This window comes from Macaca mulatta, chromosome 9 (genome assembly GCF_049350105.2).
Source record: "Macaca mulatta isolate MMU2019108-1 chromosome 9, T2T-MMU8v2.0, whole genome shotgun sequence".
NCBI classification, from domain to species: domain Eukaryota; kingdom Metazoa; phylum Chordata; class Mammalia; order Primates; family Cercopithecidae; genus Macaca; species Macaca mulatta.
In genome coordinates, this window is record NC_133414.1 from 87,708,379 (window position 1) to 87,962,725 (window position 254,347).

At 40.4% G+C, this 254,347-nt stretch overlaps 1 protein-coding gene across 6 annotated transcripts; it reads right to left on the bottom strand.

Annotated features, from left to right (window-relative positions):
• Positions 1 to 10,215: 10,215 nt before the first annotated feature.
• Positions 10,216 to 200,144, bottom strand: ARID5B (AT-rich interaction domain 5B). Of its 6 annotated transcripts, XM_001093968.5 has the most exons (10): positions 200,113 to 200,144; positions 199,433 to 199,687; positions 161,908 to 162,133; positions 102,867 to 103,097; positions 53,186 to 53,298; positions 46,857 to 47,061; positions 44,874 to 44,926; positions 34,433 to 34,530; positions 17,999 to 18,197; positions 10,216 to 13,036 (listed from the first exon to the last, which is right to left on the bottom strand). In XM_001093968.5, the coding sequence occupies exons 1-10, from the start codon at positions 200,131 to 200,133 to the stop codon at positions 10,871 to 10,873; spliced, it is 3,567 nt and encodes a 1,188-aa protein (XP_001093968.3). In that variant the 5' UTR covers positions 200,134 to 200,144; the 3' UTR covers positions 10,216 to 10,870. The 6 variants fall into 6 exon arrangements, with proteins under 6 accessions (XP_001093968.3, XP_028682436.2, XP_028682435.2 ...); XM_028826603.2 differs by lacking the exon at positions 102,867 to 103,097; XM_028826602.2 differs by lacking the exons at positions 199,433 to 199,687; positions 200,113 to 200,144 and adding an exon at positions 198,389 to 198,715.
• Positions 200,145 to 254,347: the final 54,203 nt, after the last annotated feature.

Here is a 254,347-nt window from a genome sequence, read left to right on the forward strand (position 1 = left end):
ATCCCAGATATTGATTCTTCAGATCTGAGCTGGTTACTGATTTAAGAAGATGCCCAGCTGGGCGCGGTGGCTCACGCCTGTAATCCCAGCACTTTGGGAGGCCGAGGCGGGCGGATCACAAGGTCAGGAGATCGAGACCATCCTAGCTAACACGGTGAAATCCTGTCTCTACTAAAAATACAAAAAATTAGCCGGGCGTGGTGGCGGGCGCCTGTAGTCCCAGCTACTCAGGAGGCTGAGGCGGGAGAATGGCGTGATCCGGGGAGGCAGAGCTTGCAGTGAGCCGAGATGGCGCCACTGCACTCCAGCCTGGGCAACAGAGCAAGACTCCGCCTCAAAAAAAAAAAAAAAAAAAAAAGAAGATGCCCAATCTTGTGAAGACAATTGCCCACAAACATAATTTGCCCTTTGGTTTCCTTGCAGAATTTTCCAAATTAAAGCGAGCTTGACTTCGTGCATATGACTTAGTTTACACACATGGGTAGAGCACTTTCCAGGAATTTGACATGATGGTAAAGTGGGAGAGCAGCAGAAGGATCCCAGTGCTCAAGGATCAAGGAGTCAATAGGACATTTTTCTTCTACACAGCAAATCATCCTCCCTATTTGGGGCCTCTATGAAATAGACGAGATGATGTATTAAAACCTGTTCTTAGAGTCTGGGCTTGAATTCTTGCTTTGCCATAAATGTTGTAGGTAATGTTTGGTGGGTTATCTAACCTCTCTAAGCTTCAGTTTCTACATTTGTAAGGAAGGTATAATAACATAACCCCAGAGAGTATTATAAAGAGAAACGCTTAGCACAGAACCTGTGTGTGTGTCTGTGCATGTGTGTGTATGTGTGCCACACCTATATACAATGCAACAGGGAATATACCTGTACATATATATGTGTATACACATACAAACACACACACACACATATATGTATATATACACACACACACGTGCTTGCACAAATATCTGGGAAAGGAAATATTTCGGGCCTAAGCAAACCAGTTCTATTACTATGCAGCCTCAGTGTCTCAGGAGAAATGTTGCAGACTCCCACTTCCCCTGTCCAGAGCCTCCACTCTGGGCAGGCCTATTTGCTCCTCCAAGCACAGCAGCATCCTGCCCACACATGGATTAGAAGCCCTGCTTGGAAATCATTACCATGATGTTCTTGAAATCTGCACAATTTTGCCATAAAAAATGCAGAAAGGTACTCACCTTCAATCCATGGGCACAGCTGTAAGAACTGCTTCTAGCCTCATGTCCTTTGAGGCAAGGGGTCATATAGTTTTCATTTATTTACATATCTATTCATCACTGGCCAACTTTTATGTTGGTTTTTTGTCTGTGTATTTCCCTGGGTTTGATGAGAATCAACGCCGCAATGAACATCCCCATACTTTGGCCTTCTATCACAAGTGTGAGGGTTCTAAGTAAATAACTAAAAGTGTTCTTGCTAAGTTTATAGTACACAGTAAGTGTATTTGCCACTACACTGGATTTTGCCAAGTTGCTTTCCAAATATTTTGCTAGATTTCTTCCTAGGTACCTTTTCTTTTCATTGGTATGGAAATTTTAAAAATTTTCATTTCAATTGTCACTGGTAGATAAAAATGTTATGGACTTTGATTTTTTAGGACTCTTATATATAACAATTTTGCTGAGCTCTTTCACTCACTGTAATAATTTACCTATAAATTCTGGAATTTTCCAGATGAACAGTCTTATTGTTTATGAAAAATATCAATTGTGTTTCTTCCATTCCAAACCTTATGCATTTCATTTCCTATTATGGTCATATAATACGGCAAAAAAATCTACAGCACTATGTTAAATAAAAGCAAAACTGTGATAGTAAATGCCTTTGTGTTTTAAAAGCATGCTAAATGCTTTTAAATTTTTTGAATGTTTTAAAAGCAAGCTAAAAAAAAAAAAAAAAGCCAAACAAATCTTTGCTGATAGAAATCAGAATAGTGATTGCCTTCTGGATTAGAGTGGGCCAACTGACCAGAAAGTGTCATGCGAAAATGTTCTGCCAAAATGGAATTGTACGATGGTTTCTTCTTGGTCATGGTTACATTTGTCAAAATTCACTGAACTGTACACTGAAGAGCTGTACATTTTACTGCCCATTTTCTTCTTGATTTCTAAGGACTATTTATATATTAGAGATACGAGCCTTTTGGGATATAAGTTGCAGAAGTTTATTCCCAAAGTAAAATTTGTATTTTAAATTTGCTTATTTTTTGCATATAGAAATTTTATTTTTATGCCGATATATTTTCAATCTTTTATAGTTATAGCTCAGTCTTTTATAGTTATAGTTCAATCTTTTAGAGTTTTATAGTTTCTGAATTTTGAATCATAGGATGGCTTTTGCCATGCCAAGGTTATAAAACAATTATCCCGTGGTCTCCTCAAGTCTTTCATTATAATTTTATTTTGTACATTTAAATCTTTAATTCATTTGTAATTCATCTGTGTATTGAGGTTTAGATCCAAATTTTTTTTTCTACATGACTTCACATATTATTTCATGAATAAAATTTCTAATATTTCACCATCTTTATATTTTCAGAATAAACTTCTTTGTTATGTAATATTTCAATAACTTTCAAATTTTATTTTTATATTTTTGTATATGTATGTGCACACACACACATATACACATATGCTGTATGTGTGCAAATAGATGTAAATAGGTATAGGCATAAACTTTTATAATTTGCTGAACTTTTTCTTAGGATTTCTGCATCTGGTTTATAAGTGCATGGGTCTGTATTTTCTCTTTCTTTCACTATCCTTTTTGAATTTTGGTAATAAGGTCAAAATAAACCCATAAAAAGAATTGTGTAGATTTTCCTCTTTTTCAATTCTCTGAAACAGTTCTTAAAGCCATCTGGGATTGGTGTTTTTTGTGGGGACATATTTGACTACTGAAAAAGCTCTTAGTTATAACTTTTATGTTCCTTCTTGAGAAAATATTGCTAATTTCTATTTTTTTATGAAACAGTTTTTCATCTAACTTTTCCAATTTTTAAACTTAACATCATCCTCTAATAATTTTAAAAGTCTCTATTATATTCATTTTACTTTCCTAGTACTGTTTATTGATGTCTTCTCTTTTTTTACCCTCATTGATTTATTTAAAAACCTTGGGGTGCTCTGACTCAGTGTTTGTGCTGATTTCTTGAATTTCAAGGTTGGAGTAGGGTATAAAAAAGAGAGAAATTGCACAGTAAGAACAAACTTCAGGAAAGAGTCTTCTAACGCCATGGGCAGCTACTGCCTATTTTGATTGGTCATCAAAAGCTCAGTTATTCCTTATTTTCCTCAACTGTAAAGTAGGAATATATTATAGTATCTGCATGATGGAATGTTATAAGGATCAAATAAATTAATACCAAACGAACATTTAAAATATTGTTTGTCACATATAGAGCTGTCATTGATATCATTAGTAGTTGTTATCATTATGTGTAAAGGAGAAATGAAGTAACAAACCCAGGTTTGAGGAATTAGGACCAAGACACTAAAAATATGTTGGTTGCGTGTTTTTCCACGCTTGGTGCCTAGGTCCCCCTCTACCTATCTGGCCATGATGTTCCTCACACTGAATGCCCTCCCAGTCTCCATGGATAAATGTTGAATTACCATGGAGTGAAGAAGGATGGCTTGAACATGGCCACATCTAGTATTTCACAGACTTTCTGGAAGTTGCATTCAAGCCTCACACAATCAGATTTAACACAAACGGCAGGGCTGGGTTAAAAGATACCATAAGTGTAGCCTTATCTTAATGCTTTCTAAATGATTAGTTTATTGAGCATTTAACTGGCTAAATATTTTTATAAGATGTATAAATTTATATGATGTATAAATCTTGAATTGAAAAATATTAAAGCCATTGTCACCCCAATAGATAAAGTTTTGCTAAAAAGAGGAACAACGCCGTTTGCTTTAGTGTTTAGGTTAAAGTTTATGTGCAGATACTGGTTTATCTGTCACTGGGTCTATCCATATATGCATATTGACCAACTGGCCTTTCTAGAGCTGTGCTGTCAGATAGAGTAACCGGTAACCACATGTGGCTATTGAAATTTAAATGAATAAAAATTAAGTAGAATTAAAGAGTCAGTTGTTTCATCACACCGGGCACATTGCAAGGGTTCAGTCACCACATTGGCTGTTAGCTACAATATTGGACAACTCTAAATTATAGAACAGTTCCACCACCCCAGGAAATTCTAATGAACACCTCTGTTCTGGAGGGAGTTTCACCAATAATTAAAGTAGTAGTAGTTCCACCGCAGAAGTACTAGTAGTTCTTGTACAGGTGCCTCAGGGAACAGATCACCTAGTTGTTACTAAAGCAGGCTGAATGCCTGTGGCTATGGCTAGCATGATTAAAAATAATTTGCTCTTCTGAGCAGGTTAAACAAGTGCTTTGGAATGTTATTTATCCTGAGAATTACCATGGAGATTCCAAAATTCAGGAATTCTGAATCAGTGAAGCCCAAATTAATGTGATTTATTATATTCCCTAGGTCAATCTTGAAGGCTGCACTTCCTTTTTTTTTTTTTGAGATGAAGTTTTGCTCATAGCCCAGGCTGGAGTGCAATGGTGCGATCTTGGCTCACTGCAACCTCTACCTCCCTGGTTCAAGTGATTCTCCTGCCTCAGCCTCCTGAGTAGCTGGGATTACAATGTTTCTGGCCAGAGGTCACCTCTGACCCCACTCCCACCTTCTGCCACTTACATACTTGTTGATATAAATATCACCTATTTTCTGGTCCCTATCAGCCCTAAAACATTTGTCAACTTTGGCCAGTTTCCTAGAATAGACATTGGACTTGTCATTGCTTTTGCTCTATGAGTGACATCTTTAGCAAAAGCACCTCTTCTCCAACAGTATCTGCCAGCCAGCGCCTGGCAAGAATGGATAACTTGCAATGTTTCCTGTTGCATAGGAATCGAGTATCAGATCTGCAAATGCTGAATGTGTCACAGGTGGAGGAACATTCTTCTGATGTACTCACAGCAAGTCACATGATACGGTGAAATACACATGACTCAGAATGAGGGCCAGGGGACCATGGGGCTGGGGTTTCCTCTCGTGTTTGTCGGGTGCAGGATTAGCTAAGGAATGACAGCCAGCAAGAAGAGGGTGAGGCTCCTAACATGTTGCAGCAACTCCTGCTGACCCTGATGTGCACCGGCAGGGTCCTTTGGAGAGTCAGTAATGATGAGGAAAAGGATCCCGTGGCTTTTACCAAAATATATGTTTCTTTTCTCCTCTGAGTTGTGGTGACATGCTTGCTAGCATCTTACTCTTTCCTGTCTATCAAAGCCGCCCTGACCATAAGCCAAGGCACTCACCAAATCCTGTTCCCCACACCTCTCCTTCCTCTCTAGGACTCATTAAGAAGGGAGCGCGTAGGGTGTTGCTTTGTAAATACCTCATTTCAACTCACGATAAGCGGAGCAAAGCCAAGGGAAGCTGGAGGCAGAGGTCAAGGGAACAAAAGATCAGAAATCTTTGTCCATCACCCCCAGGTCTACGATTACAAGATGCAGACCTCAGAATATGCAGTGCTTTCCCAGATATTCCTCTTCCTGAGTATCTTTCCATCAATCATCCTGTTTAATTCATCACCATGTTTGCTCATTCCTCCTTCTAAGTACCTCTGAAATGTGTCCACCCTCACCTTCCATCACCCCACTGAAATGACCACCACCCCATTGACGTTAGATTGCTCTTAAGCTCCCCTCACACAACAGAGGGTGATATTGAAAAAGACAAATCTTTCTTGCTTAGGATAAAGACAAAATTGATCAAATCAATCTGTTCTATTGGGACCTACCCGCCTGCCCCTGCTATGCGCTCTAACCTCACTCCTTCAACAAGGCCATCAAGCCCCACAGGCTTTTCTCAATTCCTCTAATAAGCCAAACTCGTTCCTGCTTCAGGGCCTTTGCACATGTGGTACCCTGTGCTTGACCTACCCTCCTCCCAATGCCCTCCCTCCCATACTCAGCCAGTCACTTTAGTCACCACCTCCTCTTTGTGTGTCATTTTCCTCCTCAAACCCCTCTCTCCTGGAACTCAATCACACTGAAGTTTTGAATTTATAGGAATGACTATTTGATGAACTCTCTTTCCCATAAGATTTATAAGCTCCCAGAGATAATATTTTATCTTTTATTTACCATTGTATTCCCAGCTCCTAATACTCTGCCTGGCAATTGGGGCATGAGTAAATCTTTGTTGACTGAATAAAAAACAATTAACTTGGCTGAGTGCGGTGGTTCACGCCTGTAATCCCAGCACTTTGGGAGGCTGAGGCGGGCGGATCATGAGCTCAGGAGTTCGAGACTAGCCTGACCAACATGGTGAAACCCCATCTCTACTAAAAATTAAAAAATTAGCTGGGCGTGGTGGCATGCACCTGTAATCCCAGCTACTCAGGAGGCTGAGGCAGGAGAATCGCTTGAACCTGGGAGGCAGAGGTTGCAGTGAGCTGAGATCGAGCCACTGTACTCAGCCTGGGTGACAAGAGCGAGACTCTGTCTCAAAATAAATAAATAAATAAATAAATAAATAAATAAGTAAGTAAGTAAAATAACTTTTGTGATTATCCTATCAGCAGGGGAGGATGGTATACAAAGGAAGTGCACAGATGAGAGCCCTGGCTTCAAATCCTGACTCTGTCATCTGTTGGGTGATCTTGGACCAGTTGATTTACCTCTCTAAGCTTTAGTTTTCTCCTAAGTAAAATGGGTATAACATTTACATGAGGTTGTGAAGCTAAGAGATATTTGCCAACTGGGCACCCACTAGGTCCTTAGTGAACTACAGACATTGCCATCATTATTGTTACCATCCAATTTAGACAGATGGGGTGGAAAGTCTTCTGGGGAGGCCACAGGCTCCTCAGGAAGAGTGACAGATTACTCACACCCAAAAGGAAACAGATAGTAACATTTTTTATTAAATATTACAGTGGATCAAAAAGTACAAAATATCTCTTGCCTGCTATGTGATTGGGAAACTATTGGCACGTAATACAGTATCAAAAGCAGTAATAAGTACAATTTGGAAAACATACAAAATTGAGTGTTTATAGTTGGCTCAGCATTCTTCTGGTAGTGTTTAAACTAATGCAAAGGTTACTCAATAACCTCTCCATTGGGAAACTATATAATATCACTGGGCCATGTTGCTATATACAAATAATCACCTTACAGAGCATAGAGGTTACATAGCTGGAATCACCAAAAGTATACAATATTTACAACACAGGAAAGTTTAAAAAAGTATAAACAGCCAAGAGATTATGCTGCTATTCTTCAGACATATTTCAACCATGAGGAGACAGGCAGAATATCAAATACACTAACAGCCAACACTGGACTTTAAGTGCTCAAGATAATCATTGCAATGGTGTGGGTCTCACCAGGGCAAACTCATTCCCATTTCTCTTTAAAATTGGGACAAGAGTAAAACTAGACCAGATGGGACTTGGCTGACCACCACCCAATGTGACTTTGTGGGACGATAAGTGAAGAGAAATAAATGGTTCTCTTTGAAGGCACACTACATAAAATATTTTTTGTGGGACCACCTCGAAATTTCCATCAGACACACCAACACAGTGAAATACAGTACTTGAGAATTCATGCACCAGGTCAGAAAGTTGTAAAGTTAACATCGAGTTTTAACAAACCCTTTTGTATATGCCCTGATAAACAAGTGAACTTAAGAGCTTCTAGCTAGTAAATAAATAAGTCAGTCCTGTGGCAAATATTACAAGTTTGAATCACTTACTAGAAGAATACTTAATTCCGAAACTCGGTTGGGCCGTTTTTATTTTTTTTATCATGTGGAGTTGCCAAACATTAAACCAGAAGTTGCATGGAAAAGTATTTTAAAAATATTATTTAGAATCTCCAAATCTCCAGTAAATCACAGACTTAGTGCATTTTGAATTGCAACATTTCTTGGAAGCCACACTCAGTAAATAGATTTATGACTCCACTGCCAATTCGATTCCACAGTTTCCTTTACAGAACTACCAATAACAAAGGTTTGATTGCACAAAGAAAGGCTTGTGCAATTCCATTCAATAATAAGGCCCCTTGAACTCAAACAATGCAAACAAAGCCTTATTTAAGACATTTTAAAATGTCGTTCTCAGCCAATGAAGAATTCAATGGTCTTTTTGAAAGATTTCCAAGATCTCTGTTCAGAGTTTTAAAACAAATAACACACTGCTTCTGTTGGGAATGCATACCCCCATTTCTCTTTATTTGTCCTGATGTTTTGCCGAGGGTATGAGCTTCCTCAGACAGAAACAGTGAGTCTCCTCTCGGAAGAGATGAGAAAAACAAAAGCTGGACTATGTTAACATTGTTTGAAATGGTGTGATCGAATTCCAACATGATGAAACCAGACTGAAATCATTGCAGTGGAAAAAACAAATGCCCCATATTCCAAATAGGTGAGCTCCACTGGGGACAGATGCCCCCCCTCCTTTTATTTTTTTGAGACGCGAACTCATAGAAACCACATATGATCTAGCCCATGTCTGCTGCAGAACCACCGAAGTTTCCTTTTTCTTCCATGTCCTCCGATTCTGTGACCATTCAATCTAGTGCAACTTTCTTATATGTGTCATGGCTAGCATCTTGCCAGCTGGAATTGAGATTTTTCCCCCCTCTAGCTTGTGCAATAGCAGGATAATCTGCACTCACACATTTATAATCTAAATTCTACTAGTCTATCTATGGTTCTATTAAATATATATATATATATATATTATTCCACAGGAAGGTAAATAATTAATTGAAGCAAATGGAACTCTTAACACTGGATCTCTACATTCTTTTGTTTCCACCTTTGGATATTAAGTATGTTACATTGAATATTTGGCTTCATATCATGGAGACATTTCAATACAAATGCACGGCATGCATGGCTTTGTTTAAGAGCCGCAGTTTCATTGTTATCAGTTTTGATTATTTTGCAGTCAAGTTACCTATTTAGAAGTTGAAAATTGTCATCAATTTTCCCAGAATTAAGTATCTCAGAGGTAAAAGACTTAGTTAGCTATGGTTCTAAAGTCTACTGGTAGTGTTGCGGGAGGGGCACAGTGGGCTGGGGAGTTCATCCAAGCGGTCTTCAGCAGGGATGGGACTTGGGGAGAAAATCCACTCTCTGTATCCATTGACTTTTAATTAATACAGTTAGAAAATGTGTCCACCTTCATGTTACATCTCGGTAGCAAATGGAATACAGTGGCAAGAATGACAACGGACATTCTCCACATCTTTTCACTGCCTGAGCAGCTTGACCATTTACTTCCAACAATAAAAGAAACCAGAAAGTGGACTGTGTTGCCAGGTGGTTAAAAACATGACCCAAACCACCTTACAAGTTTGTGTGTGTGCACACACAAAACTCACACCCCATAAACCCAAAGAGGATGACTTTTCTTTTGAAAAGGCTAATCCAGTATGTCAGTTATCCTCAAAGATGTGGCCTGGGAGATTCTTCTTGGGAATGACAGGAAACCAACTGGATGAAAACAACGTGACTACTTATTACTCAAAAGACCGAGGCTAGAGAAGCTATCAGGACTGCAGCTGCTCCTCTTCTGGCCAGTTGAGCTCCATCCTCTTCCCAACCCCCTTTCCCAGATCATTTAAAGGAATCAGTGCCAACACCAATGTAAATCATTTTGGCTCCTGTTCTAATTTCTGAAATTCCTAAAATATCTGTGCAGCCCACAAATATGTCCTCTAGACTCTGTTGTTATTCGGCAGCTTGCTGCCAGTGAGGTTTTTGTTTTTATGATTCCTCTGGTATGTAGGACAGTTTCACAGCCTAGATAAGGTAAGTACAACGCTCAATATTTTCACAGAACCCAATACTTCAAAGCAAAGCATTTGGCTGGGTAAGCAGTGTATAAGCTCTTTCAACTATGCCATTTATGAGGAACAAAATCCTTAAGTTGCGGATCTACAAAGGAACGTTCTTTGCACTATTGTGTGCTTGACTGTTTCTTTTTCATTTGTTCCACTAGAATCAGTTGCTTCAATTTGTAAACAATAACTTTACCACCCAAAGCTGCTCAAAATAAGATGTGGAAAAATTACAAACACACATCAACAACTAGGACAGTCAGTCAGCCTCGAAAACAAAACAAAAACAAAAAGACCTGCAAACAAAAGCAATACCATTTAATAATAATAAAAAAAAAAGAGACGAGAAGGAACTGGGAGAAAATGGAACTACCTGTATATAAATTAGGTGAGCAAACAGTGATACGGGTAGTTTTAAGAAGCAAATATATACAGTCAATTTAACAGTGTTTACTTCTCTGGATTGTTTAATAGTGTCAAAATGAAAGATCTATTGAAGTTTCACTATACATTGCATTGATTGAACCTTGGAGAGTTTTATGAAAAAGAGGGGCATCCCTTGGCATCTATTTGCCAGTCTTCCTTGCCCGTTCCTTTGAAATGCCTGCCTCTTATTTGCCCAGATTGTTTCCTGACCATCCGAACTCAGATGGGGTCCTCTAAGTTCTTCCTGGATATTCACAAATCCCTTCACAAGGCCCACGTGCGAAGTGAATGATCTGGAGGTGCCTGGGCATCTGTGTTGGAAGGGAGTCAAGACTGACCAGCCAAGGCTAGAGCTGTCCCACAAAAATCAGGCATGTTCACCTCCCCTTTGGGCCCCTAAAACTGGGACTGACCGTAGCCTCAGATTAGAAGAAATACTGCCTTCTAACTCTATAAGCCAGCACTCCTGGGTAAGGAGTGAAGCTCTGTTGGCCATGCCGCTTTGGACTGCTGGGCAGAGCTGAGCCTACAGTTTTGTACTGGGGTGCACGGATGACAGCTGGGAAGATGGAAAGGCAGCTTGAGGATTTATAGCAGCTAAAGGGTAAATGCTGTTATGCAAAAGGTCCCCATATGAACTTCCTACAGGTGTAGCCGCAGCCAAGTGTCTGTACAGCTGCTGAGAATTTGTCGGTGATGTAAAAATTCCTCTTTGCATCACAAGCGAGTGGAAAGCCAGGGGCTGCATGAGCGGAGAAAGCACAGTCTGGTTTTTCAAGTACTGCAGAGAATGAGAATACCCAGCCGGGAGCCTGGAGTTGAGGCCCGAGTTACACAGGCTCCCGGAATACAGACCTGGGAAGATAGGGGAGGAGAGGGGAAGCTTGTGGCCTTCTGATGCGCCCCCGGAATGCCCACCGTGCGCTGCCTTGCTGCCTTCACTCTCCTGCTCAGAGGCCTTCTCCTTCCCAGAGACCTCCTTGGATGGGTCTAAGGGGGACACTGCCCGGGCCTTTTTCCCTGCAATCACAAGGTCCAAATCCTCCAGGCTGCGCTTGATTGGCCGCGCCGCCCCAATGTTCTGCGGGCTCATTTTCCGGTGCAGGATTGGGTGGACCATGCCTTCCATCTTCCTGAAATTCTCCAGTCTCACATGGTGAGGTTTTCCTGATCTTGAAAGTGATTCAGAATATTTTTTAGGGCCGGACATGGTCATGGGTGATACCCGACAGGCTTTGGGGTGACAGTCTCGACTCTGGCTGCCTAAGACCTGGAACTGGGAGACGCCTTTGCTCTCCTGGGGCCCTGTGGTGGAGTGAGCCAGGCCCAGGACCTTGCCGGTAGGTTTGTGCGGGTTCTTGGGAAGGCTCAGATCTGTAGGCTGATCATCCGTAGGGGCTTCTGCTGCCGCCGACTTTTTGTCTTGCAGGTGCAGGGACGTGAGATAATTTACATGGAGTTTTTCTTGGTGTCTGTGGGAAGGAAAAGAACTGTTTTCCGATTCCCTGTACATGTCCCTGGAAGGGTATTTGGATGTCTGTTCATTATGAAGATGGTGCTCGGTGTGTCTGTAGAGGCTATGGAGATGAGGGGACGAGTAGAAGTCGGCCAGGAAGCTAGGCATGTGGGAATGGGGAAGGGCCCTTTTCTCTAGGAGTTTATCCTTGCCCTCGTGAATTTCTTGCTTCAGGACGTAGGAGTCAGCAAGGGGGTTAAGGTGATGCTTGGAGAAGTTGCAGCGGTGGGGATCTGATCGACTCAGTTTCTCATGCTTAAAGATGTCATTGATGGTCTTTCTCTCTTCCGAGGGCTTGCTTCTGAAACTCTGGACGTGCTGAATCACCGATGGCCGGCTGACCGCCATATGGTCAGTGCTTTGGCCATGGTGGGCTTGGGACAAACTGGAACACAAGTCATCCCTAGCAATCAGTTTCTTTTTGCTGATCAAAGGGGGTGGGGAGCCGTAAGGGTAGCTACTGGAGAGGCTGGCCCCACTTACTTGGGACAAAAGCTTTTTCTTGGCCAGCGGGGACATGATGCCTGGGTTGCCCCTAGAGTACAGCAGAGGTGTGTAATTAAGTCCATGGTTCTCGTTCATGGGCCCAGTCAGGTCTTTGTCTTTGAACATGTCAAACGACTGGACCACAAGGACCTTTGGGGTCTGCTTGAGCGCATTATGGATGTCGTCACTGCCCAGCTGGTCCACCTTCACGGTGCAGTTGGCGATGTAATCCGCCATGGCGGGCAGTTTGTCATCCTCCGTCTCATTCTGGTTTGCCAGCGGTGGCTGTGTGGTGGGGAAGCTGGGGAAGGATGCTTCTTGCGGTTCATTTTCAGGGCTCTCTGTAAAACAACACAGTTTGGATTCTTGTTTTGAGTCCACCAGGGCACTAGGAGAGGTGAGTGGCTGTTTGTTGGCCCCAGGGACCAAGGCTGAATCTTTTTCAGGGGCCAGAGGAGCACTTGGGAGTGGAGGTGTGGGCCCCTTCTCTCCTGCCTCCTCTGCCACCTTCTCACTGTTGGAACCTTGGTCTGTTTCGTTGTCCTTCTCTGGGTCTACTCTGGACGCCAGGGGCCTCGCTGAAAATTCCTGATACCCTTCTATTTTTTTCTTCATGTCTGCTGCTGGGATAGGCTCAGGGATGCTTTTCTGGCTTAAAGTCTCTTGTTCTTTTTCTTGCTCTGATGAAACCTGGTAACATATTTCAAAAGACAGTCAGAAGAAAACCAAACACACTGACACGTTTTGCTATGAAATGAAATATTCCACACAGCAGTTTTACTTGAAAACAGGCTTGTCAATCAGCTCATGAAGTTTCTGTAAAGCTTTATTACTCCCCAATCATGGCTCTAAACAAAGAAATCTAAATTACAGAAACATTAGGGGAAATATGCATATTCGCTTCAGTCCCTTATGAGACACCTATCAAAATAGCAGTGTTATGTACTGATGGTATACAATCGTATCACTCCTTGATTCTAATATATAGTTTAATTCTAAGGTTGTCTTCTTGTCAAATCAGTCAATTATCCAAATGGGTTTTAAATTACATGTTGTGTTTTATGATACTCCTGAGAAAGATTTTTTTAAAGCATTTCTCTTTCAAAAATTCAACCAACCCCATGTTAACAACAAACAATGAACCTATTGCAACTCCTTGCTTTTCTTTAAGAGGGCAAACCCCTTCCCAATGTATTCAATATGATGTACTGAAGATTAGCAATGCGTAAGTGTTAATAATTTCTACTCAGGCCAGATGACACGCAGATAATGCTAAAATATTGACAAAGTATGAAGATTTCTTGGCAGCCTGTCTACCTGAGGGACAGAGGAGACTAAGTCCTTCTAGGTTGAAGCAAACTACATTTCTATTAAAGCCCAAAATGAAGTTGTCAAAATTCAGACAGTCTGTGCCACCACAAATATAGCTTTGCTGTTCAATGAAATAAATTATAGTCAATGAGACTCCTTATGTGACCCTACTGACAGAAGTTGTGGGTACCAATTCGATCCATCTGCATTATGTAGCCATGTAAACTTTGACCTTAAGAGGTCATTTTAACTTTCTATCTGTGACCCAGCTGACTGACAAGCCCTTTCAAAACTGCTGTCATTCTGCCCTGACATGTCTTAGCAGAGCAGTCACAAAACAGTTGTACTGAGCTGGTCTTTTTCCCCTCCTTTTTCCATCTCATCCCTTGAACTTTGTTCTTCTCTGTTAAGAAAAGAGGTGCCTGTAATCTCAGCACTTAGGGAGGCCGAGGTGGGCGGATCACCTGAGGTCAGGAGTTCAAGACCAGCCTGGTCCACATAGTGAAGCCTCATCTCTAGTAAAAAACCAAAAATTAGCTGGGCGTGGTGGTGGGCGCCTGTAATCTCAACTACTCAGGAGGCTGAGGCAGGAGAATCGCTTGAACTCCAGAGGTGGAGGATGCAGTGAGCCGAGATCACGCCATTGCACTCCAGTTTGGGCAACAAGAGTGAAACTCTCTCAAAACAAAGAAAGAAAGAAAGAAAGAAAGAAAAAGAAAGAAAGAAAGAGAGAAAGAGAGAGAGAGAGAAGTGTCTGCTACATTAACATCTTTGGGTAAGATTGAGGATGCTGGTTTAGGAATACGTGGTAACAAAAGTTTTAAGAAATCACACCTATTTCATAGGTGTGTTTCCTCAAATCCTTTAAAAAAACTCCTGAATTTTAGGGATGTGTTATGCCTAAGAGTCTTCGCTTATCATCATTATTTTTCTTTATTTTTGTACTAGTAGCTGCCTTTTCCAGTACAAATATCATTTCTTGTTCTACATTAATAATCATCATTGGTCTCTTGAGCTTATATATGACATAAAAATACAGAAAAATGAGTATGGCAAGGGAAAAAGGCAAATTGCTTCTAATTGTTATATTCTTATGGGGCTATAGTCTGAGGCAGGGCAATGGGGGATACTCAGTCCCATTGAAGTTTCTATGATGTAGACCTGCAGTTATATTGCAGTCCCATGCTTCGGGCTGTAAAACCGGTTTAGGAAGTCTTTGAAAGCTAGGAAGAAAAAAGTAAAGGACTTTTTTTCTAGGAAGACATTTTACGATCTGCTTAGTATGTTAAATGTTAGCTTCCCACCATGCAACTTGCAATCCCATTATCTGAATATAGTGGATTCAACTAGAGGGAATTTATCACCCTTTCTATCTCCACTGAGTTCACTGCTTCATATTGAAAACACCAAAAAGTAAAAGCAATGAAAACAATAAAATCCAAACCAAAAACCTCAAATAGCGTTAATGAGAAGAAATACACCTGGCTAATAACATGGTTCTATGTTGCAGGTGGGAAGTGATTCGTATTACAAGGTCAGCCTTGGAGAGAGTGGAAGATTCCATGAGGTTTAGATAACCTCGTCATGACAACCTTTGAAACTTGAGACACTTACAGCTCCCTGAAGGGAACAGTTGTAGCCTATAGGAAACAGAAAGCCTAACAGCTTTAAGGGTTTCTATGGACTCCAGTGAGTAAGGCTCCACTCTTGGGAATGGTCATCTCCCAAGCTGACAGGCTCAGTGCATAGGCTAAGGATTCCTCCTACCATTCACAAACCAACCATTTCAAACTGAATCCCCAAAGTGGAGACATTCAAGGGTCAGCTATCCCCTTGGTCCTCAGTCTGTCCCCTAGTGCTTTGTGTACATATGGCAGCTAATAGAACACACTCATCTGAAACCCTATAATAAATCACCAGGCCAAAAGTATCAAGGGAAAATGGAATGTAAGCATGCACTTGGAATTTCCTTGCTTTTGGCCATTTATGTTCCAAGTTTGCAGATGTTGAGAAATCTGCATCATCTGGCCAGGGACAGTGGCTCACACCTGTAATCCCAGCACGTTGGGAGGCCAACGAAGGTGGATCATTTGAGGTTAGGAGTTCGAGACCAGCCTGCCCAACATAGTGAAACGCCGTCTCTACTAAAGATACAACAATATTAGCAGGGCGTGGTGGCGTATGCCTGTAGTCCTAGCTACTCAGGAGGCTGAGGCAGGAGAATCACTTGAACCTGGGAGGCGGAGGTTGCAGTGAACTGAGATCACACCACTGCGCTCCAACCTGGGCAACAGAGAGAGACTCTGTCTCAAAAAAAAAAAAAAAAAAAAAATCTGCATCATCTTCCTCCTCCCCCTTTTTAGTTACTAGAGCTTAAAATAATTATGAAAGTTAATAAAAACAAAAAACATAAATTTCTCCTCTTGGTATCAATACTATTTTCTTACGTAAGAGTCAGTTGGGTAAGTTGATGTCTAGATGGGAGGTTGGTGCGTGTTGTACATGTGTGATTTAAACCAGTGTTTAATTATGAAGCCTTTTATGTGTTCATTATAAACCTGATTTTTTAGGGGGTATTTAATATCAGCACCAAAATTCCCTCTGGGGTTGAATCCTAGAACATACTGTCTCCAAATGCCGCTAAGGTGTTTTTTTTTTTTTTTTTTATGGGCAGCAACGTGTTTTATTATTCATGTTGAAACAGAGCCCAGATCAGCCTACAAGACTGGCTGTATGCTGGTGGTAATGGCTTCTACCAAAAGGCTGTTAGGTGCTGTGGGTGGCTGGGGCTTGTTTTAAAAAGTTCAGAAACTACCTGTTAATATGAAAAATAATAGTGGTTTCAGAGGAACCATTTCAAAATTCCCCTATAAATAATATGCACTTAAGATTTTTCTTTTTTTCTTTTCTTTTTTTTTTTTTTTTTTGAGATGCAATCTCGCACTGTCACCCAGGCTGGAGTTCAGTGGCGAGATCTCGGGTCACTGCAACCTCCGCCTCCCAGGTTCACGCCATTCCGCTGCCTCAGCCTCCCGAGTAGCTGGGACTACCGGTGCCCGCCACCATGCCCAGCTAATTTTTTGTATTTTTAGTAAAGACGGGGTTTCACTGTATTAGCCAGGATGCTCTTGATCTCCTGACCTCATGATCCGCCTGCCTCGGCCTCCCAAAGTGCTGGGATTACAAGCGTGAGCCACCATGCCCCGGCCATGCTTAAGATTTTCCTAAATTGGTCTCAACCCAAGGCTGTTGCATAGAAATCAATTATGGGAGACAAACACATCTCTAAAGTTTTCAGGAGAGTCTTGCAGAGCTACAGCACCACGGTTCCAACGTCCCTCTTTCCTAGATCCCCAAACCATTTTTTTTGAGACATGGTCTTACTCTTGTCTCCTAGGCAAGAGTGCAGTGGTATAATCACAGCTCACTGCAGCCTTTACCTCCCAGGGCTCAGGTTATCCTCCCACCTCAGCCTCTCGAGTAGCTGGGACCACAGCGGGTCACCACCATGCCTAATATTTGTTTTTGTTTTTTTTTTTTTTTTTTGAGATGGGGTCTCGCTCTGTCGCCCAGGCTGGAGTGCAGTGGTGCGACCTCTGCTCACTACAAGCTCTGCCTCCCAGCTTCACGCCATTCTCTTGCCTCAGCCTCCTGAGAAGCTGGGACTACAGGCGCCCGCCACCATGCCCGGCTAATTTTTTGTATTTTTAGTAGAGACGGGGTTTCACTGTGTTAGCCAGGATGGTCTCCATCTCCTGACCTTGTGATCCGCCCACCTTGGCCTCCCAAAATGCTGGGATTACAGGCCTGAGCTTTGTTTGTAGAGATTGGGTTTCACCATGTTGCCCAGGCTCTTCTCGAATTCCTGGGCTCAAGCAATCCACCTGCCTTGGCCTCCCAGAGTGCTAGCATTACAGGTGTGAGCTACCATGTCCAGCCCCAAAATATGTTTTAAAGTCACACCAGCACCTCAGACAGACTGACTGTGGAATGGCCAAGAAGCCATGTTTTCACAGTAAAATTCTTTGATGTTAGTATAGCTCTGGCTCCTTCTCTCTCAGAGCCTGAGCATTTGCTATCAGTTTTCTACAGGATGTTTGCATCTTTCTAGAATCTATTCCTGGGCTATCCCATTCAATACTAGGCACTGCATTTCAACTCAGCAAGCTGAAAGGTTTTCAGGAATTGGGGAACTATGAGGCGAACTGTGAAGCTCAGATTTCTTGGCTTCTTCATCAAGCCGTCCAACTGTGCAGGGACACAGCTGTGTACTCAGGGCTCCAGAAGGACCTCGAGGCAGCACATGTCTTCCAGAGGTACTTCCGGAGCAAAGCAACTCACCTCTGCGGCATCCTGGGGCTTTGGGGCATTTTCTTTTTCTTTCTTGCTTTTAGGTATTTCATGTTTGATGCGTTTGGTTCCAGATACTTTTGCTTTATTCTCATTTTCCTGTGAACTGTTCTCCTGTTTCCGAGGTTTGATTGGAGGCAGGGGCTTATCTTCTTCTCCTTTAATAAACCTTTCATATGGTAGGATTAATCTAAAAGGTTAACAGAAGAGATGATGGGTCAGTTGAGTAATTCCAGTAGCATCAATGCTATGGGGGTTTACTTTATTTTCTCAATATAAACAAATTATTAAATGACTTCATCTCCAATGACACTGCTATACTTCTATAAACTTACTCCACACTTTAGTGTTCTGCTTCCTTGGTCAAAATCAGTACCTGGTAACTTTTTTTTTTTTTTTTTTTGAGACGGAGTCTCGCTCAGGGGCTCAGGCTGGAGTGCTGTGGCGCAATCTCGGCTCACTGCAAGCTCCGCCTCCCAGGTTCACGCCATTCTCCTGCCTCAGCCTCCTGAGTAACTGGGACTACAGGCGCCCGCCACCACGCCCGGCTAATTTTTTTGTATTTTTAGGGGAGATGGGGTTTCACCGTGTTAGCCAGGATGGTCTCCATCTTCTGACCTCGTGATCCGCCCGCCTCGGCTGCCCAAAGTGCTGGGATTACAGGCGTGAGCCACCTTGCATGGCCTGTACCTGGTAACTTAATACTTCTCAGTAAGACCTCTTTTTGGTTTTGTGGGTCTATAGACCAAGATACCAATGGAAGCATCTAACATTAACAATATCATCATCACTCCCCATGGCACCTGGCTAAGTGCTAACAAAACTGCAACAATAATGCTAGCTGCTTTACCAGTCCATCAACAACTATTTATTGAGCACATACTATCGGCAGTGTTCTAGACACTGAGACACAGCTGTGAACGAAACATTCAAAGCTTCTGAGCTCATGAAGCTTATATTCTCATAGGTACTACCATGTGCCAGGTACATTTAAAGATGATTTTATGTAAACTCCACAATATCCCTATGGCGTATTACTATTATTCTCTTTTTAACATATGAGGCAACTGAGACCTAAAAAAGGTTAAACAGTTTGCCTGAGAGTCATACCATTTGTTAGAGGTGAGATTTGAACCTAGTACTGCCCATCTGAAAAGGTTTTATCTTCATTCATGTCAAGACAGAGATGAAACATCTAAGATAAAAAGGTCAATGACAGGCAAGCACAGCATGGCCAAGGGACAGTTTAGTCTTATCCCACAGCTCTGAGTGGGGCAGGGGACTCCACTAGGAGTTCTGTTTTAGGGTGCTAAGTAAAAAACAGCCCCAGCGAGAAGGAAGGCAGACAGACTATGCAAGCCACAAAAACCAGAGGGTTGAAAATTTCAAGCGTTTTAATTATATAACTTTTTAAACAAACTGCATAAAATTGCTCTAAAAAGAGAAACATCAAACAGCTCTAGTTTTAATCTGTTTTCCCTTTGCGATGCAGCTCTTTATCTGAAAGGGAAAAATAGCTGATGTAATTAAAAGGGATGGATTGCATTACAATCTCAGTTTCAACTTCAGTGATTAAAGTTTTTATAATGCATTTGGTATGATTAATGACTCACTGTGGGATTAATATAAGACTCAGCCTTAAAAATATGAACTTTAATACAGCAAACATAATTTGTTTTAAATAAGACAAGTTGACTCAATGAAGAAAATGTACTTGGCTTATAAACATAGTAAGTCTGTTGAAATATTGGAGATCCTCATTATTTTTAAACTAAGATTCCCAGGCAAAAACTTCCTTGGTCTGGATATTGGTGTGCTATCCTAAAATTGGTTTCTATCTATGTTATTTGGATCTCAACTTCTTAACCATACGTGATTGTTCAGGTTTGACAGTACAGATGTGGGGACATTTGTGATCCTCATATTTTACTCTTTAATAAAATACCGATAAAATTATGGGAAAATCAGATCCCAATTTATAGCATATTAGAAACAAAATTCATTTACTGAGCATGCTTGGACAAGGTATGAGCAAGGAGGCGTGAATACTACTTTGGAGCCCTACATCTGGCAGTTGGCCAGCCATGAAGATCAACAGAGCCCATGCGGAATAGCGATCTTCAGATCCCATTACAAACTGAGTTTAAACATGTTACAGCTGCTAAAACTGGAAACTGCCCTCCCTATGCAGACTTACTAAAATAATATATGGCTGCCAAATACCTGCTTCCCACTGTAATATTACAGTTAATGTTTATATAATAAAAAGCATAACTAAGCAGAAAAAGAGAGAAAAAAGCAATCCTGTTCATACTTGAATTTATTCTATCTCATCTGTGAAGTCCCCAACATTCCCCCCAATTCCCTTTTTCTGCCTGGTTCTGCCAGGGACTTTATCCTCTTCAATATTGGCAGGTTGGGGATTTTTGTCCGGGAGCAAAATGCATTGAATATTTTAAACTGAAAAGATATTTTAAATTGACTTTAATGAAAACATATTTTATTGTTGGGACAGATAGGTTTGTTTTACTTTTGTTTTGTTGCCATGGGAACTCAAAGAGCACTGAAGTCTGGGTATTCCAATGATTGCAATTTGCTGGTACCACCCTTCCCCCAACTTCATTTTCTGATGGAGATGGTGACACCACGAGGGACCCTCTTTACTGAGAAGAATGACAGTATTACCTCTGAGTGTGGGAAGGGGGAGGAGGGAAAGCAGAGAACTGGCTAGAAGAGACACCCCATGGACCCTGCAAGGACCCCTCACTCTGGGTTCTGAGAGCCTTGGGCCAGCCTGGCTGTCTAGATGGGTGCTAAGGAGACTTTAATTTCCTTTTCTAATTTTGCAAGTTCACAAAGCAGGGCACCATTTTCATTTCAGTTCCTTTTTTTTTTTTTTTTTTTTTTTCATGTTTTCTTTCCTTTTTTTTCTTTTCTCCCCTTCACTCAACTCAGCAGCTGGCTGGCTGACAGCAGTAAAAAATACATTTCACTTTGCTGGTCAAAGGCCTAAAGCCAGAAGCAGGAAATCTGGAATTAAATGTTTCTTGTATCTGGAAAGAGGCATGACTAAGGTAAAACTGAATCCAAACACAAGCCCTGCTTGTTCAAGGCTTCCAGAGAGAGTATACGAGAGTGTGTGACTGTGTGTGTGTGTGAGAGAGAGAGAGAGTGTATGTATGTGTAAAGGTCAGTTGAGTGTTTTTTTCCCCCCTTCTAAATCATTGAAAGATAATTATAGTGGCTTGGGGGAAAAAAAAGGCTCCTAAAATAAAACAAGCAAGGCAGAAGCTAAAAGGAAGCAAGTAGAAATATGACCAGCTAAGCTTTGAACAACAGGGCACGGTCTCGCATGGCACACAATCGCTGCTTCATATAGTGATTTCCGTTTGGTGCAATTTTCACTGAATGTTTTTTCAGTTATCCTGTCATGGTACAACACAATTACCCCACAGGATATGATCTTATCATATGATTATTAGAAGTTTTTACAGTACAAGAGGACAAAAGCTATTATAGCTTTCTGAACATTTAAACGTTCAGTGTACATGTGGTACCATTAAACACAGGTTAGCCTTAGATTAGGTCAACATTGCCTTATGTAGAAAGCTGAGTAGGTTTGTATTATATAAAGAATTTAGTAAAACGCACCATGCCTGTGCCTTGAGGATGATTATTTCTCAAATAGTTGTAGCACAGCAAAGATTTTATCAGTTTCTAACTGTACAGATAAAAGCAAACATGCACTCCAGCCCCCAAGAATTCATTACACAGGAGAAATAGTTTCAATGGACTGCAACTCTAAAAATGGGGGTTGGCTTTTAGGTGGGTGGAAGTAATGGGGAAGAGAAGCAATATATTCATTAGAAAATCCAGAGAGATTTCCCCTTCCTGATCTACATCTAGTCTAGGGATTGAAAGCTGGACAGATAAATGGGCCTTTATTATTATCCAGATTTCACATTTCAGATTAGCAAAATGCTTATTTATGATGCCCTTAATGGATCTGAAATAGGTAAGCCATTATGTATTAAAAAATAACATCTTTCCATAGGCATAAGATTTGTAGCAGCATGGGATTTTATTTTTCCCTAGGAATAATACAAGAATAACATTTTCCACCCCAAAGCAGAAACAGTAGGGGGGCCTTTTGCTATCACGGAGATTCTTATTAAATTCAGTCACTGTGAAAAGCAAGATTTCTTTTCCCCCTCCTCATTCTTCTTTCTAAAAAAAAGGACTTAAAAATCAACCCAAGTTAAAATTAACAAATCAATAGCATTATAACCTTGATTTATTAGCATCTGAGCCACTAAATTATCATCATACATAAAATTGCTGGTTTGAAAAGATTTCGGCTTTGCTAAATCTCAAGTTAAATAATGGTGCTCAGTATACTAGGTTTTTAGATCTGCCTCATCTGATATTATGAAAAATTCAATACATTTCTCTACAGCAGAAGTCAGGGGTCAGCAAATCTATTACTGTAATGTAAGTAATCTGGCAACCTGCCAACTCTTTCTCCCTTTTATTATTATTTTTTTTAAACACTAAGGCAGATAATTTTATATTTACAAAGTCTAAAATCCTCCAGGGCCTTGCCTCTCTTTCTCAACAAAAAGCAGTAGCCTTGCATTAGAGAAGTGTATATCATACATGTCCTCATCATTTGCATTTTGTACAAAAGAAGAAAAGACCCTTCATCTTTATTACACAACATTCCCTTCCCTCCCCTCAGAAGCAGAGGAAAAATAATGTCAAACCTCATCTGAACAAGTAACCACTAATGTCTCCTGTACTGATTAATGCTTGCATGGAATGACCGAACTTTTGGGTCAAAATATTTAGCAAACAGTACTTAATAGGAAAAATGAGAATCCATCTATTTACAGAGCTTGAAAAGTGGTATTACAATAATGTCTGGAACTGATTGAATCCAGAGAGTGGGGGCAAGAAGTGATGAACCTTCAGGGTTGTATTTGAATCCCAAAGTCACCCCAGTTACTACATAGGCACTTTCATGGTATCAAATCAGTGAGAAATTCCAGACCTAAAGGTTTGCTGGTGTCCTTGGAGCAGAATATTTTCTAGGGGCAGAGGGAAATAACACTGGCGCATGTCAGGTCAAAGATGCCACTACTGGCCAGGTGTGGTGGCTCATGCCTGTAATCCCAGCACTTTGGGCAGGCCGAGGCAGGTGGATCACTTGGGGTCAGGAGTTCGAGACCAGCCCATCTCTACTAAAAATACAATAATTAGCCAGGCATGGTGGTGCGTGCCTGTAATCCCAGCCACTCGGGAGGCTGAGGAAGGAGAATCACTTGAACCCTAGTGGCAGAGGTAAAAGTGAGCCGAGATCGTGCCACTGCACTCCAGCCTGGGTGACAGAGTAAGACTCTGTCTCAAAAAAAAAAAAGGGGTACTACTACTCTAGTACTATTAGGCTTTTTTTGTAGTAACAACAAAATGACATATTGGTTCAACTGGGACTTCAGACCTGATCTCACCCCAAATGGAGTCATTACACCTCTGAGTTGATTGCAGGCTTGATAAATTTCTATGACTTGGCCAGACATTTCCCTTTGCAGCCAGAAATTGAAAATACAACCTCACTGTGAAGTATGGGAAGGAATCTTTCACCAAATATGGAGCCAATAGAAGGTGTGTTTTTCCTTTCGGAAGATGAGGTACACATGCTTGTTACAGTTCCAATAAGCATAGAGAGTTTTTCTAATCTCACATACTGTTCACCTCTCAGGTGCTAGACCATGATAACAAAAGTGGAAGAAGAGCTTTTGGGGGTAGGGAACCAAACCAACAGCCAAAGACACAAATGTGCTATGTAAATGAGCAGAGAAATGAGAATGTTTCCTTGGTGGGCATAACCCTGGTTGAGCACACTAGCTACAGTGATGCTTTGTTCCTGTTCTTTTAACAGCTAAGCTCTATCTGAGAGAGATGTGAGCCACAGATGAAGATCTCCATTTTATAGTGCGAACTTCAGTGGAGCAGAAAAAAATAGCGTGCCGAGTGTGACAAGCTCTCCCCATAACCAAGAGAGCTGAGAAAGAGGCCTCCAGTGTCACCTCCCCACAGGCAAGCATGTGAACTCAAAGTCTGGGGCTCCAAACCACGGACTAAGAAGCCACCCTGACATGAAGAACGAACCTATAGCGGGGCCCATCTGAGCCAACAAAATGGCAGCAGAGTGCAACACAGAGTCTGTGTGAAAGACTCACCCTGCCCAAGAGCCACCAAAGCCAAACTGCCCCACAGACTTTAAAAATGAAGTAGGTCTAACTAGCATCACCTGTATTCTATGCTAAGACACCTAAAATGTATGGAGTCCACTATTAACAACGATGAAATATATCCATGTGTCACCATAAAATGTCTCTTTTCTGGGAAAATGATCTGCTCACAGGGGCTTCATTACCTACTCAACAGGCAGCAGATGGACAAGAAAACTTTTTGAAGGCTTTAATGCTTTCTCCATTGGCCCCTGGAAGCGGTGGGAGAGTTGTTTCTTAGGCCCACTGATAGGATTCTGATACCTCCCTCTGTGGTCCCAGAGTGTGTATGACCCTAAATGAAAAGAAGAAAGGAAGGTACGTGGTACCGAACACAGCAAGGTGATGGCTCGGCTCCCATAAAGGTGTGTCAGTGTGAGAGAGTCAGCTCAAAGATGACAGCTTTCCTGAACTGGAGTTACATGGATTTCAGGGGACTGCGTTAGAAGCAAGGTGGGAAGGTAGAGAAACCTCATTCGGGTCATTCATATATATTGATTAGGCATTATAATATTAACTGCCACCACCATGCATTACGTTCTTACTAATACCAGGCACTCTGAATGCTTTAATTTCAACCATTACAATAAAATAAATATCTACAGATATATTATTTTATCTCATTTTATGGATGACAAAACTGACGTTCAGAGCTAAATGATTAAGTGACTCGTCAATGGCACACAGCTGTTTAGTGTCACAATTTGAGTTCAGCCACCAAACTGCCTGCCTCTGCTAGTCCAGCTGTCTTCATCTCAACAAGCTGGCTGTGCACCTTCATACACAGATGTATCGACACAGAGACGCACCAACACGGAGGAGATACTGAAAGATCACTCCTGCCTGGGTTAAGTGAATTCCTAGCTCCTAAGGAGTCACCTGAGAAACTGGAGTGAGCATTCTCCTTTTCTCAGAGGCAACAGGCCTATAAAATACATATGTGGCCATTCCACAAAGGGTCAACCTCCTACACGAGAAGAAGCCCTATGGCTTGGGCACTGGGCAACTACTCTTACAATATGCTACAATAACCATGCCATAGCTCTTCAGAAGGTAGTGATACTAGTTGGATCATGCCCAATTTAATATTGGATGGTAAAAGAAATTCGAGAATCATATCCTCCATGAATTCCACCCTCTAGGACTTAGTCCTACCAAGCCCAAGCTTCCCATGGTCTCCCTAATAAAGCTGCTTTGGGGCTTTCTATAATGGCTCCATGCCACATGTTAGAGTGTCTAGACTGGTGTTATTCCTATGCCTTTCAAATGACAACCACATTGAAGAAAGTTGGAATGAGCTTAAGGAAGGCTGATGTTATGTTCCCAGCGATTAAAATGCATGCTTGTAACAGTGAACACAGACCATGCATGGTGCCTCGCCCACTACAATGCCAGCCAGCAATGATTGCAGCAATTACTCTTCTCAATGAAAAAAACCCAGTGACTTCAGAATTGAGTTGTATGGATCCATTTCAAGGGCAGATGAACATTATTTCAAGAATAATAAACCCAATACTGTTTTGTTTTGAGACAGAGTCTCATGCAATCACGGCTTACTGCAGCTTTGACTTCCCGGACTCAGATGATCTTCCCACCTCAACCTCCTGTATAGATGGGACTACAGGTGTGCATCACCGCACCTGGCTATTTTTTTCTATTTTTAGTAGAGATAGTGTATCACCATGTTGCCCAGGCTGGTCTCAAACTCCTAGGTACAAGCAATCTGCCCACCTCAGCCTCCCAAAGTGCTGGGATTACAGGGTAAGCCACTAGGCCCAGCCAACATGGCAGTGTTTTCAATGGGATGTGCACCCCACAAATGATGGAAGGCAGTGTCAAAATGTAAAAACAGGCAAACAACTATTGCATTTAAGCCCCATGCATGTTAGATCCTACTGGTTCCAGAACTTCTGAAATGTTCAACAATTCTCCCACAACATTTATTATTTTGGTGAAACTTTGTAGTAACTTACACAAAAACAAAATGTTCCAAGAGGGTTTCAGTGCAAGAGTTAAGAATATACTTTAATGGTAAACAATTACATTCTTCCATCATATGATACTTTTTTTCCCTTTTCTTTTTTGGAAACATGCTTTCTGAATTTTCAATAGTTTCTTTGTGAAGGCATCTGTTACTCACATAATTGAAATGATGTTTGTGCAGTGGCATGCTTGAGAGTACAGTTATTTAATCTTAATGATAAAACCCTGAGGACAGAAAATCCTAAGTAGAAACCTTTTGCTATTTATCAAAAAGAAAAGGGCTAAGACACCTAATCTATTCTCAAATTTAAATTCACGCTTGATGAAAACTATCAATAAAACATGGAACTTGCAAGATTTCTTAAATACTATAGTTAGGTTCAAAGGGTGGGATGGAGGAAGTAGGATAAAAACAAAAATGAGACAATAAAGGAGCTCAACAAAGAAAAACTGCTGTTTGGCAAGCTTTTTTTTGGGGGGGGCGGGGTCAAACAAAGAACTCGCTGTAGTTTACAGCATGACATACACACTTGATTAGTTTGTGCCTGAGGGTGTTTTTACACTCAACAGTGTAAACTCTAACTTCTATTAATTACAACTTGCATTTAGAGGCAAATTTAAGAATTTTTAAGTAGAGATTTTTTTCAAAGGCTGTTGTTTATTTTTTTAAAATAGAAACCAGTTTTTCTACTCCAGGGTCTGGCTAGAGTTTTGTTTTCCTTTTTAAAAGTTTCTTGAAATATCCAGGCATTGGAAAGTTATCAGAGCATTTTAGGCATGCTGAGTGATACAGAGTAGGAGGCTCTTGTGTATGAAATTACCTGACTGTCCTTGGGAGAGAAATTCTTTACAGATGACAAGAAGCAGCTACTCTGGGTGTAGGGTGTTTACACTGACCTGATTCAGAGCCCTGTGAGAACAAGCTTGGTGGGGTGTAGATGGAAGAGAAGCTGTACAACTTCAGTCAACCTAACTCTGGGCAACTTGTTTTCAGTTTCCTGGGCTTCTGGTTGTTGATAAGGGCTAGGATGCCTTCTGTGGGTTTAGGGAGATGAGAGTGGCAGGGTGGCTGTGTTGCAGAGGTAAGCCCAATAGGAGCCACAGGTCAGGACTGCCATGAGAAAGACTGTGTTGGGAAAGGAAATGCAAGTCCATTGACTGGGTAACCTTACCACGGATGAGGATGGGCAGAGTCTGCCCACTGCACCTTAGGATAATAGTTCATAGACACTAAGAGGATAAACTGCACTACCTGCCTGTGGGGTATGTGACTTGGAAATTCAGCCTTAGGACTTTCCTGACAGCCCCTTTTACCATCTCATTCCCTATCTTTTTATACACATTTTCCAGGGCGGGGACTTTGCTCATTTCAGTTGAAAATTCTCTCTTCCTTCTTTGATCCCTGTTGAACTTATTTTTTTAAATTACATAACTAGTTTTTATGGGTGTAGTTTTTTTATTTTTTTGAGACAGAGTCTCGCTCTGTAGCCTAGACTGGAGTGCAGTGGCATGATCTCGGCTCACTGCCACCTCCGCATCCCATGTTCAGCCATCCTGTGATTCTCATGCCTCAGACATCTGAGTAGCCAGGATTACAGGCATGCGCCACCAGCCCCAGCTAATTGCTGTATTTTTTAGTAGAGACAGGGTTTTACCGTGTTGGCCAGGCTGGTCTCAAACTCCTGGGTCTCAAGTCATCTGCCCGCCTCAGCCTCCCAAAGTGCAGGGATTATAGGCATGAGCCACCATGCCCAGTCTATAGACATAGATATAACTCTCTTCCATGTGTGTACAGCCTTTGAGTCAGATCTTGTGATAGGCTGGATAAACCAAGGATCACGGCATCTTCCAGTTCTAATGAGTCGTGGTGGCTCCCTGGGGATGCCATACTAAGAAGGATTCTGAGGCTGAACCTGGGCTCACGGGAAGCAGCATCCTGTTCCTTTAGCAATCTCCGCTGTGAATGTGTGACAAGGGTACCTCCTCATTGTTTGCCAGCCAATTCTCAACTCTTTGCTTTACATGTTCTCATTACTCCTGAGAGTGCTCTGCACATAGCAGATGTCCAAAAAACACCGATTGGGTTTTGAGGGCAGCAGTAAATGAAAAAGAAGTAAATCAAACGGCAAATCTATCCTATCCAAGAAAAAGCAACAGGCCATTAGGAGAGGGCTTCTTGCCCATTTCAAATGTAATCTTAGGCTGTGTTGATAGACTGACACTGCCCACATCCTGAGAAGTACTACATGCCACATCTGGAGTAGCTTTGGGTATTCTGAGTGACACAAACTGGAGGTGCCTGCATGAGAGCAAGCCGAGCTGGTGAAGGTCCATTACTGGCACTCTGAGGCTTGGTTGAATGGAACAGGAAGACCTGAAGTGAAAGAGGAGCTTTGACAAGTTCCTGGAAGCTGATCAGAGCAAAAGGAGAAGACATGTGGGAGCCTCCGAAGGCAAGGCACGGTCAATGGGAAGCCACAGAGGGCGTTTTGCTCAGCACACGGAAGAGTGTGTAGAGCAGAGTAAGAGCGCCTTGAACCCTGACGCTTCCTTCAGGCCCTCCCACTGCAGGGCGCTGAATCAGAGGCTGGATAGCCTAGCGTCAAGCACAGTTCAGTCTTCGTGGAACTTGGCATCCATATTTTGCCCCTGGACATGTTTGATCTAGCTTATATAAAATACTTTTTAAAATATAGGCGCCAATGCTTATAAGCTAGGTTATTTCACATTTTAAAATATCTTGAAAACATGGAAGGTCAGGAAGCACACAGATGGCATCTACCTACAGCAACAGTGTGGGCTGGCGCCTTTGGGCTTTCTGGCCCGGGCTGTACATGCCAGTTTCACACTTTGCAGCCATGGCCCCTACACTCATCTATGCTACCTGCCTCCATAAGCATCTGAGTTTGTGGCCAAGACGTAGGAGCAGAGCTTCTCCACTGACTTGGGTGAAGGACTAGTTTTCTGAATTTCCCATCTGATGCTGACTGATGCTTTTGTAAACAACCATAAAAATGAATCACTAGAAAATGAAATTCAAAAGGAGGCATACAAAACACAAGCCTCAATTTTTTATTAGCTTCAACGGACATAATGTTATTCTGGCATATTTCAGTGTAAGTCTATCAATGCTTATTTGCAATTGCTGTGCTTAGCTTGTTATGGACTAGTAGCAAACAGTTCATGGACAAGTTAGAAAATCTCATTTGAGTAGCACTGGTCTAGGCAGTTGCTAGGGGTCCTCTTAAATATACAATTCTGAGATGTTGCCTGTGACTTTCTGAATTGTGTATTTATTAACTCCAAGGGTGTCCAAATGAGCAAGAATACATGGAATCATATCCTTGATGTGCACAGAACTGTAACTCACCTTTCCTTCCCCGACTTTTAGCCATGGTATGATTAGGTGGGTTCCTTAGAACCTGATATATTTTTGGTCCTTAACTTAAAGCACATGCTTTTCTTATTCAAAACATGAAGCCTCCCACACTCTGCCGTATACCTTCAGAGAAAAAAGGCAGAGGCTCCAGCTATCACTCAGTATCTGCCCAAGTACATCTGGCTTGGGTACAGCTCACCTTAAGTCCCTGCAAAGAAAGCTGCCTCAGCCATGCAGGGTGACAATCTTGTCCAAGGAATGCTTATGGCAAAAGCAAAAGGTTGGATTTGACATTAGGCATTACGTATGCAAGAAGATGAAGAGTAATTGCTAATTTCCCTCACAAACAAATACATTTGTTTATGATTTTGATTTTCTAAATACTCAAAAATGCACATCACAAAGTACTTTTGCTTTAATGCTCCTTTTTAAAATCCCTAATAACAACTTCATGTGCTCCACAGAAACAGACCACGTAATTTATTCAGGAAAATTAAAACCAGTAATCTAGCTTTCTGAGTAAAAATTTTGTTCCCCCTGCATGTACTTTAAAAACATTTTTTAAAAAGGGAAATCTGCATGTGAAAACAAAGCCTTTAAAGTGACTTACTATTCCAGAAAATCAAGCTAAGAAAATTCCATAAAAGTAGCCATTTTCCTTTTTGTTCCTTTACTGATAAAAATAAAGTGAACTGGTTACTTTTAGTTAGACAAGAAAGAAAATGTTCCACTTAGAAAGAATGAGGTGGGTATTTTTCTTTGCATCAAAAGCTACAGTAACTTTATCTATAAATCCTGAGCAAGAAATGTCCAGAATAACCATATTTCATAAGCTTTGCTTAGTTGGAGACATCTACATAGCAACAGCCTTGCGATGGGAAAACATTAATGCTTTTTATATTGGTAATCATCTATAACACGAGCAATTAAGTACAGTACTAATGGACTATGGCCAGGAGCCTGGTACTAATATTAAAAACTGACAGAGATGAATAGGTTTGGAAGCAAAACCAGGCTGACAAAGACATTTTTATGAAGTGCTTGGACCTATTTGATTTAAACCAATCAGAGGCAAGTTTGTACGAGTCAGGCCTTCAGCGACAATGATGTATTCACGAGCATTGTACCATTTCTGCTTTGCCTTAAATAAAAACACCCATTGATTCTTTTCAACAACCCACACTTTCATTATTGCACTCATTAATAAACCAAAAGTGCTCAACTAATATACAAGTAACATTTTACTGAGGAACTGGCTACATTTTTCTTGTTGTAAAATGAAAACGTTTACTGGAAACATGAACCACAGTGCATGAAAAATAAATCAGTGGATAATGCATAGTAGATCACTCACTTCCTCATCTTCTAGGAAAGCAAAGCTGGTGGCAGGGAAATAGGAAAAGGAGCAGTTCTCTTTATCAGAGTGAAAGGAATGAGAGAACAGAAGAACCCACAGCCTAGTAGGAAGAGCTCTCATCATCCTGATTTGGTTTGGAAGGCTTTACAAAATTCCAAGGGCATTTCCAGACTAGATATTTGCCCACAAAGTCCTGACCATTCTCAACTCACTGGCCCTTCTTGAAAACAGTGTTCCTTCACCAATCCAGTCATCTCTGTTTTATCTGTTCATGCAACCTGTGACTAGCAAGAATGAATGAAATCCACCATAATCATGAAGTTTTAGCCCAGAGCTTCAGTCTCTTCTTGGACATATGTGCATGTCCTCTGCCTTTCTTTGATAGAACCAATTAAAAAGAAGACATCTAGAATGGTAATCCTAGCCTTTTCTCCCTATCACAACACATAGGATTATGGGTGATTCCTTTTGGAGAATGATTGATTCAAGAGTGGGAGAGGCACTACTGTAAATAAAATCAATGATCTTCACATTTTGGTAGTTAGTGATTGCATCTGATCACAAGGACGTGAGAGGAGTCTGGACGGCAAAAAGGAAATACCAAGGAAAGGTAAAGGACCTTGCTAATCACCCTGGGACAGCTATGCTCCAACAACGTGGTTGAAGGCTCCACACTGCCATTTTTGGTGTCTCCACATATAAAACAGGCTCTGCTTATGGGGTTCCCACTTGGCGGATGGCCTGTTGTCTCTCAACTCCAAATTCACCCTTCTGTACTCTGCTTGCTGATGCTAGGAATGGAATTCTGTAAATTATACATCCCTTTTGTCATCTATCTTCCTGTTACTGTTCTGCAAACAGCGGGTCCTGGGAGGCAGGGAGAGAAAAGAAATCTCCTTTCTATTTCACTTGTTCATATCAGTGTCAACTCAACAATGCCTTAACAGCAGCAGTGGGTTGTAGCCTCTAGTTTCAACAGTCCCCCAACAGTTTCAGCGCGGGTCCTCTGAGGTCTGGCAGCAGCCAGGGAGCACCACCTCCTCAGGTTTCAGCCCAGCTCTGCAGTGCTCCTCCTCTGAGCTCCTGAAGCACCAGTGCTGGCTGGGTGACTCCTTCTTACCAGGGACCCGAACCCCAGCTCTGAGGCACATTCTCCAAACTTCTGGGTGGTGACAACCAACCTCTCCTCTCTATTCTCTCACCCTAGAGAACCTACAGTCATTGCCCCTGTGTTAACTCAGTGCCTCACACCAACCCCTGTTTAAGCAACTGCCTATGGTGAAGTCTCTGTTGAATATCCAGTGTGGTTTCCATTTTCCTTACTGCATCCTGACTGATACACTGACCAAACAAATTCTGGATTTGGAAAAGTGACAGCACTCTTCAAAAAGTTTAAGATATCTTTAGTCATGTTTCTTAATTGCTAAAGTTTGTGGTATCTCTACTAAAATTTTCTAATGTGATTGAAAGCTTTCAGGAATCTCCTACTCCAGCAAGAAGTAAATAATCAAAAGTACACAAAGAATCCTATTTTTATTCACATAACTGCTCAACTACACACACACACACACACACATACACACACACACACACACACAACTATGGGTTCAATCCTTCTCTCCATGCCAAACCTTATCTTTTTTTTTTTTTTTTTTTTTTTACCATGCGATACTTTGTAATTAATTTGATTGATGTTTTCATTCTTTAGATGAGCTAACAGCTGAGATACAATCCTTTTTCAAGCTTTAATTGCTATGTGCTCCTTTAAGTTTGATGGTTCGGGTGTTGAGGGCATTTGCATATAAAGGAAAGGGATGTCCATTCTCAGAACAGAATCTATTTGAAGACAGGGACGGAGTTTCTAATAAAAATGTTCTGGCCAGGGCGAGGTGGCTCATGCCTGTAATCCCAGCACTTTGGGGGGCCGAAGTGGGAGGATCATGAGGTCAATAGATTGAGACCATCCTCACCAACATGGTGAAACCCCATCTCTACTAAAAATACAAAAATTAGCTGGGCGTGGTAGCACGTGCCTGTAGTCCCAGTTACTCCGGAGGCTGAGGCAGGAGAATCGCTTGAACCTGGGAGGCAGAGGTTGCAGTGAGCCGAGATCATGCCACTGTACTGCAGCCTGGCGGCAGAGTAAGACCGCGTCTCAAAATAAAAACGTTCTGAATGAAGCCTTGACTCCTTGACTCATAAGTCAAAAACAAGTAGCCTGTGGTTCCTCAGATATTATCTTTGGAACACTCACCTGAGATATCAGTGCTACTTTGTATTAGGACATCAGTCACCGGTGTACCTTTTACATACAGTGGGAATGGGTGAGTTTTTGTATTAAACACTGACAGAAATAACATATTTCAAAAATTGATGTGTTGTATTGAAAAACAATGCTATAAAGAGTAATAATTTCAACATCTATTATCAATTTTTAAAAATCCTTCTGCATTACAACCCTGCCAAGTAAGGCAATCCTTTGGGAATACTTTGTGGCAATTTTTCAGGGTGTACTAAACCCAATTCAATTTATTATTACAAAAACATTCTTGTTGAACGGCCATACTAAAGCTGAGTTAAATGCAATACAGATAAAAGTACAATTGAATTTGGAAAAAAAAAAAAAGACTAAGAATTGATGAGTTAAATGGTACTGCTTGAGGATGTATGTATAAGACCCAAAGGGAAGTGCCAGTTATAAAGAAGTTGGTAATGACCTAAACAAATTAAGTATGGGCTTGAAGCATAGAGGGATAATGCATTAATCTGCTAACTGGTCTTTAACGGTGTGAATAACGGAGTCCTAATGCAAAGCGGAAATCTACTTCTGTGGATGCAACATAGTAGGCTAATTTTGCATTACTTCTTGTTTGCATCATCATCATCTTTCTGAAATAGGCTGAAATTATTAGAAAACCAAGCCACACAGAGCTTGGTAAGAAGATTCCGTAGAAGAAAAACACCAGGATGAAATAAAACAACAGATTTGATCTGGGGCCATTTCTCTTACTATAAGAAATCCTTACTTTTCAATGCTAATATTAGGAGAAGTGCTTACTTTTCAATGTCAACCTCAGAGTAGCATTGCAGATTTTTCAGAAGCTAAAGGTTCTCATGTTAAGTGAGCCTAAAGAGAACATACTGAGTAATCTATGCTTGTGGGGGGAAAAAAAAGGCATTGTCAGGCAGGTGGTCACATGACAGAACCAAACTAAAAGAACATCTAATTTTAGCCCCGGTAACCAGAGAAAGCCATGTTCCCTAAAAATCACAAGGCGGTATGCAAAGTAAAATGCCAGAGGGAAATTTTCAGTTTCCCAAAAGGTCTTTTAGACTTCCTCGGTCTTATCCTTGACCAGAAGCTCCTTTCAATTAACACACTTTTAACTAAGCAATTCCATGAAATGATTTCTTACCTTTCATAATGTCTGCGGGTACAAGTGGCAGCACTGGTGCTCCCAGGATTACCGCCTAATTCATCATAAATATGTTTCCATTGACGGCGGGCTGTTATCTGAAAAAATGGCAATGGGAAATTCAATCTTACATCGTAAGAGATTCACAGTGCCAGGCTTCAATACATATGCAACAGTCAGAAGAGAACAGTCTGTTCTGGAAACCCAGAAACAGAGAAGTCCAAAAGAGTATATGGGGTGATTTATGGTTTCATAGTGAGATCTCGCTTTCAGCACTTTTCTTTACAATAAAAATGGAATTCTACTTTTGGATGTGTGTTTTGTCATCCTAAGTGCATTTCATTTAAGATACCTCCCTGGATATCCATGTGGATTTGTCAGGGTCTCATACTCATACCCTGTTCCTTTATGTCATTTGATAGAGCATCAAAATAAAATCAGGTTTTAGCTTAACTACATCTTAGTTTAACAGTTTAGATGAATCAACATTCACATTGATTGCCTGAGGCATGTGGAAATGGGGAACCGGGTATAGAGGTAAAAAGAGTCTTTTCACCAAACATGCTTTTGTATCTTCTGATTTTTGATCCATGTGATGTGTTGCCAATTTAAAAAATAAATAAAATTACTACACAGATTAAATTAAATGATCAAATTGGTTGTGGAATTTATAGTCATCTCAGGCTATAGTTTTATGCCAGCTTCTCTAACCACCAAAACAAAACCAAAATCTGAAACTGTATATGTTGCAAGCTGTTTATTTTTATTCCTTTAGGTCAAGAAAATGGGATATTGATCAAATCATATGAAAACTAACATATTCCACAGTTAAAATGCTAGCTATGTACATTATTGACTTGAGGGAATAAAAACAAACAGCTTGTAATATCCTGAGCTGCACACTATGGTCTTGTTTTATTTTTTCCTTTAATTTTATTTTTGTACATAAATTAAGATTTTACAAAATAACAGATGCAAGATCTGGCATATGATTAATTTGGGGAAACCATGTCATTTACTACATCCAAGTAAGTCTAGTATTTCCTTGAAATTTGGAAGACAGAACAAGTTCTGAGGTCCTCATGAACATTTCTCAACAGGGTTATGGGAAAACTCTGTTGTTTGAATGTGTAGGGGACAGGGCGTGGCAAAGGTGCCAGCGGAATTTAATACAATCAAGCAGGAGGCTTCTTTTGAAAAATACCCACGAGGCTGCCAGCAGAGTTCACCAAGGGGCTAAAGGCAGCAATCAAAGAAAAAAAAAATTAAGAAACCTCAACTTGCAACTGGGGCTCTGTAATTGTAAATGTGAGGAGGAGGAGATGGGTGGTTAAATATTATGGGGTAAATGGTACCTTTTCTATTTCAAATAAAAAGAACCCCTTCATTTCCATAGACCCTTCTCAACAGGCCCAAGTAGGACCTCGAGACAATGTTAGGTGTGCATTATTCAATTTCCCATGAAGCATTCTTGAACCAATCAGTTTCAACAGTTCTCACTAGACAGAACCACCTACCAGCAGGTGCAACTGAAAATAAAATCTTCTTTATTTACAGTTTGTTTTAGATTATAAGAAATGGTTTCAACCCCTTTCAAAACACTCAAAATATGTATTTTGGTGATTATTTTATACGTAGTTACAATCTGCCTCCAACCTTTAAATGATACAATCTTGGGCTAACCTATTTGAGGCCCACATATCAAGGGAGAAGAAACAGGACACCTCCAAGTGCCTGCACGATTCCTCAAAGACCCTAGAATACTGAGGCCCCTTGAAACACACCGCCAGATTCCCCTCACTCAGATGAGACCTATGGGCCCTGGGGGACACAACAGAGTTAGAAAACAGCCTGTGTGTGTCCCTGCAGTCACTTAAGAAACCATCACTCTGATCATCCTTTTGTCTCTTGTGTACACTGTCTATTTTATAAAGGATTTTCACATCCACGACATCATATAATCCTCCCATAGCTTGTGAGGCAGGTTATAGGAATCTCATTCACAGAAGAAGGGAGATTCAGAGAGGCTGCGCACTTGCCCAATGACACACAGCAGCAGAGTGCCAAAACTAGGACCCACATGGTTGTCTTCTGGTCTCAAGAGTGGACTTCTTTTCACTGTATAAAGCAGCTTCCACATCAGAATGACCTGAGAATAGCCCATGCTTGTAGCAAGTTGGTAACACAGAACACTGGGAGCCTTTTCCTTCAAATGAGGCAGGTAACTATGGGAATCACAGTTACTGCTATGAGTTCTCAACCTTTAGCTTTCAGTCTTTCCCAATGAGGAAATCTAGCCAAGAGGACAGCATCAATCTAAGGTGGTGGGTTGAATTAAGTGTTCTGTGGTTTTATTCTCAAAGCATAAAGTTCACCCTGACCACTTGTATCTCTAGTTAGAACAGAAGTTCTGGCCGAGTGCGGTGGCTCATGCCTGTAATCCCAGCACTTTGGGAGGCCGAGGCAGGTGGATCACCTGAGGTCGGGAGTTCAAGACCAGCCTGACCAACATGGAGAAACCCCATCTCTACTAAAAATACAAAATTAGCCGGGCGTGGTGGTGCATGCCTGTAATCCCAGCTACTCGGGAGGCTGAGGCAGGAGAATCGCTTGAACCTGGGAGGTGGAGGTTGCCGTGAGCCAAGATCGTGCCATTGCACTCCAGCCTGGGCGACAAGAACAAAACTCCATCTCAAAAAAAAAAAAAAAAAAAAAAAAAAAGAAGTTCTATATTAACTTCACCACTGAGTCACAAATCAGTCTCAATTATATCAGAATCCAACCACTCACTCATCTGTTAATTCACCAAAAATTTATTGGACATCGCCCATTTATTAGGCATTGTGCTAACAAATGTTACAGCTGGGATGCAGCAATGAAAAGTAGAGCCAGCATGCAACACCACTGTATTCTAGTGGGGGATACCCACAACTGAGTGAACACATATATCAATGAAATAATACAAATTGTGAAAACTGATGAGCAAGAGAGCCGGGGATATTTTAGGGTGTGAAACTGACCGTGCCTCCCTCCCCTTCCTACCATCTAAACGAGGGAATGCCCTGCGACACACTTGTCTATCAGAGAAAAGAAAAGGCCCTTTAGGAATAAATAATGCATTATCACAGGAGGGAAAAATAATCTGTCTCATACTAGGTTTGAAACTGTAGCCATAGGAAGCGAACATCAAGCACCGCTGGGCATTAATAAGCTGTCTGCAGTAGGCCAGGGGTCTGTGTCAGCCCCTAGCACTTAGTAAGTTCTGGTGTTTAAATACAGTTTATATCAGGGAGGGTCATCTGGAGTGAAGACAAGTCTGGGCCTTCGAGGAAGTGGTTCCTCTGTTTACTGAGCTTCCACTGAATGGCCTGGATGAATTGGGCCATTTTGAGATATTTTCTTTCCACGGGAAAGTCATAAAATGTGCTCTTCGCAACTGTTAAATGCTGTTAAGTACACAGGTCTCCTGGGCACACATCTCTGTTTTGTTGGTCTCTAGATGTAAATCAAACACTAGCCATGGACTCTATAGGAAGAAATGTCTAAATTCCCCCATTGTCCAAACACATGATGGGTCTCAGAGCCCAATAAGGAGAGAGAACAGGGCATGGTAACATCTCCCAGCTTCATGTAAATCTGCCTTCTGTAGAAACATGCTTCCATGGTGCCTAATTATGCATTTGCTTAAAGTTTTTATTCTGTTATCCAATGTCCTCTCTGGATGTGGGTAAGCTTTAAAATTCCATCTGGAATAAAACCAACATCTGCCTCCTAGTGTCTAATACCGAACCCCATTCAGCTGGAAAATTTGATCTAATCAAGGGGCTAGTTTGATCAACTCTCTCACTAAGCCTCAGGCCTCCTGGTTATAATTCGTGTTTCAACCTGACCTTCTATTATATTTGGTTTTTAGGGGAACAGAGAACTTCTGGCTCCTTAGTTTTTGGCTTGTTTTGTTTTTTTGAGACAGAGTCCCACTCTGTCGCCCAGGCTGCAGTGCAGTGATACGATCTTGGCTCACTAGAAGCTCCGCCTCCCAGGTTCACACCATTCTCCCGCCTCAGCCTCCCGAGTAGCTGGGACTACAGGCGCCCGCCACCACGCCCAGCTAATTTTTTTGTATTTTTAGTAGAGACGGGGCTTCACCACGTTAGCCAGGATGGGCTCGATCTCCTGACCTCATGATCTGCCCATCTCAGCCTCCCAAAGTGCTGGGATTACAGGCGTGAGCCACCCCGCCCACCCTGGCTCTTTGTTTTCTAAAGAAAATAGCCAAATTCATCCACACGGTTATTTCTTTTGGACTGTGCCTCCTCTTCAAGGTCCTCAATTAGATGACAGATTCATAACATCACCATCCACCACTGCTTACCATTTTCAGGCACTATGCCTGTGCAGAGGTATGAAGGTAAAAGGAAGGGATGGAGGGTAGAGTGTGAGATGGTGTCACGAAAAGAAAGAGATGTCACTACTTTCAAGGGTTCATAGTTTAGTGGGAAGCATAACTTCATACAATTAACCATAACACAAGATGAAAAACTGAGCAGACTACATCCAAGTAAAACAAACCAATCTAGGTACATGTGAGATTTAATCTCACTTCAAAGACATTTGAAAGTTATTTCTCCCTAGTGTAGGTAAGACCCAAGAGATTCTGTGAAAAGCACTGCACCCTACTATGTTCATAACATTTTCATTGCTTATAAATATAGAGGTTTTCAAACTCTCTTTAGAGGTGGCGTGTGGTGACTCAGGCCTGTAATTCCAGCACTTTGGGAGGCTGAGATGGGTGGGTAATCAGAGGTCAGGAGTTCGAGATCAGCCTGGCCAACATGGTGAAACTTTGTCTCTGGGTGCCTGTAAGCCCAGCTACTCAGGAGGCTAAGGCAGGAGAATCACTGGAACACGGGAGGCGGAGGCTGCAGTGAGCCAAGATCATGCCATTGCACTCCAGCCTGAGCAACACAGAGAAGGACTCTGCCTCAAGCAAAACAAAACAAAAACAAACAAAAAACCTGTCTTTAGAACCCAGGTAGCATTTTAAAGGTAGCCTGAAAGTAACTTTCCACACTGCCCACCTGGCCAAGAAGACTGATCTGGTGAGTGGAAAAAGAATCTGTCCCTTCCACAGTTTTATTGGATGAAAATATCCTGTCACTTAAAAAAAGTAGAAACTCACTATTTTAACTCGAGACATGCTCTTGGAGCCTTGATTTCTCTATCTTTGAGGCTGCAGGAATGCAATAATACTGGTATTTTTGCAGTCTGGTGAGGAAATAGGTATCAGAAATCTTTTCAGACTTAAACTCTTGCAATGGCTTAAGAATGTGTAGGAAATACTAAGTCAAGAGAAGAGTTTGCCTGAAAGCAATGTTGCCCGGGCTGTTCTGAGAAACAGCTTCTTTCTCAGGACACCTTGAGGGTGGACTGAATTCAAGGAAGATGACTTTCTTTTCCTGGTAGTACTCCAGGAACTGGAGTCTTTCAAAAGTACATGACATCATCTTTGGCCTGGAGAATTTTGAATTTAAGCAAGAGGCTTTGCCTGTCCAGAAAACTAGGGTTAGATTCAGATGTCTTAAAAATGATGTCAAAGCCAGAATTTGATGTCAAAGCCTAATCCTTTCAGCAAGGAAAGAGGCTTCTTCTTCCAGATGAAAAATAATGGCCCTGTCCCACTGGTGGGAAGAGAAAGGGTTGCTAACTGACCTTCTTAGAAGGTACCACTGTGTATCACTGTGCCTCCAGGGTAAGATATACTCAAGACCCGTTTCTCAACTCTACCTTCTCTCCAGATATTGCCTCTGGCTTGCCATCAAGTGGTTAGCCAAATGGAAATCACTTTAGCAAACCACCGCCATATGCTGCATCCTGGTAATACCCCAAGCTACTCTTCCAGCATTAATTGCTTCACCAGACACTGAAGTGAAGGCCTCTTTAGTTCATCAGCAAAGATTTATCCAGCTCTGCCTCTTCAATTGTAGGTGATCCATATTCTAACGTTTGGAAGGAAAAGCTAGATACATTGCAAAGGAAGGCTCCTTGTTGTCAATTAATCAAAATGCCAGAATATTGTTTTGTAGGAAATCAAATCCATTCAATATATTTATGTTCTCTCAACCAAAGGATGAAGAGACACTCTATACATTTCCAGCAAAGGCAGAAGAGATGGAGAGAATTGCATACAGCCATTAGTCAAATGCTATAAAGGCTTACAATGAAACTTCTGCTCCTCTTTTTTTTTTTAAAAAAAAAATTCAATTTGATGGTTGTAGAGGACTGAAATGAAATAATCCATAATCCGCAATTCAAACCAGAAGGTTTGGAATAGTTTATAACCACAAACAAAAACAAGCCAATTAAGATGACCTCTTTTCATAACCAGAAGGGATTCCAGAGAGATGCCTTTATCCAATCACGAGTTAACTGCAGAAGCAATACATCTACAGCTTTTCTACTTGCACTGTTTTACTAGTATTGAATATTTACATTATCCATACTTCTTGACTCATCTCCTGAATTCACACATTTTGTTCTCCAGAATCAGATAAAAATCTCAGCTAGTAATTAGTACATCTGGTAAAGCTCATTTTAGATACAAAGAACAGATTAAAAGATGCTACAAATGTTAGACAAAAAACAGACTAAAAGATGCTACAAAACAGACTAAAAGATGCTACAAAAGGCAGGTGATCGGATTCTTTCCCCAAAACATTGCCCCAAATATGTAGGAAGCATTTTAGATTAGAGATTGCTAGGAATGCAAAGCACAAAGAACAATCATTTATAAATCTCTTCCAGTAACGCTACAGAGTCGTGAGACAACTGTGTACCAAATCTTCAGCAAGTCAGAATTTGAAGAAAGCCATGATGAACCCATGCAACTCATTTCATCTCCCAGTGCCTCAGTTTTCTCACTTGTAAAATGAGGCTATGAACTGGGGCACAGCAGGCATTTTTTTTTTTTTTTTTTTGGTACAAAGGCCAATTTGAGAAAAATTAATTTGAGAGTACTACAGTTCTACACTTTCCCTCATTAAAAATAAAAATAGTTTACTGAGTTCCAACTTAGACTACCATTTTACCAAATGCCAAAATACTTGTCAGGAACTCTTTGCTGCTCTTGAGCCGAGGAAATATGAGTATTCTAGCCTGCTTCTGTAGTAACGGCACGAAGAAAAGTCTTTGATACTTGACTTAGATAGGGGTCACATGCTGAAGCTAAGAGCCATGGGATATACTCGGCTAAGTGTTACGAATCACTGTTATCACTGGATTTGAATTAACATCACCTGGGCAGCTTAAAAGAAAAGGATTCTCTACGTCTTGGGCCCATGCCCCAACTCAGAGTTTATATCTTGGGGTGGGGGTCTAAACAACCACTTAAAGTTCCCCATTATAAACATGAGCCCTATTCTTGAGTAGCTTTTAGGAGCTACTGAGCTAGAAGACTCTAAGATCTCTTTTGAGTTCTCAATGACTACAGGTCTACACTCGTTTCTGATACCAGATCATGTCAAAGATAAGTGTCCTCTAGTAACTCTGTGATGACAACTTAAGCCTTCAGACTTTGGATATTATTTGTACATCTCCTGGACTGACTTCAAAATTCAATGCCCATTGAACATCTCACAGTTTTATTAGTCAAAATATGCCAAGAGAAAAATGTATTCTGTACTTATAAGAGGTTCCGAAGCTTAAATGTAGAACGGTGGTGGCAAACTTAAGTATCTGCGGGGCCAATCTACAGCATGAAACATTTAAAAAGAAAGAAAGAAAAAGGAAGAAGGAAGGAAAGAAGGAAGGGATGAAGCAGAAATGTCTTTTAAAATTCTGTTCATGACCAGATGGAGAGCAGATGCCAATTTGATCTTCCATATTCCCCAGCTCCAGTGAAGGGGATCAGAATATGTCACCCCTAAATTATGCCACACTGGCATAAAGATTATTTTGAGATGAGGGCAACAGAGAACAACAGATTCAGGAAGAGTTCTCTGCCTTCCCTTTATCTGCCTATCTGCCTAAAAGGAGGGCATAAATTTCCCACTGAGAAGGCACCCACACAGTACCAGAAAGAGGAGTGACTCTTATCACCAGAGATGGGGAGCTGGCAACTTTCCGTAGTTTCTGCAGCCTAACGAATAACTTTGGGGCATGGCATGGAAGGGCATAGCATCCGGGGCCCAGCATGAAAGGGCCTAGCATCTGAAGGCCTAACATCAGGGACCTAGCATCGGAGGACTTTCCTTACTTGGTTCCATCTTCTCTCCATCCTTCTCTCTAGAAACTTCCCTTCAGGGCCACTTGTCCCAGCCACCTCGTCACTCTAGTTTATGTTTTTCAAACTCTCCACCATGCCCAACTTTATTCTGCCTCCACATATTTTCCCTTATTTGATTCATTCTCTCTTTCTGGAAGGCATAATCCATCATTCATGTCTAAATTCTATCCATTCCCCAGAATTCTTCCCAAATGGCCTCAGAGCCATCAAGCCTTCCTTCTCTCATCTCTACGTGAGTAAGTACTTTACCTGTGTAGGGCACTGACCTTTTTCCACCTTGTTTGATCATTATTGCCTCTCTTGGATGGTAAGCAACTTAAGGGCTGAAATTACTGGCCTGACTGAAACCTTGCATCTAACAGAGTCTAAAACAATGCCTTGTACACATAAGGTACTCAGTAAATACGTGGTCAGGTGTGTTGCTGATTGTGTGGTCATTCATTCATCCAACAAAAGGATAAATACTATTTGTTCAAAGAACAATGAAATTTATCAGAAGTTTCTTCTGTACATTCTACATCAATTTGCTGTTGCATGGAAAAAAAATATTTGTGAAGATACAGAAGACACAAAAGCAGGAAAAACTGATTCTGTGAAATTGCTGGCACTCTCCCTATCAGTGAATAACAAAAAGTTCCTGAGTGTGAAAAGACATTTCATAATATTGTTCGATATCATATAGCTATCTGTAGTCATAGTTCATATAAAAATGTGTATTCCTATTCTAAACATTAAAAGCTAGACTTGAAAGTCTAGCCTGTGGGGTTGACTTCTACATTTATGAGACTAACCCTGAATACGTTACCATTTTTTTTACATGAATGAGGGCTATAATTAGCTCAAGATTTTGCCAAAAACTATGAGCTACGGTGGCAAGGAGTTCATATCATGATCCTATCAACAGACTCAACTAAGTGAAAAATTATAATTTTTACATAGGGCACTTGATAAATATTTCAAGTAAATTTATGTATATGAAATGCACATTTTACATGTAGTCCATGTATATTTCTTTATAAACATGTGTACATACCCCATATATGAAACATATTACAAGCACATATTACTCATATCAAAGAATTTTTAGTCAGAATTCATAGCAGATAGCTCAACAAGTAAATACCAGATTATCTGAACCACATAATGCTTGTCTCCTCTTTCGCCATCCCAAGACCCACACATCAAACCATTATATCAGTCTGTGGAACAATGTGCTTTATCTGGCAAGAAGCACTGGTTATTGCGTTTGGGCTAAAATGAATTTCATTTTCTTGACTTTGTGTGTCTTACTGTCATTTTACTATGGTACAGAGATATCCCAGATTACTTCTTAGGCAATGAAAAAATAATTTCTTATTCAATTGCAAGAAGAAACTACACAACTTAATCTGATCATTGTGTGGAGGAGAAAATATTCCCAATGACGACATCTTCCTATGTCAATTGATTTTATTACAGATGTCATCTCTGTGGGCTATATTTATGCAGCTCTTTCTTATTTAAAGATTTTAATCTCAGTTTGTTGCTCTAACATTTCATTGGTTCAAAATATATGCTGTAAAAATCCTCGGCCATCAAATTTTCCTGTAGGCTAAAAATAACCCATTGCTGTCAGTTAGAATTAGCTGATAAAGAGTGTCAGAGCCTGTTCTGAATAAGTTTGATAACTTCCTGTTTATGCAGCACTGACCCTTGTCTAATAAAGCTTCTTTGCCCTAGAATGAGAGGAGATCCTGCTGCATTCTATTCCTTAATGGCCAATACTGATTACTTTTGAAAGCCTTTAATACATTTCCCATATTAGACATGAACAGATGTCAGGTATGTTGCCAAGGGAAATTTCTTTTATGCAATCTTGGCTTGTTGTACAATAATAGCCCTTTCTCAACATGGGAAAAAATTACAGACCCAACTAATTTCCCTGACAGGGGAGAGTTACATATGTTTTCCACTTGTAGTTTTTACGACAAGTTTACAATTTTGCCAAACCTGGAACTAATTGGGACTGTTTCCAAAGTGGCCCAATAAACCCCCAGAAGTGTAGAGCCATTTGAAAAGGCAGTCAGTGATGGTTTGCCCTTGCATGTTCTCCATTTTGGTCAAAGAGAGCGGAAAAGTTAGATTGCAAAATTATTTCATTTAAGTTGCTTAAACACTTACTGTTTCATATCCTCCCAGTTTTTGAGCAGCTTGAAACATAGTCCAAAGGTTAACTGTTAGAGGGACAATAAGTATTTAGATAAGCATTGCATTAACATATTTCCAAGAAATGTCAATTAAAACATTTTTTTTTTCAATGAGAAAGAGAAAAAAAAAAGAAATACTAATGTACCCCAGAGAGCTAAGTTCTTAGGAAACAATTTGCCCAAAGGGCATTCAACAACAGAATCTATTATTACCACTTAAAACATTTCTTAAGAAACAGTCATAAAGCTACAAAAATGGTTCTACTTTTAGGATAAAGGCAAGAGTTTTAGTCCTACTGTCATCAGCAGAGCAAGAGAAGCTAAATTAGGTGTCTTTGGGAAAAAGTGTGGGCTTTCAAAACTGGGGTTGGTCTTGCTCAACCCTTAGAAAGAAGTCACTGATTAAACAGTAATATATAGAGCTTCTCTCAGATAAGAACTCTCCATAATCAATAAATAACAGCCACTTGAATATATGATTACCTTCTTAATAGAATGTCTGATGGCAGCACTGTATTAAAGGATCATACAGTATTTCACCAACATGTGGTGGCTGGCAGTGAATAGCAAAACAAGTATTTCACATGGAGGCCACAGTGATACAACAGGTAAAAGGGAAGGAAGACATTCATTCAGAGAGGAATTGAGTCATGAACCCACTTAGTCCCCTAACTGGCCTGTGTGATGTTGCAAATATATTTTTTTCAAACAGATTTCTCTTTGCAGAGTTTGTATATGTTTATGCTCTTAAACAACTATACCAAATCGCCAGCAACCCTATTCATTTATACCAAATACCATGGAATGGGACTGCTATGGATTTGATTCTTTTACATGAGGGGAAAATTGAACTTCAAGTGATTCCTTGGTAAGGGAAATGAAGAATAAAATGATTTTTTTTTTAAAGGCTCTTTGACACAACATGTTCGCAAAGCCTCATTGAACCTTACACTACTTCAGAGCTATCAAGAGCCCTGCCTCGGCCTTGATTTAATCTGAACCAATGCATAATGCAACAAAGCTGTTCATAGTACATTAATTTTACTTCTATTTCAAGCAACCAGTTTTCAGACAAACATTGTAATCATTCGTAGTTATATAAGTTTATAATGGCTGCGAGTGTTCTCTTGCAATCAGTGCCAATTGCTATTAGGTATGTAAATTGTTATGTAAAACACACAGGTTTGACATTCTTCATCAAAATGACACATGTTTTTAATCTAGGAAGATACGTTTGGAGAAAATACTATTTCAAGCCAGAGGCTCATCGCTTTGTGCACCACTAAATCCAGACAGAGGCAAAATATATATTCAGTTGCAAAATCAAGGCAGGATCTGAATTTCTTCTCTTTTGATTTGGAATTCTGTTTGGCTATGAGTTTCCCATTCTCCTTACAAATACACTATGACATTTACATTTAAATGTACATGTCAAGGTAATCCAAAATTAGGCCCCCTGTTCCAATCTGTCTATTTATTGTTTTCTCTGAAGTTGGATTTTTTAATCTTTTAACACATTTGGGGCTTAGGAAATGTGTTTTCTCTTCGTGGTTCTTTTGTCCATCTTTAAATGTCCTCCTTTTAAAAGCTGTTTTTTTTCACAGGCAACATCTGTGCCTGATAAAGCTACGTCATATTATTATCTCACAAGAAAGGCGTCACAGACACTCAAGATTGACAAAACAGAAAATGAGAAACTTTCAACATGTCTATTTCCAGTCATAATCAGTGGATTCAAGCCTATAAATATCTCACTGCAACTGTCCCAGAAGGGAACAATGTAGCGGAAAAAGGCAGGGAAAAAATTCTTGGCTTGGAACATTTATGGATTTAGTATAAACAGAGAGCACTATCCCCAGATTAGGATTTCAACATAATCCCGAGTCAAAATTATTTTTTCCAATTCAAAGAATCTGAGCAGCTCTGATAATTCAGAAACGAAAACAAGTATACTCACTCTGTTTAAAACCTAAATAGGGTATTCGTTCTATCGGCGTTTTCCTTTCTTTCATGTATTTATAAAGTGCCACCAAGAAGGCTTGTTCATCTGCCCTGCACTCTTCGCCAATGGCAACCTTTGGTTTTTCTTCATTGGAGACTTTTTTACAGTTATTATGGTTATTCTTCGGCTTGGTCAAGGCTGACCTGGCCTCACATTTCACCTGGAAAAGGGAAAATATGCCACATCAGACGAGGCACAGCCCTGGGATGCATACCAAGACAGAGCTAGTGACAGAGCCAGCGACACTTTTCAGTGAGTGCTAAGGGTGAACCAGTAAATTATCCCTGCTTTTAATAGCTTTTCAGAGGCATCACTGAAGATGAATTGTCTGAGGCCAGGGGAAGTCAAATTTCTGTAAAGGGTAACATCATTAATATTGTAGGCTTCTGGGTCACACAGTCCCTGTTGCAACTATTCAACTCTAGTAGGACAGCAGGCATCAGCAATATGTTAACACATGGGTGTGGCTGTGTTCCAATAAAACTTTATTGACAGAAATTGCCAGCAAGTGGGTCATAGTTTGCCAAACTATGCCAGCTTCTTTTAGACTCCTGACAAGTATGTTGATGTGAAATGAGAGATAAGGCTTTGTATCTGGTAGAAACATTCTTTTGTCTCTCTATATTAATACAATTTATTTTCTTAAGGAGAAGCATCAGTTAATGTCCTTGAACAAACCCTGCCTCCTTAGCAAAGAGTACCATATTTCATACTTTGTATCAAAATGAAAGGCAAGTCTATTTCTTTGTAGTAAACCATTCTTGTTGCTATTCTCTCCAGCAACCTTGAAAAACAAGTCAATACCAGCAGATGCTGGCATCAGCAATACCAGCAAGGCCTCTGCTGTTTGCCACCCAAGGGTGATGCGGGGGTACACCCTCAGTAGGAAACAAAGATCTCACTGTTTAATGAGGGCTTCTTGCTTTATCAGTCAGCTCTAAGAATAAGATGTTAACTTGCCACAGAAGAAAGAGTAGAGGTCAGCTAAAAACCCAAGAAGAGTGAGTATAAAGCTCCATAATTAAAAAATAAAGGGCGGTAAAGGCTCCAGATGTTCTTCCTTCCACACTGTAGGCAGATAGGGAACTTGGCATATCGAGCGGCTAACCTAACGTTCCCTCCTCACTGCCATGTTCTACAAGAGGCCTTTGATGGTCGTTAAATATAACGCTAAGTTGCTGAGCTATTTTAATTGTAAAAGGGGGAAGTACAAAGGGTCAGACTCTGAGTTCAAGTGCACCCATGGGGAATGTGTACATTCCAATATTCTTTACATCTCTGTAACTGACATCGGGAGAGAAGAGGGCAAGTGCTGGGGAAATGTTATGAATAAAAATGTCCCACATATTCTACAACGGTGTCTATTTCAGGATTTCGAACCCTTTTTCTTTCCCTGCAGCTCCTTCTTCCAAGCATTTAGAACATAAAAGACTTTGCTTATTTAGTAAAGGAAAGTGCATTCCCTGCAAGAGCTCCTCATTGCCTATTCTCTCAAGTGAACATACAAAGTTTAATCTCCTTCGACTGGTCCTGCAAAGATAAAACTTCCTATGAAACTGATTCAATGGGGCTTCTAGGTAAGATTTTAACTTTTAAGTGGCTGTGGAAACGGGACTAAAACAATTTTTCCATGTAGATTTTGTACTCTGTAACATTATATTAAGGCGAACATCCTGTGATACTTTATGTTGTCATCATTTTTCACTGCCAAATTTTAGGCTGTTGGATCTAAAGTTCTGATGAAATCTATAATTTAATGGCTTCTTGAAATCATAACATCACTCCAGTTTTAATTTGTATTGCCTCCCACCCCTTCCTGAGTGTTTCCTGGGCAGCCAGGCTCTATTCTCAACGCTGTTTATGTGTTATTTCATACTCACAACCCGAATGAGGTAGTTATTATTTTCGTATTAGAAATGAGGAAACGGAGGGAGACAGGATGAGCAGCATGTACAACATCACAAGATCATGCCCTAGTTAGTAAGTGGGGAGCCTGGAATTTAAGCCCAGGCAGCCTTGTGGTTTTAAATGTTATACTCTTCTGACACTCTTAATACAAATATCAAATTGGTAATCAAAACAAACTTCCAATTAAAAAGCCTGTCTTATTAGCAGGCATTATGAAGCCTACCACTTAGAAATGTGACTTATCAAATGAAAAGTAAAAGACAAATCTAGGGGGTTTCCAATGTGCCAAGGAGTTCCATTCCTTCTATTGTATATTGAGCAAAAGGGAAGGAAATCAGTTTTCAATTGAGCACCTACAATGAGTTAGATACAGTGCTGTGGGTTTCACATACTCTACCCTTAATGTTCTTAAGAATTGTAAAAGGGAGATATTTAGCCACATTTTACGGTTGAGGAAACTAGAGCTTAGTGAGGTCATGTATGGCTTGGAAGGGGCAGACCCTCTGGGTTTAGAACTCAGGTCTGCCCCACTCCAAACCCCAATCTTATAACATAAAGGAGTAGATCTCTCAGGTTTGTGTATAAAACTAACAGAGTCTTAAATGTGCAGTGATCATGGGCCAACTACCTATATTATTAGGTCAGAAGAACCACTGTTAAAAGGAGAATGAGGTTTGAGCTCCTTGGTGTGTAGAGAGCTGCTTAACCCTCTTCCTCATCTGTGCAGAAACACTCAGAAACAGAAGGAAGACACAGAGGGGTGCACGAACCAGGTCCAAAGTAACCCAGCCTCCCTGCTACATAGCAAAGGCTCCAAGTGAAGCCAGGCTGCTGCCTACTGAACTCCGTCCTGAATCTCAGTGGGCATGCGGCTCCTGGGGAGGCCAGGTACTTAGAACTGAACGAGCGGAAAGAGGCTTCTGTTCTTGTTCTAGCTTGATACATTTTTTTTTCCCCAGTTAACATAAATGAGCTCTTTAGGGTATGATTCTGATTCTGGGTAGGACTAAATCAAGTTCCTTTCTATCTGTTTTTCCATTTACCCAAAGCGTTCTCAGCATTGCTATCTATGAAATTATTACAGTGCAGGTGGTAGTAGAAATGGGAGCCAGTCTTCATGTTGACCTAAGAAAGCCCAGTGTTTTGATGGTGACAATTAATTACTAGATCTGTTTTTCCTGACCTGAGCACCATATACCTGTTGAGCTCACTAAGTGCTTTGGGGTTTCCAAAATGATTGAGGAGGTGCTAATTAAAGAATCAACATTTAACGTTTTCAATGATCCACCACCTATTTGATATTAACCACGTCCTTCCACGGGATTGAGTTATAACTAATCCAGCCTTCAACTGGGGCAGTGAGATGTGCTGAACCAGCAATACAAAAAGCTAGAGTTCTAATCTTGGTTTGGCTGCTAACTTGCTAGGTGACCCTCAGTTTCTTCCTTAGTAAAGCAAGTAAAGCAAAAATGATCATCCCTGGGAATAGTTCTGAGGACTAAATGAGTGGAAAAATATTGAAAATGAGGAAAGTATCACGTTTGTGAAATATAGAAAGTATGTTTATGATTTAAATGAACACACTTCCCACCAGAGTTTCCCTTTTTGTGTTCCCTTCAGAATATAAACCACCTGTAATATACTTCTGCCCTTCAGAAAATGCATATGGGATCTTAAAAATAATTTGCCTTCTATCAATGTAGGCCTTTTATTAGGGTCCTATGCCAAGATTTCTGTTACAGATCACTCTGTGAAAGTCCTGGGCCTCAGGTTCACTGCTTTAAGATGATTCCAGAAAAAATGGCAGGATTTGGGCTGAACACAGTCATGATATCTTCAAAGAATTGGTAGTTTCCTCCCCATGTAACACTTGCTATCTTTGGGAAGCCATGTAATTTTCTCTACCTTGGAAAACATGGTCTTGCAAAGCTAGTTTTCATGTTCTCATTGAAGGGGTGCCACGTTTTGATGGCGAGCTACAAATCACTTGACTTATTTTTCCAGTCATGTATACAACAAACCCAGTGGGTCCCACTGTAAGAGTTGTGCTGTGTGGAGCTGCATGAAGTTGGTGCTTAGTTAGAAATGGTCTGTTTGAGGCACTTTTAAAAAGAAACAGTCACACGGGTCTCGGTCACAAAGTCAAACAGCTCACTGTTCTCTAAGATGCTGCTTCCAATTCAACAGATGATTAGGTGGTCACAGACTTATAATCTCTACTGTAGTGTTTCATGAGAAAAGACCACATGAAGGCACACATGCTTTTTAATGACTGTCCTTGTCCCAGATGTGGCTTGTTCATTCTGCAGGGATTTTACATCTGTCTGTTGGTGCCAACGGACAAGCTCGTCACACTTCATACCTACTGATCTTTTTGCTTAAGTGGTCTTGCCAGACCCACTGGAAGTGGCCAAGGCATGACTGTAATCCAAGACTCTGAAAAGAGCCAAGCCATTAGACCAGTCCCTAGGAGCTGACTGCAGCATGACATTCATCTGTTCTCCACTGAACACCAACGGTGGAAGAATGATCCATCTCTTCGTAAAGATGCTGATGGGCAGCACTGTTGCAGGGGTGGGGTAAAGGTATCACTTAGAAAACCCAGGACTGACTTCTATCCTTCCTGTTAAGAAGTCAGTGAACATCAAATACAGCCCATCTCTACAGCAGGCTCTTGTTCTTCTCGGCTTTGTGAACCCAACAGTGAGTTCTGAGCTGCCTTCCATGGAGAGAAACATTGGAGATCTGTTCCTTCAGATCAATTGTACAAGTTCTGTAAAATTCCCAGAGGCATAAGGATGGTGGTGGTGATTCCACATGGCATGGAAAGGAGCTTTATCCTGCTGGGCTCAGGTACAGAATATGCTGCAGGAAACACATGCTGTCAACCAAGAAGGATGGGCTGGGCACCAACAGAAGGCATGGGCAGTGCAAGCTCTGCTGAATGTTACGGTCTTAAAACCTTCTTGCTCCATTCTGCAGGATCTTGCAAACTACATAGTAGGGAATGAACTGTTCCTGCTGACATCCTTCAAGACGATGGAAACCAAAGTCCTAGGTAGACAGTTCTAGTCTGTTCTAGGTCTGAGGTGTCCAACTCACAAGAAAATGTCATTCATGGTATCCATGTGGAGTTAACTAGCAGAAAGTTGAATGTGCAGAACAAAAATAACTTTAGGGAAAGAGATTTGTTTTCAGCCAGAAAATGGAAAATACATATTGCCACTAGTCGATCTCTTCTTAACCCTTTGGAATCTTAGAAGTATTTAGAAATTCTAAGCAAAAAGTCCTTAGAATTCCTAATGAAACAATGATGCTTAAAGATAAAATTTTTTAGAATATGAAAGTCTAAGATTTACTTCATTACACTGGAAAGAAGGTAGAGTACATGGCAGAGAAACAGTAGATTGTCAACACAGAACTGAATTCATGTTTTTTTTTTTTTTTTCTACATCAGACTCTTCCAAATTCACCACTAATCAAAATGGTCCCATTTTCAGAAGTTTAGTTCTTTGATTCTTTCATCTGGAAACTGGTGTCAGCTGAAATCTGTTCTTCAATTAAAATCCTAAAGGGACTATTGCTGTCTTTAGCACAAAAATAACACCTAAATGCAGTAAACAGAACCATGGAAATCTGACCCAAGCCCACAAAAGTCAGAAAGGTAAGTCTAAAAATATAAAGTGATACTTTACCCTTTGTTGTGCTAAATACTTTAGGCATGCACTTTCAAGATTCCAAAGAATGCTTAGGCAAAAAATGGACCTGGGTCCTGAACAACAGTGTAGAATTTACTTTCATTCAGGATTAACAGAGATCTTTAAAAGTATATAAATGCTTGTAGGCATATGTATACATCTAAATATTTTGCTATGTATCTTTAATTTTAGTCTAATGTAAATTAGAAGTGACTTTGAAAAATACATAACTAAAATGATTAATTCTAGCTATTTCTAATTTCATCCTCTGTTAATCTCCAAAACACATTTAGATGAACACATTCAGAAAGAGGACGGTTCAGCTGGTCTATTTTTGACACAAGCAGAGTAAACTATGTCATTGTGTCACCCACTATGAAATCTCAGCCTCAATGACGTGGGTGCTTAATCATCTGTCCTTTACTCATAACAGGCCAAACTGGGAGGTAGGAAGTCTTTCTGTTGACTAATCAAAATGCCTACCTCCCCCACCCCACAGCAACCAGGGGGAAGGGAGGTGGCAGGAACAGGCACAGCATAGAGCTTCAAAAGCTCTGAATACCAAAGTCAGATGCTGAATTGAAAACTGCCTCCAAGACACAGGCACAGAGAGATAAAGAGAAAAAGCAAAAATAAAAAGATGCAACGAAATGAATACCGTGGAGTGAATGACCGTACCTTGGCAACGGCTTTGCCATCGGAATTATTGTTGGAATCCTTAACACCACTGAATGAATCTCTTCTTTGTGGGCATGGTTTCTTTTTGCGTGGTCTGCCTTTAAGATTTGGCGCTGAAAACAAATGGAAAACAATTGATACACATTTTCATTTGCATGGGTTTCTTTATTAAAGACCCAGAATCTCACTACAGTGATCCCTTCTAATTGTTCAGAGAAATGTACATATATCGGCAGGCAGCCCTCAATATTACATGCTTCTCTCTCTGAATGCTTACATATTGGTAGAGTGAGTATACATTTCTGTACATATCTCCCAAAGCTAATCTATTTAGCTTTAACATGTCTAATTGATATAAGTTACACGAAGCTCTTAGCTCTAAAGGATCATGGTAAGAAAAATATCCTTCCACGTTGTTGGACAAGAAGCATTGGGGGCTGAAAAACTGAGCCAGGCTTTGAGCTCAATCTTTGGTTTTTGTTTTGTATCTTGCTTTCAGAAACCTAAGTGACATGCCTGCCCTTATGGTATCACAGTAATGAAATGTTGAAAACATCTCTTTTACAAAATATTCAGAGACAAGGGCATTCTCTCAAATTACCATACAGATAAGTAGAGAGATAGCTAAAGAGAGAGAGGCATTCACAACAGCAAGCTGGAAAATATTATTACATATATTTACTAATAATACCGCAACCAGCATGTTTCAAATCTCAACAAATCTGGCAGATACATTTAAATCAGCATGCTCTCTTTTCCTTTTCAATATATTTTTACGAAGATCTTCAGGCTTATTTAAAATAACATCCAAAGATTACACTGGGGTTAGCTTGATTCCATGGGGGTTACACTTTTGAAAAGACAAGATACAAATCAAAGTTCTATTTCATCCTTGATGCTGAGCAACTTGGTTCCTTTTAAGATCTATACAGAAAGTCGGAGGAAAGGCTGCTGTTTATTGAGAGCTATGACTATCCGGCATCAGCTTTCACATTTAACTTCATCAGTCACCCAAGTCAAGCAAAATTAAAAACAACCAACTAACCAACCAACCACTTCAGAACGACTCCAAGCTAATGAATTACACCCTAAACAATTTTGTTCAGACCTTTCAAGGTATCCACACTCTTTATTACTTAAGGAGTGATTATGACAATGTCACATCTAAACAACATGAACCTTCTTAACTGTTGTTAATCTTACTTAGGTAGTTAACCAGTGGTTTTAGGACATTTTTACATTGTACTCATTTTACAAACACAATTAATCCTACTAATTTGATTTTCTCCTCCGGATAACAGTTTTACTGTTGGTAAAAGCTCAGTAAAGCAGAGCTGCCTTTAGAATCAGAGAGGCAAAAGTTTAAAAAGAGGCTTTAGGGCTTAGGATCCCCTTCCCACACCCGCTCTCTCCTCTCATTCCCCTAAACGCTGCTCTGAAAGTCCATCCCAGAAAGCCAGCCTGGAATTACCAAAGGTAAACAAGCTCATAAACAAAAATCAAGCAAAGAGAAAGTAGCGATTACCCATTCCAGTCGACAAACATCTGCCTGACTGATGTCTGTGCTCATGAAAGCTACAGCATGTGACTGCTCCCCGGCCACATCCCTGGAAGTCTCGACTTGGTGTGGATGTCAGCTTCCCTCCGAATGCGAGCTGCGAGGCTCAGCGCTCTGCTTACAACTCCCCTCCCCCGGCAGCTCCATTACTCATGTAAACACACAGCAGTGACTAGCACCGAGTGTGTGGGATGAGCCTGAGGACTTTGCTGGAGTTGCCAGACTGGCAGGGAGGGCTCTGCTCTCTCCACCTCCCCGCACGGGGTTGGTGATTTCATCCGGCCTGTTTTGTGGATCCTGACCTCTTGCTCCCCTTGTCAGAGCACGATGCCACGTTCCATGAATTTGACACGGTCCGCAGCCTGGAGCCAGGGCATGGACTGTTTGTTTGGTTTAGAAGACTTTGTGTAGCACAGAAGTGTTTCCACAACTGACCCAAGTGTTAAGACTTTAATGACCACGAGGGAAGGATGTACTTTCAAGTCCCTTATCAAAATAATAGCTGAGCAGAAAGCTGACAAACAGAACTTGGGGTAGCAGGTCTGAGGCATTTCATTAAAACAAACGAAACAGTATCCCCTCTGTTCTAAGACTTGTTACTATGATCTTCCCTTCCTAACATTTTGGCGAAAAGCACTTAAACCTAAAAGGCATTTATTTCTAGAAAAGCTTTCAAATCCCAAAGGTCTTTTCGATAGAACTTGCATCGAACATGCTGTGTTTAAAAAAAGGCAAAGGTTCCGGGAACTGACAAGAAGTCATCCCCAAACTGGGTTTATTTTCTCCATTCTTTGAGCTGTTTTCAGAACCCAGAGAAGCACATGTACTCCCCCAGCAGATTCTGAGAATTACAAATTTAGAACAGACTAGCACCTAATATTCTGGTCACACAAACGTAAACTCTAAATGGGATCTGATCAAGAGAAAAAGCCCTTTGTTCTTACTAAGGCAAGTACTTCAGTATTTCAGGTATGGTTAGGCAAATCTTACCAGTCACTCAGGGCTCAAAATCAAATTCCTCTCCTACTCTCCCCTCTGAACTTTGTTTCTCTCCTTCTCTTACGGAACATTATCACTGTACTCCTTGTACTTTAGCTGTGGTTTCTGGCATATTATTATACTAGACTGGAGAATCCTTAAGGGCAAGACCCTGTGGGATGTGTCTTTTATCTGCCCAGCACAATACCCAAAAGGCAGCATTGCATAACATGTATTTGTTGAATGAAAAAGTGACTAATGGAAATAAATATGTCCACATAGTGTTCTTTCCTGTCCTCATAGACTGATCCCGCCAACCTCACACGTGGTATACTTGTCACACTGGGCACTTGTAAAACTGCATTCACCTTTACTACTTATGTTTATGCTCTGGAAACATAAACCGGTGACTTGAGGTTGCACTGGGAATGGAGACAGGAAACGTAAGGCCTTTGGTATCTCAGTAAGGCTATAATCTAGTCCCCACATGCAATGCACAAACACCCTGACGAGCACAAATATTCAAAGTACAGGGGGGAATGGAGCACAAAGGACTGGGTAGGTGCCCCTGCAATCCAATCAGAGACCTTTTGGATTCAGAAGACTCCAGGTAAAGTTTTGGTACTGAAGGGCTGGCTTTGGGGACAGCAAACACTCTGGTCTCCAGGCCACATCTTTTTCCCTCTAGAGTCATAATCTGTCATTTGCTAGGTCAGTGAGTGAAAACAGGTGCATTATGGTGTGCTGGTGGGCAGGAGTGGGGTGGGTCTGTGGACTTTAACTCACTTATGGAAGAGACAACCCCACCTCCTTCCAGCCACTCTGCGAGGACCTATACCTGCCCTCTCCTTGAAAGCTCAGTGCTATGTACTTACTGACAGAACCTGAATCCTAAGACTCCACAATTAGACCAGCTCTTGTTCTTTAGGTGAGACAGATCTCTACCGAGAAAAAGCTCTGCTAGGGAGAGAACAGTACCCTTACTGATGGCATATCTGGCTCCAGTCAGTTTTATTAGAAAAAAAAATAAGTGCAAAGCAATAGACGTACTGTTACTTTTACGTGTGTATATAATTCACTGGCCTGGCTTATCACAGAGTTCAGTAAATGCTCTTTGCATGAATGTTTTCAGTATTATACATGAATAATAAGAGTAGCTAAGTGAATAATAATAGTAGCTAACCATTTCTGAGCACTTTCTCTGTACAAGTCACTCTTCTGAGTGCTTTGCATACAATAACTGCACTAAAACTCACAGCAAGCCAAAGAGGAAGGCATGATCCTTATCCCCATCTTACAGACCAGGAAACTGAGACAGAGATGAAATTACTTGTCTCCGACCATATAAATGGTTAATGGTAGCAGAAGGATTTCAACACAGGCAACTGGACTTTATCCAGAGCCCCTGCTTTAAGCAACTTATCTCTAATAGACACACGCACAGATACACACACACTGCCTCATAATGAAGTATTCATACTAACTTGGGCTGGCAGTCACCAGGAAGCTCTCCCCAAATGAAAACACTCAAGTACGACATAGCATGAGGGTGCTGCGGCCCACCCCAGACGGGAAACACTGTCCCACAGACAGAATTGACAGCAAGTGGGGTCCCCATTAGTCTTGACCCAGCAGTAGGTGGCAAGACTTCCACTAAGGCCAATGAAACTTAGTCGGAGAGCCCTACATATTACCCCCCTAACCAGTGGGCCACTGACTCTTCTGCCTAATCAGTGAAAGATCTCTGTGGTTTAAAAAAAAAATCTTTCCCCTCTGACTGCCCATCTGTTCCTCTTACTCAGTGCCAAGAAATTAACAACTATTCACCTTTGTGAAGTCACTGCTATTTCTATAGGTCTTAATCCTCAGAGAATCAAGCTACCTCCAGAGCTCCAGGCTACTCTGACAGCTAACCCATGTTTTTTTTTTTTCCTTTTTAAACGCCTTCCAATATTAATGAATTATAGTCTATTTTCTCAACAATATAGCAAAACAAGTTTGTTTTCCTTAAAGGATCTAGAAGCTCAGAGTTGCAGACAATTTGTTTATATATTTATTTCACTATGGGTTCACACAAGTTACATGGCAGGGCAGTGCAGGTGTGGGAAACTTTTATGTCAACCCCAACTCTTACAATAATAATAATAAAACAAAGGGAAATGTAACCAGTTACTGGCAAAGTAAATTGCTTTTGGCTTAAATGTTCCTGTTTTTTTCTACTGTGTTCTTCCTGTCATGACCGTCTCTTTTTTTTAATAGCATTTATGCTCTTGGAAATACCACGAAGATAGATAAACTGCTATAAAAGCTGGATTGACTCATCAGTTAACAACTCTTCCTTCCCATTTTGCAGAGAGAATTTTGTTGCCAACACAGCTACATATTCTCTCGAGAAATTCTTTGTGAGCTTCCACTGAAGAGATAGGACTTGCTTGTTGGTGGGGACTGGAATCAGGGGAATGGAAAACCAGCACAATTTTCCTAAGACTTTAACCCCCGAGGTCAATGTCTAGAGAAGTCGGCAGAGCGTTAACTCATTCGATTTGCGAGTTGTGTGTGTCTTTTAAACATGAGCCAGAAAACAAAACTCCACTGATCATAGTATTAGGGTAGACAAACATTGTTCTATGTATAGTATGCGTTACTGATAATACCCTGCATTTCTGTAATGCTTTTCCTATGAGGATATCAATTCTCTGGTACATTTTCTTTACAGACAATAATCTTAAAATACCGGCTGGGCACGGTGGCTCATGCCTGTAATCCCAGCACTTTGGGAGGCTGAGGCGGGTGGATCACGAGGTCAGGAGTTCGAGACCAGCCTGGTTAACATAGTGAAACCCTGTCTCTACTAAAAATACAAAAATTAGCCAGGTATGGTGGCAAGTACCTGTAGTCCCAGCTACTCGGGAGGCTGAGGCAGAAGAATCTCTTGAACCTGGGAGGCGGAGGTTGTGGTGAGTGGAGATTGCACCACTGCACTCCAGCCTGGGCAGGCAACAGAGCAAGACTTAGTCTCAAAAAAAAAAAAAAAAAAAAAAAAAAATACCCTGGTAAGTTTCAGCATGGAGCATTGCTCTTTTGGGTGGGGAAGGGCGGAGGAGGAGTAACCTACCCTAATTTAGTTATTATCATTTACCGTGTTCTATTTTCAATGTTTCCCTTTTAACTATTTAGAAACTTCCTCTTTCATTACAACAAAAATAGAAAGAATGTTTTTAAAGTTATTAACGTATGAGTAAAAGACTTAGAAACCAAGAATGGCAGAAGGCTTGATCAAAGCCATTCCTAAAATTTATGGGTGTAATAAAAGAAAGGCATTTCACAGATAATCTCTTACAGAATTTCAGTTTTCAAATATGTGGGGGGACAAAAGAAAACTAGAAGCTCTCAGACCTCATTTTGGCTTTAACTTAAAGCCAATATTTAAAAATTCATAAATAAATCCCTGAAATTTTTATTTCAAATCCACAGTTATATTTCATATAGTGACCATTGGTATTAAACTTCTATTCAATTGTTTGAACCTTTCTACAAATTCGCAAAACACTGATCACATATGAATTTAGGAAATATTCAAGTTTATTTTTATTCTGGTTTCCCAAAATCAGTCTTCCACACCCAACAGAAATGCTCGAGAAGCAATTGTATTGTCTGAGATATAAACACACTGGGCCATTGACAAGCACAACTTGATCCTGCAGGACATTCTAACTCTGATGATGAATTTTAAACAATAGACATGGAAACACAATACTGCAAAAGTTTTATTATTTGGTAATTGTTCTGACAGTTTCCTTTTAAGAGTAATTATTTTTTCTCAAATAAAGGCATTAAAAAGATGAAGCTCTGGTGGTGGCTCATGACTGTAATCCCAGCACTTTGGGAGGTGGGAATATTGCTTTAGGCCAGGAATTTGAGACCAGCTTGGGCAATGTAATGAGACCCCTGTTTCGATGAAAATTAGCTGGGTGTGGTGGCATGTGCCTGTAGTCCTAGCTACTCCGAAGGCTGAGGTGAGATGATCATTGGAGTTCAGGAGTTTGAGGCTGCAGTAAGTCTAGACTGTGCCAATGCTCTCCAGCCTGGGTGACAGAGTGAGACCCTGTCTCTTAAAAACAAACCAACCAACAAACAAACAAACAAAAAATGCAAATGAGCCCAGAGTCTGGAACCCAAACTCTAGCGCCAGCCAGATTTAAACACTTTCCACATTCAAATGTCATCAAGACCAGAAAACCCCAAACACTAATGGATGGATGCGCCCTAGAGAAATTTTACACTCATCACACTGGATATCATGCGATATGAAGACCTGGACTTTGAATTACGAAGTGTGCTTTTGCCCAAGTCATACCCCTACACTGCTTGAACCACAAACTACAATTTAACATTTCCAATGAACTCTGCTCTCACAGAATCCGTCCTTGTTCTTTCTCCCAGAAGGGTGAGCAGTTGTGGTGTTAGAAAGAACATTAAAAAAAAGAAGAAGAAGAAGAAGAAGCTGGCTTTACATGAGGTTGTCACTTTGCCTCTTTGTCAAAATCATTGAGAGCCCCAAGAGTCACTAATGAGAGTAATGTATTACTGCCTTTGTTATACCTGGATTGCTTGGGCAGTTTAAGTCCAAAACAGCCATGGACTTCATTGACTGCTCAACAAACCATGTAAGTAAACACTTTTGTAATCCATTCCAAAACATGCCCAGTCTTACTCACTCTGTTTCATACTTGTGAATGCTGGAGTAATTATTAATGCTCCTGATCAAGGTTTTAGTAATTTCTTAGGCATGTGATTTGCATAGCTATTTCCTGATCTGCCTTCTCTCTCTGCCCTGGAGGTCTTCATTTCTCAGAAACACTTAAAAACACAGATTATTTTACTTCTACCCTTCCCCCAACCCATAAATGGAACAGGACTTCCTAGCTCATCTGTATTGCTAATTGGTTTGAAAGCATGTGACTCCGTGCATTCTTGCCATTAAAACACAAGCAAGCCTCTTTTGAAGTCAGCTTTACCAGCAGTGATAGGCAGATTTCTATCTTTGTTCCCCCACTGTGTCTTGAGGCAGGGGAGAAATGTAAATGATCACATGTTATTTAAATATTGTTCTGAAATCATGTAGCGAATTCCAAGGTAATATAAAAATGTTCTAGAAGTCTGTATAATAAGGTTGTCTACAAACACACTGGCAAAGAAGGGGATTATAGATGCTTTTCACTACTGTTTGAGAAACAAGGGGAAAATCTGGGAGCTGAATCTAGGAGTGAGGAGAGAGTCTGGTTTTTCAGAGGATTGATTCTCTAGGGGAAAATTCTGGAAACAGGAAAAGAGATTGAAATCTATGCCAGACCTTTCCAACTCTCACCTTCTCTCTGGTCTATTTGGCTATCTATTCTTGGTGGAGGGTTCCCTTGTAAGAGGTGGAAGTGGTAGCTCATACCTGCTGTGCAAGAGCCTATGCATCTTTGGGATAATGGGGTCTATATAGCACAGCATGGACAAGACCACAGCCTAGGTTTTCCTGAGGATCAGGAGCCTATGGAAAGACTCCTTTGTCTTGGGATTCCACATATTGTTTTCTTTTTTTTTTTGAAACAGTCTCTCGCTCTGTTGCTCAGGTTGGAGTCCAGTGGCACGATCTCGGCTCACTGCAAGCTCCACCTCCCGGGTTCACGCCATTCTCCTGCCTCAGCCTCCGGAGTAGCTGGGACTACAGGCGCCTGCCACCAAGCTCGGCTAATTTTTTTTGTATTTTTAGTGGAGACGGGGTTTCACCATGTTAGCCAGGATGGTTTCGATCTCCTGACCTCGTGATCCGCCCAAAGTGCTGGGACCACTGGCGTGAGCCACCATGCCTGGCCAGAATTCCACATATTCTATAAAGAGACATCAGGGCAGAGTGGACATCTTAGGACTTAGCTCGGTCCCTAAAGGTGTGCGGCAGTGCTATCTAGGAGCTGATACTGTACGCAAACGGTCTGATTTCTCTGCCCATGCCACGCACCAGGTAGCTGCAAGGTCCTGTCAAGTCACAAATTCAGCAAAACCAAAAGTGAATTCTCAAAATGCCATCAAGGCTCAAACTCCCACTTTCACATTTACCTGGCAACTTCTTTCTCCTATTCATCTCTCCAGATGCTGGGTGTCCATGAGCCATTTCCAGGCCCCAGGTTCCTCTCTCAATGGAGATCAAGCACAGAAACTATTACAGTGAGAATAAGCATGTTGTTTCAATGCTATACTATGTATTTTTTTCTTATGATTTTGAAATAGCTCCTGTCTTCATTTTTTGAAAACTCTGCTATAAATACAGATTTAGTCTTTCTTGGTATGGTTCTATATAGTAAAAATAGAATATTAACAAGATAATTGTCTTTTTCTCTTAAGGCTGTTTAAGGATGCGCTCTGGAAATGTGTTTTAAGGCATTTTGATTTCCACAATTTCTGAAGGTTATACAGATAGAACCTCTTAAACAAAGAGAGTTAATTTTTTGTCTCTCTCTTTTTTCTTTTTGTTAAAATCAATAAAGCTGCTCATTCCAGTCTATGATTGATATGTTCTATGGTGTTACTATTGAACATGACAGCACAGAAGTGAAACCAACATTTTTGTGTCAAATAGCCTTGTAAGAGCAGTAAATATCAGAACACTTTTTAAACTCATTTATAAACAGGACATTCTTGTTCAACCATTTCTCCAGGTTTGGAAATGAGACAGTCCATTTCATCATTGAGGATAATTGATTTGCTACCCTCTTTATAGAAAACATTCCTCACTTGGAAATAAGTAAAAGAGATGGGTTGTTTTTGTTTTTGTTTTGGTGTGTATGTGGATTAACATGGAGATATTTAACTTATTGCATACTTGGATGAGTATGTCATGGGATACATTTTAGTATTTAAAAGACATACACTTAAGAAACAGTCATCAAGTGATAGGCTCCCAATTTATTTTAAAAAGATCCAAAAAGGAATTTGTACAGAAAGGGGGCTTTTCACTCGCTTTGTGCTTTTATACCTTTCAGAAAGAATAATGTGAATAGTAGGATAGTCTCTTACTTAAAAGTAAAAAGATGACTCTTTTTGGTTGTCTGAGATTCGGAGACATTTTTCTTTGTTCAGGCAAATCCCTCTCACCCTTCCTTCCTATGAGGGCATCAGTACCGTCCCCAACTAAGTACCTCAGTGGTCTCTGAGCTTCATTTGTTTGCGCAGGTACAGGAGCCAAGATACTGGAAAATGACTAAAAACTCTTCGGTGGTACCAAGAAACTCACGCAAACTCACGGATTGTATAGAGGAGTGTGCGTCTTGGAGCAGGGTGGGGTGAGGGTACAGAATGAGAAGAGAAAGGGGCCTGGGGTGGGCGTGGAGAGGCAGCAACAAGGTTCATCATACCTGGTGACATGTTGACTAAGTGCAGATTATAAGCCATGGGGCAAGCTAGAGTTATCAGTCAATTGGAGGGAAGTTTGTCACATGATAGAGAAAGAGCACACAGATACCATCAGAAACCCTAACGTAAAGCTAACAGTGAACCCAGAAGAGGTTACAGCTTCTTCACATTTTTTCGGGGTAAGATAAAACATTTCTATGACTATTTAGAATTGCTGTGTCTGATACAGTCACCGCTAGCCACATGTGTCCCTTGAGTATCTGAAATACTATATGTCAAGTCCAAATTGAGATGTGCCACAGTGTAAAATACACACTGGATTTCCACGACTTAATACAACATAAAAGTAAAATATCTCATTAATAACATTTTATATTGATTGCATATTGAAATGATAATATTTTGAATATACTGGGTTAAATAAAATGTATTACTAAAATTAACTCCACATGTTTCTTTTTACCTTTTAAAATGTGGTTACTAGAATATTTTAAATTACATGTGGCTCACATTATCTTTCTCTTGGGCGATGCTGGTTTAGTCAATAATTCAATGTTATGATTATAGATATGTTCTTGGAAATATGTGTTAAGGAGCAGACAGAACAAGATTAACATCTGAAACTAGAATAATCAGCAAAAGTCACGATTCAATGTTTCAATACATTTAAGATTTTATTCACTGTTATGGAGGGTAGTCATGTAAAAATGATATATATAGTAATATATATATTACACACATATATAATGTTATAATGGTATCTAAAAATTTTGCTGAAGCTGAGGTCTCGCCTCTGTAAAATTTAAATCTGGTAATCATTGACTCAAGGCTACTAAATGGCCCTGCTGAAGATGTTATTTCATTAACTTCCTTAACTAAGATGTCAAAGTGAATGTTAAGCTTTGACAACAGACTGGAGAAGAGACAGAAGGAGAGAGAGAGAAGGGAGAGAGAAAGGGGGGAAGGAACTAGCTAATTATTTATTTCACGACTTGTTCTCTCCTGCTGTCAATATGGGTCGGGTATAATGTAAGCCATTTTCATCATGCAATACAAACTGAATAGGAGAAAATGGAGCTGGAGTGATTTTAGTTGCTTGGAAGTAGACACTTCTTAATCTCCAATTATTGGGTAAGTTAATGGTCTGACTTTTTGAACATTTCATCTGAGAATAAATAGAGAGGTCAGTTATAGTCAGGCCTAAATACAGGGGCATAGCCTCATTGGCTTTGCCAACCTGCCTCAAGTGCCATTTATGACAAAATATGAGATTATTCATTGAAGACTGGCATTCCAATAAGCCCAGAAAAGTTGAACAGAACAAAAAGGTTTGAACTCTGGGGGCAGGGAGGAGATACATTTTTTCCACAATCATTCTTAGCACCAAAAAACCATCAGGCATCACTGAGAAGGCGGCTGCCCAGTGCTCAGCTGGCCCTATGTCCCATCCTCCCAAACAACTTGTTACAGTAGCCAAAATCAAAGCTGATTCCCTCCACCTCCTCACTCTTTGATTCCTGTGGCAGCAGCAACACAGAAACCTAACTAGACATTAACAGCCCTCCAAACACTACATGCCAATCAAAAGGCTGGTAAAATGGGTTCCTATTGTAAAAATAAAAGAGCAACAATGGTGGAAACAGAAATAAGCTTAGGAAATATTTTCTTTTCTTAGAAGGTGGGAGTTGCTAGAGCATTTAAGGCAGTAGCATGCAGAAAGGCTTAGACCAAAATCTCTGCAACATCGACAAAATGTGCAATAAATATCATACATTCTACTGTATTATACTTATAATGTAGTAATTTTGATGAAATGATTTGGTGGGTTCAACCTACGTCCCGTGAAGCAATCTGCACACCTCTGGTATGTTTCTGATATCTAACTATCAAAGTATTTGTCTTTGTCCTCCAAACTCTTTTATAGCACATGGTATGCATATTTCAGCATCCAACATTATTAACTCATGAGCAACTGTCAGTTGATGGTTATCTAACACATGGGGTCTGCACAAAAGGGATCCTTATTTGGGCAAAAGCTCTTGTCTGCACCAGTCTGTCTATATTTTCCCTCAGAATAACTTTATTTGGATTATTATTCGCTGTTAGTGGAAACTCAGAGGTTGCATGTGTGGCAATCGGAAGGCGGAGAAATAAATCCTTAACAAGTTCAAACACTTAGCTGATATTAAAACCATTTCTAGCTTTGTTAGCTGAAAGCAAACGCTCCATTGCCCTCTCGTGGTGAGTCGATGGGATGCGGTGGGACGATCAAAAAAACCCCGCAGAAACTAACAAGAGAGTTTACTCCAATACAGGTGACAACATTCATCTTGAATAGAAACAGCCACAAATGACAACCTTATGTTGTTTTATATGTTTCAGAATTTACATTTTTCAGCCCTCTTACATGGAGATTGGACAAGGTGGGGTGGGTGGGGCCTGTAATATGGAAATTAGAACTTTGTCTTTCTGCAATACAATGACTGCACTCTATTTACAACCATAGCTGCTATATATGTGGCAAATTGATTTTTATGAGATTTAGAAACTTAAAAAAATCATGCTCACATTTTAAAAGCTCCTTTAAACCAAAAATAGACTGATGTTCCAACTGGTTTGGAATTATAGGAACCAAGGAAAGAAGTCTGAATAATTCCCTAATATGGAAGAAAAACTGTTTTTTGTTTTTTTTTTTTAAATAAGGAACAGTTTGTTTCTGACAATAGGCAACATATGGAAACATGGAATTTATAGAACCAAGTATAGGTACAGAATTTATCTTTCTATATTCTCTAAAAATAAAATTTTACAAAATTCTGAACTCCAAATTTAATAGTCAGTTACCCAATTGGGTATTTATCTTTTAAAAACACCATTTAAAATTTCTGCTGTATGCCTTTCAACAATTTCCTGCCTAACAGGCCCATCCCCAGAAAGCAAACAAACCTGGTATTAAAACAGACTGAAGAGCTTAAGAGAAAGCTGGGGGAGAAGTCGGGGCAAAGTACATGAGAACATAAACTACTTTTTTAATCTTATTACCAGTAAATGTACCATTTTTCTCTTTTATGTGTCTTCTCTTCAGATAAAAACCACTCCTCCAACCAGCATTACAAAAATGCTCTGTATTTTTATAATATGATTTTAGGGGCAGATTAATCTCAAATTGGCTTTTCCACTCACACGTGGAAGTTCAGTTTTGCAACAACAGTTGTTTGATTTTGTCTTTGAATTAGCAAAGTTCGTAAAGTAATTTTACTATAAAATTAAACAGCTGGGAGTTCTTTAGCAAAACATGACAACTCTTGTTCTTCTTTGTACTATTGTGCAAGCTGAAATACCCTTTCTTTCATGTCTTTTCATTCCAAAATGAATTCCCTCGTTAGCCTTGTTTAACTTTAAGAAAAATAATAAAGAAGGGGGGCGGTTTTTGCTGACCTCTGAAATTCACAGGCTTTTAAGCACAGGGCGTTTACACAAGGTGCGTTCTCAAAGGGCTTTTGTTTAATTCCTATTATGGAATGAAAAATGATATTCTGCCCCCATATAATGCCGATCCTTGTGTACAGCAAAGCTGTTGACAAGTGTTTCTGTGGAGCGAGACGTCTTATGCCGATTTTGCAGATGGGAAAACTGAAACATCTCTAAATGCTGAGGAAATATGGAACTAAGATGTTCGTAGAGGCTGGAATTAAATTTAGAATTTGACTCTTAGCCCAGGACTCTAACCATGTGAGGGCCCTAACTCTCTGGAATCAACAGAAGGGCAATTTTAAAACATTCTTTTGACATTATTAACCACAGCCTGGGGGCTCAGGGAAGTGAGTGGGGGAGGGCCTGGAAACATAATACAGAGCTGCTAGGTGACAGCCTCTTGCAACACTGCTAATACTTTGGATTACTTGATCCATATTGCCATATACTCTAGGAATATTCCGAGGCTTAGTGATTTCCTTTGTATCTTAAAAAATTAGAGTCTAGATCCAAGGGCTAGTGTAGACTGCTTCTTAAAATATGGAGCCAGAGTCATGACAAGACAAATTGCGGAAAGTGGTTCTTGGCTTTTCACATGAATCTGGAACCAAAGATCACTGCTAAGAGTTGGTGAAACCATAGATGTTATGCCAGTAGGATTCATCATTGGAGTCATATATAAAATGATGGAATTCCATAGCTTTAGGAAAACCTCGGGCACCAGCTTGTCAGTCTCCACATCAGAAAAGGCAGGACCAGAGAGCCCGACACTTGCCCAGAGTCACCCAGTGAGTAGCAGAGCTACGATAGACCCTGGGTTCTGTTGCATGAGATCAGCAGCAGAGCCTTGGCAGCAGATGGCTTTTCAATGGCCCTGAATACCTCCACTTGGGTTTCTGCAGGGCCAGCTCTGCCATCCCAAGACCATGTTACTGAAACACACTTTCCAAGGAACTGCAATTAATAAAGTCAAATGGGAGCCGACAAGGACATTCCCACTGTGTTCAAATGCCAAAACATACAACCAAGAAAGCTCACTTGGAGCGCATGAAGTGGGGGTCCTTCTGGCAGGACTTCTGTGCACCATACTCCCAGCTGTTTGCTCAGACCCAAATGTGAGGGACTAGCAGCAAAACACTTGCAAAGCCATCAGGAAAGTGCTCTGGCATTGGGCGTCAACAACTGCTTTTTTTTGTTAGGCTGGGCTGAAAAACCAAAGGAGCCCTCCTCAGGGTGAGGAAGGGCTTTGGGAACTCAGGATCTCTGGGATCAAGAAGAAATGGATCACAGGCCACATTGCTAGGGAGCACTGTCCTCACCTTCTAGAAGTAACACGTGCCTCAGAGGTCCCAAGCACATTAAGAAGCTTAATACCTGTGTGCCTTTGTTCCTGGGCTTCCTCTGACAACAACATCTTTCCTTTTTTAGCTTTTCTTCCTCCTGCCCCAACTCCCCACTATCAAGCTTCCTTGGCCAGGTGCAGTGGCTCATGCCCGTAATCCCAACACTTTGGGAGGCTGAGGTGGGTGGATCACCTCAGGTCAGGAGTTCAAGACCAGCCTGGCCAACATGGTGAAACCCCATTTCTACTAAAAACACAAAAATTACATGGACGTGGTGGTGGGCGCCTGTAATCCCAGCTACTTGGGAGGCTGAGGCAGGAGAATCGCTTGACCCTGGGAGGCGGAGCATGAAGTGAGCCGAGACCGCACCACTGCACTCCAGCCTGGGTGACAAGATTGAGACTCTGTCTCCCCCAGCACAGCAAAAACAAACAAACAAACAAACAAAAAAAGCTTCCCTATTCTCCTTCATCTCCTGCTGGGTGAGAAAACCCTTGTCAGTACCTGTACAAAGTATGCTTTGGGTCGGCTGCGGTGGCTCACACTGAGACCAGCCTGGCCAACATGGTGAAACTCCGTCCCTACTAAAAAATACAAAAATTAGCTGGGCATGGTGGCAGACGCCTGTGATCGCAGCTACTTGGGAGGCTGAGACAGGAGAATCGCTTAAACCCATGAGGTGGAGGTTGCAGTGAGCTAAAACTGTTCCACTGCACTCCAGCCTAGGCAATGAGTGAGACTCGGTCTTAAAATAAATAATAAAAAATTTGAAAAAATGCAAAAAACAAGCATGCTTTGATCCTGGCACCTGTCACCCCTGTACTGAAATCATCTGGTTAGTGTATCTCTCTCCCTTACCGCAGTCTGAAGAGATTATGTTGGTCTTGATCACTGCAGCATCGTTACAGTTGGTGTTCAATAAACGTTTACTAAACAAATGCCTCCCTCTGTGTCATGTTTTGAAATCAGTGTCTGGTACTACTTACTAGAGTCTAGTAAATGTTTGTTAAACTGCACTGACTGCTCATCCCACTACAGAACATAAATGTCTCGAAAGAGGGCCAGGTGGCTAGGCTATCCTTGATGGTTCACCTTCCTATCTCCAGCACTTTCCCTAGGTCACGATCACCATTAATAAGGGGAAGACATATACACCGACATTGTAATGTCCACTATGTAACTCTGAGACCCAGCTATTGTCAAACACCTAAATACCTAACAGAAACCCGGCTTGTCTGTGGACACACAGATCTCACCTGTTTTGCCAGGACTCTCAAGCCCACAGGGTCACTGGCTCTCCTAGAGAGCCCCTACAACAAGAAAAGGTCAGCAACACCTAAGAGAAAAAATTCTCCTGGGAAAGATGGCAGACTGCCTGGTGAGGATCCCTTTTTTAAGGCACCCTATCTCTGCAGAGCTGCCTAAAAAAATGTGCCTACCAATGAGAGTCTGGGCAAATCTGTAATGTAGAGATTACATTTAAATTCCAATAAAGATTTTTAACAAAAATCAATAAAATAGGAGATTGATCTGCAGTTAAAAGTTCCTAGTAATGGGATAGCCTAGGAATTTCATAAATAATGCTTTTATCTTGATTACAAAATAATCCCCTGCCACAAAAACAAGGCAAATCAAGGTAGGAAATTGTTCAGTGGGAATTAAAATGTCACACTTTACACAGAATAAAGCATTGCAATCACCAGGGAAACACACATTGCAAATGTGTTAACACAAAATTACATATATCACTTAATTATATAAGCGCATAGCTCCTGAGTCACCCATTAGCTAAACATGTCAGCTGCGGTTAAATATATACATGCAATATTTTTAGCACAGAGGGGATGTAACTATGTCAGGCCTGGCACCATAAAGCCTGAGATGGCAAGTGCTATTAAACTGAGATGCAATCATGTTGAAAAGGAAACATTAACAAACAGCAGACAATTGAGAAGAAAATACAGTGAGCTTGTGTTCTACTACATGTGCTTCCAAAACCTTATATAACTATTCATTGTCTATTTCATCTGGCTTGCATCCCAGGTTTGTTCTATGCTATACTAATTTTATAATAATAAACTGTTATACCAGTTTTATGAAATCATGCACACAGAGAGGTTGCAGATGACATTATGTCTCATTATCTTCACCAGAAAAGGACATCATCCCGAAATTAAACATAGCCTCATGCAAAACCATCCGCTCCATTTAAAATGGCCCCTTGAGTTTGCTTCTGAAAAAAGATATGTCATCTTTCCTTCCATCATCACAGCACTGGTGAAGTTGGCAAAATTGCTGTTGGAGACCCAAGTTTCATAAGAAAGTAGAGAGGGCATGGGCTTTGAGAGCAGGCAACTCTGTATTCACTTTATACATAAGGCAACTATGTGACCTTGGGCAAGTCATCATCTCGCTCAGGGCTGAATTTAACCATTCATCAAGAGAATTATATACCCATCTTGAAACATTATGATGGGGAAGGAGTATGAATGAGGTAACATTAGACAACGTGGCTGGCACATTAGTTGGCACACTGAATACACTAATAAATTATTATTATTATCACTATTATATGCACGGACACATGGAAGTAACATTAATACATCATTTCAAGCATTTCAAGAGACCAGCAGTTTGCTGGTGGGAGAGTTATTGACATTTTGGAAACACCTGAGCCCTCAGCACAGAGGTAAGCACCTTGTAGAGCCCCGGAAGAGAGAGAAGTGCAGGAAAGCTCCTCATTTGACAAAAGGCATCTGGCATACCTCCTTGGAGCCTGAACTGTTGTCTATGGTGACAAGTCTTCCAATACAGAGGCAATAACTGGGTTGTCAAAAGGAAGAACTTATCTTGGTGATAATTGATTCTGTGTTTCAGGCAACTTTACATCTCAAGGCAAAAACTGAAGAAAGGAAATTACCACAAAGTAAAGTGTGCCTCAACAGGATGAGAGACAGTGCACGTGAGAGAGTGACAGACAGACAGAGACTATGCCAAGTGTCCTTATTCTCTAAATTAATCATTAAATGTTTCTGAAATGTGCTTGGAGAATCCCCATTCAATGCTTAAGTCCCGAGGCTCATTGGAAATCATTGGAATCCCCTGTATCTAGAAATCACCATACACAGGCCTCAGCACATTGTAGGAGCCCAATAAATAGAAAACAAATTGAACAGAATTTAATCTCGTAGGCCAAGAAGAATGGCAACCTGTTGGTTGTAGGGTTCCCAGTAGAGACAAACTTATCTTTCAGGAAGGTTGGGCCCCATAGAGGGCTGAATGCTTTTGCTCTCGCGCTTCCAGTAGAGCATTCTTTTTAATCAAATCTCACTTTAAGCAAGCCCTTAGGTAGCAAAATAGAAGAGTAAATTCTACCTATATAGAAGTTAGGGTAGGTCACTTAGGAGAAAAGGAAAGAAAGGAGTCATTTAAGATGAAACGTTTAAGGTTCTGATTTGTCCTGGCCAAACCAAGTCCTGGTTCTGCTTCTAACATCCAATATTCACTGATCCAACACTTATTTATTTTCCAAGATGGAGTATTGCTCTGTCACCCAGGCTGGAGTGCAATGGCACGATCTTGGCTCACTGCAACCTCCGCCTCTCGGGTTCAAGCGATTCTCCTGCCTCAGCCTCCCGAGTAGCTGGGATTACAGGTGTCCGCCACCATGTCAAGCTAATTTTTGTATTTTTAGTAGAGATGGGGTTTCACCATGTTGGCCAGGCTGGTCTCGATTTCCTGACCTCGTGATCCACCCGCCTAGGCCTCCCAAAGTGCTGGGATTACAAGTGTGAGCCACCGCGCCCAGCCCAGACCTCTTTACTCTTAAAGATGCATAGCCCTTGCCTGATTCCTGGGGGATGTACTTTGAAACTGATATCAGAAAATCGGTCATTTTCAGCAGCAAGTTATACTGTATTTGTTCTTCATTCATTTTTAGACCCTTTGCGCTCCAAAAACACTTCTTGATGGTTGCTAGGCAACTATTGTTGAATACATGCAAAAGGCATTAATTGTGTGATCATTTTCAAACATGGGGAAAATTTGTTTAAAACAGAGGACATTGCCACACCTAAAATAACACATTTCCCTCCTTAAACAGCTATCCAGAAGAAAGCCACTACAGGTTGCTGGCTTCTGTCAAGGAGTAACATGATTCACCAAAAATTGTTTATTTACAGTTATTTGTCTTAGATCTTCCGTCTTCAGCCCCCCACTCATCCGTGTAAACAGCCCTGTCTTATGACAAATCCTCACTCTTAGGCTAACTGGGACTTGTCTTATTAAATATTTCCCACTTTTCCTGTTGTGCGGTTCCTTACCTAAAATACCTGTAGTGGTCGGGCGTGGTGGCTCACGCTTGTAATCCCAGCACTTTGGGAGACCGAGGCGGGTGGATCACCTGAGGTCAGGAGTTCAAGACCAGCCGGGCCAACATGGTGAAACCCTGTTTCTACTAAAAATACAAAAAATAGCCAGGCGTGGTAGTGGGTGCCTGTAATCCCAGCTACTCGGAAGGCTGAGACAGGAGAATCACTTGAACCCAGGAGGCGGAGGTTGCAGTGAGCCGAGATCATGCCACTGTACTCCAGCCTGGGCAACAAAGAGTGAAACTCCGTCTCAAAAAAAAAAAAAGAAAAAGAAAAAGAAAAAAAAAACCGCATTTTTCCTGACATGTGTATTTCACACTTGCATATCCTCAGGGCAGGACAGCTTGTGGCTCGTCAATTATTACATCTAGCTTTAGAACCCAATAAACTTATCATAGGGTGATCATCTCTTTCTCTGACCCAAATGGAAACAACAAGAACTTTTCTATTTTCCACATCAAAGACTAAGCTATCCGCTGATGCCAAATGCTCTGTGTAGTCTCACACCCCCCATCATTAAAGGAAACATAGATTTCATTTTACAGTGTGTTTTCCTCACACTTTGTTTTTGATATCCCAATGTCATGATTAAGCTACAAAGACTTCGATAAATTGAGTCAAAAATCTGAACTAAGTAAGGGCAGAATTTGTCACAAGGTGATCTCCCTCTTTTACTGAATATTAAGTGAAGCAACACAAATGTCCATGAGGATGGAGTCCGACGGGCAAAACTAGGCTCTTTCCACTCTATGGTTCCTACAGGCAACCAGTTTCCTCCTGTGTAAATTGCGGGAAAGGATTCAGAACTCAGATCAGTGCCTGGCACATAATAAATAGTATATAAGCACTAGTCACTACTATTATTAATTCTTGGCCTTAGATCCAACATTGTCTTCCTACTGTTTCTTAGTTATATATTCTCATTTTGGTTAATTCCGATCAAAGACAATGTCTTCTCTCTGAAATTAACTTGGAAAAATACTGAGCATAATTGACCTGCCACAGGAAAAAAAATAAGCTGTTATCAGAGAACAAAATATACTACATAGATAGATATAATTCTCAACTTCCAAGCTGACTTTTGGAGAGTAGTAGAGATAAAGAGAGGCCATGGCATACCCGGAACTGGAGTAGTCTGTATGACGTGGACATGGGTAAGGGTTAGGGCTGCAGGAGAGGAGGAGGAACATAAAAAATGGAGCCGGGAATAGTGTGGCTCTGCAATATTCTGGATATTCTAAAGCCTAGGCCTCTCTGTGGACTCACTGTCACCTCAAAGTGTCCCACAAACAGCTTTGGAGAGCAGATGGAGGCAATCAGATCTCCCTTGATTTAGGTTAGCTGTGGTGTGTATTGCAAATCTCCCGCAAATATTTTATGCCAGGTACTGTACTTCTAAGAGTTTTTTTTTTTTTTCTTTTCTTTTTGAGACAGAGTCTTGCTCTGTTGTCCAGGCTGGAGCACAATGGCATGATCTCAGCTCACTGCAAACTCCGTCTTCTGGGTTCAAGTGATTCTCCCACCTCAGCCTCCCAAGTAGCTGGGATTACAGGCATGCGCCACCATGCACGGCTAATTTTTGTATTTTTAGTAGAGAGAGGATTTTGCCATGTTGGCCAGGCTGGTCTCAAACTCCTGACCTTAAGTGATCCACCCACCTCGGCCTCCCAAAGTGCTGGGATTACAGACATGAGTCACCATGCCCAGCCCCTTCTAAGAGCTTTATGTGCAGCACTTCATTTAATCCTCATATATATAATATATCCCCTTGAAGTGAGTAGTATCAAGATTTTCAATTTAGAAATGAGGAAACTGAGGCTGAGAGAGGGTGAGTCATTGCCCAGGAGCACACAGGTGGTGATTGACAATGAGCGCAGACTGAGATCCAGAGTTCATCTTCCGGTTGCTGCGCCCCTGCCTCTACAAAGCAGTGGGCCTCAATACCCCACAGGGGAACAGACTTTGTTTCCCGTGACAAAGTGGCCTGGAAGGAGAGAGGCTGAAAAGCAGAATGCAGTGACAACAGGCCCACACTTAACACAGGATTGCTCACTCAATACTACAAACTAGTATTTTTGTACTTACGTAACTCCTTCAAACTAAGAAAGCAAACAAGTCCAAGCCGGTTCATTCTTCTCCCTATCCCCCACATCATTAAAGGAAACTCTTCTCATTCCCAGCTAAGGTAAATATTACAGCAGATCTAAGAATTATTTTCAATAAATATTTCTTGGGTACCAAATAGCATTGCGACCAAAACCAAAGAAATATGAGGAAGGATTCTTGTTTTCCAGGGACGTAGAATCAAGTGTGTTTTCTGTGACTTAGGGTTAACTCATCCATCCCTTCAACATTCACTGGCTACCTAGGATAAGCAGCTGCACACCAGGGACAAGGCGTTTCCAGGATGCCCTTTCTCCTTCCTCCCATAAAGCTGAGGTTTTGGCATGGAAAAGAGCAAGGTGAGCTGGGTCGGTGTTATAAAAAGGTAAGAGTAAGAAACATCACAAGGGTGCCGAACTCATTGGAACATCAGGGAAGACGTCTTTGAGGAAGTGATGTTTAAGGTGAGATCTCCAGAATAGAAGGAGAAATTGGCCAGGCTGAGGGGTTTCTTTTCCAGGAAGGACATACACAGGGTTTTCAAGGAAGAAGGAAACGAGTTCAAGAAGTTACAAAAAGGTGCACACTGCCCGGCTGTACAAAGCACAAGGGAAGGACCATTTTCTTCTTAAGAGATACGTGAGGCGGCCGGGTGCGGTGGCTCATGCCTATAATCCCAGCACTTTGGGAGGCCGAGGTGGGCGGATCACGAGGTCAGGAGATGGAGACCATCCTGGTTAACACGGAGAAACCCCATCTCTACTAAAAAAAAAAAAATACAAAAAAATTTAGCAGGACGTGGTGGTGGGCACCTGTAGTCCTAGCTACTCGGGAGGCTGAGGCAGGAGAATCGCTTGAACCTGGGAGGCGGAGCTTGTGGTGCGCCGAGATCACGCCACCGCATTCCAGCCTGGGCGACAGAGCACTCCGTCTCAAAAAAAAAAAAAAAAAAAAATGGAGATACTGTGAGGCTAATGCATCACTACAGTGAAGACTTTTCATGTTGCAGGCCTCCAGGAGGTGGACAGATTCAAGAAGGCTGGTGCAGAGCTGTGGCCAGATGAGGCTTGACAGATAGGAAGGACTAGAAGAGATGGAGGAAGAAAGAGAGGAAACAAGACTGTTTCCTTTTGGATCATGGAGGTGGCGGAACTAACCAAGGCTGCCCGCCCTGTCAGGAGCCTTCTTACAGGACTTTATCACTGTGATACAACTTGCCATGTGTATGTTTCATCCTTGGTGAAAAAGGCTCAAATTATTCCTTTCATTCCCCAATAGCCTTTGTTTGGCTCCTTCTGCAGGCTGAAGTTGCCTATTTTAATATATGACTCTTCATTTCTTCATTTTCAGCCAGCAAACAATTTTTAATTAGCCTGCTCTTTATTAAGGACATGGAGCAGGTTATTAACTAGGTGCATCTTTGGGTCTTTAAAAGGAGTGAAAGAGATATAATCAATTTGCATGTGATGTTTAGGGGTTTAAGTGGTATTAGTCAACATATTTAGAGCAAATCTCATCAAGCTCCATTTTTAAGCCCTGACTCAACTTGACGATCCCAGAAGGCAGAAGGGAAGAGTGGGATTAATATATTAGTCACTTGTACAACTTGCCAGTCCATCAGTTACATTAGTTCCAGTAAAATATTCAAGGGAATAATAAAAAGTTTTTTAAAAAGTATTCCTTTATCTACAGAATCTGACAAGAAGGATTCACTTAGCTCTATCAGAGTACTTAAATACTGCTATAATTGCTTAATTCAAGGGTCCTCCACCACTAGAATGTGAGTGCCTCAAAGGTTAGCACTGGATTGTGTTCTTTATTGTACTAGTCCTATATCCTCACATGGGGCTACACACAATTACCTAGTTGGTAATCAATAAATGTCAGTTGGACACATAAATAAATGAGCACACTCACTGCCACACCACACATATCTGCTAATACAGGAAACTGGGGGATCAAAATAACCACATGAGCTCTCAGGGAGATGGAAAAGAAGGTTTTTAGCTCACTCCATTTGGCAGTTCTGCCCTGGTCAGTTGTTCTATATGGTTCTGTTTCTTGCAACAAGGCTTGGGTATAAGTACTCAGCATGCATCTAACTCCACTCATGGAAAAGGCACTTGGAATCTGAACCCGACTGAAAGAGTGAAAGAGGGCGGTAAATGAGTGGTGTCACCACCTTATTAGAAAGCCAGCTAACAGCTGTAGCAGTTACTCAGCTATTTCTTTATTATCCATCCCAATGCATGTGCTAGAATTTGCAAGGTCTTCGGTGTGTATTCACCAGATACGAACACCTTTTGAGCTTCCACTCAGTGAAAGCCATTTTGGAACATATTTATCAAAATATTTTGGAAATCTTTCCAATTTCCCAGAGGTAAAAATGCAAATAAGCTTTTTTTTTTTTTTTTTTTGCTTCAACTCCACCTCTGGCCCTGGTCAGCAGGCATGCTTGATTATACACATAAAATGTGAATAACCTACATAAATAAAGGAGCTATGATATGGTCACAAGTTATACCTATACTTCTCAACATGCAGTGACTTGATCAAGAGCGATTTGTATTTAGCATGTTTTTCTAATTATACCTCTTTTGTAACACCTCGCAGCTATTGCAGGAAGCACACAAACATAGGTCATCTAGCTAATTTCCAGGCAACAGATGCCAACTGTGGATATAGTAGCATGACCACAAGTTAAGTACAAATGCCCAAGCTTGTGATAGGGAAATTTATAATAAGTAAAGGCAGACAGACACATCCAGATCACCTTTCCAAAAAGCCAATTAGAAATGATCCCACATCTCTCTGTCTCCAAACTCTCTTTAAAGATACCCATTATAAATCTGCCTAAAGTAATGTCACTGAATTCTATGGCCAAGATAAATAGGTTCCTTTACTGTGAGATTTGTTGCAATAAAAATAAAGCACGAATGAATCACAAAGATGTAAGATAAGAACTGTGTGGAAAACACTGTGATAGATGACACATCTCATTAAATATAATTTTATGTGATCAGTTACTGTATTGCCCTGTTTAGTTGATTTATATACACGTTAGGAAGCTTTTTACTGTTCAGAATGCAATTATATACTTTATAATTGAGTACATAGTTGATTAATTACAATGTTTATGGCCATTTCAATTAAAAGCTGGCTATCAGGTCCATGGTGAGAAACCTACCCTCCCCACCTTTTAAAACATTGCTTCTACAAATAATTCAAGAAGGCTGGTGCAGAGCTGTGGCCAGATGAGGCTTGACAGATAGGAAGGACTAGAAGAGATGGAGGAAGAAAGAGAGGAAACAAGACTGTTTCCTTTTGGATCATGGAGGTGGCGGAACTAACCAAGGCTGCCCGCCCTGTCAGGAGCCTTCTTACAGGACTTTATCACTGTGATACAACATGAAATTCTATGAAAAAGAATTATACTTAACCTACAAGACTTTTACTTACAGCACTGCTTCCAGTAGGGCACTCATACATAGTAATCAAGTAGCTATCTTTTCTTTAGATAATTGTCTATTCCTAAGTGTCTTTGGTACAGAGCCATTCTCGATATTTTAAAAGTTCTTTCCAAGCCATTTCAGAACCCGAAAAGAATAACAATACAGATGATCATTTGTCTCTAGTGGAAACTCAATCAATATCTACCCATGAAAACTTTTCTAGATTTTCTTCAGTTCAGTGGTTTCGTAGCTTTGTACTTCTTAGTAAGAACAATGGGAAGTTAATCTGCCTTCTGAAAGAAAAAAAATCAGAAAATATAATTTTGTCAAATCTCCTTCAAAGGAATTTCTTTCCTAGCTTCTTATCTGTTCAAAGCTGCTTAAGATATGGTAGTCAATATCAATCAGAAAACATTTGACCCAAAGAGATAAAGTCCCCAGGTATGATCCTTTGATGAATGGTTTGCCCTTATCAGCTTGTAATTGCTATTATAAACTCAACAGAAAGGTTCCCTTCCATCCTCGTTTCTGAAATAAGCCTCAAAGAAAAAGGAGTGGTTGTGTTACCATTAAACTCAAGAATTGAGTGTGTGCAGTAGTCACTGGCTGCTACAAAGACAACAGGTGTTGTATTAGTCAAAATTAGGAGTCTCTTAAGTTCTACATTTCTCTTTGTACGTATGTGTACAAATATAAATGTATATATTTACTTGCTTACTATTCATATCCCCAGGCTCTAGAATTAGGGTAGCTGAGTTATGTCTGTTTAATTCCATAAGGTTTAATCAGGGCCTCAGGCAGTGTCTGGTACCTAATAAGTTATCCCTAAATATTTGTTGAATTGATGAATGATGACCTTGACAGAAAAAAGTACAGATGGATGGATGAATAAGGCACTCTGTGCTGAGGGGATTATCATCCCCATTTTAAAACTAGGCAAATCGAGGCTTGAAAGTGAAGCTGCAGAGGGGGCAGGCACTTAAATCAGAGTCTTCCATATCTTTGTGTGGATACAGAAGGCTATCTGTATCTAAGACTCAAAGGGAACACTGCTTTATATATATGTGTGTGACCCTGATCATAACGACTACTTTACTTAGTCTCCCAAACAGTCTGTGTCCTTCAATGTGCACAGTTCAGGGCAGAAGAGTCACTATTAAATAAATATTTGTGGCTTGATTTGGAGATCAGAAATAGCTCTCTTAAAAAGCGCCATTCTTACTCATTTTATAAGTAAGTCTTCCTTGTACTTAATATCACATCGCTACTTGTTTTTTAAATCAAGGTTGCAGCTATGTATTCCCTCGCTTCCTTTTTTCTTTCCTAATCTGACCAAGAGTCTGTTGTTTCTGACTTGACAGTCTGTTTTAAATTCCTTATTCTCTTCCACTTTCCAAATCAACCTTACGCTGACCAAATCCTTCGGCTCTGCAGTCCTTTATTCTTCTGGTACAAGAATATGACTCAAAATGTGGCAGTGACCTGCTCACATGTGCGTAAATATGGGATTTGGTTCAGTTGCTGTGAGGAGACTCAAAAGGATTCTGTGTCATACATGCAAATACATGGAACTCTCAAGATAACAATACTTCTTTCAGGGCCGCTCATTCATACTATGAATGATGATGGCCAAAGGAGGCAATATGGGGAAGAGTTCCTTGCCCTAAATCTAAGGAGCAAATGCACAAAAAGTCTGAGTTGATGAATATTCTAGTAAGCATTTTGTTATTTTCAGACATTCAGCTATTTGTTAACCCAGCACGTTCACAGAAAGTGTTACTTTAATGAACAGATAAGAATTGTTCATAGTAAGGGGTGTGAAACAGTCTTCTCTGAATGACTGATCATCTGCCACATCCACCAGGTATTGGGAAAGGGGCTGGAGACTTGCCTCAGTGTGTGGAAAGTCCAAGCAGAGCAAAGAGACAAACACAGAGACATGTCTCTGACTTGTTTCCAGCATTGACTAAAGACCTTATCAATACTCGTAAGAAAACAGATGTGAAGTTCGTAACACGGGCACCATGGGTTCTGCTGCCCTGCTCAATGAGCAAATTTAACCTTGCACTCCAGTTAAAGAAGAGCTCTGTGAATCGTTCACAATGAGGAGATTTTTTTTGGTTTGTTTTCAATTTACACTTTGCTTCCAGTTCTTTTCTGTCATTTCAGTTTTTTACAAGACAAGACCCAGGGACTATCTCAAGGAAAGTACATTAATTTTAATATTCCTTTGATGATGGCCCTCTAATAATAGGAAATCCCCAGCCAGTGTCACAGATGAGGGATTGTTGTAGAAAAAACTGGGTTCCTGTCACATGACCAGGAAAGACTAGGCTTGGGGACACATAGAAGGGTGAGTGGAATTTATTGGGCAAAAAGGAAAAAGGAAAAGCAACTCAGCAAAGTCAGATGGAGTCTTGTTAACAGGCTGTCTACCTCACCGACTGAATCCCAGGTTACCACCCAGGAAAGGAGAGGGGCAGCTCCTCTTTCCTGCAAAAGGCGTGAAATTCCCAAGGCTCCACCCCATCCTCCCAGTGCACAGGTCAGTGGGAGATTCTCCAGGGACCTTCCCCCTTATCTGCCTCCTGCTTCTATCAGGATCAAACAGGAGGGCAGCTGTGAGACACAAGTAAATGGGTAAGGTTTTCCAAAGGACCCCATGGTCCCCGTGGTTGAAGTAAGAGTGCCCCTTATCTGGAAATCCATATACCACCTAGAGAACCTCATTTTCTCATGTGGGTTTTGGAATCTCCAGAAAGTGGTGTTAGAGTTTATCCAGTTCAGCCCACTGGACTATATGGGCAAACTTCGTTGTATGAGCTCCATTTACATGAATTGTAGTTCAGTAAAGAAGAGGGTTAGAGAACATGGGACAGGGGGACAGTGCCAGGGCTTAAAGCTACTAAAATGGTTACAAAATGTGAAATTTAGAAGAAGTAAAAAGAGTTATGTGATATTTGATATTATATTTACTTTTCCCAAAAGGAGAAAATTTATAAATCATTAACAAATTCTCCCCTCTGACTCCTTTCCATATTGTGTCATCTCCCAGTTGCTATGATTGTGGTGATGGCATTGGTTTCTTAAAGACCCAGCTATAAAGTATGTGGACTAACTGTTGAACCAAACCAGGGAGCTATTAGCACCACAGTGGTTGTACTCTAAGCAATTGGGTTTACACAGCTCCAACTCATGCCTTGAAATGCTGAAATAAATTAACTCCTTTATTTAGACATAAGCATTGTTGTAGGAAAAACCAAGTTCTTGTCACACGACCACATTACACCCCAGAAAGGGCCAGAATGGGTGTTTCTGGTTCACACATTCTGTCCAGGGCAAAAGGAGATACTTCTTGGTAATTATCACTGACCATAATCTGGATTCTCTAATTTCAGAAACCCATTCCTCTGACAGAGTAATATTTATAGAAGATGAATTTCGGTTTTCAATTATGCCAACTTCCTCTTTCATATTCAAATGCTACATATATTCCAGAACATGTTTACAGAATTTTCCTATATTTCTAAATAAATACTCCAAAGAAGTTCTGAAATATACACATTTTAAAGATGCCTTTGCACACACCAAGTTATTCCCAGATGTTTTACATTCCAAATTTCTCAATAAATGAATAACATGCTAGGAAAGCAAACAAGAGCTGACAGTATTTAGTCTAAGTTTTTTAAATGGGATAACATGTGCAGCTAAAAACAATTTTCAATAACTATATATCAGCAGTTATTAAAGAATCCAAAGAGTGTTTGTGGGACTTGGCACTGAGCTCTATGTAAATGCAGTCTTCAGGATGATTGTTTTGTGTTTCTCACAACCGCACTGCAGCAACAACTTTTGTCTTCTATCTTCTGAGTTTTATATATATATATATATATTCATGTGACAAACCCATGATCCCAGTTCACTGCCACAAATGCTCATTAACAAGCATCACAGTCCCACAGTCAGTTCTGTGAGCTTTGAACCAGTTCCAGAACGAGGGCTACAGCAAATGGCAGCTTGGCCTTTTCATTTTTTCCATTTTTTACACTTAACAAAACGCAGAAAACTCCCAATAACCGCTCATTTCACACCTTTTATCTCCTTTATAAGTTCGTAATATTCACCCATTAAATCTCAAACTTTGCTATGTTCTTATGTAATGCTTAATTCTCTTCTCTGGCGTTGGCTTGTGAAATGTCTTTAATTAAAAAAGCTAAAAGCACTCTAAATCTGGATGGCAGACTCATTTCCAGGGCATTCAGGCATGTTGTCTAATTTTAAAACTCTGACAGGATACATGTAAATTTATGCAAGTTTCATAAAAGTCACAATTTCCTCCTTGAATTCAAGCTACAGAAAATGCCCCTGAGCTCTTTTCAAAGCTGTTTGTTTTACTGGAGAGCTCATTTTGCCTATTGTGTTGGAGGTGATTATTCTGAAGAATATCCGATGTCAAAGTCCCATCAATCCACTAAGAATTAAGGAGTTAAATTTCCCGACTATTGATCAAACAGGCTCTTTGATCATTATTTTATGGCTTTTAAACACAGATGGGGGAGGGGAGGAAAAATATTATCATGCAAATTATTTTGGTTGACAGTAATTAAGAAATTATATGTTAAGAAAATCAGTAATTGTTCACATGAGTCATTAATGTGTTTTCATTCTTTGTAAAACTTTCTGGCACGCCCTTCCTTTCTTGCTTTAAATAAGCAAGGACTGGAAAATATGCATAGTATTTGGAACCCAGGGGAGTGACATATTAATTCAAAGTTTGCTTGGAAGTGTAGCTTTGTGGAAACTCAAACATGTTCCCATCCTCTTTTGTTTCTACCTCCCTTCTACTCAAGACTCCTCACCAGAAAGTTAGAGTAGCCTCTTTGAATGTAAGGCAGGGTCTTCTATGGGCTGAGACTCACTTCCCTTCAGAGGGTCACAGTTAGGAGGGTCACAGTTAGAAGACTCGCTGCCTAGGAAATCTGTAAGAAAACCCACAAAATGTGGGAATTAGAACCAGCTCAGCCCTGGGCGATTAACCAGTCCTTGCTAATTCTGTGGCTCCCTAGGAGCAAATCTTCACTCTGAATTAAACCTTTGCCAAAGTTTGTTTTGGAAAGGTCTTAAATCCACAGGAAAGAGACTAAAAGTGTATGATGGAAGGCTGAGACAAGCTCCTAAATGGTTGGGACACCTTCGAATGAACTCAGGTTGGCTTATAAATGGCCAATCCCTAAAAGAGCACAAACTAAAATTACATTTGTTTTTATTGAAAGACAGCCTCAAGTGCTGACATGTAGTGTATGACATGGGATACATAATAATACTGTTAAACCAGTTCTGACATAATATCTCCGGCGGCCTAATAACCACAAATGATTGCTTTAGTTAAGAACTAGCCAGAAGCAAAATAGTCCATGTAAAAGTAGCTTGAATCATAAATGCCTCAACAATATTTTATGTCACTTTGTAAAAGTTAAAGGAGTCCTATAATAATTAACAACAAAAACGCCATGTTCTTTACTATTGTATGGTGGTTGTGAAAGGTTATTTCATAGTCCCGAGGCTGCCAGTGCCGTAAATTATGCAGGCACCAAGAAGCATTAAGGAGAAATAATAGCAATTTAAACGAAGGCTGACGTAATTCATGATAAACAGTCATTGGAAAATATTACAATGTTGTCTTTTTTGAGTGGGTTTAATCAGAAGAATGTGACCATATTCTAACACAAACCACTTCTCTTTTCCATTGTGCTAGCACTTGGAATGTTGGCACTCACCCTAGCTGCAAGGTTCTTATTCACAATAATTGCTGAATCCAGAGCTCCAACACCTCCAGGGAACCTAACAATGTAAATTTGGTATTCTGATTGATGGAAGGAGCTTCCAAGACAAAGCTCCAAACCTCTGGGCTGCATGGTGGTCTAAAAGACGGACTGAAATGTGAGATTCCTATAGCCAGGATACTTTCAAGAATACACATTAGAAAGATGGCTCAAGTAAAGCAAGCAGTGAAGAATTACTTTATTGTCACGTCTAATAGAACCTGGAGATGTGGTATGAATCTGGCAGCTGTCCTGATAAAAGGAAATCTTTGTCACAGATTGTTCTGGGTGAACTGTAAATATAGCAACACATTAAGCAGCAAATATGATGGGGAAGACCAAAGCAGCCAACTTTCATTAATGCAAAATATCACCAGGTCAGGATCATAAGACATAATCACAAGACAGGGTGGTCAAGCAGATGTTTGTATCTGAACACCCACAAAAAATTACCTTCTGTTCATAAAAGCCGACGATGGCAGGCGGGGGTGGGGGGGCAGGTTTAAAAAAAAAAAAAAAAAAAAGGTCAGGAGCACATCTCATGCCAACATGAAGACTGGGCAATATTTACCTCTCTGGCATCCACCCAGTCTTTGGAAACATAAAGATAATAATGATATTGGTATTATAATTGCAAAGCCTTCCAATGTAGAGTTCATTTAAAAGTCTTTAAACCAACTATTGATTATCTGTGCCGACGAAGGAAGGCAAGGATAAAAGAAAACACAGAAAATCCAATGGCTTATTTTTCCCACTGGTTTCTATTTCATTCATGATCCTTTCTTTCCAAGGGCCATTAAGAGCAGCAGAAGTGATTTCATTTCTTCTTCCTCTCCTTTTCTCTGCCAACCTTCGGGTGGAGGTGCTAATGAGCTGGAATAAACTCAAATGAAGGGAGAGGAGGTCTGCCCAGGAAGTCAGGGACTCAGATAATCTACATAGTGGGGCCTCTGTCCCTGATAATCAAAAATTAATTGCCACCTTCCAAAGATCATTTAAAATATCCATTATATAGAAAACCCGATTATTTTTGACACTGGATCTTTTCTTCCAACTGAATCTATTTAAATCATCTCAGAGGTCAAATATCTGGCCACTCCTTTAAAAATATTCTTTCAAAGTAAGATAAATGGCTTTCTCTGGCATTTATACTATGAAATAATAAAAATGTATTTTATCTCCTCTTACCACATAAACCTTACTTTCTCTAAATAGCCCACTGTGAACATTATCAGTGAATTTTGCTCAGTGTACAAATATTTTATGTATTACAATGAGTAGCAGAACACAAAACTTGCAAATATTTATTTTTAGACATATGGGAAAAAAAGCAATTAGAGCTAAAAATGTGAAGAATGAAGAGCTCACTTAGAAGCAATTACATTGGACATGCAAACTGTTCTGCCATCAAACTTTTATTCAGATGCTGTAGAGCATATTAAGAAATATCACTTGCACACACACACAAAAAAATTATTTCACAACCAAACATTTCCAATCACTATAAACAACATCTGGGGGTCATTAATAACTTACTCTGCAGCTGAATTAGCCAAATAATATGTGGCCTGACTCACAATTCCTAAATTTCTATTTTTGAAGGAAAAAAAAAAAAAACCAGAACAAAACAAAATACCATGACTTATTTTTTTATTTTTTATTTTTTTTGAGATGGGGTCTCGATCTGTTGCCCAGGCTGGAGTGCGATGATGCGATCTTGGCTCACTGCAGCCTCCACCTCCCAGGTTCAAGCAATTCTCCCACCTCAGACTCCTGAGTAGCTGGGGTTACAGGGGTGCGTCACCACACCTGGCTAATTTTTGCATTTTTAGTAGAGACAGGGTTTCACCATGTTGGCCAGGCTGGTCTTGAACTCCTGACCTCAGGTGATCCCCCCACCTCGGCCTCGCAAAGCCATGGCTTACCTTTTTCAAATATGTTTGCTGTCTGGGCAGTTTATATGAATATACAAACGTAAGTAGACATAATGGACAATTTGTGTACACATACGAGGCACATACTGTTTATGCATTAATCACTACTTCCCCTTATGTGGTGTCCTGTTTTTGTTTTGAGGAAGTTTAAAATTGTAATATTTAGTTCACTCGCCTTTCTCAGAGGCTTGTATATAATTAGCATATTTTTCAGACTAGTAAGAATCTGACCATAAGCAACATCTGAGAAGCTTCCCATTCCAAACTACTACAAAGCCTTTTGTACACAGCCTCATAACACATTTTAAGAACAGGCATACTGTTCAAATATTCCAGTCCTAAGATAAAAGAACTAACAATTTTACTGCCACACAACCCACTGTACTGAAACACCCCAAATATTTATACTAACAGGAGTTGAAAATAGTATCAGAGGACAATGCCAAAATATTTCTTCCACTCATTATTAGCAACAATCTTTGGGAAGACAGATGCCAAGAAGCCAGTGCTTTTCTAATTCACTGGGTCCTATCACATGGTTTGTTATTATAGGTTTCATGGGGAGCAACAGACTGGTTGACTTACGGGCAGGGTAAAATTGTCTTTAAGACAATCCATATTTACAGGGTTTTATTTTAATGCCTCTCAAACATCACTTTGAAAAGTATTAAATTTCAATTGTGAGATGCACCCTTTGGTTCACATTGCAATATCTCCAGAATTGGTGGCATCTCAATTGATGGCATTTTACAGTTGTTAATTGGCAATGCTTTTTATCGTATATGCAATGTGGCACATATAAAAATGGTGTGTCTTAGAAATGATGTCTTAAATTTGATGAACCTCATTGGTCTATATCAGAGGTCAATACATTTTTCTGTACAGGGTCAGAGTGTCGGTATTTTCAACTTTGTGAGCCATACTCAAGTCAGCTGTTGCAGCACAAAAACAGCCACAGATAAGATGTAAGCATATGAATGTGGCAGTGTGCCAATAAAACTCTGTAACAGGCTGAGGGCTGGACATGGCCCGTGGGTTGTCGTTTGCCCCATGGGCAGTAGACTGCAAACAGCACACTGACTTATGAGAATAGAGCCAGCTATGCACAGTGATGGAACCTTAGCCCCAGTGCTGAATCTCCTAAAGGCAGAAACTCTATCATCCTCTGAGTCTTCCCAGTCGAACAATTTACCTAAAGGCAGAAACTCTATCATCCTCTGAGTCTTCCCAGTCGAACAATTTACCTACAGCAAGGGTTCCATATATGCCACATAAGGCTAAGGTGAATAACGGTGTTTAAATTCACACTGTTAGGCCGGGTACGGTGGCTCATGTCTGTAATCCCAGCATTTTGGGAGGCCAAGGTGGGCGGATCACCTGAGGTCAGGAGTTCAAGACCAGCCTGGCCACCATAGCGAAACCCCGTCTCTATTGAGAATACAAAAATTAGCTAGGTATGGTGGTGGGCACCTGTAGTCCCAGCTACTCAGGAGGCTGAGGTGGGAGAATCGCTTGAACCTGGGAGGCGGAGGTTGCAGTGAGCCGAGATCACGCCACTGCACTCTAGTCTGGGTGACGGAGCAAGACTGTCTCAAAAAAGAAAACAACAACAAAAAACCTCACACCATTCAGAGGTGGAAAAGCAAAGACTATGCAGGTGAATTTGAAGAGTGTACCTAGTTTCCCCCATAGGAGCATCGCTGTATGTATTTGACAAAAGTCCCAGTGAGCTCAAGTGGTTTGAATCCCAGCTCCACTTACGCAGCTGTGTTGAAACACTTCCTTAAACAAGTCTGAGCTTCAGTCTTCTCATCTGTAAAACCAGAGAAGGTAACCATCCCTACCTCAAAGCATTATTGTGAAAATCAAGGAGATAATGTACATAGTAGGTGCTCAATAAATCCTAGAAAAATTCGGCTTCAATAAGCTTTTCGCTGAAGTATTTATCCTACTAACACTTCATTAAGTGGTTATCTCTTAGGGACATAAATTATAGGCACATAGCAGTGCCTGATACATGGAATGCTCTCAATAAAAGGTATGATCTAATGTCATTATTTTCATTAACTAAAATTCTAAGGAAATGAGTTGTCCTAATTAATGAAGTATAAAGTTTACAGAGAATCATTGGAAACACCTTTTTTGTTTCACTGATGGAATGCAAGTATGTGAGAACAGAAAAGTTTCTTAAAGATCACTCAGTCCAGGAGTTCTTAATCTGAGGTTTCATATACCCTACAAATCCTGGAAAATAGATGCAGAATGTTCTGTATTTGCCTGACATGTCAATTTTTGCTAATAATGTTGTTCAAAGCCATTATTATTTTTATTATGTTTGCATGCACGTTTTATGAGACGATTCATAGCTTTCATCAGATTCTTAAAGGGACCTGAGATCCAAAAAAGTGCAAAAACCGGTCTGACATTCCATTTCATATGTAAGACATGGAGTCCCAGAGAGGTTAACTGAGTCATGGAAGCTCCTTATTTGGTATGAGGGTCATAATTCAGAACACAGCTCTCCTCACTCCCAAATGCCCTTTCTAGTACACTGTGCTTTTTCTTAATTTCTTGGTAGTTAATAGCATACAGAGTACATACCTCCAAAATCAGGGCTTTGCACTTTTACCTAGCAAGGCCTTTTACCCATCTGTAAGTGCCCAAGGAACATACCCCCTACCTTCAGCCGCTACTTCTTACCACATGCTGCCTCCTGTCAGCACCAGCTCAACAGTTCCTCTATCACACCCGAACAGAAGCAATTACGGAAGGAGGAGCTGGTGGTAACAATTACTTTGTCAACTTCCATTCTCCATTACCACTGCAACCAACTTCAACTTTAAGCATTCCTACAGTATTGAGTCTCAATCTTAAGTGTGCACAAAGTGTGATTAAAATATTGGTAACAAGGAAATGTAAATTAGTACAGCCATTATGGGAAACAGTATGGAGGTTCCTCAAAAAATTAAAAATAGAATTACCATATGATCTGGCAATCCCACTATTGGGTATATAGCCAAAGAAAAGGAAATCAATATGTCGAAGAGATATCTGCACTCCCATGTTCACTGCAGCACTATTCACAATAGCCAAGACTATGAGTCAACCTAAGTTTTCATCAAAGAATAAATAGATTTTTTTTTTTTTTGAGATGGAGTCTGGCTCTGTCGCCCAGGCTGGAGTACAGTGGCGGGATCTCAGCTCACTGCAGGCTCCACCTCCCAGGTTCACGCCATTCTCCTGCCTCAGCCTCTCAAGTAGCTGGGAGTACAGGTACCCGCCACTGCAACCAGCTAATATTTTGTAATTTTTTAGTAGAGACGGGGTTTCACTGTGGTCTCCATCTCCTGACCTCGTGATCCGCCCGCCTCGGCCTCCCAAAGTGCGGGGATTACAGGCTTGAGCCACCGCACCTGGCCAATGAATAGATTTTAAAATAAAGTTTATCAAGGAAATAAATGCTTGATGTAATAGATATCACAATTACCCTATTTCATAATTACATATTGTATGTTTGTATCAAAGTATCATATGAACCCCGTAAATATGTATTATTATATATCCATAAAAATTAAAAATGAAAATGTGGTATATATACCCAGTGGAACACTATTTAGTCTTAAAAAAGAAGCAAATTCTGCCACCATTTGCAGTGACACGAAAGAACCTGGATGGCATTATGTGGAGTGAAGTAAGCTAGTCACAGAAAGACAAATACCACAAGATCTCACTTACATGTAGCATCTAAAAATGTTGAATTCATAGGAGTAGAGAGTAGAATGGTGGTTACCAGGGGCTGGAGTTGGGGAGATGTTGCTCAAGGGATACATAATTTCAGTTATGTAAGAGAAATAGGAGATCTCTTATACAACATGGTGACTATAATTAATAATGTATTCTTAAAAATTGCTAAGAGAATACATTTTAAGTATTCTCATTACAAAAAAAAAGCTAAGTATGTGAGGTAATGCATGTACTAATTACATCAATTTAGCCATTCCACAGTGTATATATATTTCAAAACAACACATTGTACATGATAGACATGTACAATTTTTGTTGGTCTATTAAAAAAACATGGGTTACACGATATTACCCATTCCAATTCTGAAAGTCTGAGGCAGATCCCAAGAATCAAACTTTTAGTAAGTGCTTCAGGAAATTGATGCACATGTGAAAATCATAGCCTGAGCTCACTTTCTTGCTTGTGCCCAGTATTCACTGAAGAAAGTTTTTTCCTGTTGTGCTTTGGAGCCCAGGTGAAACTCTGGATCTTCATTCTGAGCACTGGGTCTCAGAAGATACCTAGGTTACAGTAGGCTCTGATTACCTGATTTCTGTGCTATTGCTTGGAAGGAAAATAATCTTGGCAATAAGAGATTCCTAGAATCCATCAAGTGCTGATGCTTTTATGTATAAAGATGTTTGTTATAGTATTAATCATATATTATACATAACAGCAACAAAACAAAAGTGGAGGAAACAATCTAAACTTCTAATAAAAAGGGATTATGTAAACTGTGATAAATTCATTTTATGTAATATTAGGCAATCATTAAAATGGAGTTCATAAAATGTTTATAAGAATATGGGGAAATGCTTTATAATGACTAGAAATGTAACATATAAAATTGCATAAATAAAATGTTCTCAAGTAAATGAAAGTGCTTTTGAAAAAGACTGGAGGGAAATCGATAACACTGATGAGATGGTGGATGATGTTTAGGGAAGCAACAGAGTAGATAAGCATACCAGCTTTGAAGCCAGACAGACCTGAACTGGAATCCAGCTTGACCACTCACTAGTTTTGTGACTTTGGCTTATTTAACTTTTCTTTGTTTTTTAATAGAGACAGGGTCTCACTCTGCCGCCCAGCTACTTGGGAGGCTGGAGTGCAGTGGTGTGATCTTGGCTCACTGCAACCTTGGCATACCGGGCTCAAGTGATCCTCCCACCTCAGCCTCCTGAGTAGCTGGGACTACAGGCGCATGCCATCACTCTTGGCTAATTTTTGTTTTGTTTTAGAAGGGATGGTGCCCAGGCTGGTCTCAAACTCCTGGGATCAAGGGATCTGCCCACTTCGGCCTCTCAAAATGCTGAGATTATTTAACTTTTCTTAGCCACTCTTTCCTCCCCTGTGAAGTGACGGTTAACACAAGCTTCCTTATAGGGATGCTGTAAGGATTAAGCAAGATAATATATGTAAAGGGCTTAACATAAGGCCTGACATATGGCACACGCTCACAGAAGAGTGGCAATTATTATTATTAGTCTACTTGTACTTTTCATAATAGAAATAACTTCATAATGAGAAAAATATTTTGAAAAACACATAAGCTGCTTTTACTATTTACTTTTTTTTTCCTCCTTGAAATATGGTACTATGGGGATGAAGGAGGGGGGGCATCTGGTTAACGGAAGATTCTGGTTAATTAGGGTGTGCTGTATATAATCGCAGCTGTGATGCCATGCCCTTCCGCACTGGGCCACATTTGGGGGAATGGCATTAAGAGCAAAGGCTGAGTAGCTGGTGCCCGAGTTTCACTGTGGTTTTCCCTTAGCTTCATTCACTACTGTGCTAACGTTTAGCCACTGACTCACCTGACCAGTTTCTTCAACTTCCCGGTGGGGTCAAGGACACTTGTTCTCCCAGTACAAGAGTTGTGCAGAGGCCAGAAGAGGTGGAGGTGCTCTGAAAAGTATGAGGCATCTTCTTGCATGTGCAAGACATTCCTCCTATGGCAAGACTGAGGGTGGGATGAGGAGTTACCAGGGTTGGGAGTGGCAGGGTCAAACTCGCCATGTCTCTGAGGCCACCTCCTCAGCTCATGTAGGTAACACTGGCACCAAGGGTCTGCAAAGCAACTTCCTGGGGCCTCCATAACAGTCCCTGGGTTTGTTCTAGTCCTGACACATTTTGATTTCCTTTCTTTCAACAGCTATGGGATAAAATGCATTCTCTAGAGCATGGTACTTGCAACTGTGCTACAGTAAAGACAAACCTCAAAAGAACTAATTAGTACTGACATCCGTTGTCTTTCTGAAGGGGTATGTCCTGGAAATGAAGCGGGACTCAGCCCCTTGATAAAGTAATGTTTCTGGTGCTGTGTGTGATACCCTTGTTAAAAGATTTGATCTCCTGCTTCAAAGATATAATATTCATGCCTGGGACGGGATGAGGAAAGTGTCCTGCTGAACCCTATGTGTTGTGAACTTGCCTTTCTAGGATCTTCCATGCAACTCTCCCAAGAGAAAGATTCAACTATAAATCATATGCAGTAAGCCAGTGATCCATAAGGGATCCTTGGGGTGTCAGTGCCATCTACCAAGTAGTCTTCCATATGAGAACGTTATACTGGCTAAACCTTTTTAACTTAACAATTTCCAATATGATGCCAGCCTGAACTGTGATCTATATTATATTCCTGACCCATAGAGTTAACATTTAATTAGAAACCTGACAACGCCCTATATGCTATCAAGCAACCAGCCACTGTTTCTTGGTTGGCCACGGTGAATTCTGGTATCTGTGTTAGAAGTTGGAAAGGTTGTTAGTGACCTCTGGATACAGGCTACCATTTGTCCTGACTTAAGTATGCTCCCTGATTTTCTAAGGAAGAGCATCCTTCTAGGTTGTGCAGACTACAAAGGTCTTTTAAGCATCCTAACAAATAAGCAATCTTTAGCCAAAGACATTGACCAAATTACAAACAATGTCTCTTTGGTTTGAAAAGATAAATAAATATTGAGAAAAATCCAGTTGAGTCTGGCACTCTGCCTTGAGAATGAGATCAACTGGCAATGAGCTAAAGCTAAAAGACCGAGGTCATGAAATACTTACCTAGGAAAAGAGATAGATGATGCAGATTTGAAGCCCTCTGGGATCTAGTAGAGTTTTTATGTCATTTCAACAAACATGTTGATTCTTAACCCCTCAAGGAGCTTAGAGTCTAGTGAAGAGAAATGCAACTGAAGCCATTAACTTTAACAACAGGCAGAGAGGGAAAAACATCTTTGGAAAAGTACTGAAGAACACATAAAGGACAAGAAGCAAAATGTTAAAGATGATTATTCTGAAGCAACTCTTTTAGCCTAGAAGCAGCCCATTAAGCAGTCAGGAAAGCAGGCAGGCACCTCACTCCTTTACCTCTGCTGCAAAATTGGTGCCTCTCTCCTTTTCTTTCTCACAGGCCCAAGAGAAGGATCCAATTTAATAAGAAACAAGTTGATTTTTCTTCCAAGAAACTTCCCCTGGGTTCCAACCACGATGGGGGTCTATGAGGGGACTCACAAGCACTCGCTCCCTCGGGGGAACGTAACATCTTCTAGGAAAAGAAAAAGAGTTTTCGCTTGTGGAGGCTGCTTTTTGTCTGTGCAGAAAGCTAAACACAGCAGAGGAAACAATCTCTTTCTTGAGCTTCAAAGTCCAGAGTATTTTCCACCTCCTCACCTGAAATAACTTCCTCCTTTTTGTGTCCTTCAAGGTCCAGTTGAAGATCGATTTCCTCTAAGAGACTTCCTCTGACATTAGGGCCCTCTTTTAGGCATCTTTTAACTCCAGTGGCACCTACAGTTTGACCTCCTCATTTCGCCCTAAGCCAACTGCCTTGCAGTGTCTGTTATATGGCAAACTTTCCCATGGACAAAGCTTTGGCAGATATCCTCTCCTTTAAACTTCAAAATAACTCCTGACCCTTAGCTCCAGGCTTCTTGCATTTTTAGTAGAAAAGCGTGCCCCTTCGGGTCAGTAGACCTGGGGGTGTGTGGGGGTTTGCTTTGCTAACCCCTACTTCAGCAACATGCCAGGTCTGTGACCCTTCAGAAGCTGTTTAACCTCGCTGAGGTCGCTCATGGGTAAAATGCAAGATCGTTAAGAGGATTACAAAGAACATTTGTAATGGTCTCTTGCTCCATGTCCTGTCTCAGACAACTTGATTTTTCAGTTGTCTAGAGAGCAGACACTAGTCTCCTAACAATGCCTGGAGTTCTGCCTTAAACGTAGTTGGTGCCCAAAGAATGAATGTATAAGCACCCAAGGAGCATTAGAATGCACCAATCTTCTTCTGCCGAAACCCAGTGTGTTCCTTAGTCCTCCAAGATGGCACCTGGAGAGCCCAAACAGCCGCTCTAAGAAGAGCTTCTTAGCGAGAGAATTTCTAGGCAACTTCCTAAGGGAACATAAAGCCCAGATGATGGAATCAAGGCCCACGCCAGCCAGCAATGAGAAGATTTCCTGAGCAGGCAGTACAACTGGCTCTTGTGCCAAGAGCTTGGCTACTCTGCCTCCTTTGAAAACCCATTACCAAATCATGGCAAGCGAAATTTAATTTTAAAAAGGGAAATGATTTATGTGCTACAGAAATAAAAAAGTGACAGAAGCAGGAAAGCTTGCATACATTTCATTTTTTGAAATTAGACCTATAATTTTTTCATTAAAGAAGAATGCCAAGTTGGGAAAGCCAATGCATTCTAAGCAGAAAATTACGGAGAGGTGTATAATGAAAGTCCTGTCAGCATGGAAACCCCGTGTCTCACAGAGTCCATGAGGACACAGCAGTTCACTATCTGCCCCCTTCAACTTCTAAACAGTTTGAGCTCTTAAAGAGCCCTATCCTCATTTCTGTTTTTCTCATGAGATGGGAAGCCACCAGAAGTCTGAGTAGAGAAATGGCCGCTCTGGCTGGGGTGTTAAAAACAGACCAAAGGACAGCAAGGGCTGAGGCAAGAAGGCTGGCATAACAGAGATGAAGGGTACTGGCAGCTGGCACCAGGGTTTCTTGATTCCAGTCCAGTAGGTTTCAGATTTTGAATACTTGTGATTATTCCTTTCCTAACCACTTCCCAACACGCCAATCTCTCTATTTAAATCCTACAAAATCTACTGTACATTTACATTCATCATCTAGAAATCTAGAGATCGGTTATCTGTTTTCCATCAGTCTGATCTCAGGAAGCCTGATCTCTTTCTGAGCAGGGTCTGGGCTGAGAGGCAGCTTAGTGTAAAGGTGCAAAGAGCATGGACACTGAGCACGGATGCAGATTTTGCCAGTTGCTAGCCATGAAATGTTGCTGTGCTTCAGTGTCCTTATCTGTGAAATGGGATAGCAATGATACTGACACACAGTATAAACGTATCCATCCGTTCGTGTGACTGATATTTACTACACATCTACTATGTGCTGGGGTACTGCTCTGTTCCCTGCACACATGGCTGTGAACAAGACAGAAAATCCCTATATACATTTACAAAGAGCTTATATGGCAGTGTGCGTGTGTGTGTGTGTGTGTGTATGTGTGTGTGTGTGTGTGTGTTGCAGGGCCGGGGTGGGGTGGGTGGAGGGGTGGGGCAGACTGTAAACATGTTAAGAAACAAATACAGGAGTTAATTTCAGATAATGATGAGTTACAGAAATATAATGACACACTGGATGATGGGATAGAGCTGGGCTTGTGGAAGAAGGATGGTCAGAGAAGACTTCTCTCGGGAGGAGACATTTGAGCCAAGGCCCAAATGATCTGGGAAGAAGCCAGATCTGTGATATCTGGGGATATACATTCCATGAAGAAGGACAAACAAGTATTTCTGGAATAAGTGATGTGGAATGATTTTTAATAGCAAATGATATACTTCATTTTCCCCAGCAGTCTGTATCAATACGAAATAATTTTGTGGGCATTTTCTGAGGAACCACTACAGACCCAATATGTGGTTGAGGTTGTATTGGGTGCTGTAAGAGGCACAAGAAGAATAAGTTAACAATGAGTACTTAAACAGCACTTACATGGACCATCTAAGTGCTTTTACTCCTTAGCTCATTTAATCTTCACAACAGCCCTGTGAGGTCAATACCTGTGAGGTCAGGTCCACAGTTATCTCACATTTTGTTACTCCCTTTTCCATATACTATAAAAGTGGGAAATTTTCTGTCTTGTTCACAACTGTTGTCCTCATAGACCAGAACAGCACCGCACACATAATAGTTGTGGAATAAACACTGGTTAAATGAACAAATGAATGAATGAGGGCCCATCATGTGTCAGGCACTGTAATAGGCTCTAAGCATCTCCAGACAGCCTCACCTACAGTCCAAGGAACTTACATCAATCTAGTTCCCTGGCAGGAAATAATAAAGGGGAATACAGAGAATCTTCATTGATCAAGGAGGTTGCTTAAGTCGAGCAAACATAGACTTATTCTGAATCTCCACCACCGCTACCCCAGACCAGCACTTTTGCTTGTGATTTTTCAATGACCCGGTTCTTTCCTGCAGCATGTATGTGTGTTTTTTAATTGATAAAAATGTCTATTTCAGCCCAGAGAGAAACATGTTGATGTTGCTAATGTAATGGGATATAACCTTCTTGCTTTTCTAGATGAAATGCTAGGTAAAATATTAGTCAATATAGACACAAATCGTTTCTTACGGGGTGAACAAAAGTTTATTGTACCCATGAGCCCAAATATTTTTAATAACCCATTGAGCCCACTCAGCTACAAAAGGTGTACAGAGTTATTTTTAAATCTCCTTTCAAGTTCCAAAAATAGAAAAGAAATCCACTAATCTTAGCCATTCCATATATTATGACTCTGTAAATTAATTTACGGTAGCAACACACAAAATTCTTTTCCCAAGAGAAATGGTATTCTAGCTTCTGAGGCCTCTGCCCAAGGAGGTCTTCTCTCTCGCTCTACTTTTGTCTTACTCTCTTAGAAGCTGAGTCCATCTGTTAATCATTACATGTATCACGGAGCACATCCATTACGCCTCTACCAGCACTGAGTTGGATTTGGTTTACTATGTTGTATGATGCCTTAATGTTCTCCTTGTTTTCACTTTGGTAGCATATGCAACAAGGAGAAAGTGCCAAGAGTGACTTGGTTAGACCACTATTTTGTTGTTGTTGTTTCTTTGTTTGTTTGAAATGGAGTTTTTGCTCTGTTTCCCAGGCCGGAGTACAATGGCACGATCTCGGCTCATTGCAACCTCCGCCTCATGGGTTCAAGAGATTCTCCTGCCTCAGCCTCCTGAGTAGATGGGATTACAGGTGCTTGCCACCATGCCTGGCTAATTTTTGTATTTTCAGTAGAGAAGTTTCACCACGTTGGCCAGGCCGGTCTCGAACTCTTGAACTCAGGTGATCCACTTGCCTTGGCCTCCCAAAGTGCAAGGATTACAGGCATGAGTCACCATGCCCAGTCTGGTTAGACCATTCTTTAACAATAAACAAAACCTCTAGAAAATTTCCAAAGCAAAACAGTCCTCTAAGTAAGATCTCTGAAGATTAAGGTCTTCTGCATAAATAGCAATATACGAGAAGCACAACTCCTTTTCCACTTAGCTTCAATGAAAGACAAATGTCTGCCTTCTTATCATTTGGGAGATCGGAGGGTACTGCAGGCAGGCAGAGAAAGTATGAATGTGGACAAGGGCCAGGAACAAAGCCATTTGATCATCGAAATCCATTGTGACCATGAAACCTACTTTGGCAAGGAAAAAAATGTTTACTCACTTGCAAATTCCCATGATCCTTAACAAAACAACTGCCTTTCCTTTCATTTCCAGCAAAACATGTGATGTTCAGAAAGGAAGAGGCAGAGCCCAGCTCATCCTTTATGTTTCAAATTAATTTTATACATCCTGAATTTCCTCTCATAAAAATTCAAGGTTTTGTCCCTTCATCTCTTCTGTTCTCTCCCTTTTCTTTTTCTTCTTTTGTCCATAATGTCATTATTTCACTCCACAGGAAAAACAGGACTGGAAAGTTCAGTACAGAGATAGAAAAGCCTCTTTAAAAACATACCATAAAAAGTAGAAAACTCTTCTTTTCCATTAAAGTTCTATTATAGTAAGACCCCAGGAGCCTTAGGGAATTGGGTTCCTTCATGATTGAAAAACAAGATCATTTTGGACGCATATGAGTTGTGCAAGACCTAAGACTGATAGAAACAGTAGAGAATCTTCATTTATTAAGAGGATTCTCTAAAAATCAACTGAATACAGTCTTATTCTGTGTCCGGCAAGTTGGCTGTTATTACCTGATTTTACAGATGGGGCAAGTGAGGGACCTTATGTCACTTGCCCAGAGGCACAAGAATCAGATGGTTGAGCCCTGATTTAAACCTGGGCTATCTGCCTCTAAGCTTAGCACTCTTTCACTATCCCCTGCTGTCCCTCCTTTCTGGTCCCCAGCAGAATGTGTATTTTCATATTGACACAGCCAACCCCTTCTCCCTGAAGATCAGAGCTCATGGTGTCTGCACATGGACAAAACACCTGATGACAGGCCAACTCATCTCTTTTCTTTCCTGGTGAATTACCACAACTTTCCTTTAACCCCATCCCATCACACACACACACACCCCAACTGCCAAAAGACTTAGAAGCGCAACTTCAACTTCCTATGCTTCTTCGCAAATCAAACCTCAGACCAAAATAAACTGTTATCTCTTTTTTAAGTCAACCATTTCTTAATCCATTTAGTCCCACACACCTTGAATAACTGATTTCATCTCATTTATGTATATTGAGCTGCCTTACATATCTTTGATGGAAGCCAGTACCTTAAAGTTATCCATTTATCTACTGTACTGAGTGTGCCTCTGTTTGGATTTAGCTGTCAACACTTCACACATGTGAAATCATTCTGTGTGATATTAATGTAAACACTGTGCATTACAAAGTGGTGGACATTTTATTGTTCTAACAACAAAAATAGACAACAATGTTTGTATGTGTTTGTTTTTTCTATGGCATAGAAAATAACACAATATAAATGACAGTATGCATTTTACAAAAGAGGAATCATTAAAAAAGGTAAAAGCAAGGTAGGGGTTGTTGGAGAACGCTTGATGTTAAGCTATTCTAACAGGACGGTGGAGGCAGGAATTATGCACAGAATAAAGATTCTTATGAAGAAAAAATTGCCATTCACATCACTTTCCCCTCATTGGTATTACAAGCTCATTTCCTAATTGCATGCGCAATACAATGAGTTTTCATAATGCTTTAATGGGGAGTCTGTTGCTTTCGTTTTAAAAATAGTCAATTCTCTTGTGCTAAGAAAAGAGCATATTGCCTTTAAGAGCAGTGTAACTGACAAGATGGAAGAATGCAAGCAGGATGTCGAGACTGAAGCTTTTCAATCACCTACCATTAATACGATTCAATTTATGCTTATGTCATAGGTTTAGACATTGCACAGCTCTGTAAGCAAGGAAGGGACCTGAATAAAATACAGTGAAGAAAGCAGATGGTATGCTATCAAAACCCTTCAAGCCTAAAATAACCTTTTCCAAGTAAGGAGGATAGTTAATTAAAACCAGGATATATTTACTCAATTCTGAATATCTCAATGTAAATAAAAATCAAAATGACGCTACTGTAATGTTGGATTAAATGATGAAATTTCATCTATTCTATTTTTCTTTAATAGTTTCTAATCAAACTTTTCATTAAATAGCTTCATAAAATTCCACAGAGAATTTATTTACAGGGACTCATTACAGATTTAAAAGCCTTACTTTTATTGTTCAATTAAACTTGTTATTCAGTGGACAACATTAAAACAGCAGCGGAGATTGGTGGGGGGGCAGGGGTGTATGGGCAGTTGGGCAAGGTCATCCCACAATGCAAAGTCTATTTTCAGAGATGAATCCAGGGAATGCAGGTAAGCTCTAAGGCACACAGAGAAAACTCAGACTCATTCCTATCCAAGATGAAAAGCCAGCCCCAGCTCCAAAGTCACAGCCTGGGTTCTTGCCAGGCTTGGTCATTGAGTCACATGTGTGTCCCACAGGTAGAGAGGACATCAGGCCATTTATGAAACGCACCCAAAGGATAGTGACTAGAGGCAGAACAAACCTAAGACAGACCAACAGTTGATCCAGGGTGAAGGCAGCCTTTACCCAAAATTGAAGGTCAGAACATGAGTTTTAAACAATCTACACATTTCCAATAGTTTTTTAAATTAGAAATGAGTCGTTATTAACCCGCTCCCTATCTTTTAAAACCAGATCAAACCCTGCCTTTTTCACGAGGCTTTCCCTGACCCCTCACCAAGAATGCCATCTCTATCCACCTCCCAGCCCACTGCTAAATTCCTACCACACTTGCTTTCTGCAACACTCATCAAATACTTAATCATTGACTTTCTTGTAACATTAGTTAACCTTTCAGGTGTGTTAATCCTGTCTTCCCCAATTAGATTTTAAATTCTCAAAACTAGCAAGAACCAAGTTTTATTTATCTTTCGAACACCTCCTCCCACCCCCCACTCCATAATCGCATTTAATAAAAGAAAGCAAAAAGTATATTAGTTAATAAAATAAACATTATTCAATCAAGGAAAGCAAACAGTGTCCTTTTGAGAAGGACCTTGGAGGTATTTTATGGCAATTTATGAATTTCATGTGTCAAAGGTGTAGCTGCTAAATGCTATAAACTCTTTGCCATCAGCTCTACCATTCATCCACCTGGTGATATGGCCAATAAAATTTGATTTTTACAGCCTAGGCATACTGTTACCTAAATTACATTTGACCAATTACTGAAGTCACCAAACGTGTGGTACAGAATATATACTGTGTAGAAAATTCATCTGTGGGCCCCCTGGCACTCTCGGTAATCTGACAGAAGTGTTTCAGTCATCTGGCAGTGTTTAATATTAGGAACATTTGTTTAATGCTAGTCACTAATTAAATTTATGTTCTTCCACCAACTGTTAGTTGGTTGGAGAAACTCAATGCCACATTTTAACAAACACTTTAACCCATGTCAATTTCAAATGCAACCAGTTGGAGATTTAAAAGGGTGCTCTTTGGAAATTTAGGTTGTGACTGAAAGTGGGACGGTGGGGAGGGATGTTAGTGAAGCTGCTCAAATCTGCTCAAAATAAGCTTGTTGGTCCACTTACTAACATGAAAGACTTTAAGAAGTACAAACTATTTGAAGTACAAACAACTAAAAAAGGTCTAATACTCTAATTATTAAACTAGCCATCTAGAAGGTCTCTAAAGGTACCTTTATTCCAAAAGAAAGCTTCCACTTTAAGAGGCTGGAGAAGAAAAACAGCATTAAAATTAGCTATACCAGAAGAAAGTTCAGGAAAACATTCAAAAGTCAGACGCTTGTGTTTGTGAGAACATTTAAAACTAATTTAGTAACTCTCAACCATTGTGATCACTGTTAAATTGGAACTTCTTTCTATTACCAATTCTAGATGCAACAGCTTTGAAACTCAATGACTAATAATTCTTAAATTAGCCAAAAAGGTTAAAACATTTTTTTCCTCATATTACATTGTGAAACTCTAATTTTGAACACTCTTAAATGAGGGAACACATGCTTTCGGTTTTATTCTGTGTCAGGAATTTAGAGACCTCTTGAGCGGCAAGTAGGAAGCAACGTTTGGGAGCCGGGCACGTGGAAGAAAAACTCAAACACAGGTATTGAACAGGGAAGATATGTAAATGCTGATCTGAAAAGAGAGGGCATTGTAAAAAATGTATTGCCTACATGTATCTACTTGAAGTCAAAGGATATTTGAATACTAAAAATATAACAATAAATCAATTTCTTTGAAGATGAAAAAAATAAATACTAATAGTTTTGCCCTCTTACAGAATGACAGTCATTTGATAAGCCAGAGTTGTGAAAGATACCCAAAAAAACAATTTAGAGGGAAAAAAATGTCATGGCTCTTAAAATCTAATGGACTTAGATCATTTGGTTCCCCTTCCTCTCTCTCTTCCTTTCCTTCTTGATCATCATATGCCATCTCCTCATCCTCGCCTCAACTCTGTTCACATATCTACTTGCAAAATTTCTCCAGCAGCAGCACCAGGGCTGTTGAAATCATGAAAAATCAAATTTAAGAGGCCACAGTGGACTCCTGAAACCATACCAAGATCTGCAAAAGATAAGCAGAGTAACCTGAATCTGGATAATCTGCCAACTAGGGATTCTCGGAAAAACGTCAGCCGACAAAATCAAGGAATGTTTCAGTTCAAAGGGACCCTATGCTCTCTCCAGGCTAAGGGTCTCAACCTCTTCTTCACCCAGGTAGCCATGAGGGATTCAGCAGGGCTCAGCCATCCCAGCAGTCACTCTGTGGTAGTGATTCCAGAGAAGGGGTAGGGTGAGAGCTGTAGTGTTCACGCCTCTAAGTATAGAAATTCCCAGGAACACAAGCAGTTTGATAAGGCTACCCCAGGGTATTCTGACATCCCTGCCCAGCCCGCTGAAAACCACTGATATGATCCAATCTCTTCAACAAACAGATGAGAAAGTGATAATGTAAGAGAACGACTATCTTGGCTTGCATCTCGCCATCTACTGCATCACATAAGGCTTCCCCAACTGGTGATGTGATATCTTCTTCTCCTCCCGCTCTGTCTACATGTAGAGACACGTGACCGGTTAGCTAGGCAGAGATGTGGATTAAGATATGTGTGCATGTATCCATCTTTGGTGGGCACAATGTGCGTGCACACGTATGTGTGTGTGTGTGTGTGTGTGTGTGTATGTATGAGTATATGAAAATATTCAGGACATGGAGATCTATTACCAATCATCCATCTATCTATCTATCTATCTTTATCTATCTATCTATCTATCTATCCATCCATCTATCTATCTATCTATCTATCTATCTATCTATCTATCTATCTATCTATCTATCCATCCATCCATCCATCCATCCATCCATCCATCCATCTATCTATCTATCTATCTATCTATCTATCTATCTATCTACCTACCATCTCTCTATGTGTCTATCTACTGTACAGGACTGAAGTGGTTACCTATTTATCCACCATACAGTACTGAAGTTGTTTTCTTTGTATCTATTTATCTATCCACTGTTTACCATTGGTGCATTTTATAATGCCTTATAACAATGAAAAGAGAGTGACTGGTTAAATAAAAAAGCACGTGAATAGACAAAGCCTTTTGAGAAAGGACTAACATGAAAGCTTCCTGTCCTAAAGTCCAATTTCAAGGTCGACCAAGCAACTTCAGACTACACTGAACAACAAATTCTAAATAATCATCTCTTACTCATGGTAAACAGAGGCTGTGAAGGAGGCAATGACACCTTATGCCGCAATAATGTGGGGGATGGGAGGGATGGGGCAGCACATGGGGCTTGTGAAAGTGAGCCCCGTTCCCCATCACCGCTCTTCAGAAGAACTGAAAACAACTAGGCACACACGCACAAGTATCAGGTAGGAAAAAAAAAAGACTCACCAAACTCATCGCATATACTCTCGTTTTCTATGAGAGTCGGGTGGTCAAAGGTGTCCCGACAGTACAGGATCTGAGGGTTCCTGCTGACCACTGCAATGCCCCCCAGGGCCAATGCAAACTGGTCCGTTAGAATGGAAGATGGCTTATCCTGGATGCGTTTCAGCATCGAGCGGTACCGGCAGTACTGGGGGTAGCTGAGAACTATCACGTTCGTTTCTTCCTCGTCCTCCCCTAGACAAACGAGAAAACACTTCCATTACCCTCTTCCCTCTGACAAAGAACTTTCATGGCCATGGTATAATTTCAATAATCACTTCTGGTTTGGGACTAAAAAGACTCTCATCCTTGTTACAGTCTGGGGGATGCCAGCATCCTCCCGGCCCCACCTCACCCATCCAGCCCCACAGAATATGCTTCAGGCTACCTGCACAGTGGACCTTCTTATAGAGAAAAGAAAAGAGTAGGCTGGCCCTCTAGACACAGTAAGCAATATCTGTGTCATCAGCAAGCAGCAAGACCCAAAAACTGTTTTGAAAGAATCTTCATTTTTTGAAACATTAAAGTCGTCATCATCATAGGGAAAGGCAGAACTTTGCTGGGCTTCTTTATATTTATTTCTAGTTTGGAATTGCTCTTATATTGGATTATACAGATGATCCTCAACTGAATGATGGTTCCACGTAAGATTCCATGACTTTATTATCGTACAAAAGCAACATGCATTCAGTAGAAAGCATACTTTGTATTTTGAATTTTCATCTTTTCCTGGGCTGTGGATATGCAGTAGGACACTCTCTTGTAAGGCTCGACAGGGGTAGTGGGCAGCAGCTCCCAGCCAGCCACGAGATCAAGAGGGTGAACACTGGTACTCTACAGTATACTGTGTTGCCAGATGATTTTGCCCAACTGTAGGCTACAGTAAATGTTCCAAGCACGTTTAAGGTAGGCTAGGAAAGCTATGTGTTCAGTAGGTTGGGTGTATTCAATGCCTTTTCGGCTTGATATTTTCAGCTCACAATTGGTTTGTTGGAATGTAACTCCATAGAAAGTCGACAAGCATCTGTATCATCTTTTCAATGCTTGAAGCCTCTCAATAGGTCATCTGGCCCCAAAGATGTCCATGGGTCTAAAAGGCATCACCATCTGCTCTGGGGTCATGAGTGCTGTTTAGCAGCTATTTCCTGTTCTCCTTTTGGGCCTGTGGAAAGCCTGTGTGCCTCACTCTCTTGGAGGCCAATGGCCTTCTGACTTTCCTTGGCCAATGAGATATGACAGAAGTGGGTGATTGCTTTAAGACCCAGTGTGCCACTGACCACAATCTTCCTTCGTCTTTGATGTGACCATCTATGATGTTCCAGATAGTGGCAACTCTGCCAGTATGGGTCTTGGAGTAAAATTAACATGAAGCAGAACCCCTGGTTGATCCAGAAGAGACATATAACATAAGCAGAAAATAAACCTTTGTTGTTCTAAAGCAATGGTGATTTGGGGGTCATTTGTTATTGCAGCATGATCTAGCCCAACTTGATTGATACACCCACCTTCTCCATCCTCCCCACACCCATACCCCTTCTCTTCTAATGTTCCTCAAATCCATCTGGTAACTTGGCACACCTCAGAGAACCATGCTGGGAGGACTCCCTAAGCATCCTTGTGAGAGAGTTCTATCAAAACCACCTTAACTCAGGGGAACATTTCAGCAAATTTAGCGAAGCTTCCTCTTACAATGATCTTAACGCTTATTTATACCTCACTTGATTTTGTGCTAATTTGTAAACACCAGATTCTGCATGGATGAAGCCTTCCTTCATCTTAAGCTTGAGAAATGGCAAACACCGTGCTTTGGTGGCCTCCACCTGTACAACATCAAGCTGAATTTAGGCTCCCTGACCCAGTTTGCCATCACTCTGCAACCACCCCATCAGAGCGGTTGTAAGCAATTCCCAGACATGTCACTTGCTTCTCCAAAGGGAAAACACTCAATATTTCAAGCCCTTACCATGCTGCAGGGAATTGCACTAGACAGTTGTTAAGGATACCGACGTTATCATGGCCATCTGGTAACCAGTGGGAGACGAATGAGCAAGGACGAAACATAATGATGGAACATAACCAGTACCCACGGAAGGTGTGCATGTGACCTTTTCAGATAGGAGGCCAATACCCAGATGTATTTCTAATTATGCTCACTTAGTTCCTCAGGCTGGCGGCTTTTCCACGGATGGAGATGTTTAGCTGCTTACAAGATGACATCTTTTAACAGTGTACACGTCTTCAACTCCTGCCTGGTCTGTGGATAGCTGCTTTGTCAGCTGGCACACTTAATTAGGAGGAAATATGTTTACCTTAAAGGCAAGTCCCCAAATGCAAACTAGTTTTGAGATGCTGATATGTCCCAAGACATGCCCATCTGAGATTTTCACAGCAGACCAAGACGCTAAGTTCAAACTTTGGGTTCAAAACTGTGTTTTTATATAGCTAAAGCACAAAAAGTTTTAGCAAAAATATTCAAATGCTGTCAGTTCTCCAGAGTTTTTAAGCGCTATTTCAAGAAGCAGCCCCCAACGTGTCAATTGTATTATTACACTCGATTTGTATTCTACTCGATTTGTCTAAGACATTGTTAATGAGAGACAGGCATATAACCATGAACTGCCAGGGCTACCCCTCATAGCAAGCTCGTAGCACTTAATACCCTCTCCTATATGTAGTAAATACTGTGCCTGAAAATACCTGTTGATTCCAAAATTCTATCTTGGTTGTGCAACTAGCTTTCTATGATGGAGGTAAAGGTGCATCAATTTCTCCAAGTGTTCTTGAAATAAAATGGAGAAAAATGTGTGTGCTCTCAGGTTGAAGGAAAATAAATGAACAGTTTCAGAGTAAGTTTCACGGAAGATGCCACCTGGACTCTTGGGACCACTTTACTTCCTTCATATCCTTTCATTCTCATTTTATTTTTTTCTCTAACCATTTTTCATGATGATGCCATCTCTAAGTGCTTCCCAATTCTCTGTTCTGGATGGAGTTGGCTCCCTGGCAATCTTCTGCGCCTAGAAATGACCTATTTTTTTTTCTCTCCACCTCATCCTAGCTCAAAACATTTAGGTCACACAGTACCCAAAACACTAGCCAAGTCATGAATCCTTCTCTTTCTGTTGGAAGAAAAGCAGCAAGTTCCCCCTACTCTCAACTCCTACAACTGTCTGTGCGTTCTGGAGACAGTGTTGCTAATAGCGGTCCTGGGAATGTCTGCATCAGAAACAGATACTGTGCGGTCGAGAACCAGTGGTTCAGCATCTCCAAGGCTGGGGTCTAGGAATTTACCTTTTCAACAAGCATCCCAAGTGGCTCGTGCACACTAAACTTTGAAACCAGTAACTCTGAGTTTACTTTTTTGCAAAGACTTAAAGTAAGGTAGTTAGTTTGGGTTTTGTGAGACAGAGATATATATATCTCACAAATATATATATATTTAAATTTTATATATAAATTTTATATATATAAATATATATTTATATATAAATAGATGTATAAATATATATACAAATATATATATTAAATACATAATATTAAATATATATATATTTAAAGTTGTCAGAGTTTTAAAAAATTCTTATTTCTCTCCTAACCCCCCAGTACATAGAACAAAGAACCAAATTCTCTTCTCGCTGCCACTTTTTCAGGATTGTTATAGATATCACAGAAGACAGCACATTTTCAAATCCCTCTTAACTAGAAATATGAGAAACGGAGAGACTGTTTTCCCGTTTAGAAAGCAAGTATTAATGCTATCTCCAGTGCTGATAATAAAACACTAAAATTTACAAAGGTTTTTTATACAGCATTTTCACATCTCTTTTGTTCCTCGCAACAACCCTATTAGTGCCATTACTACTTGTTAATATTCCCCAATTTGAGACTATAACCACCCAATCCTTTTTCTTTCTTTCTTTCTTTTCCTTTCTTTTCTCTTCTCTTTCTCTCTCTCTTCTTTTTTTTTTGAGATGGGCCTCTCTCTGTTCCTCAGGCTGGACTCAAATTCCTGGGCCCAAGCAATCCTCCTACCTCTGCCTCCCGAGTAGCTGGGATTTATAACCCAATCTTTGAACTCCAAGTTTGATGGACTTTTCATTAGGATAAAATGTCTCAAATAATAATAGTAATAATAATAACAGAGATTTAACTGGTTTACACTATTAGGGATGAGGATGGTGGCCTCTGATCAAGTCAAATCTAAGACTTCTGTTTGGTGGAAGACTGTAGAATTCAGCCAGTTGGAAGCCAAAATTCTGTTAGCTTGTTATTTATTATTTTGGAACACTGCAATTCCCACTGTAATGATTTAACATTATTGATATATCATTCATATACCTTAACTTTCTACTTTCTATGCATGTGGCAGGAAATAGTCCCAACTCTATGTGTTGCCAGCCTAGAACCCCTACCTTTCATCAACCTCCTTCCACACACTAAGAGGCTACAGGCATAGCTGGGGCTTGGTCTAATGTGGCAATGCTTGGTGGGGCCAAAACAAAAAATGATAACTTTGTTGCTTACGAACAGAACCGCCCATTTGGATCAGAATTTTGGCATTGTTTGGACAGAGGAAGATTTCCAACCTTGCACTTAGACGTCCCCAGAGGAGTTGCCTTTAATATTTACCAAACTGGAGAAAGCCCATGAGACCTTGAGGACTCCTAGGAAAGTTTACAAAGCATTCTAAGTGAAAAGTAAAAGGGAAAAATACAGAGTCAAAGTGGGATCCGGAAAAGCCAAGGTTGAAGCTAGGTTGAAGTTTCACTGAGTAAAAACATCCCACGTCCAGGTCTCTTCTTTGTAGTTTATTTTATTGGAGAAAACATTTTTTTTTCCCCCTCAAAACAAAATATGGTCAACATTACATGAAAGGTGTGTATAACAGGGTATAAAATTTTGAGTTTGGGGACAGCTTTCCAGATCTAAAATTCTATGATCCTAAAACTGCCTCCTAAGCCTTTGCATTAAATTAACTTCCTTCTGATACAGCTATAAAAATATTAAAGTGTTCAATGGCTGGCATATTTTATTTTGCCCTAGTACACCAGGAAACAAATAAAGCCAAGCAGTCCTTTCAAGAATTATTTAAATTCCTCAGATACTTTTTTCTTGCTCACGCAGTTCATATACACATAAGTAAACACTCCTGTGCAAAGTTACCCATGAAACAAGGGCTGCCAATAAATGCTGTGTAAGATATTTTCCCCCTTCCAATTCATAATAGGGAAAGCAGATAGATTAAATCTAAGAATGAATAAATTGCACATTTGTTTTGTAAAAGACAAACAAAGTGTTCCTGGAACAAAGATTTTCTTTCAACCACACCCACAGAGAAAAAGAAATCAAAGTACTACCCTAGTAGTATTCTTCTAACACACTCTAGTTGGACGTAGCTGGTTGGGTTATATATACATTACTTGATTTCAGTCAACAGAAAATGATCTGTAATAAATTGCTAGTACCCAAGACTGAAATTTTAGACCATAATTATGATATTCTATTAAAATGTCATCCCATTCCTCAGTTTCTCCCATACCAAAAAAAAAAAAAAAAAAAAAAAAAGTGAGTGCCTATTTTAAAATGAAACATTCACAGGGAATAAGAGACCCAACATTACTAAACCTCATTTCAACTTCAATAAAAAGAACTTTGCCTATTAAAAGTTAATACCTAAAGTACACTGCTTGTAATGCTCAACCAAAATGACTCTAATCCTGTGCTTATATCATAATTACACGTTTTGTTAACCTCTCTCAATGTCAATTTTTTACTTATTTATATATTTCAAAGTCCGAAACAGAATTCCACAGAGAAACTGTAATTATAACTTGAGACTCCACCCAAGCTTTTCAAACAGTAACTGTATACCATTGCTTTAATCCTCAGAGTTGGGCTGGGGGTGGGGAAGGGGTCGGGTAGAAAGGGTAAGAGCAGGCCTTCATTCTGAATAGCACGTTGCTCAAGTTGTCTTTGTACAAAGAGAGATGCATGAAATAGCAAACACAATGAATTAATGGAGCATTGACTTTCAAATATCCATAATGCTATTTTTTGAAAATAGATAATGGCGGCCAAATGCACAGAGTCTGAAAACATAAATTCCAGAGGAGAAATTTGCTTTTATCTCTTACACAACAATTTAGAAAGGTAACTTTCTTTTTCATTCTTGGGGTGAGGGGAGGCTTGTTTCGGAAACATCACACTAATATGCTTACTGAAAACCACTATAATCTACTTTTAACATCAGTAAGTTTTCTTTAAAAAAAAATCTTTAAAAAAAACCTTCGCCCCAGGATTTTATAGAGCCTAGTGGAAAAAATATGCATGTTCCTTCCTGCACCTAATTACCTCAACTGAAAAATCTGCCAAGTATTTTGCCCTTTAGTTCTCTTAATCGTATTAAGGCAAATGCATTTGGATGCCAATAGAAACAAACATTTAAAGATTTTCACTTAAAAGATTCCAAATATGTATGAAGGCTAAGTTTGAGACACAATGTCCCTTGTGCTTCAAAGACAGCATACAATTTTCTTTCTCCTTTTTTTTTAAAGCAAATAAGAATGTGCTCATGTTATAAAACTTGATGTCTAGTTTTGAAACAATTTAAGCAAAATAATGTCAATATGTGAGGTTCTCACAATGATTTATGCTTCCTCCTGTTACTTTATTACATTAGACATTCTTTTCTCAAAGCTTTACACTTTTCACTGTGCTCCTAGCAACCAACCAACGGCGAAGCACCAACTTTATATACCTGGCCGTATTCCAATTCTTACTGCTATTGACAATTACATTGAAGTTTCCATTTAATTGCTGCTCTGTTGTGACACTGAATATTTGTCATAATTAGGCATTTCCTATTTTCTGTCCATGCATTTTTTATTATTACTGAAAATGAAATTTTTATTCCAGAAAACCTAAGCATGAAAATTCTACAGATAAGAGTAGCTACAGCTGTTACTATCATTACCAACATTGTAACATGAAGAAAAAAAAAAAAAGAATATAATTTCTCGGAAGGTAATTTTCCTTTCAGTCTAAGTGCTCTTATTCATCTTGCAGTTACTCAATGATTTCCTGTTCTAATTACAGGACATTATACAGAAAGACATTTGTAAAAGGAAAATGCAGCAGAGCATATGACTAAATAGCTTGAATTGGTTGAAAGTGTTTAAAATTCCAAAGTTGTACATCAACTTTATCAATTCGTGGTTACAGCTCTATGTAAATGTGTACTGTGTCCTGCCGTATTTTTCAATCTCTCTTAAGGCAGTAAACTTAGTACCCAAAGTTAGTACACATCAAAGGGGAAAACACATTTGCAGTTAAACTGACGTTGAAGAGACGGAGTCAGGGAAGATCAGTTTTGTGTGTGTGTGTCTGTGTGTGTGTGTGTGTGTGTCTGTGTGTGTGTGTGTGTGTGTCTGTGTCTCCCCTCCTCATCAAAGCTATTAAATTGGAGACATGCCAAAACAAGGAGTGGAAAATATTAATAATAAAAATAAATTAAATGCCTGATTAAAAGGGAAAGAGAACAAGATTCCATCCGGAATAGAAATGAAAATGCCACAAACGATTTCATAAAAACAAACTGTGACGTAAATTACACATCAGTATTGCACTGTTGTGGTTATTTTGAGAAATGGTTTGTACTGTAAGTCAGCTGGTACTGCCCCACCCTTAATGATTTTGTAATTCTCTACACAGTAAGCAAGTGGGGCAGACCTGAGATTGCTGAGACAGAAAACAGACCTAGCCATACAGAACTGGCAATAAAAAGATAATGTACTTTTAACATAACAGAACAAGGAGATTGGCTTGACTTTATTAACTAAAAAAAAAAAACTACTTTAAATGGTCCCCAGCTTGCCATTTGTTTTGATAAATGGAAACACAGATCTTCCCAGGATAGGCAACAAAAACATCACTGGAGAACTTAAAAAAAAAGTAAATGTGGGAAAAATATATCAGTGCATGGATGCAAACAAAGAATATTTCAAACGCAAAACCAAGGGTTTGAACCAGCTGTTTCCAAAAGCAAACCACTTAAAATAGAGGCATACACAAATATAAAAATATGTATCAAAATGTTACTATCAGTATTTGCCCTTACTATTGCTTCATCACTCAAGAAAAAAACATCACAAAGCTAAACTATAACCAAACAATGCCATCACTCTGAGTAACAAATGAACTCAGTGGGAAGAAAGCCAGCTCCACCTCCAAGGTTGTCCCAAACGGTCACTGAATTCTTAAGCCACCACCAGGAGCCACTTTTTATCTTGAGAATTTTGCAGCTTATTGCCATAGAGTTCATCTCAGCCAAATTTAAATGTCACACTAGACAGGGATAATGCAATAGGTGAGACTTCATAGCCAGATTGACATGTAGGTAAAGTTGTTAGCACATATGAGGTGTTATTCTATGGGACCTGAACTACCTTAACTTCCTTCCCCGTCACATGGGTTAACCCTTTATGCTATAGTCAGCCATTCACGTTTCTTTTTTCTTTCTTTTTTTTTTTTTTTGAGACAGAGTTTCGTTCTTGTTGCCCAGGCTGGAGTGCCAAGCATGATCTCAGCTCACGGCAACCTCCACCTCCTGGGTTCAAGCAATTCTCCTACCTCAGCCTCCCCAGTAGCTGGGATTACAGACACGTGCCACCAAGCCCGGCTAATTTTTTTGTATTTTTAGTAGAGATGGGGTTTCTCCATGGTGTTCAAGCTGGTCTTGAACTCTCAACCTGAGGTGATCTGCCCACCTCAGCCTCCCAAAATGCTGGGATTACAGGCGTGAGCCACCGTGCCTGGCCTCTACAATGGTTTTTTAACCATGATACCAAAAGCACATATGGAAACAACAAAAAATAGATAATTGGACTTCATCAAAATTAAAAGCTTTTGTGCATTAAAGGACACTATCAATAAAGTGAAAAGATAGTCTCGGAGAGTGGGAAAATATTTGCAAAGCATATACCTGATAAGGGATTAATAACTAGAATACATAAAGAACTCCTGCAACTCAGTAACAAAAAGACAAACCCACTTAAAAATGGCAAAGGACGTTGATGATTCTCCAAGGAATATATATAAATGGCATCTTAAAAAATGCTCTTCATTAGGGAAATGAGAAGCAAAACCACAGTGAGACACTACTTCACACCCACTAGGATGACTATTATAAAAATGAAAACAAAAAAATCCCAAGTGTCGGCAAGGATGTGGAGAAATAGGAACCCCTGTGCATTGTTGGTGGGAATGTAAAATGGTGCAGCCATGATGAAAGACTTCCTTAAAAAGTTATATACAGAATCGCCATGTGATAATTCCACTCCTAGGTATATACTCCAAAGAATTAAAAACAAGGACTCAAAAACAGATATTTACATACCAATGTTGATTGTAGAATTATCACAAAATAGACAAAAGGTAGAAACAACCCACCAGTTTCTCAATAGATGAACATATAAAATTTGGGGGGTGTGTGTGTGCGTGTATGATAAATATTGTGATTGCACTTATACGAGGCATTTAAAAGTGGACTCGCAAAACAGGGTGATTCATAGAGACAGAAAATAGAATAGAGGTTGCTAGGTGCAGGGGGTTTAGGAGGGTTGGAAAGAATGAAGAGCTATTGCTTAATGCGTACAAAGTTTCTGTTTGGAATGATGAAAAAGTTCTAGAAATAGTGATGACAGTTACACAATATTGTGAATGTACTTAATGCCACTGAATTGTGCACTTAAAAATGGTTAAAATAATAAATTTTATGTTATGTCTATTTTACGCAACAATGAGAAAGAAGGGAACAGCTGGGAAGGGTTATATTTTCTGTGGAGATGCATGCTTGGTTGCTCTGGGGAGGAAAAGTGGTGTCTCTCCAATCCACAACTAGAATATATCCTGTAGGGCACAGAATCAGTGTCCTAATTCCTTGGTATCCCTCCTAGACCTTTGAGAATGCTGACAAATGTAACTGCCTACAAACAGTGCTGCAATAGACATCTGAGCCTTCTTCCAAAGGGTAAGAGCAGTCATGTCATTAGTTCACCGTAGACTCTGACCCAAAGGCACTTTCTAAAAGTCTGAAGGAATCTGGAGAAGGTTATCTGCCCAACATCACTGTAGCCACTGCCTGGCAGGCCTTTTGTAGACAAAGGGTCATGTGGTTAGGCCGTCATCTCATTTTAGTGACTTTAAAAAGCAAAATAATCTCACCACTTGAGGAGTTTGTCCACCATGCTCTAAGTGCTGAGCCACCTCTGCAACTGCACTGACTTCTGGGAGCTAACATCTGTGTCAAGAGCATTTTTATAGGTTGCACTGTTTTCCTTCATCTTACCGCAGGGCTTCTGGGGCAGCTCAACAAGGAAAGAAGGGAAAAGGCCTCTTGCCTCTGTCAGTGACTCATCTTAAATCAGTGGTCTTCAAAATGGTGAATCTCTCCTTTGAGGGTACGAGAAGACTTTTTAAAGGGAACCTACATAGGAATGGGACTGATCTTCAACTTAGTTATTACTCCACTCCGTAATGCATCTGCCCAAGAATGAGCCAGCAATCAGAACAGCCCATCTCCTTCTTCACCCATCCTCCATCCCTACTCCTATTATGAGCACTAAAGAGTCAAATCAAAATATTGGTTTTGGAGACGCTTCCTTTATTGATCTATCAAGGAACCTCAAGCCATAGGCTTCTGATCTTTCCCTTCTTGCACACAGTTCTGTTCAAGAGGAAGCTCAGCATTAGAAATAGAGTACTTTGGCCTGTGTTAGGATGCTGTAAATTCAGAAAAGCCAAACCAATAAAGGTTAATGATGCTGGTCCATGAAAGTGTAGCTGGAATGCGCTGCAAGGCTACCAGATTTTTTGACATAAACTGTATAAACCTATGGATAAAAATTTTAGATAATTTATTTTAGAACTGTCGTGCTTTATTAAACACAGATTTTAAACTTCAGATTTTTGTCAAATCATATGTAACGTTTCTTCCAGTTATAATCACCATCTTGTGTCATTCCCTATCATGTTTAACATTTTTTACTTATTAACACAAAATTTATCCAAACGTGATTAAAAATGTAGATGTCTACTCAAAACTGGGCAAAGGAAATACATCATGGATTCTTTTTTTCAAAACTCTTTTAGAGTAGCATTATTCAATAGAAACATAATGTGAGCCAACTTATAATTAACACACTAAAAATGTAAACAGAAAACAGGTGAAATTAACTTTAGTAAGCTATTTTGTGTAACCAGTATATCCAAAATATTATTTTAACATATGATCAATAGAAATGATTACTGGTAGGGCATGGTGGCTTACGCCTGTAATCCCAGCACTTTGGGAGGCTGAAGCAGGCGGATCATGAGGTCAGGCGATCAAGACCATCCTGGCTAACGTGGCGAAACCCTGTCTCTAATAAAAATACAAAAAAATTAGCCAGGCATTGTGGCATATGCCTGTAGTCCCAGCTACTGGGGAGGCTGAGGCAGGAGAATCACTTAAACCCAAGAGGCAGAGGTTGCCGTGAGCTGAGATCGCGCCATTGCACTCCAGCCTGGGTGACAGTGCGAGACTCAAAAAAAAAAAAAAAAAAAAAAAAAGAAAAACAAAAAGAAAAAGAGAAGATCACTAGTGACATATTTACATTATTTTTTATAGTAAGCTTTCAAAATATAGTGTGTATTTTACATTTATAGCATCTCTTGAAGTGGACAAGCCACATTGCAAGGGCTTAGTCACCACAGGTGGCTAGTGGCTACCATATTGAACAGCATAGCTCTCTTTAGAGCGTCTGCCTGAAAAGAAATTTGAAAATCATCGTGTCCTGGGTATAAAGAGGCACCTCGGAAAAATGAGGTTCTTCTGGGCACAGGTTCCTTTTGGCCAACTATCTTGAGATAAGATGTTCTGAAATACAGCTAGGAGAGGAGAATAGAACAGGAGGAAAAGCCTCACAGTGCCTGTTATTTCATTGTTCTGATACCCCAAACCCCAACAAAGGCCCAAAGTTAGCAAGTATAGTTATTTTAGTAGAGATTCTCGCTTGCCACCTTTGGTTTCTGGTGAATAATAAAATCAATTCAAAGTAAAATAATAATCTCTTAAAACCTTCAACTATAAGACCTCATGAGAGCCCTCTCCTCTGCGTTAAAACATATCCTCCTACTGTAACCAGCTTCAAGTTCACTTGGTGCCATGTCCACAAAACCATCTGCTCTGTTTTCTGTCATGACACCCAGTTGTTCAGAACGGGTATTTCTTTCTTTTTCTAGTGTGCACATTACTAAAAGTAGTTTAACAGCTGAAAGACATACTTATGAAACCTACTGGAAACTGAAACCACTATTTAATCTCACGGCAAAGCAGTCATATAAAAACTCCAGCACCTTCTAATGTGCTGTCACAGCGCACCATGGAAGAACATCATTGAAAGCTGATGATACGGATATGCTCTGTTTTACTTCCTTTTTGTACAGGGTTAGTACTGAGTAAGCTGATGTAAGACAGGAGGAGGATGGCTCTAGTTTAGTCACCTTTCCCAAAGTACCTACCATCTGCTGAAAAACATTTCCACGGCAAATATCCTCCTTTCCCCAATCTCTAACATCCAAACCTACTTCTCTTTCCTCATAAAAGACAATAAACAAGTTGCTCGTGACTAATATATTAATTCCAGTGAGAGTTCTGGGGTTTCATACCGTGAGTTACCAGTGCTACAGATCCCCGTTCTGGGTATCTCTTAGGTATTTCTTCAAGATGATTTCTGTTTGCAAGGGTTGGCAAACTATGGGCCAAATTCAGCCCAACACCTGTTTTTGTAAATAAAGTTTTATTACAACATAGTCATGCCCATTCATTTACATATTGTCTTTGGCTGCTTTTACACTACAACGGCACAGTTGTGTGGTTACAGAGTGGTGCATTTACCACAGAGACCTTATGGTGCACAAATCTAAAATATTTACTATCTGGCTCTGCTGACCCTTGATCTAGAGAATATAGTCTTGCTGCCAGAAATCTGCTATTTTGGATCACGACTATCAGCTTAATTTCTAAGATACAGTTACTCTGTAACACTTGGCTGCATTTACTTGTTCAAGCTGGACTCTCCTTTCCAGAATATGGGTTCTTTGAAGGGCAGGAGCTAGGTCTGTAGCATGTCTGAATTCCTAACACCCGGGAAACAAGCGAAGCACATGATAGACTCTTAATTAATGTTAATTCTTTTTCTGGTTATTCACTGTCCCTCTGTTCTTATCCTACTCCCGGATCATTACCCATTCTTTCTTCCTTGCTCTGTGACCCCTGCATGTTGTATCATTGGGCTCCCTCATGGGCTGGCTGGTTTCTGCTTGTTCAGCCAATGGGAGACACCTAACAGATCGCATGTGGGAGAGACAGAGAAGTTGTCATATTTCTTCTCTACCCATCTCTGCTTCAGCCTGGCAGCTCTGGCCAAGGCCACAGCTCCTCCTTGACGGCAGCTTTCACCAGGTAGGACAATTTCTTCCTCTTGCTTCTTCCTAGTGCCCAGATGTCTTCATGGTTCTTTTCACCCTAACCCCATCTCTATAGTCTTCTTTGGGTTCTTAATCTGTAAACTGGCCTGAAGAACGGTGACTCCTGGGAGGTCTTTAAACAGTAGTTAAAAGATGCAAAGCAGTCAGGCTAACGTAGCGCACGATAAACGCCCCGTAGGTACTTGTCTGATTATTGCTTTGCAAGTTGTTTTCCAGGAGGCCAAGGAACACTAGTTCCTTGAGAAAGAAGGGAGTATGTTACCAAGTGTTATGTGGCAAAGGGGCACCATAGCACGGGAAACACTGAGTTTAACAAAAAGCTACACAAACAGCTTGGAGCCTTTAAATGCTAATGGACATTTTAATGCATAGGAGGGAAGATGCTGCTTTTCCTGAATTTATTTTACTATGAAATCCTCTCCCATCCGCTTCCTCACCCTCCCCCACTTTTTTGTCATTCATGGCTCACCTCAACAAGTTAGTGTTTCCCTGATCACATTTTGGGGACATAACATACCTAAATGTTGATTACAGCGATCACCCTGCTCCCGTCAGCTCCCGTTCTCAGCACACAGCCTGCTTTACACTCTATAATTACAAATAGTTTACTACGCATAGTATAACCACTCATCTGTGTAACACTTCCACGTTTATAACGCCCTTTCATGTGCTTAGACTCATTTAATCCTCCTAGAATCTCTCTTAGGGCCTGTCAAGAATAGTCCCATTTTATACATGAGGACACCTCAATGAGGTGAATGACTTGCCCAAGGTCATTCAGCTAATGGCAGGGGCAAGTTGCCTGGCACTATTTTAAATCCCACAGTGTTCTTAACACACCCCAGCTGCCTTCTGCTTGACTCCGAACCTCTGAGAAGAGCCCTGTCAGATTCATGGTATTCCCAGGCACCTCTCAGAGACCCTCCAGTGAGCTGGTGGCTTTGAGAATTCTCGTGATTTTATGAGATGCAAATTTCTGGTTTCAGATTATAGTAGTAAAGAATCTCTTCCAGTCCTGTGTTCCAAACAATCCCTAAGTGAAGCTTGGTTTTGCCTTATTTGGAAGATAATCTCAAAAACAGATGACCATTGCACAGAACACGCTTCGCCAGCACAATTCTTTACTTTTAACCCCTTAGAAAGCACATTTCAGCCTAAGTGAAGTCAATGGTATTATTATTTCTCTCTATTACTTCTCCTCTTTGGATCCCAGGACAAAGGTCCACAACCACCTGATTCTCATCATGCACACGTAGCTCACACAATTGCACCCACTGTATCATCAAAAAGATAAGATTAAAAATTACAGGATTACATATACGTAATTTAATGTTTTTTAGGACATTCACAATGCAACCATGACTCCAGTCAATTTAGAACATTTTCATCACCCCAAAAGGAAACCTCATACTCATTAACACCCTGGCAACTACTAATCTACTTTCTGTCTGTATAGAGTTGCCTATTCTGGACATTTCATATAAATGGAATAATATAATATGTGGTTTAAAAAAAAAGGATTTAACATCAAAATGGTCTTGCATCTATTGACTGGTCAGACACCAGGGGAATACCTTCTGTGGATTAGGAGGTAGCAGGTGGCAAGAGGATAAAGACCAAAAGCCACCATCCCTCTTCAAAAGGGGGTGTACAGCCTAGAAAAGGTGGTGGGCATGTGAACAGATGTATTAGGTGGGTGCAAAAAGTAATTGCGGTTTTTGCCATTAAACATTACTGCAAAAACCGCAATTACTTTTGCACCAACCTAATACAAACAAGCCTTCTGACAAGAGTCACAGCAGAGACACAATCTTGATAGCAAAGAGAGTGAAGAAAGTCTTCGCAGGGAACAGAAACCCCCTAAGCTAAGTTTTGAAGGATAGATAGAAACTCTCCAGGCAGGTTAAAATACCATGACTCATTCATCTTTCCAGTGTGTCAGTCATGAACATTCTCTCTCCTCCTTTGGGCAGCCCTAAGGAGGTTATTATGAGCCCCATTTTTCAGATGGGGAAACTGACGCCAAAAAGAGATTAAGTAATTTAACAACAGTCACACAGCTAAAGAGGCCTGGAGAATAGATCTGGGCCCGATGTGTGGGTCTGCCTGCCCCTGATGCCTCAAAAGGTCGAAGGAGAGAGGAGAATCTCCTGTCCCCAGGGCTGTAATTGGTATGAACCAGTGAGGACTCTGGAGTTTAGGTGCTGTGTCTGGAATATAGGTTTGGAACTCTGAGAGAACCTTGGTGGTCATGCTATGGGTTTTCGAGTAAATCCTGAAGGCAGCGAGGCTGCCATTCATGCATGGTAGTGATGGGCCTAATCTCCTTGCCCGCAAGAGTGGAGGATATATTGGAGGATTGCTGTACTTAAACCTTAGCCTTCATCTTCCTCCTTTCACTCAGCTGACTGAGGCCCTCCCACCTGCTGCCCCTACATGAGCAAGCTCCACTGACCCCGGTTCAAGGAAGGCCGCATTCAATGTCCGGATGAAGTCTCTTCAAGAGAGAAAGAGACTATGCAAGCAGCATTTGAGGGCAAGATCCCAGGAAGGGTAACCTAAGTGTAATTAACTAGATATTCAAGGATAATGTCTACGCTTTCATCATGCAGTCAGCGAACCTTTATTTCATTTCTACTCTGTGCCAAACGCTGTGTTCAGTAGTGGGTTTACATGGGTGAACATGACGGCACCCGTTCTTAGGGAGCTCCCAGTCCTATCCTCCAACGATGGAGAAAACAGATGAGACTCCAGACAAAGGAGGAGTTGGTGGCTCCCAAAGAAACAGTGGAGCCCAGGGGATGAATAATTAAAACGTAAAGCACATCCCAGAGCTCAGCACTTTGAAGGTGTTTATGTCCCAGCTCTGAAAAAGATGTTCAGTATTTCATCTCTGAGTCTAAGGTTTCAAAAACTATGGCTGGTGCAACAGTAAGTACAAAAGGGGGTTTAAAAAATATAATTTGGATTATGACTGGGTTCATGCCGAAGAAAATGGATATCTCAAGTACATAGTCTACCATTCAAATATTTCCTTTTTCTTTTTCTTTTTTCTGGCACTTGGCTTGCCACACCTTCCATGGGGCAAGTGCTTCATACGCAGGTCAGCAGCCGAGATCTCTCTCAATAATGAAAGATATTACTAATATAAAATTTGCCTCAACTGTAATTCAAACCTGATGTGATTTTTTTCTCCTCAGGTGGGATGTGGACAGAGAACATCTATATAATAGGTGTTATCATTCAGGAGGCCTGGACTGAACCAATACTTTGTAGCTAAATGTAATTTGCAAAGCACAATTTAACAGCTCCATTTAGCGACTTTTCACAATCACGATGATTTCAACAGTCTCTGAACGCCAGCCAAGATACCACCAAAGTATACTTAAATACCAGCAAATATTACATGTTATAAAAATTCCATGTTTGTCTCCTCCGATTTAAGAAAATCACTACTCTTTCCCATCCTTTTAAGTCAAAGCCATTGCAATTCTTCAATTCTAAATGGGAGGAGGAGGAAAGGAAGGACTTGGATGAGAAAATTGAGCTTTGCTATTTCCTAAAATTAATATTCATCTTCCCCTAATTCTCTTTTTATTGGCTGTTAAGCTTTCAGGTCCTTACTTCAAGCTGAGGGAGACACCCAACACACCCTTTCCTTGCTCCAGCAACAAACTTTGAAACTTACAGGACTTCCAACAGCAGTTATTTTAAGGATTTAGTCAGAGGCACACACGAGCGAGCAGCCTCCGAAGGCGCCTCAATACGAGGTTCTAGGCAGCCAAGAAAGAGTCTTTGAGATCCACCAGATCCCTCTACTTTGCCCCGTCCTGCAAATCAGTCTGGTTATTTAAAGTCACCCTTACTCTTTCTGATTGGAGGGCCAGTTTCTAAATTAAAAGGCAACATAATTCATCATCTTGGCGGGGGGTTATTTGTTATCGCAAGTTGGTCCATGTTTTGAAATCTGGAAATAAAATCTCATCTTCTCAAGTACAATAAGGAGAACAAAAGCAAGGGGCTTCCAGTGTTAGGTTACCATTTCCCAAGGCCAGCCAAATACCCTCCCACTTTTCTCTAACAGAGCTGAGCTTCGGAGCTGGAACAAATATTCTCATGCACAACTTAGTGGAAGAGATTCTTCCAATCAAATTTCCCACCACATGATATCTTGGGTTAGGATGCTCTTTTATAAATGTCAATGAGTTATTTCCTCATGCATAACGATGAAGAGATTACTTCTCTTTAGCTGTAAGAAATAATTTTTATCTTTGCTCACACCTTCTTTAAAAGCATTTTTTTTTTTTTTTGAGACGGAGTCTTACTCTGTAGCCGGGGCTGGAGTGCAGTGGCCGGATCTCAGCTCACTGCAAGCTCCGCCTCCCGGGTTTAGGCCATTCTCCTGCCTCAGCCTCCGGAGTAGCTGGGACTACAGGCGCCCGCCACCTCGCCCGGCTAGTTTTTTTTTTTTTGTATTTTTAGTAGAGACGGGGTTTTACCGTGTTAGCCAGGATGGTCTCGATCTCCTGACCTCGTGATCCGCCCGTCTCGGCCTCCCAAAGTGCTGGGATTACAGGCTTGAGCCACCGCGCCCGGCCAAAAGCATTTTTTAAACTCAGAATATATAAATACATTCTTGTTGTAAAAGATAAAGTAATGACTCCCTTGACCTCACAAACCCTTATACTTTAGTGGAGACTTATGTTTCCACTTCAACAGAGCCTTCTTGAAAACTGGAGAACAGTTGTTCTTGACATGAAGGAGGCCAAGAAGAAAAGGGAAGAAAACTGGTCCAACAATTCTAGCTCAGTTCTGGGGTGTCTGACTTTTTAAAAAAAAAAATCACCATGAAATAACAGCCCTCTTAATTCTTCTAGAGTGTAATTTACTTAGCACAGAGGCAAGAACATCCCACCTATCCAATACACTGTGGCAACTCCGAGCACACAGCAAGGATGCCAATCTGTGAAGACAGTCAGCTCTAATCTAACCCCAAGTCTCCAACTCTATACTGCTTCTTCCAACACGCAGAGAAGTGAGAATGATTACATTTTGTTCAAAATGTCTCATTACATTGATTTAAATAATATTTCCAAACCTGCAAAAAGAAAAACAGCTTAAAATGCCATTTGTCTTATACAAGACTCCATAAAAACGCAGGTAGTGAAACCCTGCAGAAACCCAGGTTGGTGGGGACCAAAATCTCCCACCATGGACGTCTGACAGGAGGATAATGGAGTTTAGTAACACCCAGGTGAGGTGTTTCTTTTCTGCTTAATGCATCCTCGGATGACCAACACAATGTAACAGACAGGTGTTAAGAGACCTGCATTGAGGAACAGACATTGTGGGTTTTGAGATCTCAAACTTGAGGAACTTGCTCCATCTCTGAGAAGATTTCACACACCTGACCAGGTAAGATAAGGTTCAGTGTGCAAACTGCCATGCACATTTCCTGATGTTTATTAACACCACAATCATTATGACACTTAATGACAAACTACAGGAAAAAAAAAAAAGACAAAAACCTCAGGCCGGGCACGGTGACTCACGCCTATAATCCCAGCATTTTGGGAGGCTGAGGGAGGTGGATCACCTAAGGTCAGGAGTTTGAGACCAGCCTGGCCAACATGGCAAAATCCTGTTTCTACTAAAAATATAAAAATTAGTCGGGTGTGGTGGCGCGCACCTGTAATCCCAGCTACTCGGGAGGGTGAGGCAGGAGAATTGCTTGAACCTGGGAGGCAGAGATTGTGGTGCGTAGAAATTGAGCCACTGCACCCCAGCCTGGGTGACAGAGCAAGACTCTGTCTCCAAACAAACAAACAAACAAAACAAAACTCAGCCTACCCACCAAGAATGTTTACTTATTGCACTGTCCTGCTAGAATACAGCTGCCTTTGATTGAACATGCTCTACAGACAGGCAAGCGCTAAGCCCTTAATGTGTATTTAATCACTGTAGCAACCCTATGAGGGTTAAGTTTACTGCTTCCATTTTATAGATGAGGAAATTGAGGCTTAGAGAGATTAAGCAACCTGTTCAAGGTGACTCTGGAACCCAGGCCTGTCTGATTCCAAAGCCCACAGTCATAACCACTGCTTGTAAGTTCTGAGAGAGGCCTGTGCCCAGATGAACCGATGACACAAAGGCAAATGCCACAGAAGCAGCACTGAGAACAGAGCTGCATGCAAGGCAGCGGAGGTGCCCAGAGGAGCAAGCTACTGGGTGAGTGATGGTATTTCGGATACTGGCATCCTAGGAGACAGGACAGTAGTCACTGTCCTGGGAAGCCATGATCCTCTCCATTCCTGTTCAGGGTCAGCACAAAACCTATGATTTTGGAGGAGGCAGAAGGAGGCCCATTCTGGGTTTGCCATTCTAGTTCCTTCACTATCGGCTGAGTGGAGGCAGGTATTTACTGAGCACAGCAACACTTATTATTATTGTAAGAGAGGCCTTTGGAACCAGGAAGCTCGATGAATTTATGAGATCAGCAGCTATTTTTCCAAGATGGTTATAATACAATTCATTTCATTTGCAGCTGGTTTAACGTGAAACATTGTTTAAGAGAGACAAATAAACAACAATTCACATTTGCTGGGCTTCTCTCCTCCCCACCCCTCCCAGTTGTTCCACAGGAAATTTTTTATTGATTAAAGTACAATTATATTACGGTTGGGAAAAATCAGCCCCGGAATAAATCATTTTAAGAAGAAATCGAGGCAATGCCTTATGAAGAGGCAGCATAAGGAGGAGAAATATGAAATAGGCACTGGATTTGGGCAAAGAAGGGCTTCATCCTCTGGCTCTGTAAAATGATGGGGTCACTGTCTTCTAGGAAGCGTGTGACCAGGTAAAGGCAGTACTGCCTTCTGGCTTCCATTAGCCTCTAGGCACTTTGCCCTCCTGAGCCCCTTCCTCCATAGAAAAAGATTAAAAGTCACATTTTAGGACTACATTGGTATACAGATAAATATATAAATATAATATATTAAAATATATTTTTCTTTTTTTTTTTTTTTTTTGAGATGGAATTTTGCTCTTGTTGCCCAAGCTCAAGTTCAATGGCATGATCTCGGCTCACTGCAACCTCCACCTCCCAGGTTCAAGTGATTCTCCTGCCTCAGCCTCCTGAGTAGCTGGGATTGCAGGTGCCCGCCACCACACCCAGCTAATTTTTTGTATTTTTAGTAGAGATGGGGCTTCACTATGTTAGCCAGGCTGGTCTCGAACTCCTGACCTCAGTGATCCGCCTGCCTTGACCTCCAAAGTGCTGGGATTACAGGCGTGAGCCACCACGCTCAGCCTAAAACATATTTTTCAACTGAAAAGGTCATCGTGTTTTCTTCTCATTTTAAAAGAGCTAAAGGCATTTTTGTGGGTCCTTAAAAGTATTGTGGGCCCTAATCACTGTGGTTGCTGCGGCTACTGTTTGTGCCAGACCTGGATAGAGGGTAGACCCCTTGTTTGCTGAGGACTTGGAGCTGGGGAAGGACATTTGGAAGGGGTGGGTCCTGGCAGTGTTCTGCAAAAGGGGCCTCCATGTGGGAGAAGCCTGGAGAAGAGATCTCCAATTGGGAACCAGCTGAAGAGTCAGGGGGAGAAGTGTTGGCTGGGAGTGATGACGTTAGTGTTTGCATGGAGAGTGGATGTAAACCAAGACCTCCTCCAGTTCTGCCATCAACTCTGTGAAATCCTTCCTACGATCTACATGCCTCACCAGGAACAAGGAATTTTAAAAATAAAAACAAGATTGGATTCCATGATGTCTAAAGTCTCTGTTCCTGCTCTAATATTAGACTTTTCTTCTTTGCCACAAGTATTTAAATAACTGTTCCACAATGCCAAAAGTTGTGTCTTCTCCCAGAGGAAACTCACTAATGTAGGACCTAAGAAAGGACTTTGAGGAACTCGGATGGCTTGCAAAAATGCATCACTGTCCAGTGCTGCAGAGGTTTGGCTGCAGCACTTCCCATCGGCGGGCCACGTGTACTCGGGTCTCCCGTGGAATTTTCCTGATGAGCTCTGTGTCGTGGCTGGCTGCATTTCACACTCAGTACCTTTGAAAGCTTCTGTCCCACAGACAGGAATGAATTTGGATAACTCAAAATGGAACTGTGAAGTGCTACATAATTTAAGATCCTGTGTGGCAGAGAGTTACTTATTCTGTAGTTCAACATTTGTAAATCTTGTAAACATGTCTATTGGGTGTTTATGCTCCAAACCACCTTCCACTGACTCAATGAACATTCTCCCCCTGGCAGAATTTCAGCGGCACCACCATCTTTGCCCGCTCACCAGGGTTAGGCACTGCTTGAGAATTTTATTCATTTTCCCCATCGATATGTACCAATTCCATGTTTCAACAGCATACACTCTAAACAGCAATCCATCTGCTTTTTTTTCCGTTGGTACTATCCAAACACCAACTTTCTGAACCTTGGCATTGTGCCTCATTAGGGAGCAAATATACATGGTCATTTAAGTTTCCACGTGTCTATGAAATACTCCTCTTTACCTTCCAAACTGGCAATTAAAGCCACAAATCTTTACTCTGGAGCTGGATTATCCAATAGAATAGCTTCCATTACGTTGTTGCAAAAGTAACTGCAGTTTTTGCCATTATAGCTGCATGCAGCGATATAAAGTTAAATTAATTAAAACAAAATAAATTTTATATATTAAAAATTCAATTAAAGCCACAAATCTTTACTCTGGAGCTGGATTATCCAATAGAATAGCTTCCATTATGTTGTTGCAAAAGTAACTGCAGTTTTTGCCATTATAGCTGCATGCGGCGATATAGTTAAATTAATTAAAACAAAATAAATTTTATACGTTAATTCAGTTTCTCAGTCACATTAGCCACATTTCAAGTGGTCAACAGCCACGTGTAGCCAGTGGTACCTTACTGGACACAGAACAGAGATACAGAACATTTCCATCACTGAAGAGCGTTCTATTGGCAAAGTGTGCCTGAAGGCATGGACATTTATAAAGGCAAAGCCTACATTCCTTTCACCACTGTATTCCTAGTGCTTAACACAGGCCCTGTCTGACATGTATTAAAAGCTCTAATAAATGCTTAAGGAACTGAGATTCTTCCTCTCTAAACATGGAAACAAAATGTGATCCCCAAAAAATGCTGAGTTAGACAAGGAAGAAGTAATAAATACAAAGAAACAGCTATATTGGGAAAACTGTTTCCACACTCAAAAACTAGAATTCTATTATTAATATAAAAATTATTTCTAGATCGCTCCCTATGAAAGCAAAGAGTGAATAAGACTATTGCTCAGAATTTACATCCATCAGCTATTCTCAATATTAATAGACAGGCAAAGTCACGAAAGACTGTAAGAGTAATGCAATGGCAATAGTCGTAATAATAATGATGGTACTCTGCAATATAGACCATTTAATACTTATAAAACCCTTTTCAAATCTTTTAAATCATTTCAATCTCACAATAATTTTGCGAGGTTGGAATTCTTATACCCACTTTACTGGTGGCACAAAAAAAAAAGAGGATTGGAGACTCAGTGACTTGCTTAGGATGACTCAGCTGGTAAATGAGAGAAAAAGACATCTGTCCTCGGGTTTTCTAACTCCAAGTCTTTCTCCTCTGTCACAACTGCCACACTCTGTCCAGACATTACCCACTGAGCTACTCCCACTTTCTATTTATGCTGTTAAGTGAACTGGGATCCTTTTAACAAAAGCAGACTTCTATTTCCAGTGTGTTGGAAGGCCAACTAATCGATTGTCCTCCTTAATAATTTTTGGCTTCTGCAATATTGAGGGGCTAATCTTTGGTAACCAGAGGCTCCAGAAACATTATTAATGTATCACCCAAGAAACCATTTGTTCTGTGGATTATCCATCTCAAACAGTGGTTCTGAAGCATGATATACTATGTTCTGGGTTACACAGCTGCTTTGCATTTTGAATTCTTTATTTATAGAACAAGTCAAATTAATAACTCAAAAATGTTGTTTCAGGCAAAGTAATGGACACACAATAAAACTATTCATTTCCTAAAAGGTCACTCCAGGAGATGCATACATTGTTTAAAAGCCTACCAACAATGCTATTATTCCTTCGAAAACTGAAAATGTATAATAAGCAGTTAGAGCACATATCTGCCCCTGAGACCCCAGGCTAATTTAAAGTACAATCACAAGGCAATCAATCATACTCCAAAATTACTTCATTTTCCAAACTGTTTACACTTTTTAAGTTACAAATCCACTTTCTGCTATTTCAACTCACGATTTACAACTACAGATTTAGACCGCTTGGCAAGCAGCCAAGCACTAGTCATGAGGGAACTAATGATATGAACAGATCAGTGTTTTATAAAGGAGAAAAGCGCATGTAAATTTCCAGTGTGTCTGCAAGTAATCAAGGCACTGCTGACTATAAATGAGACCGTCTCAAATTTATTTTAGGAGAAATATCTTAAAGCTGTACTTTTTATCCAGGCCAAAAAAAGCCTTTAGGAGGAACTCTGAGATTACTCAAATTATTATAAATAAACGGTTATGTGAACAATATGGAAAAATAGTGAAATAAGTGACTTATTTCAACATTCCTGTCACACATACCCTTATCATGATTTCTGGAATGCTAGAGTTAATGGGAAGAGAGGGAAAGATTTGTTCTCCTCTCTCTCTTTCTCTCTGTCCCTTCCTTCCAATGTGATTGTTAACCATAGCATCAAATCAAGTTTGTTTTAGTAGTCCACAACACTCAGAATAAAAAGACCCTAGAAGATACTGTTTTAAATTAAATATGATCTTTATTGTCTCATTACAATGGCATAGCCAAATAATCACTTTGTGTTATTTGTACAAATAATGTAGAACGCTCATTTTCTTGCGGAAATAATTACTCTGGTGTATCATATCCTGCTTGTTGTCAAAACCTCTCCCTTTGCTGTCACCAAGCATGTGCATTGGACTCCAGAGGCTAAATTTAGCCAAAGTTTCACGTGTTCTTATATGTTAAAGAGTAAAGCCAAGTAAGCATATTCAGATGTGCGGGTGCCTTAAAGAGAGAAGCTCAAAATAGCCTCACAGTGTATACATCGCAAAAGTCCATTCACTGTGATTGATATTTTACTTAGAGAATCATTACATGGCTAAACTCGATTTTATAATTGGATAAGGCCAGATACAATAAACCCGCACTGCACTGTAAAAGCATCTTACATCTTAAAACTATTTGTAATCATAAATCAACCTAATTATTTGAAATACTGTCATGATGTGGAAAAGAAAAGAAATTAAAATAAACTAGCTGCCTGAATATCTCATTTTATTTTCTAAGGATCAAGCAAAGCTTTTTATTGGCATTAAAGCCTAGCCCTACAATGGCTGGTAAACCATACTCTTTAGATAAAATTGTACACACAGAAAATCAGAAAATCAATAACAAAGATTAAAAGCTTCCCCCCCTCCCATTTTTTACACAGGAATCTGGTGTGTGTGTGTGTGTGTGTGTGTGTGAATTTAAGTATGACTAAAAATAATGACCTTCAGGAACCTGGAGCAACAAATGTAGCCCCAGTCTATTAAAACTTCAATTTATCCTTGTTTATCAAAAAAGCCACAAATAGTGGAATGAGTGTTTCCAGTTCTGAGTGATTTCATAATGAACTCCCCAGAGTTCTGGAGCCTCTGATATCAGCATTGTGACATCATCAGGATAAATGCTCATTGGCTACAAGAACCTTTCAGGTTAACCCTTTCACAGAAGGTCTCAGCCTATCACTTTGCTAGTTTTCTAATGAGGTTCCTCTATATTCCCCTGTGAGAGCAGAGACTGGAGAAGAACGTCACCATCCTTTCCCCTCAGTCCCCCACACACAAACAGCACAGACCGAGAACATTCTAAAGGGCACTGGGTGTGTCTCTTCCACTGGAAGCCTTGGTACAAATATAGGCCCTCAGAGGGTCATTGTGGAAGTTCTCACAGGTGGAGGAGGGAATGATCAGGCGCTCTCTTGGTGTTGAGTTGTCTTTCCTCATCACAGTCTGAGAGCTGGAGATAGGATTCTGGATATAGAAACATGTTCTGCACAGAAAGTACAAGTCTGTCCAAGATTGGCTCTTTCTAAGTTTGCCCAACTTCTCATGAGACTTGATAATAAATTTGTTCATTTCACACTGGCTGTAGCAAATGCAATCATTGAGGAATTTTCAATATACACAAGATCCTAATTCTACTGAAAATGTTATTTACAGTTTGACCAGCACCTAGGTAAAGTCTCAGAATTCTGCTTTGAACTTTGATCTGACAAGCTCCACTTCTAGGAGTTTATCCTAAAGAAATAATAATATGGCTTCAGGGATGTCTCTGAGAGCACTGTTTATAATATCCAAAAGCTGGAGGAAAAAACCCAAAGTCCAGCAACAGGGGAATAGTCAGATAAGCTATGGCACTTCCATAATAGAATACAGTGGAGTCCATCACTAACAGTGATGCTACACATGAATATTTATTGTGTGAAAGAGCATATTAAGTTTTTTTAAAAGTATGATACAGGCCGGGCTTGGTGGCTCACGCCTGTAATCCCAACACTTTGGGAGGCCAAGGCGGGTGGATTACCTGAGGTCAGGAGTTCCAGACCAGCCTGGCCAACATGGTGAAACCCCATCTCTACTAAAAATACAAAGAATTAGCCGGGTGTGGTGGTGGGCACCTGCAACCCCAGCTACTCAGGAGGCTGAGGCAGGAGAATCGCTTGAACCTTGCAGGCGGAGGTTGCAGTGAGCTGAGATGGCGCCACTGCACTCCAGCCTGGGCTGCAAGAGCGAAACTCTGTCTCAAAAAAAAAAAAACTATGAAATAAGACTAGAGATACAGTATAATGTTAAAAATTAATATCCAACATATAAGCAGATAAAAAATATAGAGTAATAGGCAAATATCAACACTAGCTATCTTAGTATGGTGGTATTCTGTATTTTTTTTTCTTTCTGTTTCTTTGTATTGTCTTATGATAAACATGGATTATTTTTATTATAATAAAATAAGCACAATTAAAAGAGATTATGAAAAACGTGGACATAGAGAAAAAAAGTAACCCCACATAAGTTCTTCAGTGTTGGGTGGCTCAAATATTTGCTCATGCCTTTTTGAAATAAATATACCAAACTTTCATGTTTTTGTAACTCTGATAAATCCCCCTCAATACAACTAGCAAGAAGATGACAATCCAATATATATCCAATTAAAAATCATAAAATAGCTGCATCAAGTTAGGAAAAAATTAAATTCAGATTTACATGCCACTGACATCTTTCTTTCCTGCTAGTGTCTTCAAGCAAAACATGTAAAAAATTAATATATTAGTGTGGTACCTTTGTTAAAACTGGTGGAACAATATTGATGCATTATTATAATAATGACTACAGTTTACATGAAGGTTCATTTTCTGTGTTGTACAGTTCTACAGGCTTTGCCATATGCCAAATGCATAATGTCATGTATCCACCATGACAATGTCTAATAGAATACTTTCACTGCCAATCTGTTTCCTTAACTGAGACTGAAAATTTCCATCGGATAACACATACTGACTTTGCATTATTAGAACAGACACAAACATATCAACAACCCTCAGCACAGTTCAGGAACAAAGACAGCTACAGAGTTTCAGCAAAATTAAACAATCATTTTTTTGGTGCCAGTTCAAAGGGTGGCTGTGAAAAGAGATAAAACTTTGGGATCAGCTAGTCCTTTTCTCTGAAACATAAGGAGGGGAGGAGGAGTGACTGAAATTTCTTTCTTCTCCACTCTAAATCCAGAATTACTATTCAATTACAAGACAGAATGTCAAGATATAATAAACTGAACTGAAAAAGGGAAAAGAAAACATGCACTTTTTTTTTTCTACAAATGAGGTTCAGAGCTTTTGCCCATTAAAGTAAACCAAATATGTTTCTCTCAAAAATTCCAGCCAAAAGGCAGGATGCCAAATATACTTAACAGATAAATCACTGTTCCAGGGTCTCTATTTTACACGTTTTCCCTTTTCTTTCTTTTTTATTCTCTTTCTTTTGTTTTACAGACACACACACACACACACACACACACACACACACACACACACAGAAAGCAAACTAATACTCCTCCTACTTTTCTCAGTCTACTTACAGAAAAATAAACCAAAGGAAACAATTACTTTTGTTGAGGAATCCATTGTTTAGGGGGAAAGTCACATAAAAATAAGTTCTACCTTCTTCATCAGAGATTAGTATTTCATATCTTGGGATCAAGCTATTGTTCTGCTCACTATGTATAACTTATTTTAGTTAATTTATCACTAAGGTCATTGTAAACTAGGAAGGAGTTTGTAAACAAAAATGAATCACAGGTTTCATTTTTGTATCCTTTTCAAACTGGAAGACCTAACAGTTTCCTGTTCCAACATACAAAATAGCATTGCTTCTATCAACCTCCTCAGCGCTCTTGCCAGCAGTTTCCATTTAATTAAACTGACAGCAAAACAGGGCCTTCGCTAATGGGATCCAGACCATTTTTCCTTCAATGTAAATTCTCAGGCATGAAATTACATCTGAAACAGACACAATAATCCTTCTATATCTTCTACATACATTTAATCTACAATACCAATTCTTTTGTCTATGTTACAGTGTATTTGAGATTTCAGTCAACCTTGTTTTTAACTGGAATTCTCCAGTGTTACCCAACTGGAATTTACCTTCGTGTTCTTCCAGTGCCCTGGCTATGTCTAGCCATAGATTATAGTCAAAGACCATATGCCAAAGGCTAATGTCCACAGCAGGGAAAAACAATTATAAAATGAATGAATTATATTTCTGTTTGCATTCTTGTTCTCAAAGTCAATTTATTTAAGTAAGAGCTTTTTCATCAGTTGTTGACTCTAAACAAAAGCTATTGGCATTTATAAGTATATCTGATTTTCATATTGTAGGTTATGTTTTCAAGTATTTCAATATGGTTAATCAAGGCAGAATATATTGATTAAATGCAGTTTAGAGACCTGATCATATCAACATAATGAATGGACTGGCTAACTATTTTTCTCTATTTGGATGTTAAGTCACTTTTCTGGTAATGGCAAGCCATAATATATGCTAAAAACTTGACTCTTTCTAGTGTTTTAAGTGTAATTATATTTTTTAAATCCCCTTAATGGATGTTGGAGAGAGTGAGTTTTGTCAGGTAATTTAGCATGGAAATCAAGACTCTTAGGGCAAAAAACAAATCCAAAAGAATCAAAAGGCTATTTCTAAACACAATTAAAGCACCTAGTAAACTGAGTGAGGAAAACGCCAATTTATTCTGATTGTGAGACAATAGAATATGAAGATTCTTGAGTGAAAATTTGTTGGCTGAAGTGTCATTAAAAAACTAAGCCTCTTTCACACTCATGGCAGGTGTAGAGATCAGCAACACAGGTATGAGAATATCAATGACTTGAAAATGCTAAGCCGAAGGGTCAAGAAGCCTGATTTGGTAAACTCAACTCAGTCCTCCTCAACACCTTCACAAAATGCCAGGTCCCTTGGTATGGCTGGTAGGGTCTGTCCAGCTGTCGAGCGAAGACCTGTCTATTTCAATGAAGGAAGGGGATTTTGTTGTAGACACTTATTACCATGGCCCTGAAAAAAAAGGATAACGGTGTGCATATTGCATATTATAAGTTCAATTCCTTTTCCAACGCAGAAGGCTACTATCCTGTTTGACCACCTCACAAAACTGGGAATTCTTGATTGTAAGTGAATTAAAGAAGATATTCCTATGAGAAACTTGATAAAACAAACTGCTAGCAAATAAGCATTTTAGGACTTGCTGAAAATCGTGTCTTCCAATATGAGAAGTAATGCCATTGTTCTCTTGGAAAATATAAAACAAAGCACTTTATTTGCGGGGGGGGGAAGGGTATTGCAGAGCAGCTAAGGAACTCTCTTCAGAATATCCTGACAGTCTCTTTGAAAATGAAACATTTCATTTATACAGCAGAAGACAGTTGTGGCAAGATTAGAAATCATTTTGAATCTCCCAGGCAATCAAAATACAGTCTTTTCATGCGGATGGAAGGCCTCTTGTTTTACAGAAAATGCTAAATAAACAATTCTATGGGCAGAAATGTGAAAGCAATTTATTATTGTTCTATTCACTTTGGTTAAAACTTTAGAAACCACATGAAACCTATAAATAGAAGCTTTTCTTTGTCTTTGGGATTGTTGAAAGCAGTTTCTCTTAGGTCCTGGGCAAAAAGCAGGAATTATCACTCTTTCTCTATCGAGGAGTAATACACTGATTCAGACAATGCCTAAAAGATGGATTCCTAAAACACACTGTATATGAGAAGAACAGCAAAACTATCCACATATTTTGAAAAATCAAGGGCACTGTATCATAAATGGACTTGTGCTATGGGGTTCTTCTGTTTTAGACATGGGTAGCTTAGTAACATACGACAATATATTAGATTACCAAAAAGAGCATGGAACTGTACCAGTAATGGTGCCTTAGAAATAGGATACCTTGAAAGGGTTCATTTTTAGACTTTGGAAAAGAAATGCAAATTCTGCAGGGATTGTTATAGGGTTGGAAGAACCTAAGTATCAATTAGCCGAATTTGGATCCACACACACTTAGTTAAGTTTGGAAATAGTGTGCTTAACCAGAAAGAGACATCAGGCAAAACGATGACGTGTACGTTAGTATTTTCTAAGCTGACATTTGCAGCGCATTAATAGGATTATAAAACCAATCAGGTGGGTTGCAACTAGCATTTAAAAAAATGTAATAGGATATAATAGAAAAGAAAATATCAGAGGGCATTGTTGGTAGGGGGGTAAGTACTGTCTGGTGAAACTGTGTGTGTGTGTGTGTGTGTGTGTATCTGTGTGTGCATGTGCTGGCTTGCCATGTTAAATTTATTATTGTGGCACACTAGATTAGGTGTGTTTATAGACCTATAAATTCTTACTTAGGTAATTTTCATGAAATGAGCCATCCCCACCCACTTGCCATACAATAAGAAAATGTGCATTTTCAGTAATTTTTCTAAAAATCCAAGGCCTAATGGAGCCTGGGCATAATAGGCCCTTAAGTGTTTACTGAATAAACCAATGAATGAATAAATAAAAATAAGAATGTACAAATAGATGGTTATCTACATGAATGCAACAAGCATTTCCAAACCAAAAGGTTATATGAACTATTCCATGGGCCTGGACAACTTACCTTTACAACATCAATCTGTACTTCCAACATTCTGTTGAAATAAAATGCCAGCATTATTTTTTTCTGTTGTAAATGGCACACACATAAGAGAGACATTAACATTCACAGGACAGAAAGGTATTTTTGGAGGCTGTGTCTACATTCTAGCAAAACATCTGCTTGGAAAGGGAAAAACTGAATGTTTGGGCAGTTTGTCTACACAGTACAAATCATCTAGTTGAAAGATGCACATTTATCCATCAGCCAACTCCACTTGTCATTCTACAACTAAGCATATGGATGCAAGAAAAGAACTTTTTTGCTGTAGGGTGCATGACACCGTGTATGAACCATTGCCAGCTAGGTTCAATGTGTTGTCTCATACCACATATTTCCCCTATGTTCACACAGAAAGGAATTGTGGTGGTGGCTGAAGATAAGCAAGGTAGACACATGATTCACTAACGGCCAATGGATCAATTAAAAATTTACTTTGAACTAAGAGCTCTGGATAATACAAATATTGACTGTTAAGATAAGCTTCTTCCTGTAAGACACTAGGTTGGAGTCAAGTTAGGAAGATATATCTTAAAGTAGAAATATGGTAACATCCAAATAAGAGTGGTTTATATTTTGTTTGGTGTTTGCTTGTTTTAATCAGCTGCTTGAGTAAGTTATAGAAAGCTTCTCAAACTTGCAGATGACACCATTGGAAGATATAATCCAAATGTATGTGAGTCAAGAGCAAAATGCTCTTAAAGGGCTGAAAAATGGCCTAAAGATAGTATTAATGCTAACTCTAGTAAGGGAAAATACAATCTTACATAAGTTTTGGGGGAAAAAAAGTTCCGGTTTTCTGAGCTAACCATAATTTCTATATGAGCCAATATATAGAGTACTGCTAGTGAGAAATAATAAAATGTGGGCAGAATTCATGGAAATATAGGTCCAGGATAAGGAATGTTATAGATCTTATAATATGCCACATTGGTTATACAACACATATGGTCTGCAGACAGTATTTTTAAATGGGCATTGATTAACTGAACCACATGACGGAGGGGCACTTCAAGGAATACTCCAGGTTGAAAGCACCAGGGATGTTTCACCTAGAAATTAGGAAATGTCAGAAGAACCTGGAAGATTTCAGGTTCTTGAAATCTTGAAAGCAACAAATTACTGCTTTTAAAGTATCTGAAGGACTTTCATGTGGGATAAGAGTTTATACCCTTATCTTATGGGATACCTTAAGGGAACCAGTCTCAATGGGAAAATGTGGCAAAGCCAGGGTATTTGGTCCATGTAAACACAAAGAACTTTCTAAAATTCAGAGCATATGAAAAAAAAAACTACAGTTGTATAAGGTAACCTCAATATCACTGAAAGAACAATGGGAAAATTACTGTGATTGAATTTTTGTGGTTTCTTACAATTCTAGGACTCTTAGACTAGGGAGAGCATTCTCTGTGAGCTGGAAACACAAGGAGAAAGATGACTTCTTGAGGGAGGAGGGCCAGAGCTGGCTTTTAAAAACCATTCTAAAACGTGCTCCCTGCCTCTCCTCACCAGTTTTTAACTTTCTGAAATCAGTATATATCTTAAAATCATGTATATATTTAGAATGAAATGGTTTCCTGTTCCCCAAAAGCTGCTGTGAAATTGATGATGCATTGTATACAAGTGACATCTTAGTAAAAAGAAAATATAGTACATTGGAATTAAACCATTAAGAGTGGTAAGCATCTGGGTAGTGGGACTATGGCTGATTTTTATTTCTTCTTTTTGCATATCTTTACTTTCTGCAATACAAACATATTACATTTGTAAGGGAAAAACATTTTAAAAGGATGATTTAGAATGAGATTAGATTTTCATCTAGAAAAGTCCCACTGGTGAAAAATGAAAGTGATGTCTAAATTAAGACATTTCAATGTTTCCCAGATAATGCACATAACTTTAGTTCAACCAAAACATTTATTTTCATAGACCATGAAAAACAACCCCTGGCCTACTTGAGATTATGGCCTCAAATCTAATTTTAACATCAATGACTGAAAAGTTGCCTTTATGTTACTACTCTTCAAATATACCCATATGTTAACATTTTAGTGGCCAGTGTTCTACTGACATTCTTCTATTTACTAAAGTAGTTCTTGTGAGTTGTAAAAATAGAACCCTGGGGACTCAAAAACGCCATTTTTATTTTAAATAGAAAAAAATATTTTTTTTCTGAATTGACCTATATGCACAAAAACCATTCACTTCAGAGAGGGACATATCATAACTATAGTAATGTACCGAATACTAACTCCTCTACCTGACAGAGGAATCATAGTGCCCTAACAGTCACTCATTTTCAGGATGGCTGGGGTGGGTGGAGGGTAAAGGTATATTAATAATATCTCTTACTCTGTGGGTTCATGAATGGGATTTAAAAAAATAATTGCTCCTCCTCTTTAACACAGAGTTAAAACTAGTATACATTTAAAATCCCCCTCTCTCTACAAATAAAAATGAACGTGGAAAAAATTTCCTATTATCTTTAAACAGGGATATTCAAAGGAGATGTACGTTTGAAATATATAACTCTGAACATACAATGTTCTTTCAATAAAGGCTGGGCAAGGGTCATAAAACTATAAAAAAAATACCCTGTCCCTTTGGACTGTAACAGCTAATCATTAGCCATCCATTCGTAATGTTTACCTTTTCGTGTGTTATTTTCACATTTTTCTTCATGGGGACTAACCATTAGTATCCCCCTAAGACTAACAAAAGTACATTCATTGCCTGCTGGCAAATGATTTCCGGCCCCAAAGCATTTGCTGGTAGAAAAAGTTAAAGTATATCTAGGCTTATATTTCTATTATTGTTAGGCATTAGCGGCAGCATAAATTTTTCTTCCCAAGAACTTCATTCTCACTGGCTTCACATGTAAAGGTAAAGAAGGCATTCCAAATTCACACGTACAATTAATGTGTTCGTGAATCAAATGTAGGAAAATGAAAAATTTTAAACATAATAGGCATCTCAGAAATCGTTTACTAGGTAGACATTTTAAAAATTCATTCTCTACTGAACCCCCTTACTTTCACTCACCAAAAAACTACCCAAAGCACCATTGCCTCACAAATTAATATTCTTCCGCATTTTAAAAAGGGAGCTTGTTTGCATTTAAGCGTGCCTATGTAAACAAGGTGTTTGGGGGAGATTTTCTTCTCAGAGTATTCCAGAGCTGGAGTGAAGCTATTTAAAGAATGGAGTATTCAATTCCTTAGGCCAGATGCTAGTATAAATATGAAACTATGTTCACACTGCAGATGAAACTATTTTTAGTTGGTGCATTTTGAAGAGCACTATTCAGTTTAGCATTATAGGGTAGGATTTCAGTAAGCTACAAACAGAACCTAGACAGATTCCTGCCCCTGTGCTAACGCGCTGACACCAGGACTGCAGCAAGGGCTAGAACGTGCTAGAATGGCCTCATCAGTTTAAAATACTGAGAGACGTCCCTGCAGGTTAATAAATAGCCCTTGCCCCATCTCCTCTCCCTAGTGCTCCCTGACTCTTCCTCCCCATCCCTGGTCTTCCCTTGGGAGCTCCTGGACACCATATAGTCCAGACACTGAAGGGTTAACTCCTGACACACACAGGGGTCCCTGGCTGCTATTGTGGCCCTAAGGTTTGTGTCCATTCAGACTGGTGCCTGCCTATTCCCTACAGTTGCTAATGTGTTGATTCTCTCCCCGCTACATCTGATTATCCAGTAAGTTGGTCTCCATATTTGACCCCAGACTTCAAAATCAAGAAAGGTGCAAATCTAAAAGGGATTTGAGGACCACAGAAACCTGCAAAAATAAAATTACTCTGGGGCAGATCCTGGCAATGTTTTTCACACCAGGCACATCTGTCTCTGTGTGTAAGCTCCTTTAACTGAGTGTTGCTAATGACGCCAAGGCTGTAGGTACACTGGGGTCCCAGGTCATTTCTTCCCCGGTGCCTTGAACACACCAGATACAATTATAGTAACTGCACACAGAAGGGGCTAGAGTAATGACAGTAGTCAAAGATGACTGAAGTTTCCTGAAATCAGGACACAGGCACAGAAATCAAGAATGCACCAAGTAGTTCTCAACCTCCCACTAACACCTGCATGTATCATTTTCCATGGAGCTTTCTGTGGGGCCAATGGCTTTACAAAGAATTGTCTTGCTCTTTTTTTTTTTTTTTTTTTTGAGACGGAGTCTCGCTGTGTCTCCCAGGCTGGAGTGCAGTGGCGTGATCTCGGCTCACTGCAAGCTCCGCCTCCCGGGTTCACGCCATTCTCCCGCCTCAGCCTCCCAAGTAGCTGAGACTACAGGCGCCCGCCACCACGCCCGGCTAGTTTTTTGTATTTTTAGTAGAGACGGGGTTTCACCACGTTAGCCAGGATAGTCTCGATCTCCTGACCTCGTGATCCACCCGCCTCGACCTCCCAAAGTGCTGGGATTACAGGCTTGAGCCACCGCGCCTGGCCTTGTCTTGCTCTTTACTCGAATCTACGATGCTCTGCCAAGCTAGTCCAGTGGCGGAGTGACACTGACCTTATAGGTCAACTGCCCATCTGGATCTTCAACTAAGATGTGGGGTGGTGTCATGAGACAGTGGTTCTGGGTGCAGTCTTGCTCTCACTGCCCCAGGGACATGCTGCTCTTTCTGTGGCTATGAGCTAGGTCAGTTGGCTGGTGTGGGTCGGTGCCCCTTTCAGTATCTCTGCCATTAGACCAGGAGGTAACAGGTAGGGAAACAAAGTCCAGGACTAAGCATGATTAATGTTCTCCTTTGTAGAATCTAAAACAGGAGATAAACCAGCCAAACTGGGGTCAGGAAGCTGAGAGGAACAGGGCCTTTCATTGTTGTCTTTTTTAACTTATAGAAAACTCATTCGAAAGAAAGGAATCAGAAATTAGGGAACTAAAAAAGACAGACATGAGGGAATATCTTATTTTTCTTTAAGTATATTTCCTATTTGTTGAAGCACACGTCATACAAATTGAGGGCCTAATCTCAGTCGGGACACTCTCATTGGCCCCAATTTCCATTAGTTGAGTTGAGTCCATTAGTAGAGTTGCACATTTTGACAAAACACCAATCACACACCGCCAGAAAAAAGAAAAAAGCCAACTGCAGTGCTGTGAACACGGCTCTAAATATTTCCTAAGGTTCTACTAACATTAGAAACCACTGCAGTTTCTTTCGTGGTTTATTATGATATCACCAAATCCACTCCATGTATTTATAGCCTTGTAAGTCATAATTACCAATCATTTACTCTAAGACCATAAATGCTTTTTGGCGACTTAACGGATAACTAATTCTGTTAGTCAATGGATGAAGGTACTGCTCATATATGGGAAAATTTATTCTAGTCCAAACTTTAGGAGTTCATCTGTCAGATATTTTATGCCACTATTCTTTTAATGATTCATTTACCTGCATAATATTTGTATTCAGAACTGCGGTGTTTCTAGCCAACGGCAGAATGCTTAGCTGAATTATCTTTTTCTTTCACAGCATAACAGAGTGAAGCACAGTCAAATTGAAGATGGCCTTCACTACTACACTGTCAGAATTAGATTGTCTGGCAAATGATCCAGGCCTATTTCTCAAACCCACATGTAATGTTCTGACTACCAACGTGCCCGTAGAGTCATTAACAAGCGTCCTAAAACATGCTGTACATATTTAAATGATTAGGAGAGGAGTATGGATGATGAGGCTGTTTCTAATGGTGCTTCAGCTTTTATCAATTATGCAATGCAACACAGATGTGAGCCTTCACCTTTGTTTTTTGTGTGCCGCTAAAGTGCACTCCCTTTTAAAGCAGTGTTTATTTCCTTTTATCTAGCTTAAGCTCGGTGCTTGGGCAAGAGGGTTGTTCCAATCCAGACAATCTGAAAGATTCAACCTCTGCAAATCACCTTTGGCGAGGCAATTTCTAAAGAAGCTCATTTTACCCAGGACTCAGTTGTGCAATGTTATGCAATAGCTGTTTAGGGCTAGTTGGTAGTAATAACAATTACCTTTTCCCTCACCCTACTAAGATCTGTATTCAGAAATTGCCCAGAAGGCTGGTTGTGGTGGCTCACGCCTGTAATCCCAGTACTTTGGGAGGCCTAGGCTGGGCAGATCACCTGAGGTCAGGAGTTCGACATCAGCCTGGCTAACATGGTGAAAACCTGTTTCTACTAAAAATACAAAAATCATTTGGGTGTGGTGGTGGGCGCCTGTAATCTCAGCTACTCGGGATGCTGAGGCAGGAGAATCACTTGACCCGGGAGGCGGAGGTTGCAGTGAGCTGGGATTGCACCATTGCACTCCAGCTTGGGCAACAAGAGCGAAACTCCATCTCAAAAAAAAAAAAAAAAAAAAAAATTGCCCAGAATTGAGACGCTTAGGTCCCCCAAGCCCAATCAAGGGGCTAGATATCAAACCATTGATAAAAGTCTGCGCATTTGGAAGGTAAGATTCATGCCTTTACTGTTCCTACAGCATTTCATCCTCTGGTGCTTGGTTCACACTGTAACTGACACATGAAAAGGGCAGGTGCACGGTGGGTTATTTTCAGACTTCACATCTGTGTGGCAGTTACACTCCTGAGCCTATAGATTAATTCAGTGCCACCAGTTCCAACCCTTTCTAGCTTGTTGTTGACATGAGGCTTGCATGGTCTGAGAAGGTCTCAAAGCTATCAATAACCTAGGTTAGGCTGTTGCCCAAGAGAAAAGCCTCAAAGGAAATGACTTAACTGTGGTATACACTAGTGGTACCCAAGTCAGTGTTAGGTGGTGCATGGATAAACATATTTTTTATTTTAAGGATTACATATTTACCTTCACCATTAATTATAGCAAGTGATACACGTTTTCCATTTATGGTGATGATATAAAATTTCCTACTTAAAGTTATTTAAGTTAAAAAGCAATTAATTTAAAGAAAAATTAAATAAATAATAAAACAGAGTGTTATCAGTATGGCAAGAACTATAAAGTTGCTTTATAAATGACTAAAGTCTAGGATATCCTGATTTAAGGCTTAAGAGTTTAACAGTGCTACCATGTATCAAGTGCTTTATGGCACCAGAAAATGTCCTTAAGCACCTGGGATTCTATATGTTATTAAATCCTACAATATCCCTATGAGATAAAATTTATTATACGCATTTTACAGATGAGAAAACTGATACTCTACAACTTGCCGAAGGGCATAAAGCTAGAGATTGGGGATCCAGAGTGCTAGTCTATGTCTGCCAGACTTTTAGTCCCTTACCATTACGTTATGTTGCCGCCAAGTACAAGATTTAAGATCTAGTCATCCATCCATTCATCCAACATTCATACGGAGCACCTATGATATATCTGACAATGTCCTGGATTAAAAGAAGGGGGCCCTCATTCCCTTCCCTTCAAGTAGCCTAATCTAGTAAACAGCAGATGAGATCTTGGTTACAATGGAAAAAAAAGGTGGTTCTCATCTAGGGCTTCAACTCATGCTCAAGGAGGCAGGCTACATTTTGACCAAAAACAATATGTAGAACTCCCTACTTAAAAGACAAAACTCGTAATCTTATAAATATTTAGAATAGTGAGCAGGAGACTGATTCCTATAATAAACATATTGCTGTTAAAAGAGGCAAAAGGCTTCCAAAAGAATCCTTAGGCAGATCTCATTTTATGCAAACCCTATATATAAAAATTAAGCCATAGAAAATGTGTTTCCATTACAAAACGTTCTCCACTTTACCAAAAGGAGTCTCAGTAGGGCTTCCTACTGTTGCGAGCTTCCTTGGAGCTTTCTAAAGAGAAAGTAACTAATGAAGACATGGTATTTCCAGACTGTCCAGACAGTAGAGAATGAATATTACCTATTGTCTCCTGCCGTCAAAATGTATAATTTAAAAATATAAAAGAAAAATATATGAAATAAGACAGGCATGCCCTTCCTTCCTACACATGCATGAAAACCAGAAACTCTCCAATCTGAAAGAGGAAACCCACCAACCAGGCAGGTAGACATACATCATCCTTGTTTTCCTTCTTCATAGCATAATGGTTCTGTATTCTTAAAGGAAATTATCCAGCAGTCCTTAACCAAGAGAGCATGGACCAACTTCAGGAGGGGGCTGTTCACGAGTGTCCTCAAATGTCATTCAAATTTTGTGGATGTAAACGTTTTCTGGGTGGACAGTCCATAGGGTTCTTTAGATTCTCAAAGTCATCCATGCTGCCCTCCCAAGTTATAGCCCCACTAGACTAGGTGACCAACTACCTGTCTTCCCTATCACATGTGTGAACTATTAGGAAAATACAGTAAATAAAACTTAGCTGAGATGCCTGAGTAGCTTCTTGGGGAGAACAGTAACTGATAATTGGGCATTTAAAAGGGTATATCATAAACTTGAAAATCATCATCGATACCTTTCAGAATCAGACGAATGCTATGAATGGTCGCCCAAGAAAATGTGTGTTGAAATATAAAATTCTGCATGCAGATTTTGGCAGGGGGTGGCATTGCCACAAAAATTATCCATCAGTTCTTAATTAAGATCCTATTACTCAGGTTATTTTCCAGCACAACATTTAGGCACTTGACATGTAGCCCAAGTTACAGGGTTTTTGAAGGTGGGGTGGGGGAATAATTACTGTCAGTATATCTCCTGCCAAACACTGAACCTACGCTGTACAGTACAGATTCTAGACCAAATAGCCCTACTTCGCTCCCAGAACAGAGATGTGAGAGAAGTTTTATTCAGCCAGAAAGTTCTGCCCAAGGTGAATTCTGTGATTTTGTGAAATCCACCACTAACATTGCCTTCAAGAGAAATTGTTTTATATGAAACAATTTGATTAACTACACTAGCCCCATTTGCAACCACGAATATAGGCCAAAAGTTGACATTTTCATGGAAAAGTTCTATCATTTGCAATCTAAAATTGCTAACTTTTTTTCCTAGCTTGTAGGTTGTACCCTAAGAATATGAAAATATTGCAGTGATGAATCAAGGATAGTGAATGAGAGGATAAATTATTAACATTCTGAACTTCAACTGACAGCCTTTCATTGCCAAAGCAGACACTGTAGGCCTGGACAGTCTTCATAGTTACGAAGCAAATGAAACTGAATAAATCCAAATAAGAAAGAGCCTTCAACTCCTCAGAACACTTTCTGGATGGAAGTGCTAGAGCTTTGGTGGAATATTAGGAATTTTGACAAGGAATATACAATATACATATTTCTTCTGTTAACCAGACAACCTCAAAATGAACCACTATGCACTTATCAGAGACAACAAAAGGTCAGTATTTAACATCAAGCACAAGGTTTCTATTTAGAAAGCTGGGTTTGAACTAAGTATAAGTTCCTAGTGGGATGAATAGGCCTTTCAAAAAGAAGATCCAAGTCAGAGCCGACCACAAGATTCTTTATTTCTAGTAATATCCTGGTAGAACAGGAAGAGTACATGGGATGGGAGTCTCCTCATTCATTCAACAATCATGTGTATGAGACTACTACCAATGAAAAAGAGGTCATGGCCAGGCGTGGTGGCTCACACCTAGAATCCCAGCACTTTGGGAGGCCTAAGCAGGTGGATCACGAGGTCAGGAGATCTAGACCAGCCTGGCCAACATGGTGAAACCCCATCTCAACTAAAAATACAAAAATTAGCCGGGCATAGTGGTGGGCACCTGTAATCCCAGCTACTTGCGAGGCTGAGGATAAAAATTGCTTGAACCTGGGAGGCAGAGGTTGCAGTGAGCCAAGATCACACCAATCCATGAGAATCCATCTCAAAAAGAAAGAAAGAAAGAAAAAGAGGTCACAATGCCTACTCTTTAAGTTTTTACAATGTTGTTCACTGGCAAGACGTACTTATGCAACCTTCGTCCAAGCTCCTGGAACACTACTTACACCTTCATCCATGCACTGGCTAGACTCTACCTTATAACATAGTTGTAGCTGTTTGCCCTGCTACCTGTGAGTTCCTTCCTTCCTACACATGCATGAAAACCAGAAACCCTCCAATCTAAAAGAGGAAACCCACCAACCAACCGGGTAGACAACCTCAGAATGAAGGCCGTGGTTGAGGGCAGTGACTGGATCCCTTTCGTCTTCATATTCTTTCTACAGCAAGTATAGTGCCCTGGCCTTATGAAGCACTCAGTGCATGAAATGGTGATTCCACTTCAAAATAATAGATTGGGCTAAACATCGCATTTGTCCAAATCTCTCTAGATCAGCACTGTCCAATATAAATATAAAGTGAGACACATATATTATTTTAAATTTTCATTAAAATTTCTTAAAAGGTCAAATTAATTACAGTAATATATTTTATTTAATCCAACATATCAAAAATATTATTTCAACATGCCATCTATATAAAAATTATTAGAGAGATATACATTCTTTTTCATACTAAGTTTTTTTTTTTTTTTGAGGCGGAGTCTCGCTCTGTTGCCCAGGCTGGAGTGCAGTGGCGCAATCTCGGCTCACTGCAAGCTCCGCCTCCCGGGTTCCCGCCATTCTCCTGCCTCAGCCTCCCGAGTAGCTGGGACTACAGGCGCCGCCACCACGCCCGGCTAATTTTTTTGTATTTTTAGTGGAGGGGAGGCCGAGACGGGCGGATCACGAGGTCAGGAGATCGAGACCATACTAAGTTTTTAAATCCAGTATATTCTGCACTTACAGTACATCCATTTTGCATGCTAAATATATAACAGTTACAATGCCAAGACAGGCCGGGCGCAGTGGCTTGCGCCTGTAATTCCAGCAATTTGGGAGGCTGAGGCAGGTGGATCACCTGAGGCCAGAAGTTCGAGACCAGGGTGGCCAACATGGTGAAACTCTGTCTTTACTAAAAATACAAAAATTAGCCAGGCATGGTGGTGTGCACCTGTAGTCCCAGCTACTCAGTAGGCTGAGGCAAAAGAGTTGCTTGAACCTCGAAGGCGGAAGTTGCAGTGAGCCGAGATCGCACTGCTGCACTCCAGCCTGGGCAACAGAGTGAGACTCCGTCTTAACAACAACAACAACAACAAAACCACGACAATAAAGTTATGTTTAACAACAACAACAACAAAATTATATTGCTTCAGTTTTTTATTTTAAACTGAAATTAGTTAAAATTAAATAAAATGTAAAACCCAAATTGTCAACTGTAGTAGCCACATTTCAGATGCTCAGTAGCTACTTGTGGCTAGTAGCTACCATACTGGACAGCAGAGCTCTGCACTACTGTTAAATACTAAAAAGCACATAGTAAGTTCCTGTCTTTTCAGAAAAACAATTTAGGAGGCTGAGATGGGAGGATCACTTGAGCCTGGAAGCAGTTAAGGCTGCAGTGAGCCATGATCCCAACAGAGTGAGATCCTATTTCAAAAAAACAAAAACCAATTTACACACAAACACACACAGATAACTGGAGGAATAGCCACAAATTGTTAGCAATTTGTTATTTCTTGGGGGAGGAGTGGGACTGGAAAGGAGGTGAAGAAGGATTTTTTACTTACATTTTCATGTGTATTATATAAAAAGTAAAATTAAGGAGAGAAACAGATTGAGATGTCACCTTTTCTTTAAATACGGACAAATGTAGTTACAGTTTGAGAGTGACAGGGACAACTTAGATTTCTTTAGATAAGGGCCACCAGACAGGTGAAGGAACTAGAAATCACACTATTTAAGGAATGTGAGATTGAGGTTATTAGTGTTTGACCTGGAGAAGGGAAAATTGGGAGTGGGGACAGAGAATGGTGAGGAGGCCTGGAAACTGAAATGAAAATATTTGAAGTGCTATCAAGAACAAGAAAAATGTGATTTGTGCCATGTTGTTACAAGAATAGAACTGGAAACAACAGTATACAGTTAATACAGTTGTTTATACTATAAACCAGTGGTCCCCAAACTTTTTGGTACCAGGGACCGGTTTTGGAGAAGACAGTTTTTCCAAGGACTGTGTGGGATGGTTTCAGGATGAAACTGTTCCACTTCAGATCATCAGGCATTAGTTACATTCTCATAAGGAGTACACAACCTAGATCCCGTGCATACACAGTTTGCAATAGGGTTTGCACTCCTGTGATAATCTAATGCCACCACTGATTTGACAGGAGGTGGAGCTCAGGCAGTAATGTTCAGGCAGGCTGCTCACTTTCTGCTATGTGGTCCAGTTCCTAACAGGCCAGAGGCTAGTACCAGTCCACAGCCCGGGGGTTGGGGACCCCTGTTATAAACCATACAGTCAAATTTATTTGTCAAAAGGAAGAATGTCTAACAAAGAGATGGATAAAAGATATAATGGGACTATCTCATAAAGTAATAAAAATTCCCAGTTATTGAAAATATTAAAAAGTCAACTAATCAAGATTTCTGGGTCTGGTGCAGTGGCTCATGCCTATAATCCCAGCACTTTGGGAGGCTGAGGCGGGTGGATCACTTGAGCTCAGGAGTTCGAGACCAGCCTGGCCAGTATGATGAAACCCCATCTCTACTAAAAATACAAAAATTAGCTGGGCATGGTGGCAGGTGCTTGTAATCCCAGCTACTCAAGAGGCTGAGGCAGGAGAATCACTTGAACCCGGGAGCTGGAGGTTGCAGTGAGTTGAGACTGCGCCACTGCACTCCAGCCTGGGTGACAGAGGGAGAGCTTGTCTCAAAAAACAAAAAAAGATTTCTGCAAAGGGCATTGAAGAGGTAGTAAGTGTAGTAAATTATTAGTAAAATCTTGCAATTAGATTATCTGTAGTTCCTTTCATCCCTGAGATTTTATTATCCTATGATATACATCATTATCCTAAATGCATGTGTGAAATATTACTAATGTTCACATTCAATTCCCCTCTCCTTCTAAGAATGCTATAAGATCATATGCCCACCCCCACCCACCTCTTTTAAGTCAAGACATGGGCATGAAGTTAATCACTTCACTGATCAATGAAATGTGAGAAGTGATGCATGTTACTGCATGTTAATGTATGTATTAATAAACATTTAATTGCTAGTACTCCACTTCTGCCTGTTTTTTCCCTTTCTGTGTGAGCACAGAAGCATGTGTTGGTATGGAGGTCCAAAGCCGGGCCACCATAGAGGGTAAAACTGCTCTTACAGTCCTATGTACCCCACATTGAACGGTACATAAGCTAGAAGTTAGTCTTGTGTTCAGCTATTGAGGTTTTAGAAATTTTGCTACTACAGCATATTTTAGGCTATTCTAAAATTTAAAATTCTTACTCACAACCTCTAAGAGAAAACAACACACAAAACCATGGCACATCATAGTTTGCTTTCTTGTTTTTTTTTTTTTTTTTGGAGATGGAGTTTCGCTCTTGTTGCCCTGGCTGGAGTGCAACGGCGTGATCTCGTCTCACCACGACCTCCGCCTCCCCAGTTCAAGTGATTCTCCTGCCTCAGCCTCCCAAGCAGCTAGGATTACAGGCATGTGCCACCACGCCTGGCTAATTTTGTGTATTTAGTAGAGATGGGGTTTCTCCATGTTGGTCAGGCTGGTCTTGAACTCCCGACCCCAGGTGATCCACCTACCTCGAAGTGCTGGGATCACAGGCCACTGCTCACGCCCATAATTTGCTTTCTTGTGGAATAAATAGATACCACAAGGACAAAAGAGATTTCAATTTTGGATGATTTCACAAACACACAAGCGTATTCACACACCTACTCATGCACACCCAATAAACCACAAGAACACCAGTTCACAGCCAGAGAAGCATCAGAGGAGCTAACAATACACATGTTTTACATGTGATCCTCCAAAGCACATTCTGAATTCCTGGCACCAAATCTAACCAACTAGCATCAGCTGTTAATCATGATCTAAGAGTGATCAGAGGAATAAAAAGCAGAAGGTCTACAGGACAATACACACGAGTGAATTTTAGCAGCAAAATATCTATCTATCTATCTATCTATCTATCTATCTATCTATCTATATTTTTTAAATTTTATTTTTATTTATTTATTTTTTTGAGATGGCATTTCACTCTTGCTGCCCAGGCTGGAGTGCAATGGCACAATCTTGGCTCACTGCAACTCCCACCTCCCAGGTTCAAGTGATTCTCCTGCCTCAGCCTCCCAAGTAGCTGGGATTACATGCATGCGCCACCATGCCCATTTAATTTTGTATTTTTAGTGGAGACAGTGTTTCTCCATGTTGGTCAGGCTGGTCTTGAACTCCCAACCTCAGGTGATCCGCCCACCTCAGCCTCCCAAAGAGCTGGGATTACAGGTGTGAGTCACCGCGCCCTGCTGAAATTTATATTTTTAAAAAATCACGTTAAAAACTTCAAAACAACCCCTAGAGAACTGGGATCATGGCTCACTTAACCCTCAATCAATTTCAGTGTCTTATAATAGATAACTCTAGTGTTTGTGAATTAAATAAAATAAAATAACATACTACTGTAATCTCTATCTTGGTATTCTTTTTATGTTGCATCTACTCACTTTGCTTTCTTGAATAAGGGTTTACCTTTCTAATGGAAAGGGGAAAGGAAACTAATATTGTTGACCAAGTGCTCCCACTGTGTGTTGGGTACCCTTATACAGGATCTAATCTAATCTTCCCAAGTCCTGTGAGACAAAACTGTGAGATGGGTATTGTTAACCCTGATTTACGGATAAGCAATCAAAGCAGAGTGAAAGCTTTTAACGCCATACAGTTTATGGAGCAAGGACTTGAATCCAGGTCCATCTTACTTAGTAAATTTCATGCTGTTTCCGCTACAACATAACTGACTACCGAGGTTTAGTACAGTGGTTAAAAAGAAGCTACCCTAAAATGGCAGCTTCTGTGTTTGCTCATTCTTCCAAATCTTTGATGGGAAACATTAATACAAATCAATGGGAACTAAATGAACATTCTCAATTAAAAAAAAAAAAAAAAGAAAAGAAACCCACACACAGGCTGCACATGTGAAAAGCCTGTAACTTTAGACACACAGCCATCATGTGATGGTTAATTAGCCAGGTAACTATAGGTTTTTCTCTGCTAGAAAAGTATATGTTTCATCATGCTTTGAACTCTGCCTTATTATCAGCTCTGCTATGAAAACAATGTTTTATTTCTTATTGAGAGAATAGGCCAGGCATGAAGCATTGTTTTTGTAAGGCCTAACAGAAGACTTTCTGTGTGAACCACAGTTGTAGAATGAGTAGTTGGAAAATGGAGAATATCCTCCGCCATGATTAGCAAGCAACCATTTTAAGGGAGGTGAAGATTAAAACGGTGTAATTGCCTAGAATCAAGCAACACTGGATGTTGTACTACAACCACCTTCTTAATAACCTGTCACCTTAGAAAAAGATTACAAACAAGCCGCTAATAAAAAAAAGGTAAGGTGGAACAAGTCCAGTCTGGATTTATTTCCCTGCCTACTTTTGTCACTGCTATGATCCTGAAACATGAAGAAGATTCCCTTGAGAAAGGCATTAATATGTCCCACTATTAAGATGTAAAATGTCCACACACACACACACGTACACACACTTATAATACCATCTACAATCCTCAGGCTAGGAGGCTAGCTTCAAGCATGTTCACATGATCTCTCAATGTGTTTTTCTAGAATGAATGATGAATAGATGACTACTAATTAGACCAAGAATAGTTAGCAACCTAATACCCCAAGTAGCTGCTGCTTCTATAGGGTACCAGTGAAATAGCCCCTCCACTAGAGTGTCTTAGGAAATGCTCTAAAAGAAATCAAATCAACCTTCAAATGCGCATAGGTGTCTCCAGTAGACTAAGAACAGAGAACTCCAGAGATTTCAGGAAAGTCTGATCGTAAAAGCTGCATGTTTACTTAACCTACTAGGTATAGCTTTGATGTCTGAGTGCTAACACTATAGAGTTAAGACTGTTATTGGGAAGATAAGATAAACACATGAAAAAAAGATACTGCATTATATTGGTAGGTATAGAGTAAGGTGATCAATAAGGTGGTAGAGACACTAAATGTGATAAGATAAGAGCTCAATAAAGCAGGGCAATTCCTCTGAGCTGGATGGCTGAGAAGGAGTTCAGAGGCTTAAACAAGTCTTAAACGAAAGGCAGAATTCCCACAGGTAAGAGTCCTAGAAAGGCCATTCCAAGAGTAGAAAGGCATGAGCCACTTAAAACACACTGGAGAGTCTGGAAGGCAGGGGACTGAGTATATGTGGTTAAAGAGAAAGAAGACGGGGCAGTTAGACTAGTTAGGCTAGGGTAGAAGGTTTACGAGAGGAGATAAGGTAGGGGATAGGGGTCTTAACGTTCTGTGTGCACTTTGAACCAGTGATCCCCCGCTACAAATGTATAAAGAAATAGGCATGGCTATGTGCATAGCTACAAGAGTTTCAAAGGAATCAGAAGGAGCTGAAATGCCTAACAATAATTAAAGTATGAAACACCTCTGTAATGAAATATTCAGCAGTCAAAAAAAAAAAAAAAAAAAAACCAGTATAGGATATTTTGCAACATGGGGGCATATTTATAATACCTCTGTACAAAGTTAAGTGGAGGAAGGTAGATTCCCAAACAGTAGATTTTATTTTTAGGAGGAAAAATAATATCTATATAAATTCTCACTGATACATGCATTCACATACATTGGTACATATACGAATACTAACAGCACTTACTTCTGAGTGGGAGGAAAATAGGCAACTTTAATTTTTCTGCATTTTGCTTGTCAGTAGTGCCTATATTTTCTAAAACAAACAAGGATAACATTGGTAGTAACAAAAAATAACAATAATGAAAGCTACCTAATGAAAAAGAGAAGAAAATGGAGGCTGGAAGTTCACTGGATACTCCTGTAACATTTGTATTTTATCCAGTAGGCATGAAGTTTGCAAAGAAACAGGGATCCTAAGTGGAATGCCAATATTTAAAGGTCACAAGTAAAAGATAATAGACATAGTTAAGAATTCAAAAAGCAAGTGGGGCTGTCCAACGAAAGAGAGTTCTGGGCAAGGCGCAGGCTCAGGGTTTTAAGGAAGAAAGAAGCAATATCACTTCATCCAAGTACACCAAATGAAAACACACAGTGAGGCAACTAGGAAAAGCCTGAAATCATCAGCACTATTTGCTCAGCCCCTACTGTGCATGAAGCACTTCATGAAGCCTTTGAAAACCCACTATTATTCCAGTCTGTCCTAAATAAATACATTTATTAAAATAAGCTAGAAGTCCAAACCTCAGCTTTCCTCTGCAGTGACCTGCATAAACTACAGACTTAAACACATAATGTTACAGGAGAAGAGTGAATCTGACATTTAGGAAAGTTAATGTGCTGCAACAGAACTTCAGACTTAAAAGTACTTCAACAGATTAAACAAACTGTTCAAAAGAATCAGTGTCAATACCACCGAGTATTAAGAGTAAATGCCCAAATCAGATACCTGCTCACAGAACGCACCGGCAAAACCACATCAATTTACATGTAGGATATATCTGCTTTGTGTTCCAAGGTGATGCTATCATGATAGCAGCTGTAATAATGGTTCACTGTCAGTAATCATATAGTGGGTAATGAGGTGAGAGGTAGAAGGTAAACAAAAGCATTTTAGAGTCATGATAAAATAAAAGCATCATGCACCTCCAACTGAAAGGGGAACTGCTGAATCAAGCCTCATTTTTATTTTTTATTTATTTATTTATTTTTGGAGACAGGGTCTCACTGTGTTGCCCAGACTGGAGTGTAGTGGTATCATCTTAGCTCACCGCAACCTTGTTCTACAAACTTCTTTTCAGTTGATGGTCCATCTGGGCATCAGTGATTGTCCTGCCTCAGTCTCCTGAGTAGCTGGGGCTACAGTTGGGCATCACCAAACTCAACTAATTTTTAAAAATGCTTTGCAGAGACAGGTCTTGCTATGTTGCCCAGGTTCCTCTTGAACTCCTGGCCTCAAGCAATCCTCCCACCTCGGCCTTCCAGAGTGTTGGGGTTATAGGTGTGAGCCACTGTCCCCAGCCAGACCTCATTTTAAAAGCACATCTGAGGTACAGAGTCAATGCTGCATTCTCAAAAGATATTTAAAAGACTGTGGTGGTCGAAGCCAGGTGTGGTGGCTTATGCCTATAATCCCAGCACTTTGGGAAGCCGAGGCGGGCAGATCACGAGGTCAGGAGTTCAAGATCAGCCTGGCCAACATGGTGAAACCCTGTCTCTACTAAAAATACAAAAATTAGCTGGGCGTGGTGGCGCATGTCTGTAATCCCAGCTACTTGGGAGGCTGAGGCAGGAGAATCACTTGAACCCGGGAGGTGGAGGTTGCAGTCAGCCGAGATCACACCACTGAACTCCTACCTGGGCAACAGAGTGAACCTCTGTCTCAAAAAAAAAAAAAAAAAAAATGGTAGATCAGTTGGGTTTGTCCTTCACAATAGACCCACTTATATCACCAAATGCAAACAGAATTACTGGTCCAAGTTTGGCAATCTATCAGTGATAATGAAAATTCATGAGCTTATATAAAGCCAAGGCTGCATAAGACTTGCTTCCAGTCAATCCAAGGTACACAGCAAGAAACTAAAGGCATAGCAAGGAATAGGACCACAACAGAATTTATTCTTTCATCTTTTGATTATCTTCTCATCATATGGCGATCTCCACAGACAGTTCTTTGGGAAATTAACATTTCAAATTAATGAAGCTAAAACAAAATTATGAATTGGCTGTCTTATCCATCAGTCTTTTTTGTGGGGGCATGGGGGGCGGCGGACAAAGTTTCACTCTTGTTGCCCAGGCTGGAGTGCAATGGCACAATCTCGACTCACTGAAACCTCCGCCTCCCCGGTTCAAGTGATTCTCCTGCCTCGGCCTCCCAAGTAGCTGGGATTATGGATGTGTGCTACCATGTCCATCTAATTTTGTATTTTTAGTAGGAATGGGGATTTACTATGTTGGTCAGGCTGGACTCAAGCTTCTGACCTCAAGTGGTCCACCTGCCTTGGCCTCCCAAAGTGCTGGGATGACCGGCATGAGCCACTGTGCCCACTCTCCATCATCATCTTTTATCATAGATATGGCTGTAAAAAAACAAAATGCCAGAAAAAAATAGACAAAACAAAACAAAAACAAGAACAGCTTAAGTCCAGGAGAACAACATGATTAAACTATCACATACGATAATTTAGGGAAGACTTGTCAGTTTTTATATTATTTGGTTGGAATAGCTTAAACAAACTCTCAGACACCAAGCTGGTCTTCAACTGTAGACCGTTATTGATGCAAAAAATCAATTTGGGCAAGCCCTATCCTAAATGCTAGAGTAAACAACTACAGGAACTACAGAAGCTCAGAAGGCACAACATTGATATTGAGCCACAGTAGCTGCCATATTAATTAACAATGATGTTCATTAGATACTAGTCTACACTTAATATTACTGTGTATAAAAACAAACAAACAGGTACCTAAACTTCAGGGAGTGTAGTGGCAGAATATTTTCCCCTTTTTTGCTCTTACGTATAGAATGGTCAAGGCCATACAGCTATAGAGAAGAGTCCAGTAGTTTTGCTAATGTCATGTCGTATCTGGAGGACGCCAAGCCAGCTCCTTAGAGTTCTGGTCACGCATAATGGATCACTGGGGACTTTCTCTAGAATCTACTCCTACTCTGGCTCTAGGATTCTTAGTAAAAATGAGCTCCTGCAATATAAATGAGTTAAATGGTATTAAAAAATCACCTCGGCCGGGCATGGTGGCTCACACCTGTAATCCCAGCACTTTGGGAGGCCAAGGCGGGCATATCATGAGGTCAGGACATCAAGGGCATCCTGGCCAACACGGTGAAGCCCTGTCTCTACTAAAATACAAAAAAAAATTAGCCAGACATGGTGGTGCGTGCCTGTAGTCCTAGCTACTTGGGAGGCTGAGGCAGGGAAATCGCTTGAACCCAGGAGATGGAGGCTGCAGTGAGCCAACTCCAACCTGGTGACAGAGCAAAACTCCATCTCAGAAAAAAACAAAAACAAACAAACCAAAAAAATCACCTAAAGTGTATCCTAAGATGAGTAACTGTGATGGTGAGGGATTCTGAAAGCACATCTTAGGGAAGAACTGAAAAGAGAGGACTGAAGACTGTTAGAAGGAAAAAGAGGAGAAAACAAGGTTCATGAAGGCCCCTTGGAGCCTGACAATTCTATAGAGTTTCAGAAAAGCGTGAGTTTACCTTTTTCATACATTGTATCCTACAGGTAAATACTGGTAGCCTGGATACTAAAAATAGCACAGAAAGTTCCAATATCACTTTTTTTCTACTTCTGCCCTGACATCTCCAAATGGAAACGTAAGAATAAATTCCAAAATTCTACAAACTTCTTTTCAGTTGATGGTCCATCTTCAGTCTGTCATCAAAAGAAGAAATGAACCTGGAATTCTAAGAATCTTTCGTGGCTGCAGGAAACACTAGAAAATCCTCAGGTCAACAGAAATTCCAAATGAAAGGGTTTTAACTTGGATTGTGCCTTCATGAGTGATGGCAGTATAAGTACCTGGGCAGCAGTATCAATGACCAGCTGTTGACTGGCTCAGACTCGGTTAGATTTCACAAAGACCACTTTTCTAGCAGGAAAAGCTGAGATGGTTGATTGTAGACAGCATAAATGAATGTTACTTATTTGAGCCACTTTTACTCACTCATTCTTCCACTATTGCGGGGCAATATTCAACTATATGATTAGATGGTCAAGCCAAAATTTAAATTTCAAATGAAATGAATAATCTTATTACTTATGTGTTACAACTATATGTATTCCTAGTTTCTTAGAAAACATACTGGATTGGACACAGTGGCTCATGCCTGTCATCCCAGCACTTTGGGAGGCCAAGGCGGATGATCACTTGAGTTTACGAGTTTGTGACCAGCCTGGCCAACATCGTGAAACCCCATATCTACTGAAAAAATACAAAAATTAGCTGGGCACGGTGGCGGGCACCTGTAATCCCAGCTACTTGCGAGGCTGAGGCAGGAGAATTGCTTGAACCCAGGAAGTGGACGTTGCAGTGAGCCAAGATCGCACCACTGCACTCCAGCGTGGGCAAGAGAGAGAGACCCTGCTGTCTCAAAAAAAAAAAAAAAAAAAAAAGGAAGGAAGTTAGGAAGGAAGGAAAGAAAGAAGATATACTGGTAATAAGCTGTTCGAAAACTTTGAATGTCTTGGATGCAGATTCTTGTACCCCATTTAAAGGTCCTTTGGTTTGTCATGAGAGGCATGTGGGCACTTGGAGAGTATCTCCTCCAATGTTAATTGTGCTATGATGAAATTCTTTAAAGAATGCATGGTTAACACAACAATATTGTCAGAGAGAAAATCCTTTGGAAAGTATCTTTACAAATCTTTGAAAAGTCTTGTATGTAATCAGTTTCTATGTTGAACTTAAGGATACTATAAAGGCCAATTTTTTTTTTTTTTTTTTTGAGACAGAGTCTCACTCTGTTGCCCAGGCTGGAGTGCAGTGGTGTGATCTCTGCTCACCACAACCTCTGCCTCCCAGGTTCAAGTGGTTCTCCTGCCTCAGCCTCCCGAGTAGCTGGGACTACAGTCGCATGCCACCATGCCTGGCTAATTTTTATATTTTTAGTAAAGATGGTGTTTCACTATGTTGTCCAGGCTCGTCTTGAACCCCTGACCTTGTGATCCACCCACCTTGGCCTCCCAAAGTGTTGGGATTACAGACGTGAGCCACTGCGCCCGGCCCAAATTCGTTTTAGTTAGGAGGTTGTTCTGTAAGGGTTCTTCATGATATTCATGAATAGCATAGTGCAACAATATATTATTTAAGAAACTTCTCAAGTTGCAGTGTTAAGAAAAATACTAGAGTTAGGCCAGCAATGCAAGCAACAAATACCTTCAAAAGACTCTTTAATATACATACAAAATTTAAATCTAGAAAGGAAGGAAGGATTGTCCCAGTAAGAAGGATGTCTTCCAATCCTAATAAATTCATTAGCAGTGAAAAGTCTCTATGACAAAATGTCAGCATTTAGCATGCTTTTTACAGACATCTATACTGTTTTCTTCCACAAAAAGTGAGAATCCTTCCCATGTCCACATCTCAGGAAGCTGCTTGACATACCAAACTCAAAAGTGATCTGAAACAACCATTTGCAATACAAGGCCTCCAGAAGCTCCAAGCAAAAACTATAGCTAATTTTTAACTAAGAGTATTTGAGCGGTCCCATACAACTGGCCACTTATGGCTCAGCTTATTTTGACAGAATTTTCAGGAGATAAAAGTTTGTAAAATATGAATATATATTAATATATGAATAAATATATAAAATGTTTATGTTATATAATAGATATTACATACATTTATTATTTGAAATAAATATATATTAAAATAATAGTCATATATAATATGTATTTATATATGTACATATAAACAAGCAAAAACCTGAAGGACTCTTTTTTTTTTTTTTTTCTTCGAGACGGAGTCTTGCTCTGTCGCCCAGGCTGGAGGGCAGTGGCTGGATCTCAGCTCACTGCAAACTCCGCCTCCCGGGTTCACGCCATTCTCCTGCCTCAGCCTCCCGAGTAGCTGGGACTACAGGCGCCCGCCACCTCGCCCGGCTAGTTTTTTTGTATTTTTTAGTAGAGACAGGGTTTCACCGTGTTAGCCAGGATGGTCTCGATCTCCTGACCTCGTGATCAGCCCGTCTCGGCCTCCCAAAGTGCTGGGATTACAGGCTTGAGCCACCGCGCCCGGCCCTGAAGGACTTTTATAATAGTTTTCTATTGAGGGGGACAATCATGAGAGTAAGCCCTATTCTAAATCACTAGAATGCGTGTGTGATTAGGGAAATTCAAAATGGACAAATAAGCCAACCTTGTCCCACACGGCTCCCTATCATACAGAACCTGCTTCTGATAATAACTATGTAGTAATAATACCACTTTAGACTTCAATATCACAAATGTTTCCACAGATATTAACTAATTTGTTCTCAGTTGGTCTTCTCAAAAATCCAACGAGAAACAGCCAGGTACACATTATTGCCCATTTTAGACAAAAGAAAGCTGAATGTATAAACAATATATCATTTAAGAAACTTCTCAAGTTGCAGTGTTATGGAAAATGGCAGAGTGAAACCAGCAATCCAAGGTAACATATAAACAACAAATACCTTCCAAAGACTCTTTAATATACACATAAAATTTAAATCTACTTTGAGCCATTTGGTTGAACAGTTGCATTCTTTTCAAGTTACTTTAGAGTTGTATAATAATATTTTACTTTATCTCTGCAGCAATGATCTGAGTACAGATATTTTATTTTTTACCTTTGAAAATCTCATTGTATTTTATCATTTTTTGTGGCTGAGAATTAAGAATTCATTGCTCTCATTAATATAATAAAAGTTATTTTTCTTCACTGAAAAAACAAACAAAAATATACACATAAAATTTAAATCTAGAAAGGAAGGAAGGATTGTTCCAGTAAGAAGTATGTCTTCAAATCCTAATAAATTCATGAGAGCGCTCAGGTGAAAAATCATACAGTGACTCTTCCAGTGGTGACAGATCTACAGGTACAGCCAAGATTCTCCTGACAGCCCACCCTCTGCTCTTTTAACCCTACCATGCTGTTGATTCCCAAAAAGTACAGTGAAAGTCCCAGCAACAGAAGAAAGGGGGAAGCTACTCTTTCTCAATTTGAAGGGACAGATTTAGAAACAGAAATTGAACTGAGGGAACCCCCATCATTAAATTCAGCCAAACCCCCACACATAATCTTTGGGTCTTTTTTCTCGATTTCAGCTCAGACTCCTCTATCTTTTCTTTCTTTTCCTAAAGACACATTTGGAGATGAAACCATTCATAACTGCCCATCCACAGACAGTTTGTGGCAGCATAATTGACAATGAGTCTGCTGCAAAAAAATGAAAATGCTGTTTTAATAACCTTGGCCTAAAATACATTCTGTTGTATGCCTCAAAGGGCTTCAATAAAAAGTCAACCTGTAGAGACATATTTTCTTGGCTTAAACAACAATCCAAAGCATATAAATGTAGTCCAACTATAATGACATATTTATAGGCCAATAAAGCTTACACTGCAGCTTTCATACTTCGCTTAAAGGAACTCTGTAAGAATCAGTGTTACATAAAATAATTTGATTTTTTTTCAAACTATAGCCCAAGGAATAAAAAATGCAAGTTTGCTATGCTTAACTGATAGTGTTTATATTCCTTACTTGCTAAAAATTTTGTAAAACGAAATAATTCTTCATTTGACTACTTTCAACTGCCATACCAAATATGGGTATCAAGTCCACTTTATTATAAAAGCTAAGTACTGTAATTCTAAAGACAAAAATAAATAACTAGAGGCTTGTGTGGTGAATGATTTAATCAACCCAATTCTTCTGGAAAAACAGGTTCTTGTGTTCATTATGCTTATGAATAATACATTCCTTAACCCTCCTATTTTAACATAGTTATTTTTCTTTTTTTTTTAATAAACTTCAGTATGAAACAGTGTGAAAGAAGGTAAAATATCTCACTGAGTAAAGTCATAATTTGCATTGGTTTCATATTGAACTTTCTTTCTTTGAAAAGGACAAAGAGGAGGGAAGAGAATGAATGCACTTTGCCACATCTCAGAAGTGTTTTTTAAGATTATTAGTTTTTCCACTATCCAGATCTGTAGTTTTAGTCATCAACCATTAAGAGTCTTAAAACGAAAACTCTAGAGAGTTTTAAAAAGCAGAAAGATGACATCCTCAAATATTGTCTAAATGTGCTCCCTCAAGGGGGAAGGGAATAAAAAAAAATGAAAGAGTTGTGATTTGAATCAGAGCATTTATTGGAAGCTGCCATGTGGGGCAGAGTTTCTCTTTGTGGAGTATTAATTTGTTGGCAGACACACATTTGTGAGAACATTCTTGTTTTTTTTTTACTATTCAGAGAGAGACAGGAAGTGACACAAACTGGGATTAAAGGGAACTTATTCTACCTAAACACTGAGCAAGAAAAGTTCTTTAATGAGCTTTTATATTTTAAAATCCCTTCTCTAAGAACCAATCTAATTATTTTGTTATTATTGATGTTTTAACACTATGAAGTAACTCAGTTAAAAAACAATAACATGTTGGAGTTTTACTTTATCCATAGAAAGGTGAGATCTTTCCGTTCTTTGCTTACTTCCACCAGAAAAAAGGGGGGGTCTCAAATAATCTCACAGTTCATCTTCTTTCTTTGGTAAGAACAATGAGGAGTTGGAAGGGTTCTACAGAAGGAAAAACCTAATAAGTGTGTGAATTTCCATTAACAATGTGGTATTGGAGGTGGTTTCAGTGTGACCAACAGAAAAGGAGATAAGAAAACCACTGTGGAGAAAGAAAAGTACAGACAACAAATATTTTGATGTTATAGACAGAGAAAGGAAGAGGCTGAAGAGAAAGTTGTGGGGAAAGGAATGTGTAAAGAAAATGACACCCCCTATCTCTTCAGTATAAATCCTGACAATGTAGACTTACCAACCTTAGATCAGGCAGATAATGGAAACTCATTACATTAAGGAAAGTTTTTGTTTCTCTTTCCACATTATTACAACACAGTGTGCATTCCAATTACAAAAGCTATTTGTCTCAAATTCCTCACAGTTCAACTGAGTAGAATTTCAAGGCCCTAAATTCTATCCTTAAAGGGGTATTTTACATTAAAAATTTTTTAAGTACATGGTGTTTCTTGTTCCCCAGGGGAGAGCCTCCCAATCAACTCTCCTGTTGATTATTTTCCCTTCTTCAGCACTGATCATAAAGCTGTCTCCAAAATGAGACCAAAACAAACAAACAAACAAAATCAGAGTCAACCTAAGAACCCCGCTTTTTTAGACAGAGTCTCGCTGTTGTCGCCTGGACTGCAGTACAATGGTGCGATGATTTCGTCTCAGTGCAACCTCTGCCTTCCAGGTTCCAGCAATTCTCCTGCCTCAGCCTCCCAAGTAGCTGAGATTACAGGCCTCTGCCACCATGCGCGACCAATTTTTGTATTTTTAGTAGAGAAGGGGTTTCACCATGTTGGCCAGGCTGGTCTCGGACTCCTGACCTCAGATGATCCACCCGCCTCAGCCTCCCAAAGTGCTGGGATTACAGGCGTGAGCCACCGCACCCGTCCTGGAACCTTTTTATCAATACACATTCCTTGGCCTTTCCTTAGTCCTACTGAATGAAGAATCTAGAGAAGCTGGACTCAGTAATCAGTACTGTTTTTTAAATTTCTTTCATGAGTCTAATGAGCAACTAGATTTAAAAACCACTCATCTAGATTTTCCAGGTCAAACCACCTGCAAGTACTGTGACCACTATAAACCAATTTCTTCTGGAATCAATTGCAAAAAGGTAGAATATGGACCTTCTTTTTTTTAGAATCCAGGAGGATCAACCTCTTAATTCTTTGGGTGGAATTAAGAAGTTAGACTTATTTTCCTGTTCATTAATAAATTATCCATTTTAAACACAATTTTAAACATAAACCTTGCTATAAATACTCTTGTTTATATGTGTGACATCAAGCTTAACCATCTACACATCCTTTTGTCCCCTGTGGGTTTCCTGTTTAACTTTTTATTAGTAACAGTATATTCCATAACACACACACAAAATTAAACAAACAAAAGAAAGGTTTTAATGTTAAGGAAAACATAAGACAACGGCAATACAACTTGGATCATACATTAGGAAAGTAACACAACAGATGTATTATTCAGCATTATCGCAAGTCATAAGACTAGTCATTGTGTGTTCACAAAACTGGGGGGTGTAACAGTATATATAGGAAGACTATTAAAAAACTCTTTGGCTTTAGAAGGAAAACCACTAGCTTAATAATTTTCTCTAAATGTGCACGTGACAATCAGGCTGCCATATCCAAAATGTTCCTGTCTGACATCAACCAAAAGATGCCAGGAAACTGTTGATAGTTAAACTCAAACTGCAAGAAAATATTAATGCTATTCCCAAAACACAGCACAGCTCATCACAAACCAGAGTCACATGAAAGCCACAGTCAGTTACTGGTGTTATTCAGTCTCTTTATGCCAATTAAAATAAATTGCCTAGGTTTGTTGTAATAGTTAAGTTCTGGGTTTAAAAAAAAAAACAGGAAGCTGTCACATTAAGGCATAAAATAGGACTGCAAAAATCAGCATTGTGCGCAAATGAAAGAAAAAGATGCCTTAATATGTTAAAGCGCAGTTCCTCTTTGCCTAAAGAGGAAATAACTAGTCTAAATCAGAGGTCAACAATTTTCGTCTTGAGCAATGCTAGGAGAGTAAATCAGTGAATGACATGGGAATACAAACAGAAGGGAAAAAAAGCAATCAAAGGACACAAAATGTCACTGGAGAAGAAAGTGTTAAGAAAAAGCAATATAACTAATTATGGAGCCCCTCGTTCATGCCAGGCAATGTGCTCTACCCTTTCTATCTCACATCTCACAATAACCCTGTAAAGTTTCCCTATTTTTTAGATGGGGAAACTGAGGCTTATAAGTTAAATTATTTGCCTTAGGCCACACAGCTAAGTAAGCAGCAGAGTTAGTATGCAAACACCAACCAGCGTAACTACTCCACAGTCCAAGTTCTCCTTTAAACTTACAGTGGAAGAGGGAAGGAAGCAAAAACATATATATATATATATATATATATACACACACATATATGCAAAAAAAAAAAATATATATATATAGATGGTACCACTGAACGCTAAAGGATCAAGCAAACCTATGCCATTGGTTGCCAACCAGTGGATCCCCTGGCTTGACATTGTTTTCTTGCTCCACATTGAGGAAGTCATCTCTTTTCCTCAGTTTGTTTTCCACTCAATGTAAAACATGAAATTGGGACATGGTGTTAATAGATGTCATACTACATACTTATAGCAAGTATATAAACGCTTTATTAATTAAATTTCAGGTGCTATAATCAAATCGTCTGCCTTGACATCACACTGAAAGTTGTTCAGAACCACTGTATCACCCCAGAGCAAGGATCCACACATAAATGGTCCTGTGATCCAACAGGTAACACTCATTCCTTACCCATCCAGTCATTTCTCCATCCATATTCTTAGGCCCCTTTGAGGTTAAAGAAATTTTAAATATATTTATATACAAATGATAGCGTTTCCAGAAAAATCTACAACCGAAAAGTTACTATATACGCCCACACATTAGATTTAAAAGTACGAGTCATATTTACCCAGGTCTGCCTTCTCCTTGAGAACATCTTTGAAGTTGAGTCCACTGTTTAGGGTTGACTGCCTGTACTTCAGCAGAGCTTCCTTCTGTCCATTCCTTCCCAAGGCCTCAGTTTTCACGGGTCCAGTGTGGAGGCCACATCTCCACTTGGAGAAATCAGAATGTACCCACTTGACCAGGTCTTCAAGCTTCACAATCACCTTTTCGGAAACAGCAATGACTTCATCCTACAAGAGGTGGTTGGGGAAGAACAAAAAACGGTTATTTATAGGTTTGAGGGAAATGATCCACTCTCCACAAGGCCCACCTGAAATGCCATATGAGTGGTTTAACCTAATGCAAGGAGACTGTGTGCATTTTGGTGACACAGAATCTTTAGTAACTCACTTCATTTCAGTGGTTTTTCACTGCTAGTTGTTTAGTTAAGGAATAAGTTTTGTATTTGTTACACAATTAGAAAGTATCCAAAAATAGGACAGTAATTCTAATAGCCATTTTTAATGTTGGTTGCCCAAGCTCACACTCTACCTAGCTGACCACTTGGGTGAAAGCTAGTTTTGAGGTGTAATTAATGGCAAATGTAAAAAGTGAAAGCTAGATGACTAATGGTGAGCCTGTCTCTACATAAATGGTCTAAGTAAATCTAGGATTCTTGGAACTCTGACTCACCCCCAAATTCCTATGTTTATGGTACATTTTCCCTTGGCTTATACACAAATATTGAATTTAACTTTTGTCCTAAAAATTAAATAAAACTGTGATGTAATCCCAAAAGAAATACTTCATAAATGTTATGTGCTTCCCACTGAAAGAAACTTACACATTCTCATGTTTCTGAAAAACTTTGTAAGCTGAGAAATGAACTGATTTTTTCTTTTAATACATATGGGCTAGAGGGTGAGAGGGTGAGTGAGGAAAAAGTCTTTGAATCTAAGAAAAGTAGTTGAAATGTAAGTTTCTCCTCTGGATCATAAATTTGAACGTTAAGCATCTTTAATTGCTTCTAGGAAACAACCAACTTTTCTGACTCAGAATTAATCCGGCAAGATATTTAATAGACATCCATACATGGAACAAAGGGAGGCCCCTTCACCCGAAGATTCTTTGGAAAAGGCTCAAGAAGATCATCTCACTGGGTTTTAAGTTATTTAAGCATTGACATTTCAACTTGAACTGACTTCTTTCATTTTTTTTAGTTCACATTTCTGAAGAAAGCTTAGCTGTGAAAACCCCTAAGCTTACAAAATCTTAGAAATATTTCTGACAAACAACAACAGGAAGATGTTTCAAAGCTATTAAACAAAAGGAATTCACAACTGATTTTGGCTAATTTTGCTGTTAAACAGGACTTTTTCCTCCTCCCCAAACATGACTTTTTCTTCCTCCTTTTGCCCCACCGACACACACACACACACACACACACACACACACACACACACACACACACTTCTCCAATTCGAACAAAAAAAGGTTATTAGGATAACCTTCACATAATAAGAAGCCCTGGGTTGAGGGTTTTTTTTTTTTATGTTTTAAGGTAGAATCTAAAATTTCAATTTTCCTCACTGAGTTCCAAGCTGCTTCTGAGAAGAAAGTCTGTTAGGCAGCAGCAGAGTAACAAATACTCTATCAAAAATGAAAAGTCAAACTTCAGTAATGGAATCTTTTCCCTTATCATGATTAAACATGAACTACCACTAAACGGGAGACAAAGTGGGAAACTGTGTTTTTATCCTCTGCTCAAGAAAAAATTTGAGTACTTTATAAACAATGGGGCCCATTACAAAATACCATTTCAACGGATGATTTCCCTCAGATTCACCACACCATCCTCTTGAAATAAAAGATCTGTAGTTGTCATGCATTTTATAGCTATTTTCATGGTGATTATTAAATGTCAGAATAAAGTCAGGCTAGATATTGTTTCAAAGCATATGGGAACAGCTTCTGGACAGGGCACACCAGAAATCAAGTTTAGAATGTACTGGAAAATAATTAGGTGTATCAGTCTCAACATTAGTAAAGAGACAATTTGGCAACATTTTGACTACATACGGTTTCCCAGAAGAGACAAGTTTGTAGATGAGTGTTATTTTCAAATAGCTCTCTGATCAAATGATTATCATTTCAATTACTAGTTGCTTCAGATCTTTTCCAAGAAATGGCATGACTATCTTTGGATGGCTTACAACACCCTCCAAAGAAATAATTTATTAACCAAGAGAAAATACTATCCTTATGATGTCATTAATGAATAAACCCATCTTTTATGATTCAGTCTATAGGTTTTATCCTCCCTTTTTCTTCCTCTCGCAAACAGATCTTTCATGAATATACACACACACATAAAAACAAATGCAGGAATTCACATAAACATGTATAAGCCATAAACCCAAGTTTGGCTTAATTGTGAAACCACCAGTATGTTTTACTGTGGATTCACAGAGAAACTGGCCCTGCCACATTGTCAAACGCCATGGAAGGAAATCTGATAAGGAGAGGAGGGGGGAGCAACAAGCCAACACCCCCCTCCCACCACAAGAAAACAAAAACTAGCCAACATATATATAGAAAATGTCTCAGGAAACATTACTTTGCGCACACAATGGCATAAATCACATGTTCGCATTTACTATTCTGAGCAAGTGCTGACTAAAGTTCCTAATACTCACCATTCTTGGGCAAGTCTCTATGTCTAAGAAAAGAATTTCAATAAGCTCATCTCATGATTACATTAGCTCTCTGCAAACTGAGAATTAGCACTGGATAAATATCGCTGATTTACTCTAATACAACACAAAAGGAACACAAAGAAATACACTTTGTTATTCTATGAATGTACCTTGGCTTTTCAATTAACCCAGCTCTTAATCAATATTTATGTAGGCTGTGTTGAGCCACGTTCTAAGTCCTTATCCTCTTTCGTCACTGTTTTAAACTGCCTATTTCTGTAATTTGGATTTAGTTTCTACCGTTGTACAAAAACAGCTCATTTAATAATAAATCCTCTAAGTCAAGTGGAGCTCATCCAGTCAAGAAGTCACAAAGCAGTCAGCCCATGTGCATGGCGGGCCCTTCCAAGTGTTCTAAAACTTGGGAAACTTTACACAAAAATACCGAGACCTCAATCTTCTCTGATCAAATAAAATAAAGGCCAAAAAAAAAAATAAAAATAAAAAACAGTTGAAACTGATAGAAGCTGCCTTCTTCAGATAAGATGTAAAATCCCCACCACTCCCTATTGTATCGCATTCAGTCTAGTTTCCCCTTAACTATCTGGCCCCCGTGGGCACCAGACATTTAAACTTGTAACATTGATTTAGTTCACCTTTCTCATTTTACTGATGAGGACAGTGAGGTTCAGTGACATGTCTAAGAACCAACTGATGGCAGGACTTCAACAAAGATCTAGGTTTCCCATGTGCCAAGACAGCATCTTGGACTCTGCAGCCAGATTGCTTGGATTCAAATTCCAGCTCCGGAATTTACTTGTTGTGGAACCCTGAGCAACTTCTTCAACCTCCTTGTGCTTCAAAGTTTTTTTTTTTCTTTCTTTTTTTTGTAGAAAGACAGTATAATAATTCTGTCTGCCTTGTACAGCGGTAATTGCCAGGACTCAATGGGTTGATACAAATGAAGTAGCATGTTAGAATTAGCTATCATGATCATTGTTGTTTCTTCTCTACATTAGTGTTTTCCAAACCGTGGCATGCAGAGACGATTTTAGATGGTTCAGAGGTAAACTTTCAATTTAATTTAATTTAATTTAATTTAAGTTATTTATTTATTTATTCGAGACGGAGTCTCACTCTGTCGCCCAGGCTAGAGTGTAGTGGTGCAATCTTGCCTCACTGCAACCTCTGCCTCTCGGGTTCAAGCGATTCTCTTGTCTCAGCCTCCTGAGTAGCTGGGATTACAGGTGCCCGCCATCACACCTGGCTAATTTTTGTACTTTACTATTAGTAGAGATGGGGTTTCACCATGTTGGCCAGGTTGGTCTCGAACTCCTGACCTCTGGTGATCCACCCGCCTCGGCCTCCCAAGGCGCTGGGATTACAGGCGTGAGCCACCGCACCTGGCCCAGAAATAAACTTTTAAAATGTATATTAAGTTTCTCATTGCTTATTTGTTTTGTATTTACTATTTATGGGAAGGTGGTACTGGTTTTCTATTTATAGGAGATATAGCAAGTTTCCTCTTTAAATAAATTTAAGTTTTAAAAAAGGGCCAATTTGAACACAGGCATTAAGTAAACACAGGGAACATGTGGATGTAGCTAGGAAAATAAAAGTCAAGATGCTATGAAAATAAACTTTGGAACAATGTGTTATATCATTGGTTTTCAAAGTGGGTTCAGAAACCCTTGGGAATCCCTGAGACCATTTCAGATGCTCCACGGGGTCAAAACAATGATCCTAAAACTACTAAGACATTACTGGCTTTTTTCACTCTCAGCCTCTTTCAAGTGTATATATAGTAGGGTTTTCCAGAAATGATGTGACATGTGATATCACAACAGAGTGAATGCAGAAGGAGATATGAGAACTCAGCTCTCTATATAAAGCTAGACAGTAAAGAGATTTACAAAAAATGTAAAACAATGCCACTGTTCTAATTTTTTGTTGTTTTTGAAAATATGGTTAACTTTCATAAAAAGTGTGCTACATTTACATAATGAGTTTATATTGCTATTTAATTTTATTTTTAAATTAACTTACAGTAAAATTTCCTTTTTTGCTGTACAGTTCTGCAAATTTTAACACACGGATAGACTCATATAACTACCACGACTCTATTGTCAGGATACAGACTAGTCCATCACCCTCCAAAATCCCTCATATCAATTATTAGTAGTAACCCTCTCCCTCCACTCCCCACTAGCTCCCGGCAACTACTGATTTATTCTTGCTAAAGTTTTTTCTTTCCTAAAATGTCATATAAATTGAATCATTCAGTACAATCAGGCTGCTTTAAGAAGCAGCTTCAAAGAATAATGCCTTTGAGATCCATCCATCCATGTGGCTGCATGTATCAATAGCTTATTCCTTTCTGCAGAGTTCTTATGTATCCATGGTATGGTTGTGTCCCAAAGTTTGTTTATCCACGCACTGACTGAGGGACATCTGGGTTGTTTCAGTTTTGGTGATTACAAACAGAGCTGCTATAAATTTCCATGTACGGGCATACCTCTTTTTATTGTGCTTCACTTTACTGCACTTCACAGATACTGCATTTTTTACAAATTGAAGGTTTGTGGGAAGCAAGTTTTGCGGCCCCATTTTTCCAACAGGAGGTGCTCACTTTGTGTCTCCAGGTCACATTTTGGTAATTCTTGTGATACTTCAAAACTTGTCATTACTGTTTTATCTAGTATGGTGATCTGTAATCTTTTTTTTTTTTTTTTGAATTGAAGTCTCTCTCTGTTTCCCAGGCTGGAGTGCAATGACACGATCTTGGCTCACCGCAAGCTCCACCTCCCAGATTCAAGCTATTCTCCTGCCTCAGCCTCCTGAGTAGCTGGGATTACCGGCATGTGCCACCACGCCCAGCTAATTTTTGTATTTTTTGTAGAGACCGGGTTTCACCATGTTGGTCAGGCTGGTCTCGGACTCCTGACCTCGTGATCCGCCCGCCTCAGCCTCCCAAAGTGCTGGGATTACAGGCATGAGCCACCGCACCCGGCCGATCATTGTTCTTTAATGTTACTATTGTAATCGTTTGGAGATGCCACAAACCATGCTGATATAAGGTGGCAAACTTCATTGACAACTCTTTTGTGTTCCGACTGCTCCACTGACCTGTCTTTTCCCCAGTCTATCTCCCTCTCCCCGGGCCTACTTATTCCATAAGACTCAACAATAATGGGCTAATTAATAACTCAACAATGGCCTCTAAGTGTTCAAGTGAAAGTGGGAGTCCCATGCCTCTTCCTTTAAATCAAAAGCTAGAAATAATTAAGCTTAGTGAGAAAGGCATGTCAAATGCCGAGAGAGGCTGAAAGCTAGGCTTCTTGCACCAGTTAACCATGTTGTGAATGTAAAGGAAAAGCTCTTAAAGCAAATTCAAAGCACTACTCCAGTGAACACACAAATGATAAGAAGGCAAAACAGACTTACTGCTGATATGGAGAAAGTTTTAGTGGTCTGGGTAGAAAGATCAAACAAGCCACAATATTCCCTTAAACCAAAGCCTAATCCAGAGTAGGGTCCTAACTCTCTTCAATTCTATGAAAGCTAAAAGAGGTGAGGAAGCTGCAAAAGGAAAGTTGGAAGCTAACAGAGGTTGATTCATGAGGTTTAAGGAAAGAAGCTGCCTCTGTAACTTTCAAGTATAAGGTAAAGCAGGAAATGCTGATGTCGAAATTGCAGCAAGTTTTCCAGAAGATCTAGCTAAGATAATTGAAGGTAGCTACACTAAAACAACAGATTTTCAGTAGAAGATGAAGCAGCCTTATATTGGGGAAAAAAATACCATCTAGGACTTTCATAGATAGTGACATGTCAATGCCCAGCTTCAAAGCTTCAGAGGACAGGCTGATTCTTCTGTTAGGGGCTAATGCAGCTGGTGATTTTAAGTTGAGGCCAATGCTCATTTACCATTCTGAAAATCCTAGGGCCTTTCAGAATTATGCTAAATCTATGCTGCCTGTGCTCTATAAATGAAAAAACAAAGTTGGGTTGAGAGCACATCTGTTTACAGCAGGGTTTACTGAATATTTTAAGCCCACTGTTGAGACCTATTGCTCAGAATAAGAGATTTCTTTAAAAATATGACTGCTTATTGACAATGCACCTGTTCATCCAAGGCTCTGATGGAGATGTACAAAGAGATGAATGTTGTTTTTATGCCTGCTAACACAACATCTATTCTGCAGTCCATGGATCAAGGAGTAATTTTGACTTTCAAGTCTCATTATATAAGAAATAAACGTTATGAAGCTATAGCTGCCATAGTGATTCCTCTGATAGATCTAGGCAAGGTAAACTGAAAACCTTCTAGAAAGGATTCACTGTTTTAGATGTCATTAAGTACATTCAGATTCATGAGAGTGGGTCAAAACATCAATATTAACAGAAGTTTGGAAGAAATTGATTCTAACCCTCATAGGTGACGACTTTCAGGAATTCAAGATTTCAGTGGAAGAAGTAACTGCAGATGTGGTGGAAACAGCAAGATAACTAGAATTAGAAGGGGAGCCCAAAGATGTGAATGAATTGCTGCAGTCTCATGACAAAACTTGAACAGATGAAGAGGAGTTACTGCTTATGAACGAGTAAAGAAAGGAGTTTCTGGAGATGAAATCTACTCTGGGTGAAGACGCTGTCAACATTGCTTTTTGTTTTGTTTTGTTTTTGTTCTTTTGAGTTGCGGTCTGGCTCTGTTGGCCAGGTTGGAGTGCATTGGCACCATACGGCACTTTAGCCTCCCGAATAGCTGGGACTACAGGTCTGGCTAAATTTTAAAATATTTTTTTAGAGAGGAGTTTCACTATGTTGCTTAGGTTGCTCTCAAACTCCTGGCCTCAAGCAATCCTCTTTCCTCATCCTTCCGAAGTGCTGGGATTTGCGAACATTGCTGAAATGATCACAAAACATTCAGAATATTACATCAAGTTAGTTGATAAAGCAGTGGCAGGGCTTGAGAGGGCTGACTCCAATTTTGAAAGAAATTCTACCTGTGGGTAAAATGCAATCAAGCAGCACTGCATACTACAGAGTAATCTTTCGTGAAAGGAAGTATCAACCAATGCATGGCATTTTAAGAAATTGTGAGTTTGAGACCAGACTGGGCAACATGGCGAAACCGTGTCTCAACAACAACAAAAATCAGCCAGGTGTGGTGGCACACGCCCATGGTTCCAGCTACTCAGGGGCTGAGGTGGAAGGATCACTTGAGCCTGGGAGGTCGAGGTCGCAGTGAACCATTATTGCACCAGCAACCACCACCCTGATCAGTCAGCTGCCATCAACGTCAAGCCCAGATCTTCCACAAGCAAAAAAAATTACAACTTGCTGAAGACTCAGACTTTAGCACTTACTGGCAATAAGGTATTTTTAAATTATGGTATGTACTTTGTTTTTTTAGACATATTGCTAACGCACACTTAACAGACTACAGTATGGTATAAATGATAAATGTAACTTTTATATGCACCAGGAAACCAAAAATGTCATGTGACTAGCTTTATTGCGATATTCGTTTTCTTGCAGTGGTCTGAAACCAAACCTGCATTATCTCTAAGGTATGCCCGCACAGGTTTTTGTGTGAACCCATATTTTCAATTCTCTAGAGTAAACACCTAGGAGATGGATTGCTGAGTCATACGGTAAGTATATATGTAATTTCTCTACCGACTTCCCAATTGTTTTCCAGAGTGGCTGTATTATTTTACATTCCCAACAGCAATGTATGAGAGTTCCAGTTGCCCTCCATCCTTGCCAGTACTTGACACTATCACTGTTAATTGATTATTAATAATTATTATCCTAATATGTATGTGGTAGTTTCTCATCATGTTTTAAATGGTCATCTCTCTAATGACTGACGATGTCAAACATCTTCTTCAGGTGCTAATTTGCCAACTGCATGTTCCTTTTGGTGAAATGTGTGTTTAAGTCTTTTGCCCATTTTAAAAATTGGGTTGTTTTCTTGCTCTTGAGTTTTGAGAGTTCTTTTAACTTTTTGTCAAATATATAGTTTGAAACCCCTTTCTCCTACTTTGTAGCTTGTTTTAAAATTCTTGTAACAGTGTCTTTCACAACACAAAGGTTTTATATCTTGATTAAGTCCAGTTAGATTTTTTTTCTTTTATGGATTGTGGCTTGCCATTATATTATGAACTTTTTGCCTATTCCAGGTATAATGAATTTCTCCTATGTTCTCTTCTAAAAGTTTTATAGGTTTACATTTTACTTTTAGAAGTATGATCCATTTTCACTTAATTGTGTCTAAGTTATGAGGTTCAGCTTGATGTATTTTTATGCATGTAGATGTCAAAATTTTTAAATGAATTAATAGATGTTTTAAAATTATTTCTCAGTTGTAATTCCTACTGTAGCAAATATCAATAGGTATAACCCACAGAAACAAAAGCTCTTTGGGGCCCTCAATAAGTTGAGTGTTAAGGGTCCTGAGTCCAAAACTTTGAGAGCCATGGTATTGTGCCACTAACCCAAGGCCTTTTCTTATTCTTGAATTTCTTTAACTTCTTTGTAGCATTTGGTAATGAACAACCCTAATTTTGACTTGAAACTCTCCTTCCTATTAAGAACTGTGAAGGGTCTGAGATTTTTACCCTATTTGCAGACTTCCAAGTTCACCTGCCAGTTTCATGGATGCTAGCAGATGCCATAAGACTCCTGGCCAGAGACAAAAAAATGGTTAATTGCTCACGGTAATAGCAATAGTCAATGTACCAACATTTGTGGTGGTTCTTTAGTACTCACTTCCCAAAAGGAGATGCGAAGAGAGATGATACCTTTTCACACACTGGGGTGCACTACAGGAGAAGAGTTCTGAGCGTAGAGAACCTATATGTTTAATACTGGACAGTAAGCATGCCTGCTCTTGTTCTGAAGAAAAACGCTATCTTTGGCTTCCAGTGCTGTTCATTCACTATACAAAGATCTTTGAAAAGACAGTCCGGAACACAGACAGTCAGTGGCTTTGCTCACAAGATGTGTATATATGCAAGAGACCCTTGGAGAACACCTACCCAACATCTACCACCTCTACATTTCTTTGCTTTATTCAATTTCTCTTCTTCCTCGTTCAGTCTCCCAACTGGGAAAATGTATGAAACATATACTTAGATGCAATCTGAGATGTGGTCTTCTTTCTCTGCATATCACGCCTTAAAGAAATCATTCTCGGCCGGGCGCGGTGGCTCAAGCCTGTAATCCCAGCACTTTGGGAGGCCGAGATGGGCGGATCACGAGGTCAGGAGATCGAGAGACGATCCTGGCTAACACGGTGAAACCCCGTCTTTACTAAAAAATACAAAAAAATAGCCGGGCGAGGTGGCGGGCGCCTGTAGTCCCAGCTACTCGGGAGGCTGAGGCAGGAGAATGGCGTAAACCCGGGAGGCGGAGCTTGCAGTGAGCTGAGATCTGGCCACTGCACTCCAGCCTGGGTGACAGAGCAAGACTCCGTCTCAAAAAAAAAAAAAAAAAAAAAAAGAAATCATTCTCTATGGGGATTCCAATGCTCACCTCTAAAGCCTGTGACTACATTGTACTGTTTGGTTTCAAAAATTCATCTGCAGTCTAGTCCCTTGTTATCAGTTTAGATGCCTCAGAGTCAACTCAAGCTCAGTGGAACTGCACAGCCTTCCCTTTGACTTACTTGTAAGAAAATATCTTGTCTGGCACAAGAAGACCTTAACACTTCCCAACTGTGGCTAACCTCTCCATAGTATCTATTCTCCCTTTCTAATAATAAACTGCTAAATTGTTGGGTGGAGAAAAAAGGCATCATTTCTCTGCTTCCTTTTACAGCCAGGTGCAGTCATGTGATCAAATTATGACCACAGGATGTGAGTATTAGTGATGTCCTTCCCGTATGTAGTTCCCTCAAAGGGAATAAGTGTAGTTTTGGACCATACGAATGAGGGCAAATTGCTCAGGAGAAAAAGAAGGAGCCCAGTCCCTAGACAACTTCACAGAGCAAAGCCACCACACTAGCCCTGAGCCATCTACATCTCTACCATGATAAGAGATTTTGAACTCCCAACGTATGTAAGCAACTATAATATATGAGTCTCTGTTACACATAGCTGAACCTATATCCTTACTAATATACCATCCCTCGAGAGAAAGAACATGAACTTTTCTTATCATACCATGTTGTACCCAGTAACAGATCATTGCTAAAGAGAGTAATAATCACTTAGCGTCCCAAGGACAATAAATGCGCAAGTGTAATGTCAGAGGGGTTGGCAGGGAGAGGACAGAACGAGAAGAGGAAAGTGTGGCATACTCACCTTAATCTTCCCTGAACATTCCAGACTTTAAAAATGTACTTTGTAACATTTGAAACATGATAAATGTTGGGAACACAGAAACAACAATATGAGGTATTAGCTAAATAAACTGTGAAACCAATATACTAGTCCAACTAGTTGCATGAGGGTGGCAAACTTTCATCAAGGCAGAAATTAAAAATGAAAATCTTTTAAGAGTCAACTTTTAGAAAGACTAACTACAACCACTTCAGCTTGTGAACTGATGGAACCATTCCTGGCAGGTTCATGAGCCTCTGGTGTGCACCAATGGAGACGGATAAGGGGAAGAATGTGCCACCTCGAAGCCTGGGTGGTCTGGCCACTCCCTTGCTTTCAAGCCTCCCTCAGACACACTGCAATTTGAGGTACCTACCAGTTTGCCCAACTGTTCTCCTCATGACACATTAGTGTATTCTACTAATGGGATATCTACAGAGGGAGTAAAAAGGTTTCACGCTACGGGTAAGCAGTCGCCACTTGGAATCCAAGAAAGTCAGAAAAGACAGGATGGTAATATGGATCAAACAAGATGAAGCTTTGACTGGTCGGCGGTGAAATGAGAAAAATAGGGACAATGCAGTCAAACTTCATGAAGCTAAATTTGCTAGATTTCAAGGACTCTCCTTGTAGCAGTCTGAATCCCAACAGGAAACCAATGGAATACTTGAGTAATAATAATTCAAGTTGGGGGGCGGGCATGGTGGCTCATGCTTGTAATCCCAGCACTTTGGGAGGCCAAGGTGGGTGGACTGCTTGAGCCCAGGAGTTCAAGACCAGCCTGTACAACATGGCAAAACCCAGTCTCTACAAAAAATACAAAAATTAGCCAGGCATGGTGGCAGGCGCCTATAGTCTCAGCTACTCAGGAGGCTGAGATGGGAGGATCACCTGAGCCTAGAAGGTTGAGGCTGTGGTGAGCCATGATTGTGCTACTGCACTCCAGCGTAGGTGACAGAGTTGAGACCCTGTCTCAATAATAATAATGATAGTAATAATAATTCAAGGGGAGGTTTTACACTGGAACAAGTGACAAAGGTGTTGGTGGGATGTAAAGGAAGCATAAGAGATACACAGTACAGGAACCTGGGCTACAGCAGCTCAGCTATCACTACTCCTGAGCTAAAGGACCGCAGAGGGGTGGGAGTGACTACCAGGATAGAGAAGACCCTTTTACCAAACACAGTGACTGTTCCTTAAAGGGAAGCCACCAGCCTGAAGGGACCAGCCTGGCGGGAAGCAACAGGTAATAAATATCTGCCTCCACACTTCTCCCTTCCTCTTGCCCCCGGCACCTCTATGAGTAAACCCCACTGGAAACCATAGCGCCCAGGGCCTCTGTTAATGGAGCCCACATAGGTCAGCCTTCCAGAGCAGAGAGCAGAGAAAAGAAAGGAGTGGCCCTGATATGGGGGGACTCTACACACCCTCCGCTGGAGACTTTTATCCTTCCTCGTTTCTTTCATGTGGTATTATAATATCCTTTATTTTCTCTGAAATGATGATATCAAAAGATGCTGGTAGTTATTTTTGAATGTCCTTATTAGGCAAAATAAAAAGCTACCTCATCTAAGTTGGTCCCTGAACTGGGACTTACTGTTCTTATTACCTGTGACATAATGTTAAATCTTTATTAGGCACTAGTATTTAATGCTGAATTGCATAATTCTGTCTTCTAAAGTAAACACCTCAATTGCAAATATTTTTTAGAGGCAGGTTCCCTTGCCTAATTTCCACTTCTCTTATACTTCCCAAAGAGCCAAGGCCTGTGTTGGGCCCAAAGCACCAAGCGCTTATTTTAATGGTACATCATCTCTGAATGTTCCATGTTGGAAGAAACCAAGGGAGAGCTGAGAAAGTCCTGGCTTTTGAGCCTGATGGACCGAGATTCAAGTGCAGCTCTACTGTGTTATTTTAGCCTATTTTCCTCATTTTTTAGATGAGACCCTGGCAAGTCTATGTTATTCTTGGACTTGCCAAGTCTCATATGAAAAAATGGGGAAAATAGGATAAAATAACCAACCACGGAGGGTAGTTAGGATGCTGCAGTTGTTACAGTACAATGGTCAACACAGAGTAGGCATCCATGAAATAATGGCTATTACGATTATATATTATCTCTTGAGCAGAAAATGAAGGGAGGGCAAGTGGGATTCAAATGTCCCTTGTGGGTAACTGTGCATGTTCCTAACTCTTCTTAATTCTTTGTCTAGGAACAATAATGGTCCTGTAACTCTTGCTGGGTATCTCCAAGGGAAGGTTGGGCCAGAAGACAATTATCAGGTTAGTGTAAAAGTAATTGTGGTTTTGCCATTACTTTCAATGGCAAAAACTGCAATTACTTTTGTACCAACCTAATAATAAGATTAAGGCCAGGTGTGGTGGCTCATACCTGTAATCCCAGCACTTTGGGAGGCTGAGACGGGCAGATCACGAGCTCAGGATATCAAGACCATCCTGGCCAACATGGTGAAACCCCATCTCTGTTAAAAATACAAAATACAAAAAAACCAAAAACTAGCTGGGTGTGGTGGTGCACGCCTGTAGTCCCAGATACTTGGGAGGCTGAGGCAGGAGAATCACTTGAACCAGGGAGAAGGTTGCAGTGAGCTGAGATTGCACCACTGCACTCCAGCCTGATGACAGAGACTCCATCTCAAAAATAAAAATAAAAATAAAATATAATAATAATAATAATAATAATAATAATAATATTAAATACCTGGGTTTCTCATCCTCCCCAACTCTCAAGGACACAGCTGCAGAAAACTCACAGATGCTTTACTTGATGCAGACACTAGTCTATGAATTTAATAGACATTATCCTATCTAATCCCTATAAGGACTTTCTGAGGTAGGTGGTCTTAACCCATTTTAGAGATGAAAAACCTGAAGTGGAACCAGAAACCAGCATGGTAGCATCATCTTCTTTCTGGAAAATTGGTCATTTAAACCTTGACAGTAGTCACATCCCAACCTACTCCCTCCCTGGGACAAATGCATCTTTCCCCACCTCCTGCCAATTCCCTGGGGTGAATGGAATTTCAAGTCACTTCACAAAAAGGATTTTAATTTTTATCGTGTTTTTGTTCCCAAAGAAAGACGGCAGAAATCACCACTCATGTGCTAGTTAAAAAATGTAAAAAATTTTCTGTTGTCAGAGAGATGAAGATAGACCCTGAAGTATGTGCTAAGATTTAATTTGACTCCCTTAACGTGATGAGATGACTGGCCATGGAGGCTCTTTAGTGTATGGGGTTCTAATTTCCCAAGCTAGCCCCTCCTCTTCCAACCTTTTCCATCCTGCTCACCAGATCTTTGAAGCCTGTGGCTCGATGAATTTTGGAAATCCATCCTGGCAAAAGAGGAGGGAGTAAACAAACAGAAGATTGCTCTGAGGCACGCTTTGTCAAACGGAACGCGACCATGCTTCATGGTTATAGCCAACGGCATTTGCGTATCAAACAAGTAATTCAAAAATCCTAAATATTTTATGTTCCTAAATACATTTTTAGTATACACTAATCTAAAACCTGGTCGGCTGCAGCCTGCTCCCCGACCATCTCCAAAGAAAGCCCTGGAAACATCCTCTCATAATTCCCTGTTCCATTTCTTTCCTCTTGGGCTTACCATACATGTACCTTTTTCCTCCCTAAAATTAAAGACGACTTACACAGAGAGCAGAAAATTGCATCCCAGTGTCCTACATACTCTCTCTCTAAAGAGGCAAGCATTTGATATGCAAAGAAGAGGCCTTACTTATATCAGTGGTTAAGCCTGCCTACTTTTTCTCTGGCCAAATTAATAGGGTGTACACTCCATAGTCTATTTTTTTTTTTTTTTAACTCCTTTTAGGTTGCCATAATAAAAGCTAGCCTTGGCACCCAAATAGTTAGCTCTGGCCATTAAAACTTTAACAAAGAAGATAAATGAGCCTAATTCCAGTGTTATGCTCAGGTAAAGCCACATGTAAGAACACTCAATAAAAGCAAAAACAGTAACAATAAAGACCAATCCCAACCACCACCCAATCCAGAATGACTCCACGATTACTTTAACATCTGATTTTTTTGACTCTTCTTTTCTTTTTTTTTTTTTGGAGACAGAGTCTCACTCTGTCGCCCAGGCTAGAGTGCAGTAGTGCGATCTCTGCTCTCTACAACCTCTGCCTCCCGGGTTCAAGCGATTCTCCTGCCTCAGCCTCCTGAATAGCTGGGACTACAGGTATGTGCCACCATGCCCAGCTCTTTTTTGTATTTTCAGTAGAAACAGGGTTTCACGATATTGGCCAGGCTGGTCTCAAACTCCTCACCTTAAGTGATCTACCCGCCTCAGCTTCCTATAGTGCTGGGATACAGGGATGAGCTACCATGCCCAGCCTTTTTCACCCACTTTTACAGGCACATGACCTTCTGCCCAGGTACATCGTCCAGCAGAGTCTATCCCATAAAGACCCTCAAAGGAAGAAGAAAACCCTTGGCCCCTGTTGGTGTATGAAAATCTGAATGACTAAACCTTACTGGTCATCTGGCACAGAGTCTTGATATACCGTTGCCATTAATTAGAAGAGCAGTCTTTCGAGAATCACTGACAGCCTTATGCCTATTTAGGACACTTTAATGTACAAACCAAGTAAATCTTCCTGTTTTCTGTAGCCTCTGTTTAAACATAAACATATGATTTAGACACACTCCCTTCTCGTTAAATTTTTTTTTGCTCTGTTCACTTAGCACAGTTCACATTATTATCCTCACATGTACAATGGCAGTGGGATCATTTGAGACCCACAGCTTTATTTAATAATGTAATTATCCTATATTGGATTACTTAAAGGGACTCTGTATTTTTAAGTTCTAGTTTTTCCTAGACTAGTGATATGCTCTGCTGCGGTAAATGATTCAGGCTTCAATCAAAAGCCCTAAATTCAGTTTGGAAAAATATCGAGTGTTTTTGAATAAGCCAGGATTAATGCAAAAGCCAATTTGCAACCACAGTTGGTGCCTTTTTACTCCTGTTCAACGACTGTGGTGTGGAGGCCAACACAGAGGACAGACTCAAGCAACTACAACCGCCTGAGTCCAACTCTTTTGCCTCCTCGGGGAGGTTGTATAAGCCAGAGAATACAGCCTAACTTTTCCTCAAGACACGCTTTCTAAAGGTGGGGCTGAAAACTTATGTAGCTTTCCATGCCCTGTGCTCTGCATCCTTGCAGGTGGAGCTTTAAGAAACAATGAATCATTTGTTCTAAATGAATGAATAGATGCATACTACTAGGCATTCTGACAAAACAAGCACAGGAGGGAATCCAGGAGGAGCCATCTCTGCCACCTTTAAGAGGACATTCACAAGCTGAGCTTCATCCAGCATTGTTGTCAGGAGAGATTTTGTTCTAGCTTTTCCCAGACTCAATTTAATCTGATCCAATTACCTTGTATTGACTCTCTGCTCTGTGCCAAGCACAGGGCTGAGTATCAGCTACAGAGATAAGGATGGAGAAGACCTGGTGCTGCCCTTCAGAAACACACAGTGCCCAGGGAGAGTCTCCTGCCCCTTGCCTGGGAAGTGCAGCTCACACTCCTTCTAGTCCTTTGTCAGAGGGTTCACTCACTCTTTCATCCTCAGTGTTGCAAGCATCTATTCTGAGCTGTGCTAGGCACTAGGAACAGCTGGGGAACAAGCCTCTCTGAGTCATATACCAGCCAAGGTGGGGAAGATGGACAGTAAACATAAGCCCTTAGCTAAATGTGGTTTATATAATGAAAAATGGTCATAAGTGATTTTATCAGTTCAACAAATATTTATTGAACACCAACTGTATGCCAGTCACTGGGGTTACAGCCAGGAATAAAACAGACAAAACCCCTACCCTTCTAGAGCAGACAGTCATGTATGTGTGGACTGGGCAGAAGAGCCAGATAATAAACAAAATCTGATGCAAAAGGATGAGAAGAGGCATTGATGGGGCAAGGGGTGGAACCAGGGATGACTGAAATTGAGTGATCAGGAAAGGTCTCTCTGTTCAGACCCTGAGAAAGAAAAGGAAGCAGCCAAGTTAAGAGGTGAGGGAAGATGGGGAAGAACACAGGACATTGTGGGAAGAGGGAACAGCATGCATGAAGCCACTGGGAGAAACATGGTACATGGTACATTTGAGGCTAAAAAACGAAAAACACATAACATGCCCCATGTGTATGTCTTACTGCTGATGCATGCTCCTCAATTTGAATCCAGGCCGCTTTTCTTTAAGTTCCCACTAGGTTTAACATGGAAGCCACCCCATAAATCAATTTCCATTATTAAAAATTAACCAGTATCACTGAACATCATTATGCATTAAAAAAAGCATTGGCCAGAATCTGTTTAATACTATCTTTTTCTCAAACCTCTAATGCCTACATATGTATGTTGTGAGCACTTTGCTGAAGACCAAACTGCACCCTTCCAGAAAGAAAAATCATTGAGTCTTCCCACAAAACAGTTAACTTGCACAAAATTTAAAAGATGGTAGACCAGCCTCTCTCCTGACATATACACAAGGTGGAAGGAGAGCCAGGAGATGCTCACCTCTTGTAGATACACTCATGAGAAACACACCTGGGACAAGAATCCCTCTCATGTGGATTTTTAGGTCGTCTTTCCATGGGCATTATGCCAACGTGATTTAAAGCCCCTCCTGAACCACTGTGCATGAAACATGCCTATTTTCTCTTTTCTTTTTATTGAGACAGAGTCTCACTCTGTCAGCCAGGCTGGAGTGCAGTGGCGTGATCTCGGCTTACTGCAACCTCCGCCTCCCGGGTTCAAGCGATTCTCCTATCTCAGCCTCCTGAGTAGCTGGGACTATAAGCATGTGCCATCACACCCAGCTAATTTTTGTATTTTTAGTAGAGACGGGGTTTCATCGTGTTGGCCATGCTGGTCTTGAACTCCTGACCTCAGGTGATCCACCACCTTGGCCTCCCAAAGTGCTGGGATTACAGGTGTGAGCCACCACACCCAGCCCAAACATACCTATTTTCTTATGCATTAAGGAGCCTGTTTATATTAGCTACAGGATCCTCCTTCCTCATTTCTCTCTGCCGATTTCTCATCTAACCAGATACAATGCCCTTTCCAGCAAAACTCTCCAAATGCAATGATCAAGACATTAGATGTAAAAAAGACCCAATACGGCTTGTTGACATGCTGTAGGACTAACAAATCTTCAAAAGATTATGGCAATCTGCAGTCTACTTTGTATGTCATCTATAGTTATATGCCCTGAAGAGTGGGGAGATGTTTGGGAGGAACCACCCAAGGAGACTGTATCAAAAAATTAGCTGGGCACAGTGGTGCACGCCTGTGGTCCCAGCTATTCGGGAGGCTGAGGTGGGAGGATCGCTTGAGCCAGGGAGGCCAAGGCTGCAGTGAGCCGTGATCACACTACTGCACTCCGGCCTAGGTGACAGAGTAAGACTCTGTCTCAAAAATAAATAAATAGCTAAACAAATAATAAAAGGGAAAAAAGGAAAAAAGCAAAACAGAGTAAGAAGAATACCTTTCAACCCTCATCAGATGAGCTGTACACCCAAGTGACTGGCTCTGTTGCCAGCTGTAATAGGTGGCCTTGAAGATGGTCCCCTGAGATTATACGCAACCTTGTAATAATCTCCTGCTCTTGAGTGTGGGCTAGATAATAATGCCTCACTTCTAACAAACAGAATTAGGCAAAAGTGACGGGATGTCACTTTCAGCATCAGGTTATAAAAAGACTATGGCTTGTGTCTCATTCCTACACCTTACAGTCTGAGGGGAGTCTGTTGCCATGTTTGAGTTGCCCTATGGAGAGGCCCACGTGACCCAGCAAGGAAGCCAGGAAGACCCAGGCCCACTGCCAGAGAGGAACTGAGGGCCTTAGTCCAACAGCCTGAGAGATCTGAGAGCTGTCAATAGGCAAGTGAGTGGGCCTGAAGTATCAATAGATCCTCGCTCTACAGAGCTTTCAGATGGCCACAGCTGGGGAGGACACCTTGCCTGCAGCTTTGAGAGTCCCTTAGCAAGAGGCACCCAGATAAGCTTTATTCAGACTTGCCACCCACAGAAACTGTGGATAGTAAGTGTTGTTTTAACAAGACACCAAATCTGGGGTAATCTGTTACACAACAATAGATAACCGATACAACCATCTTTAACACAGGACACATTTACATGCCATTGTGTGACAATAAAATAAAGTTTGTAAAATGAGGTGCTAAATATGTTTGAAGTATGCCTAGAAATTAGATAATTTTCTGCAGAGATGACAACAAACCAATAGTAAAATACTTTGTGCAACTACCTAAATCCTAAATCAACTGCCTGTACGAGAGATCTTTCATTTTGGGGGATTATCCATAGAAATTTCTAAGAATACTATTTAACAATGTGAGTGTATTTTTCACTATGAAAGAGGCAGTATAAACTTGCCAATTTATCTCCTCTAACTAGAGAGAAAGAAGCTGATTTTATTCATCCCTTTATCACCCTGGTACCTCCTAATAAATATTGATTGAATTTAATTGAATAAAGGTTATAGTCAAAGGCCTATATTTAAAAATAGAAATGTTATATTTTTTCAATAGCAATATTATGTTATGCCCTTAACTACCATATGAGAATTCCAAGCCCCATCTTCCTTTTTTTTCCTTCTACTCATTTAAGAGTCATCTTTTATTTGGGAGGCCAAGGCAGGCAGATCACCTGAGGTCAGGAGTTCGAGAACAGCCTGGCCAACATGGTGAAACGTGTCTCTACTAAAAATACAAAAAAAAAAAAAAAAAAAAAAATAGCCAGGTGTTGTGGCAGGTGCCTGTAATCCCAGCTACTCGGGAGGCTGAGGCAGGAGCATCACTTGAACCCAGGAAGCGGAGGTTGTAGTGAGCCGAGATTGCGTCATTGCACTCCCGCCTAGGCAACAAAAGTGAAACTCCATCTCAGGAAAAAAAAAAAAAAAAAAAGATTCATCTTTCAAAGACCAATTAGAAAAGTTAGCTGGCACAGCTGAGCAGTTAGAACTGTATTAACTGTAAGTACAATCTGCAGACCCTGTCCTCCAGTCCCCCAATCCTCATGGCCAAGATTGAAGCAAGATTCCTCTTGGCTTAAGCAGAGAAAAAAAAGGACACACAAAAAAGCCTGTAAAGATTAAGGCAAAAAAAAAAAAAATTTAAGGCAACCGAGATATCTCAATATTCTGACATGCTGAGAATGTTTTCACTCCACTGCCTCAAGGGGTCATTTAAGGAATTCTGGGGGTCAGGAGTGATTTGAACACCTGCTTGGCTGTCTATTGAATTCCTGATCTAGTAATATCAAAAATGTGGAGTGAGAAACAGGACCTATAATATAAAGAAATAAAAACGCACCCAGAGCTTGTTGATAATTTTTAAAGACAACACCATTTATGTGATTCATATGATCTGCATTAAAAAAACAAACAAACAAACAAACAAACAAAAACCCTTCAGCCTTTTTACGAGAGCCCTCTTTCTTGCCTGTCCACATAGTTGGGGATGCATATTTTACAACCAATGCATTGTTGCTAAAAACACACTCAGGCCCCAGAAGCACAAAACACAATTAGACTATTACAGAGAATATTCACAAGGAAGAGAATGGAACAGATTACTTTACTTAAGAAACACCGAATTCAGTTATTTTTTCTGTATTTGCAACCCATATATTTTGGAACCATTTGGCGAGAAGATTGAGTACTATAGCAGTGTTTTCATCTGAATTCTAGTCATCTGATATACACTGTGGGATTAACCCAAAGCAAAAGGATTTAATGGCCCAGCAGGCTCTCTCTATTTGGAGGATCCTTCTGAGATTCCCCCAGCCATTTTGGCTGGGACCTTTCCCTTTACATGGTCTGGCTGATGCTTTTTGCATCTTTCAAAGAGTTGGATTGGAATACACCCCCTACCATGACCACCCCCAAATGAGGTGAGGAAGGGGACAAGGGGATGAAGCAAATTTTCAAGTTAGGGGTGTTTTTAAGAAAAGAAAATACAGGAAACTTTTCTAAAATGGAGGCATAGTGGGTTTATTTAAAATGAATTCAATGTTTTGCATGTTTCGCAGCTCAACACCAAATTTCTTGATGGTTGCATCATGAAAGGGCAGGGTGGAGGGTGGGGCACTTAGATCAAACGTCTGGAAAGCCAATTTTGTCTCCTGACTCCATCATCCTCCTATCTCAGTTAATTTTGTCGTGGCCAATGGAAGAGATGTCCCCTAATGTACCTTTTTTTTTCTTTTTTTTTTGAGATGGAGTCAGGCTCTGTCACCCAGGCTGGAGTTGCAGTGCAGTGGCACAATCTTGACTCACTGCAACCTCTGCCTCCCAGGTTCAAGAGATTCTCCTGCCTCAGCCTCCTGAGTAGCTGGGATTGCAGGTGCATGCCACTACGCCCAGCTAATTTTTGTGTTTTTGGTAGAGACAGGGTTTCACCATGTTGGCCAGGCTGGTCACAAACTCCTGACCTCAAGTGATCTGCCCACCTCAGCCTCCCAAAAGTGCTGGGATTACAGGCATGAGTCACCATGCCTGGCCCCTAATGTACCTTTGACATCTACATGGAACAGAATAGAGTGGATTCCAACATGTCTCCTTCAAAGTGACTGGAAATCACCGATATAGATAAAAAATGTTGAACCTAAACACAGGAGAAGTCTTTTGGGGTAAATGCAAAACCAGGAAGTTTAACTCTATTTAACATGACGGTTTCCTTAGTTCCTGTTTTTCAAATAATAGTCCAATACCTCAACCCATAATTAGTTATTAAGGAGTTATTAACAGTCTAGCACTAAGACTTCAAATGTTACAATGTGGTCCCTGACCAGGGAGGGCAGGGTCAATAACCAACATTTGCTGCAGACCTAGGATAAGCCAGGTCATGGTTTTGTGCTCTTTGCCCATAAGCATCTCACTTGACATTCTTAGCCCAGCAAGATCAAGTCATTTCACAGGTAAGAAACTGAGATGCCAGAGAGATTAAGCAAGTTGGCCAAGACGACACACAGCTACTAACTGGCAGAGTAAATATTCACGCTCCATTCTACCAGTCTTCAAGGCTAAGGGTTTATATTCTAATTAGAAAGAGAAAACAGATGTGTGAATGTATTCGGCAGCACTGCCTTCAGATTCCAGTCCACATGACATGCTAGACTCCCTGAGGTCTGGCCTCAGTCTACCTCATTTCCCACTAGACCTGTGCTCTCTTACCAAATCCAGACCATATCCGGTATTGGTATGTCCTTCCTTCCTACTTGCCTATGGCTTTGCTTCTGCCTAGGATTTTCTAATCTCTCACCCTCATCCATCCTTAGGTGTTTTCAAGGGCCCCTTCTCCAGGACACCTTCCAGGATGGCTATAGGTCACCTTCACACTCATGTGCTGCTTTCCACAGCTTGTCCCTGCCTCCCTCCTCAAGCCTAAATGTAGGCTCCAGGGCAGAGCCAAGCTCTTCTTCTTGCACATCTCTTCCCCATCCCTCCAGACTCCAGAGCCCTGGCTTTATCCACCTGGTTGTCTCCACCCCGTTTTTAACAGCCCCTTTGGGACCAACGGTTCTTTTTGCCTTAGTTACAGAAAATGGGCCAAATATGAGAAAGTTTTAAAAACTGCACGAGTCCAAAGCTTTGCTCTAGAGATGGCAAGGTGGCAGCCTGTGGGCCACATCTGGACAGAAGACACATTTTGTTTGGCCTACAGAGAGAGTTTTAAAAATTGGATTAGGCCAGGCACAGTGAGACCAGCCTAACAAACATGGTGAAACCTCGTCTCTACGAACAATACAAAAATTAGCCGGGCATGGTGGCACGTGCCTGTAATCCCAGCTACTCAGGGGGCTGAGGCAGGGAGGATCACTTGAACCCAGGAGGTGGAGGTTGCAGTGAGCCGAAATGGTGCCACTGCACTCCAGCCTGGGTGACAGAGCAAGCCTCTGTCTCAAATAAATAAATAAATAAATAAATAATTAGCCAACTAAAATCACAAGAAAATCTAGGTTTCTGGTTTCTCTTGAAAAATGGAAAGATTTGGCAATATCTCAGAATGACATTCCTGCCCAGCAATGCTAGGTTGAAACTGAAGGGCATTTTATTTTTTTTAATTATTATTATTATTATTTTTAACTAGAAACAGGGTCTTACTCTGCTGCCCATGCTGGAGTGCAGTGGTGCCATCATGGTTCACCCTGAACTCCTGGGCTCAAGTGATCCTCCCCACTTAGCCTCCCAAGTAGCTGGGATTACATGCACATGCCATGGCACCTGGCTCAAGAGGAACATTTTAGAGGCATGCCTCAAACCAGTCATACACTCCCCAGTTCCCCTGAATATCATATTGTCTCCAAGACCTGGCCCAGTCACTCATAGATCTTATCTGCCTGACCCAGAGGGCACTTACACCTGTGCCTCTGTGGCTTCTTTGTTCCTAGACAGTCAATGGAAGACCTCAAGGAGGAGGTGGGTTTTGAATGGGACCTTGAAAGATGGATACAGCTGCTGTGCAGTTTCATTTCACAGAGTAAAACCTCAGCTAACTTCACCACCCTTTTCTGATACTTCCCGTTTCCTCTACTTGTAAATAGGACAGCACAACGTTTCTGCCACCTGCATTTTGGAATCAAGACAGCTTGAGTTCCCATTCAGTCTCTGTCATTTATCAGATGAGTGAATTTGGAAACCCGGACAAGTTACCTAACCTTTCAGATTACCCTCCCGCAAAATGGAGATGACACTAGAATCTACCTCACAGTATTACTGTTAGAAGAGTAAATGAAATGTCACATATTAATCTGTCAGGACCTAGTTTTACTATTACTTTTATTAATATTATTTTAAATGAGGGGTTGGCATTTTTTATAAGGGCCAGATAGTAAATGTTTTAAGCTCTGTGTGGTATATAGTCTCTGCTGCAACTACCCAACTCTGCGACTATAGTGCGAAAGCTACTGGAGACCATTTGTAAACAAGTGGGCATGGCTCTGTGCTAATAAAACTTTATTTACAAAAACAGGTAGTCCAGCCTGGCCAACATGGCAAAACCCCATCTCTACTAAAAAAATACAAAAATTAGTTGGATGGGGTGGCACCTGCCTGCAATCCCAGCTACTCACGAGGCTGAGGCACAAGAATCACTCGAACCTGGGCAACAGAGGTTGCAGTGAGGCAAGATCACGCCATTGCACTCCAGCCTGGGTGACAGAGTGAGACCCTATCTCAAAAACAAACAAACAAGGCTGGGCACAGTGGCTCACGCCTGTAATCCCAGCACTTTGGGAGGCCGAGGTGGGTGGATTGCTTGAGGTCAGGAGTTCAAGACCAGCCTGACCAACATGGTGAAATCCCATCTCTACTAAAAATACAAAAATTAGCCAGGCGTGGTGGCGGGCACCTGTAATCCCAGCTACTCCAGAGGCTGAGGCAGGAGAATCACTTGAACCTGGGAGGCGGAGGTTGCGGTGAGCCGAGATCGTGCCATTGCACTCCAGCCTTGGCGACAGAGCGAGACTCTGTCTCAAACAAACAAACAAACGAACAAGACAGGTAGTAGATCAGAATTGGCCTATGGGCCTTAGTTTGCCTTAGCTTGCCCTGTTTTCAACCATCTCCACAGCCAAATGATGTACATTAGCTCTAAATATGCACCCCAGGTGTCTAGATGATACCTAGACCAATAGGTGTCTCCAGTGGGCATCAGTGGGTATCTCTAACCTGGCTATTGAATTCACCAAGGCCAAGCCCAGCCCAGAAACCATTCTGCAGGGAGGTTTTGCTCACCCTACACCTTGCCTAGAAACTTCCCAATCTTCGCCCCCAGATCCCTTTAGACTTCCCCTCAAATGTTATTTCTTCTAAAATGCCTCCCAAGACCTTTCTGACAAAATCATGTACCCCTGACAGAGGTACTTATATTTTCCCTTCATCCCCTTGACCACATCACAAAATCACCCCTTTGTTTGTGATAAGTTTATATACTATGCGTGTGGTCCCCACCTGATGGTAAGCTCCGTGGGGGCAGGATCTGCCTGGTTTTCCACCTCTCTCTCTCCAGTGCCCAGTGCTGGGCTGCACACAAAGGCACGCTGGAGGTACTGAGCCTGAGATTTCTCTCTCGTGAAACGTGAGAAAGGCGCTATGTGGAGTCTAAAGCGCCCTTTGAAAGTGTATTACCCGTGTGTAGGGTATTACTGTTATCTGGGTATCAGTCAACTGTGCAGGTCCCTAAAGAGCAGGAAAGAAGCTTTCACGAAGACTCAATTAAAGAATACATCAGTATATAGTGAAAGTCCCAATGCTAATGTTGAGAGTTCTCAATATGTTCTAAAGTTATAACGAGAAACAAAGCTCGCCCACTGGTCTTGGCAGCATCGGGAGAATATGGGTTTCAATCCTGACTCTTGAGTCTCACCTATGTGTGACCTTGGGCAAGTTCCTTTAACACCTCTGTGGCCTCAGCTGCATCATCTACAAAGTATGGAAATGTCAAAATACTACTGACATTATAGACTAGCTATGAGAATTAAATGAGATATTTTATTTATATTTAATTTATATGTTAACGTTTTTGCAATGCCTGATACATAAGTGGTCACTGAATTAATGGAAAATATCGTGACTTTGACTTCATTGAAAACACTGTGGGTGAACATTTTGCGGATGGTTTCGGGAAAGGGAAAGGTAGGGCATTTTCTCTAGGCTGTGAATACACAGAGAAGAGAAAGCACTCTAAGGGAAGCGTGAATTCAGTTTTAAGACTACAATGTATGGAGATGGTTTTCCCTCCATTTGGGACAAATTAATCAAGTTGCTTCTTCCTTCTTACTATAGGAGAGAAAATATGCTCTCTGAGAACAGAAATCTTTGTGTACTAGTCACTCACTGCTCACTACTATATCCCCAGAACGGAAAACTGATATATAGTAGGCACATAGTAGATACACACTTCTAAATGATGAAACCATCCATGAGTATCAGATGTTGGCAGAAGTACCAGTTCCATTTATTACCAACATTGCCACCTTTTGGCGAAGCTTTTCTTCAGCCAATATAAATAGCATCCCATTAGAGGGCCCTCCCGGCTTCAGGAAAAATTATGGAAATGAAGGCGATGTCTGGTCTGGGATCCTGAGTATCAATCCTGACTTCTGTGTAATCACTAAATCTCTGTTAAGTATCCTGCCATTCCAGGACCGGGTGCAGTGGTTCACACCTATAATCTCAGCACTTTGGGAGGCTGAGGCTGACAGATCACCTGAGGTCGGGAGTTCAAGACCAGCCTCACCAACATGGAGAAACCCCATCTCTATTAGAAGTACAAAATTAGCCAGGCATGGGTGGTGCATGCCCGTAATCCCAGCTACTCGGGAGGCTGAGGTAGGAGAACCGCTTGAACCCGGGAGGCGGAGGTTGCGGTGAGCTGAGATTGCACCAATGCACTCCAGCCTGGGTGAAAAGAGTGAAACTCCATCCAAAAACAAACAAACAAACAAACAAACAAAACAAAGTATCCTGCCATTCCAGTAAAGTGCATATTCTCCATGAGTTGTTTTATAAAAGTGATATCCCCCATGGCACCATGCACTGGCATAAGACAGGGCACTAGAATGGCCTACCAAGAACACAGCCATGGAAAGCACTTGCCTACTTTCCTCAGGGCATGACCTCAAGAGAGCAGCCCCTTCCCCAAAACAGCAGACCAGACTGTGGTACCTGAGAACACTGAATCCTAGTTCCACTTCTGTCACTCGCTAGCTCTGAGGACATGTCCAAGATTTTTCTGGGCTTCAGGTTCTGCATCTATTAAATAAAGAGGGCTGGATTTGTTCTCCTCAACCTCTTTTAACCTGTTATCCTGTGAATCTACCAAAATGTCCATAGCAAATTAGACATGAGCGTTTCTCCTAAATAACCATGGCGAATCTTCTTGACCATCGTTATCAACAATACCAAGGGACTTTAAGCTAGCCATGCCTAAAACCAAACATGTTGGCAGATAGCAGAGCCAAGAGGGACCAGTTTTACCAATGGATACACCAAAGTTGCAGCCAGGAAAAGGTCTCTGAGAACATTATCAATGACCTTTCCTGCATCTGACCTTCACTGGTCTGCCCTTTGCCTTGTATCACCAGCGTCTTTTCCACAATGCAAATTTCCAACCAGAACACTGCCAAAGTTGCATAGTCACAGAATAAAAACAAGTAAACCTGAGCCTATCACATTCAGGAAAGTCTGAGGACAAGGGAATGGGTGAGTACATTTTTATTCTCTGATACTGTATCTAGCTAATTTGCCTTCTTTCTGGTGATACTCTGAGCTGAGCTCAAACTAGATAATGGCAAGCAAAAATTGAACCAAACGGAAAACAGTATTCTGTCAAAACGTTTCCATCTCATCTTCCATTAGAGAGCTTAGGGCAAGCCTAGTGACAAGCAACTTGAGGGTAACTTGACTTGTTATCCCTGTAGCATGTGAGCCTTCCCTTGGAAGGGTTAAAAAAACCATATGTATATATATGTGTAATGTATACAGAGATAACAGGACAAGTTATCTGTGTGTGTGTGTGTGTATATAAACATGCATATATATACATACATAATTATATATATGCATATATACATATTTTTTCTCCAGCTTTATTGAAGTATAACTGACTAACAAAAATAGTATACATTAAAGTATACAATATGATGGTTGTATATATTTAAGGTATAAAATGTGATGATTTGATATACAGATATATCATGAGGATGACCACAGTCAAGTTGTTCACATTCATCACCTCACATAGTTATCCTTTTTTGATGTGGTAACAACACTTAAGATCTACTCTGTTACCAATTTTCAAGTATACAATACAGTATTATTAACTATAGTCACTATACTATACATTAGATCTCTAGATACAAGATGAACACATATATATACGATATCTCATAACTAACAGTTTGTACCTTTTGACCAATACCCTATATATACACATTAATATTCCTGCCTTAAGAAGAATACACAGTATTAGTGAGTTTAAATTATTTGCACTTAGTTCTTTGTCTCCAGTTATACTGTGTTCCTTTATGCTTGTGAAACAACACATGCTTTAATTAGCAAATATCTGTAAATAATTTACTTGCTTTTCAAATACAATAGAACAATGGAGTCAATTTTCACATACATTTACCAAGCAAGTATCCTGGGTCATAATCCAGACTCTCTCATTTTTCAATAACTCTATCAAGCCGTCGAACTCCGGCTGCCCTCCTTGGTGGAGGGTTGGGGTAGCGGGTCAGAAGCCCAAGCTTCAGTAGCAACATCACATTTTGTAAGACCCCAGAAGGCAAGCACAGATAGTTGTCCAGCTCATGCTAAAACAAACTCTTACACTCTCTAACCCTAGAACCTTCCTTAAGGAGCATGGAAGTGAGCCAAGGGCAAAGGGCGTTGGAATAATGATGGCAAGACAAAGGCACCCTTCTGCCCCCTGCCCCCCAAGCCCTGAGAGCATGAGCCAAAAAACGTAAGGCACAATGTATAGCCTATGAATCACAGAACTTCATCTAGGCTCTGCAGGGTGAAAACTGGGTGCCGCGCATGCAGTGCAAAGAAAGATGTTAAATCAAATGAGAATGACTGCTCCAGGACTGGAGGCACTATTATTTTGAATAAGATTGAAAAGGCCAGAAAAAGCAATTCAAAAACATTTCAATTATGTATTTCCCAGAACTACATCTTTGAGCAACTAATGCAAATGTTACCACCACAATAAAACTTCTTCCCACATATAAAACAGGTTGAACAGCATATACTTTATATATCATATGCATATTTTTGACTATTAATAAAAAATTCAAAATCTATGTAAGCTTTACTCTCCTAAGCAATACAGTAATTATGATTAAGGGACAAGCAGCACAAAAAGAGCCAATTTATCTTACTCGTGCTCAGGAATACTATTGTGTAACTAAGCAACTAAAGACAAAATATGGTCTAATTAATTCACTCCTATGCTTATTTAAAAGACACAATTAGAACATTTTTATTTTCCAGCTTGCACAGTAGCTCAACATGCTTGAGGGTATAGAAAGCAAAGCCCATTATTCTCAAAGACAAGAGTTTAATGTTTAGTGCCACTGATCAGGCTTGGAACTCAACTATGGGGTGGAAGGGGTGTTTCATAGGCCGGGTGTGCTTGGAGTCATGAGAAAAGAAAGGTGGGGGAAAAGATGTTTATGGGGTCTCTAGATTGACTAGCAACATTTGGCCTCTGCCGCCTGGGGGTTCTTACTGGGGCACAGGAATGGAGATGTGACTGTGAACTTGATGGTCATATGCCAAGGACACACGCCACTGTGTGTCTATTTATACAGCCACAAAGATCCTACAGAAAATTCACGTAATTAAACCACCCATCCTAGTCTGCGTGATAAATGTCAAATATCCATCTTTAACGCTGCTAACAGTGCATCTGATTTTAAAAGCAGAATTAATTTACCCAAGTGTGTGCGAGAGATTGATGCCATTAGCATGATTCTAAAGCACCCTTTCAATAATCATCATCATCTGCGTGTTTGAAATGTGTTGTCGATACTGATGCTCACAGTCCAGGGCACGAGGGATGTATGCTGGAGGGCTAAGGCCAAGGTTCTCATCTCCAGCAAGTCAGTGAGGAACACAGTGTGGCCAGAAAAATCCATTCTTGGATTTGTGCGAGTGTAGATTCTTCAAGAAATAAGGGAATCCATGACCACATCTCTGAGAGGCAAATGAATCCTTAAGCCAACAATCGATAAATTTGTTTTAAATTTCCTTAAAAGCCAAGGCAACGGGTAGTCACTCGCTACAATATTATTCTGAGTAGAAGATGGCAAATATCCAACTACACTGGCTATAAAAAATGACAAGTGAACGCATTTGATTCAAGCAATTATATTCTGGATATTGGTTAAAACTAGACTTTGATAAATGAGCTTGAGTCATATATCACTAGATGCCACTATGAACAATGGCATGCTTTATTAATAATTAATAATGAAGTATTTACATGTATGGACTCCTGTATTTCATAAAAATAACACTTCCTTAGTATGTGCCTGACAGTCTAATTGTCAAGAGAGGTTTTAATTGCTTACAATTTTGAGGCACTATCAAACACGTGGCCTCGTTAAGACCATCAGCCTGCAGAACATGCTGGCTCGTATGAACTGCCAACCAACACCAGGTGAGGAGTGAATCTTCTTCCCTGAAGTCTAGTCTTTTCATAGGTTGCCACCACAAAGCCGTGACTTTTTATGGGTTGACTGCTGAGACTGGAAAATTACCCAATGAAACAGAGATGCTGTCTCCAGCCTAATCATTCAAATATTTGCTTATTTCTTTGGTGGGTGCCCCTATGAAAAAACCACTTCCCACAGTTTCACATTCTACAGTGCGAAATGACTACAGACTTTGGAAGAGAAAGAAGAAGTGTGAGATGGGGTCCTCGATCTGGCCCACATGTGGATGACTGGTCACTGGTCATCTGCCAGAAAGAAACTGGATAAAGCTTTAAAAAGGTAGACTGTGTGCAAGAAGGCATTTTAATTATGTGGTTCAGTCACTCAAAAAATACTCACTGAATAGCACTAAATATTGCAGAGCACCCATAGGTGAGTAAGGCACAATTGCCTGCTCCTGAGAACAGCACTATGGTGGGGGGAGCATGGGGTCAGGCGACAAGGTAAAGGAAAAGAACACAGATAACTATAAAGTGCACAAGAGGTTACAACCAACCGCTGGACTATACGCTCCCTGGGAGCAGTGATTTTTGTCTGTCTTGTTCATGTTGTATCCCCAGGGCCTAGAATAGGATCTGGCACATAACAGGTGCTCTACAAATATGTGTCCAGGGAGTAATAATTCAAAGATGAAGACAGTATTTTCTAATTTCCAGAAAGATTAAGAAATGCTACAAACAAATAATGATCTCAGTTCATCTCAACTCAAACTAAGGAACCCAGATGGAAAGAGTCTGATGGCTTTTCTGTGATTACTGTCTGTCTATAAAGGCAGTCTGGCAACTCCTTGAGAGCAGAGGCCATTCTCTTTTTTTTTTTTTTTTTTGAGACGGAGTCTTGCTCTGTCACCCAGGCTGGAGTGCGATGGCGCGATGGCACGATCTCGGCTCACTGCAAGCTCCGCCTCGCCGGTTCACTCCATTCTCCTGCCTCAGCCTCCTGAGTAGCTGGGACTACAGGCGCCCGCCACCACAGCTGGCTAATTTTTTTTTTGTATTTTTAGTAGAGACGGGGTTTCATCCTGTTAGCCAGGATTGTCTCATCTCCTGACCTCGTGATCCGCCCGCCTTGGCCTCCCAAAGTGCTGGGATTACAGGCGTGAGCCACCGCACCCTGCCGAAACCATTCTTCTTAATCTCTTGTATCCAAGTGCCAGCACACAGTAGGTCTTCAGTCAACATCTGAGAAATTTAATGAATTCTTTTCCCAAAAAACATGATGGTTGGGAGCCTTCCTTTGGATGCCTATTACATGTATTATAAGCACAATTTACTGATGTGTTGTGTGTCATACTGCTTTTACATTTTTAGACATGTTGATCTCATCTCCTTATCAAGATTGATAAATTTATTCAGAAAACGGGTCACATCACAAACCATTTTGCATCCATCTCTTCACCTACCAGAGTACTGAGCACATAGAACTTCAGGAGTAGTTTTTTATTAACTCAAGATAGACAATACTAATATTGGCTAAAGTTTTGATCTTAACCATACAAAATATAATTTAATATTATTTCACTCATTCTCAAATTTTAATGTCCTAGAATCAATGGTGAAATTGGATTGGATACATAAATGTTAATGATATATTAATGTACAATTTCTTATAGTACTTAAATTTCTTATATTTCTGATATTACTGGTTCCTGGCCAAAACTCAAGTAAGAAAGAAAAACAGGTACACATCATCTACCTTCTGGCAGATCAACTGCATAGGCCAGGGGTCAGCAAAGTTTTTCTGTAGAAACCCAGATAGCAAATATTTCCACTTTACCAGCGATCTGGTAACTGTCAAAAGAACTCAACTCTGCTGTTGGAGCCTGAGAGCAGCCTTAAACAAATTAGCATGGCCACATTCCAATAAAACTTTATTCACAAAAACAGACAGTGGGCCAGATTTGGCCTTCAGGCCTTATTTGGGTGACCCTTGTCACAGTCCAGTAATTTCTCTCCATGCAATTCTTTACATCTTATCTTTGTTCTAAAAGACCTGCTTGGTAGAAAGTAAAGATAATTCCTTTTCTTAGCTTAAGATGATTACTAAAAATAAGTAATAACTATTATAAGTGCAACCATTATTCATTGAACTCTCATGTATAGGTACTATGCTAGATTCCAGACCCTTTTCATTATTATCTCTGATTCCCAGCACAGTTGAGATCATTAAATCTATTTTACAGAGGAAGAAACTGAGGCTTAAAAAAGTTAAAGCAATTGTCAAAGGCCAGTGTGGTCATTTAAGAGGTCTCAGAAATCTCTAAAAAATTACCTTATGGTTATAGACCAAGACTGAGGAGCTATCCAAAAAGAAGAGCACGACCAATCCAGCACCTTCTAGATTCCAGAATGTGTCTGCCTAACTCCAGATATGATCAAATCAGGTAATCTTTTGGGAAAAAAAAAAAAAAAACAAACAAACCTGCTGATCCAGTTGACAGCTTACTTCTGCAGTAAAATGTAAATCCTTAAGACAGTTTTTATTTTGGCGACACAGCTAAAGCCAACATAGAGATGAAAGACAGCCTGGTTTGGTAGGACTTGGAAGCCCATGTGTCCTAGCAAACTAACCTAGGTGCCATTCTCTCACACAGAAAACCTTTCTTCAGTAAGCTCCATGGTAGTGGTTTCAAACCTCAGTGAGTATAACGCTAATATTAATGATAATAACAACAGTCAACCATTACTGAAATATCTACTATGTGTCAACTTTGTGTATATGCATTTTACATATATTAACTTATTTAATCCTTAAAATAATCCTAGGAAATAAGGACTGTATTTCCACTTTACAGATGAGAAAACAGAGGCACAGAGAGTTTAGAACTTGCCCGAGATCACACAGCTAGACTGAGACTGTTTAAATATTTAAAATTCAGACTCCTGGACCCAACTCTAGATATTCTATTTAAGTAGATTTCAATAGGGGCCCCAGAACATGGATTGTTAGCATTTTTTAATTCAGCAGTGAGGCTGGTGATAACCAAATCACTTTTAGAAATCCTGAATGCATGCTAGAATCTGTAACATCCAGGTATGTCTGATCTTGACTCCTGGACATCATTAGCTTAGCCATCCACATGCACAGTTGAGGTGACCAGCAAACCTTCTCGTAAAATCCCAGCGATGGCTGGTCAGGCTGAAATCCACGCTTGCATATCCACCCATTTTAAGAGGGTATACTGCCAGTAGATTAAGCACTTGGCAATTGGAAAATGAATGTAATCAGAAGTTATCCAGTAACAGAACCAATTACCCGCCTACTTTGCCATTTTCCTCCTCTGAAGAGCTACTGGCTGAATGTGGCAATTGTAAGTAATTACTAAAGACACTTAACTCCTTGCACATGGCCCTGCTATTCATTTTCATGGTAATTTAAGATGGTATCATTTTTAGGTCCAAGAACCTCCACATAGACACAAAAGTTATTTTTTTATTGTTTATAAAGTTAAGAATATCTAGAACAAAGGTCACTATAATCATAATTCTTTTCTATTTATTTAAGCACTTTACAGTATATAAAGCTCTTTTGCCTATAAATCCTCTTGATCTTCACCAACAATCTATAGTCATCCCTACTTTGTTCCCATTTTGCAGCTGAAGAAACTGAGGCTCCAAGTACTTAACGGTTGTTCAAGATTAAGCAAATAGCAAGCTGCAGAATCAAAATGTGACTTTCTTGAATGCTTTTCCTCAACACCAGTTGCCAACACTGGAAATATTATATATGAAGGCATTGGTGTATATAAGCACATAAATCATCACCATTATCATTAAAATGAATAGTAAATTGTTAATGATCATTAATAACTATTAAAATATAACTGCTATCATTATATACCACTGATTAGAATTAGCTTAACTTTATAGGATAGGGATAGTTTTGCTACCTAGACATCTGGTGACCTTTGGCAAACCTGATTAACTAGTTACAATTCTAAAATGTCTGAGGGACTGTCCACATTAGTACACACTTCTAGAATATAATATGATGCGTTCAAGCTCTGCTTTCAAGGGTAGGTTTCACTGGGGAGAAAAGATAACCCTGAATTTCAAGAAAGCCTGGGTTCTAGCCTGGTGACCTTTGACGAACCACATAACCTTTCCAAGTCTATGTCCTCATCTGTAAAATGGGTGTACAAAGTCCTGCCTTATCAAGCCTCCCACAATCATTACAAAAATCATGAGAAAATATTCAAAAAAAAAAAAAAAAAAAAAACCCTCTGCAAATCACAGCAAACCACACAGGGACGCTATTTCTAATCTTGCACAATGATCATTTTTCTGCTTTTAGAACTGACGTCTTTACATTTCAAGAAATCATAAAAAGGCAGAATGATTCTCTTAAACCAAAAAAAGCATACTGAGTCCTGGCTGTCCTTTCGAAATGGATGCTGATGTCAGCTCAATCAAGAAATTATTAACCTCCATTTGGTTACTTAAAATAAACTGTACTGGCTGATTAAATGTGCTGAACATTTTCTCCAAGTAACAGTGCATATCACCAAGAAACCTTTCTCTTTCAGTTACATATTGCAAATGGCAACTGCATCATTCAAAACTATTTAAAATCAATAATAAAAATCATTTAAATGTATATAAACAAGTTAATGGAGTAAGTGAAAACAAAGCAAATTTCTTAATGAGAGGGCCCTGTTGCCCCCTCTAGGTGCCAGCAGTAAATGCTGGTTTCTGTAAGGCTCTCCTCCAGAGGAGACTGCTGCTGCTAGTCTGCTAATGAATGACTAACTTAGGCCAGGGGGGAAATGACATCACCAGGGTGGAAAACCGATCTGCATTGGGAAACTTTCTACCTGCTTTACATTTGTCATAATTATTTTGCACAATGCAGCCTGCATTTGCATAATTTTGAGGCGTGTCATTATCTCAATTGAAAATTGTTTTAATATGGCTGAATAATTCACAATGACATCAGCCAAAGTCCTAATGAAATATACAAGTATAATCATACAGCTAATTACCAGCCGTGTTAGCATTAAAAAACAAATCATGCATAATATTAGGCGATGTATATGCAGCTGAGGATTATAAATAGAGCCATCTCCCTCTGCAAACCCCCAGAGTTTACTTTTAAATGGCAAGATTAATTTTCTCAGGTATGGCTCATATAGCAGTGACGAAATGCAGAGATCATTACAATGGTTCCCTTTCAATTCCCCATAATGAACAATTAAAAAGAAATCATGTATTTAAAAATATATCTATTCACTGTCAACATTTCCAGCAACATTTGGCAAACATAGCCTTTATTCTTAAATCAGAATTCACCATTTAATTACACCAACAAAAATTAAAACTGGACCAAGTGGGGTCAACTCAGGGTCTTTAAAAAATATCCCAATTTCAATCCCTCCCCCGAAAAAAAGAGTGACCACAAAATATCCCATAAAACACTGAATAATTTCCTCCTGGACTTAGTCAGAAGTCTATTAGGCACAAGTTCTTTTCTGGATATTTAATCCTTCCCTTTTCCAGATCACAGGCCATGTTGAAGTAATAAATTTGAAAAGCAAATAATAAGAAATCAGGAGGGGGAGGGGGAGGAAGACAGCTGCGCAGGAAAGTTGGGTCGGAGGAGGGGGCCGAGCCAGACCTTGGGAGGGGTAAAGAGCTCAACCTGTTGGTAGGTTGCAGGATTTTTCACAGTATTTCCAAACAACACCTTTTTAAAATTGCAGGCGGACGTCGGGAAATATGAACATTTAAAAACCAAAGCTGGCCAGGGAGGTTGGAGGGGGGAGGTGAGCGGGGAGGTGGGAGGGGCTTATTTCCGAAAAGGCAGATTCGAGGGCGAACGTTTCGACGAACTCCAGTAATTAACCGGCATAGACCACTGACGAGTAATTCGATCCTGGGGAGAGGGAGTGAACTGGCAATGCCAAAAGTACTATCAACTCCACCAGACCAAGGAATTCTGGAAGGACTGGCAGCTCCGAGCCCCGGGATGAGTTAAACGGGAAACCATTCATTTAACAAAAAGATCCTTAGATCCTTACACCTACCTCGAAAGCTCGAGAGCCTGGCACAGCACTAGCTGCTCTCAAAAGTCTGTTTGATTACCCTGCTCTCGCTTTGGCAACACAAAGCCTCGCCAGGCGGCCGTGCGCCCTCCCTCCCCGCTGCGCCGTGGGCACAGACTCCCCAAAATAGTTCCCCCCGGTAGGTACCACGGCGCTGAGGTCGGTCAGCTGACGAGGGGAGCCCGCAGAACTGCGGTCACACATGAAATGACAGAGCCGAAGGGAGGCGGCCGCCCCGGCGCCCAGTGACAGCGGGCTCACCTCCGGCGTCCTCCCGGGAGCGCGGCGAGCGCCCCCGCGGCCGCCCAGAAACGTGCCGGGGAGGCTCTGTCCCTCCCCGCCCTCCCCGGGAGCGCCGTCTGGGCACGGAGAACGCTGGACCCGCAGGGCCAGTGGGCGAGCACACACCCCTCTGCCCTCCCCTCCCCCGCCCCTGTCCCACACACCCCCAAAGATCGCGCAGGAAGACGTCCACTTTGCGTGGAGTAATTGCAAACTAGAACATCAAATGGCTTGTCCGGGGGGAGGGGGAGTGGGCGAGAGATAGTTGTTAATGCTTAACGTGTTTGTGCCTGTTACACCACCGCTTTGAAATCCGCCCGGGCAGATCTGCAAGTTATTTGAATGTATTATTCCAGTACCTGTCATTTATCACTTTATTCAACACGTCTTTGCCAACTCAATAGCTTTTGATCTCATTCTGCCTCCATTTCGTAATTTCCGCCCTCTTAAACATATCAAATACTTACTTAAAAAAAAGAGAGAACAATATCGAAACCCACCGAAAGAAATCCACCCAGACACGACGAAGCCAGACACGAAGGTAAATTTTCAAAAGGCAAAAAATATAAAAAGGATGTGATGTTCAAGAGGCAATAGCAGGAGAGCAAATGAACACACACACACACACACGCACACACACACACACACATCCTTGAACAAAACCCTTCTCGAACAAGTTATTTGATCTTGACTAAAATCAGCAGTTGGATCCTCTTTGTAAAGCTGACAGCCAAACTCTGACAATGGCAAAATACTCGAGCCCCAGCTAGTGGCGCTACCCCTTTAAAAAAGGAGTCGATCCTGCTCGCCTGCAGAAGTGAATACAGTATTTTCAAGCTTGCCCTGTAATAAGCATTACTAGGGGGAAAAATAATAAAGAAAGAAGAGAGGGACAGACAGGTTTACCACCTCGCCATGGTCGCTATTTCTGCCCTGGGGAGTGTCTTCTGGGAGGAAATAAAGTTTAGAGCTGGATAAAAGTTGCCGGCTGGTCCTCTCTTCCCACAACAGCTGGAGCTCCGCTATGCAAATCGGATCCTTTGGCGTACATCTTACAAAGAAAAAGTCGCCAAGGGACAAAATTCTTGGTTTGCCTTCAAGGTGGAATTGAAAAGCCTTGTAGAAAATGTAAGGTCCGTGCAAGCCACACGGTGAGCCGACCCACTGCAGGGGGGGAAAAAAACACCAAATAAATAATGTAGCCATCAGAGCACAAACATCTATTCCCAGACACATTTACACACACATCCACTCTCTTAATACAGACGACCCAACAGATATAACGCTGGGTGGAAAAATAATAGCGCCCACAAATTTTTTGCCTCCCTAAAAAAAAAAAAAAAAAAACTCAGGGCCCCCCACCGCCACTTCTCCCACCTCCCCATCTGAGGCGGTAAAATTACATTATGTATGTATGATCAGTGCAGGGATTTTTTTAAACAATAAAAATGATTTTGGGGGATGCAGAGGGTAAAAGTTTGGTGAAAAGTTTGTGGGGGGTGTGGGTGGGTGCAGAGGTGTGGGTGAGCTAGGGGGTTGGGGGGTGCCGGGGGGTGCCGGGATCGGAGGAGCGGAGGAGAGCGAAATACCTGGAGTGAGTTGGGCTCCATCTCGACGTTCTGAATTGATTGAACTCAACATTCTCTCCAAACTTGTTGGCTTGAATGGATTGCATCAGGTCCTGGCAGGGAAACGCATTCTCTGCCTTCAGCCGGCGTAATGTCTCAATATAAAACTGAGCTCTTGCCTCCCTTTGGGCACCGAAATGATTGAAAATATGTCCTAATATTTCTATAACGACTCAATTTTCAGCTCCTGAAAAAACTGTATGGGTTTTCTTCCAAATATGGATTGATCAAATTCATAATCGAGAGAAAGGCGCCGTACGATCTCGGCGGGAAGAGGATGGATCAAGGCGAAAAACACATAGAAAGATTTGTAAAAATAAAAAGCACCCTAAAACTGTGTGGAGATGTGATTCCTCTCTCTCTAACCGCCCCTGTCTGGGGATATCGTCTGATGAGATTTTTGGAGGAGAGGAGGGCTAGCGAGCTCCGCTGTGCATCTGACAGGACCTGCTTGTATATGTCTAATATAAAGAACATTTCCTGCAGAGATTCCGGGGCGCTGCTCCTCTTTCTAATGCTCCTTAGCAGATTTGCTGTTATTAGACATGTAGATTTGTTTGATAGTTAAATTACGCTTCCTCACTGCCATGTTTTCGAGAACTAATCTGTTAAATTATCTTTTGATGCCTATTTACATGGAAGGGAAAAGTGGGTTATCGATTATATAAACATATAAATATTAATGCATTTGTTCGCTTCGCAAAAAAATACTCAGCAAAAAAAAAAAAAAAGAGACAAGTGAGCAGTGCACACACATCTTAGGATTTTGGAAACAATATTGAACGGACAGCGACTGCATTTAGGGACTGGAACAATAAACGATGCATGATAAATCAATAAATGCGAGCAGCGAGTCTGCTCAGAATATGAATTCAGGCTCCCGGTTCTGCGTGTGCATTCTTTAATTTTGAAGTATATACACTAGTACGTGTTTACAATGCTGATGGACGCCAAGGGCGCTCTCAAATGATAATGTGTTTATATAACCCAGCGCTACAGGAATAATATACCGACTCCTACCCCACCCCCATCCCCTCCCCCGCCAAAAAAGGGAGGGGAGCTTCCTCAATAATAGTTTGAAACTGAAAAAATCCATTTGCAAACTAGTTAAATACAACCAGAAATTAAGCTGTTGAAAACCGGGGGCATGAACCGTAAGACAATAAAGGCTTTAAATGTGTATATTTATTGTTCTGGAGCCCTGGAGCATTGCGAGGTTTGCATGCACGGCTATTATGCAAACACAGAGAAACTTAAGAGCGACAGAACAAGGAACAGGCAGAGACTGCAAAGCCCTCGCTCGCTCCGACCCAGCTGCCGGTCCTCCGCCAGGCTAGATTGCATTTTCGCAGTGTTGATTTAAAATGGTGTACTCGCTTCCCCCACGTTCCCCCACCCCCTTCCCCGCTCTCCTCCCACTCCTTCCAGCACACCCCCCCTCCAGCTTTTATTATATTGGCACCAATCTTTCCAAAGTGGGTCTGGCATGCTAAAAAAGTAAACATGTACTATATGGGGAATAAGGTCTGTATAGTATGACAGTTGAAACTTGATCTGTGATAAAATTACAGGATGTTGAAATTACTAGTAAGCTATTTTTAACGCTTTCGCAACGTTTCACCTCAAGTCACAGCATCTAGTTGAAACAGGATTACTTTAATGAAAATTATATTCACATGGCTGAAGTTAATACACCCGGCAGAGCACAAATGCCTCATATTCAGTGACTTGAGGTGGAAAGACCCTCTGTGTGTATTTTTATGCCTTTTCATAACGTCTGCGTCCGCTGCAGTAAGAATTAGGGCACTTAACATTATCTAAACCACATTTTTGATTCAGAACATGGGGAAGTAATAAAAGGCAAAATCTATCTCCTTTCTATACACACAGAGATAAACGAAAGAAAATGGCAGATCCTCCAATTACAATAAATAATAAAAGCCCATGCCAAAGAACCGGTATTCTGAAAGCTGTCGAAAACTATTTTAATAATTTAAAGTAATATCACAACTCTGCACGATGGAGGACTACAATTCAGTCTCCAATCTTCTACATTAGCCAAATTATGACTTGCACATCACTCTTTAATTATCTCTTGAAATTTCATCTGATCTTTCTATTTTATAAACATGGGTTACAAAGAGAAATTACAGCTCTCTTGCGCTTTCTCTCTTTTTAACTTTATAATGCATACTGCAGACGTTTGATTAGAATCGCCCATTTTGTTCATTTTTAACATATGAGAATGGACTTGACTGAGGGGGATTTTACATGTCTTTTTTAAAAATAGACATGCCTAAGGCTTCTGTTAGTCTCTGTCCTGTTAGCGTAAATATATACATCCAGTTCAAGAAATCCTATATTAAAAAACTTGAGTTGCAGTATTTTGACAAGATCGTATTTGAGATCGACTCTGAGTCAGTTTCCTGTATGACCAATGCAGCAGCATTTATGCAGGAAACCTCAACAGAATGCCTGAGGGTATCCCTCAATTGTATATTAAATCTCTTTCTTAAAAAATTATACAGCTCTTTACAGCATCTAAGCAACTTCTACTATCTTTGGTGCTGTAAGTCTTTAAGTGTGTAACGAACTTCATCTAATTAGAAACCCTGTTTCTTCAGCTCTTCAAGGTAGGCACTGAACTAGGATGCACGGTGCCTTATCTCTCTGATGAGGTTTCTGAGATGTTAACAATTGCAGGGATCTAGGTCTGAATATTTTTGAGCATCCGCAGCCTTGTAGTCAGATGAATGCTAAATTTCAAAATAGAATTACAGGGATATCTTTCCCCCTCTTTTTACAGCACTGCCCCCACCCCCATGAACATAATAAATCTAATAAATTGAACGAATACTGTGAATGCTTCTTAAAATTACAGATCACAATAGTGTTTACCCCTCCCCCCAAAAATCCCTCAATTTTACCTCTTCCTTAATGTGATGTTTGATAGGCACCTGTAAATTATCTGTGTAGCAAATATCCACACAAAGAAAGTTTCAATTAAGATAAGGAGATTGTATTGAAACAGTTCTTTGAAGTAATGTAGTTAATAGCCTGTTTGATTTCTGCTTGTGAGAGAGTAATAACGTGGATTCAAGGCTCCATCAATCACAGAGCAGATGTAAGACTTGAGACACCGACACCCAGGGGAATAGAGGCAAACTCCTGCAGTGCAGGGTCCCTGGGCTAATGTAAAGTAAATACTCATAAACAGATTGAATGTTGTAAGAAGACAATCCATTCAGGACAGTTATAATCATGAAAGCAACTGCTTTATTTATCTATAAAAAAGCTTGTAGCTGGAACTTGCTGTGTATAAAAGGCGGGAGGGAGAGTAGTATATGTTTATATGACCCACTATTTCTGGGCTCTTTCTTGTACTGAAACACAGAATCCTGTACCCACACACCTATATCCCTGCTGCTTTACTAGCCAAAAATCCTACTTTCTAAATTAATCTGGTCTATTTACAAGGTAAAAAATTAAAAATCATTCTTGCCCCTCAAGGGGATGGGAGAGCAGTAGACATTATTCAGTGTCTGCGAATCGCTTCATAAAGGATCAGGAGGATTAAGTTAGTTGCAAAAACCAGCAGTGACATAATTAGGCAGCTTGGACTATAATAAACAGGATCATAAAAAAAAGAAAAGAAAAAAGGAAAAGTACAGTTTGAAGAAAGAAGGCGACCATTTCGAAAATGCAAACCTCTCTGCGTACCCCTGGGCCTCCCCTCCCCCAAATTGAAAAGACAACTGAAGCATTTTTGACCTTGGCTACAATAATACTTCATGTTTTAGCACTTTAGTCAGCATTTTATCTACTAATTGCTACACACTACCGCATGTGGCTCGAATCTGCCACTGCAGCTTTCTCTCATTGGTGAGCGAATTGCTTGATAAAGACTGGGAATTCAACCTGGCTGTTTCCTTCCTTGCTCCCCCTCAGCCACCCGCCCCCCCCCGACCCCTTTTCTTTCCTCTTCCAGCTAGAAGCCACTAATTTCTCCAGAAAATACCACATGGATGAGAATAGGGACAGTGAATGGTTCCCTGATCTCCTTCCACTGGTTAAAGCTCGGGTCACTTTTGCGATCCGGAGGCAAAACGGAGGCGGTGAAGGAGGGTAATGGGGGCGGGGAATTAGGGGCACGAAGCGAGGAGCGAGTGGATCCTGGCCTGTTGGCGGACCTGATGCTAGGTGATTCCGAACGTGGGTCCCTTGCCCAGTCCATTGCTGGCTGGGAGTCCGTGGGGCTCCACGCTGCCCACCTGGGGACCTCGAGTTAGGAACGCTCTCGTGCTCTTGCTTGGTCAAGAAGTGGGGTTCGAAGGGGTAGCCCTGGAGTCTGCAGAATGATTCGTAAAGAACCAGCACTGTCTGAGGGTCAGCCACCGCCTGGTCCCATCCCCCTCTATGCCTGGCGCCATCGTGAGCGGCGGGGGTGGGTGGCGTTATTAGTAAGGAGGCCTTGAGCAGAGCAGGCTCGCCAAGTCTTAGTGCAACAAGTCTATTGGTTTGAAGGAGGATAAACCGGGTTATACGGGTCATTGCTTTCCAGGAGACCTCTAGTGGTCAAAGGTTGAGCTACAGCTCAAATTTGGGTCTCCTATTCGTCCCCTGTCTCAAGAGCTGTGGTGGGGGTGGGACTCCAGCCCAGGTCCGGTGGTAAAGGCTGGAAGCTTCAGAAGGATGGGTATGGTGACAGATTTCTCATGAACTTGTAGCCGGAGCCAAGAGAGACACAGGAACTCGGAGCAAGTGATCCCCCTGGGAAGGGTCATGTGATGCCCTTTGTGAGCACTGGAAGCCCCAAGTTCTCCTGCCCTCGGTACAGATGGAGACCTCCTGTCTTATCTTGATTTTCCTCCCGAGTCTGAGATTAATCAAGTATTATCCGGGAAGTTGGATTAAATTTGCTCAAGCCTTTCCAGTTACAATAGCAATGCTGAGTCTGTTTATTTTTTCTAATTTGTTTGTAAATTAAAGACAAGTCCCACTCCCTCACCCCATCACAAATACACCCTAACACCTCTTAATTTTAACAATTTCATTGCCTTCAAGTGCTCTTGACATTTATGGGTTACTTAGTATAGAAATAACTAAGCTTTTATTTTTATTATTATTATTTTTTTTAATTTTTTTTTTTTTGAGACGGAGTCTCGCTCTGTCGCCCAGCCCAGGCTGGAGTGCAGTGGCGTGATCTCAGCTCACTGCAAGCTCCGCCTCCCGGGTTCACGCCATTCTCCTGCCTCAGCCTCCCGAGTAGCTGGGACTACAGGCGCCCACAACCGCGCCCGGCTAATTTTTTGTAATTTTTAGTAGAGACGGGGTTTCACCGTGGTCTCGATCTCCTGACCTTGTGATCCGCCCGCCTCGGCCTCCCAAAGTGCTGGGATTACAGGCGTGAGCCACCGCGCCCGGCCAGCTTTTATTTTTTTAATTGCCTGCACTGCAGGGTACATATATGACGTTTGACTAAATTGTAATCTTGCCCCTTTATTCGGAATGCCATGCCATTCCATCCCAAATGGCAGGGTGCTGGGGGAAAGGGTAGTGGTGACTCAGGCTTTCAGACTCATTTGTGATCCACATATTAATAAATAATTTGATCAAACTGCCCCCCAGCATGGTATTAAAGAAATTGCTGGGAACACCTACTATAGGTCATACTCAAAACAGAGGTCCCAACCATCTGAGGTTATTAAAACATCTTGCCATACCTGATTTTTTTTTTTAAAGGAGACAAGAAAATATACAGACATGGAGTCTTGGCTCCACTGGGGGACTCATATGTTGCCTACTAAAATTTCTCTGTGCAGTTTCAAACGGACATTAATGATGCCTTGTATTTGGTGATTTACAACTTATAATTACTTGACAAGCATTAAGTAACTCATTACTTAGAAGCAGAGTGGGTACGGTAGGTAAATCACTAGACTGAAAGTCAAGGGGATCATTCTTCTCTGATTTGCTGTGTATCCATGTCCATGACTATAATTATCTGCCGGGCTCAAACCCTAATTCCGGCTTTGTCAGAATTTCTCACATATTGTGGCAGAATTATCCAGACTGGTCATCTGTATAGAGGCAGCTGCCCTTGCTGGGGAGTCATTCAGATCCATGGAAGTGCCGGCAAGTCCCTTGACTGCCTCCACCTACATTTTGCCATGTCACAGACTGATAATTTTATGACTTGTTATTGCAGGTTGAAATATGTAAATGTGGTAATTCACTAAGGGTATAAGGAGATCTGAGTACTTCAGAAGAAAAATAATACCAAGAAGAACAGTGAGGTTGGTTCTGTTTTCATTTTCAATAAGCTTTGGCCAAAATAAAATTGGGTGGGCTTTACACAAAGACAGTAGGGGACCAGATGAATTTCCCTCAGGGCTTAAAAAATGCCCTTCTAGGGGTATGCTGGCACTAGTTCCCGCCAACTCCCCAGAGCTGATGATTACATTTTCAGAAATTTTGCAAGTCAGATATCAAACACATCCACTATTGAACATTAAATTATATAAGCTGTCAAATAAATTATATTAGAAAACAATGGCAATATACCCTCAACACTCTAATTGTTTTACTACATTTTACTGTTATCTATACTCTGGAGGTTATTTATGTCTTTTGCATTTTTGTGGCCGCGGTACAGTATCCTCAGAGGACTGGTTCCAGGACTCCTGGCAGATACCAAAAGCTGTGGATGCTCAAGTCCCTTATATAAGATGGCGTAGTATTTGAATATCACCTACTCACATCCCCCTTATACTTTAAATCATCATATTGTAATAACTAATATGATGTAAATACTATGTAAACAGTTGCTATATTGTTGTATTTTCCACTTATTTTTATTTTTCACTTATTTCACCATTCACTTATTTTTATTTTTCACTTATTTTTATATTTATTTATTTATTTGTATTTTTTTTTTTGAGACGGTCTCATTTGGTTGCTTAGGCTGGAGGGTAGTGGTGAAATCTCTGGTCACTGCAACCTCCGCCTCCTGGGTTCCAGCAATTCTCCCACCTCAGCCTCCTGAGTAGCTGGGACTACAGTCGTGTGCCACCACACCTGGCTAATTTTTGTATTTTTTGGTAGAGATAGGGTTTCAGCATGTTGGCCAGGCCGGTCTCAAACTCTTGACCTCAAGTGATCTGCCTGCCTCGGCCTCCTGAACTGCCGGGGTTACAGGCATGAGGCACCATGCCTGGCCTTTCTGAATATTTTAAATCTGCAGTTGGTTGAATCCTCAGATGCAGAACTTGTGGATATGGAGGACCAACTCTACTATATAAGGGTGTGCTACTCCCCATCTCTTCCCAGTTCACATCCACTGACATCCTATTGGCAGCTTGAAATTGGCCATGGTGGGGTATTTATACCATGGAATTCAGCAAACATTACAAATCAGAGCTTGATTCATTGTTTTGTTGATTGGACTTGAGAAAGTGATGAAGACAATGTTAATACTGTAGATTGTGATGATTAATCTTATGTGTGAACTTGAGTGAGCCATGGGGTGCCCACATATTTGGTCAAACATTTTTCTAGGTATATCTGGGGGAGTGTTTTTGATGAGATTAACATTTGAATCACTAGACTGAGTAAAGCAGAAAAATGATATGCAAAGTAAACCCCCACATGGGTGGGCATCATCTAATCAGTTGAAGGCCTGACTAGAACAAAAAAGCTGAGTAAGAGGGAACTTCTCTAAACTGCCTGCTTGACTTGGGATATGGGTCTTTTCCGGCCTTTCGATTTGAACTGAAACATCAGTTTTCCTGGTTTTCAGACCTTTGGACTCAGCTTGGAAGTACACATTAGCTCTCCTGGGTCTCCCGCTTGGGGACTACAGATCTTGGGACTTCTTAGCCTCCATAATCAATCATGCGAGCCAATTCTTCATAATAAATTAATCTGTCCCTGTCTTTCTCTCCCTCTCTACACATACTCAACACACACACACACACACACACACACACACACACACACACCCCTTATTCCGTTTTTCTGGAGAACTCTGACTTAGGTTTAACTAAGTCAAGCCTGTAGCCAATCATATTGTGAATAGCACAATTGAGGAAATAGTTTGAAAACTATTATTTGATACCAGCAAAGAAGGTGTTCATGTCATTGATGAAAAAGCGAAGTTCTAGGATACATCTTTGTTTTTTCTCTTTTGTTGTATTCCTTAATATAAGTGAAAATATCCATCAACATTAAAGTTAGAGCTACACTTATTTGTTAATTGCAACCGTAGGTTAGGTATGGATAGCAGAGTTCAGCAAACAGGAACAGAAGCATTCTATGAGAATAAATGAACCAGCTGGAATTCACAATGAAGAGTGTTGTATAATTATTATTTGCACATTTCTGCTATACTTCCTGTATATCTGCAAAATGTATAATAAACTTTCACACATATATATGCATAACTTGATCTAAATATATACATATGTAGAGCTATATATCTAGATCTAGATCTTTGTATATATTTAAATAAAACATACATACCTTTTTGGGGGTGAGGAACTAATTGTTAAAGATTTGAAAGATTTGTATGGGTATCTTTGAACATGATATGCAGTTCAGACTTCTAGAGCAGGGACCAGCAAACTACAGCCTACCACCTGCTCTTCTATAGCTCCCAGGCCAAGAACATGTTTCACATTTTTAAATGGCTAAGAACAATCAGAAGAATAATATTTTGTGACATATAAAAATTATATGCAATTCAAATTTCAGTGTCCATAAATAAATGTTATTGGAACACAGCCATGCTTTTTCATTTATGTATTGTCTACGGCTGCTTTCGCGCTAAAACAGCAGAATTGAGTAGTTGTGACAGAGACCGTATGGCCCTCAAAGCCTAAAATATTTACTGTCTTGCCCTTTGTAGTAGAAATTTGCTGACTTCTGCCCTAGAATATGGAGGTACGTCCCTTGGTTGGGAGTGGTCAACTCAACCAAATGACCTTTTGAAGTCTTTTCTTGCCTTTGGTCCTAGAAATACTTCCTCAGTAAACAGATAGAAAAAAAAAAAAAATGGAATACCTGGAGTTTTTGTGAGGCAGTCAAATCATTGACTCAAGGTCACGGGGAGAGCCCAGGCCATCATAAAAGTAAGAGCGGAACATAAGATTTCTCACTCATTGGTTTGTATTCTGACCACTGCATGACAGTGCCTTTCTTCCTTACTGCTTGTCCTAAAGCACTGTATAATTTTGTTGGGCGCTGTTAAATATTTATTGAGTTTTCTTGTCCAATGTGGTTCGGTTACTGTGTGTCTGTGTGTGCGATGGGACCCTTCAGGATTAAAGGTGCTATATAAATAGAGGATTATTTTATGAATTGTTATTGCAGGTTGAAATATGTAAATGTGGTAATTCACTAATGCTATATCAGTGCATATATCTGGGAAGCTAGAATGCATTATCCTGCTATTTGAATCTAACATCATTTACATCCTTTTTTAAAAAAAGATGCCCAATCAATTTTTTTTTTTAAATGAGGAAACGCAGTAGAGGAAAAAAAAAACCTCCTTTAATGCAATACTTCAGCTGAAAGTTTAATGACACAAAAGGCAGGCAATTCAAAGTTACAGTTCCCACAGCAACTGTAACTCTGCTATATAGCACATTTAGGCATAGATTTCACAGCATGTACTGCAATACAAAATACTCCACACTGGGCATGCAAGGGGGCAGAGTTATGGTTGCTATGGGTACCATGACTTTGAATTTCCAGATTTTTTGAGAGTTTAAATTTTCAACCAGAACATCACATTAATAGTTCATTTTTTTGCATTGAAAATAATAAAGGTTGTATCACTGTTTCCACTGTCAAACCCATCTCCAGCTCAGTCCACTGCTTAGTATAAATACCTACCCAAACATATTCACCCTACTTGCTAAAATTAAACACATGACCTCAGCCCAGGGAGTATTTTAGTTTGCAAATTTATATGCGATGACTTTCACTGGATTAACTAAATCTGTTCCCTCGTCCTTTCTCAAAATCACCCATACATTCAGATTAACCCTCTCAGCATTCTGGTATATTTTATCTGTTATTCATAGGCTGAGAAGATATGATAATCATATTCATTGTGCATGAACGTGTGATGTATATATTTATAATTTATACTCTGTCTACTTCCAAAAAGAACTGGAGGTAGCTAACTACACTTATTCATTTATTCCTTGAACATGTCATGCAATTTTATGTCTTTATACCAGTGGTCACAGGACCCCTTTTCACTTCAAAATTATTGAGGACTGCAAAGAGCTTTTGTTTACGGTGGATATATATACATATAATATTAGCAGGTCAGATTTTGTATATGTAAAATATTATACATTATAATGGAAATATTTTAAAATATTTATAACTGATTTTAAAATAATAATAAATCCATTCTGATGAAACGCTTTTTAATAAAAAATAACTATATTTTCCAAAACAATAAAATATAGTGAGAAGAGACGCATTGTTTTACATTTTTAAAAGTCTCTTTAATGGAAGATAGCTAGATTCTCATAGCTGCTTCTGCATTCAGTGTGTTTCATATTGCAAGTCGTATAGTTTCTGGAAAACTCCACTCCACTGTATTTTTCTCAAAAAATGAAAGTGAGAAAAGCAAATAATGTCTTAATATTATTATAATCATTGTTCTGACCCTGTGAGCCACCTGAAATTGTTTCAGACGTTCCCACGGATCCCTAGACCATACTTTGACAGCTAGTTCTCCATGCATTTGTTTATGCTGTTCTCCCAAGTATATGTCTCTTCCTTATCTACAGGAAAACTCCTATTCATGCTTCAAGGCACTAGGAAGAATTAATTGCCCCCTTAGCTGTATTCTCATAGCATATTACATATATGCGAATCAGACCATTTATAATATTATGTGGTATTATGACTATATGTTCAAGTATCTGTTTGCTGTTGTTAGACTGAATTCCTTACAGGGGAGTCATGTCTTATACATGTTTTCCTCATTTCTTAGGATCATACCTGACATTCTGTATGTATGAAATGTAAGAATTCAATTCAACCAGTGATAAAATAGCTCCCATTCTTAGAGTCCATAATATATTTTAGGAACTGTGTTGAAACTGTCTCAAATTTAATCTTCATAGTAATGTTATGAAGTTGGTACTATTATTATTAATGTTTTTTGATTGAGGAGATTAAGGCTTGCCCATAGTTCAACAGCTAGAAAGTGGGCAGACCCTGATGGGTTTAACATATTGCCAAGAAATATGAGAGAAAGTATAAAGTAGGAAACAGGGTCTTTGCCTTAAAGGCATTTACAATCTACTTTGGGAGACAAGATGTATTTCACAAATGAAAGGCAAATATCCATGCAGAAGTTAGCTAACAGCAGACCACAAATGCCATAATTAAAGCAATGCCTATTTAGTAGAAATGGCTACTTACCCAATGAATCATTCAGATTCAAACTTTTGGAGAATATACTTCTATCAGAAAACCTTTGTTTTAGGATGCACACCAGATAAACAGGTATTTATTTATAAATTATATACTTACTCTTGCACCAATCTGTTACAAATGTATCAATATATATATTAATATGCTCAAAGATATAAATCACTAAATATTTAAAAGAATAAGATAAAATATATAAAGACATTCTACAATATTTTTTAGCATGCTGATGAATTATGCACTCCACTTTGGAGGCAATTTATTTGGACTAGTGGTGCTCAACTTTGGCTGAAAATTAGCTTCTCTGGAGAGTTTAAAAATTGACACTGGGGTCCCAACCCCAGGTCAATTCAATCAGGATCTCTGGGGGGTGGTACACAGATCTTGGGAATATTTTACCTTCCCCCTCCACCCCACCCACCAGGGAATTCTGTGCAACCAAGGGTGAGAATCACTGGTCTAGCCACTAAGGACAATGGCACCCTGTAGAGAGATCAGTGGACTGCAGACAGAGAAGGGAGATACTACAGGTCACTTTAATGTTTTTACATGGGAGTATTGAAAATTTGTGTTTGTAAAGTTAGTCAAGCTGAGTTTTAAAATCTCCCCTTGCCTAAGTTGGTGTTCATGTTTTGGTTTTTTAAAACAGTACCCCTTTTGGGTGTGTCTGGCTTGTCAAAGTCTGGGAATGAGGAGATCTGAGTTGTATCCTGGGCCTGCCTCAGAAGTTGCGCTGAGACCTTGGGCTAGTTTTCAACAATTGTAATTATGGGGGTGGTGATTTTCTGTAGTCATAAAGTACTTTGTCTCAGAAAAGTATATTCTTGGCGTCAATATATAAGCCTGCAAATGGAACCCTGAAATATTTGTTCTGGAAGACATCTTTTAGAACAGCACCCTCGGCCGGGCGCGGTGGCTTACGCCTGTAATCCCAGCACTTTGGAAGGCCGAGGAGGGCGGATCACGAGATCAGGAGATCAACACCATCCTGGCTAACACGGTGAAACCCCCTCTCTACTAAAAATACAAAAAAATTAGCCGGGCGTGGTTGCGGGCGCCTGTAGTCCCAGCTACTCTGGGGGCTGAGGCAGGAGAATGGCGTGAACCCGGGAGGCGGAGCTTGTAGTGAGCCGAGATCCGGCCGCTGCACTCCAGCCTGGGCCACAGAGAGAGACTGTCCCAAAAAAAAAAACAAGAAAAGAAAAGAAAAAAAAAAAAAGGACAGCACCCTGATTACACGTGAGGAAACTGAGACCCAGAGATGCTAAGTGGAAGTAGTTGGCTTACCTAAGACAAAGCTGCAAGAAGAAAGGGTTAGGACACTGGTTGGGGGAGGAGGAGGAGGCTGCTTCTCATCAGCCAAATGGTTCTCAAATGCGGAATTCCACTTTCATAAAGGACTCAGGATATATGGACAGAATAGAGTACAGTAATTGTGGCTTCTCCATCTTTAACTGATCCCATCAACACAAGGGGTAGGTTTAAAAATTCTACAATAAGTTGTATAGAAGGCTCCCATGTTCCCAAAGTTAGAAAGCCCCTATGGTCAAGGTTTCCTCATTCTTGGATCTGTTTTGAATACAGTCATCCAGAACTTTCTCTATGAATGAGGAGGTTAAACTAGATGAGCTCTGAGGTTCCTTCTGACTCACCATGAAACTTCTAGCGCTGTGTGCATTGCTAGTGTCATGCAAACACAAGGACACGATTAGAGCACAAAGTTGGGTTCAAATAATTCCCTGTTGTACTGCATAACGGAGGAGAGGTATTCTTGCATAATTTGCATTTGAAAATACAGAAGCCTGGGCTCATATAATTCTGAGGGCAAATAGAATTACGCTTTCCCTTGACTGCTTAACATGGGTCATTATAGGTGAAAGACAGCACAACTGAGAACTGCTGGACCCGGAGGGCCAGTGTCATGCATACACCAAGACAAGTGCATGTTGACAACTTGTCAAGGCTTGTTTCATATGGTTTACATTGGCTTTCATGAAGTGGAAAACAATACATGAAACCATTCTTGTTCTTTGTTCTTCAAAACACATGAAAATATTGGGAAGATTTAAATGTAGGAGTTAACATGACACTTAATGTCTCTTTGTGCCTTTGTTTATGTCATTACTTCTTCTGGATGTCCCTCAATTTGCCTTCCTCACCATATCCACCCAGAGAAGTCCAACATGTCAACTGAAAAATGGACAAACAATAGGAGTAGTCCATTGCCTTAAGTGCTTACATGCATGCATCTAACTCTATATGGCAAGCACTAATATTGTTCTCATTCTAGATGAAGACACTGAGGCACAGAGAGGATATGTAACTGGCCTGAAATCATTAAATTCAGAGGCAGAGACTGAATTCAGACTCAAGTAGTCAGTTTCCAGTGTGCTCTCAAAAACACACTTTACCAAGTTTTTGATGGCATTGTAAAGGATATCAGAGAAGAAAAAATTCAAATGTCTGATGAATGCATTAAAATTAAAAAATACAATTATGTTTATGACCCATCAACTTGGCAAATATTTTAAATAGTAGCTGGTGGTGGGGAGGAAGTGAGAACATGGAATTTGCCCTGCTGGTGGGTGTGCCAGTTTGTACAATCCTTCTGAAAGACAAATTGGCAGTACAGTAAGTCCCTTAAAACACACTGCCAGACCCAGAAATTTTACTCCCATGAATTTATTCTAAGGATAATTTTGGAGAAGTTCACAAAAAATGAATGTATAAAATTTATACAAGAACATTGTTTAAAATAGCAAAAAGTTGGAAACAACATAAATAATTTACAATGGGGGATTGGATAAATAAATCATGGTACAACTCTAATAAAAAATATGCAGATATTAAGAATGTAATAGAACCATGTTTACTGACATGGAAAGATGTTCAAAATATTGTTAAGTTTAAAACAAAAATAGTTTTAAACTTAAAACATAAATTTATGTCAATAGTAGAATTAAGACAGTTGCAGATTTCTTTGTAGTGTTTGGTAATTTCCATTGTATTACTTACATAAAAAATAAAAATAGACCAGGTAAGGTGGCTCACATCTGTAATCCCAACATTTTGGATTACAGGCAGGTGGATCGCTTGAGCCCAGGAGTTCAAGACAAGCCTAGGCAACATGGTGAAAGCCCCTCTCCACAAAAAATGAAAAAATTAGCCGGGAAGGGTGGTGTGTGCCTGTGGTCCCAGCTATTCAGGAGGCAGAGGTGTGAGAATCACCTGAATCTGGAAGGTCAAGGTTGCAGTGAACTGGGATTGCACCACTGTACTCCAGCCTGGGTGACGGAAAGAGACTCTGTTACAAAAACAAACAGACAAACAAAACCACACAAACAAAAACCCCTAGATTTTCCTTGCCTTAGCCATTGGAAAACTTTTTGCATATGTGCAAAACAGACAGTGACTCTAACCAGAGTGAGTTTAAAGTAAAATTAATTGTTAACATTCATTGAGCACTGAGCACTTATTATGGGCTAGGAGCTCTGTCAAATACTTTAAATGATTTCTTTTCATCCTTACAACTCTTATGATGTGAGCACTCTGTCTTTTTACAGTTCAGAAAACTGAAGCATGAAAAGATTTAAATAACTTGCGCCAAGTTCACTGAGAAGGCAGCTTCTAAGGGGATGTAAATAATTTGTGGGATTCAGAAATAAAAGAATGAAGTTGGCCTTTGGACATTAAGGCAGCATCTCCTATGGATAGGAACGTTAGCTAGTTAGCCCAACGCAGAAGATCAGTTTAGATCTTCTGGTTAAGAATAAAACCATTCATTGAGATTGAGCCCTGAAGGAACTCAGGATGGGTAAATAGCTACGTTGTGTGACTTTTTACCTTGCAGTTAACTTCTCTGCCAGATAGAAAGTGCTTTACTAGTGATTGTTTTTTCCTTTGTATCTCACACAAAGCCTATCCCATCTGAGGAGGAGCCTGAGAGAAAGTCACTTCAATTCAATTTTGGTAATTTAGAGATTTTGCTTGGCACCCGATCTCCTTCCAATACTTGTCTCCATAAACACTGATCTTCTCTACCTCTCTGAGGGGCTCTACCCCTTGGTATGTCGCTGTTCTTCATCATTTAGTGACTAGGAAATACAAGGCAGAAGTCCTAAATCTGTGGCAACTTCAGAACTTCTAAATAGTAGAGCCGTGGAGGTAGTAGCACAGTTACGGTAGTACACAGTAGCACAGTTGGACATTCTAAGTTGCTGGACATTCTAAGTTGTGTCTACATAGTACTTGACACAAGAGTGAGAAGGCATCAGGTGTGTGAATCAAAGAATGGGCCACTGATAAGTGACTTTGCCCTGAGGAAGGGTAATGAATAGTGACCAGGCTACAAAGAAAATGTGCCCGGTGCCCTAATCTTTGGGTCTCTGCTTAACCTCAGCATGCCTTCAGACACAAAGGAATTGCTTTCAGTGATTGAGTTATCATCAATATTCTATCTTAGATGGAGGAAACCAGGATCTTGAAAGGACAGAAAACTTTTATGATTATTATTCTTTTGTTCATGACATTCATGTTTCTGAAACACCTCTACTTATTCTCTTTCTCATCATCCATTGCAACCCAACTCAAGTGCCCCCACCTCCTTCTATAAATAATTCTCTTGCTACCAGACATATTGAGAATGATCTCAATATACCTGGAACTGCATAGAAAGCTTGGACTGCTTTCCTTGGCTGTGTCTTTTTAAATAAGTTGTATAGCTATATTCCTCTGGCCTTGAGGGACAGGAACTCTATTACATAACAACAATGACAAAACAATGCCAACAACTAGCATGGCACAAGCCTATTTATTTCAATAGAGAGAAGCCTAGTGGTTTAAGGTAGACATCATCTATCAAACTAAGCTTTCAGTACTTGAAGCTTTGAGGCTTCAAGTGGTTTGAAAAGTCCAGTGTACCTAGAACCTATTCTGTGCTTGGGGTTAATTGGCTTCTAGCTCAAGACCAAAAGGTAGGAGATACTGGTTGTAGGATTGGTTCGCTCATCACTAAGACATATTCTCAGTCACTTCTTGCAGTCTTGGTTCTCTCATCTGTCAGTTGACACAGAGCCAATCATACCTAAAAGAATTATTGTGAAAACAAAATAAAATAATGGATGTGAAAAGCCTTTAAAAGTTGAAAGCACTAGGCAAACCCAAGGCATTATTTGGCATTATTGTAAATGACAAACCAAATCTTATGTGGCAGAGGAGATTGCAATTATAAGGATGGGTGGTCAATACTTAAGATTCATGTATGATCAATGAAACCAACTATCTGTGGAAATGACATCCACCAAGGAAAAGCCTGAGTGGTTGAGGAGGTCACAGGGAGATGAGGACAGCTCATATTCGATCAAGGGAGAATATTCATATTGCTGAAATATAGAACTCTGGGAGTTTTTTCATAAAGTGTTGCCTAAAGTTGGATCTGTGAAACAGGTTTTTCAGGGACAAAAATGGGCCAAATAGATTTGAGTTAGACAAAGTCAAATAGAATTTTCACTCACCGTCTTTAGAATGCCAACTTGACTCTTCAAAAGGGAGAGAGGCAGGAAGCTTTAATCTTTTCAAGGGCAGTCACCTGGCAAAAGCTGAAGCTCAACCCATTGTATTAGATCTGACTGCAGGGAGTATGTGTTTATGATCTGCTTGGAGTTTCTGAGATAAGAACCAAAAGACGAAGACTTGAATGATGTTTCTCCAGCACTATGAAAGTGAAAGAGTCAGGTACAGTGGCGTGCACCTGCATTCCCTACTACTTGAGAGGCTGAGGCGGGAGGATTTGGAGCCCAGGAGTTTGACACCAGCATGGGCAATATAGTGAGATGCAGTCTCAAAAGAAGAAGAAAATAAAATAAAAGAAACTTGGGTTTTGGCAGTCATGGGAATTTTGGTCCTAGGAAAGCTGGAGAAAGCTGGACTCTATTATGACAGAGGGGATTGATTAGGCACACTTTGGTATGTGAGAATTCTCCTTCCAGACAACTGTTGCCCTTGTCCCAATCCTTGGCTCTCCACCAACCTTCTGTTACCTGCTCAGCTTCCAGGCACTGTTATCATGGAGAGCAGTGTAAATGATGGGCAGCACCATTCAAGAAAAAAAAAAAACAACATTAAAAATTATTAAATTCATGTTCAATTTTCTTAATTACTAATCATAAAATTAGCACATTTACTCAAAATTTCAAATGGAAGAAATATAGAGTAAGAAGTGGATACTCTTTCTGCATCTATCACCATGCTATGACACATAGTTTAAAATTGCTACATTAAAAAACAAAATGGGCCAGGCATGGTGGCTTACACCTACAATCCCAGTCAGTGCTCAGGAAGACCGAGGAGGCAGGATCACTTGAATGCAGGAGTTTGAACCCAGATAGAGAGATTCTGTCTCTACAAAAAATTAAAAAATAGCCAGGCATGGTGGTGTGCACCTGTAGTCCCAGCTACTTGGGAGGCTGGGGTGGGAGAATCACTTCAGCCCAGGGAGGATACAGTGAGCTATGATCGCCACTGCATTCCCAGCCTGGACAACAGAGCAGGATCCCATCTCTAAAACACCAACCAAGTAACTAAACAAACAAAAAAACCCATGAAATGACTAGAAGCCAGTTCACAATATTTCATAACTATTTATTTAACCAGTTCTCTATGGCTGGGCATTTAGGTAGTTTCCAAATTATCATCATTACAATAGGTGTTGCAATAAACTTGGACATTTATTTTTGTGAATGCATTTTCTATGAGATAGATACACAGAAGTGAAACTGCCATCACAACTCATAACTAAATTGAAAATGTGGCTATGTACTGCTAAATTGGCCCCCTCAAAATGGCACCAATTTCCACTTCCACCAGGAGTATATGAGGGTTGCTCATGAATTTGATCAGTTGGGTGAGTTGCTTGGGACAGACTATGTCTGAAGCAATGACAAAAGTGATGATCTGGACTGCAAAGTCTCAGGAACTTGATGACACAAGAGCTACTCCTGTGTCGGGCCTTGTATAGGTGGTCAGCCTGCCATGCCTAACAATGTTGACCTCACACATCTCTCGTTAACTGTAAATCAGACCACATTATGGCTCCTGAAGTGCACTAGACTGTACATCAATTTCCTACGAGAGCCCTAATCAATTGTTTCTGTGAGAGGTTTTAAAGGACCCTGAAACATCATACTTCTTTTTGGCCCAAGGCTTGGATCAATTAGAGTTAGGCAAAAGAGTAAGACAGAAAGAATCAAAACATCACCTTTGTCATTGTTAAAGTTGCTACTGAGGAATGTGGTTATATCTGCTGTGCCAGTGGGCGTCCCCATTCTTAACTGTGATATTACAGGGACCACAACCAGCCTCCAGCAGCATTGGACCACTACTGATCTTCCTACAGGCTGAGGAGTAAGTTCACTGATAAATTCATTAGCTGGTAGAGAAATATCAGGAGTACATGCTCTGTGTGAGTGTGCATACTGCCAGAGGAAGGGGCTTGGCAACCCATGGCTAGTGTTGCTTTTAAAGCTTACCAATCAGATTATGTCTTTTTTTCTTCTCTGGAGGAAAGTAGGAGTGTTACATTAGTGGTGCTCTGTTTACAAGAAGGAAATGTCAGGAATAGGGGAGATTCTTGCTCTTTCTGCCTCAACCTTCCCCCTGCCATGCCATCCCAACAGCAGTGTCCACCTAAAATGTTTAGTGGGAAAGAGTTTCATAATTGATTAGTAATGTCTGCCATGAGAGTGGGCAGGGGGAGTTATGGCACATTTGTCATACATTTTCAATCCTACAATAATTATGCAATGAGTAATATGTGGTTAGTATAAAGGTTCAGTACAATTGTGTCTTCTAAATTATAAGAGTTTCACTACAGATCAGCCACCCCCACAGACTTTCTGTCTCTATTTTTCTGAGTGTTCTGAGTCTCTCTCCTATAGTAGGGTGGAGAGATACTCTGGTCCCAAATAATTCATAACAGTCTAGGTCTTTATACCACTTGGTGCTATTCCCAGTACAGAGCTGATATTTTCATTGTAATGGTTTATAATTAAGAACGCACATATCCAAATCTCCAGCTTTTACTACTGGGGAACAGAGGCAGAAAAGAAAAAAAAAGTCAGTACTAGTATTTGCCAAGTGGCCAAGGATAAAATTAGTAGTGAAACAATTAGATTTTCAAGCTATTAAAAATGTATTACAAACAATGGAGCATTTAAATAAAATGAAGCTGATGTTGTCTTTCTGAACACTTGGCATGTTCTACTTTGTGCTCCTGTTGATGTTCTTTCTTACAGAAGGAATTTTTATTTATTTTTAATTTTTTTTGCATGCAGATACTTTCCATTTGCAGTACTGAGGAGAAAATAATTTTTTTACTTGATTGGGTGGCTTTGATGCTAAAGAGAGGAGCCAAATATGTCAATGTCCAATTAAGCTGGATTTAAAAAATGCATGAGCAGCCTAATAGGAGAGTAATAGATGCTGGGCGGGATTGAGTTAGGAGACAGGAAGGGGTGTATTGAAGAGGAAACCACTGGGAAGACAAAAAGAAAAGATCTGTTCTTCTATTAACATCTTTCCTGGTAGACACTTTATTATTTCCAGCCCTTTCCCATAATCAGCCAATAAGATGGCTGTTCCCTGAGATGGGACTTTAATTAACCCCAGATGAAATAAGCCCGTCTCAAGATCCCTGACCAAATACCTTCCCCTTCAAACTAATTTTTCCTGAACTTTATTTTTTATTTATTTTTTTTTTTTGAGACGGAGTCTGGCTCTGTCACCCAGGCTGGAGTGCAGTGGCGCGATCTTGGCTCATTGCAAGCTCCGCCTCCCGGGTTTACGCCATTCTCCTGCCTCAGCCTCCCGAGTAGCTGGGACTACAGGCGCCCGCCACCTCGCCCGGCTAGTTTTTTGTATTTTTAAGTAGAGACGGGGTTTCACCGTGTTAGCCAGGATGGTCTCGATCTCCTGACCTCGTGATCCGCCCGTCTCGGCCTCCCAAAGTGCTGGGATTACAGGCTTGAGCCACCGCGCCCGGCCCTGAACTTTAAACATTGGTGTATTTTCTTTCTGATTTTTTTACTTATCAATTTGCCACTTGTGCTGTTTCCTCTCCTAATTTTATATAAATAAATATATATATTTAGAGACAGAGTCTCGCCCTGCCACCCATGTTGGAGTGTAGTTAGGCGATCATAACTCACTGCAGCCTTAAACTCCAGAGCTCACGGGATCCTCCTGCCTCAGCCTCTGAGTAGCTGGCACTACAGGGGTGAGCCACCATGCCTGGCTATTTAATTAATTAATTTACGTATTCATTTTTTTGAGACAGAGTCTCGCTCTGTCACCTAGGCTGCAGTGCAAAGACACGATCTCAGCTCACTGCAACCTCTGCCTCCCGGGTTCAAGCAATCCTCCCACCTCAGCCTACCAAGTAGCTGGGATTACAGGCACACCCCACCACGTCTGGCTAATTTTTGTATTTTTAGTAGAGACGGGATTTCATTATGCTGGCCAGGCTGGTCTTGAACTTCTGACTTCAGGTGATCTGCCCACCTTGCCCTCCTGAAGTGCTGAGATTACACATGGGAGCCACTGCATCTGGCCTGGCTGTTTATTTTATTGACTCACTTTTAAAACTGTTTATAACTGAAAGAAAAGTCAGTATCCACCCGCAGTAAATACAAGGAAATCATAAAAGTAAGTAAAATGGAAACAAAAATGCTACTTAAAAGTTTTTTAAAAATAAAATTCACCAATGAAAATCAATTAATGATAAACCCAATAAATTAAAAAATTTCCACACCTAAAATAAATTTCTTAATGACAAAAATAGATCTATTTATTTGTAGTCACTAATGGAGGGATATTTAACTCATTGGTGCTTAGTTCCACCCAAAATCATGTCATTGTCTGCAGTTTGGGAAACAGACTTTTCAAGGGGGCAGTGAAGTAAAGTAGGAAAGGTTGGGATTTAAAATCAGACCACACTGAGTTTGACTTCTAGTTCCAGCTGTTACTGGCCCCTCACAGTAAAAGTAGGATGATAACATCTACTTCACAGGACTGCTGTAAGGCTAAAATGTAATTGTATTGAAAAGCATTTAGGACATATTTAGGCAATTTCAGTTTTATTCTTTTCTACCAATATAATATTAGTAGAATATCCCCAGTTTTGGAGTCTTTTTGTCTTGGTGGAGAAAGGCATTAACAAAACATGGAATCATAGAATTTGAGAAATAGAAGGCATTTCTCAGAAAAAATAAATAACGTTTACAGGCTGTATTTATTTTCCATTCAAAATAAAAATAGTTTTATTGAGTCCCATGGGAAAAATGTACCGTCTTACCACTTGCATGATCTACTTCATTGACTAGAAGAATGTCAATGAAAAAATTCTCACAGTTTGTCTTTATTTAGTGTAAATATCTCGGTTATTTGAGAAGCAGCAACAGAGGTAGCATCCTAATCATTTAGCCTTATATTCAAAGCGAGGCCAGTGGGCTGCATGGCATCCATGGGCCTCTGTAGCTCCTCATTGAGTAGCCATTTTTTTTCAGTACTGATGAACAAATGGAGATGCAGAGCATTGAGTGTCCCTGTGATATTAACAAATAAATAAATCACATTGAGTGGCAACACAGAGATTACCCAATATATACCCTCATCAAATGCTTACTAGTGTCCCAATACCAACTGACAGTATTTCATACAGTTTTGGAATAACAGAATGCTCAATATAGAAGGAAATTCAGGGCTTGCTTAGCTCAGGAGGTCAGGTAGCTAACATTAAGGAGTGACGTGGGGCTGAAGGCACTGGGGAACCAGAGAGATCAAGCTATCCTAAAAGGCGCCACCTCCTAAACTGTTCCCCTGCAAGACTTTGAACCCAGTATTGCCAGATATGACTTATAAAGACAAGCTAGGGAACAAGCGTGGTAGCTCACTCCTATAATCCCAGTGCTTTGGGAGGCGGAGGCAAGCGGATCACCTGAGGTCAGGAGTTCAAGACCAGCCTGGCCAACACGGTGAAATACCACCTCTACTAAAAATACAAAAAATTAACTGGGCGTGGTGGCGCATGCCTATAGTCCCAGCTACTTGGGAGGGTGAGGCAGGAGAATTGCTTGAACCTTGGAGGCAGAGGTTGCCGTGAGCTGAGATCGTGCCATTGCACTCCAGCCTGGGCAATATAGTGAGACTCCATCTCAAAAGAAAGAGAGAGAGAGAGAGAGAGAGAGAGGGAGGGAGGGAGGGAGGGGGGAGAGAGAGAGAGAGAGAAAGAAAAGAAGGAAAGAAGGAAAGAAAGAAAGAAAGAAAATAAAGAAAATGAAGAAAAGCTAGGAATTTGGATATTGCCATTTTTATGTGAAAATTTCTTTATATATTGGCAACTAAACACCTCCCACCTCCCCCATCCCACACTTAGTGCTCCCCACCCCACTCAAAAATCTCCATGTGAGTCAAATAAGACGTATCTGTGGTTTCCATCTACTCCAAGTGTTGCCATATTGGTGCCTCTGATCTGGTCCAACTGCCTTCTGTGTTGGATGGGAAATGGAAGTCCAGAAAGGAGAAATGACTTAATTATGGTCATATCAGAAGCCTCTCTTCTAAAACCTCCTTTGAAAAGCTGACTGTTTGTTCATTTAAGAAAAAGTATGATGGAATAAAACTGGAATCTGATAATCTAGAGAGCAATAATTCTAAGTGCTGCTCTTTGTTTAATTGTCTATAACCTATATTATCCAAGCTGGTGAACATAAGAAGTTAAGATAGTAGATCACTGCAATAATAAGTTGGTAAGGGAGGGTTTGAAAATTAAGCAGAAGTATTCGTTGGTGCAAGATTTTTCCACAGATTAACTCTTGTCCCAAAATCATGCACCTGCACTTAAAGTAATATGGAAGTATATCAGTGATTTACTCATGGCCCCAGAGATAAAATTGAATGAGATAATGAGTATAATTTGCAATTTTGTGGGAGGAAAACCTATGAATATTTGGCAGTGATCTTTGAGGATGAATAAATGGATGGATGGTTCATTCATTCATGAGTTCCACAAATAATGATTGACTTCTTACTACAAGTGAGTCACAGTTCAGACACTGGGGATAGAGTATGAGCAAGAAACAAAAAAAAATCCCTGCCCTAATGTGACTTATGTGACTTATATCTCAGTGCAGACACTGGAGATAGAGCATGAGCAAGAAAAAAAAAAAAATCCCTGCCCTAATGTGACTTATATCTCAGTGGCTTAGGCAACTCTCAATTGGCTAAATAATGGATCAGCTCCTCCATCTCTTTTAGTCATGCCAACACGAAGAAGAAAGTTGATGGTGGCATTGGGAAGAGAAAGTTGGCTCTTTTGCTCCTAGGCCAATATTCTATTGCCATGGCAATGATGTGCTCACTGGTCTGGATCATGACATAGACCTTTCTATTTTGAATCAAAGCTCTAAAAATACCAGAAGGCAAAAGATGCTATTAACAGGACAAGGTAGGGGGACTGATATCAATTTACTTCTTTGTTGCCTTTGCCTCTCTTAAAACAATATCTGAAATGCAGCACAAACAGGGTGTGCACCTAAATTAAGCCCGTGGTCAGCTTTGCTGGGGAGAGACGCATTTCTGTGAGTGATTTGTCTTCAGCCCTGTTGGCTCTGGCAGATTTATAGGGTTTATATTTCCACACACAAATTGTCCTTGAACAATTTCTCCAATACCTGAAACACTGCTGCCTCCTCCCAGCTCCTTGTCAGATGTACCCATCTGCTGTCTCCCGCCCAGATTTTTTCTTTAATAACAAAGTGATTGTTGATGTTGTAAGAAAAATCCAATTCTTGGTTGAAGTTTATGTTCCAAAGGGTCTCTCTTTGGGAAGAAAATCAGCAGTAGATAGAGTTGCACATTCCTGACATTGGGGCCAGCTCCCTCGAAAGCCTGCATTACCATGAAACAACTGCACTGCCCTTCCCAGCTGGTCCTCTTTTCTTTCTTGGGAGGGATCAAGAAAGACTAATGCTTTTTGTCCTTTCCTCTCCCTGTAAAAGCCAGGGCTGGTGCCTGGAGCAATGTCAGTAGAGGGTCAAAGGGAAGATGGCAGATGAGCCTAATAGCCCCTGAGTTAACCTTCCCATGACGACTTCCCACTTGCTAGTGATTTTGTTACCTCAACACAGGTTGTTTCTCAAGCTTATCAGTTGTCTGACAATGAGGGGAGCTTGGAAGTCATTGTGAATATCAAAATTCCCTGTGGCATCCACAGATGATGACACCTAGTCAGGCTGAATGGACTTAATAAAGATTTGGTCAGAGGTGGCTGTTCCTTTCTAGGAGCATGCCAGCTGATGGTGTGGAGACTAACCTTTTTATTATATTTCATTGTACCAAAGTTCCTACTAAGTTGGGCTAACTAGATAAAAGGTAAATCTTAAGAGGCAAAGTAGAAAAATGGCAGGAGAAAGGGCTTTGGAATCAGATAATTCTTGGTTTGTATAATGTCTCTGCTTTATCACTTTCTAGTTTCAGGGCACTGGACAAGTTACTTAAAATCTCTGAGCCTGGCTTTCCTGTGGGTAAAAAGGAAATAATCATGTCCACAGTACATCACAAGGTCGTCATAGGGTTAAGTGAGATGATGTGTGTGAACATCCTTATAACAGTAGCCTGACATCAGTGAGCACTCAATGAAAGGTGATTTTTATTCATAGCACAAAGTTAAATTATAGAGTATCTTAGGCAAATGCATTTTTAATTAAGAAAACTCAGTTAACAAAATCTTCATGAATAGGCCCTTATGGGACTTGCCATAACAAAGAGGTAAGAACATTTCAGAATAGCTTTATCACTTATTTATAGGAAGAGGTTGCTTTGAAAATATTTTTGAAAGCTCTGAGCAAAAGGCTTTGAAGACTTACTCACAAGTAGGGCCAATACTCTGCCCGAAACTTTGTTTATACATTAAGTTCTTATTTTATAATTGGTGCAAAGGTTCATTTCAGTTTAGCTCTCTCTATGGAGTGATAAATTTTGAATCTGCAGTGTCTGGATTCCTGAGGCTTTATTATTATTCAAGGCTTTAATTTTGAATTTTGAAGAGATCCTGCATATTTAAAATCTAAAAGAAAGTAGTCTTATATTCAGTATGATTGACCTAGAATATGCCCTGTCAATGACATGATTTTGAGCTCTAGGGCTTGGTGCTGGCCTTCAGTAAGATAGCAATTAAGATATAATGATAAAACCTCCTAGATTTGTCCATGGTTGAAACGATTTCATTTGTGCTTCAAACAATCCTCATGTGGCAGAAAAAAACAACATATTATTACTCACCTTTTACAGTTGAGAAAATTGAAGTTTGAAGTAAGTCACTTGCCTCATGGCACTTGTTTCAGAGGTTTACAAACCTTTATGTAAGTGTTTAGTTGCAGAGCTTTTTCTGAAACTGAAATGTACTCTGGAAGAGAAAAAAAAAAAGGAACCAGTTAACAGCCTGACAGCTTGCCTTCCTGTACTATCCTGTTCTGTCCTGATAGCCACTGATCCCAGGTCTGAGGTAAGATGGCAGCCTTCTTGGACAATGACCGTGGTAGAACTGATGGGTGGTCATGAGAGAATGGCGCTCTTTGGCTTCTGGATTTTATATGGCCTCCAAATCTAGCGAGAGATGGAGGGTTGAGATCTCCCCACTGAATGCCGGTGGAGCTTCCTTGGTGAGTGACATGCTGACTTTGAAGGCAATTCTGCGCAGCAATGCAGAATGACGTCCTCTGCTCTCTGCCCACTGTTAGCTGGCATTCTGAGTTTTGCCTATTTGGCACACCTGGGGAGTGGTAGACTTTGTAAAAGAGAAAGGTATCTAGTGTTGGTGATGCTGGTGCACATGGTTGGGGTGGGGAATCAAACCTAGAGTTTCTAAACTGGGGAAAAGGCAACGTGGCCAATGGGATATACAGCCAATTTTATGAAACCCCTTTTTGCAGTCTCCAAGACAGAAAATTGGAATCCTTTGGATAAAATAGTATTGCATATTTATACCTCTTTTACTAGTTTCCAGCACTGGCCCACATTATCAGGAACCTAGCTAGCTAAAGAGATATGTAAACGTAATCATCAACCACTGTTGGCTTACAAAGAACCTCCAGATAAACATTCTTTGGCAATAGACCCTAATTGGTACCTCATTAATGGCCGTTGAGTGAATAACCAACACCTTGTGCAAAGCTGGTATTTTTATCCTTATTTTACAGTGAGGAAACTGGAAGATTAGGTGATGTGCCTGAGGTTATCTGACTCTGAATCTGGTAACTTTTCCATTATACCAATGCATGCTATCATTGACAACTTTGTCACCGCCTCATAGAAGCAGACTTTTCGTGATAGGAAGAGGCTTTGCCCATGTCTATTCCATGCTCTTCTTTATCTATAAAAAAATGGCACCCAGAGGAGTTTCAAACACCTATGTGAAAACATTTCTTCCTTCGAAGAGACTTGGATTAGTAGCTATTCTCCTGAGATTCCATAATTAATGATGTACAAAAGCTTAGCGATGTACAAAAATGCACCTGGGAAAAATACAAATATATGCAAGAAGGGGAAAGATGAGATGGCTCTAATAGAGAAAGATATCTGTATTAGGGTGGTAACAGCTGCTATAACAAATCCTAAAATATCAGGAGGTTTAGTGTCATGAAATTTTACTTCTCTGTCATGTAACAGTCCAGTGTGGATATTGCTGACTAGTAATGGTGATGGTGGGGGCATTGCTCCATGCAGTCTTTCAGGGATCCAGGTTAATGGAGGCTTTGCCATCCTTTGTGTGTCACTTCTCAGCTCATGCCATGCTAGGCATCATCAATATATAGTAAGAAAAAGAGAGGAGAATGAGGGATTGCATGGAGGAATTTGTTTTATGGGCTAGGCCTGGAACACATCATTTCTTTCCATATATCATTTTAGAATTCAGTCACATGGCCATATCTGATATTGGGAAGCTGGGAAGTGTAGTTGTGTTCACAAGACAAGAAAAGACTTTTGGTGACCGGTCAGCAGTCTCTGCCACAGGATCCAAAGGATGGACAATTATGGGAAAGTGACAACCTCCTCAGGTTGATAAAATTCCCATGTACATGTCCATTAGATGACTTTGTAGAAGACCACGATTCTAACCTACATCTTTCATAAGGAAGGGCAAGTGAGTGGAGGAAAGAATGTCCAAATTCTGTTGATCTTTTAGTACCAACAGCATGAAGTTTTTCCTGGTCAGCTTAGACAGAAGCAATCATTTTCTCCTTTGGAATTCCACATTACTCCACTTTCTCATCTCTCATGGACTCTTTGGCTTTGGACAATCACGTCCCTACCTTTTTTCCTTCCCTCTATAATCTTTGACCAAGTTATACTAGTGAAATACTTGTAAAACCTAATTTATATGTTGGAGTTCTACATATGATTTCATTAACAAAATATTTAGTGTTTGAAAGCTGTTGGATAGGATAATCTCTAAAATTCCTTTAAGCTCCATCAAATCTACAATTCTGTTGACCTAACAACATAACCCGGATTTACAGGATAATTGCCAGCTTCCCACTTCACTTTGTACTGGGACCAAGCTTTTAAGCAGGAAGAAGATGGAAAAAATGGTTGAGTGTGGAGGAGGGAAAATTCAACTGAACTTATTGAAACGGATACAGCCCTTCCAGAAAATACTCTAAAGAACCAAGTGGCTAGCTTTAAATTACTGTTTCCCATAGTGAATTAGGAAATGGATTCCCCTTAGCGGGCCGTGTCTCTGGCTTGTATATGAGTCTAATTCAGTTGGTCACATGAGTATAAAACGGCACCCAGGAGCTGTTTTGAGCTGTGTATCAAACTGAATTCTGCAGTTGTCTAACCCAACCTCTAATTTTCAATCTATCAGTGTGTAAGTATATGCTTTTTGCTTTCTCAGAATTTGCATAAACTCTAGCAATCTTTGTTTTTCCTTCTTCTTTATTTTTGGTTGATAATAGTGTTTGTGTTAAAAATCACACCTTCTTTTGATTTCTTGCATGCATATAGACTTTTCTCGTGTTTGTGTATGTAAGTGCTTTTATCTCACTCTGCAATCAGTCACAACCCAGGGTGGAGGCAGGGAATGTTTGGTACAATATTTCCTATATAAACAGTTTCACTGTAAAAGAAACAATATGGCTCTAATTTTGATGTATGATCAGTTTAGAAATATGCAAACACATTTGAATATACATCCTGTACATGACAACAGCAATATGAAATTGGATACACAAAAGGGTTTTCTTTTCCTCTAGTGATTTCCCCAGCCCTCCCCCAACCAGATAATATCAACTTTATTTCCAAGCTTTTAAGTGAAAATGCCCGCTTTGATAGCTTTCCCAAATTGATAAAAATATATGTCGTCAAATAGGATTTTTTTAATGGTCAAGTTGTTCCCTGATGCACACTCTGTCTTCGTCTGAATACAGATAAAAGCTGCCTAAATTGAAGAGAGTTTAACATTTTCCAATGCAGCTGTGAAGTAAAATTGGAAGTGGCAGTAGTAGATACACAGTCCAGGGATATTGAAGATATATTTGTTCTGTGTGAGAAAAAAGCACTTGGATCATTAGGTCTGATTTGTCTGTGCTAGGTGGGAGGTCTTTGTCACTCTGGTTTGGTCACAAACTGCCCAGGTGTGGCTGGGCATTGACGGGGCAGTCTAGTGGTGGAGGTAGTTTTGTTTTTCTAACTCTTTCTCACAACACAACTTTGCGGTTGAGCAGTAGATATTCAGTAACATGTAGTTGTAATTTGGCTACTTGCAGTTTTTAAAGAACAAAAAGAGATCACTTCTTAAAGTTAAAAGTATCATCCATAATCCTACCACCATAATTCCTGTACTATGTATTGGGAATTTACTAAATACCAGAGACAGCTAAGCCAACCTATGAGGTTGATACTATTATTAATATTCCCATTTTTCTGGATAGGAATTGAGGCTTAGAAAGAGATAATGTAATGAGCTAAGATAATACAATTAGGAAGTGGTGCAGCTTGCATTAAATCCTGGCCCAGTGGGCTCCAGAGATAATGCTCCTAATTTCTACTCCAAACTGCCTCTTAACCCTAACACACTAAATTTTATGTTCCCGTGTTTTTAACCTGCTTCCTATAAACATGAGTAACTTTTCTTACTTGAAATCAGAGTGAATACACATACACAGAAGAATGTATTAAAATTGAAATGTTGGATATTTACAATATTTTAAAATTATTTTAAGGATTTTTGATATTACTTTTATAGTATTCGTTACTATAATTTTGTCATTTCTAATGCTGCGTAGCTCATATTAAAAATATACTTACCGTGTGATTTCAAATTATGTGCTAGACATTATACTTTTACATACACTAAGCATTTTGTCCTCGCTTCCAAAAGAAAATTGCTAGAAGCATGCATCTTCATTTTATCTCCATTATCTCCATTTTATAAATGTGGAAGTTGAGAGTTACAGGACTTAAGTAACTTACCCAAAATCTAACATCTGGCCTGTGGCTGGGCAGAAATTCCAAGAGAGACTTTTTGACTCTACAGCCTGGGCTCTTTCCACTAACAGCTGCCTTTTGGAAAATTAGCGAACCAAAATGTCCAATGCTTGGGACATGAGTAAGTACTGCACCCTTCCTGGGAGCCATGGTCTCAATGTTTGTATCCCCTCAAAATTCATTAGTTGAAATCCTAATCCCAAAAGCGATGGTATTAGGAGGTGGGGGCTTTTGGGAGACGATTAGATCATGGGATTAGTGCTTTTATAAAATGGGCCTGAGGGAGCTTCTTGTCCCTTTCTCCATGTGAGGATGCAGTGAGAGGGCATTATCTATGAACCAGAACATGGGCCTTTACTGATGCCTCGATCTTGGACTTCCCAGCCTCCAGAACTGTGAGAAATAAATCTCTGCTATTTATAAGCTACCCATTCTATGGCGTTTCGTTATAGCAGCCTGAACAGCCTGAAGGAGTGGGCAATAAATTTACTACGTGGGTGGCAGCTGAAGGTAACAATAAGCACTGATTTTCTTTCTGCTGAAAGCGTATGATGTGGCTCCAGTGATAAAATGTGTGCTTAGATGGGTGTTCTCGTGAGAATGATGGATCTGGGCAGATCTATCCAGACCAGCACCCTGTTGACAAACAGTGCATGCTGCTGAGTCTGGACCTTAGGTCTTCTGGGGATCTGCTCTGGGGACAGAAAGACATTAAATGAGAATCAAGGCATCTTCAGCATCCGACTTCAGTGCTTCATTTGGTGTGTGTGTGTATGGAGACCCTTTTTCCACAAATGCTAAATCCTAGCTGTCTCTTCTTCCTCCCTTCCTCTTTTTGGCTTCTTCTACTTTATCTTAAGGCAGGTTTTCCCTATGTGTTGTGGGGCGACTGGGGGTGTACCTGAGATAAATTTTAGCAGTACCTACATGAACATTTCTTTATTTTTATCATTGTGTACTTATTTTAATATGTATTAGAGAAAATATGTATTAATATATATTTTTAATATATATTAAAGGAAAAATACAAACTAAAATAAGTACACAACAATTAAAATCAAGAAACAGTGACTTTCACCTATATTATTGCTTAAAATGAAGCAAAAGCAAAATTAAAGTTAAAAAAAGTAAGTCATTTGAAGAAAAATAGTAAATAAATACAATTATGGGTGGTTTTAGGATGTGCAAAAGTCCTGAAGGCAGCCTGGGAGTGAGGGAAATTTGGGCAACGTTCCTTAAAAGATGTATTGTGGCTGGGTGTGGTGGCTCAAGCCTGTTATCCCAGCACTTTAGGAGGCTGAGGCAGATGGATCAACTGAGGTCAGGAGTTCAAGATCAGCCTGGCCAACATGGTGAAATTCCGTCTCTACAAAGATTACAGAAATTAGCTGGGCGTGGTGGCGCATGACTGTAATCTCAGCTACTTGGGAGGCTGAGGCAGGAGAATCCCTTGAACCTGGGAGATGGAGGTCATAGTGAGCTGAGATCGCTCCACTGCACTCCAGCCTGGACAACAGATTAAGACCCTGTCTTAAAAAAAAAAAAAGTATTGCTTTGCCTTTCCTCTCATTCTGTACCAACAGTCCGATCTCTTAATGCAGCTCGATGCCAGGATCTTTCTGGCAGGAACCCTGCCTTGCTTGTCCTTTTAATTCACTGCTTCTTTACCTTAGCACTTGACACAGTGCCCAGCACATAGTAGGAAGTTAATCTGGGCTCTTCAATTTCTCTGCTTTTAAAGTAGCCAAGCAAGTCAACCTGCTGCCTGCCTCTGGGCCCTGCCTCTCAGCAGCATGCCTAGAGATCCAGGGCTCCCAAAGTCTGATCCTCAGCTAAGAGAAGGAAACAAGGGACAGAAATAGAACAAAAAATCTTGAACACAGATAAAAGGCTTTTTGATATTTGCATGAAATATGCTTCTTAAAGAGGAACTATTTTTATAGTATTATCTATAAGAGATTATAGGCAAAAATTAATTTTCTAAGTCTTTATAGTTAAAACAGTCTGCGCACAGAAGGAATTTAAATTCCTCTTTTAATAAAAAACCGTGCATTGTCCTGCAGGCAAAGGGTTAGGTTTCTTTGTGTGATTATTTTGCGATTTCTGAGGCCAAGAGAAATTTGTAAAATGCTATAAAGACTGCTATGCTTACTTCACTGCATTCCAAACTTCGTCTATGCTTCCTCATAAAGGATTATTTGGGGGTAGGGGAAGGGCAGAAATATTATAATATAGCAATGCAATAAAGTATTGTAAAACCGTAAAATACAGAAAGGATAGGAACTAAAGCTTTCTAGGTGAAGAGAGATGAGGCAGGACTAGCTGTCTAAAGTTAATGAATAGGAAGCCAAGAATTGAACTTAGAACAAACTGAGAGTTGAACCAAAGGCATTTGAAGTGTTAATTTATTAAATAACCCTTCACTTTCAAGGCTTACAATAAAAAATATTTGTGGTCAGGAAAGTTAGGAGACAGGAAACTGAAGTCTTCTAAAGCCATTTTTATGCTTGGAATGAAACCAAACCTTTATCCAATCATAAACCTCGTGTGTTTATCTGTAAGGCAGTGGGGAGGGAGAAAGAAAGGGTAGCAGTATTTGATTTCTATTTAAAGTTCCTCTCTTGGCCCTGGATTTCGATACTAACGGGGTGTCTCCATGTGGCGCAGAGGAGACTGCTGTCTCCCCTGCCTCTCCCCGCCTTGATCCACAGCACCCACCCTCTGAGTTGGTGTGCATGCATTGGCTCAGTTTCCCTGCTTTAGAAAAAATTCACAGGGAAGTGCGAAACGGTTTAATGATTAAAGCTGAACTTGATCTGTATCAAAGAGATCCTTTCCATCCTGGAAATCTGAGCCTCTTGAAAATTGTTTAGATCCAAGAGAGAGACTACCCAAGTGTCCACACAGGCCAGCTTGAAAGGAGAGTGGGGCAGATCACCAAACATGACCTATCTTTAATGTGATAGCCCGGAACAGTGCGTCTGAGAGCAAGCCGCTGTCTTTAAGCTCCTTTCCAATGGTGCTGCATCCTGGTCTAGTGAAATTCTTCTCAGTGAAGAATTTAATGGGGAAGACCCCCAAGGACCAGGAGAAAAATATGTATGTCTTAAATGGCTGAATATTTCAGATATCTCTCTCTGATGGATGAAGAAACCAAGACCACAGAAGGTAAAGTGACTTGTAGTGGAGTGTATTCACTGAGGAATGAGATTATTGAGTTCTGGATGAGAGTAATCTTGAATAAGTGACTTAACATTTCTAAACCTCGGTTGCCCCAACATCCGTGGGTTGTTTGGAAATGTCTACATTCTTGATTCCTGGTCAAGGGCGTTTTCTGTTAAGCTACATCCAGTAGTATAATTTTGCCTTTTTTAAAGCTTGGAGAAGGAATGTTCATAGATTTGGTATAATCTGTTTACTTTTACCCAGTAGCATTCTGGGACAAGGTTGGCAGAGCTGTTATAAGAATAAAAATGGGGCTTAAGGAACTTGAATTTGTAAAGTGCCTACTATGTATCAGGCACTTTACATACATCTCACTTAATTCCTACAAAACCCAAAAGAAAATGTAGGAGATAGGGGTTATTATCCTCATTCTTAATTGGAGAAATTGAACCTCTGATAGGTTAAGCAATATAACTGAGGTGGCTCAGCCAGACGCCAACCAAGTCCCAAACGAGGTGGTTCTTGTCTCCAAAGTCTAGGTGTTTATGAAACTGGAAATGGTTATTTTGTGACCTTTGGTATTGCCCAAGTCCCGTTAGATTTCTCCTTGATCCGCTACCAAGAAGGATATGTTGTGGATCAGATCTCCTTTGGTTTTCAGAGCCAAGGTTCAAACTGGGCTGACTTGAGCCCAAAGCAGGTGCTTTCAGTCATCTCATTTCATTACCCTCAAACAGTATCAGGACTGAACCTGTTTCAGGAACGAGATAGCACAGTGCTTAGGAGGTGCCTGTCATAAGTTTGAGCTTCTGGACCAGTTGGATTTGCCTAGAGGGAAACTTCTTTCAATGGCTATTAGCACTTCCTCCCTTTTGCTGGATGTAGGGTAGCCATGGACAGGGGACATTTGAAAGACTGGGGAGATCTGGGCCAGACTTAGTGATAGTCACCACTGCTGTGTAGTGGGTGGGCTTTGAAATCAGTCATTCCTGGCTTAAGTTCTAGTTCCATCTCTACCTAGCTGTATATACAGAGAGTGATTTATGAGATGGTTCTAAGCCAGTTTCCTTTATGGTAAAAAGATAATCACAATAACTCTTGCCTGACTCACAGGGTTGTTTTGAAGATTAAATGAAAACATTTGTAAAGAAGAAGCAAACTGGAGGCATAACCCAGTCCACAGGTTGCCTACAAGGTGTTTTTTTTTTGTTTTGTTTTTTTGTTTTTTTTTCTTTTTTGAGACAGCGTCTTGCACTCTCACCCAAGCTGGAGTGCAGTGCTGTAATCTCGGCTCACTGCAACCTCTGCCTCTCGGGTTCAAGTGATTATCATGCCTCAGTCTTCTGAGTAGCTGGAACTGCAGGTATGCACCACCACACCTGGCTAATTTTTGTATTTTTAGTAGAGACGGGTTTCGCCATGTTGGCCAGGCTAGTCTCGAACTCCTGGCCTCAAATGATTCGTCCACCTTGGCCTCCCAAACTACTGGGAATACAGGCTTGAGGCACTGTGCCTGGCCCACCTACAAGTTGTTTTAAAATATTTTCAGTAGTTTCCAACTTTTAAGAATTATGAGATAACAGGCCAGGCATGGTGGCTTATGCCTGTAATCCCAGTACTTTGGGAGGCCGAGGTGGGTGGATAACCTGAGGTCAGGAGTTCGAGACCAGCCTGGCCAACATGGCGAAACCCCGTCTCTACAAATACAAAATTAGCTGGGCGTGTTGGTGGATGCCTGTAATCCCAGCTACTCTGGAGGCTGAGGGAGGAGAATCGCTTGAACCAGGGAGGTGGCGGTTGCAGTGAGCCAAGATCACGCCACAGAGTGAGACTCCATCTCAAAAAAAAAAAAAAAAAAAAAAAAACCACAAAAAAACCCTCAAAATTGTCTGTTTATCTGCCTATCTTTATCTCTTCCTTTCCCAAATATAAAATCCATGATGTAAAGATTTTCTTTTGAATATTCAGAAAATCTGGCGGGATCCTCATGGGATCTTCTCATGAGGTAATAATCAAATAAAAATAAACAGCAGCTACTGCCTTAGATAGGACCTGTATGCTCCTGTCTTCCCCACCGCCCTGCACACCTTACTGCCTGCTTTCTTTCTCTGGTCCCTATAGACCCCGTAGTGTTGTGCTTGGCATATGGTAATATGCAGAAAGTAGCTGAGTCAGGATTTGAATGCTATCATTCGACTCCAGAGCCAGAGGGATCAATCACTCTGTTATCTGGCCTGGCTACTCAAAGTGTGGTCCATGGACCAGCATCCCTGGCATTCCCTCAAGTTCGTTAGACATGCAGATTCCCAGACCCCAACCAAGACCTACTAAATCACAATCTGCATTTTAACAAGCCCCATAGGAGATTCATGTGCATATTAGAATTTGAGAAGCACTTCTTTACAGTTCTTATTATTAACAAATGTTTGGACCCTGAGCTTACAGATAAGGCCAGTGTGGTGGATGGAAGACTAGCCTGGGAATTGAGAACAGAATTCAAGTATATTTGCTTTGGGGTCAAGTCTACTCTGGGCCTCATCATTTTTCTCTGCAAAAGGAGAGGACTGAGCAATAATTATACCTTGTATTCCACAAAAATACTTAACAGTAGTGAGAATTCTAGGTAAGAACTTCTAACTCTATGCTTGGTGCTGGGGCTACACAGTCTGAGCATAGGCAATTCATGCCAGTCCTCTGGGACCTCTCAGGTTAGTATGCCAGAGTCAAGCAAAGGAACGACTACAGCGTATAACAAACATGTGCCCAGATTGCACCCGATGCCAATACTCTGATCTCCAAATCACACCTAAGATGTACCAAATAATCTGCAGCATCCTGATCCAGGTAAAAGAGCCTCCACATGTGCCTGAGCCACTCCCCAGTACAAAACCCACCCCAATGAAGAAATGGATATGCCTTGTATATAGTCTGGCAGCCCCAGGGGAAACCATATGTTGGACTGAGATGCGGTAAAGAATGTAGATCTCACAGACCTTTATTTATTCACATTTATCCTAGGGGAGAATACCTTTTCATTTCACTAAAAATATATATATATATATATATATATAATGCCTTTAAGCTAGCACTGAATTATAGATAGTGCTAATTTGGTTCAATTATTTTGCTCATTATGGGCAGAAACACGAGTGACATAACAGACCCAGGACTGAGAAATCAAGTCCCAGATTACTTGTGTGAAAACACAAGTGGGATTTAAAAATGTATCAAATAACTGGCTGTCACACCTGATTAATACCACCTCATCTAAGAGAAGCAGCTATTCTGTCTTCTAAAATGTCATTAAAATATCAAAAATAAAGAGTTCACGTAATTAAAGAAACATTATTTTGTTCACACAGCCTGAAAAAATGTGACTAGGCAGCAGTTCTGAACTGGTGATAGTCAATCAGGTAGGCTTTTGTATACCAGCGTGGAGCAGATACTGTGGGTTATGTAAAATGTTGCCTCATTACTGTACCGTGTTAGGACAGATGCCAAGGAAAGAGAGAGATGGAGGTGAGGGCACATGGTTCATTCGCTCCGAAGTCACAAGAGTGGAGTTTTTTGTTTGTTTGTTTCAAAGCCAAAATAGCCGTTTTAGCAAATAAGCTATCTGGGTTACATTTCCTGTCAGCAAAGCAACAGGACCCACGCTGATGCTTGGATTCCACATAAGACTGATTTAGTTATTCTGTCACCAAACACAACCTAAATTTCCATTCAACACAAACAAGAATAATTGGTTTCGTTTTAGAAAGACAAGCAATCATTTTTCATTAGCGCATGCGGGAATGAAGCATGCTGTTGGATGCTAATGTATGCTCACAATGATGACTGGGGATGCGGCAAGTAAACGCCACTTAGCAATCATTTTCTGTGAAATAATTTTCTCAAAGTAGGAGATCTGTATATAACTGAGTCTCTTAACCCATATGTTTGTGTATATATCTATATAAATATATATGTTAGTTCAGGTCACTGGGCAAAAATAAATTCCTATTGGTTGTGCCTCGTTCATAGAAGGCACTGATAAATGTTGGTTGAGTTAATTTGCAGGACGATGAGTAGAAATTTGGTTTAAGGAAACACCATTTTTTTTTATTGTAGTTCGTGGGCTGCACAAATAGAGGATGACAAGAATACTGATGCTTCGTAATTGAAGGCCTGGTTGGAGTGTGCAGTCAGCCTTATCCAGGTAATGTGTTTCTGAGTAGAATGCACAGGAGATTTTTCTTCACCCCTAGGTTTTCCAGCATTGGTCATTGAACCAGCCATTCTTGGTGCATAAGTAAGATATTTTGTGACAAATATTCACTCAAGCAGTGTGTCTACCCAATGCCAAAGCAAATGCTTGAAAAGTGAAAACTTAATCAGTCAAACAGCTGGTTTGATTGTGGTTGCCCTGAATTCAAGAATGGTTTAGTGATGGCAGCCAGGTGTTGATAGGTGGCTCCCTGGACAGGAATTCTCAGGCCGTTGCCCTAATGTGTAGATTAATCCTTGACTCTGTCTGAAAGGATTAATTTAGGCCAATGCTTGGATTTTGGAAACTTAGATTAGTAGACCAGAGATCTTTAAAGAGGGGTGTGGAGGAAAATATTTGAAATCTTTTTGTTAAATTTTGGTTTCTTTTTACTGTCTAGTTGTGTGTGTGTGTTTGTGTGTTGTGTGTACTTTATACTATACATATCTGAAAGTAGCACAAGTATAACATTTATGAACAAGAAACTATACATTTATTAGGGATTGTGCTCAAAAGTTTCTCAAATAGTGGAGTGCAGCAATACAAAATATAGAGATATTGTACTTGGTCATGCTCTGTGAGGGCAGGGGTGATATCAGCTTTATTTACCTCTGTCTACCCCGTTTCTAGCACAGCACACAGAAGTCGTTTTCTGATACTATAAACTCCAAGACAGCAGGCTTTCTTGTTTTTGCTTAATATCATATCTCAACTCCCTAGCACCGTCCCCAAAATTTAGTAGGTGCCACACATATTTTTTTTCAAATGAATGCCTGCTAGAGAAGTCAATTGTTCTAACAGAAGGTTTTACCAAGTTTTCTGGACACAGCTGAGGATCTCTACCTCATGAAATCTTTGGAAGCATTTTGGACATTTTGGATAACCTACTCATCTAAACATTTGAAACAAAGGGTAGGATGTGCACTGCCTTTTACACATGACCTGCACCCTGCTAGGATTCCCTCTCCTTTAGATTGTAAGCCAGACTTATTTTGAGACAATCCTGATCAACAAATGTCCAGATTTAAATGAGGGCACTATGTCGCTTTTCAAATTTAAGATTCTTCACTTTGCCGAAGGATCACCATAGAATCTTTTTAAAGAAAAAAGAAACCTTATGCAATAACATTTGACTAGTAAGAAGTAATGTGTACTCACATTTTTAGGGATACTTTTCTGTGTTGTGTGAGGCAGACTTTCAATATTGTCTAGTGTAATAGTATGTCTTGACTGAAGAGAGTAGCAGATCGACCCACAGAGGTCATTTAAAATTGCATAGTAATTTATGGTGTGTGTGTGTGCGTGCACACACGCATGCATGTGTGTGTGTTTTCCCTTATCCACATTTTGCAAGGTTTTCAATCTGATGATGGAAAACAGCAAAGTATAAAGTTAGGAAATCTCAAAACCAAATATTAGCTCTGCTGTTTATTAGCTATAATTTGCTTAAAGTGATGTTTTGAAGCTTTAATTTACAATAATTATTTCCAATAATACCTCATTTATAGGCAGATGGATAGAACTCTTTTGGTTTCTAATTTCCAGAAAACCTAATTCCAACTGACTTCAGCTAAAGAAAAAAAAGAAAGAAAGTTGATTTGCTCATGTAAATGACAAGTCCAGGTTATAGAAGTGGCTTTAAGCCCAGTTTCTTATCCAACATCATCACGACTTGCTGTCTCTTCCCCTCTTAACCCTACCTACTTCTCTGCTGGCCTTAATCTGAGGCTCAGGTGAGGTAAGATGGCTGTAGCAGTTCCAGCAGTACTTTTTCTTTGGGAAGAGGATGTACACCTGTCTTAGCAGCCCAAGCACAAGCCTCTTTGCATCTCATTGGCTCATTTGGTCATGTGCCCGTCTTGAAGCAATTATTGTCGCCAGGGGAATGTGATGCGCTCTTTGGCTTTAGTTTTGGTCATATGTCCAGCCCACTGCTGGGTGTGTCAGCATCTTTCCCCCAATCAAAATCACTTGGTCCTAGAGTAGGGGGTAGATGATTCTGCAGAGAAAAATTGGAGCAAAGTTACGACACAAGGAAGAGTGACTGCTAGAAGGAAGCAAGAATATCAGCAGTCTTCTGCAGCCAGTTTGTGGGAACATTAAATGAGTTCATATATAGAAAAAAAGCACAGCACATAAACAATCAGTAAATGATTGAAAGTAGGTGATCAGGTTAAGTGAATCTCAAGAAGTGAAACTCAGAAGCAATTTAGGGCAAGTTTGAGATTACACATATGAGGAACCTTATCTACTTGGAATAAATTAGTTGAGTTCACTAAACAATTTCTTCAGCATCTGTGATGTGCCAAGTGTTGTATAAAGGGCTGAGGGTATTGAGATTAAAAAAGGAGTTGATCTCAGCCTTGCACGGTGGCTCACACCTGTAATCCCAACACTTTGGGAGGCCAAGGCAGGTGGATCACAAGGTCAGGTGTTCGAGATCAGCCTGGCCAACATAGTGAAACCCCATCTCTACTAAAAATAGAAAAAATTAGCCAGGCGTGGTGGTGGGTGCATGTAATCCCAGCTACTCTGGAGGCTGAGGCAGGAGAATCGCTTGAATCTGGGAGGTGGAGGTTGCAGTGAGTCGAGATCACACCACTGACCGCAGCCTACGCGACAATGCAAGGCTCCATATCAAAAGAAAAAAATAAAAGAAAAGAGAAAAAAAAGGAACTGGTCTCTGCCTTGGGCTTTCTTATAGTCCAGCACAGGACGCAGGTATGTATGTCCTTTCAATACGATGTGAAAGGTGTTGATGGAGGTGTGCGCAGGGGCCTGTGGGAACACCAAAGATGAGCTTCGAATACAGCCTTGGGGGTATGCAAAGATTTGAGGGGAGACATCCTCCAAGGAGAAGCTCCTGATGAGTTTTGAACAATTAATGAGAGCTATTGTGATGAAGAAATGAGGTGGATGAAGGCCTTCTTCTGGGCAGCAGAACAGCATGGAAAGAGGCAGGAGAGCTAGAAAATGCACAGTGCTACTGGGGGTGGGGGGCGGGGAAGGCCACCATTTACTACCTCAGAGGTGTAAAGATGGAGGACAAGAATGGCAGGAGATGAGATTGAAAACATGTTCATGGGGCTCCAACATCAAGGGCCTCATATTCCATGTCATGAAGACTGGACATTATCCTTAGGTTATGGGAAGCCACTGAATGGCTTAAAGGCAGGGGAGTGACACGGTCCAGTTGAAGTTTTTGAAAGATGACTCTGGCTGGTGTTGGCAAATGGATGGGGGTTGGCCCAGATAGACTTTAGTGAACTGGGGAAGATGCTGTTGCACTGGTCCGAGACAGAGATGTGGGAGGTCGTGGACTTGGGCACTGATGGTAGGTGTGGGGAGTAAGAGATTGGTGCTGGAGGGGAATAGCTCAGGCAGCAGGACTCAGTGATCAGTCAGATGAATGAGTCAAGTCAGGCCCATGACACATAGGAGGCACTTAGACATTCATTCTTTTCTGATAAAAGGTAAAAAGAAAAGCAAACAACTGAAATTGGGCAGGATGAATAAGGAAATGGTTGAATATATGATGGTGCTTTCATATAGTAAAGAAAACTGACTCTGAAGAAGTAAAAAATATTTTAATCAGATGTTTATTGTTTTGAAATATGCTTATGATATAAAAAGTAAAAAAGCAGGCTATAAAATGAAATAGCGGTATGATCCCAATGTATGTAGTTAGTTGTAGAAACATCTGTACCATATAATTTAAGATGACTTATACCAATGTTAATGAATTTTACCGCTGAAATAAGGGAGCATTTTTATATTTGCCATTTTTAAAAACAATGACCTTATCATACTTCTAAAAATTGGAAGAAAACAAATGGTATATTTTATAAGAAAATTTAAAAGGCTATTTCTTTTTTAAAAATGTGAATAGTTTTTGGGGTACAGGTTGGTTTTAGTTACATGGATAAATTCTTCAGTGGTGATTTCTGACATTTTAGTGCACCTGTTATCTGAGCAGTGCACACTTTACCCAATATGTAGTCTTTTATCCCTCACCCCCTTCTCAAGCTTCCCCCTGAGTCCCCAAACTCCTTTGTATCACTCTTATGCCTTTGCATTCTTATAACTCAGCACACACTTATAAGTGAGAACATATGATATTTGGTTTATTTGGCTTTCCATTACTGAGTTACTTCACTTAAAATAATGGTCTTCAGCTCCATCCAAGCTGCTGCAAAAGACATTATTTTGTTTCTTTCTATGGCTGAGTAGTGTTCCGTGATGTATATTTACCACATTTTCAAAGGGCCATTTCTGATTGATGTCAGCCTTCCAGAAAAGATGTTCCCAGGGAATACAAGGCAATAGCTTTGGGCTTACATTGGCCTATTTCACTGGTAGTCATAATGGTTGCTCACACCACCACTTTTGAAGAGGGATATTGGGAAAGACTAATGTCTGAAGTATCTATCCCACTGAAGCTGAAGTCCACCACTCACTGTTGGCTAAGTAAGAAGCTCGCTCCCACCTATAGGCCCTGGGGTCAGAAGACATGGATATGCCTCTTCACTCTGTGACTTATAAGCAGTGGGATTGTGAGGAAATCACTTTTGCTCTTCAAAATTTCTCATTTCTGAAATGAGGTTCACACTCCCTGCCCTGCCTAACTCATGAAGTAGCTGCAGGATTCAAGAGATGAAGAGAAAAGGCTTCATTGACAGTAAAATGTCATCTGAACTGCTATTATCTTTCCTTTGTGATATGTTATAGCTCAGTACCACTTCTTCTCCCAAAGACTGCCTCTCATCCCATGGTGGGGCGCTTGCAGGCTCATCCCTATAAATCAGCTTACAAATAAATCTACGAATGCACTCACCCACATCACTCCTTCACTCTCCATACTAACAAACAGTGCATCATATTTTCTGGCTGAGAAGCATGGAGCAGTGTGTTTGCTTTTTTTCCTTTTCCCAGTGTTATCTACTGGCCCCCCATACCACAGATGGTAAAATTCAAAAAGTCACATGATATCAAACAAAAGTGGGAAGGGAAGATCACCTTTAGATGAGCTCTAGATGAAGACTTTTTCTAGTTTATGAATATAGGAGTAATGGCATTTTGTGTTTGAAAAGGATGCTCACAACAGGATAATTAAAGTCAAGTGTTTCAGGGAGAGTCATTTTCAGGAACAGGAGTTGCTCAGGGCTTCTCTGGCTGTGTAGCCACCACCTATACCTAGATGAGTTGCCTTTTACTTTCTCCTTCAGGATTTTCCTGGAGAGGTGAGACTTCAATGGGAAGGATTATCACAGACCACAATGGGAATGGTGTTTCCTAGAGTCATAACTGCACAACCTTCTAAGGTGGACCCGGAAAGGAAATCACATCAACAGGGAGAAGAGTGACTGCTCTTGGCTGTCATCAAATGTTAGTTTAGTCTCTAGATGAAATTGATTTATGGTAACCAGCTTTGAGTGCTTTACACAGAGTGTGAATGTGGTGTTCGTAAAAATTCGGACTTGATGTCTCACCCTCATGGGTTCATATGTGCATTCATGAGTTCTGGAAGTCGCAGCTCTGACAAATGGCCTTGGTGATAGGCTGGAAAAAAGAGTATCCTCCAAGTATTTGGAAGAGTTAACTTATTTGATACTGGGAACACAAATTTAAAAATAAAAAAAAGAAGACTCGTATTTTCAGTGGCCTGGGCATCTCTTGAGTTTTAGATCAAGATCCTCTAGAATAGTTTTAAATATTTTCTTACAACTCAGGAAATTTTGTGTCACTTTATTATTTTCTATCTCTTCTAAGCCCAAACCTGTTTCTTCTCACATTCTCCCCATCCCAGCAAGTGTCACCCTCATCCACAAAGTTACACAGAACCCTGGGGTCATCCTTATTTTTTCTCTTTCCTTAGCACCCCATACACAACCTATCAACATTGACTCTCCATCCCATATCTGACCATGTTTTCTCAACTCCACTGGTCCCACCCTAGTTCAAGACATTCTTGTCTCTCTTCTAGAATACAGCCTCTCTACTGTTCTCTTGATTCTATTTGTAACTCCTTAATAGCTGCTGTAGTCACAAGAGTCAGAGTGATGTTTAGAAAAACATCTAGAGACATTGTTTGCCATTCACCTCTCAGAACCTTCTAAGGACTGTGTCTCAGGGTAACCAAGAGAGAAAAAATTTCTCTTTATAGAAGTATTTCTGTTAATAAAGAAAGAATCAGGTGTAGAATTAGAAAACTACAACTTAAACTCCAGTTAAAACATGTCTAGGTAACAATCCCAATGGCTGCCAAGATCACAAATGAAAAGAGACAACTTGAAATAATGTGTGGATGTACACATACTATGACCCAAGAAGGTTTCTTTTGTCTGTGAGAACATTAAACCTGAATTTAATCTAGCTTCTAGACCTAATAACCAATTTTGAGGAAATACAAGGGAGAGAGGTACATAACAAATGACACGATGGGAATGTACTTAGCAAAATCCAGACAGTGGGAAGTGCTGCAGGAAAAATAATTTGGCAAAGGGTGGGGAAAAGAGTAGAGCCAGCTTGTACTTGTCTTTCCAAGACTTTCCTGGTTGTAGCACTGTAAGTATGGAATCTTGAAATCCACACAGTCCCAGGCAAATTGAGATGGTTTGTCCCAGTCAGGTAGTTGGGAAGGAGAACTCTATAGATTAACAGAGACTTCAGAGATGCAGAGTTGGATCCTACTTAAATAAAAGTTGTGTGCATATGGGGGGCACTGACTAATGGTGATATTAAATAATTAGTTTTACTTATTTATTTTTAAGGTGTGATTGTAGTGTTATGGTCATACTTTCTAAAAAAAGCTTCTTACATTTTAGAGATATATGCTGAAGTATTTAAATACAAAACATGATGTCTAGAATTTGTTTCTAAATAACCCAAGGTTTGGGGACTTGGGTTCAGGTCATTTGAGTTGACAATTGTTGGGTAATAAGAATATGGGGGTTTGTTTTACCAGTCTCTCTAGTTTTGTAAATGTTTAGGTTTTTTTTTTTTTTTTTTAAGATGGAGTCTTGCTCTGTCGCCCAGGCTAGAGTGCAGTGGCGCAATCTCGGCTCACTGCAAGCTCTGCCTCCTAGGTTCATGCCATTCTCCTGCCTCAGTCTCCCGAGTAGCTGGGACTACAGGTGCCCACCACCATGCCCTGACTAATTTTTTGTGTTTTTAGTAGAGACGGGGTTTCACCATGTTAGCCAGGATGGTCTCGATCTTCTGACCTCGTGATCTGCCTGCCTCAGCCTCCTGAAGTGCTGGGATTACAGGCATTAAGCTTTTTAAAATAAGAAGTAAATGTGTATACAAACTAAAATTTCCTTCAATGGCTTCAGAATACAGCTCTAGCTCTCTAGCGTGGCCTACAGAGCCCCGTGTAGCCTGGGTCCCAGCTACCTCTCTCCTGTTGTTTCTGGTCTTTCCACATTGGCCTTCTTGCTGCTCTTCAAGCAGCATGCTTGCTCCTGGGGGGTGCTGTGGTTTGCTGTTCTCTTTGTCTCAGTCTCCTCCCCAGCCCTCACCTCTGCAGACCTTTGCTTAGTTTCCATTCCTTCCCTGAACAGTCTACAGAGTCCTGTGCCTTCCTTAGTCTCCTACTGTATTCATTCTGCTTTTTATTTTCTATATTTTAAGATGCTTCACTATCTTGGGGCCTTGCAAACCCAGGGAGAGACTATCTTTCCCAAGATAGCAAAATAACTTGGCTTTAACTGTGCCTTTGATATGGAAACCAGCCACTCTAGAGTCCATATCCCTACCCACCTCCTTTCCTCAGGCTCCAGCAGTCTGGGAGGACTATCCCCCATCCCTAAGTCACCCTGGAGCCAGGTATCAGACAGCTGGAGACCTCCACTATAGCCCAGAGCCTTCCAAAATTATTCAAACTGTCTGATCCTAAACCTGCTCACCTACTGATCCTGTCTCACTTATTTCAAGTAAAAACCACACTAAAGGCCTTTGCCCTTGCTTTCCTCACTCCTTCACCTCCTGATCACCTGGTATTGCCCCATATGGCACTGTGGTGGGTGTGATGTGCCCCTCCTCTAGGGAACTGTAAGCACTGAACTGTCTTTTCAATGGCAGTCCGCTCCTGGTCTGTTGGCTTCACCATACCTGAATAAAAAGGACATCTCCAGGTACATTCTAAAACATCAATTCTTATCCTCTCTCTCCTTACTCTGCTTTCTTTTTCTCTAGAGTAGTGGTACCCACACTTTTTGGCACCAGGGACTGGTTTCATGGACTATAATTTTTCCACAGACAAAGGTGGGGAGGGGGAAGTTTTTGGGGTGAAACAGTTGCATCTCAGATCACTAGGCATTAGATTGGTATATGGAGTGCGCAATCTAGATCCCCTGCATGGGTACTTCACAATAGGGCTCACACTCCTATGAGAATCTAATGCCAACGCTGAGCTGACAGGAGGCAGAGCTCAGGTGGTCGTGCTCACTCTCCCGCTGTTCACCTGCTGCTGCGTGACCCGGTTCCTAACAGGCCACAGACCAGTACTAGTGCACAGCCTGGGGTTTGGGCACCCCTGCTCTAGAGCACATATCACTACCCCAAAGCATTACTATACATGTATTTGTTTACTTGTTTATTATCTACCTTGTGTAGGTCCTTAGAGCAGAAATCTAGGCTGTCCTGTTCATCACTAGACACCCCCTTCCATGCCTTGAATGATACCTGCTCCCTAATACCCACTCAGTATTTGTGAAACCAACAAGTGAGAGAATAGGCCCCATTTGTGCCTGAGTAAGTGGAGGTTTTGGAAGGGGAAGTGTGCGTGGTACCAAGTCCAAGGCATTGCTCCCTTTAACGGTTATCATGGAAGTTTTCCTTTTTCCAAATGTTGGGACAAAGAACAGGTAGTCTGTGATTGATGGCATGTGTACAAGGATAAAGATCTTGACCTCGGAGATAGCAGTTTAATTTTCTGAATCCCAGTTTCAGTGCTAACCAGCAATGTAACTTTGAGCGAGTAATGACCTCTCAGAACCTCAGAACCTCAGTTTCTTTATGTTTGGAGTGGCAAAAATAATTGAGAATAAGTGAGTTAACACAAGGAAAATTCTTAACAGTTCCTGGCAAATGGTACATACTCAATAGACAGTAGCTCTTATTATGAAGATAATGCCTGCTGTCTTGCCTGTTCTTTTCCTGGGTCAATAAAAACCTAGGACATTGAGTGAGGGAGAGGCAGGAGTAGGGTGTGCTTTTTTGTTTAAAACACAATAGGGATACGGTGGTCCTAAATTCATTTGTTAACAAGAACCAGGAAGAGTGTCCAAGACAGGGCGTCCAGGATAGCAAGCCGTGCAGATCTTGCCACATGACAGATGATTGACACATTGGGGGTGCTTAGACGCCAAAATCAAGGCCTGAAGGAGATATGATAGATAACTTCAAGTAGATGACATGGTAGATATATTCTAGGGCTCTTCAAAGGGAAGGCTCATAACTTTCCTGGAAGAGAACTTCCTCATCCTTGGAGCTGTCCTGGTGTGGAATGAACTGCTTCCAGAAAACTAAAGCTTTCTAGGGCCAGGTAAGGTCTTTCTGGACCTCCACTGTATCCTCAAGGCCCAGCATGAAACCCAGCCATAATAGCCCTTGAAGAGGGATTTGTCTCACGAAGGAGAGAAATAGAAGCTGGACAACCACTTAATAGCTCTAAGGTCCTTCCCAACCCACCTGTAACTTTCTACCAGAACCCTGCCAACCCTGAGAGACTATCTTGCTCTCATTTCATTACCTCTTTTAACTCAAATTTCTCTGATAAAAGAATTCAGTAAATAATGGCTTCTATTAGATAAAAGTCTTTAATAATATCTTCCTGCATATTTTCCTAAAACACACAGAAACCTCAGAAATGGTCGACTGACATTTGAAATTCATGAGACTTTGCATATAAGTAGTTCTATTTTCAAGGAATGAATGGAAAGATAAGGCTGTCAGAATTGCAAAAGATTTAAATGGTCCTTGGTTTACCTTCATATAATAATTAAATCCTTCTACAGTATCCCTGCCAAGAGGGTGTTCAGTCTGTTTGAGCTTCTTCAGGTGACTGGAGACTCACCTCCCTGGAAAACAGGTATAGCACAAGGTTTCAGATCATGGACTTTAAAGTAGGCCAAATCCAAGGTGTGAATCCGAGTGTCACTACTTCCTAGCTCAGTGCCTTTTGGAAGTCATGTGTCTTCTCTGCGTCTTAGTTTCTTCATCTGTAAACTGGGGGAAATAGTGTTGCTTATGTCATAGGATGATTATGAACTTAAATGGGATATAAAATGGTTGTGACATTGCATGGCACATGGCAAACATCTAATACATGGTAGTTCTTTACTTTGAAGGCAGAACTACTTACTAGATTGACTATGAAACATTTTTCTATCCTATGTTGAAGGTCATCTTCCTGAAGTGTAGTGCTTGTTCTGGAAGATCATATAGTTGACTCTTTAATGCCATCGTTAGCTGATTGACAGTGGCTTTCTGGAGACTGATATCTAACAGGATTGTAAGGAAACTGGGAAAGAAAGATAGTGATATGTGCCATGGTATGAGAAATGGGGAATGAAGAGGTAGGAATGTAGTAAGTGAAAACATTTGTGCATTTCATTTGCTATTTCTGCCTGATTTTTCCCCTTGGAATCCTACAGAATGTGCTTGTTTTCTTACACTCCCCCCTAATTTTTTTTATCTTATGAGCCCTGCAGCCAATACTTACATGACATTTCCCCTGTTTTGTTGCCGACTGGCTGTTCTCACATCAATAATGTGCCTCTTACTTGGAGAGCAGGAACAGGCTCTGAGTAGCAGTCAAAAAGCCCCTGCTTTTTAACCAATTCATCAAATTCAACAATGACTTATTGAAAGCACAATATGAATAAGAAGAGGCAGGGCTCACTTTATGACACTAACGGAGTGACAATTAAACTTTCAATGAGGAAGCGTAAAGCTCCAAAACAAGACCCAAGCATTAAAAACACACAAAAAATCTTAGAGTCTTTTGGTGTTGAGGCCAACAACTCTACTTGCCTTAATTGCCCCCATGGGCTTCATTATATGATATCAGAGTACAATAATTGGTGTGCATAAAACTGCCTAACTCATCAGGAAGACAATATGTTATAATGTTGTGCTCTGTTAAAGAAAGCAGGAAAGTCTGTAATGCTCTTTATAAAGATTATCAACAATTAATTACAATAAGGAAATATTGCTGAAAACTGAAAATTTCATTATGGAGAATAGCCCGATCTTTGATGATATTTAATAATTATACATGCTTTTAATTTTAATCAGATTTAGGTGGCATGTGAAATTTAAAGGCAGAAAATATTCAGTGCTTGGAGAAAAATATAAATAAAATAGATGAGAAAATAAATATACAGGCTGGGCATGGTGGCTCACACCTGTAATCCCAGCACTTTGGGAGGCCAAGATGGGCAGATGGCTTGAGGTCAGGCGTTTGAGATCAGCCTGGCCAACATGGTGAAACCTCGTCTCTCCTAAAATTACAACAATTAGCCAGGTGTGGTGGTGGGCCCCTATAGTCCGAGCTATGCGGGAAGTTGAGGCAGGAGAATCACTTGAGGTAAGGCAGAGGTTTCAGTGAGCCTAGATCATGGCAGTGCACTCCAGCATGAGTGACAGAGTGAGACTCTGTCTCAAAAAAAAAAAAAAAAAAAAAGAAAGAAGAAAATAAATAAATATAGGGAACAATAAAGAATTCATTAGGAGAGATGGTTGATATTTATTTTATTTTATTTCTATAAGCATTTATCAAGCACTTATTCTATGCCGGACACCATACTGAGCTCCAGGGGTGCTAGAAAAGAGTGAGATGAGGTTTCTTGCTTGATGAGTTCATAGTCTAGCAGAAGAGGCCAACATGGTGAAAATATAGCACAAATGAAAGAAAAAGGTCTGAAGAGCAAAGGGCATGGCAGGGAAAACTAAGAGGAGATTAATAATTGAGTAGGGAATTGAAGCATATGTAGGAATTTGTTATTTTCCAGATATGCAGAAGGAAAAGCATTCCAAGAAGTCATAACTTTTTTCTGTTCTTTAGGTATCACCCTCAGCTATATCATCATAAAAGGAAAGGGGAGCTCACAAAGGGTGCTGCCGGTAGGGAGGGGAATTAATTTTGACAATGCTTATTGGTAGAAAGGACATATTGAAAGTGAGCCAGGCTGGGTGCTGTGGCTCACGCCTGTAATCCCAGCACTTTGAGGGGAGGAGTTCCCTTGAATCCCTTGAGGCCAGGAGTTCAAGACCAGCCTGGCCAACATGATGAAACCCTGTCTCTACTAAACATATAAACTTTAGCTGGGTGTGGTGGTGCATGCCTGTAATCCCAGCTACTGGGGAGGCTGGGGATAAAAATTGCTTGAACCCTAGCGGCGGAGGTTTCAGTGAGCTGAGATTACACCAGTCCACTCCAGCCTGGGCAACACAGTGATACTCTGTCTCAAAAAAAAAAAAAAAAAAAAAAAAAAAAGTGGGTCTGGAAATTTGCTTTAATTGTAAGAGGCAATGTGGAGGTGTACTGAGGGTCAAAAGAACTGAAAATGAACCAAATGGGTGAAAGAAATCTAAAAAAATTTACACAAAAGGAAAGACTAGAGATGGAGTTGAATTTACATGGTGAAGTGAAACATGTGCTTAGACCACATCTAGAAAACCACATTTTAGTGGGTTAATAACCCTCACTACAATATGATACTTAGCAAGTCATGGACACCTAATTACTTCTTCAGGTGTTTAATAAGAAGTTGAACCAGCTTGTAATCTACAGTTTCCTTCTAGATCTGAAACACCCCAATGTTCTATGAGATGAAAAGTTAGGAGCTTGGACAGAGACGGCACCTGGAACTGTCTATAGCAGGTGCTCCATACATTCAAAGGAATGACTTCATCACCTCTCTGCAACGGCTGGAGGCAAGTTGAGAAAAAGGTGATGAAAAGGGCTGGGGTCTTGTGAAAAGATTGGAACATCATTGGGCAAGTGGCTGATCTTATCTGTCTTTTGTAAATAGATGGGGGATTGGGACTCAAAGAGAAGTGCCCGGCAAGGAGATAATGCTACGGATCCTTAGTCAAAAGGGAAATATCTGAGAAATTATTGCCCTGGGAATGGGAAGAAGGAAGAGATTAAATATTGGTAGGAGGGTCAACATTCAGGAAATCTGCTGTGGCTTACCCTGCAGTATAGCATTTAGGTCCCTATCCTGAGGGTGAGACCCTGATCCCTGGTGTGTGGGACCAGGCTAAGCTCATGTGTGATGATCAAGGCTCTGTAAATGCTCAAGGAGAATGATAGGCCACACATGCACATTGTCCAGCAGGAAATGTATGGGACTTGGAGGGGAAGCCAGGACAGGCCATTATGTACCTAATGGAGAGCATTAAACTTAATACCAGTCACTAGCTCTTCTCATGCTTTTGACTACATTTTATATTCTTTTTAACAATTTCCTGAAAGCCTTGGCAAAGATCTCATTTGACTTGCCCGTGGAGATCAGTGACTGTGTGCCTTGGGGAGACGCCCGGGAAGCCAGGAATGGGGTACAGATTTACAGGTTAGCAGCAGCATTCAGCATCCCATCCTCTGAAACTTCCTCAGTTGTCAAAGACAACATTTTTCGGGGAACAGTTTCCCAGAGACCTGAACAGAAAGGCACCTCAGCCCAAGCAAAAAGGGGGCTCGAGGAAAATGTTACTGTGATCATAGAGGCTTTGAGGGCCAAGAAGCTAAGAAATAATGGAGCAAATACCAAGGTGGAAATGAGTAGCAATTACTCTTGAGCACAAATGCTCTCCCACATGTACCTGTGATGGGTTTAGGAAGAAGGGATTTGATTAATCCATGTCAAGCTATTTGAGAAATGATGTCTCAACCAGGGCTGACATTGTGGGCTTTCTTTTTCTTCTGTTTTTGGGGGTAGGTATTACATTGAAAACAGAAAAAGAGTTAAAACTCCTCATATTGCCATCACTTTTTATTAATTATATGGAATTAAACATTGAATTTAAAAATGATGTTCCCATCTCAGCTACCAAAGCTACCCACTTTGAACATGTTGCCATGCATCTTTTCTGAGTTATCTTTAAGCCTGTTTGTTTGCCTTGCTGTCTTCCTATCATGTGTATACACGAATATATACATATAGATGCTATCTTTCTATATGTAATATTCTGAAGCTTTGGCTATATGGTGGGTATTTTTACATACTGATAGATATAAATTTGTAACATTAAAAAAATAGCTGTATAAAATTTTATAATGTGGGCTGGGTGCAGTGGCTCACGCCTGGAATCCCAGCACTTTGGGAGGCCGAGGCGGGCGGATCACCTGGCGTCGGGAGTTTAAGACCACCCTGACCAACATGGAGAAACCCTGTCTATACTAAAAATACAAAATTAGCTAGGCGCTGTGGCACATGCCTATAATCCCAGCTACTTGGGAAGCTGAGACAGGAGAATCGCTTGAACCCAGGAGGCAGAGGTTGAGGTGAGCCAAGATTGCACCATTGCACTCCAGCCTGGGCAACAAGAGTGAAACTCTGTCTCAAAAAAAAAAAAAAAAATTTGTAATGTGTATTGTAATTTATTCAACCAGTGCCTTAATAATGGTTTTTAAAATTTTGTTGTAAACAATGCTGCAACAAAATTCATATATATGTGTGTGTGTGTGTATATATATATATATATATATAAAATATTTTTGTTTTCATTTCTGTAAGCTGGATTCCTAGAAATGGGATTACAAGGTCAAAGGGTATATATTAAAAAATTTTATTTTCCAAAAGGATGGGTTAATTAACGTTCTCAATATCAGTGTTTGATCCCTATTTTTGTTAGCTCTGGCACCTCTTAAAATGTAACTCTCAAATTTAAATTTTTTTGCCGGACTAAAGGCTGAAAATTCGTATCTCATTAGTGATTTAATTTGTAATTACATGACAGCTAGAAGGTTGAACATTTTTCTGTGTTTATTGTACACTTGTATTTACTTTTCTCTCAATTGCCTATTCAAATATCTTGCCTATATTTGTGTCATTATTTGTGTTTTTGAATTAATTTGTAAGAACTCCTAATGTATTCAAATTAACTCTTTATTAACTTTTTCTTCCAAAGACAAATGACTCTCAAAGAAATGTTTAAGTAGCAAAACCTTTTATTCAATGGGACTCTCATGTGAAACCTCAATAACTACAATAGATAAAAGTGGGACTGCAGAATGTGGTCTTTAAATACCGTTGCTCACTAAAAATAAGCCAGGGCCCTTTGGAAAAATGGCTAATTCCAGATCTGGGGCAGGAAAGGTACAAGAAGCACCGAGAACATCTTGACATACTAGCAAGAAAGATATCAAAGACTACAAGGGTCGTATTTCAAGGATCCAGGAGCCAGTCTGAGTCAGTTCCCACTGGACAAAGACAGGTTATATATGTAAGAGATTCAAAGAAGGATGTCAGTTGCGAGTTGCTTAAAAAGTTACGAGCTGCTTTAATTCATGGGTTCATAATGACACTTAACAAAAATCTTCGGATGATGCTAAGGAACCAACCTATTTTGAAAACTGACAAATAAAGAAATAAATCATTTATTTTGCTTTTCCTATACCTCAGGGTAACCAGGGAGCCGATGAGAAGTTTTCATCACAACAGTATTTTAGCTGTTATAGCTATTAAAATTAGAGTATCACCCATTGAAATAGGGATCTCACCTAATGATCCTAATGAATCTTCCTAGTGGTTTACAAATTGTTTCATGAACTCCTAATGAAGTAAAGGATCTAGATAATGATCATACATGGCTGCCAACATCACAAAGAGATCAACATCCAGTAGACATGAAAAGCCTGATAGACCTTTGAAATACTTTTGCCAAAAAAATCAAAACCAACTCTGAGCAAACCTCTGGCTATAACTACCATATGACAGGAAATACACTGAACAAAAGAGAAATATGTTAAGTGATACCACGGGGATGCAGTCAGCAAAATCCAGACTCTATGGAACAAAGGACATGATTGAAGCAGGGGTGGGGGCAGCTTTAGATTAAGAGAGACTTAAGAGATGTATCACCTAATTTCAATGTATGGACCTTATTTGATCCTGATTTGAAAATACACACTTTACACTGTGAGACAGTTGGGAAAATGTTAACACTGACTAAATTGAAGATTACAAAATTAGTGTTAACATTTTAAATGGGATAAGGGTATGTGGTGATTATTTTTTTAAAAAAGATTATCTGTGTCTTAGAGATACATGCTGACAGTATTTGCAGATAAAACAATGTGATGTCTGGGTTTTGCTTCAGAATAATCTGGGTAATGAGGGTGAAAATGGGTATGAAAGGAGATTGGCCATGAATTGGTAATTGTGGACACTGGGTGAGAGGTACATGGTGGGGATTCATTATACCACTCTCTACTTTCACATGCACTTAAAATTTCTATGACAAAAACATGCTGTCTTGTTGAAGTGCAGTTCGAGTGTGCAGACCTCTATTGGCTCAGTCCCCATCCTCTTGTGCCCTGAGACACCCAGAAAACTCTGGGGTCCCACTGGAATGAAGCTCCTTCTGAGGAGAGTTTTGTTTTCATTCCTGATGAATCCCCAGTGTTTAAAAGAGTGCCTGGCACATAGTAGGCCCTCAGTATTTTGAGGATGGAAGGAATGCTTCTCAACATGACTGGTATTGGGTTAGTTTTCTCTGACTCACTTGGGGAACATGTTAGCCCACAGAAACCTGGGCACAAGCTTTGATTAG

What these genes read in the sequence shown, in the direction of transcription:
- ARID5B (XM_001093968.5), bottom strand. Translation starts at nt 200,133, where the DNA reads ATGGAGCCCAACTCACTCCAG. An exon ending in ATGGCAAAGCCGTTGCCAAG is followed by an intron (nt 47,062 to 53,185) that starts GTACGGTCATTC and finishes TCCCTTTTCCAG; the next exon opens with GTGAAATGTGAGGCCAGGTC. An exon ending in CTATTTAGGTTTTAAACAGA is followed by an intron (nt 44,927 to 46,856) that starts GTGAGTATACTT and finishes TCCCTCTAACAG; the next exon opens with TTAACCTTTGGACTATGTTT.